This window comes from Pholis gunnellus (genome assembly GCF_910591455.1).
Source record: "Pholis gunnellus genome assembly, chromosome: 11".
NCBI lineage: Eukaryota > Metazoa > Chordata > Actinopteri > Perciformes > Pholidae > Pholis > Pholis gunnellus.
The window spans coordinates 11,930,771-12,197,610 of record NC_136538.1 but is presented as its reverse complement, the minus strand read 5'-3'; the positions used below and the strand labels follow the sequence as shown (position 1 = coordinate 12,197,610).

At 40.9% G+C, this 266,840-nt stretch overlaps 12 protein-coding genes across 18 annotated transcripts; 6 read left to right on the top strand and 6 right to left on the bottom strand.

The window, feature by feature from the left end:
- Nucleotides 1-14,740: 14,740 nt before the first annotated feature.
- On the top strand, nt 14,741-22,771 carry fam83b (family with sequence similarity 83 member B). 2 transcript variants are annotated; one of them, XM_079169135.1, is made up of 5 exons: nt 14,741-14,871; nt 16,457-16,930; nt 18,133-18,297; nt 19,331-19,455; nt 19,821-22,771. In XM_079169135.1, exons 2-5 carry the CDS (start codon nt 16,481-16,483, stop codon nt 21,862-21,864), a joined length of 2,784 nt encoding a protein of 927 aa, XP_079025261.1. In that variant the 5' UTR covers nt 14,741-14,871; nt 16,457-16,480; the 3' UTR covers nt 21,865-22,771. The 2 variants fall into 2 exon arrangements, with proteins under 2 accessions (XP_079025261.1, XP_079025262.1); XM_079169136.1 differs by having other exon boundaries at nt 14,805-14,871; nt 16,457-16,520.
- Nucleotides 22,772-29,225: 6,454 nt separating this feature from the next.
- On the top strand, nt 29,226-40,176 carry hcrtr2 (hypocretin (orexin) receptor 2; the record flags this gene model as incomplete). Its single annotated transcript, XM_079168338.1, has 7 exons — nt 29,226-29,442; nt 34,707-34,885; nt 38,355-38,598; nt 38,756-38,871; nt 38,957-39,171; nt 39,432-39,553; nt 40,019-40,176. The coding sequence occupies 7 exons, from the start codon at nt 29,226-29,228 to the stop codon at nt 40,174-40,176; spliced, it is 1,251 nt and encodes a 416-aa protein (XP_079024464.1).
- A 4,765-nt stretch (nt 40,177-44,941) lies between these two features.
- gfral (GDNF family receptor alpha like) lies at nt 44,942-50,341 on the top strand (the record flags this gene model as incomplete). Its single annotated transcript, XM_079169454.1, has 9 exons — nt 44,942-44,978; nt 45,221-45,352; nt 45,776-45,931; nt 46,113-46,172; nt 47,393-47,705; nt 48,534-48,793; nt 48,877-48,957; nt 50,010-50,091; nt 50,192-50,341. 9 exons carry the CDS (start codon nt 44,942-44,944, stop codon nt 50,253-50,255), a joined length of 1,185 nt encoding a protein of 394 aa, XP_079025580.1. The 3' UTR covers nt 50,256-50,341.
- Nucleotides 50,342-56,845: 6,504 nt separating this feature from the next.
- Nucleotides 56,846-67,587, bottom strand: hmgcll1 (3-hydroxymethyl-3-methylglutaryl-CoA lyase like 1; the record flags this gene model as incomplete). Its single annotated transcript, XM_079169197.1, has 9 exons — nt 56,846-56,950; nt 57,301-57,426; nt 63,757-63,945; nt 64,127-64,190; nt 64,808-64,956; nt 65,071-65,166; nt 65,557-65,664; nt 66,125-66,202; nt 67,492-67,587. The coding sequence occupies 9 exons, from the start codon at nt 67,585-67,587 to the stop codon at nt 56,846-56,848; spliced, it is 1,011 nt and encodes a 336-aa protein (XP_079025323.1).
- An 8,780-nt stretch (nt 67,588-76,367) lies between these two features.
- bmp5 (bone morphogenetic protein 5) lies at nt 76,368-83,839 on the bottom strand (the record flags this gene model as incomplete). Its single annotated transcript, XM_079168407.1, has 7 exons — nt 76,368-76,517; nt 76,661-76,771; nt 76,903-76,979; nt 77,425-77,622; nt 77,887-78,035; nt 80,781-80,973; nt 83,344-83,839. 7 exons carry the CDS (start codon nt 83,837-83,839, stop codon nt 76,368-76,370), a joined length of 1,374 nt encoding a protein of 457 aa, XP_079024533.1.
- Nucleotides 83,840-85,447: 1,608 nt separating this feature from the next.
- Nucleotides 85,448-108,919, bottom strand: col21a1 (collagen, type XXI, alpha 1). Of its 2 annotated transcripts, XM_079169367.1 has the most exons (29): nt 108,784-108,919; nt 103,760-103,887; nt 103,009-103,569; nt 102,652-102,817; nt 102,343-102,571; nt 101,351-101,524; nt 99,740-99,817; nt 98,769-98,852; nt 97,578-97,640; nt 97,105-97,158; nt 96,959-97,012; nt 96,795-96,848; nt 93,147-93,200; nt 93,010-93,063; nt 92,874-92,927; nt 92,522-92,575; nt 91,051-91,095; nt 90,905-90,958; nt 90,762-90,815; nt 89,668-89,721; nt 89,432-89,503; nt 89,034-89,069; nt 88,322-88,366; nt 87,518-87,550; nt 87,279-87,425; nt 87,115-87,169; nt 86,841-87,032; nt 86,692-86,760; nt 85,448-86,544 (listed from the first exon to the last, which is right to left on the bottom strand). In XM_079169367.1, exons 2-29 carry the CDS (start codon nt 103,854-103,856, stop codon nt 86,357-86,359), a joined length of 2,874 nt encoding a protein of 957 aa, XP_079025493.1. In that variant the 5' UTR covers nt 103,857-103,887; nt 108,784-108,919; the 3' UTR covers nt 85,448-86,356. The 2 variants fall into 2 exon arrangements, with proteins under 2 accessions (XP_079025493.1, XP_079025494.1); XM_079169368.1 differs by lacking the exons at nt 85,448-86,544; nt 86,692-86,760 and having other exon boundaries at nt 86,874-87,032; nt 87,279-87,421.
- Nucleotides 108,920-114,522: 5,603 nt separating this feature from the next.
- On the bottom strand, nt 114,523-126,120 carry LOC306702629 (uncharacterized protein; the record flags this gene model as incomplete). The annotated part of the gene is made up of 26 exons (XM_079168269.1): nt 114,523-114,725; nt 115,018-115,095; nt 115,875-115,965; nt 116,616-116,792; nt 117,194-117,340; nt 117,961-117,993; nt 118,095-118,139; nt 118,392-118,427; nt 118,513-118,584; nt 118,713-118,766; nt 118,861-118,914; nt 119,004-119,057; nt 119,143-119,187; nt 119,321-119,374; nt 119,712-119,765; nt 119,847-119,900; nt 119,981-120,034; nt 120,194-120,247; nt 120,326-120,379; nt 120,470-120,523; nt 123,083-123,136; nt 123,220-123,315; nt 123,410-123,487; nt 123,582-123,975; nt 124,779-124,902; nt 126,042-126,120. The coding sequence occupies 26 exons, from the start codon at nt 126,118-126,120 to the stop codon at nt 114,523-114,525; spliced, it is 2,292 nt and encodes a 763-aa protein (XP_079024395.1).
- A 4,109-nt stretch (nt 126,121-130,229) lies between these two features.
- On the bottom strand, nt 130,230-199,557 carry dst (dystonin). Its single transcript, XM_079169060.1, has 96 exons — nt 198,410-199,557; nt 195,956-196,122; nt 195,690-195,802; nt 195,401-195,507; nt 195,184-195,303; nt 194,718-194,813; nt 194,480-194,607; nt 192,954-193,047; nt 192,692-192,846; nt 192,129-192,597; nt 191,899-192,027; nt 191,667-191,744; nt 191,395-191,556; nt 191,048-191,152; nt 190,797-190,892; nt 190,585-190,710; nt 190,328-190,480; nt 190,077-190,231; nt 189,830-189,956; nt 189,495-189,678; nt 188,791-188,948; nt 188,316-188,494; nt 188,058-188,196; nt 187,782-187,975; nt 187,515-187,677; nt 187,347-187,430; nt 187,092-187,199; nt 186,899-186,997; nt 180,476-180,622; nt 178,892-178,980; nt 178,695-178,803; nt 174,015-178,097; nt 173,773-173,919; nt 173,453-173,668; nt 173,221-173,364; nt 172,897-173,133; nt 171,680-171,832; nt 171,352-171,585; nt 170,894-171,178; nt 169,752-170,300; nt 169,376-169,552; nt 168,247-168,370; nt 167,447-167,655; nt 166,982-167,299; nt 166,713-166,879; nt 166,418-166,574; nt 165,875-166,001; nt 165,659-165,709; nt 164,457-164,692; nt 164,221-164,350; nt 163,651-163,850; nt 163,037-163,535; nt 161,372-162,834; nt 154,814-154,975; nt 154,437-154,607; nt 154,010-154,176; nt 153,105-153,264; nt 152,546-152,872; nt 152,304-152,388; nt 151,775-152,016; nt 151,451-151,657; nt 151,195-151,314; nt 150,953-151,060; nt 150,651-150,869; nt 150,366-150,569; nt 149,568-149,799; nt 148,880-149,106; nt 148,666-148,788; nt 148,458-148,559; nt 147,698-147,799; nt 147,198-147,371; nt 146,843-146,998; nt 146,449-146,646; nt 145,688-145,816; nt 145,022-145,192; nt 143,724-143,879; nt 143,138-143,344; nt 142,792-142,911; nt 141,966-142,135; nt 141,722-141,881; nt 141,169-141,363; nt 140,957-141,085; nt 140,577-140,720; nt 140,215-140,403; nt 139,978-140,107; nt 139,622-139,785; nt 139,356-139,518; nt 139,118-139,272; nt 138,951-139,025; nt 138,735-138,752; nt 136,160-136,277; nt 135,093-135,206; nt 133,632-133,822; nt 133,288-133,398; nt 132,547-132,670; nt 130,230-131,829 (listed from the first exon to the last, which is right to left on the bottom strand). Exons 1-96 carry the CDS (start codon nt 199,148-199,150, stop codon nt 131,573-131,575), a joined length of 21,756 nt encoding a protein of 7,251 aa, XP_079025186.1. The 5' UTR covers nt 199,151-199,557; the 3' UTR covers nt 130,230-131,572.
- A 30,374-nt stretch (nt 199,558-229,931) lies between these two features.
- On the top strand, nt 229,932-237,431 carry znf451 (zinc finger protein 451). Of its 2 annotated transcripts, none has more exons than XM_079168429.1 (13): nt 229,932-229,990; nt 231,039-231,099; nt 231,489-231,572; nt 231,660-231,773; nt 232,977-233,088; nt 233,352-233,502; nt 234,111-234,237; nt 234,363-234,522; nt 234,618-234,765; nt 234,913-236,342; nt 236,439-236,507; nt 236,636-236,701; nt 237,287-237,431. In XM_079168429.1, exons 2-13 carry the CDS (start codon nt 231,043-231,045, stop codon nt 237,325-237,327), a joined length of 2,559 nt encoding a protein of 852 aa, XP_079024555.1. In that variant the 5' UTR covers nt 229,932-229,990; nt 231,039-231,042; the 3' UTR covers nt 237,328-237,431. The 2 variants fall into 2 exon arrangements, with proteins under 2 accessions (XP_079024555.1, XP_079024556.1); XM_079168430.1 differs by lacking the exon at nt 229,932-229,990 and adding an exon at nt 230,532-230,598.
- A 1,367-nt stretch (nt 237,432-238,798) lies between these two features.
- Nucleotides 238,799-241,082, top strand: bag2 (BCL2 associated athanogene 2). The gene is made up of 3 exons (XM_079169305.1): nt 238,799-239,059; nt 239,369-239,478; nt 240,273-241,082. The coding sequence occupies exons 1-3, from the start codon at nt 238,803-238,805 to the stop codon at nt 240,665-240,667; spliced, it is 762 nt and encodes a 253-aa protein (XP_079025431.1). The 5' UTR covers nt 238,799-238,802; the 3' UTR covers nt 240,668-241,082.
- A 506-nt stretch (nt 241,083-241,588) lies between these two features.
- Nucleotides 241,589-247,453, bottom strand: rab23 (RAB23, member RAS oncogene family). Of its 2 annotated transcripts, XM_079169014.1 has the most exons (8): nt 247,084-247,453; nt 245,191-245,217; nt 244,726-244,917; nt 244,553-244,638; nt 244,184-244,340; nt 244,000-244,082; nt 243,837-243,929; nt 241,589-243,732 (listed from the first exon to the last, which is right to left on the bottom strand). In XM_079169014.1, the coding sequence occupies exons 3-8, from the start codon at nt 244,878-244,880 to the stop codon at nt 243,599-243,601; spliced, it is 708 nt and encodes a 235-aa protein (XP_079025140.1). In that variant the 5' UTR covers nt 244,881-244,917; nt 245,191-245,217; nt 247,084-247,453; the 3' UTR covers nt 241,589-243,598. The 2 variants fall into 2 exon arrangements, with proteins under 2 accessions (XP_079025140.1, XP_079025141.1); XM_079169015.1 differs by lacking the exon at nt 245,191-245,217.
- An 883-nt stretch (nt 247,454-248,336) lies between these two features.
- On the top strand, nt 248,337-266,634 carry prim2 (DNA primase subunit 2). 3 transcript variants are annotated; one of them, XM_079168858.1, is made up of 14 exons: nt 248,337-248,405; nt 249,014-249,154; nt 249,308-249,420; nt 250,402-250,496; nt 250,589-250,709; nt 251,462-251,557; nt 252,644-252,781; nt 255,207-255,274; nt 256,959-257,031; nt 257,275-257,460; nt 263,605-263,731; nt 263,884-263,966; nt 264,990-265,058; nt 266,237-266,634. In XM_079168858.1, exons 2-14 carry the CDS (start codon nt 249,019-249,021, stop codon nt 266,465-266,467), a joined length of 1,536 nt encoding a protein of 511 aa, XP_079024984.1. In that variant the 5' UTR covers nt 248,337-248,405; nt 249,014-249,018; the 3' UTR covers nt 266,468-266,634. The 3 variants fall into 3 exon arrangements, with proteins under 3 accessions (XP_079024984.1, XP_079024986.1, XP_079024985.1); XM_079168859.1 differs by lacking the exon at nt 248,337-248,405 and adding an exon at nt 248,412-248,507; XM_079168860.1 differs by lacking the exons at nt 263,605-263,731; nt 263,884-263,966.
- The last annotated feature ends 206 nt before the right edge of the window (nt 266,635-266,840 follow it).

Here is a 266,840-nt window from a genome sequence, read left to right as displayed (position 1 = left end):
ACCAAGAAGGCAATTCAAAGCTCTTTAGATGAAACATTAAAACCATGGAGACAAAGCACAAAAGAAACCCATTGTAAGAGATGAAATAAGATGGAATAGAACATAGAATGCATAAAATAAAACCCATCAAATAATAATAATGAATATTAAAATCAGTCTACTCTGGTCTTTTCTACATCAGTGGTGGAGATTTGAATTTTTTTGAAGACAAAAAATTACTTGTCTCATATAATTTTACACTTATTTGTTGGATTTAGTTCAAATTTCTAAGAGTACAGCCCAAAACAGCCAAAGACATCAGCATCACTTAGTTTTAAGCTCCATAGACTTTCATACAATCATTTCAGATATATTTCATTTTCAGGCTGGTTTTATGGATTTCTTACATTGTGCCTGCGGCGCATGTGATAGTGATACTCGTTATCCGGAGAGTTTGGGGGGAGATATAAGTTTATGAAATGTTACATTTCTAATCTAAATCTGTGAAGCTAACAATAGCAGAATACATCAACACATCAGCTACCATAGCTCCAACAGCTTGACGGAGAAGCAGCGGGGTCGAGTCCAATTATTTGTATTGTTTCATCTTCTTCTCTTTTTCTTGTCCTCCGTACATCTATATGTGGTAGGTCATCAGGCAGCCCTTTCAGATGGGAACTGCAGCCATTATATCACTGTCCTCAAACCCACCAGACTCTGTTCACAATACAGTAATTTGATCTCGCAGAACAGGGAAGTTGCAGGTCTACTGCTGCATGGATCGGTTAGTTAGTTTGTGTTATTGTGTGACTTTCAGATACAAACTAACGTGGCGTCCACACAGTAGTTAATTGCTTAGCTTCCATTCCGGTACTTCTGTCTGCTTCTCCAAACAGGGAGCATGCCAACGGCCATCTCAGTTACAGTAGGTAATACACACTGACTATAAGGATATGTACATGTAGAACATCATCATGCAGAAACCTATACGTCAGGTCATGTGGGAACAGGTTTTTTAGAAGGGCTTTAGTAAAATAACATTTCAATGATAAAACATACATATGACCAAAATGTAAATGTTCAGAAACCCAGATTTAAGGGGCCCCGTCCATTTTCAAATTGTAAGAAGTGAAGCGGTTAATACTGCCTTATGAAAAAGTGTGGGGGGATATGTCCCCTGTGTCCCCCCTACCTGCGTAGATTCGCTCCTGTGACGTCATTCCCAGCGCCTAATTCATATTTCCGTGTTTAATAGAATGCTGCATTATTATCTCAAATCTAATGGCAAACCACTGACATCAACATATAACAGCTACATCTGTGGTGCAGATTTGAATTTTTAAGGCGAAAAACTCAAGCGCACTCTGAAAAAGTATAAAAAATACACAAACAGAACCTCCTATTCCCGAAGGACACAGCCTCTCCATCGGTCTAGTGTCCACAACAAAATAAGCACTGTTTTTACAGGCAGATCATTTGATTCCTCTCTTGGATGAACCTGTTTGTGTCAACGCTGTGATTGACATTTGATGTCCCTGTGATGATCATTTACGGCTGGTTGGCTTTAGCCCCCTTGATCCCTTGATTACTGAAGTCTGTATAGCTAACGGATGGATGTTTTCGCACCTGATTAGAAATCTTCAAAGAAAAGCCTACTCAACCTCAAAAGGGGCTCTTGAAGAAAGGGGGGTTAGTGCAGTGCAGGTGATTGATGCACTCACAGCCTCCACTACACGGTGGACTTCACAGCATACTAGTCTGACGGCAAATGTGTGCCTGCAATCAAAGTCAAGAATATTGAAGCGATGTTATAAAAATAGCTTGAATGGCAGCTCACTAATGGCCTCGACCTTAACAACAGCTTAGAGATCTGTCATTTTGTTGTTTGACATGTAAGCTTCATTTATCTGTGAGGCACATTTAAAACATGGTTAATTTCAGAGGAGATTAAGTCTAGGTCTAGTTCGGTGTACTTCTCAATGGGAAACAAATATGATAATCAGGATCCCTTTTGCAAGCAGAAGGATTCAGGATTTCTTTATTGGTCAAATAGGATTTGAGCTCTGGTTAGCTTAATTTGACACAAAGCATGCCTTCTGTTTTGTGCTCAGCAAACAGCAAGTTACTGAATCAAGAACTGCTGGATGTGTATTTGGAGTACTGCTGACCGTTGATTGCAACTGTAAACAAGGATACAAGCTGTTCCTCTGCCCTCCATAAAAGCTACAGTCCTCCTCGTGGGTGTCCAGATAACAGCAAAGGATCTGTCACTAGCCAAATCTCAGACTTTCCAAGACAGCAGTATTGAGATATTTGTATCCATGGCCTATCGCATTTCACTCCTTTTTTTGCCTTCTTACACCCTGTGACCACATCACAGTCCGCATCAAAGCACATTAATTATGAATAACTGCAGCTGTTTTTCGCAGCATGACAGGATGACTTCTTGAAAGACTGAGATATTATTCTGACACCCAATTAGGGGTTGTAGGGCTCTCAGCAGGGTTCTATGCTGCTCTCTCCTGTTTGTCACATCACCTTTGAATTTCTTTCCCTCTAATTCTAGTTCGGCTGTAGCAAAGTCTGCACTAGTCTGTGGACAATGTTAAAATGTTATTATTTTACTTTATAACTCAGAGTTCTCACTTCTCATTAATTTTGTATAGCCCAAAATCAAAAATCACAAATTTGCCTCAGAGGGCTTTACAATCTGTACACATGTGACATCCTCTGTCCAGGGACCCTCACATTGGAACAGAAAAAGCTCCCCCAAAAAAGATTATTTAATGGGGAGAAAAAAAGAAATAAACCTTAAAGAGAGAGAGCAGCAGAGGGATCCATCTCTTGGACAGAAGTTTGATAGATGTCATGTGTACATAATGAACAACAACAGAGTTACAACACATTCAATGCATATGACAGAAACACAGCAGGAGGCAAGACCCGGGTCCAGATATAACCAGCATCCACGAAAACCTGCGAGGCGAGAAAGCACAAAGAATCCGGTGAAGAAGCAAAGTCAGTTAATGGTATCGGTAATAGAAATAGTTGTGTGAGTAATAATTGAAATTTGAAAATGCCATTATCAACAGATTAAATCAATATGACTCATCAGCACATAAGCAGAAGACTATGTATATAAAACATGTAAGGACACATTTGTCTAGCGGAGATTGTTCGTAGCAAAGAGAAACAAGATAATAGTGACCATAATTTGCTGACAAATTCGAGTTAACTTTTTATACTTTTATTCAAAGTCAGAGCGGGATCAGTCCATGTTTTCGGAACAAGCCTGAACATGATATGCTGAAAATAAAATGGATACTTCTCTTGGGGGAAAAATGATTTCTACATCTGAGTTGTACATATTTACATCAACTCCAGGACAGGGAATTGGCTTTTTCTTGAAGTTGTTCTCAAAAATTGGTCTAAAGAGCATCTCAACTGACCATTAAAGTGAAATAATCCCCACTAGATATATTCTGCATATCATACAACCATCACTTAAGCTGAATTCTGTGTGTCGCCCTTTCTGACACACTTTTGTTCATGTGTGTCTGATGCCAATATGAGCCCTGTTTTGGGACCAGAACAAATCAAATACTCTCCACCAGTAGGCACCAGGGGACTCAGGTATTTCTTGAAGTCTTAACTGATTTCTGTCTTTGTCAGTCTGAGTTTAACAGAGGGGGGAATAAGGGCTAAATATTACAACATTTACTGCGAGAGTCAAATAGATGTGAAAAGGATTAAACATGTCATATTTCAATATTGGTATGTGACACGGTGGTTGTGGATTCTAATGCACTTTGATATACTGCTCTCATCTGTATACACAGAGCTTTATGAGCAGGAGAGAGTCATAAAGAAGCACTGCACTCCAATCCTCCCACGGTTGAGTCAGGCTGACGCCCCCTCTGATCCCTGGAGATGAGCTCCAAGAGCGTAGGCTTGGTATCAACGGGGACACATATTGAGTGGGAGGTCTCTGGGTCCTCCAGTAGAACATTTTGATCATTAAAAACACTTAATTTCTTGCACTCTGGTGAATTGTTCTTCATCAATTTATGGTGGAAATGTAGTTATTATTTAAAGGAAAACCCAAAAGGTGACAATACAAAATATAAAAATACAATGAAGTAAGGCTCTCTGGCATTATGTATTGCTCTCAAATATTTATTCTCCAGTAGATGAACTTTTCTAATGGTACCTCTGCTGAGTCAACACACATGTAGATGATTTAGTCTTCCTTTGTGTCTTTAACCTCTTTACTGTGCACGTGGCACTCATTCACATGTCCCTACCGTTGTTTATTTTTTACCATGTACCTTGTGTGCACTGTCCACTTTGCTGCTATGATCCTGTAAATTTCCCCACTGCGGGACTACTAAAGGATTATCTTATCTTATCTTATCTTATTATATGCAAAACCTGTTCTCACAGGAAAGCTGACTCTCTGAAGACTGACAACACCAAAGGTGAAGAACTAAAATGCATAACGAGATGAATGACTTTTCCCCCTGCAGACTGCAGGGCCACATCTGATGGAGCAGAGATCACTTGGTTTGAAGTACTCTGAGCAAATGTGAACCCACAGGCGTCACAAGCATCCACCATCTGTACCAGCCAGCTGACTCTCAAGCATGAACGATGAACAGTCGACGACCCGCTCCTCCAATTTGTGAGAAAATCTGTGAGGAAGGAAGCCAAAACAACAAAACAAGGAGATCCCCTCTTGGATCGCCTCGAGCCAGAAACCTTTTGAGGAACATGATGCTTTAAAAAAAAAAAAATGTTGGTGTAGTTTGTATTTTTTTATTTGCTTAAATATTTATGAAAGTGAATGTTTGACAATACAAAAATTACCAATTGTTAAAACGTTTCCATGAATACAGAAATCATTGTTTATTAGTGAAATAACTCCAGCATATGTGTGTGTTCTCGTGTGTGTTGTCTGCAGTAGACTTCCCAACATCCCACATGGCATTTAATTTAAACCTTTTTCTATTTTGATTTGTTGTCCTCTATCTCTGTTTGGATGGAGGAATGTTTTTGTCTCGATTTGAACAGAAAGCACAGCAGCTATTTCTTTCTGGAGGTTGAAGACACAGTGGGAAATCTTATGTTTATGTCTCTCATTTATGTGGGTGCTGAGTCAGGCAATACTGTAAATCTCTGTAGGTAAATGCATTGGAACAATAAAGGGATTAGACTGCTCTTGGGAAGTTTACTTTTCATGAAACTTGTAACATGAATTTTTAAAACACTGAAAACAGTACAGGGAGTCCAGTTCTTTTGTTTATGACCAAATTCCATCAGCCGTACTTTATGTTTAGTGCTAATTAGCAAATGTTTGCATTTAGCTTAAAGTATCTTAAACTGTGTAAGCTTAGCCATCCATCCATAATCTTTAACCACTGATCCTGTACAGGGACTCCAGCCAATACCAGCTGACATTGGGCAAAGGTTGGGCAGGGTACACTCTGGACAGGTCGCCAGACTATCACAGGGCTGACATATTGCGAGAGACAACCATTCACACTCACATCCCGGGGCAATTTACAGTCATCAATTACCCTAAACCTAGACTGCATGCCTTTGGACTGTGGGAGGAAGCCGGAAAACCCAGCGAGAACCCACGCTGCCATGTGGAGAAAAACTCCACACAGAAAACACATCGAGCACGGGAATGGAACCCGGAACTCTCTTGCTGCCCCCATTTATCATTATTTTCTGCAATAATCCAAGTTCAAATATCCCCAATGGCTTTTTTGGTAACCAGTGCGATGCTAACTTTCAGGGTTGGCCTACAAAAATATGTCATCCCTTCACCACTCTATGACAAGCAAAGGCTGATGGAAATGTTATTAGTATGACAGGTGTTTACTCATACGCCAAAGTAATGGACACATTGAGATGTCAACCTGCTGGTGATGTCCTGTGGAAAATGAAGGGGAAGAAATAAAGTGAAGAAAAGATCTGTTAAATAACAGTAAAGTGCATTTACTGGTGTTCTACAGTATACGGTGAAATGACTTAACAGCCTTTTACTCTAAAAGTAGAATACAGTATATTCACAGTATAGTACAGTAAAAATGAATGCAGTATTTTTCTATGATTATTTACAGTAACATTCTGGTTATGGGGTTAGATTATACTTTAAATCCTCTGAGTTTACTGTGAACAGGCAACATTGATAATACAATAACTTTAGCAGTTTAGAATATCTAAAATATCAAACTGTAATGCAATTAAAATTAGAACTCTATTGTTCTATTGGCTACAGACATCTGAATTATTATGGAAATTATGCAACACAAGCAATAAACAACTTAGAAAGGATATAAATCAAACACACTTTGATTCAACAGGGCAGTGTGAACATAAATACTACTGTAAAAAAACACTTGGACGACCCAGCGAAACATGCCAAAGATATTTTGGGTAGCAAAATAAAACTGCCTGAAACAATGGCAATAAATTCAAATTCTTAAATTGCATGCCAATCATTTATCATCAACCTATTTCCCTCTCGCTTGCACACAGGAGAGACTGGTTACTGTACAAGGGATCTAGTGCAACAGTGCAATAAATTGGTCTATCTGCTGCTCCATTAGCCTATCCATCATAACCAAATTACTCCTCCACTGACAGTAAATGCTGAGCCATAACAGGTCCTCTCTTGATTCTGAGAGCACCGGACCGGCCTTATATTTCTTGTGAGGCGGTTGAAACCTGTTTAACCTCCTCCTTTACCATAGCATCGTAATGTTGCAATAAAACTCACCCTGCATTAGAGCACACACAAACCTGCACCATAGCACACCTTGAAGTTTAAGGCTTAAACAATGCAAACAAGTTAAACTAACAAGCAAAGTTAATTTTCACTTTGTCTTCCAAACACAAAATATGTCAATATACAAATTGTATTGAGTTCAGCAAGTTCAGAGCAGCAATCTGATTCCTTCAATAGATTTTATCTTGCCAATGTGTTTCAGAGACCGGTTTCCTTTGTTGGTTTCCTGCATTGCCTACATGAAAAGGGTTGTTGTATAAATATAGACATCGTCAATGACACAAAAGCATGCCCCTTCAGTGACAACACCGTGGACGTCTACTGTTAAAGCCATTATGTGGGCCTGTACACATCCTGTACACATCCACAATGCTGTGAAATTGCATCAAGAGTCAGTGAGTGATGCCCCCACTGCAGCAGTTTTGGTTTCATGCAGCCATTTTATTTTTAAAGATACTTAGGGTGACTTTTATCATTATAGAAATTTTGTCGGGATTGAGGATGACATGACATGAATCATGTCAGGACCAGCTCTTATCAGTGGAGAGCTTTGTGAGTGCAACCACAAGCTGCTCTTAGAGCACACAAGCACGATTTGGCATCAAATCCTTTCAGCAAACAGAAGAAAAGAGGTATGTAGATTTCATATTGTAATAATTTGCCAAAATTAAATAGTTAGTTGAAAAGCATTTGAAATGCACCTGTGTACTACAGCAAGAAACACACCCACACACATGGATTTATACTCCTGGGCAGTGTCCATGTTCAGTCATGATGCACACAGAACTCTTTCTGAAATCGAAAACAGAATGTGTGCCCAAGATCGCACACAGCCACAGAATAAATATTGTGGCAATAACCAACGTAAGCAGACAGACAACTTATGAAACCTACCTTCTGTTGACGCACACAGAAGTCAAACAGAATGTCGACATGCTTTATGAAATATTAAGTACCATTGTAGAGTTGGAAAACAAACTTGAAACATAACACAAAAGGCTCAGCTTGTCTGTTGTAGAGCATCAAAAGTGCCTCACCCTTTACATCAAGGTACACATTGTCTCCAGTGCAACTACACAGGCGGTATCTGGTATATGTGAGCACTGAAAATATAGACAGGGTGCTTTACACAATAATGGCCTTGATTTTGATTATATATACGACCTTTTTACAGTTAAATTCACTTTTAAAAAACTACAGTCAGGCAGTTGAAGGAAAATTACAAGCTGCAGAGTGCGTCACCAAGGGAGGAGGCTGAGATACGGTGGACCACTACAAAACAATATGCACCACAACCTCGGTTTTGGACACCTATACAAGGTAGGTGGTGCAATTTAGCATTATCTGTCTCCTATATAATGCAACTACAGATACATTTTATTGGAAACATAATGCCTCCTGGATTATTGTTGTTGTCATAACAAGGAAACACAACCAACTCTAATGCTGAATGTTCAGTGAAATGTCACTGACAATGTGTTTCATTTGTTTTTCAAACGTGTGCTCTTGGAAGACAACATCTGCTCATACAAACTTAAGCATGCTTTTTTTTTTTAATGGTAAAGTTTAGACCTTCACAGCACTTGTTTGAGGGAAGATCATGCTTGGTTTTTGACAGTACACAGCACACATAGTAATTTAGCCTGGGAGAATATTTGAGTGTGGATACAGTTGTGATGCCAAATATGTCATAAAAAGACAACTGACCAATAGCATTTATTGCATATAGAGCAACTAAAAAGTGTCAGTGAATCCCCTAAAAACAAAATGCTTCAGATGATCCATAATTTTCTTTCATTGGATGCTGATTAAGCTTTATTATCCTCACACAACTGTTCCACATCTTCTTACAGCAGGAGACCTTGTTGTGCTTTATTCCGGCCTTCAACCATCCAGCATTCAATCACCGGCCTACTGGGTTACACTGCAGCAACAAACCAGCCTTTCATTCTAACGAAGCGATAGCTGTCTTGCTTAGCTATCAAAGGAGAGATCCTGGTTGGGTTTTTATTTAATAATATACTATGAGTAATGATCCATTTTCAAACAAGGATATTACAATGAACAATGGATTGTCGAATTTTCATTCAGTCTATAATTGGGCTATATTAAGACAGTGATAGGAAATAAGATATTTTTTAATTTGATCAAATCTTTTAAATTGCACTATTCACATGTATTATAAACACATTAAAACAAACAGAGACTCCTGCAATGTGAAAACGTTCTTCCTTTATTTAATTTGTGTTTTCACTAACTTCAATGCAAAATCTATTTCCTCATCAAAGCAAAAGTTTTCTCCCATGATTAAGAGATTAGGATCCCACAATTACATGATATAACAACATAATTATGGTAGACAGAAGTAAAGGATGGAAGTTAGCTCTGTTTCCACATACAGTGGATACATCAAGAAGTCAAATATGCACCTTATCATCTTTGGACGATTCTAGTCTAACAATATTTAAAGTTACTGTGAGTAACTTTTTAACTGGTTATGAAATAGCCATACGAATGACTCTGACCTAGTAAACAAGAAGCGTAGTGAGAATATTGGCCATTTCTATAGTTATTCTTCATGCTTTTCATCTGTTTCACTGCGCAAAATCCGACTTTATCACACAGGTTCACCAGAAACTCCGTCAGCTCAGACCCCGACGGGGCTTCTGGCAACGACCAGCCCACCGCGGACCGACCGAGATATGGAAGCTCCGGCAGGAGGAGGAGGGCTCAGCGCCAGACTGCAGAGTCTCCTCCTCCGGCTAGGAGCAGAGCTTTGCCTCGCTGCTACACCGGTCCCCTCTGGAAGCCAACACCTACACCACGCTGCTGGAGACCCGGGCCGTATTGTTGGGCCCACGGGAGGGGAGGGAGGCACGGGAGAACCAGAACCAGGACCGAGTGGAGCAGACTGTCAGACCCTGCTACAGCACAATGAGAGACTTTCTAAAGGGGATCTGGTGCTCGGAAACACTACCACTTCCGTCCAGAGCGACCGACAAAATCAACACAAAAGTTCCTTGTAGTAACTTGAAATATTCAATATATTAGCTTTGTTTTTGTTTGTTTCGGAGGTCTACAGTATATATGTCAAGTTCTGCATCTTTTACTGGTGTCTCGATATTCGAATTGATTTGGGCTTTTGACATTTGAGGTTTGACGTTATTGAAGAGCAAGACTATTAAATAGTACAACTGTGAGCATCCTCGGCACAATTCAAATATAAATCTGATGATTAAACCGACTTTTTTAGCTACAACTGCAGAAGCTTTACAATAACCTGCAGTTCATATTCTCATGGCAAATGCAGACATAGTCACTTTAAAAAAAAAAGAAATTTCAAACTCATTTTTCAAGCTCTCTTTTTTCATTCTCCACAGAGCTACATGTGCCATTTTTGTGTGTGTACAACCAAGTGCAACACCATGAATGCCTTTGAGTGGGGACTTTCAAAGTATGTGTTGCCTCAGCGGGCGTTTAGACCAAAAACAGTTTTGCCTTTTGAAAAATTGCAATGGCGTGTGTTGCTTTAGGCGCTGGTGAGACAATGAAATCCAGTTTACATACCATATCCATGAGCTTTGGATGCAGATTGGAAAACTGCACAGTGGTTTATAGTCTTATAGTGCAAAAAGCCGCAGAGTTCTTGGAGAAAGATATGGGGAAGAATAGGGATGCAACAGGAGAAGGCTAGCACCAGACGTTTCAGTATACAATTATGACCACTTAACAGATGCAAACCCCCTTCCCTTTAGACCAGGTCATCAACACCTCCTACAACTACAGACCCTGAACCTTTTGAAAGCATTGAGAACTGCAGTGCAGATGGATGAGAGTACAGAAAAATCTAATTTATATAAAAGATGTGGGTGCACAGCCACATAAAGATAGACTTACCCTCTGAGCTGCGTTGATGTTCTGTTCTCTAACAAGTGTTCCCAGTTGGAGAGCCTGTAACGCTGTTTGAAATCACCATTCTCACTAGAATCATAAATGACATGAATTTGGCCAACCTAGAGGATTGAATAATGAAAATTGTTATTGGAATGTTAAATAGAAAAATCATCAGAAGATGCACTTTATATTAAAGATAAATGGGGCCGAGAAATACAGGGTTCTCTCTGGGGAGGAGTGGCATATAGTCGGCCAAGTACAGGGGAACTAGTTGCCTTGGAGGGAATTTTGTCGGCAGAGTTTGGTTTGATTCTTCATTACGCTTCAGCAGAAGCAACACAGAACTATTCATTTAGATTGCTGGGTGATGTGTCAGGCCAACCATGCGAATAATTACCATATATTTGGCCCTGCCCTGTGCTGGCCACTGACTTGAAGAATATCCATCAGACTGCAGAGGAGGTAGTCCGAACCACTATTCCTTTTCAATTTGATGTTCTATACGTAATATCCATCACAAGATGTTTCCACTTGTGATCCATTTGGTCAAAGTGTAAAAAAAAAATGAAAGCAAAAGATTCTCTCTTATTAAGGAGCAGACTGTCTTGATAATAAATCAAATCGATTGATTTTTCTTTTTGTTGTTGTTGTTGTTGTTGTGTGTTTTGTTTGTTTGTTAGTTTCTTTCCTATAAACACTTGGTTTTGTTGTGGCTGGCCAAAATGTATTCTTTTACTTCTTTGTTCTACAGACTAAAATCTGAATCATACAAACCACCAAACAAAGTGTTATCAACCATGTTTAATCAAACTAGAAACTCTCTTCCTGACAATACATTTTCGCCTCAGCAGGGACATTCACAGCATTTACAGTCAAACCTGTAATTTACATCAACCGACACCTTTAATGTCGCCTTTTATGTGAACGTGTTATTATGTCTCGTACATTTCAATCATTACCATCATCTGGAGTGCTAATTGGAACTACGCATGATGATGAAGGTATAGACAAGCTGTGAAATCCTAATTACCAGCCGTGATAATGACATTCTCACCTCCTGTCTCTGTGTGTGTCATCGTGGCAAAATGTCTGCCTGGGGACAGATCTTGTCACCGCAATTGCATTGTAACCGTACAAGATGTACTCACCAAACTTTACAGCTGTAATGTTGAGATCAAAATGAAGGTTGAGTTTCAAGAATGGTATGGTCCAAGCAGGAGGGGCGAAGGGGTCATTGCCCCCCCCCCTCTTTACGCCCCTGGCGTAATTTGGAGTTGCGGCTGGTGTGATCCCATCAAGATGGTCTCTACTTATAATTCTGCGTCTGCTCAGTGTGTTGCTCAGTCTCTGTGAGATATTTCTCAAAAGAAAACTATCCAAAATATTAGTTTTTACAGTCAGACACAACATAACTTGAACACAAAGCCATGTTGGCAGGATAAATGATTGATAAGGATAAGGATAAGCACGTTTATTGTCATTGTAAAAACATACAACGGAATTGAGTTGGCGACTCATCAGTCAGTACAGCAGCAATCAAAATGTCAGTTTTGCATTTCGTTTACAAGGAAGAAGCGCTTCATAATGGCTGAACAGTTTGCCACCTGCTCAGACTTGCCAGCAAAAGTCAAGAACCGCCTGAGGAACTGATCATGATGACTGCACGAAGCAGATAATGGGTGTCACAAAAGGTGACTCACACCGAGGCCGCTTGAGGAAAAGAAACTCCCTGTGACTTAGTATACTTTATCTACACACACCCAGATTCAAGGCACAACTAAACAATGGCACAGGTATATTGTTTTTCATGGCTCTTTTCAGGTGGAACAACCAGAGGTGTTTACGTCTTGAGAGAGGAACAGAGCATCTTCATATCCATGTTACATATCACGCACTGCGTAAAAGAATATCATGGCTGCATTTAGTTTTCTGTGAACTCCTTGTCAATTAATAAGTAATTGGAAAGATAGGGGGTCAAAACAGAATAATTAAATTATATTAAATATTGTTATCTCATTAAAATATATTTTGACAATGGTGATGAATTTTGTTTCCTGACTTTATCTCAGTTAAGGGATCGTCATATGATACAAAAGAATGGACAGGAAAAGAAGAAATTAGCTTCCTTGCTTACATTAATTAAATTAAGTGTACTTGCCATGGCTGGATTTAATTATTGATAAAAAAAGAAAAACAGTCATGCACAAGTGAATTGATAATTTGTTAATTGTCTTTCAACAGTTTAGGGCCTCAGTCAACCAGACCAGAGTCTATTATATATGTTTCCTCTTATTCAGCTCACTGGAGGTACATTTAAACATAGCCTGTTATTAGTAATATTTTACTCTTTTGGAGGTTTGAATGAAGAGTTTGACATTTGGGGAAATATGCTTTTTGCTTCTATGACCTGGTTAGCTTAGCTTAGCATATAGACTGTAATAGTTGGGAAACATCAAGCCGGGGTCCAACAGAATCACAGAATAGTTGTTTTTTTCACTTTTTAGAGTTTTAGAGGTGCTGGTAGGATTCTGTTACTCCTGGTTGGCTTTAGCTTCATATTCAGCATACAGAAATAAGTAGAACTGATCTTCTGATCCAATTCTCTGCAAGGAAGTGCATACGTGTGTTTCCTAAAATGCTAAACTATTCTTTGAGTATTCTTGTTAATGATTAAATGGTTTCAGACTGGTGCCTGCAGGTAGTGTTGGAGTCTGATCAACACTTTTGAAGCAGTACTATTTGAGTTTGAGCAGTAAACTGAGAAAAACTCTCACACAGACAGGCACTATAAATGAAAAAGAAAGTGGGTAATAGAAAATCCACCGCCGGTAATAAAGACTTGAATAATTTATCATATGTGCTGTTCTCAATTTTATATTTTCATTTTAGCAACTGTTTAAACCTAATCAATATTAACCTTGAGAAAGGCCAAAATGATGCAGATAAAATGAAAGTATTTATCCATAAAAAATAAATAAAACAACTAAAAACATGGTGGATCAATCAGTTAAACTTATTTGAGTTCTGCTATGAGGTCAATGCAATATGATAACAACAGTTGAAGGTAAACTTTTGAAAGTTTGTTTGTATGTCCTGAAAAGCCACAAAAAGCCATGAATAAGATTGTACTTTCATGGCACAGTTTCCTGAAGTCTTTCCAAAAGAAAACTTGTGATTGCCTTCACAGTGTGTTGTGAAAGTGTGCAGTCTGAGTGTCAGCAATGTTTACCATAACGCTATGTGTTTTTGAACACAATTAAGGACAAAGACAAATACAAATGTGAAAAACACATACAAAACTTTGCACAAATATATTCATGAAGACAAGAACAATCAAAATGTAAATACTCATGTGACACACACGTCCAATTCTCTGTTTTGCAAAATTATATATATATATATATATATATAAATAAAGGGACCAGTATTTGGGAGCACGCCAAATGTCACCAATATCAATTCATGATCGCAAACATGTTTTACTAACTCCATTTGACAGATCAAAGATATGGCATAAAACTCACCAACTCTCCTTCCTTCCCTCTCCCTTTAACATGTACAAGGACATCAGAAGTGCTTCTTTGGTCCCTACAGATTCAGCTCCATCTGAAGTAAGATGAAAAAGACTAATGATCACTGGTTTATTTAAGTTTATTTGGGTTTGTGGTCATCTTCTCTTTGAAAAAATGTCTTCATGAAACACATTTGAAATGGTCACCTGGTGCAGTTCACGAAACACAAGTGTGTCATTTGAAATGGTCACCTGGTGCACTTCATGAGAGACTAAAGCAAGAGGATATTGAAGTAAAGTCCTGCACCATTGAGTACACTTCCCATGGACAGAACACCTTGACGAGGTCCTGTACCATTAAACCTGAAGTATTCTTTAAAGCGTCTTTATGTCTGTCATAATCTTGACTTTCGTCAGTGTGTACTTTGTCCCTGAAAGGAGGAGGGGAGTGGCTAAATGTCTCAAACAGGTTTATGGCTGCCTGCGAGCAAGTTTCGAGCCAACCATTTGCATGTTAAAACTGGAATCCACACCCTCCATCTGCAGACTGCTTATCATGTTGAGACACCTCCCCGTCTTTGTTTCTATCAGCTGGCAGTTCCTCCGATTATTCAACATAATCTGAACATAAATCTAAGAGGAACATTCTGGGAGCAGTCAAGAGGATTTTGATGAAGTTCACAATCCAAATGTAAGTCACTGTTGTTGAGCATATAAGAGTTGTGTGTAGCGTTCAGCAAGAAGCAGCAGATCAGTACGATTATCAAACAGCTTTCAATTGAATTTCTGAACAGTGCGAGGTTTGACAGATCATTTGTAAGTAAATATGCGGTTTGCACAAGGTTGTATTGTAGGTTATGATTAAACATGCTGCAATAACAGCACTGCTCAATGTTTCTTTTGCAGCATAGCTATAAAGATAAGGCACAGCAGAGTTAATGCTGACCTCAAAGGATCTTTTTCTTCTAAAACTTAGTTGAAATGTATACTTATGATTGTACGATCACAGCAGCAGGGTCTATAAAAGAGCCTATAGCCGATAAAACAAGAGGAAAGGACGACTGTACTCATAATGCCGGCAGTGAAACTAACTTGAAAGTAAAAGTTAGCACAAACCTTCCCATGCCAGTGTTTAAGGTGTGTAGCTGCTATAAAATCTGACATTCAACTTGTTGTTCCGCTGTCTTGACATTCAGATGAATCAGGCATGACAGACAACATTAAATCTTTATTGAAGTTAAATACTTCAATCTTTAAAATGTCTGCATGATTGCTTTCATCCAGTGAGGTTTTATTTATAATATCAAGTATCATATCATTTCATGGCGTTTTAAATACTGTAAAAGTTGTGAACTTTTAAAAGTTTTAAAATGATTTTTGCTTATTTAACCTGACTTTGTAAATTGTCATTGAGAGATTCATTCTAACACATACAAGCTGGATTTGTTTCTCTTTCTGGCAAGACATTACTTAAAAGATGGTAACACCGGTTATACATTATGGTTTAACAGTCCCAAAAAATGTCTTGCAGAGTGTGATAAAAACATGACATTATTTATTGTAACTTGTTTTATTTTACCCCACCTTAACTGTGAGGCGCACTAATCTACAAGTGCAGCGGCAGCATTTCTCCCTTGGGCATTCAATGACTTTTAATCCAGACTGTCAGGTTCGGTGTCTGACAGTGATGAGTTTTCATGATGTGGCATGTCAGAAACAAAAGGTCATTTTTAAAAAATCCACAGTAATAACAGGCATGTAATGGGCGGTACAATATTGTAAAGAATGTCTTATACATGGAAATAATTGGGTTTTGAACTCAACATATTGGAAAATATAGGCCTCTTGTTCACATAATCCCAATGTAAAAAAAAGCACTGTAACCTTTACCAAAAGGGAAACAACATCTTGTTTAGCCACTGAGAAACAAGTAAGGGACTGATCAACTAGCTGAGAGTAGACAAGTAGTTCTTAAATAACTTGGAATCAATTGGTTTATTTAGATCTTTACGTATCATTATATACTCAGAACTACGAGTGTATTTAATAGGCTACATACCATGAAAAACTGAGGCGAGGTTGTGTTTTAACTATTGCGGCTATAAGTGTTTTCACAGCTTCTCAATATTTCCCCCATGTGTACAACAATATGACCTTTCCATACAGTTTACTTTGCCTCATTACGCTCAACAGTCTCTCAGCACTTTCCACTGTTGCAATTTGTTTGTTCTCCGATTCTCCTACATCATGTCATTGACTTCCATTATCCTTGACAGGTCCTACTGATACCGTCGACAGCGATGGAGTCCCCAGAATCCTCCCTGCTGTCGTCATTGAGGGGTGAGTTGAAATCAGAGGATTTCATTCAACCGCACTATAAGGAGCCCTATCGCCTGGCGATCGATTGCCTGGCCAGCGGCGGAAGAGACACTTACCAGGAGTTCCTCAAGGGAGAACGTATCGGAAGCTTCCTGTCAGACGAAGAGCTTGTCTTCATCACTGAACATGCAGAAACACCCCCACCTACAAAACACGTAGAAGAAGTCAATGGTCCACCGGACGACGAGTCATCCTCAGGGACGTACTGGCCTGTCCACTCGGATGTGGACGCCCCAGAGTTGGAGTTGGGTTGGCCAAATGTCATGCAAGAAAAACTACAGACAAATATAGATTTGCTCTTTCATCCACCAAGACAAAACAACCCCACCATCAAAGAGGTGATTCGGAAGAAAATTCAAGATGCAAGACAGGTAATCAAAACTACCTGGAACAATATGCTAAGACAGAAGATTTGATGTGTGGTGTTCAGGCTGGGCAACCGTAGTGCTGCAGCAAATTGACTCAGACATACTGTTTCTTCACTGTGTTTAGCTGGAACACTTCTAAAGTATGACGCAAGCACCTTTTACGTCAGGGAATGTCCACAAACCTTTGTTGCTCTCAATTTCCAGTTGTAAGGAGTGTCGGCTGGGGTTGTTGAGGTCACAATCTGGTTTTGCAACTCACTATCGTAAGAAGAAAGTGTGGGAACCGTGCACAGAAGCAGGATTATATCATGGAGTCATATCCATTACACAGTTAACGCTTCAGTCAGTTATCCAATTGTGTCTTGATGAATCATAAACTAGTTTTGTAGCTCAAAATCGTAGTTAGTAGACAGTTAGTATTCTACTGCATCTGTAAAGCCTTGTTACTGCTGCACTGCTGCCCTTAATTAAACCAACTTCCAAAGCAAAAGACTAACTAAACTAAACCCTTTTCTCTTTTTTAAATGTAATTACAACCAGTGCAGTGAAAAGTAAATGAAATGCAGAGAAATATGTCATGGGACACTGGAGCATTTGGAACGCCTCCCTCTGAATAATATTTATAAGTATAAGTAGCATACATGATTAAGAATGACTGACACAGAAACCTCCTACACAGGAAATTAAACGAGTGAAAGAATTTAGTCCAAATAGCTAGTCCAATCTAGTCGGACTGGTTTCATTAAAGAGCTCATTAAATGCTACTAGAACACAGTATGAAGTCGCTGCACATTATCTTGATGGACTTTCATCACAGTTCGCTCAAAGTGAAATGAGAGAGAAAAGCCTTTAATTTGGTCCTTGAATAGTGACAACAAATGTTCCACTAGTGTCAGATATGAATTTGGGATCAATAAACGTATTAAATCTCAGCTACTTCACTTCTCCAAATTGATCTCAGTAACGTTTGCTACTTAATGCTTCGTCTGTCTCTGTTTATTATAACAACTTTTCGTCACTGGCATCACTTTGAGGTTTTTGTCTTTGTAGCTGTTAGATTCAAATGTATTATTTATGATTGTAAATGACGACTGTGTGTTTTCTTAAATCGGTCATTCGCGGGCTTTACAAGTTTAAACGGGTTAAATGCGCTCTTGTCTCTAGCACGTTGAACTGATCATGATTTATCCACTTTGTCCTTGCAGGTCATTGCCATTGCGATGGACATGTTCACTGATGTAGATATATTCAAAGAAGCTGTTGACGCCTCCATACGAGGAGTCCCGGTCTACGTGCTTTTGGATGATTTCCATTTGAAAGGTTTCCTCGCAATGGCTGAAAATCAAGATGTCAAAATTCATCAACTCAGAGTAAGTATATGATTTAAAACATCCACTTGATTTTTTAAAGAATTCTAATTAACTTAATTGATTGCTTTAGAGGTGATGTCAGGTATTTTTGTAACTTTTGGACAGAACCATGTTTCTCCATTTCCTGTCTTTATTCTAAGTTAAGCTAACTAGCTGTAGCTCCATATTTAATGAGAGTGGTACTGCATATACAGTATCTTCTCACCTAACTCTCGGCAAGAAAACAAACGAGCAAATGTACCACAATGTTCAACTATATCAACAAGAGGGGATACTTTTGCTGGGATGTAAACTGACATTTTTTTATACACTTGTATCTTTGACTATGACCGTAAATCTACATGCATACAAAGTTGCAAATGTCGGTAACATGCAACAATAACAACTGATGCCTGATTTGTACCCCTGCATCGTGTACCTATGTGCTTTTGCGCAGGCACCTCTCACGCAAGGCATAGTACATGCTACAGACTACTGCGGGGGATTGCGAGTAGCATGACATTTATTTTTCATTAGGACCCGCGGTTTATGAATCTGTTTTTAAGGCGGCTTTTGGTTTATTTGATAGGCATGATTAAATAGTTCCATATAAGTTTGGCCCAACATGGGGCTGGTAAAAAACAAATGCAGACGAGTTGGGTGGTGAGGAGGAGCTCCAGTGACTATTAATAAGGTTGTTGCTGTAACAGAATGTGAGGTACTTGTCCGGAAATCCCACCTTCCAGTTATAATGTCCGATCAAACTGCTGCTGCGTCCGTGGTGCTCAGGGGCTAGTCACATTTTTCAAGATCTTAACTGCAAAACACCGCAAACCACCACTGCTGCGCTGCCCAAGCTTCTCCGCAAAAGTATAGATTAGGCGTGAGGGACTCAACAAATGCATCATATCACAAAACTTTAGATTAATCTGCACAGTATTTCAGTTTTTTTTTGGGGGGGGGGGATGATTGACATATACTTATTACCTTCTGCTGTAAGATTTAACCATGAAAAATATTTGATGACATTTTCCTTTCACTGCTTTGATCACAGAACATGAGGGTGCGCACTGTGAAAGGTCCGGATTACCTCTGTCGATCAGGAGCTAAATTTCATGGAGCAATGGAGCAGAAGTTTCTTTTAGTCGACTGCCTCACAGCGATTTATGGCTCATACGGGTAAATACATCTTCAGTGATTGAGACTACTGAGGCATAAACTAAATGCACTCATAAAGCAAAGCACTACATTTATTGAAACTCTCCACATAATTGCTGTCATCATTTCTTATTGATGCTTTTTGAAGAAGTTGATTGAACTTTCTGGAAAATGTGGCAACACGGCTCTTTACAAAGAACCTCAATTAAACCTTTGAAAATAATACTATTTTTGCTGTGTGTCTTTAGAGGCTGTGGTTTTAGCTTCTTTAGTTTTTTTTGCTTCAGTTAAATTCAACCCAAATTTATTAAGGGTGTTATATCACACATCAGTCTGTTTTCTCCACTTTCGATGAATAAATCATTAGGTTTCTTGTGTGTTTGCAGCTTCACATGGTCGTTTGAGAAGATTCATCTGAGCATGGTGCAGGTGATCACAGGCCACCTGGTGAAGTCATACGACGAGGAGTTTCGAACACTGTACGCCCGCTCGACTGTGCCAGCTGAGCTCTGCCCTCCGGAAGGTTTGTTCCAACGCAATGGACCACATGGACGACAGATTTTGCCAAACACTCAGTCTGCCCAAAAAATTGAGCGGAGGGACCAGTTGAGGCATACGCTGGACACAGTCTATCGGAAGACCTGCGAGAGGAAACTAGGAGCAGCGAGAGATCTGGAGGAGAGGCTCTTTAAAGAGGAACCTAACGAGTTTGGGCACTATAATGAGAATGGGATCGCTGTTCAGAACCAGATGCCCCAATTTCAGTCTGCAGAGATGTTGAACTTCATAAAAAGGCACAGCTATGCTGGGGAGAGAGAAGACGGATGTATGCCGCAGAACATCATGCCCAGAGCGAGCAACTGGAATATCTCTAGAGAAACAGGAAACGGAACAAACAACTACCCCATGGACAATTACTTATCGGTGCCACAGATGCATAGAGGTCAAAACATGCGTCAGTCTTACAGTGGCAACGACAAACAGATTCTTTCCATGCAGCAGAACATGCCAACGCTAGAGAATACATCCAAGTCGTTCATGCGCACATTGAGGATTGAGTCTTACCTCAAATGCCCTGACGTCCCATTCGGAGACTCTTGTGACCATTTAGACCAGTTTGAACCGCAGGACAAAGCTAACTCCTTCGTGCAGGGAAGGATGAGGTCTTCCCTTGTTTTCAGGTCCCCCATACCAGAGCAAATGGAGCCAAACCGATACATTAACAACTCCTCCAATTGTGTCAACTCCTTAGCAGCCCCAAACACTCCTTTACACTACTCATCCATGCAGTGGAATTCAACTGCAGGAACTGGAAGTAGGATAAGTAATGACGAGTACATGTTCAACAAGCAAAGTTTGCAGATTCCGGATGACAATCGGAATAATGCAAACTACGGTCCAGGTAGAAACTCTTACCACTCTGCATACACTAGCTTAGGCAGAGCTAAAGGTGGACACATGATCACAAACCCAGACATGATGTCAGACAGTTGGCAAAAAAGGCATAGCGTAGCAGATCCAAGATCAAACACTGAGTACAACCATGAATCATCAGGTCACATGTATGGAGCTTTCGCAAAGACGCAAGTGAACAGAAGCACAGCAGGGATCAATGCACAGAGTGAAGGATACAGGTCAAATATGAAAGAAGATCAGAGATCTACTTCTCATTATGATGTCAAGAGTGTCACAGGCACAAAGAGCCACGGTAGCCACGGTACTCCCATTTGGCAGGAGCCGCCATCCAGGACTGTGTCCACAGCAGACCTAGATGTTAACAGCAAGGATCTAACAGCTAAACCCCACAGCATAAGCTCACAGCTTTTTATAAAGAAGAATTCCAAACAAATACAATCGTTAATTAACATTCCAGAGAAGATTGAGGATTCAGTAGGAACCATTGACACACGGAGTCTGCAGTCAAGTGGCAGCACAGACACCCTAACAGCAGAGGATGAGGAGAGGATGTCCTATAGAGGAGGAAAACTTCCCCAAAAGACAACCAGATCTGTCAGGTCCTCCTCGGGGCACCAGAGGCAGCGGATAGAGGGCGTTAATCCAACCTCTTCAAAACCTCGATTCAAAACTGAGGAGCACCAAAATCCACTGCAAGTCTCTCTTCCTAAACCTACCACACAGCAGAAACCCAGCGTTTCTGACAGAAGTGCGAGGCCCATCCCTGACTCGGCAAGCTGGAGCAAAGATCGTGGCACGGACACTCGCCTTTACAGCAGATTTGAGCCTTTAAGCTTGTTTGACAAGAAACGCTCTGCACACGGCTTTGGAAGCTTTCAGGAGAAACCCAAAAGCCTTCCTAAAGGTGAGGCAGCCATTGAACACAACCTCACCCGGGCTGCAAGAGGGCACCATGAAAATAAGCTGGAGAAATTCATTCATCGAATGGGAAACCTCATACACAAGGCCAAGTAGTGAATCTTCACAGGTCACTTCTTACCAATGCACATTTGACTTATTATGTAAATATTCTTACAGTTGGTGTATATTTCTGTTTTTATTTGTTTTTAGCAAACACTGTTTACATTTTCCGCTTTTGTTACTGTGTACAGATGCACTGATGAATGTTGTTTTATATCAATACAGACCTTTATATAACAAAATCTTAAACCCCGTCTTTAAGACCGTCCTCGACTGGTGTCAACCTGAAACAACACATTCAAACGACAAATGCTGCAGATGCTTTAAGTGGTAGCTTTGCCAAAGGGTAATAGAATAGATAGCTAGAAGCTGGCTATAGCTGGCTATTTTGTTTTGTAACATGTCTTCTTTCAGACTAGTGGAAGGAATACATTCAAAATACACTCAGGTGCTTATTTTACTACATTTTGTCTATTTGTGTCTTAATGTCAGTACTCAAGTGGGGAGGTTGCATGCTGATATCTATTAGTTACACTTGTTTTATTCTTCACCTGATGTGTGTCTTCCTTTGAAGCGAAACTCAATGTGCACTACAAGCCCAATGAAAAATGCAGTACACATACTCAGGGGCCACTCAGAAGTGATTCATGTATTTCATCTTTCATTCTTCACTCAAGGTGACAGATTCGTGGCTAAGCACAAAGCAACATGGCCTCCAGAGTAAAACATATGCAAGAAGAAGTATTCAACTCGTGGTTCATAAATATTCATTTGTAGGTACTCAGTATTACAACTGAGTATTCAGCTTTATTTTAAACTGCACCTTTAATAGTGCGTGCCAGCCAGTCACACATTGCTTCTCTGGGTTTTGTCTCAGTGATATTTGTGGTGGGAATGTAGTGGATATTTAAACAGCACATCCTCTTCTCGTGCACTTTCTATTGATAATGCTGATAAAATGGTGATGAAAATGATCGATGATGCTTGTTGTTTTTCTTCCTGTCTGCCATACCGACGAATCATGTAAATGAAATCTAGTAGAGTTCAAGCTTAAAGCTTTGTCAAATGATGCGTTGAACATTTTTAAAAATTGAAGTAACTATGAGGAATATTTTCTACAAAATTGGAAGCACAAATAAAAAGAAGAAAAGGAAGCTCTTTGGCTAATCTTAATTGACTGGCCTAGAGCTATTAGACCAATCACAGCATCTTCCTGGAGTTTAACAGGCTGGAAATGTGTTGATTGTTGGAGAAAACAACAGAAAATGATCTGCACACTGGAATCAGAGCTCCCTCGAGCTTTTAAAAGCAACATTTTGACAAAACAAAAGTCTTCCAGGAAATTGATTATTGACAGAACATAAAACAATAGTTGTAGCCTAAACAATTTAAAGACTGCAGGCAAAACACATACATGATGTCATAATAAACTGTCACAAACAAACAATGAAAATACTTACGGGAAAAATTTGATGACCATGCTCACTGAACATAATTTACATCATTTTCCAAGATGGAAACCATGGCTAAAGCCTAAAGTAAAAAAAAGTATGTTGATAGGAGTTACCAGTTATCAGTTATTAACCAATACACATGATATAACCCAGCCATATGTGAGGCTGTGCTTGGTCACAGCACAAACCACATTAGAACATTACAGTGGTTCGTGATTTAATAATATTGATTTCTTTGTAATTTGTTTTTCTGCATAAGCACAGATATGTGGTTGAAGAGAGTTGTTCAGAATCCATTACAACAAAAATCCGTCTGTTCATATAAGGAATGAGTGAAAGAGATAAATATTGACCTGTTAATGTGAAATTAGGCCCAAATTAAAGATACATAAATAGTGATTTAGGATTCAACATAAATAAAGAACATTCTTCTTGTCAAACAACCTATTTTATTACACAATTCATAAAGAGAAGGAAGTCAAATGAAGCTGTGTGATGAAATAAATTGGCCCAGCCAACAGGGAACACAATTTCCTGCTGCACTTCTTCCATAGTTTGACTGTTCTGCGTCTCCATTATATTTTTATCATATGACTTTATGTAGGATATTGAAGCTGAACAAAAAGATGGGAAAAATATATCAACATCATACATCTAGTTGTTTGAAGGAGAGGGAACTATAACCTGTTTACACGAGCTCTAAGCAGCTTATAATACATCATTAAAATTACTAATGACAAGATTTGTTTGAATCAATCTTTAATTTCCTAATCATTTGAATTATGTGCCTTCATGAAAACAACACTATACATTACCTTAACAAAGTAAAAGGAGTTTTATGATCCGTTGCACCACTAAACAACATCAGATAAACAGGTGCCCTCACTGTCACTGTCCTATTGAATCCTGTACTCTCCTCTCTTCTCCGTTTTAGAGCAAGAAGAGATACATGAGCAATATATTCACTGACAATATTATGTGATGCAATGCAGCAACAAGACGTCCTCCTCCGCCTCCACCCTGCTAGCTACAGATGTTCTGACTTTGATGGCACTCTGGAACTTCTTGGATACACCTAAAGCACATTTTCCACTCCCTGATACTGATCTTGACAATGCTGCTGGCATTCCAGTTGAGCCTCATTGAAATGCAGCTCAGTTCACCACTGAGGTGAATAGATGTGATTGCATTGCTGTCACCAAGTAAGATTGAGGATGGAAGTGAAGCCGCTCCCTCTTGCACGGTCTCTGTCTCTGACCACTATGAGTTTTGGAAAATGTAGCAGGCGGCTGTTTCTGCACTGGAGAATTTTTCAAAAGGCTTGATAATAGAGAGTGTCTGTTGATAAGAATACAAAGTTTGAAATAGTCTCACATATTTATGCTACGAAAAGCAATTTTAGGTATTAGTGAGCCTCAAACCATGTTTCGTAGCTCAAATTCCTTTCACTAACATTAATATATTCCACAAATTTACTCCGTTTCTGAAGTGCTCCTAAACCTTACTGACATTCTGAGTTTTATTACTTCGTCTCCCAAAGTTGATCCAATCTCCATGACATTTTTTTTCAAGTTACAGATGCAGCTCCACAGAGTTTTGGGGTATTTACAAAATGTTTCACAGTGGCACACAAAAAGAAGCTGATAAAATATCCGTAGGTGTGTCATAATCATTTTCTTTAAACAGCAGAATAGACATATTAAAAGTTGTGTGATATTGCCGTAAAGACATGCAGGCATCTCAGACAGTGACTAATGGCTGAACTAATGGCTACAGTATATTTACTGTCTGGATACCTTTACATCATATATGGGACTAATATGCTCACATGCATGGTGGTCTGCATACTGTTTAGTCAGAGATACATATAACTTTGTGTCAGATCCTGCTGTGCGATCAAGTGCCTGAGATTCCACTGCAATGAGCCGTAGAAAAAGATATTGCTGAAAAATCAATGAAGAATAATTAAAAATCTTACAGTTGTACTGAACTGGCAAATATCGACAGACCAGAAAGCAAATATAACACGTGCATACACCCACACAAATCAGATTGCGAGTCATTTACATAGACAGACATTTATTATTATTTATACTAAATATTATTATTATTATATATTTATTCATTTATAGACATTATAATCTCTTTTCTCTAGGTGTACTTGACTGAAATAACCCAACTGGCAAATAACACTAAAGAAAATAAACCTTGGACCAGAACGATGATGTGATTTCACAATATTCACAGCATGTTATCAGCTCCACATTTTTGTTTCACGGAGCTATTTGCTGTCATTCCGTTCAGATAGTTGCTGGTTCATATGCTAATAAATGAACCAGAAACCAGGAGATCTCGATAATTGTCCTGGCAATTGCTATGTTTGCATGATTGATGTCAATATTGTTCAGGCGTTATAACTCGTTGGCAAGCAAGCAGATCATTTATAATATATACTGTCGCTAAAAGTAATGGAAATAAGATTGGAAGTCCAGCTTGTGGTAAAAGTAGACAAACTTAAGAACTTGACAAAATCTATAGATAAAAAGAACAAAAACTTTCTGAGGCCAAGTGAAGAAGAAACATCTGCTAAATTAGTCAAGTACAGTTCAGGAAGTTAAGTAAAGGTAATGGATGGAATTGTACTTGTATAGCGCTTTTCTAGTCTTCTGACCACTCAAAGCGCTTTAACACTACATGTCATCATTCACCCATTCACACCCATTCATTCACTGATGGCAGGGGCTACCATGCAAGGTGCGACCTGCCTACCAAGACTCTCATTAACCATTCATACCCATTCATACCGCCTGCGGGAGCCGTCTGAAAGTACGCAGAGGTATGAACAACAACGATGATAGGACAAGGACAACATATGAATCAATTTGCTGTAAAATTATATCTATGAATCATGTTGCTGAACAGACTTCAGTCTCCCTGTTCACGCTGTATCAGTCACAAACAGTGGGTCAGGAGCAAATTTGTAGAATTTATTCCAGTCTTGTATTTAAGATTTATATCTGCGGTACACCTTTGAGTCTCACGAGGTAGCCTGAATGTTTCTATTGTTCTCATGTAGCATACTTATAACTGGGAATCTAATATTAAAAGCTAGCGTACATTCTGTTTTTTTTCAATTAAAAATGACAACTATAAAAGCATGAAAGAGGTTTAACCTGGAGTGCTCAAAGACAACAGCAGTGGCACATAGAGTAGCAAGGCGTTTCTTTAGACTACCTCTATTTGGCCAGTTTGACACAAACCTATAAAGAATGACAAACAATGAGAGAGATTTTGTTTCATACCAGACATGAAGAACAACAATAGACTGAATGTTGACAGTATAATATATGAAAACAACTCAGTCCTGTCCGTTGTTCAAATGAAGATGAAAACCAAAATTAAAAAAAATCAATAGCAACAAAAGATTGGGTCTGGTCTTGTCAAAAACGGTGTTGTCATGGCAACCGCCATGGTAAATAAGTGTAATATGAGGCTTTTAAATTGAATTGTCTTGTCAGATGAGCCAGGTCATTTAGCCTGTCACTCAAACGATGTAGAATCCATCATTATTATAAAAATTGGGGTTTCACAGCTGTGGGCAATTATGAATGCAAATCTTCATGTATTTAGTTGCAGCACAAACTGCTGTCGTTCTGTCTGCAGTCCTGCTGGGAGCTCCCACCGAAGTTTGTCATGCGATGTCTTTGACATCTTTGGATTGTTTTCTAATGAGTTCTGTTTTCTTTGTTGTGAGTATAAATTGGACTAAAGGAACAAAGATCCGCAGGAATAAAGTCATGTTTCTTTGCTGGTGCTCTGGCTTATGCCTCTAACAAATCTGAGTCAATGTAACAGCAGAATAGTTTTTTGGGAAATACAATTATTTATCGATGATTGATAATCTCAGCCAGTTAGCTTGCTTGGTATTGGGACTGGAAATGGAGAAATAGCCCCTTTAGTCCATAACTTCATATTTAGCGTGCAGGGAGTGGTATCGTGTGCCTCATTCAATTCTGGGCGAGAATTTGAAAAATATTCTGGTGTCAAAAATAATGGGAAAAGAAATTGAAACGTCCAGCTTCTGATATAGTATTAAACACACTTCAGAACTTGACAAAATCTACAGAAAAAGGGAACAGAAAAAAGACCAAGCTCAAACGTTGAGAAGTCCTAATCATTTTTGTCTTGCATGAAAAATATTTGTGGAATAAAGAAAAGTCTGTGAAGAGAACACCTGCGGAATTAGTCGAGTGCAGTTGAGGGAGTTGAATGCAGTCTGGAAGTGTGGACAGGTATGAACAACCAACCCGTTTTCATTCTCAACTGATCAAATACTGCCGCTTGGTCAATGCCCCTTAACATCAGAGATAGACACACAGAGGAATCCTTTAGTGGAAGGTAAGAGAAACTGACTTTGTATAAAGTGTGTAAGAGGCTGCTTACATTGGGCTGCCACCTGCCTATCAGGACTCTCACTAATCATTTATACCCATTCATACAGCCCACGGGAGCCGCCTGGAAGTACGTACAGGTATGAACAACAACGATGATATATGATAAGGACAACATTCTGCAATTTTAAAACCAAAAAAGGGAATTTAGCATTACCAAAGACCTGTCGCAGGAAATGTCCACCACAATACTGCAATGATATCAAATACATTATTAACGTTAAAGTCTCTTTAAAAGAACACATTGGGAACATGTTTGGTGGCTCAACTATTGGGGCTGTGTGGTACATCAGACAAAAACAGTTGGAAACCACCGCTCCAGTATCACAGAGCAACAAGAGATGACACCATGGACAAACAAAACATTCACCTTTTTTTATTTGATCCATTTTGAATTCTCAGCAGCCATTGGTGCTGTTTTGTCTTGTTTTTCTCAAAGCCGGATTCCACCACTTTTATCACCTGAGGCCTCTTTTCTCGCTGAAACGATACTGTCATCAATTCCATCATTCTTTGCTCAAAACTGCCGCCTCAACAAACCCGAAAATATCCCTTTTTTTGCAATCAAACAACAAGACCCAGGCGTACAGTGGGGTGTTGTGTGCAGTTCCTGAAACCTGCTATTTTGCATCTACTGCAGAATTATTCCTCAGCTTGTGACAGTGAACGCACCAAAGAGGTGGGAATATCAACTTAACAAAATGTCGCTAATTTACTGAAAGAATTTACGCCTACATTTTCCCATATATTGGTAAAATAAATATCAATGTTCTATGTATCTATTTCACAACATTCTGCCCACACTTGGAGGCAATTTAGCCAATTTCTTTCAATAAATTGCACTGCTGTGTCGACAGCTCAAGCAATTTGATCATGAAGATTAAAAGGTTGTGTGAGATAGCCCCAAGTCGTCCTAATATACTTTGCACTGAATTCAAAATAGAGAAAGCTGCAGCTCATTGTCCTGTCAAGTTGGCTTTCATTTACCTCGTCAATGACAAAGGCAAATGTAATTACCCAGACGTTGAAATCTTAACAAAATATAAGCTTAATTTGAATACCAAAATTGAAAATCTCCAGGGAGAGCGTTTGATATAGGAGATATAGAAGCATTACATCATGCACCATACAGTCAGCAGCCATATATCCTGTGGGGGTATTTAAATGTTCTTATAAGAAAATAATTAATATCCGCAAAAAGAGTTTCCACTGTAATCTGATCTACTCAGGCTTCTCCCAATCCACTGTGTTTTTCCCATTTCTTTGGGAATGGTGGGTCACCGGAGTGGCTCACAGCTCCTTGCCTCCTACAATCCGCTGTGTTGGTGTATGACCCTGCGGTCGCGCACGGAGACAGAGGAGAAATCAGCGTCACGCTGACGAGGTCCGTGAAGCGCTTCATTACTATCGCACTACAGTGTTGCGTCTTTATCGGCAGTCTGCAACCTGCGGTCACTGCAGACAGTCGTCAAACAGCGGGAATACAACAGACACATAAACAGCTCGGAGGATGTCCGGGGTATCCGGGAATTTGGATTGCGAGGAGTGTTTATCTTCGGGACCTGTGGCCAACAGCACGGAGATACCGCCGCACTCCGTTGTGGATGATGACGATGAACTTCTGAGATACATCTGGAGAGAGTACTTACACCCCAAGCAGTATGAATGGGTTCTCATTGTGGCTTACATTATTGTCTTCTTCGTCTCACTCATTGGAAACTCGTTGGGTGAGTTGTAGCCTCACTTTTTGTCTTTTCTTTATGATCATTTATGCATAAACAGTCCTGCAAATATCTAACAGAAGTACACTTTGGACAACTTTTTGAGAATGTGCACGAGCATAATGCTACAGGGAAAAGAGAACGTGATGCCACATTGATGAAAAATATAAAGTGGTCCAGTTTTTCTTTTGATGTTGGCTTGAACATCAATGGTGCTGGAGAATGATGAAGGTGGATTCATTAGAGCGCATCTCCTGACGCAGCTTGAAACGCTCGGAATTGCACAAGCACACGTGTTTGAAGACACGGATTGTGCAAATGATGTCACTTTTTTTCACACTGTGAAGGGGCATAATTATATTGCTCTTAGTGCACGACATGGGGGAGAAAGATTTGTGCACACAGATTGACATCGTAATTTACAATACTGTCTCAATTTCATCTAATCTGTTCCAAATCATTTGTTCTTATTGGTCTGTTTTATTACCGGTTATAGTTTTCTGATGTATACAGGAGCAATTCTATAATTTAATTTAAAGATAATTTAAAGGGCCCAAGCAGCTGCTTCTCTTGTATTGCCACTGCTTCAAATAGCAATGTATTGGGAGGCCACTGTGAAATATTCGGCAAGAATTATTTTTAAATTTTTTGTACCAGTGAGGGAGTCCACAGGTGGTGCGCTCTAATGTGACAGTTATTACCATCTGCTCAATTGAATCCATCTCAATCTCAACACCTCATGGCTTTTTGTGCAACTATTTGTTGTTCACCTGACTGCAGGATCCCTTTCTCTTTTATCGTGTGAAGCAGTTTTTCTTCACTGGAACATTTTTCTTGATCAATAACACCTTTTGTCATAATTGCTGTTTCAGCAAACATGCAGACCAAATTCATCTCTGTAAAGAACAAGACCCTGGAATACAGCTGAGCAAATAGTGCAACTTTTTAATAATGTCTCTTGGTTTGCAACAAGATAGTATAGAGATGGAGACGGTGATGCATGAGTACAAAAGCTAATTAAACAATGCATGTAAGAAATATAGCGTAGTCAGTGTTGGGTTATCGTAGTAGTCTGTCAATATCACATTTTCCCTAACTTAATGCCACACAATCTGGTTCAATCACTTTTTTAAAAAGGAAAACGTCATTCATAGATTTTAGCTAATGGTTTGGAAAACAAAAGTAAAATGATTTACATATTTAAAGACTTCCTTTCATAAACTGCTCGAACGGAGTCGTGCAAAGTGGTATTTTACCGGGAACACCTGTTCATTCAACAGTATTGACATTTCTAGTAACAAGACATAAATGCTGCCGACAACTCAGAGCAATAATCCATCCTGCCACACAGCTCAGTCCAGCAAGGCTTTCTCACTAGTGGACAGATAAATCAGTAATCAAACACTAATATTGACCACAACAACGTAGGTTGTTGTGGTCAAGCCGCCGTGTCTGTGTGTATATATATATTATATGGTGCATGTGATCACACGTGAATATATGCTCTTTGAAGACAGCAGAAGGAATGCTTTTCCTTGTTGTTACAGCAGAGTGTAGAAAGTTCCTGTCAAGGCTTTTGGTATAAGCCAAATAGTGTTAGGGTCATGAGCTGAGGTTTATAGCGGTGCTGTCAGGTCTACTGGACAGTTGGGAGTCAATAGATATTTTATTTGTCCCTGTGGGGAAATTGGTTGGAGCGTAATTCTTGATAAGACCAATTGTTGCAGCAACTGTTCTGCGATGGCTCAGCTTGGTGATGGCATAATCCTTAATAATGAAGAAAACTTCTGATTTAAAATGACATTCTACCCCCCAAAAAAATGATATGCCAATAATGTTAGGCTATGTAATGACCAAATAATGTTGTTACATTAGAATAATGGGATATTACCTCCTCATTCTAAACTGAATGAATATGACTACCTCTAAAACATATTTCTACAAAGAACTAAGCAGCACACTACAATATTAATGGATTTACAAATAGTTGTTTAATCCATGTTACTCAGTGAAATTTACTGTAGAAGCAACCCAGTCATGTTACATAAAGTCAATAGATTTATTGTGACCATCAAAAACACTGCCTAATAGAGCTTTAACGCCCGTAGCACTGCAGTGTGCAGAATATATCTTTTTGAATTGGGCATTATCCTCAAATTGACCCAAATCAATCAAATTAACTGTTAAATAGTTGTGTGCCTGATTATCCAAAAACCTTGTGAGGTGGATTTAAGCCAGCTAGAGACAGCTAGAGTGGAGGATTGGAATCCAAAATATTGTGATCGTGAAAAGTTGAGATGCTGTGATGACAAATCCTTTGGAGAAACATTTGTTAGAAACCTTGATTAATGACCTTATGTCACAAATTGGTATTGATCCTTTTTTTGTTTCCTTTTCAGTTTGCTAACACATAAATATGCAGTGAGATATGCTGTCAGTCAGAATGGGATAGCTGAATGATTGCTCCTGTAAAAGGGTTTTGGGATGAGCACACTCTCCACTCTGCTTGTCCTGGACCTGAAACGACGCTGGGGTAGGACTTAACATTGAGAGGGACTTGAATAAAGTGGCCAACAATAGGCAGGACAAAGATTGAGCATCATCAGCCCCCTCCATCATGGCAGAGGTAGAGCTCAAAAAAGAGGAGGTGTGCTTTTCTACGCAGGCCTCAGCCCTGTTATATTTGAGAGTTTGGAAGCAGAAAGAGCAGTGGTTGACAATGTTGTTACAAACTGACACTCAGATGTCGACTTCCGACGCACTGTACTGTTGATTTTGCGGTAGTTAAGCTTGATAGACCTGCAGGTTGATGACAGGGGAAAATAAATCTCCAACCAAAAAAGCTTTGGTGCACCCAGAGTGGAGGAAATGCACTTCACTGAAAGACAAAACAATACTTTTCTTGTGCTATAAGAAGTCTTGTCCTCGTGGTGCTTCGAGTATCGATGAGATGAGGAAATGGGAAGGAGCTATTGGGCAATGGATGGCAATGAAAAGACTATTGCAGGCTAAATAAAAGAGACACAAGATGATTCATTACATTGGGCTGTGTGATGTTAGCTAATCAAGCACACAATCAATTTCCAGAGTAAGACATGTAATACAACCAAACAACTACACACCTGTCTGCAATCAACTGGAACGTACTTTGAAGTCTTCATGATTTGAATTAAAGGTTGACTCTGTCTGCGATCTTTCATGTATTTCTTTAAATGGAGATGCCCATTCATTAAAAATCAAAGATTAATTTTGTGTTGTATTACTATTTATATTAGTATTTATGTATGAATGGATATCTGTTTTTATCTGCACATCTTTTGCTGCTTTTTTATGTAACGCACTCTGAACTAATTTAATTACTATAGGTAATATAGTATTGACTTTGCTTGTTTGACACCACTGCTTAGTCTCTACTGTTGTTTAGTGGATATGACCATCAAAAAACAACTTTAAGTACATTAGAATTATTTATAAAACTTCTCAGCATTTACTCTGAGGGCTAGATGCACACAACAGAAATGTTATGAGAGGAGAATGAATAAACACCTCCTCAGCATGAGACTGCAACTCTGAAGCTGAAGGAAGTCAAAGCTGCACAAAGCAGCTTCATATATATTCCTGCGTAGCTCCAAACATCTAAACTATAGTGAGTAGGGAGTGTGTAGTGCACAGGCTAATTACATGTGGTTAGAAAGTCATTATACCTCGCCTTTCTCACGGCAGACATTTAAAGTTGTCATAGCAGGTAGAGCAGGTGTAACTACTCACATTAAGAATGGCACCGATGCATCCATACCGGTAAGCCAACAATACCAGAGGACACACCTGTACATGTACATGATAGTCCTAACTCTTAGTCATATTATAGTATGAAAGCCTATAGGCTTAAGTAAGATGGCATTATATGTATTCACAAAATCCAGAAATGTATCCAGGAAACATTGTCTTGAAGGAACACTGGAGAATCCATCCGTCATCCAGGTATTTATGGTAATGTGTCGTTTCATATGCGGTTTTGAAAGTTGAGATGTGGTCTAGAATTGTCTGTGTTTTTGTAATTACGCCTGCAGCAGCCTGGTGCCTCTAGCAGCATGGAGGGCTGTAAGGGAGACAGCAGAAAGTCAAGCGTGTGCATCTAACTTTACCACTTTATCAAAACCGTTGAGAAAAAGTGCAGACAGAACGTTTGTCTGTATTGCAGCAGATGCCATTAATATTACTCATTTTTAGTTTTAAAGTGACTGTAGATAATTGTAGACTCGAGTGCTAATCAGATAAGGTATTTATCTTTATCTTGTCTTTGATGTTGTGTGTAGTTACAGTCGCAGTGAAACCTTTTCATCCTGTTCATATAATCCACTGCTGGTCTACAGTATCAACTCTGCGTTTGATGGCATCACATATGGGGCTTGAAAAAGAACTAGCAAACATAAGTAACAATAAATCTGACAGCGCCAGTGAATACACAGAGCACTAAATACAGACCAAATAAAGAGTCTACTGACAGGTAGATTAAAGAGGACAGGGCTAGTGCGCCGTCACATTTTATTCTGATGGCAAATTGAGCCACATTATTCTCCTCACGAAGCAAAACATTTTGTCACTAAGTGGTAGGACAAGCATAGGTGTATTTATTAGTTATATTGCTGAATTTCATGCTGCTTCAGTTTCCAATGGCGCGTGTATCGTGTGCTAACTTGAACTTGTGCAGCAAGTAAACAAAGTACCAAACACAGGAACATTGTTAACAATACAGACTAACGAACACATGTCTCGCATGGCTTGTAGTTTCTGGATCCAGATGAAAAAGGTTCTGTAACATTGGCACTACGCCTGCATTCTATATCAAATATACCCCGAGAAGACTCTTCCGTCTCTTTGACAGCACACTCTGGTCTCTGTCCTCTGTCTTGTTTCAGCTGTCAGGCTGTGAAGACGGATGTATTTACCATGACATTTGTGATGCAGCTGCAAAACTGTTGATAATTCACCTCTACGAATTAGAAAACACTGTGCTGTTACAGTCTCAGCATGTAATGTCACACTTACAAATCAATATTTAATTGTCTGTAAGTATTTCTGATTTATTCATATTTTGCCAACAGAAACAAATATGTAAACAGGACTATCATGAATTTCTAATTCAAAGACTGTGATTGACAGCATGCCTTCAAGTCAGTGGTGATACACATTCAAATACCCTGCACCCATGTGATAATATTTATCTTGATAGAGTCCTTGGGCGGTCTTTGATTGTGCATCATTTTCAGTTTGTTTTGCAGTGTGGAAAAACCGCCACATGCGCACCGTGACCAACTACTTCATCGTGAATCTCTCCTTTGCCGATGTCTTGGTCACCATCATCTGCCTGCCCGCGAGTCTTGTGGTAGACATCACAGAGACGTGGTTCTTTGGAGACACTCTTTGCAAAGTTGTGCCTTATCTGCAGGTAAGTGATCAACGTTGACAACTCTCCACAGCCCTCAAACCAGATCTAATCCACTTTACTCATAAAAAATGTTTATGAATATGCGTGTCATGAAGTGGTGCACGGTTTAGACAACGTTACAAAGCAAACCAATTCATCAAATTAACAGCTTTGAAGGCTGTGCTTGGCTTCTTCCTGAAAAGTGATGGGAAAAGAGACCAAGCAAACATGAAGCAGAGCAGGCGAGCAGGAGGGGTAAGGACACAAGCCAAGACCTGATTCTATTATTTAAAATGTTTCCTTCTCTGTATTTATGAGGGGTATAAAAAAATAAAATCGTGTTTCTCATCCAATGAGATGTGCACTGGGTGAGACATTTTAAGTTATCCCATAATGATTTAATGCCTCGGGCAAGTTTTTTGCTTTTTGCTTTTCTTGAAATTCCATTGCATCATCCTTACTGTGCTGAAACATCTGCAAAAAAAAAAAAACTGCAGGCCTCATTCATGTATATAGTGGACCAAAATCCTGCACTATCCTGCACAATCTCCTATATCCTACACACTCAACAATATCTATATGCAATACACACACCTGTATTAAAGTGAATACCTCCACCATCCACCATATGTGGTGTGATATACACAATGTGTTCTGGATGGATGCAGCTGTAAACTCAATTTATTCCAGACATAAGGACAAATTCCTCTGCAGGTCTTTTCACACACATCCAACCCAGACGACATCAATTTTTTTGTTGTTTCTGCAAACCACGTTTACGTTGAATGGCAATCAACAATTCCTTACAACAGCATCCACACAGCACATTTGTCTCTCTCTCAAACCTGACACACTTGGCACAATGACACACACACTCAAACTCAACACACGCACACTTGTGTGTCACCTGGTCTATCAGTCACAGCAAGCATGCTAGAGATGAATAAATACTCTTTGTTACCTTAAAAGTGATGGACTTTGCTTTCTCTTTGACACATATCCCCAACTTGATGCGTACTAAGTCTGTATTTTTAACAGAGACCAACCATGATTACGAAGCGGGAAACATTAGCTTTCAAAACGACACAACATTTGCATCTATGCTTGCACTAATGGAAGAAGGCCTTACCAGAAACAACTATAGTCAATGAAAATATACAGTATAACAACATTTCTCTGTTTTCATATTTGTAATACATATTTTGCTGTTTGGGTAATGAAGAGGCTACAGCTGAACATAATATGCTCTTAAAAGTAATTTTTAGTGACAATTGCAAGTGACAAATAATAGTTTTCTTATCTTTTTCTCCCTGATTAACTCCCACTAGGGAATTATTTCAGTTCACCCTGCATTTCATCGCTGCAGTGCTGTGTTGCCTCAGGGGGGGGATCATGCCATGACTGATTCCCGAGTGAAATTACGAAACAGGAAACTGAATGTTGATATATGAATTCTGAAAATGCAGTTACAAAGATTTGTAGATGCACTTAATTTAATATTGTAGTAAATAAGAGGGATTGGCTGCAAACAGCACAAGAACAATCTATTGTTATTTTGTCTTTTAACTTGCTGTCTACACAGGAGGTGTGGTGTGTTGCGTTGTGGAAATGGATACCCTACATTTTCTCAAATATCTGACCAGTTTTTATAATATAGTGTACAGCTGACTGACAGAGCTTGAATATTTACTTTTCAATCTGATATCTGTGGTGGGTGTGGTGAAATGTGGACATGCATTCCCAATATATATAAATAATGATATTACCGTATGCTTAGAGACTGGCTGCTCTTGATTGACTTATCTAAAGTTACTATTGATGTCCTGCAGCTGGCCTACAGGCTGGGGCACTCCCTAAGGTTTTTTATGTTTGCATCACATTCAGCCAGGCCAAGGCCGTTTTAATTAAACAACTTGACTTAGGCAAGATTTTCTTTGGGGCCCCTCCTGACTTTGTGTCTAGGTGTGTGTGTGTGTGATTGTGTGTGTGTGTGTGTGTGTGTGTGTGTATTAAAACTGCTGAACCATTTCATTGTAAATCCACAAAACGCATATGAGAATGGGGTGGGATCACCATTCAGACCACCATTCATTAATTTTTCCTACTGAAAAATAAATAAAATATGTAACTGTCATCATTTATTGACTAAATGAACTGCGCCAGAAAAGCTTTATTTTTTTCAAATAGATAACTATATAAACCTGATCCCTTGTGGAGCTGCGCCTGGTGGAATATCAATATTAAATCCACCTGCAGCTGTCATCAGCTGAGGCAAGCATTATTGATATATTATCTGCTTTCATTTTTTTTTATTAAGATAGACAGCAAAGTAATGTATGGCTCAGTATTGAACTTTTATTTTTGTATCGCCTCTCCTCTCTCCCTCACATTGTGATGCATATCAGCTAATTCCTATTAAAAATGAACTACCACTGCTATTGTTTGGTTTCTATATTCTCCTTTATTTAGAAAAAAAGGTTTTGTGGGGCCCTACGCAATTGCTTATTCAACATATAGGACGGGCCGTCACTGCGTTCAGCATTCTCAGCCTTTAACGTCCCCATCAATTTCAAGGCTACAATACCAAGCTCAACACACTTAACAATCTACTATTGATTTTCTGTTAGGCAGAGGACAATTATGTGAGGATTTGGCTATAAATGAAGGAAATTAGTCAGGAAAAGCTGATTCAGTTCATCGCAGGCGTCCTTAGGCTAGACATTTCAAAGTGATTTAGCTGAGCATTTATTTCCCACAGGACATGAACACACAGTTTATCTCCCATATAAAATTGGTGGCGCTGCTGTGAAGCAATTTGACTCACTGAAATTCCTGGAAACGACCATTCGCAACACGCTGAAATGGGATGAGAGCATCTCCAAAGTAAGAACTTTTCATGCGTCAACATGCCACTTCCAAGGGTCATTGGTTCAATTTCACAAATCTATAATTTAAATTTTGCTTCATCCATACCAACACTGCCTTCCCCGAAGTCTCCTTGATAGCGAGGCAGATGTGTAATTCAGATAGTGGTGACAAGGAAGGAGACACAGATGATTGTCTGTGAGCCCCACCCCTGACCAGTTCAATCCCGTAAAGTGTCGGTAAAGTGTCGGTAAAGCAAGGGCAGCCATTGTATTTGGTGAATACGATCAATTGCTATTCGGATCTGCCTCGGAAAGCTCCTTGTGGTGTTATATTTAGTGTGGTGAATTTTTAACCTGATGCCACCAATGAAGGCAAGATTGAATACGTTGTATAGTAAAAATTGATGAATGTTTTGTCATTGAGGCTTTTTAAATTCTGTTGTCAGTTGGAACTCTTGCAGACAAAATGTGTGACGAATAAAAGCCTGAAAAGTAGGCATTTTTAGATCTGCTTCATCTTTACCAAGGACATCAAATTGATTTCATCGTCTGACAAACAATACTGGAAAATAATGGTTGTCGTCTCTCTCTAACTGGTGTGTGATTTATCTTATTTTCTCCAGACCATCTCTGTTTCTGTATCAGTCCTAACACTGAGTTGTATTGCCCAAGACCGTTGGTATGCAATCTGCCATCCGCTGATGTTCAAGAGCACAGCCAAGAGGGCTCGCACGAGTATCGTGGTCATCTGGGTTGTGTCGTGCATCATCATGATCCCTCAGGCTATTGTGATGGAGTGCAGCAGCCTTGTGCCAGAACTAACAAACAAGACCAGCCTGTTCACAGTGTGTGATGAACATTGGGGAGGTTAGTATTCACACGTTTACGAAGCTTAAACTGAGACTGAAACCGAATGTCTAAACTTGAACTTATTTTCAAGGGTTCTCAACATTTTGTGATTCAAGTCTCGGTCGCTATCCAGACAGTTTTCAATCAAATGTTTTTGTTTTCTTTCTTTCAACAGCTGAGATCTACCCAAAGGTGTATCACACCTGTTTCTTCATCGTCACATACTTTGCACCCTTATGTCTCATGGTCCTGGCATATATACAGATATGTCACAAGCTGTGGTGTCAACAGGTATTCCAGCGCTGCGTATTTTATACAACAGCTCTTACAAAGTCAAGTTTTCAACGACTGATGTAAGCATCCGTTTAATCAACAGATTCCTGGAAGCACATCAGTGTTGCAGAGGAAGTGGAGGTCCATCCAGTGCTCAGCTCCGGCTTCGGGAGAGCCTGCGAGGGTCAGAACCAGCACAGTTTGTGCTGAGATCAAACAGGTCCGAGCCCGACGCAAGACGGCTCGCATGCTGATGGTGGTGCTCTTTGTTTTCGCCCTGTGCTACCTGCCAATCAGCGTGCTCAACGTCATGAAAAGGTAAACATATCTCGAGCTCTGCTGCTCCAAGGATCAAAAGCTATTCAAATGAAGACGCTGTGATAAACAGGGCTTACACTTTGCATTTCTTTTTTTTTGCATTAGAAGATCACCTTTGTAGTTTCATGTTGAATAATGACTGATACAGTATATTTAGTACTGACTTGTTGCTTATTTTCTTAGCAATGCTGAATTATAGCATAGCACTAAAAGAATGCAGAGTTGATCTTAAACTGATACATGTTACACTTTACCTGCAGAGTCTTTGGGACTTTCAAGAAAACAGACGACAGAGAAACAGTGTATGCATGGTTCACCTTCTCACATTGGCTCATATATGCCAACAGTGCAGCAAATCCCATCATCTACAATTTCCTCAGTGGTAAGTTTGTAACCTGCCTCATCACTCAAACCAGCTGTGTGGGCTCATTACCGTCCTCTAGTGGACAGTTTGTTGTCAGTTCACTGGTTTAAACTCCACATCTGATAATATATTGTGCATATACAAATATAAACTTACATTGATTAACAGTGTTTAGATGTTTATGGCCGTGATAATAACGTATGCATCTCAACTGTTAGTTCGTAATGCCTGAAAAGGTTTTTTTTATGCAAGGCGTATCAAAGGTTGATTATTAATATTATTATTTTTTATTCTATTCATTGAAATATGACCCCTTACAGTCGTTTATTCTCAGAAAAAAAAGTGTCAAAACAACTTTATAAAAGATATAATATATATATATATATATATATATACCTCTCACCACACCCCACGATCCCAAACATCTACGAAAAAATACAAAATGGTTTCTGGGCAAATCTTCGTCTTTTTGTTTTTCACCAGGGAAGTTCCGTGGGGAGTTCAAAGCAGCCTTTTCTTGCAACGGTCAAAATCAAACTCAGAGAACGAGGCCCAGAGTGAGCACCGACAGTCGGAAGTCAGTGTCAACTCAAGCCACCAACATGGACAATGTGTCACGCATATCGGATCAGATAGTGTAGTGATCCAGGTGGGGAATCCTGCTTACACATTCATCATTAAGGTGTTTAAACCTGTAAAAACAGACATTTGAATGGAAAAAAAAGAATGTCTCAAAACTATAGTTTTATGTCTGGTTTTACAAGGACACTTAATGAAATTAGGAGCTTTAGAGAACCAACCATCCACCTTCTCACCTCTTTTACAGGATCCGAAACATAACATGACAATCATGTCATTCACAGAAACTCTATTTATTATCACCAGTTGAATGGTCGTATTTAATAACTCATATGTAGATATTTTTGGTTAAGTGAAATATTTTGATTGCACATGGATATTTTGATTGTACTGTACATTTAACATCTTGACTGTATGACTTTAAGTAGCCAGAATCTGTCATTTTGAGTGTTTATTCGTATTTATTAATTTAGTGGTTTACTGTTTTTTTGTTGTTGTTTTTTTTACAACAACAGAAGATTAGGTTCCATAGAGAATACTTTGTATAACTAATCAGATTTTAAGACTGTCTACCTCATTAGCAGATGTCCATCTTCAGTCTGTCAGTCATTCTTCAGCCTTGTGCACAAATAGTATGGAAATGATGTCCGGTAAAACTGTTTCTTTCACTCGACAGTGTCGACACACACTCGTTTGTTTTGAACATTAGAAAAGTGGACATTGTGATATGCTCCATTGTAGCTGGAAAACTTTCCCACTATGATCAGTGCCAAAGCAAAAGGTATTTTCAAATGTCTTCTTTGAAATGCACAGAAATGCTTCTGTCAGTCACCTCTGCTGACAGCTTCAGAGCCCAGGACACACTGTCCTGTCGTAAAATAAACAGTGGCTGTCATGATGACTAAGTATTTTTACACTATTACTAAACTACATTTCAACATCTTTATTCAAGCAAGGTTCTAAAAAGTGTTTCTGAGATATGTTTAGTGATAGAAGTCAACAATGATTGACTTCAAGCATGTACATTGACAAAAGTGGCCAATAATCAAGCTCTGCATTACAGCTTGGCTGAGGCATCTAACTCATAAATTAGATTTTTATTTTGGTGCTTTTACAAAATATTTAATCACTGAGATTGTTGACGAATAATCATTATTGTGGATATAATGACAAAGTGGGTAAAGGGAAAAAAGCGATACAGTCCCGTGAGTTCAGGATATAACATCATTTTACTGTAATGCAGCCTTTAAAACCAGGAAAAGACAACACTTTAACCATATTCCAATTATTTATGATATCCAAAATCTAAGATGATATCTAGTCTCATATCACAATATGAATATAATACCAATATCTTGCCAAGCACATGGGACAACTATAGAATTCTGGTCTTAATCAACAACCACAATCTTTTCAGATGGAGGTCCCTGAACCACTGACCTTAATATATTTATATTAGGTCAGAAGAAAAATAGCTAAATATGGCAACATATGAATTTGTTACAATAAAAGATTAACTTTCCCAGTTGCTTAACATACTGCAGTAAATCTAGTTGTTTACAATGACTGACTTCTTTTCTTTCAATCACACCTGAAGCTGCCCGGTACATCCACAGTCTTATCTGCCACTGAGCAGTTGGGGGCCTTGCTGAAAGCAGTAACAAGCTATGTTCTTTCACTTTCTCCATCAAATTTATCCTGTTGGTCGAAGGACTGAAAGGGCAACATTCCAGTCTTGAAAATGTTTCTCTTTCAAAATAATTGTTACTTGTTAGGAAGGACATTGAAGCTCCACCACAGTTTCTTTTATTCTCAGCTGTTACGGGCATACTGAATAGTTCCTTGAGAGGGTAACCACTTCTCATGAACGCAAAGTCAATTTTTAAACATGAATCTGAACAAGGGTACCCATGCACAATTTATTCTGTTTGCATATTCAGACACTAACCTCAGAATCAGATTATAGTGCGGCTGCAAACAGCATTCAAACTATATCTAACAGCAGTTTGTGGTGGCAGATATAAAACCCCCAAATAATAGGAGAATATTAAAGCAGCTTCTGCACGCTGTTCCATGCAAATAACAACAAAAACAAGCTGTGCCAGGAAACCATTTCCTCAAAACACTGAGGCAATTAGGTAGATGGATGGACTTCTAATGCACCTGTTCACATGGGAAATGTCTTTCAACATAATCGCAACTTGTACTCATAGAATATAGACAACCTCAAACACACAGCACATCAAATACTCAACAAATAAAGCAATTGAATGCAAATGTTAAAACATGAACACAATAAAGAAAAACAAGTATTAAATTATCATTTCAATCAGCAGTATAGTGTCTCTGTTAAAGCACCTCTACTCATTGTGATCTCTTGTCAAATCAAGCTAATCGAACAAATCAATAGAATTGAAAAAGCAATCAGGAAAGAAGACAGGAGTAACGTGAAGGAATCGCACAAACAAGAACACTATGACGGGAAACAAAGACAGGAAACCGATGCTCTAGCGGCCGGTTTGATTTTTGTTCAGTACATTTTGGGCTAAACTAAAGTTGCTGTCGCTACTTGTTGACTAGTTAGTTGTGGTTGCTGATTCTTGAAATTGTTATTCTTAGTTAGTTAGTCTGCTTGTTAAACTCTGCCACAAATGTTTTATTTGTATTTGTGTATTTGTGTATTAATTATTTAAAAATGTAATTCCACATTAACATCATTCAGGGTAACTTCTATTTCTATATATTGAAACAACAACATGCTATCCTTCAAGAGCAACTAAACTCCCAAACCACTGAAAACCAATGCATACCCAACCCAGCTATTAGAATTTAATTTAAATAAATACAATATTTTGAGTTAGATAGTCTTGTTTGTACACCACTCTGCAACAAATGAACACTTGAAGTTCATTTTTAGGAGCTACTGTTGTTGATAGTGGTGGGAGTGAAATGTTACGACTTACCCCATGGGCGGGGATAATTGTAAAAGACAGAGGGTTAGATGTAACACCTGCTAGAAAAGTCTTTCTGAATGCAATTAATTCAAAACAATTCCAGCTAAATACTACCGGATACTGTTTGTGGCTATATGTCATAGATGGAAAGGAATTTTTGTCGAGGGAACCAGTTTGATGCCAATTTCCGGGGTTGGCCTACAAAACTACTCCCTGCAGCATTCTATGTGGAGGCAGCTTTGGCCACCAACCAACAGCCCTGCCCATGTTGATTTTGCACTCTTCAGAGGGACCTCAGCCAAAACGTTGGGGTTTACTTACTCTTTAAAGCCTCCTGCATATTCAGGAAATATCTGAGACGTGTGCCCCCTAGTGGTGGCATTTAGAAAACACTGTGGCAAACAGCAATGCAATACACTGGCATTTACTCCTTTACCTTCGTCCATTGTTGTCCAGACTGGAACAGTTTACAAAATCCTCCACTCCAGTCTTAAGATATAGTGCATCCAAAATCAGTTTTTCATACATTTTATAATGTAAATGTAAATGTTTTGTAATGGATTTCAGTATAATTTCACCTCTATGTCAATGCTTTGTGATTATTTTTAATGTCTGTAATTGAAACCTCCTTGTATCTCATTATCTAAAAGCTACAGTATAGTTTGACATTTTTGTATCTTTAGAAATAATGACATAGTTGAATGTGTTTATATTTGTTGATAAAAGCTCATTTATTGCTGCTAATTGATGAATATAATATGATATGGCTTTTGATTTCACAAGGTTTTGACACACAAATGTTGTTGAATAAGTAGCAAAGTTGAGTAACCGCGATTGGACAATATCAAAGATAGAAACAATCACCCACATTGAGGGCCTTGTTGATGCGGAAGAGTCGGGAACCAACTGTTCTTATGGCCTGAGGTTTTGGTTGGCTATAATCTTTCCAACTGAAATTAAGACACAGTCTTTTTTTGTGATGTTTAATGCATTTGTGTGTGCATCTATGTACTCATTTACTTATTTATTGACTCCAATGTCACGTAGCACAGCTCCACCCACTCATTTTGTCCACAACACGCCCTTGATATTTCTATCCTAGTGAGCTTTCAAGATGTATTAATTCGTTGTTTATTCCTCACACTGTCTGTATTTCTGCCCATCTTTTATCAATAAAGTATATATTGTATCAAATTGTTTATCTTCTGCCGTCTCTTATCTTTGAGGCTAATCTCTCTCAAAAACACGGATAACAAATGGAAAAACACCACCAATGCACCGATGGCAGGTTTGGATCAGACGTAAATGAGATGTCTTACTGTGTCTTCACTGACTGAGAAACTGTGATTCAGGGAAATCAATAAAACAAAAACATAGACTTTCATAACAACTACCACACCCCTGAAGATCTTACAGTGTAAGCAAGTGGTGCACTCCAGTTGCTCAGTCCACTTTCACTGAATAATCAAAGTTAAAAAAAAATGATATGCTAAAAAGAATTCGCAAGCTGTGGGCAACAGAAACAAGCTCTGAGCCCAACGCTGATATGCCAACTTAAAAGTTGCCTATTTAGTTATCCAGCAGACACACTAACATTAGCATTCATTTGGAGTTGTTTCTTACAACTGAAAAAACATTTTGATCCCAAATCCAAAAACAACTAAACAAGAGCTTTTAAAACACACAGTATGACTCTTATCAGGACAAAAGATTTGTTTTTGTTCTTGAGCTGCATTCATTACATGCTGCACAGTGCCGCCTCCAGTAAATGTGCTACATCCTGTTGACTGTGGGTGGTGTTTCCCAGCTTAAGAGGCACAGATCAGCTGGAGAGGAGCGTCAGTTGTCCACTGACAGCTTTACAACAGCTACCATGCAGCTGATACATCTGGAAGCTGCGGTCATACTTGGTGAGTCAACAGTCACTACGAAAGTTTTGCTGTGTGTTGTCAGGGAATCAAACTAAAGCTAAGGATTTAAAGTAGGGCTGCATGTCTGGAAGTCTATAATGCATGAACAGTCAACCAAAGTGTGTCTACAATCAGTGATGTTTAAACTTGCATCAGTATTTATTTAAAACATACTAAATATATCTAAATAGTGTGTACTCACTTAAAAATCGATTGATTATTGGCAGGTGCTTGTATGTCAGGGATTGTGATTCCTCAGATTTACAGCATCAGCAATTCATCTCCACCGTCTGACTGTTTGGCTGCTGTGGACACCTGCATGTCAAATCTATGCAAGTGGACTGAAGAGGCATTTCACGACGGTGTCTGTGAGGGTAAAAGTGACACATTTCAGATTTTCCATTTCTGCTGCGGGGTATTGGAACATTGTGTTATCTTAATGTTTTCTTGTGGCATTATAAAAGTAATATAGTTTCCTCAGGAGCCTCAGGACACGAGGCTACTTAATTGAATTGCACTTCTTGGAGTATAGCTTAAATGAAATAACTGAGGCAATAGCCTGGAGCAAAGTTTGTATAAATAGATGATAAAAAAGGCCATCGAGTGCCTTCAACATATATGTCTGTTTTGAGATTAGAATCCTGTATGATGGTTGCGAATTTTACGTGGTCTGCATGTAAAATCAGAGGAGAGACAATCAGAGCAGCAGAGACAAACACTTGTTGCTCAAACAAAACCTCGCTGGCTTTTGGCAAATCCTGTTTTTCTGCCTCCCTCTTGTTTTTGTGTTATTCAAGATGAAGGGTGCCAAATAAAAGGCTCAGAGGTCTGTAACTTGACTATCCAGACTGTACTGGACCAATTTCCCTCTCTGCATGGGTGTGTGTGTGCCTGGGAGGAGGAGCTTTGTGACTCTATACAAGCGCTGGCCACACAATGCCACCAAAAGCCAGGTGCAGTATTCTCAGTAGTCTCTGTGATAAGCATTTATTGGTGAAATTGCATTTTTGTTTACCAAAGGGGATCTGATGTACTGTTTGAACGAACACTATTGTGCTGCTGAATGAACAACAGAGTGGCTTTAATAGGCATTTGTTGGAGAAGAGATAATCAGGTTTCCAATTCTTCTTACAGCTGCTCAGCAGAGGAGGAGCTCAGTGATGGACTGGCAGTCAAGCAGTTTAATAGGCTATGGTAATTATTTACCTGCTGCGACAGCAACGCTGCATTGTTTTCACCTTGTGAGTCTGTGTGTGTCATCGTAGCAAAATGTGTACCTCGAGACACCAACCACTGAGGCGGTTTTGAGTACGTTGTCAGGTGTTTATATGTCTGTGTGGACAGATGTTCTCACCGCGATAGCATCACAAGATGCATTAATAAACTTACTTAAAATACAGGTGTAGCTGTGAAGTCTCATGATGCCAAATTGGGCCAGGAGTGGAAGAAGGGGCACAAAGTGCGGGGGGGGGGGGGGGGGCATTGCTCCCTTGATCAGAGTTGGACCAGACCCATCTTCAAACTAGACCTTCATTTTTATCTCAACTACTGCCTTGTGAAGTTTTGTGACTGCATCTTGCACAGTTGCGACACGGTGGCAGTGACAAAGTCTGTCCACAGACAGACAGACAGACACCTGGCAAAGTACTGAAAACCTCTTCTGTGGTAGTAAGTTCCCTCTACAGTAGGTGTCTCCACCACATTTTGCCATGATGACACACACAGACAAGGCGAAAACAAAACTACCTTCGCTGTCCTGACAGATGAAATGGTGTACTGAATTCCATCAATATAAAACGATTTCTATGGAGTGAAAATAGTTGATTTCGAAATGGTCACGAATCTGTATTACGTAATCTACAAATGAAAAATAAAATTGACAAATGCCTACAACAATTATGTACATTTGTGTACCATGTGTGTACATTTGGGTATTCACAAATCTACACAGAAATACGAAGCAATGTGACAAATCTAAACTAATCAAGGGCTTTTCTGCAAAGAAAAGCGTCTTTCCCACTTTGAAATTACACAATGATATTACCGAAAGCCCAGATGTCCCATACAGTATATCCCACTCGCAATTATATACAGCAAGGCATTTGTGGATTGTGTGGACCTGGAGACAGTGACCTCAAAACTCCACATGTAAACCATCCATGCACACACATTTAACAATCTGTAAGTAAATATTAATATTTATACAAGTTGTTAAACGGTTTTAAACATGTTCAAATTGTTTAGTATTTGTGTAGATTGAGCAAGCATTTGTGAATACCCCAAATTACACACAAATCGTTGTCTTATTTTTCATTTGAAGCTCATTAAATACACATTTGTGACCATTTTGATATACATTTCACTCCACCTGTATCTGTAATCCCAAAACTCACTCGCTACTTTTCTTTTTGCAGTGCACGATAATTCGGCATCCTGCTTGGACCAAATGAGATTCTGTGTCAGTGATGCAGTTTGCAATAGGTACCTAGCACCTGTCCTTCAGGCATGCATGGCACAGTGCGACCGTGACCGCTGTCAACTAGTGACTCAGCAGTTCTATGGCAACATGCCGCACAATGTTGCAGAGATGCTGGTCATGTGCGAGTGTGACACTTCAGATCGCACCTGTCTGGAAATGACAACTGCTCTGCACAGCGGCACTTGTGGAGGCCAGACCTGGGTCTGCCAGGATACAGTAAACCAATGTGTTGAGGACAGTAACTGCAGGTATGTTGCTATTCTGTCTCTCTTTAAGGTATGTTTAACACTGCAGAAATACTGCAGAAGATTTTAAAAAAAAAGGAGTGTTGAAGTATTTTCCACTTCAGGATTATCATAACATAACTATTATTATGAAATAAATGAGGATGTACTGAGGCATGACACAAATGTCTGCACCACATTTCAAAACAAAACCTTTTGGTGGTACAAGAGGAAAAGTCAGAGGATCATCAGAGTCATTAGTATTGATCATCTGGGATCATCTTTTGTCAAGATAATTCAGTCTGGACCATAGATTGTATCGGTCTAGACCGAAGTGATGGACTGGCCGCTAATGTGACCAGTACACACTTCAAATTAAGTCAAGAATGGCTCAGAGCACACTACCCACAGGTGGAGAGAGTACTAGAATATTGCACCCAAGTAAGAGTACTGCTACTTTAAAGAAATTTCACTCAAGGAAAATACATGTGTAAAAATGTACATACTGTAAGTAAAAGTTAAAAAGTAGGGAAGTTGAAATGTTCTGCAGTGAATGTCACTGTGTGACATTTTAAAGGGTCTCCAATTAGCATCTAATAACGCTGAAATGGCCACAGGCAATTTCCTTAAGAAAATGTCACCTTGACAATCTTCATATCACCGGTGCCTTTGTAAAGGCTCTGTTTTGCATCTCCCCATAGCCCATTTAATGTGGGATCATCATTAAAATAATGGCCTATACCAGGATGTTGAAGGATGAGGTATGAGGATGTATGTACTTTATGTATTTTCCCTAAACAACCATAAAGCAAAGCAACCGCAGGTAAAAATATGTTTTTTCTGTTTCACCAGAGACCTATTGAAAACCTTCCGAGCGAAATGCTGGAGCCCTGAAGAATCCCAATGCAGCCACAGTGACCTCCAAAAAGATGAATGTATCTCCCAGATGGATCCAGCTCTCATCCGTGGTGCAGATCCTGAATGTAAAATTGCCTTCTTGGCCACTTTGGGCACACCACTGCACTATCCTTGTGCATGCAAAGGAATGCGCAATGATGATCAACTGTCATGCAACATGATTCATGATGTGCTTCATAATAGAGCACACTTCAGTGAGTGTTATTTTGATTACATTCCAGGCATTTAGTTACATTTTGTTTATTGGACATCTGAAAGCATTTCATGTGTATTACAGTGACACCTCGGAAAAGCAGCAGTGGTCCCACTGAACCTCCTGAAATCGATGAATCTGAGCAAGGTCCCACATGGTCACGTGGTAAATTTACATTTAAATTTCAGCACTTTATACTACCTGTGAAAGTGAAATCCAATAAATCAATACAGAGTGCAGCGCAGTCCAAATACATGCGGGTTGGAATAATTTGAGACTCATGGTGTCTCTTGTTGAGGCTGAAGCTACTGGAGGAATCGCAAGGCCGCTGCTGTGTTTACTTCTTTCTGCGCAGGCGCATCATAAAGTAACTCAATCCGGTCCAAATTCAAAACAGTATTTAATTAAACAATGACGACTGTAAACTGATGATGACAATTACAACCTATAATACACTATCGATAGTATGCATCTCGAGAGCAGAGACCACGCGCAACTCCCCTCACAGGCCCGACCAAGTCGGGTCCTGCAAAGCGAACTACCATGGCCTGGCGCACGTCCTCGCAAACAGTCCTTTTATGTCCTTTGATGGTCGGAAAGTGTCTGAAATCTGTCGTAAAACACAAAGGCCGTCTTCTGGGGTCAGTGATTGGCTTCCAATCGCTCTGACGCCTCCTTCATCGATCCACTGCTCATCTCAATGGCTGGCCTCCTTGTGACATCACCTCTGACATCACCTCTGACCTGCCCTCTGTCCTGCGGCCGCATGGTGTTACCCAGGAGTCCTCTCTGTTGTTTTATGGCAGTCTGCTTCCTCATCAGTTGTCTCCGGTTCTCCTCCTCCTTTGTTGGTCATTTGTCCAGCACCTCTGTGTCCCCTTTGATGTCTCTGAAAAGCCTTGCCTTGAATTCCTTAACTTTCCCTGATGGCTATTCTTTACAGTGTTTAAATACTCCAGTGTTTATGCATTCATGATTTCAATACATTCAATATACTGTAACATATAATATCCTTCATGTAAACATATTACAAACATAATTCATTCTTCAGTAAATATTTTGTGACTAACATATTTTACCTTTTATTATTGTGACACCTCTATTCACCACTAAGGGTGTTATAAATTCTACTAAATAATGCTTTTAATTCTTAAATTCTCCACACTCTGTGAATGTTGGTAACATATTGAATGTTGAATATATGTTTTGTATTTCAGATTATCTAGTGTATGCTTTTGCCACTGTGCTACTTGTTGGAGTCGTTGTAATAATGCCTCTCGCTGTTGTCTGTAAAATATGGTAAGTGAGTACATCAACATTAAAAAAAATGTCCCTCTAATGTCTAATGATTATACAACAAATTCATTTTTACTTTCATTTGTTTTTATTTGTCTTGTAGGATGTTGAGAAGAAAAGACAAAACTAAATTTCACCATCCGCAGAAAAGTAACTGTGTTCTCTGATGCTCGTTGATCTGTTAGATAATGCAGAAATGATTATACACAGATACTTCATCATGGTAGCATTGTGAGATAATAACAATGTTGAAAGGAGCTCTAATCAGTGTGAATTCAGTTGAAAGTAAATTTATTAAGAAAGTTGATAAAAACTTATATAAATGTTGCACATTCAATATCATCAGTACTTTTTGTTCTTCTTGTATTGGTAATCTAGGCTTCATAATAAACTCCACTGTCAACAGTTGTAGTTTGTTCAAAACGCTGTATCATTTCTGAGGTGACATGCTGTGTTTTGATGCACGGTCCAAAAAGGAAAGCCCACACTTTTGATCAGATTTAAAAACTTCATTAATACTCCCCAATGGGGAAACTCATTTGCCACCGAGTCGACTCATATAGACAACAAACAATATAGACAATGCAATCACGGCACACAACAAATACAGATCTAACAACAAAAGTGTTCACTATTTTCTACAGTGACCTCATGTGAGTATGGGGTAAGGCCAATCACTGATCATCTTATTGATGGTGTTTTAATCATCTGCTGGCCCTTAATTATCACAGGGGAGATCCCCTCCTTCTGCCTTCTGAAGAACTCTTTCATCTTCCCAACATTTCATTTAAAAATGAAAACCAGATGACAAATGATTCTACTTCCAATTTGTCGGCTGGTGAGATGCAATGTTTTTGTTCCTTTAACAGGCTGTTTTTCAGAAAACTCACGAGATCCGAATGAAATCTTTTGTCAGTATTCTAAAAAAATATATGTATAACTTAATAACTTAAGTTGAAGTTTGAAAGAGTATCAATCAATAGAGAGTGAAATGAAAGGTGGGTGGATAATAAAACCTGGTTATCTTTCTCCAGGTCAGAGTTAGGAAACAATGCAGAACAGTTTGAAATAAACTACTTGTTTCTTTCAAACAAATCAAACAGATCTCAAACAAATCTTTTAATGCTTTGGACTGAACAGTATAACTTTGGGCTTTTTCTCATTCTGCTGGAGAAACGTTTTCATCATCCAGGCTCCTGGAAATAATGATATGGTCTATTAGTTAACTGTAATTATTAGACTCCAGAGGTACATAGTGAATCTGGGTGTTCTCAGTTCAACATTTAGCAGTCCTCTGTACCTGTACTGCCTTTCTTGTCAAAAATATTTTACATGACACTTGACATTCAGTTGCATATTAAATATGTTTTGCACAACTAGCCAAATAAATGAAAGAAGGGACAAAATCAGAGGGAGGCACTGGTGAAATCATAGTAATAAACAGCGTCAGACATAATATCATAATTTATGACAATTAAGTTTTCATTTTTATGCTCATAAGATACACATATTTAGGAGAAGAGAAGGGAAGCTGGACAGGATTCACTGCTATGGACTGTTTGGATTCAAAGTTTCATCTGACCAACATGTCTAGACTGTGAGAGGAAGCTGCACCAGAGGAAGCTCACGCAAATATGGGGGAGATTGTGACTATAATACACAACCACATGCTGCTGCTGCTGCACACAGAAAGACCCCCGCTGGTTGGAGGCCAGAACATTCCTGCTGTGCAGCAGCAGTGCTGGACATTGAGTCAACCATGCAGATGTAGATGTATATATAGGAGAGGAAGTGATGGATGGACATTTTTCTCTTTTATTTTTTTCCTTTTTCTGCTCTGCATCAAACCCTTTTTCTTTTACATTGTTGTCTTCCAGACAGCCTCCTCAAGCTTTTTGGTGTCCTGCTGATCAATGAATTATTTTCTTTGTAGCCTCTTATTTCGTGCTCATCTTTTCCACCATCTCTCTCAGGGCTTCTTGTCTCTCTCAAAGTCACCCTGGGCTCTGTGTGTCCTCTCACACTAAAGTTTCCTGCTGAGAACTTTGCTGGATTGCCTCACAGTTTCATCCAACAGGATGATGTTCTGCAAGGTTGGGTTATTGTTTGCAGTGTTACCAATAAAAAAAACAGTATTTTATTTTTTTCCTAAGTGCCTGCATGTCTGTGAGTGGCATGCACTCTCACCATGACCCTGCATTACTTGGCTTTGTATGCTGACTGCTGCTGGCAGCACGAGGGCAGTAAGTGAATCCACTTTTTATCTCTTGGCATCTTGCTGGAAGGCAGAAATATACAAGTAGTACTGCTTTAAATGTTACTTCAAGTTGAGCACAGGTGTCAGTCAAATTCAGCTTTATGTACATCGTAAAGTTACACATTTTTACAACTGACGTGCAAAGGTACCAATTGTATTGATATGAATTAGGCCTCCAATATTTAAATTTATGAAAATCCTTCTTTTTTTATCAGCTTTAGCTTTAGGTCAACACACCTGCAGTCATTTGTTAGATAAGTGCAAGGACTTTTAAACAATTTGTCAGCAGAAAGGAAACACACGTTTTATAATAATAATAATTATCATTATGCAAATGTGCTCTCCCGCACCAATTAATTAGTCACATATTTTGAAAACTCGTGGTGCACCAAGAGTCTTACCAGCTTTCACTATGATATTTTAAATGGACTAAATAATTGGTGTGATAAGGTGCCTGAAATTAACAACAAAGCTAGATACTGTAGAAAACAAGGGATAAACTGAATCCCGATGGCCTGGACAGAGACATCCACAATAGCTATTTTTTCTTTATTTGGATCATCTTAATCCTCCATCATATGGGTACATGAAAAGACAATTACCTGATAATGACAATATATACACCATATATTTGCAATCATGCATAAGATTTTAGTGTCACATTCCATTTCATGTTCATATTTGATCATGTTTTACAGATAGCACAGTAGGATACAAACAGACAGGAGAAAACCACATTCGACAGTCACAGAGGATCCTCTTAGAGAGTAGCTTATGTCATGGTAAAAGCTTTTTAGTGGCAGAAAACGATCATGGGGCACTTTTTAAACGATCTTTGGCAAACCTGAGGGCAAACACTGTTCGGAGACGGCTTTTTGATTTCTATCTTTATGGTAGTTTGAGGTTGCTATTCATACGTGACCTGACCCCGGTAGGAAAAGCTGAAAAGCTCTTTCAGAGTAAAGTGCATAAAAAGATATATATTTCAAAAGCAGGAAGGACATTTTTATTTTTGCTGTTAGTATTCTGTTTATTAACATCTGCACTGACAATAAATTGAGTTCAGAGAGACAAAATTCTTATTCTGTGACTTTACTTTATAAGGCCACTGAGTTACGCAAAGTAATGAAAGTGACTAACTTTTACTGGGTTTATTTGTGTGAGTCAAATACATATGAGAACGTTTTAAAAGAGAAGTAAACAATCAAGCTATTAAAAAGGCCAGAATGTATTATCTAAGGCTTAGGTGGCCAGGGAGACTGTTCCATAGGCGCGGCGCTGCCGAGCCAAAGGCCCGGTCGCCCATGGGGTGGAGCTTGGTGTTGGGGACCCGGAGGAGCGAGCTGTTTGAAGATCTGAGGGTATATGTGATTTGAGCAGAGCAGTAGGAATGGGGTCCAGGGTACAGGTACAGGATTTCATTTTTCTGAGGATTTCCTCAACACGGCTCTCCTGAACCTCAGCGAGATGTAGAGGAGACAGCACACTCGCAGATAAGGTGTTGGTGTCAGAGGGGAAGCATAGATGGAGAGCTGGACATCAGAGAGCGAATGTTGTTGACCTTGGATCTGAAAAAGTCAATGAAGCTGTTGCATTGCTCCTCTGTAGCCTCATTTGAAGAGGATGGTTGTGGCTTCAGGAGATGGTTTATGATTGAAAAAAGCTGTCTAGAGTTGCCAGGGTTTTTATTGATTAAGCTGGAATAGTACTGTGAGCCGAGCATCTTTAAGGGAGTTAGAGTAGGCCCTTTGATGCGGAAAGCCTGTTTATGGACAGTGAGCCCAGAGTTCCAGAAAACGCCCAGCTGTTTTTATTTTCCGCAGCTCATTTGTGAACCAGGGAGCGCAGCGTGAGAAATTTCCACTAATTCATCCATTGATGCAGAGGCTGGGCAGGTGATGAGCTGGAGATCCACGGTCATAGTGGCTGATTCAATGCTTTGCCAGTTCCGGAAAGACATTTGATGCTTAGGTCTAATAGTAGGCAGCACAAAATTCAAGGCCATTGAGACCACCTTGTGGTCGGACACACCGAGATCGTAAACCTGTAGGTTACTGATGGGAGCAGAGTTACTGTAACGGACTGAGTTATGTTATAAGTGTTATTGTGTTATCAATAAGTTGGTGATTGCATTTACGGAGGTCGGTGAAGGCCTCATGAGGATGTTGTTGTGTTGGTGCTGCGAGCCTGTGGGGAGGACCGGGAGCAGATGGTTAAGTTTGTTGAGAACGTTTGACGGATTGACTGTTGTTTGGCAGTAGCCTGTGTACTGTCCGATAATAAAACACCACAAATAAGATCACGTCTCGTAGCTTTCCTGACCAAGGGTCGCTACATTACTATCGCCGGGGATGAGTGATTTATTTATTCATGCTGTGCGTCAGATCACATTCCTGTAAAGTGTGCGATGATATCGTTAGCCAACATCTTCTGCAACGTCCGTATTCTCTTGTACTGATTATAGCATATCCTCTTCACTTGATTCCAGCCAAGGTTTCAAGAGTGTTTGGTCCATACATTAGAGGGAGAAGGACGACAAGGAGGCGAGCTGTTGCTGGGCCTGCATAACTTAATTCGTACACTCACTCTTTCTGCTGTATTGAGGACAAACCGATATGCCAGAGATAGACTTGCTGCTGCAGGACTAGGGGAAAAACGTCTTACATTCCAAGGTAAGTCAGGCATCATGATTGACAGACGTATTTTTCTTGAATTAAGTTACCTTTCAAAAACATTAAACGTTATTGTATTTCCAGTTAGATCGGTTGTTTGTATTATTATCTTCGATTTTCAGGTAGTCATACAGATCCAGATGATTTTAGAGAATTTATTTTAGAGGCATATCCAAAACTCAGACAAAGGGGAGGATTTGAGTTGCTCAAAATCTCTGGAACACGAAGTCGCCAACTGATCATCATACCATGTCCCAATCAGGGTTACCATGTGAGACATTTGAAAGATCCACAAACGCAGATTGGTCATGCTACAATTTTCATCCGACCACTCCTAAGAAACCTGAATCTGGACCCTGTAAGATCCTCACTTTTAAACTGGTGTTCCCATATGAAAACGGCAGAGTATGAACATTTACATAATTATAGCTTGTGTTACATTTTAAAATGATCTTGTTTACAGGCATGTCAACCAGAATGCAGTAATGGACCACCTCAGACATGTGTGACGTGTGGAGAGGAGTTCCCTTTTACAAGAATCAAGGCTCACAGTGATGAATGCCTGAGGTATTGCTCTACAGAACTAAAACGTCACATTTGTCAAGCACTCAAGTAGTCGTACATTAAGCATTAGGCTCTGGAGTCTGCCTAAAGATGTAAAGCATTTTGAATGTGGATGATCCTGTATGATCCTGAATATCGGTCTTGAGGGAAAGTTGAATTTGAATGGATTTATTCTATTCTATTTATATGACCATCCTCTTCTAGTTGCAGTGTTTTTCTGAATGTGTAATGTAATATAAATTATACTAGCCCCGATAACAAAACGTACTTCTATTTACCCAAGACCATCACAGAGCAGTGGTGAGGTAGAAATTGTGGTGACCACAGAAAGTGCCTCCCGAAGTGAAGGTAGATTTGTGAGCATGTTGACAAGACTACAGGGAAGTGAGACAATCAGTTTGTTTAGTTTACCTAAGTTGTTCATTTAATACCATTCTAATTCATTGTATATACTGTGCACTTATTTTTTATTATTCTATTTCTTCAAATTCAATATCTGCTCTGTTATTTTATTGTACTGTATATATTGTGCATTTCCATATGTAATATGTTATATTTTAATTTACTCTGTAAATTGCTGCTGCTACAAACTAATTTCCCCCTGGGGATGAATAAAGTGTATATCTATCCATCTATCTATTGACTTTTCTTTTTTGGAAGCGTCTCCAAGCATCCTTGGGAAACTCGTGCAGTTCTGGATGGAAGGCGCTTCACAGACACCAGCTGGATATTAATGTGGTGGAGAGCAACTTCCCCAGTTCCTCCACCTGCTTCCACCAGCTGAAACTTCCAGGACATTACAAAGACGACTGTAACTTTGAAAGAGACATTCTTGCTGCTATTTGTAGCACTGGCACTGGGTTTGGATTGGTCTAGCCATTCATCACAAATGAATAGCCTCCTTGATAGTCAGCTTTTGTAATATCCAATCATACGGAGCAAAAAATAAGCCAACCAAAATATCACACAGAAACAGGATGTTTCATTCGATCATAATGGATCATAATGGAGTCATTTAGCCTTCAAGTAATAAACTCAAAATGTGGAAATGAATTGAAAGGTAGGGAAGTGATTTGATTTGATTTGAACACAATGTTGTTCGGATCATTCGTGAGATTATTTGGATGAGACGCATCTGACAGTTTAATACGAGGAACAATGTACTTCAACTACAAAAGCATAGGCAACATCTGAAGGCAGCAACAACAAGGGAAGCACTTTAAATGGAGTCAAATATCTAAATATATTCCTTTAAAGAAACACATCACAGTGTTCTGCCTCTGGCCTGGGCAACCCTGGAGTTTGTCCCGCGACGTAAAGCATTACAGATGAAGTCTCCAGCCTCTAAAACTTTGGTAAGGTTCACACCCTACGAAGAAAAACACTGCGGCATTAGTTAAGTTCAAATGTCTTCAAGGTGATTTTGGCTGTTCATGAATGTGTGCAACAGGTGATAGAAAACTAAAGTGTAGTGAAAATATCCCACCAGCAGGGGTAAGGATTGTTATACAAATTATCCCTCTAGACGGGGCGTGCAAACACTGTGGGCTTGTGCAAGTTGTGTGAAACCACTGATATTATAAAATAAACATTTACAGGGCAGTATGTTTGCAGAGCGATCTGTTTATGTAAATAGGCTCTGAAAGCTTGTTGAGTTAGGTTGATCTGTTGGGATTATAGAGACATAAAATACAAAGTACACTGTGAAGACATACTTACAGTTTCAATGCCCATGCCGTGGAGCATGTAGAGTACATCCTCTGTTGAAACATTGCCAGATGAACCCTGAGCGTATGGGCAACCTCCCAGGCCAGCTACTGCCGAATCCACCACAGAGACCCCCATCTGCACAGGACACACAACAGAGACATTCAGCCCCTCCACACAGGCTTCACCTCAGGTAAAATGTAGAAACAAAGATCCTTGTTCCATTGGATTGTCCTGCCCGCTGCAGCGTGCCTTGCCAGGGCCGCGGTCGTGTTTTACAGCTGTTCAGGAGAACTGTGGGCTTATGTCCTGACGATGAGTGGGCACAGAATGTCTCGCAGTATGGCTTAGTCATCCTCTTTGTCAGCATAAACCACTAGCACCACATAATTACCGGCCTGTTCGAACAGAATATTTCATGTGTTTCTGATTCTCCGGGCTGCTCATGTTTTTACAGCACTACTCTACCCTTAACCATGCGGATTCACTTTCTTGCCACATTGAGAAGACATTTTTCACCCGGCTGGACGGTGTCCTCTTACACCATGCCAACAATACAGCAATTGTAGGATTACAAATAATATACAACAGCATGCAAATAATCATAAAAGTCATAAATAATTTCACTGATGACCTCGGTTACAAATGTATCAGTCCTCTGGTCGTGGGGCCTGCAAGAGATTCATTTTAAGGTTGTTTACATTTATCTCATTGGCTGCTTACAATCAACACAACTTTTATGTTTTCTTTGTTTTACTGCCAACAATAGTGTCTTTCATCAGAAAATGGATGATACGTTTTCAAATGTTTTTCTGATTAAATACTTTTGTTGGACGGCTTTGTTTACTGCTTTTGTTTTGATGTTAATGCTACAAATACAGTTGATTCATATAGATATATTTAACAATTCTCTTTTAACAAGAGACACAACTGCAGTTCTCGCCATTTAAGTGTGTAACCTAACCACCTTTCTTGGTTTTCACACTAAAAAAATGATGAAGCCAGACCTTCAGTTCTTTTTAATCATTACGGACTGAGGTCTCGGGATGTTTTCCACATGTCTGGGATCGTCATGAGAATATTAAAGATGTTTTCCAGCTTCCGTGGCAAAGCCAGATGTCAGAGGATCCCACAGTGAGACTAAATTACCACACTGATCCCCTCAGTGGCATTGGGTCATGATGGACTTTCACCCCATGGAGCAGAACCAAGCGAGCTAAATTAAAAGAATCTATATTGCCTTCTTTTTAACAATGCTGCTAATTGGTTGCTTTTCCTCCAGACAAGAACCTACTTCTTTCAGGGGCCGTCTGAGCCAGCCGTAATTGCTGTTTGTGTTGGCAGGGGAAGAGGAGGAGGAGGAGGTGGGGTGGAAGGAGGAGGAGATCTACTCCGGTGTGTGCAGTGCACGAGATTTCCAGACCTTGGGTAAGACCAGAGCAGGATATTGTACAAGGCAGATTTTTTTTTTTGTAGTATAAACACAAGAGTTGTTATCTACCATGCCAATCCTCTCGCTTTCAGCTGCTAACCGTGTAAGGCCAGTGGTCCTCAGCATACTGTTTCAGAGAGGAACAAAACGGACCTTTCAGCAGCGTGCCCTGTTCCTCTGGACACTAATCGCACAGGAATTGGTGGTCAGCCGCTCGAGCTTGCCAATGCTCAGTTCGGTTCACACTGCCCAGAAACCAGATGTGCACTCAGTGTTAAAAAGCCATATTCAGTGAGCTGCGGCCATATAAAAACAATACATTCCTGGGTAAAGACACAGTGCATTTTCTAACTCGCATGATTTGGGATAAGCTTGTTGACATTGTACACTCCGAGTGGACGAGGCTGAAGATGGACAAGCTCCCATTTTTGGTTTTATAACTGCGTCAGAGAGAGAGAGAGAGAGAGAGAGAGAGAGAGCGTGCATTCACTGAAAGATATGAAGCGGTGATGCTTTACCCACTGCAACATAAACTGAGGAGCTGAAAGAAACTGTCACAGATCCACTGACACATATATCACGTATTTCCAGGAACGCATAAATAAGCTTGCCTCTGGATATTACAGGGCAGCTGGGAGAAATACAAAACAAACATACATAGAATAAATAAATGACCTTTCTAACTATATAATCACATCATTCACCTTCCATATAAATTGTTTCATGGATCACCTGGCTCCATGAAAGCAGAACAACCAATAACCACGACAGTGTTAATATAGAAAAGATGTGTGGTCAGTAAAAGGTAAAGAACATTATCAAATCAAACCTATTCAACCCAAAAAAGGAAATTCATTCGGTTGGAGCTGCCAATCGAAAAGAGACAATCCAATAAAAAATAATACAAAACTACAAATTGGCATCGACACAGACTATGTCGAATGCACCTGTTGCACCCATTCTCATTGACCAAGTGTTATAGTAAAAACATCACTATAATAATAAAAATATATTAAAAATATAAATGAAGTGAAGCTTAACCATCATTGTTCCCTTTACTGAAAAACATTAATAGTCTGCACTTGTTTTGTATTCTTTTTTGCTTTCCTAGTTTATTCTGTAAATAAAAGGTATTAATTTTCTCATTACGTTTTTTTTTATTCATAGAATTTGATTGTTTATTCAAGCTACTCACATTTGAGTGTGTATAATAACTTAACATTGGATTATATTATGTGGGTTTTCCCTCCAAAAACATCACTTCACCACTGACAGGGGACAATGGGGATCATTATGATGGTCATAATATGATAATGTTAGACAGTAAATGTCAATGATAACATCATCATATCCACATCTGCCAACGATAAATCAAGGAAATACGACATAAAGTTAAACTGTTCTACTTCCAGTAGATCTTTGACTGTTAGTAAAACAAAGCCATTGACCTTGCACAGTCCATCATGGTTGAACGGTGCCTCATGGACAGAGATAAAAGAGACTACCGAGGATGAATGTTATTGCTAGCAGACAGCTCAAGTGTGAGCACAAACAGGTTATACTGTATTCCCCAGCTGCAGCGGTACACAATACACCAACATTGCGGGTAGGAATAAATAATTTTCTTTGCCAAGCCTGTGAAATCTAAGTACATACGTTGTCATTGTGTGACCTGCCAGGAGTAGGTTTGTAACAAAGCCCCCCCCCCCCCCCCCCCCTTCCCCTCAGACCTCCTGAGAAAAAAAGAGAAAAGGTACAAAGACTGAGGAATGTCTTTATCAAGAACAAAGGAGGTGACTCAGGGCTGACAGCACTGGGGGAATTCATTTATCTCCCAGTTGGTGGTGTGGACTTCTGGCACACTAATGAAAAGCTATATGATAAAATCTTGTTTATGGGTGAGCAAACGGTAAGCAAAATATCCCCGGCTGCTAATATTTTCTGTGGCCACGGGGCCGCTGTGATGACTCATTCCAAATAGGATCCACAGAGGAATTGAACCGTCACTCAGTGCTTTTTCACTCCGCCATCCAAAATCAAGGTTAATTTGATGAATATTTCCTACTTCACACACGGCCATTGTTGAGCTTTTCTTCAGCACAATGTTGCTGCAGGGTCACAGATAAATAGCCCGGTTGATAAAAAGAGAAAAGCATAAATATTAGAGTAAATCAAACCATTATTTCTTCCAAAATACTGTCTTACAGTGTTTAGTGTCCTGACAGAGATGACTTTGAATCATGTTTTGTACTGAGAAATGTTTTGGTTCAGGAAATATTTGTTAAATCAGTTTTTTACAAATCAATTATAAGGCAAATATCTGCTATATCAGGTTATAATACTATGAACTGCCATGTATTCAGTATTCTTATATTTATAGTATATATTTTGTAGACAGGAACGCAGGTGAACAGTTACCGTTAGTGGAAAACACCAGCTACATATGTCGTAACTCATTACTGTAGTTACCACTATCCCCGATAAGGTGCTTTTTCTGTAGTGGGACTGTAACTCTCGTTAATTTAATGTTTCCAGGTCTTAAAAATAGGTCTTTGTTATAATTTACATCACCACAGTAATTATTCAGCAATTTACGAACACTAAAAGGCACAGAGCATAATTATCGTCCGCACATCAGCTATTTAAAAGTGCTATCAAAGTTTCTAGAGTTGGGTCTGCAGCTGCGGCGCCATTCATCACGTGCTCAGCAGCGAGCGAATGAAAGGATCATTTTCCACTGGCCTTTAAGCACAGCATTGTCAGAGAGTTCAACAGCCAAGCGGCAGATGAGTTAGGAGCCCCCCAGGGCCCTTCTATCCACCTAGCTCTCAGTTGCTTTGTCCAACAGACACTGAATAGGTGAGCCTTTGTGCTGACCCCCTCACATCTGTTGACCCACCCAGCCCCCAATGAGCGTCCTCCTCTGCAGTGACAATGTGCTCCAGAGAACTGATACAGCCATATCTGCGTTACCTCTGTTTTATGTGTGGATTTATGTCAGTTTTACACTCGCTACGGGCAGATCGCTGAAAAACACCCCGACGAGAGCTCTTCCACAGGGATTTACAACCTAATTACATTTTTGTGAGCTGTGTATAGAAACAGAGTTTATTACAGTAATAGGCCACAACGTTTTTTTTTTTTCTTCTTCACTACAACACATGTGCACTGTGACAGAAGGGCCCGTTGGAAATATCTTATGGTCATTAAGATTCTGGGATTTTTTTTCAGTGGGCAGTTTGTGAATCATCTTGCTTTGTGGGGAGGCTAAGATCATGTTTCTTAATGCCCCTCTTCCTTGTTGACTGATGGTTCCTGCGTTTCTGTGTGTCCCATTGTAACCTATTTGTTTGGTGCGTTCTTGATACTCCCCAAAACAGAGGATACATTCATAATGTTGTAAACTGACATTTTGTCATTAAAGCTCAGGGCAGATTCTGGTTTACAGTCAGCTTCATAAACATTTGGACACTGATACATTGTTTTCCATGCACCTCCTACTCAAAATGTCAGTATTTAGTTAAGAAGAGAATGTTAGCAGCATTTTTTAGATTTATATTAGATGAACACTTTGTGGAATTCTCTAAATTACTTGAATTTCATATGATTTCAAACCTTAAATAGACAGAATAAATGGCCATCAGTCTGATTGAACATTTTGATGATAATTTAACTTAATTTTGCCTGATTCCAGTGGAAAGTAAGCTTCACTTATCCGTTGCTCTTTGCTCTAAAGAATGAAGAAAATGAAGACAAGATGCTGTCTTTGAATGTACTGCAACTTCTGCCCCAAAGACTGTCTAAAGAGATGGATTGGGAGTTACTTAAGGAAGTTGAAAGACATCCTGGAATACGAATCACCACCTCTGCTTTGCTTCTCCATCTGGTTGTTCCTCTTCATGTCATCATGAGTAACAACATTGATTTATTTAAAGGCTGGGCATTTATCCATAATCGGCTTGTGGTTCTCCACAATAGTGGTCATAATCATCACAAGGAGAGAGATGTGCATGTGAAGGAGAAGATACCCAGAGAATCCCTGCCAAGCCACTGCAGAAAGTAAAGCTGTCAAAGAACTCAACATGAGAGGATGCGTGGATCAAGAGGATGATGCATCACTGTCTTTTGCTTGTACAGAGGAGAACTCTTCTAACCGTGCCAGTATTTGTAAGCCCTCTACAAGAGACGAGTATTTTTCACATCAGGATGTCTTTTCATACTTTTCTTCTCATAAAAGAGATTCACGCTTGTCCTCCCAGAATCATCAGAGCTCATGTCTTCCTTTTCTTTAGAGAGACCTGGAATTGTTTTCCTCCTTCTTTAGAGATACATTACGTCACACAATTTTCAGAGATTTCACTCTGGTTTTTGAAGACGTCTTTTTGATGTCTGCCAGGTTTTGAACATTTTCAAACTCCTTCCTCTGCGTTTCCCAGAATTCAACAGGTCCCTCCACTCAACTTTTGGAGCAGTCTCGTTCCCCTTCATTTAAGAACTTCCAGAAATGCCAGGTGCCTTGAGCGATTAGTGAGGCAGCACAGTCTTGCCAGAGAGAGCAGCACCTTCTAAACCTTTACTGCAATTTCATTTAGAAAGATGGATGGATGGCTATTAATCTGGGTTTGGGGTTGAGCTCCTATTTGTGTGTGTGTATTTTTTTAATGTGTTGATGTTTATGTCTTTTGTGTCTAAGGGTCCTCTCGTAAATGAGATCACTCTCAGTGTGTATCCTTGAGGGACATTTTTGGATGCGTTCATCTTAGTTTTTACAATCATCCCTTACATAATAAAACCTCTTAAATGACTATGAAGGTATAGTCAAAGCTTTATAAGTTAATGTATTTTTTGTCAAAACAATAAAAGCAAGTCCATGTTTGTAAGTCTACTACAATATTACATAAACACACTACTTCTTCTGCTACTGGTGATAATAATTATAGTAATAATAATGATTGTGACATTATAAATCATTGTGGTCAAAAGAAGTAGTAGTAGTTTTGAGATTACTCTTCACACTATACATTTTGAGTTCTTACCTGAAGTGCAGTCAGGATGTTGGGCAGTGCTTGCCCATAAGTGTCATGGCAGTGAACTGCTAGAGCGTTGGTCGGCACCTCGTTCATCACACTCTGCAGCATCTTAAACATGGAACCTGGTGTACCAACACCGATGGTATCCCCCAAGGAAATCTCGTAGCAGCCCATTTCATACAACCTCTTTGCCACCTAAAGAAGAGTGAAAATGTGGAAAAACTCCTTCATTCACAGGAAATCATACAGGAAAAGACCTAACCTTAGCCAATGTAATCTTCCAGTACATACGTCTAGAAAACCTGTATTTTGTAAATGTGATCACGTTTCATTAACATTTTCAATATATAATAAGAAAGTAAAACATTTATCTCACCTGAGAGACTTTGGAAGGTTCAATGTGTCCCTCGAGGGGGCATCCAAGGGCACACGAAACATATCTGAAAGAGGATGTTTGTGAGCGTGTTAAATGTGTTTACATCATATTTGATAACATTTGAAGAACTAAAAAACTTAAGAACTGTTGTGGATCTAACAACATTGTGACATTGTGGTTTCTGCATCCCTGATAGGATAAGAAGATTGCTGTTGATTCGGATGTGTTTTGCTATTTTGTCTGTTCATCTTTTTTGTCACAAAGATTTACATGAAATTTGGTTATCAGATCAGAGATTTGATTTTGGTGGTGATCCAGATCTTGATTTAATGGCATTTAAACAGTATTTGGCACTTGGAAAGGACCATTGTTTGCACTAAACCACTGATGTTTTCATGTTTTTGGAAGGAGAGCTTCATATAATCTAAGATAACTTGATTTACAATTGAACTATATTCAGTAACCTTCCCTGTTTGGTTTGTTTTAATGTCCATCTTGACTTGTAGTTCATTAACGCATAGATATTGGGGAACATCTGGGAGTCTGCAAGCTATCATTAGTTTTCTCCTTCATATAAAAACTGAAGTTCCTTCAACTGTGTTTTCATTCGGAGTAAAAAAACAAACATTAAATATGTGTTTTTTCACTCATTGGGCGCCAATTGATATTCCGAATACTAACCCACGGACTGGAATTTGTCGCTCCTTGGCAGCTTTAATGACTTCCTCAAACCTCAGCATGCTTTCATCAATAGAGCAGTTAATATTTTTTTTACTGAAGGTTTCAGACGCTGACCCAAACACCGCCACTTCAGTAGCACCAGCTGCAACCTTAAAACAGGAGAGAAAAATGAACTTGTAAAGCTGTTTTGATCCCTGTTTTGCAAATGCAGGAATTATCTGGAAGAAAACGAATGTAATGCCGACAGTTAAATGAATGCTTACAGCATCCTGAAAGCCTTGCATGTTAGGTGTCAAAACAGGGTACCGGACATGAGGTTCTCTCTGGATCCCTCTGAGGACATCAGTGTGGTCTGCCATCTAAATCAAGGGGGGAAACGTATGATGTAGAAAAATAAACCTTTAACGTCATCCGAGAATACATCATCCTGCACACATGTTTTCAGAAGCTTGTGCAGCAGACACTCCATAATGGACAGAATTACCTTTTCATTTCACTTATCTCAGTAGGTAAAATGGGTTGAAAATGAATGTTTGCACTTTTTCAGAAAGTAAATAGTGGTTCAATTTACAACAGGGAATGAGAGGGTGACTATATGAAGGGTATTTTAAAATACTCTTTCCCAAAGCATCTGTGGGTCCAACAAGGATGCTAGAGGAGCAGAGTTTCCTCGGTAGTTATGCAGACAAGAAAGAGAGCCTAATAAATCACTCAGCACTCTTTTGCTGTGCACAAAGAAGAGTTATTACCTGCGGTACCCACTTTGAAGAGACAAAGCTGGTGGCCTCGATCACAGGCAGGCCTGTTCCTGAAAGCATGTCTATCAGCTGGATTTTCACCCCTGTCGGAACAATTTCCTGGGGAACAATGAAGCTGAAATTGCTCTTTCTGGATTTGATTCCACTCAAGATGGGAGGTACAACAAGCAGATATCGGGCAGATTTTTTTTTCTCTCAGTGTTTTGCTACACTGCTTGCCAATCACATTGCTATCTATGTTTATATGCAGAGTATTGCGCTTGCTGAATACTATGAGATTTCTCAAAATATACAATATTTGTTATTACACATTGTGGGCTGTATCCCTGCATCCAGTGCAATCTGTAAAACTGCACGTGTGCAATAAGTAAATCATAAAGCAGTGACACGCTAAGCAGAGTATACTAAGCCAGAAGTCGTGTCATCTTTCCTATTCAATTTCAAAGAAAATGTGAAACATATGCTCCCGGCAATTATGGCACACAGCCCATATGTTATTGTTTTATGTACGGAAAATGGGGGTTTCCCCGGTATTTATGAATGACAGTGTATAATTTACCTTTTCATTTTGAAGTCCATCTCTCGGTCCAACTTCAACTATTTTAACAAACTCTGGATACACTTGTCCAGTAACGGTCTGGAACAATATTAAAGAGACACAGAGAAGAGAATAAGGAGAAAGTGTACACTGGCAAGAGATGCTCCACGACATGTTTCTAACATGAACTGTCTACCTCAAAGCCAGATGAAACCCGAGAACCCAAACACAAGCCTGTCATGACATTAGGGTGCAAACTCAGGGTCTCATCGAGGGAAGACTGGGGAATAGGTGAGGGTAACTCCATACAAACCACAAGGGATATTCTGAGGATCAGGGTATTTTCGTAATTCTAGAGAAAAATCCTTATTGAGTTCAAACATTTGTCCCTAACAGAGATTTAAGATGATATAAATGTATATGGCTTGAGTACGCTTCTTTAACTGAGTGTAAATTAAAAAAACACCAAGTTTATGCGATCTATTTGTGTCCACTAGGGACAAGAGAAACAAAACAAGCTAACAGGTATGCAGCTAGCTAATAATGGCTAACGCGTTAGCAACGGGTGCGTTCACATCCAGCAGACATGGAGCAGCATTAGCACTCACAACGGCTTCTGAGCCGGTAGCTGAGCTACGCGAGCCTACAGGAAGTAAGCAGGGGGTTAGTGCACGTTACTTCATAAGGTGGCTATGCTGAGGGACTTGTATGTTACTTGAATAGTTTTATTTCACTTAATGATACTTTATACTTCTTTTGTACTTTTTAATCCACAATATTTATTTATAAAATATAAAAAGACTTCTTACTGCTGCATCATAATACTGCACATTTGTCTATGATACTCACCATTACATGCTTTCAACACATGGCTTTTACTTGTAATGTAGTATTTGTATACTTTTTTTAGGGTAACAATTGAAAACAAAAAGAAAAATGAGTAAATATCTATCTATTTATTAATACAAGCTTAGTAAGTGATCAGTTGTATTTTAATGTAAAGAACCACTATAGGCAGCCTGTTCTTCTTCTTACAATAAACAAAAGGCTATTCTTCTTGTTAAGTTATTATCAAATAATCCTGTTGGCAGCCTAATAGAATTAAACAACACAAAAAAACAGAAACATCTAGCCTGCATTCTTTGTCACATACAGTATCGTACATTTAGAAAGATAATTACAATCTGCCTATCTTATTTAGAGCAATGCATCCTTAAAAATGCAGCAATATGTAAAAGCAGAGCAAAATGTCCATTGAAGAGGACATTACATAAGCAGCATTCACTGCAGCACAATCTGTGGCTGGCTGCTGTGCATCCTCTGTGTCATGATAGAGTCATGTGGCAGAGCATGTGCAGCAGATTAGAAACAAGAAAAACAACGCCCACCTTCTCCGCCAGCAGCCAGCGTGTCAGCCATGGGTAGTCCTGGATGAGTTGCTCATAGCTCAGGCAGTGCTTCACTGTAGTGGGTACGTTGCCCATCCGAATGGCTGCTCTTCAGCCTGCTGCACCTCCGTGTCCTCCAAAACCCGCACAGACTGCTGCGACTAATATAGCAAATTGAAGCGTCAATATGCTAATGCGGAGGCCTACCGATGATGGAGGGCCCGGCTGCATGAGGAGAGTGAATTAGAGGACGGCTGCAGACCGTGATTCAGCAGTCGCCATGGCAGCCACATCCCTACTGTACTAGGGAGGGGATCAAAAGAGAGGGGGGTGGGGGGGACGGAGACTGAGAGAGAGGAAATGGTGTGAAGCAAAGTGGCAAATCGAGCGATATGGGAGATTAATGCCGCACTTTAGACTGGGAATTCTTTGAGGAACAATATAATATGTGCATCCATGAAGGGATGTGCAGGTGCAGGGCAGAGAAAAAAGATACTATAAGGAAAGAAGAGTTTGTGCAGCCGCAGTTCGCCTCCAAGTGATGTATAAACAGGATAAGAACGGCGTGATTTCTTCCCTGCCGAAGCATTTTAACCAGTTTTTTACTAAAAAGTCTTAACAGTTGATGTTTTATATCTTAGTTCAACAAGATTAGATACACATTCAACTCCCTGTACTCGTGAGAATGGAAGGCGTCGGGGAAACAGGCTGCTTTGATTGATCTCTGGTGACCTGAACAGTTGAAGGGTTTCCATTGCCAGACGTGCCACTGCTGCCAATGTCAACTGCATGGTGTAATAAAATCCCTTGTTAAGTCAGGGCAACATTTACCAGAGAAAGAGCCATTCTTCTGAGCCCAGATGTTAACAATAGAGGGGCTTAATGAAGTCCTAGCATTCAACCATCTCACCACGCTAAACTGCTCTGTGATGAGAGACCTCTACCTACCCCTCTCTCAGGGGAGGAGGGCCACTCATATGATCAGCCCTGAAAAAGCCTTTTTTGTAGCGTACTTCAAGGTTGATGTCTATCAGTTGCCACCCCCCTAAAAAATGTTGCATTGCTTCTAATCACTCATTCATGGTCCTCTTAGGTACAGAAAAACTATGCAGCCAATGGTTGAATTTTGAATAACTCAAACTGTTACACATTTCATTTAGCTTTTGTCATACAATTGAATCTGCATTTATCAGTAAAAACAAATTCATTCTTAGAAAAAATGTCATGGTTTCAGTTGTTTGTCGGGCTTTAAATTCTTTTCAGATGTCTGTAAATCTGTGCTTTCAATGCGTCAGAGCCCGGAAATCATGTAAGCTGCAATTTTGCAGAAGCACTATAGTGCAAATTATTTCTATAATAAGTGGGCTACCATAGCGCACAGTGTTGGTCATCTGTATGTTGAACCTTTTAAATGAATATGTTGGGGAACTAGATATAATGTACAACAACAACAATCTGTTGTTATTATTCCCGTAATGAATTCATCATTTGTATTTGATGTCTGTTGTCAGAAAAAGTTGCTTTCTTAATGGCTCTTTTCAATCAACGATAACTGCATCAACCAATTAACCCTAACTGGCCTTTTAACATTTCTACTTTCAAGGAAACTCGGCAGCTACGGTTTATCTTGACAAATACCAGCTGCAGAGGGTCACTTTCAGGCCTTCAGGGGCTTTCCTGCTTGTAGGAGTCAATGTAATGCAGGTGAGTGCAAACTTTAAAGTCTAGGATGGTATGTGAGGGGAGGAAGATTTGACATTTTTACAAAAATAAATAGTCATATAGAACAGGTCGTCTGCCATCTGTAAGATATAAAAGAAATATGAAAAGTTGGGTGTAGTTTCAAAATAACACTGATATGTGAAACATGGATAATACACTTTTCCTGTAGTATATACATTTATTTGGTATAAGAATAACATGTAATTTGGTCTTACTTGCAAATTCATCTGGGAGTTGTAGAACTTTGATCAGTTTTTTTGAGTGAACACAGGATGGAGGATTTGGCCTCTGTCAATCAAATCAAATGGAGGCTACAACAGTACACAACAGTATTAACAAACTAGCTTAGTTCCAGACCTCTGTAGTCACTGCCCACATGTTCGGTGTGTTCAGAGAAATAGAGTAGAATAGGGAAATGAAATGAAGCGAAACAAAATGGCCGTTAAGTGTAATTATCAGGCTACTAACAAATATAACAGCTGCACAAACTTGAAGATGTTTCCTACTTGGTTAACTGTGTAAAGGTACACTACGCTTTACATTTGCGTAGATTAGGCAAACAGATATGCCTCGGCAGGAAAAAGGATGTCTCTAGTTTTTAAGCTGCCTCCTGAGAACAGTATATTTTACACATGAAGATTTGGGAGACCAAGCACATGATGAATGCCTCAAAATATTAGATAAAAATCAAACGGCGCAAATGTCACAATGTGTTTCTGAACTGGAAAAAGTTGCATTTGAAATAAAGACACTGTTCCCTTTTGGCACTAAGAAAGAAGCAGATGTGAAAAAGAGCACTTTATAGAGTACAGGTTTCGGCAGGGCTTGAAAGAGGCTTTAAGCTCTCTGATACATACTGAAAACAAAGTGGGTGAAAGAAAACAGGATCCAGATTAAATCAATTTTCATCCTCCATCCGTCTTCAATTTCTACATCATGGATTTAACTGAACTGTAACAACAAGAGAGTCCTGATGCTGAGCGAATAGCCCATGATCATCACCCTGAAAGCAACAATCATGATGACATAGTCCTTCTTACCCAGAGAAGATGGAAGGGTTTGTTGGATGTATAGTTAGAATAATTACACCCAGTCCTACAAAAACAGACCACTTTGATGGTGTACATTTGAAACTGAATCATGAATAAAACATTCCACACAAAAGGGCAAAGAATGAATGTTTATAAATAATGTTGCTCCTGTAGAAGGAAAGGTATCATCACCCTTTCTCATTTCCATATATATATTCAACTATGTACAGAGAGAACAAAAATGACCACAAACACTTGAAGAAAAAAAATGTAAAGCCCTGTTAAAAATAGCCGCCTACCTTACAGCTTCTTCAGGAAGGCTGGCCGCTCTGAGCCAACTTTCCGCAGCTCCCCTTAGAGACAGCATGTGTGTTAAAGATTATCCTCACAGTAATCCCACCACAGAGCGTCCTGTGGCTCTCAGTCACAAAAGCCACTGACCTGTGTGTTGTGTCCACATGTGATCAAGACTGTTGGGCATTGATGGATGAAATGCGATATCTCTGGCTCTGTACATGTCGCCTAATGCAATGCTGTGGCACCCGCATGTTGAGAATGATTAATATTAGATTTAACAAGAAATGTGAGCAGACAAAAACTCCTCACCGGTTAATAACCAATTGGCTGTAATATAACCATATCATTCATTCATTCTGCTACAGTCTTCACTTTCTTTCTTCACAAAGGCACCAGTTAACCCCACTTAGTCACAGATACATTCAAGCGGATGTTTCTAAGCAGCCAGATATTTATCGCGCAGATTATTATATTGTACCGCAGAGGACTTCATGCCTGGATTACTGCTCCGGCTGGATCATAAAGTATAGAGATTTCCTTCAGTTTATCACAATCCTTGGTGGGATAAATTGAATTTCACAGTCAAATTTATAACAGCCAGAATACACGTGAACTGGATTATGTGTTGGCCGTTGACATCTCTATTTGCTCTCTAAATTGGTACAGTAGCATGTTTAGTTCATTATTCTTATGGTGGTGCAAGACGATGACAGGACGGATAAACTAAGTCCCCATCATCTTAGTCCAGGGCTGAGGATCATTGTTTTAATACTAGTCAATAGTTTCAGTACAGATGCCAACAAATTGTTTTCAGACCATACTTTTTTTAAACAAAACATATTTTTTCTACAAAATCCAGTTTTTTTTTCATTTAACCAAAGAAGCTGACAACACCAAACACAGCGTATCATCTCCTGACGTTACACAACGTGTAATGTGCAGTTAAGACAGAGAATACCTGAAAAATAAGAGTAGTGCCAAGTATTGCGTTGAATAATGGACATGCATAATGTAAGAGGCTTTCAAGTACTATCCAAGAGCTATTGAATACTGAACTAATGTGAGAGATGTGCCGGTGTCTTTCTGTAATCAGCTGGAGAGAGGTTACTAAGACGGAGGTTGCAGTTCTACTTAGCAAACTGTAACCACCAATCGACAGTATGCAGACTAGATACCTTTAAGTGTCTTATATAGGGATGATGATTAACTCATCAGTGCCTGAGAAAATAACATTTGGACACAACTTGACTTTTTTCGAGTGCTTTCACTGATCACTGTTGAAAACAACAGAGCAGCAGGTTTTAATAGAAAGGGCTTACTTTTATAGAGTGAATTATGCTTTTGTTCTTTATTATTTTCCTAGTTCATAATGGTGCCCGAATATGCCCAGGTTCTTCTGATGTACCCTGTTTGGCAGCATTTTAAACATTGGTTTGGAAGCTCGGTGATACAGTAAATCAGCACGATTAGATGGGTGGCAGGAGGACATAACTAAGCTGCATAAATAGAAGAGAGCAGACATTGTTAGTGTATCATGTCAGAATATTTTATTTCTATTGAAACAACCCCACAAAAGAATCTTTAAATACTGTTTTTCTGGATTCTCACAGAAAATATGTTTTGTAAATACTGCATGCAATAGAAAAACATAAAAACAGAAAGCCCAACTCACAACCTCACTATAAAACCAACTGTGTCTAAATAGATTTGATAGAGTTGTGAACAGAGGGTTTGAATTTATTCGATTTTTGTTTATTTAATAAATCATCTCAGCAAAGCACTGCTAAACTTAATGATACAATTAAGCCATATTGCATGTGTTAAATCCAGCCAAAATAAAATAAAAACGGTTTATATGGCCAGGTGCCACCTCTAGTGCTAATGGGAAGTGACAGTTGACTTCACAAACAGTCTGTTGTAACTCCGAGAACCCCAAACCCTCTCTTGTATATGTGAATAACAAGCAAACATCACGGTGTTTCTGCGTTGCCTTTCGTCGGGACACATTCCTCGCTGGTCCTGCTGCAGCCTTGTCATACCAAACAGCATGTAAAAATGCGACCCATATGGTCTCCCTCTTCAAGAGGGACTGATTGAGCTGTATGGAAGTCAAAGCCCACCCACTGAATACATATAAGGAGAACCATATGTGGGGGATGAATTAGGTAAACTGCACAACATTTTTATTAGATACAATTTCACTTGCCTTGTGGATGGACTGCAAGGTGACACTTTAAAAATAAACGTTGAGCCTCGGGAAGAAAAAGTCCTCTGAGGGTAAATCTGTGAAACATGGACTTACTAAACCAAACGAACAATAAACTGTTATGTTTTGTACTTGTATTAGATTGACCAAAATGTGATAAAAATAAGCATCATGTCAATCATCCTACCGGCCTGCATTAGAGCCGACTGTACCTCTAATTGAGCACATTAATGACAGTCAACGTCGCAAATATAACACTTAACTAGCAGTGTGCCTTTACAGTAACTGGCCTATTAAACTCCACTAAGACTGAGAGCAAATGTTTAGTTTCACAGTTTATAAGTATGTTTGTGTAAAATCCAAATTGTATTCCATGGACCGACCACATTAGATTTTCACTCAATTTCAAGTGTCCTGAGTCAGAACACTTGTTTAGAAAATGATTAGCTACTCAAAATACTTTAAATACACAATAAATTATACTCTTTATGGGAAGTGTTCTTCAAGGCTGGGAAGCCTTTAAGAGGTTTAAGAGCCATTGCCATTAGAAAATACACTGTTGAAAATAAGAAGTGGAGTTTTTATTTTTGGTTGCCCATACATAATAAGTAAAACGTACTTTTTCCTTTCAATATTTCTTAACTATTTTTGTTGCATGCTTTGCTTTCACATACTTAGAAACTTAAACTGTGAATTATCTTGATTTACTTCTTTAAAGACTAGTTTAAAGACTATTTAACATGCATGACTGAGGCATCATTCCTCTGAATGTGGGCTTTAATCATTATCGGATAAAGAAAACAGACTACAAAATATTGCGTCCTCTGTGATCTGTGAGGACATCTCTAGAGAAGCCTCCAGCACGAACACCACACAGTCGGTGGTCTGACAAGATGGACGGCTTGTTACTTTTTGTAAGCACATGGTTTCCTTTTTGCTTTTTGTTTTGTAGTATTTGTCAACATATTTCCTGCTGGTGATGGTTTAGATTAGATTAAAAAAAGGCGACTTTTGAGAGCCAGCCAGCTTCGGCCTGCTAAGAGCTTCAAGATGATCTCTCCTCACTGAATGTATCACGTTCGCTGAACAAAAGAACATGTTCTTAACAGCCGCTCATGTGGACGTGTCTGTTTTCTCAATCAGCTTATGGGAATAAACATGTTTGTGGTGGAAAAAATAAACATCTTAATTCAGCAATGGAAACACATCCTGACATTATGTGACTGTGTTTATGTAAAGCCAACCGTATGTTATGAAATATACTATAAACCTGAGAGCGTGATTAATGAATAATTCAAAAGAATCCCTTCACATAAACTGTGATGAGTTCTGACCTTTTTCCAGCATGTTTCAGAAGTGGAAGTGCCGATCTGATGAATGTCAAGGCACCTCTGACTCACTGGGAGCCTGTTTTTTGACCACACGGGTCTCAAAGGAGAAGGGGCCACTATATTTATCTGCCCTGAGTATGGCAATTGTTACCCTTTCCTTTCATGTGGTCAGGAGGTCGCTGACGAGAGGGCTGTGTAGTTATGGAGAACTTAAATAGGAGCTCATTCATAGCAGCTCCTGCGTAGCAGAAAAGGAAGAAATGTAGCTATATTGGAAAGAATCCATAATATTAAACAGTAGATGGGATTGTGAAGTGCTAGGAGTAATCATGCCAGGCAACAGGCCGCAGGAATGCAAATCACCCCTCAAGCCAAGAGTTAAGTTAGCAGGTGGCCTCTTCTATTCAGTGAATGTCAACACTCCTTTTAGATGGAGCCCACATAACATCTGGGCCGGCCAGCCACTGCTTTTAATTAAGTGAAATACAGTCACTCAATGTTCTGCCATTTCAGAGGAAAAAAATGTTATAAAAGTGGGAGGGTAGGGGGAGAAAAAGTGCAACAGTACATATCCTGTGTTCAGTTAAGGTCAACACAGTTGTGTAAATAATTATTAATCCTTAACCTAATCCCTAGATTTCCAAGACCATTGAACATCCCCGTGTAACCAGAGGGCTTCTCTGGAAATAGCTAATTTGCTCGCACATTTCTGGAAATTTCTGCTTATCCTGAATGAGGAGGGAATGCGGCAACACTCGCTCAGTTTAGTTTATGGTCACCACTTTGTTTCCAGGGGTGAATCTTAGCTCTGAGCAGATGGCAACAACCAAAATATCAGTATATACAGAATGCAGGCAAGCAGACGTGTGGCATGCAAATCACACTAATCATGTGATGGATGGTATCTTTTCCCATAATCAGGAAGGGATTACTTACAAAATGATATACCACACTCTGCTTGCAGCCTCATGATAATCACCCTTTTTGGTCTGTCTAGGTCACAGCGCTGAAAGCAATGTACCACCAGCAATACCACTCCTCAAGAGCATGTCAACAGGCCTCATGGGTGGACCCCTAGTTTATATCCTACTTGTCAAACATTTGTAAATCTGAGACGGTAGTCTGGCAACAGTGTGTAAAACATCCGCAGAACTCCAAACAGAAATACAAAAGGACAAGTTGAATTTGAAAAGGCTGGAGGACTTGCAGCTGGAGCAGAGGGGGAAAAAGCCCCAAGATTAAATGCATAACTGCATATAGTTTAGGGTGATAGATGGAGCAAGAGAAGCTGTGAGGTCAAGTAAAGGCAAAGCAAAAGATGAGAGTTTTCAAGTGGTACATTTATTAAAATACACAACACTCTACATTAAGATATACTTTCCCCAAACATAAGATAGAATTAGTTTACAGCTAGTCCACAGAGGAATGAGAAAACAGTGTTTATGAGAGATTTTTACATAACCATTGTTTAAAAAATGACATAATGTGTAAAGCATTCACAAGTGAACACTCAACATTATGAGCGTTTCATTCCAGACTGACATAATCCCCGTCTGTGAACACACTCTCTTATGAAAAACAACAAAAAAAAGCTGGCTTGGAAAAGGCGAAACAGTATCAGTGCTGAAAGACAGTGGTGGCTTGAGAATAGCTTTGGGCAGTTTGGTTTGCATTAGAGAACACTCACTACTTTTTCGTCCTAGTCCTCCAATTTGATTTACAATTTTTCCAACAGCCTGTTGAGGTTGTGATGTTAATCATGGCATCGTGGTGTGGTCTCCGTTGTTGGTCAAATGAACTTGTGACGCTACATTATTCTGTGAGCGTCATTATAAATTGTGGGTCCATAATGACACTAAGAGACGAAATTAACATTGAAGAAAAACACCAAATACTGAGATCCATGTATAATTCCAGCTCAGTGAGTATTTATAGCACAAACATATTGTAAAAAGGGAAAAAAACGAGCAGAGGGGGAGGCGAGCTTATGCATCATGATGACTCCAGTGAATAGTTAACTCATAAAGGTTATCATACAGACGTAAATAAGAGGGAGTATATGCCAACGGACACAAAAGTTAACTGATAACTGACGTAAAATCAACATTTTGTCCTAATCATTTAAATATCACAATATTCAGTGCTATTTTAGAAAAAGAAAAGAAAATAAATTAGGTAATACAACTTTATATACATAATACTGTACATCACATCACACCTGCAGCAGATGTGTTTTCCAGCGATTCCCATACCAGATCACATAAATTAAAAATGAAAGTTAGCCCGGCATTAATGGCAACCACAAGACCTAACTACCATATTTCTGTATTTCTTGAGGATAACGTTTGAGCTGTCATCAAAGTAAAGCACTGATATTGCGTTGAGCTTGGTCGGGGCACAGCATGGCTTTGGCACGTTGTCAGGAAACATTAAATGGACCTATAAATGAGAGCATGAAGTAGGTTTAAAAGAGGCGCAACTGAAGAGCTTCAAAAGAATAATAACTGCTGAGAACATTATGGTAGCTTATAACGTGATTTTTATTGCTCTACGCAATGCAATGCGCTCTAAAGAATACTCACCAGCGTTTGCACTATTGCATGATTTGTTGCATTCATGTGTGCGTTGAGTGGAAAAGAGCATTCCCCATCACAGTAAAAAGCAGCATAGCCCTCAGGTGCGATGATCCAATCCTAGACATAAAATGATGAGCTTTCTTTATTTAGAACACCTGATAATGTCAAACTAAAAGGTATGGTTCATTGTGTTACTGTCATTTGTTAATGATATGAATGTTTTGTGATGTGAAATATTTGTTTATTACCTGCCAGCCCAAATCTCGAAAACTGACGTAAAGTTCATGCTTCTTGCAGGCTTGCTTCTGTTCACTTGTGTTGTAATCTGATAAAAGGAATGCAAATAAAAGACTATTATTGATAACAAAAAGTAATGACTGTTAATATTGTTTTATGTCTTAACTGTAGGAAGGTTAGCACAACAGGGGCATTGCATTCTATAAAGCTTCTGAACAAATGCACTAGAAATACTTATATGCAGTCCTTAAATACAGACTTTTGGAAGTACACAATATCATCCTACAGTTGGGCTCTGTCAATCACTACATTTGAGTGATACATTTGAAATAAAATAGGTGTTTTCTTTCCCACATCTGTGTGCAGTCTGGCCAGTAATTGTAGAGATATCTTGCTGCTGGAAATTAAATTGGCGAGTCTGACAAATGGATGGACAGTCTGATGGAAAGATGGCCAGGCCGTTAGCCAGGCAAAAGGATGTCATTAAAATCTAATCAAGAGATCAGATGTGTATTGGATAAAAGTGCACATACCTCCGGTTTTTGGTGCCCTAGATGATTCTTGTTGATTAGTAGATTTATTGCGATTGTGGTTCTTTTTTTTACCACCAGCAGCTCTGACAGAGCGAAGCAGCACCCCACTGGCCTTGAAGAAAGCAACCAGGAAAGGCTGTTTGGACTGGGGCCCATTCCTCCCAATTATTCCGGCAGATTTTATGTTGATACTTCGACCTTTAGCAAACAGAAGATAAATATACAGTTCAATACATTTTTATGACTGCCTTTAAGGTTAGTCTAGTATCTTTACGAGTACTTGGTCCAGCCATTGATCTGTTTTATGGCCATTTATTAGTAGTAAATATAAAATAATCCACAGATTGTCAAATGTACAAGTCACATTTGTCTATATTGCCTTAAACTGTCTTAGCTTCCTGACCTTTTCTATATCCCAAAAGTAAAACAAATTGATAGAAAGAAAAACGGAACTTCACTTGCCATCTCCAGTCTCCACACAGAGCTGCAGGCCTAGGTTCTGCTGTGGGTTCATCACCCAGTGGTTACTGGTGGTCGTGATGTCGAACACTAACCAGCCTCCATCAGATGCCTGGACCCTTTTGGAGTCGAGCAAGAACGTCTCTGCATCGCTGAAGGTAAGAAAAAACAATGAGACGAACATCTGCGTTAAATAAGCCGCAGTCAAAGTGATGCACACACAAAAACCGACACACTGTATGTCTTCTAATTGTTTCAAATACATCACAATCCACTGAAAACGTATTTAGTCTCTGTGGATTTGTTGGATTTCAAGATTGCTACTCCTGCGGTCACTTTACCGCTGCATTTTAAACTAATTATTAAACCTCAGTGCCTGCTACAGTCTGGAGAAAATAAAAACATGTGCACGTTAATGTTGCATAGCTTTAATGGAACACAAAAAGGAAACCATGTGCTTCTTTGAGAACATAGAAACTGTGTCCAAGAGGTTGTTACCAGTTGGACTGGAACAAATAAACGAGGTATCCCTGACTGAACACAAATGGATGCTTTAGCCCAAACTCTGAAGCATATGCCAAAAATACGAGTGCTTTTTATTACAGTTTTATTGTAGTTTCTTTATCTCTTCATCCTTTTGAAACATTATTGAAAACTTGTGATTTTATGTGAAAGAGTAATTTGGTCATTTTTGTGTGCCTTTGCACTGGAGATAAAAAGAAAGCAGTGCGGCTATTATTGAAGGAGCTGAGACTTGTAATAAACTGCAGAGTTGTGTGGTCTAGCGTGATCTGATGGGCAAAATATTTTAAAAGTTAGGAATTATGTATATCTGCCCTTGTGGATTTTTAACACACGGCATCAATAAACCCGGAGTTGAAAAAGCCCCGCTTCGCAATTTGCATTGGGTTCCTTTCAAGTGGCAGATCGGATAAGGCAGCGCCTGTTTAGTTTTTGCGGTCACACGGAATTATTCATGTGTTTATTACAGGTGTAATAAAACTCAAACCTCATGTTGAATTCCACATGAGGTCAGTCGTTATGATTGACATAATGGTGAACTTCCTCTTTGAAACGTACAGTATTAAGCTCATATCCTGTGATAATTTAGTTTGTGGAGGTAAGAATTCACAATTCCCAGAGCCATATCCAAGAGGAAAATGCTTATCCTGCGCCTTCATCTGTGATTACTGGATCGACTGTTCCACAGAGAGTAAGTTAAAGTGAGTGGATACCAGAAATAGAAGTAACTCTTTTTTTTTTAGTCGGTCTCCTGCAAATTATGTTCATGTGCCACTTTTCTCTATTAGCAATTTATGTTCAGTTAGCAAAGTTCAGTTGCAGTGCAGAACGTAGTGTGACGCTGATATAGTGGAAGGAGGTCAGGGTGGTGCGTATAGTTGTCTTGATTTTAAAGGTGCCCTGTGGAGTTTTTGACCACTAGTACTGTAGATATACGAAGCAATATGTTTTTAAGAGGTCCTCGTTTTGTTCCGTTCTTATGCTCAAGGACGCTGGTTTCCCCGATCGACAGTGGCAATAAAGTAACAACATATTTTGTGAAGAAACCTGCTTGCAAGCAAACATGGATGTAAACACTGTAAATTCACACAAAAATGTCTCCGTAAATGTTTTAAAGGCAAGGAAATGCATTCAACACGTTCATTAGATCTTAAAGTCAGTATCTTAAACCATTACGATGCCCCAACAAAGGGGTTTTATTTAGCTACTTAAACCTACTAACATACTTGTGTTGTTGTTCAAGTGGATTTTATAGAAATAACAACTTAAAACATTTGGCAGTGATTCATTTGTGTTGAAAGAAGAAGAGTAAGCTTACAAACAAAGAGTGCTCATATATTATGATTTTAATTGGCTTTCTAAGTTGAGGAAAAACTTGAGCAAAGTGGTTGTCTTAAAATCACAGACTCCAATATTGTTTCTAAGATTTCATGCACTGGGAAATAGTTGTTCTTCTTTGTGAACACTAACTCAAACACACGATTCCCCATTAAAACGTTTTTGAAAACCTAGACTGAGCAGTCTTTCCCTTTAAGATGGCAGAGTCCATTGACTTGGACCTTTTCAAAGCCCAGGAGGCCCATATCTCCCCTTCAATCACCCACACACATTTTTGGCAAGCAAATGTGGGCCCACTTTTAAGTACACCCTTGTGTATTCAGCTATGTCATGGCTTAAACTTCCGGAATATTGTTAAGACAGGCAGGTGGTGGGCATAACAGTGACCACGGGAGCACCCGCGGGAGCCCCTTCCCCCCTATTGTGGGCCCTCATAGGGTTCATCTGGGACCCGGCCAGCTTGGCAGGCAACACAAGACGAGTGATAACTGATGGACCTTCCAAGCTTCATAAGTGGCCAACTTGCTAATGGACTTCTCTTTATCCGAGAACTATATTTGTAAGGCAGACATGGTGCGAATGAAGGAGAACAGAGTTGGAGATAGAAGGGCGTTCTGTGCGAGTGGAAAGTTTGAACTGGTGCAAGACACTAGCTGTTGAACCATTTGCCTTTTTAACTGTGAAATAAGATAACTGCATGGGGTCAAACTACTTATCGGGCTCCTGTCAGAGTGCTACTGGACTAAAATGTCTGATTAGAAAGCAGCATTTCAATGTTTTAGCTGATAGAGGTAGAGCTAATTGAACTACTTAATATATTGTTGGCAGTTTAATCTGTAATTCTGCATTGCTTTTTGTAAGATGGTCATATTTTTGGTACGTAAAATCTCAAAAACTTCTACTTCTGTAAAAAATACAATACAATACTAAAAAGCAAGTACCTCAAAATTGTACTTAAGTACAGTACTTGAGTAACTCTACTTAGTTACTATCCACCACTGCTTTCAATGTTTGCTTTTGAGTGATCGGGTGCTTACTTGTTTTGATATTCCTTGATGACTTGATATATGGTAACCTTCAGAGTAACATTGTCGTAGCGGGCATGGCTGCGGTCCTTATAGATCCGAAACTCTGCAGCAGTCACCGCCTCTCCCTCCGGGATCTGAGTCAGATCAAAACGGAATTCCTTGTAGTGTCTTCGTTGGTGAGAAAAATCTTTATCTTTCTCCACTGGGAAAGAAAATATTTTATGATAAATTTCATTTTTACTGGCAGCAAAGCTCACGCTGATAAAAACAATATGACTTCAACTCCTGAACCTCTGCATGCGTTGCTCTAAAGAGAAAATATGCCAGCGTTAATTCACAGAAAAAGAGTAATTTATCACATCTTCTTTTACATTCCAGGTCCAATCCAAACATTTTGACTACCAACAAAAGCACTTTCCAGTTCATTAAATCAGTCAACTGAATACAGGTAGCAGTTCCCAGACAGGCCCTCTACTGTGTGCCTAACTGCATTCTCTGGCCATGATGAATGGGCTGTCAGTTAAGAAAAACAGGCTGATTTCAATTAAAGACACTTTCGTCTGCTCCTCATGTGAGAGAAAAGACAGGATTCTTCAATGTCATGTCAGCGTCTACTCTGACCTCATTTCTGACCTCATACTGACCTCCTGTAGGTTTCATACAATGTGCTAGGAGTGTTTAATGACCCTTAACCTGTAAAACGAAATATTTCGAATATAATGAGTAACATAAGATGCTTTTTTTTTATGTTTAAAAACTTGTAACATATTTTTCTATTTTGCAGCACAGAAATAAATGGGCAGCTGGAATTTGTCAAGAAGCTGCATCTATTTTCGTAGATAAAATAAAGCCCGTCAATGTAATGACTCTAATAATCAAAGAGTCTCAGTGTATCAACAATATGAATATGCTGACAAAAGATACTTTGATGCCACGGACTGTTTCACACCCCTGCCTAGTAGCAGAAAAGTGGCATGTGGCTGAGGTCAGGGGATTTTCTGACACCCGTAGGGATATCATGCAGTGCATTTCCCTGATATTTTATCGAGAGAGGACGCCTGTGGTTACTTAGCACAAACAGGTCAGAGGTCAGGTCTGACTTTTACCCACTGAGCGTGTTCCATTATATTAGCCACAGGCAGTAATCTGAAGCAGAGTTGCCACAGAGAGCATTTAAGTTTAAAATGAAGATTGAATAATAATGACTTCACTCTCTGGTAAGGTAGAGCCTTGAGCATTCTTGATGTGTTGCATATTAATTGGATTCTACTTGTGCTACCAGGGCAGTATCCATATTGTGTTGTAATAAATTTGTGTGTTTTATCTTCACTCCACTTTCTCATGTATGTGCATTTTCAATAGCTGACTATTTATACACTGAAAGTTCAAATGGTTCCAGTAAGCATATTAAACTGCATGAAATGCCACATAGACGTTTCTAAAACAGTTGAGGTCAGTAGCTATATTTGAGTGTACTGTATTAAAGACAGAGCCCCATTGAACACTTCACTGACAGTCCCCAGAACGAGAGCAGAGCTTTCAAGGCTGACAGTGTACATGCCCTGGTATAGTGGTAAGTGGAAACAGATGGGCTTAGGCCAAGGTGAGGGATTATACTTCCAGACAACTCTACACAAATTCACTTTTGCATGTTTTGTTCGATAATAAAGAAAATAAATTCCAACATTATCTAAAGATTATATGGTAAATTTGATTATCTTTCATTCGGGTTTCTGTATATTGTAATATTAATTTACTTAACTTTCCATGTTCATTAAAGAACGATAAATGCTACAAATATGACTAGACTAATGCTTTATCTAAGTGACAGAAACTCGTGAAATAAAGGCATCAGTCAATATCACTCCCATTTTAACAACAGGAAATAATTTAGACCAATTTTCTCAAGGTCAGACAGTCATCTGATAAGGTGCTGTGAACTGCTGGGTTAAGGGTCGCTGCTACTGAACAAACACAATCATTATACAGATCAGCTGCCTTTTAATAGAAAGCAGCACAAATTGGCAAAAGGTCAAAATGTTGGGCCTAATTCTGTTAAAGACTAAATATTTCACAAAAGACTAAAGCAACTGAACTGATGTCTGACTGTACATGTTGACATTTAGATGTAGACAATAGAGATACAAAACAGCCGATGAATGATATGAGTGAGAGGAACTTAACTAAGATGTATAGTTATTTATAGGACAACATAGCTCAGGTTATTTAAGCAAAAAATCTAAATAATTATTTTAAGGAATTAAGATAGACCTAAGTCTTTGTTTAAATAGTGAGTTCATGCTGCAGTCTACATTGCATTGGACACATGTTGCACTTAATGTAAAACCCCCCAAAATGGTTTTCATCCAAGATTAAGTGCATTCAGATAATTTCCTTATTACAGCTTATAATACCCTTGGAGGGAATTAAGATGAAGAGAAGTTGGAGATGTAGTTTTTGAATACTTTGAGTTTTCTCTAAATAATATTGAAACGCGGCCTTCATTCTAATTCCGATTTATATTTATTTAATAAATCCTGGTGCGAAATGATCCCACTTAAATGCCACTTACCTAAATTGACAAAACTCATGACCATGTCGGCATCATTGAGAAAGTTGGTGTCCTGCGCTGTGGTGAGTGCGGGGCTGTGGCCCAACAGCGGGGCCGCGCGGTAAGGCTGTGCCACACGAGAGTACCCGGCATGCTGGGGGCTATAGTAAGCTTTCCTGGAGTGCCCTTGAGCCTTGGCACTGAAGCTCTTCCCGGCGCCCAGCTGCTGCATCCCCTCCTCCTCCTCCACGGCCATGGCGTTGTACAGGTCGAGCATGAACAGCGGCGCGGAGGACGCCTGCTTCCCGGGAGAGAAGGGCCTCGGACGGTGAGGCAAGCCCAGGATGGAGAGGATCTCTCTCTGGATCTCCCTGCGTTCGTGATTGCGCAACCTCCTGTAAATAAAACTGGAGTGCACATGGTTGTCACCTAAGCCGCAATGAGCGCAGGACAGAAAACTCAAGCAGCTCCACGCGAGTCCAAGTACAGCACGGCTCAGAGGTGTAAGCGCTGTCATCTTGACAAATACAGTTCACTTTGGGATGTGAAGTTGAACTACATCGCACTCCGTGAGAAAAATAAAATAAGTTATATCTCTGCAAACAAGGGTTCATAGACTTCCCATATTAGACAGAGGCACCACAACTTTCACGGTGGTAACTGAGAAGGCTTTCTTTTTTTTTCTTTTTTTTTTTTTTTACCAGTCAGCCCTTCTACAAGTGAGGTATCAGCTTGCAGAAAAGTCGCCGCTCCTGTCCAGTGCGCAAGCTTCCTCCAGCTGTATTTACTCCTCCAGGGTCCATCCAAAGCCTCTGCCACACCAAGTATTTATGGAGTTATGACCCCGTCCCTCACCTTACTCCTCTGTGATGCAGAAACACGTAGGTACGCCCATAACGTCGAGGGATAACCCGGAATTTCCAGTGGATGAAATGTGTGAAAATGTGTCAAAAAAAAAATGAACTGAGAGGAGCTAGACTCGTGCTCCCACTCGCATTTTTCTTTTTCTTTTCCCCCCTCACCCCTTGAGAGAGTGCGTTGGGGCTAGTTGCCCTCTGAGTCCATCCCACACTCGACTTTTGTTTTTGCATCCACCTCTAGCGGCGGCAATAAACTTCAGGCCAGTCCCATGATGAATGTGGCTGCTCAGGAGTGTAAAAGGAGACACTTGAAATCCGAGAGCCCGTCTTAACGAGTGAAAGAATAATGACAGAGCCTTTTAATCACCTCAACTTATTGAAGTCCACGTGTTTTAGGGCTCCAGCTGCAGTCACCACCAGGATCCTGTTTTTATACTGCATGAGCTTATGACCCACTGGGACGCTATATAATATTATTTTATTAAATGCACCAACAAACAAGTGGGCCAACTTCTAATGTGCACTAAAAAGGATCCCATGTAGGAACAGATCATGGAGATCAAAATAACGCAAAAAAATACAACAAAATTCAATATCAATAGCCTCAGACTCTACAGTCTACAATGATTTCCATCTTCATAATTATGAAAAAAATACCCAAAACAGTAGTATAGAAAAGTATAAGTTAAGTTGACACAAGGAGCCCACAAGGTACCGTTCTCAGAGGAGCACTATGTAAACCACATGTTGAAGGTAGATTGCTGGGATAATTAAAAACATAAATACTCAGAGGTTTCCATGTGATGGGTGGCTGCTGTCCAAAATGAAAAAAGGAAGAGTCTCTTTCAGGTAGTACAACTCCTCGATATGCTGGGATGTTACCACATAGCGCCATCTAGTGTACAAAGAACTTCAATTGTTATTTCTGAAGTTCCACACACGCACACACACACACGCACACACACATTCTACATTTGCGCTTGTATTGAAGTTACAGTGCTGTGTCCTTAGAGGAGGACCCAGGTGAGGATCTTTTTTCTTTCTTTCCACACTACATCCTTTTTGATGCTGCAGTAAAATGTAAACGTTCACAGCTCACAAAAAACAAAGCACAAGTTGTGTTTTTTTTAAATCGAGGAGAAAGATTCCATCGATGATGTGATGAACTCCTGTAATAAACCTGAAACTTAAAGCCCAAAGCACAGACCAAACTAAGTCCACAAATTATTAAGATATTTTAATTCTAGTAAAAAAAGAGAGAAAGATTCATACAAAAGTCACCTTTTAACAAAATAATAAAATTACAAAAGCTGTTTAAGACATGTCACGGCTGAAATACACAGTTATGACTCTTTTATAAATAACATAAAATACCTGCTACAGTAATGAAAGGAAAGCCTTGGGAACATAAATGACATATTTCAAAGTGAAATCTCAGCATGTTCTTAGACAGTGAAACTTTAAACATGTTGCTTCCTACTTGGAGTAAAATGGCATGTGATTGAATGATTGTGATAGGAGGGAAAGTATTCATTTATCTTGGGTGAGACACAATATTATCTGTTTTAAAATGTTGTCATACGAGTTAAGAGCTTAACCGTCAAACTAAATGCTTTAGGAACAGGCTTACAGCAGGTCACAATCAGCTACAGGAAATCACAGTCTTTCACACATCATTTATCGTGAAACAATTCATTCAACATTTAATTTATAGATCATAGAACATGTGTGTGTGTGTGTGTGTTTTTAACAGAAGATATAGCACTAATCCAATGTGAGGTGAAAATGTAGAGAGCGACATGCAATGAAGCAACGCCAGGGGGCAATATGGGAAAATGCACCAGCCACACTGCCCAGAGAGCGATCCAGACACACATGAAGTACATGAGTACGAGGTGCTCAGATGAGAGGTATTAAATGGAGCATAGTATTAATTCTCTTAACACCATTAAAACCTCAAAGCATGTTCAAAGACGTGGGAATAATGATACAACATACCAACATAGGAAAATGTGATAGGATCTAGTTCTGTTGACTGTCTAAGATCACATAATTGGTGAGAGAGGAGGTCTGTTTTGTTTCCACGACAGAGCGAAACTGCAAAGATCTTCCTGAGAATGTCCGTTTGTTCCAGATCAGCTCTAGACTGGTGCCTGCAGTGACGCTCCACTACGTCAATAGGTTGGCCCTTTGCTGTAAGGATCCCGCCTCATAATGCTACTGTAGCACATGGATGGATCACACACCCCAGGCTCACCAGAGATGCCAGGATTACCACTTTTACCCTCTGCTCCGTTTAGACCAGGGGATCCAGGCCTACCTGGAGGACCTGGCTTACTGTACCCCTGGGGACCCATAGGACCTGTAGAGATAAAAGCCACGATCAGTTCAAAGGAACGGTCCACAGTGCTGAAAGGATTAAGTCTTTTTTTAAGGAATCCCAGCAAATTAGCTTCCACATGGCTTTGTGAATGATTTGTGAAACTGAATAACTAGCCACATGATTTACCAGGTGGCCCCTGGTCTCCAATGGTGGTCCGGCCAGGGCTCCCCTTCTCACCCATGAAACCTGGTTCTCCTGCAAACACAAGTGTACCTGATTGAGCATCCTGCAAAACAGCTTTAATAACATATTGTAGACTTTGACGTTGGTTTTACCTTTCAGCCCATTAACACCAGGGTGCCCCAGCCGACCAGGGCGGCCCGGCTGTCCCCTGGATCCACTAAGTCCAGGAAGACCCCTGAGTCCCTGGAGCCCAGTTGGACCTGGAGGACCAGGAGATCCAGGCCGGCTTTGACACGTGGTACAGCTACTCTGCTGGTTGCTCAGCAACAATAAATGCAGCTCAGCTAGGATGATTGACAGTACAGTTATTTCAGATGTGTGGTGAAAGAACAAAGAAACTCATCATCAGTCTGTAAAGATACTCACACTGAAGCATATCTCTGCAGATCTGCCGAATGTGACTGTCCGACATTTGACTGGCCTGGAATAAAAATGGTGGATCTTATAGATCTGTCCATTCCACTATGTTAGTCAATATCAGATCTATCATAATAAAAAACAGTAACGTTAGCACAATGTGTAGCACATACAGGTCTTCCTTCAGGTCCAGGTGGGCCAGGTAGACCACTGTCCCCCTGCAGCCCCCTGGGGCCAGATGGGCCTGACTGACCCGACTGTCCGGGCCTACCCATTTGTCCCTCTTGACCTCTCTGCCCCGCATCCCCTGCTGTTCCTTTCTGGCAAAAAATACCAGCCCAGGGTTAGCCATAGACACAACAATTCAGATTTGTATAGAGGTACAGTTATTAAAGCATTCAGTTTGGCATACCTCTCCGTTTTGTCCCATTGGACCAGTGGAGCCCTGTCAATGAAAGTCAGGATAAGTCATTAAAAATAGGAAGGACATACCATCAACAAGGTTGCACAACCCTCAATGTTTGTTATATTGTAATAACAGAAGATCTGCCTCTAGACTGCCATTAAAATGCTCAGAGACAGACAATCTTGTGGATTTGTAGAGAACGCCTTGGTCTTGGAAATATAAGGGTTTAATATGAATGAAAATGTGAAGCCAGACTCATGACCAATGAGTGGGTGTAAAGCGGTTGTAGCACCATCTATGGGCTAAATAGCATCAGATGTTGCAGTATCACTCTGATATGTGCCTATCATCTAGATTGAGACCATGCCTTCAAGAATTTGACATAGTCATAGTTAAAGGATCAGACTTACAGAGTCACACAAATAAATATATGATATATAAAAATATGTACCAAACAGGGTTTGGATGAGAAGTTGTGCAAAAAATAAAAATATAAAATCCCTGTACACATAAGTGGGTATGGCCTATATGGATCAGATTTGTATTGCAACTTTGATATGTTGCTAAACTTCATAGTTCAGGAGTTATGAATGAAGATTTAAAGGGATTAACAAATGGCCACATGGTGGCACTATCCTCATTTAAAACTATACAACAGTTTTTAGTGTTCCTGCTATCTAACAGAGAAACAGACATGGACCATTCATGAGGGGAGTAATTCATATATTAAGTTGCACAACAGTAAAATATGTTACAAAATATTTAGATTTCATGATTAGATTGTTTTATTTGCTGATCATAGAAACTCACGTGTTGCCCGTGCCGACCATGCTCTCCTTTTTCACCTTTCATTCCCTGTTGAGACAATGACGAGATCAACATCACAAAAGCATCTGAAATCCTTTGTTTCAAGCACCGGTCGTTGCTGTTCGTGCAGCATATAGTACGACCATAGAGAGTACTTCAGGTTAAAACATAATGTGATAGTGTGTTTTAAACGCGTCACATTACTCATTAGATTTAATTACATAAACATGAACACACTTCATTGTTGCATTCCAGAGTTTATTTTGTCATGGCATGAAATTGATCCAGTTAAGCATAATGGAGAAAACCATGATGGAAGTCAGTAGAACGCCAAATATCCAGTTATACTTCCAAAACACACATGATTGTTTTCCAAACCCATAATCAATGTTAAAGTTTAATTAAAGAGAATATATCCATCAACTAATAGAGATACGCCTTACAACAATTACTGAATAAGTTCCACACTGATTTTAATAAAACAGATCACTGGTAGTCATTTGGTCCAATTTCTTTTGGAAACAAAGTCTTAAATACTGCAGCCAATGATGATAAATTACACTTACATTTATTTAAAGCTTATAATTTCCTCTTAACCTCTCAATTTCAGTTATTATTTTAGATTAAAGTTACAGAGGTCAACATGATCGTAGTTTGTTCTGCTTGTGTGACTAGATAAGTGTTGATGACAGTAAAGGTTTGTCTCCAATCTTACCGTCTCTCCTCTTTCAGCGGGATTTCCTCTTTGTCCCTGACAAAAAAATAAATAAGACATGGATTATAACTTAACACGTTATATTTTGTGGGAGGGAAACAGGAAACATCAGAAAAATCACAGTGAAGACTCATAACTGGCTTATAAATGTCCAAATATAACGTTGTGATGACATTGCTGAGAAAGACTACGTCAGTTCTTGCCTAAGCAAACTGATTGTGACGTACATTTTTTACAATTGGAATTTCAGGCGAACATTTTATGTTCGACCAGACTGGGTTAACATTTACCACTAAACAACTACAAATTATGAATTGTCATTGTCATAAATCATACATCTGAAAGAAAGGGGGAGAGACGGCAGTGTCACAACACTGGCAGAACAAAATGTAAGATACCTTGCTGCCCTTCAGGCCTGGCATGCCTGGGTGCCCCAGCTGACCTGCTCTCCCTGGTTCTCCTGCACTCCCCTTCAAAAGTATTCAGTTTAACGCCAATCATTACACAGAGCAGTCTTTATTTACATACTGTAGGACATAAAACGTCCAAAAAATGCTTTTTGACATTGTGGATAAAAACATGTTCAGACATGAAGCCGCCTGGTTCATATTAGAATCTTTAAATTGAAACATACCACAGGCCCTGGTGTTCCTTGTATACCTGGACTTCCACTTTCACCTTTGTTCCCCTTGATTAAGAAATAAAACATGTCTTATGTTACAGAAAAACAAAGCAATAGCATCCAAACCGCATCATATCACTATCACTTGACTGCAGCTGATATTTTTACTCCCTTATTATAATTCATTTTCATTGACGCGTGCAAAAGTTTTTGCATACTTTCACAAGGTTTTGGTGCAGCTAGACGTTTAATTATATCCAATCGTGTGCTTTCTTTTCCAGTTGAACAAGCCTTGATAATTGCAGTCTGAAGGTCAGCCATAAAATCAAAAGTATTGCCTGCCTCTTCATAAACTAGCTTTTCACTTGTGTGCCATTTACCAATACACATTGGCTTGTTAAAGGCAGATCAGCTAATGAAATGTGATTAGGAGACAGAGCGTCCAGACCAAACAAGCCAGGCTGCTTACATTTCCACTAAAATTCCACTGACGAAAGCAGGAGGGCGAGATCATCCCTTAATTTAGCACTGCCGGTGTGGCCAAGAGGTCGTTACTTGTGCTAAAGTGTAATTTAGAAGAACAGTGGACCAAACAAAACATGCAATGCTGCTGATCTATGCAGCTCTGTGTGTCTTTCAATCAACTCGTTGGTTAGAAAGCTTCAAAGTTTGAACCTTATACAAACTGATGACACTGTGCACTGCATGACAAAGGGCTTGGGAATGTTACGTCATATCAAGCCACTATGAACCCATGTGTACTCGTTGGCAGCTGTTGAACCGTACGACATTGTGCTTGGACTCAACTTGAATCACAACATGGCTCGGCCTGCAGCTTGTCGGTTGCTAATGCCAGCTTGTGTGGATTGATCTGCAGAATTGACTTTTCTGGGTCACAGGTTGAGACAGTGCACTCACAGCCCCAGGGATGCAGCAGGGGATAAACTCACATTATATTTAGTGCACAGTCTATCCATTTTAAATACTTTAATAAATCTTTTTGATAACTGTCACTAAGACGAAAATCTGTTGTTATTTCTGCACGCTTAAGTGTAGCTTTGCCTCACTGACGTTATAGCTGTCTGAAGAAGCTCAAAAGGCATTACCTTGGGTCCAATAGATCCTTTTAAACCAGGTGCACCAGGTAAACCCATTTCACCCTGCAGGAGGGTGAAGAAATAGTTTATGGAAACTCTTTAGATTCAATATTAACACAAACTATAACAGTTTATAACAGCTGTTAACTTACAGATGGTCCAGTTGATCCTGTGAAGCCTCTGGATCCAGACAAACCAGCTTCCCCCTTAAATCATGTCAGTCAAACGTGATCACAAAGAATGATACAAAAACCATTGATCAGTTTATTTTGCACATACATTAGGAAGAGGAGCTCACCTTTTGTCCATTCAGACCTGCAATTCCTGGCAATCCAGGCATACCCTGGGAGCAAGGAAACACATTATACTGTATTACAGATCAATTTATTCAAGAATGAATAAAAGAAGAAAGAAAAATGTTTCTCATGGGTCTGTTGTCTGACAAATTTGACTAAAACATTATGTTTTCAAATGCAGTGTTTCTGAACTAATAATAAAACCAGCATGAAGGACTACATGTTCCAGTTTACGTCCTTTCAAAGTGAAATAATGATTTCATTGTGTCAGCAACACAAGTATCCAACTGCTCAATAAAAGGAACTGATTGAACTGACATGGTGCACCAAGAAATGTTACAATCCACAGTTACGGCTGGCTAGTCGTACTAGAGAAACATGGTTTTGGGCTTTTTGAAAGAATATTTAATTTAATTTCCTTCTTCAAACAGACTCGGTCTGTGCAGCAGACAAGTGTACAATCTTTAGATGACAAAAGAGGGAAAGTAGTTTCAAATTTACAAATAATACATTGAAAGTTGATGTGGTTCAGCACATGCAGCAAAACTACCCTGGAAAGTCTCTTTAGTTTTTTGTTTTGCCGTTATTTTCCTGTGAGATAAATGCTTGCAGATGCTCAGTGTTTGCCTCAAACTGAAGTTTAGGTAGCATATGTTCTTAATGATGGATTTGACTGGCAGGCAGAGAGACAGAATACTTAGAGACACCCAGACACTCACACTCTACCTATAGGAGAAGAAATCCCCGTCTTCGGGCCGACGTTGTAGTGCTAACTTCATCGTGTTTTAACTTGAGGAAGTATGGTACTAATCCTGGCTCCTTGGATACATCGCTAACTCTATTGTTCTGGTGAGGGAAAATGGCTTACAGCCTTGTGGAGCAACTGACTCATCTTTTGTAGACCCATCACAAAGTTTTGGACTACACTTATAATCATGATCAGTGGGGTGGCTGCCCAGTTGAAACACTTTCTTCCTAAAACAGATTTGCGAGAGCGCCACAGAATTCCCTCGCTGAGTTACTTTTACTGCCTTAGATTATAGCATGAGCCTGCAGGTTACATAACAGGGTTATCCTGGGATGAACTTCAGGGGAAATACCCCTAATTTACTGGCTGTCAGGGGTATTCTCTGTACTGCTGACAGTATGTTAACACACTTACAACAGTAACACATGTGCATGCGAGTCTGAGTGATCCATAAAACCATGAGTATTTGCCTATTGTTATCTTCTGACATTATAATTTCATGTCAGCTACAACTTGTAAAGCGTAATGTAGACTGCCACATAAATGAAGCTCCCCTTTTCTTTCCTTCCAATCTGAACTCAATAAGAGATATATTTCATATTTATTTCATGCATATTTTGCAGAACATCCTCAACCGCTAGAAGTGCAAGTAAAGATGCGACAGCTCAAGCAACCTACAAAATCCCAAACATGCACAACGAGTAATGTCTGTGTTTACAACTCACAGGATGGCCTTCCCTTCCATCAACACCAGGAATGCCGCTGTCCCCGGCTTCTCCCTTTATACATCGGAGAAGCAAAAGCATCATTAATCATTTAATCATTGCCGTGTCATGATAGATTCCTATCGAAAGGATGTGTACAAAAGTTGTCAAATGTGCTTTGAGAAAAGACAAGGGAGACACCAGCACTGTATGACTGCATTCCCATGGTTGCCAAACATAAACATCACAACCCTTTGGAGCAGCAATTTTTTTTAGAAACCGGCAGGCTTAGCCAACCTCATGCCTCTAGTATTCTCCTAATCCCTGAATGAGCTTTGTAAGATACTATTTTGCACTGTCGAAACAAACAGACCTTTTGACCAGGTCTTCCGGGAAATCCAACATTTCCATTTCTCCCATTTAGGCCCTGAAACCAGAGAACAGGGTTTTTACAACGGGTTATAATAGCACATAAGCTCTGATTTGATTATGAAATGTTTTATACATACTGGGTCTCCTCGATAACCTGGTGGCCCAGGAGGTCCCAAACTTCCCTTTTCTCCCTGGAAACATCATGCCATCCAGTTAAGGTTGATATATTTCTTGTGTAATTTTCAGCAGCCATTAGAATTGTCTGCATGCTTACCACTTGACCGGCTTTCCCCGGTAACCCTGCAATTCCTGTGGATCCTATTGAGCCCTGAGAAAAGATAATATGTGTCAGAGCACTTCATAGACCCATTGTGACGTTTACATGGTCACAAATATGCAGTGAGTAATTCTCTTGTTTTTTGTGGCCTTGACAATGAATTCAGCAACTAGTTGGACTGAAACTTAAAGTAGTGACGTTTTTCACTGCGCCATTCGGGCATTTTAAAAATTGCACTGGTTGACCTAATGCTAGACGTTAGTCAAGTATCAGTTGAATGGTGCGTAAATGTGGAGTCACTTTATTTTTAGAATAAAAAAACTGTTTGTTTTCTCAGATTTTGCATGACATCTTTCCAAAATATGCTGATCAATTCTCGGGGAACAGATGATTGTACAATGAAAAAAACAAAATGTTGTATTTATAACTGGCTGAACATTTATATTGCTGCTTCATTTGCTTACATATTTTATATATAAAAAGGCATTTTAGTCAACAAAGTGTCGACAGTTTCTTTCTTTCAGTTTGAGTTGAATTCAGTTTACAAAGCCCTTACCAGGAGTGGGTGTTCATGTTTTATCAGTATCAAAACATATATCAAAAATCTCTCCATCTATAGTCATCTGCACAGATTCTGCCAAACCAAAAGAGCTACGACAAAGGGATTTGTGCCACAGACTGGAAGAACTGCAGCCGGGGCAGTAAAGGCAGTAAAGTATTTGTCTTTATGCTGCTGGAAGTGTTACTGTTTTTTGGGGGATTGTGTTGCAAATGCTAGGCAGTACCACTTTGTGTGACGACATGGAGCATAAACATGGACAGCTGCTAGCAGTGTAAGCAATGACTGGTTTGCATCTCAGGTGTGCAGGGAAGTTGTGATAAGGAGCTTTCGCTCACTCCCCCAGCTGACCTACGGGTTTCCTACTGCTCTGATTTCTGTCAAGGTGAATGTAGTTACAGTGTTAATGAACGACAGAGATTGTTAGCACAGGCTGGATGGCCACATAATTCGCAATAAAATGTCCCTTCAAAGGTGATTAATGACTGTGGTCATGAACAAGTATCGCAGACGGTGAATACATAAACATCAATTTTTTTTTAAGTATCTAATAATTCTTCCTCTTTTGTACTTGAATTGAATTTAGCAGACATCTCATGTTTCCGTCCACTAGATCCTATGCCAGGAAAATGAAACTACACCCTTGGGTGGTCTTACAATATGGGAACAATTTGGAAAGGTAGGTGTAAATGCGTTTACATCCATAACAAATCGTATACTCTACAAAATTAGGATTCCCTCTAACTTGAAGAGAAGTTTGAGAGGCTGGTTGAATACCTCTCGGTGTGCAGGGATTGTTCTGTGGTGCATGGAGCACATTTAGTTTTCCCAGAGTGCAAACATCTCTTGACCCAGACATAAAGTGTAATTAATTACCGAGACCAAAACCTTTGGATGTTTCACTTGGCCTCTAGGAACATTTATTTTAAGATGAATGCCAAATGGCTGGAGTTTGAATTGTGGAGGAGCCAGAGGTATCTGAGCTCTTCAGTGTTTCTTATAAGGGGGGATGCTTTATGTATTTTTAGCCACGGTAGCACTATGGCTCTATGATGATAATGTTGGTTGGTCAGTCCCAGTAAATTAATTACTAATTATTGTGTCATTCATACCGAGCTGGGTAAACATGTTAGCATTGCCATCGTGAGCATGTCAGCATGTTGATGTTAGTATTTAGCTCAAAGCGCCACTAAGTTTAACTTCAGTGAGAACATAATGTACCCTCTCATCTACAGTACTGTATATTTTTCCAATTTGTATAACCTATTCAAAACAGAGCTTTTCCAAACTCTTTAACATGTTCAGCAGCTGTCCTTCTTTGACATGTAAGAAATGATGGAAAATCCCTGGCAGTGAACCCCCTCTAGATGCTCATCTCATCATTCATGATGCCGAGGACCGTTACACTAATTCGATGTCTAATTATGGGGTTTTAAAAGGGCACTTTCACAGACCAGTAAAAGCCATGATCCTTTCATCTTGTAAGCATTACTCGAAATAAGATTAAGAAAAGACACAGTAAATCCAGACGATCTTCAGCAGTGCAGTCCCGAGTTGTGCTCTCTCTCTTTTTTTCTGTGGCCAAAAATCAAAGTATTGCACTTATTAATCAAAGTGCGTTGAAGAAGACTGTCCAAAACACTAGAAAGAACTTAATTTGATACATCCTGGACCTGTGAGTGAAACTCTAATATTGTGACAGATGGTACAGGAAGATTCGCTCCAGGTGCAAACAGCTGAGACCATTTATTAAATGACGTTAACGGCTTGAATTGTTTTCCATTTCAGCCACCTGGCAGTGACCCCCTGTGGTCACACTGATTACAAGGTAGGACGCTATGACAGAGCTGATGCAGTCGAGAGAGGATGCATTACCTCATTGATCCTCAAAATGATGCTAAACGCAAAATGTTCACTGCGATCAGACTAATAAAAAAATTCTGTAGGACTGTCGAGCTTCTTCTACAGTCCGCTGTGACTGTGGTTGAGGCCTTTATAGTACCCGTTGAGCACAAACTGCTGGATCATTTGCTTGCTTTTATTTGACAGACCCTTTGTATGGATTATTGCATCAATTTCTCACTTTATGTTTGGAGTGCTTGTGGCAGCGAACACATTTCACCTCGCAGGTGCTTCCCACCCCCCGTGGCTCATATGCCCTTTGTCTTCCACACATTGGTATAGATCATGACAGCTGCTGGTAACATGCGGCATCAACTGCACATATGTTTTCCAGGCTGTGCGACTGAACACAGGAAGAGGCAGTTATCCAGCCGAGGCTAGTCTGCCTCTAGATATAGCGTATTGATTTCTTAACATCTTACTTTGAATGGGCTTTGAGGCTCAGAGATTGTCTCCTTAGACTTGAATGTGAAAGCTGTTTAGCCGTCAGGTTTTATCTGATAAAGGAAGATTCATTCACATTTAGTTTACATATTTGTACTTGCACTGAAGCCAAGTTGGTCACACACAAGGTTTTACTTCTAACTATTCCTCTCTGTGGTCATATGATCTGTTTTTCTCTCTTCATGTCTTCCTTGCATCTCTGCCTCGGGTCTTACAGTAATTGGGAGGCTAAGGAGCAAGAAGGAGATGCAACCGGGGGGGAAAAAACAAGGCAACAAGAGATACAAGATACTGGCTCTCTGAAAACAGGGTTTTGTTTGTTGTTTGAGCTTTCGAAGAAAAGGCCAGAACAAAAGTCAGGAAATATGAACACGTTTAAAAAGTCTCTGATGCCCGTCATGCTGACTCTGCAACATGCTCTTGTCAGACAGTTTAGAAGTTGTATTTTCTTTTACTCTCCCAGGGGATCTGGCTTTATATTCATAACATATGGTTCCTGGAGTGAGTGATGTGATGGTGTTCAAACGGTTCAGGTTAATGTCTCTAGCAGGGATTTCCTGACGAGTTACCTTGACAATTCAAAGTGTGTTTTTTTTAACGTTTGTTTTTCATTTTAATTTTGTAATTTTTCCTCTCAGCTTTTACTCACTTCTCATGCTTGAATTAGATTTAAAAAAAAAATAATGTTCACCAATATCTGGATAGAGTATTAACAAGTATTGAATGATTAACATCACCACCTTCTCTCCTGGTTTTCCAGGCGATCCTGTTAATCCGGGCACACCTCTCTCGCCCTGAAAGAACAGACTTGTGTTACAAAATTGTTCGTTGGTGGTCACAAATCAGTGCAACAGCAAGGTAGTGAAACCATTTTGGCCACAATTGTGCTTTTTGACCTTCTTACCAAAACACCAGGCCTCCCTTGCTCGCCTTTGTACCCAACTGACCCACGTGGACCCTGACGGGGGAAAAAAAAGGAAACAGCTTTAAATTCTCTGTTCTAGATGCTGATTTTTATGTTAAGGTAAATCAACTGAAATGTGTCTTTACCTCTACTCCGGGTGGACCTGGCAGCCCTGGACTTCCTCTAATGCCAGGGATACCCTTAACATTAAAAAAAGATGAGAGGTACACACATTTGGTTAAACATTTGAACCCCCTCAACTGTGTGCATGATCTCTAAGTGAGTCCAGGCTGCAGGGTGAGTTTTTGATCATGTGGTAGAACATGTGGTTTACTTTTGGATGTTTTTCATCAACCAAATCATGACTGTGCTGCCACCAGTGGTATAATCAGAGATGTTTTTTTCTATTTATCCATTGGAAAAATAAGTAAATAAGTGTGTTTACCACTGAAGTGGTTCTGACCACATCGAATTAACAAGCAGCAACTGTCATGACTTGATGGGTACATTAACTCAATTGGTTCTGGTCTTTTCTCAGCTGCGGTTGTGGATGCTGCTGTGACAGTGTTGTTGGCAATTAAGATCTGTATATTTGTATATTGAACTATGTAGTACTCACAGGCTTACCATCAGCACCAGCAGGTCCATGCTGACCAGGTTTGCCAGTGTTTCCTTGCTCTCCCTAAAGAAAGTGAAATGAGTTGATTTAATGACGTGGTACTAAAAAAGTTCTTTGTACGTCTTCATCCATCATGCAACCTCAAAGCAGCATAAATGAATCCATAGAGAGTAGGGAGTGTTGATGTAGTGTATTTTGCTGAGTTAGTTCATCGAATGTAAGATGTTCTTAGACACTGTGGGGTTATAAGGAACATCTGCAGCCTTCAATGGTCCCAGCATTTTGGATCTATTAGTAAATGTGGTAAAAGAATAGCTGTGATGTTATGAACCCAAACGTGCCTGAACCCATGTAGGTTTTATTAACAGAGTCTTGTTGCTACAGTAATAGTTCTGGGCTGCTGTTATTCGGTTGATACCCCGTGATGAATAAAAAGGGAAAATGTAGGTTTTAATCCTCATTATGGTAATTTTCTACTCTAACCAGTGTTTATCTTAAACAGTGGTCTGGTTTGCTTCAAGCAAACAGTACATTACAACAGGATCTTACAAGGCTAACCATACTGTAGCTTCCTCACAACGGCAAGCCACAATTTGCCCAACAGGAGAAAAGAGGCTCTTTGGTGCGTCCATAATTTGTAGTTTTCAGCAGATAACTGTGTATTTAAGAGATTAAAGAACTAAACCCTCCCACACAGTACTGTTTCTGGCACGAAGGAAATCTGTGGTTACAGGCTGTAATGACAGTAGCTGGATTTGACCTATTGGTAAAATGCAACCTTGTGTGCTTTTTGCTTATCCAACACAGAGAGCAGCATGGAGACATTCAGCACAAAATCCCTCAAGGCTAATCTGCGAGTGCTCTGTAGAGGACAGAAGGGAGTTTACGCATAAACCAAAATTGCTAAATATTCTTCTCTCATTTAATCTCAACAGAATACCACTGTTTAAAGTAAATGTTTAACCAACTGTCTGAACACTGAGGATGTGGTTGAGCTCTGTGTTGAACAAGGAACAGACTCTATTCTCTGATATCTCGCAGCATTTTTGTATTTATTTCTGCAGGCTAATTTGGCTTGTAGGCTGGTTTTCAGTGTGGCGGTATGTGCTGAATACAAAAACAATAAAATAACACAAGACAAAGAATGAACGATAATAGAGAGAGGCAACATTTCTTTTTTTTTAAACTGACCTTTATTCCTGAAAGTCCAGGGGCTCCAGGAGGACAAACACAAGGTTCTGGAGTTGGTTCGGTGTAATCAGGACTGTTGGAGCACTGTAACAAACAAAGACTAGACATTGAGCGTAGATACAGAAGTAAACATATTAGAGCATTTCCTTAGTCTTCTACGATTGTTAACTAATACGTTTTTTGAGTTTTTGACTATTGGTTGGACATCTAGAAAATGAGCAATCGATCAATTCATGGTCTAATGTTTGTAAATGTCACGAATCCAATACCAAAACCTGAAAAAACTGAACACATTACATTTTAAGAAAAAGAACAATTTTCATCACAAAGCTGCTGTGTTCTAAATCTAATCAGTATTTTACCTTGAATAAGCAGGTTTTCCTGCTACACTTTAAACTGGATATCTTTCTGGTTTTAAATCAAATGATGTGATATTTTGCCAGAAAGTTATCTGATCCTCCACGGTGCTATACTTGGCAAGCATTTGTAATTTTCGGCTACTCATCTTGTCTCTTTTGATATTTTCATCCACACATTAAAAGCATTAATTTGGCACTGGCTTTGTGGTTATAGCAGTTTTAAAGCCAACATAACAATGGGCCACTGCTTCACAAACACTGTTACAGCCAGCAGACAATAAAAAATGTGCAAAGCGCAACATGTTTGAAGCTGAGCCATGGGTCCTCCTCCAAGAAAGTATTGGATGCATAAACAGATGTGACTTGAAATGAATATGCTGAGTTTACACTTTCACTACACAATACTACAGTACACTGAGCTGACAGAATATAAATCAAGACCTTTTTATATGCCATTCAGAATGAGGTGTGGAGTTAACTGATGGTGAAATAGTGTGTTTCAAAGCAGAAACAGATGTAGCTGAACAAGGTGAGAAGTGGGTGAGGAGAAGTTGTCTTTGTTGCTTTTGGATTGAAATACAAGTTCAGTGCCAAGCAGACGCTTATACTTACAACTCCAGGTATTTCACACGCAGTCTCCCGGTTACTCTGCTCGGGGTCACAGTAAATGCGAAGTTTCTGGATTTCAAACTGAACAAGATTTAAAAAGAGAAGAAACTTGTTAAAAACACAACCTCCACTGTTGGAGCCTCCAAACAAGCTAACAAAACAAACACGGGGATCATTTTGCAACGTTTAGTTCGGTTTTATCAGTGCTTTGCCTCTAATTAATTGAAATTGCTATTGTACAACTGTTAAATTGCCCTCACTGGGCATTACGCAACTACATGTTGCCAGACCTCCCTCAGGGTTGGAAGAGTTCTGCAGCGCCGTTACTCTATTCTTCCATTATTTGGTATGTTGTTGATGTTGGTGGTAAAATGGCTCCGGAATGTCCCATAGACTGTTTCCCTCCAGTTACCATGTGAGCAGAGCGATGATCCCGACATATGATTTGTATTATTTTCAGCTTCATGAAAACATTACTATGACCTGGCAGTATGAATCAATGTCAAACAAAATAGTTTGCATTGTGTTGGTGATAATGACTTTTTGTAGCCTATTTAGGTTTAAACACAATACGAATGTCTGGTGTGGTCTGTTGGTTCATGCTAATTTAAAGTTGCATTGTGGTACTTTTAGAGGTCCTATTACAAAATCTGTTTCCAATTACAAGTGTGTTTATCCAGACATGATACTCACAAAAGTGCATTGACTCTGTTAAATGGCTTAAAACTACATGATCCCTATAACAATGGATCAGTACACACAATTACATCCACTGCCAAGCTGTGGCTTAATATCCATAACTATAATGAAGTAAAAGTCATGAATGATTTATGTTCTTCTCTTCTTTCTTTTCTGCACAGATTTTCTGCACAGACTCTCTTCTATTATTTCTCATGGTAAAAAGTATTTCTGTGTGATTAAATTATATTTATATGTCATATTTTGCTTATATTATAATCTACAGCGAGTTGTACTAAGGATTTTAGTATAATGCAACATCTGCATTATGTACATTATTTTACATTATTTTAAGTATCTAATTTCATTCACCATCATTGTGGCCACAAATGCAACAATGACAAACACACCTTATTGCTCATATATGTCTGAGGTATTTTATATGGTCCAATTTCTGCTATTGTGTCATAATAAAAAGTGTAACATCATATTAACAATTAGAATAAAAGGATGTATTGTGCAAAACCCAGTTATTATTCTTTTCCACATCGTTATCTTTACATTAACATAAGTATTTGCATTGCACTATATAGCCTTCTGTGGAGCAAATTACAACACAGGATAATTATGATTTATTGCAAATGCTTTGGCACGAAATGTAGCAATTGAGACAAATAAAACAACGATTAATAAAACCTAATGGACAACATTTTTTGCCAATGATCTATTATCCACAGAGTTGAGCATGTCTCTCAGGAGACAGCAATAAACTGTGTGATGCTGTTTAAAACATATATCAGTGCTGAGTTTGCTCAACAACTCATTAAACAAACTGTTCCCTCTTTCTAGAGTCAAGTTGGCGTACTTCTGAATTATTTTTCTGGGAACCAAACGTGTATTTTGTGAAAATTGGGTTCTTGATGTCAATAAACTTACTGGCACTGTTGTTTCCTTTCGGACATATTTTCCAACTTGGGTTTTTCCATTGATGAAAATACCAACAGGGGGCTCCATGGGTCGGGTTTCGATCTCCAGGTCATCAACATAAAGAGTAACATCCTCTTCGGTGACCAGCAGCCGCAGCTGGTGCCATTTCTCATCAAACAGCTTCTTTTGTCATAGAAAACAAACAGGAAAAACATCGTTAATATTATGGTACGTGCTTGGATGTGTGCTGATGAAGACATTCAAAAAAACAATCTGCCCCCTGGAGGAAGTGTTTACATTGCTGTAATTGTTCGTAGCAGAAAGCAAAGGAACTCATTGGCGCATTTTGATGTGTTAAGACCCGGACAATACAAATTAGTCACGGTTAAGAAGAATTCAATCATATGTGCTACTTCTTCAAAGTCAAGTTTTTAATCTGTTTATCATAGAGATGTCCATTAGCCTTTGTAAAGGTTGAATAGGCTACCAAAGCTCTAAAGGCTCATACCAGCTGTCTGGATATGTGAATAGGAGGATTAGGATTGATTGGTTACATAACAGGTATTATGTGTGGCTAAAAGAAAGTGCCTAAACCTTTGGGGGTGCATCGATTAAAACAGTTTGTTGATATATATAAAGAGAATACCCTTTGAATACCATTGATTACTTGTATGAATGTGCTTTCTCTTGGACAAGTTACAAGCATTTATATTCTGAATTTATAGCATAAATGAATCAATCAGATCCTTAGAGAGGTATTCCAGCAATTTAACTTTACAACTACATAAAGATGGGAGACTCACAAGAGACAGGTTAAATGAAGAATGGTCGAAATTGACGCGACAAAGGCCAAAATATCCTCATTTTTAATCTCTAGTAAAAAGGATGGATAAGGATGGAAAGAAGACTAAATACAACTGTGTAGCTTAATACTCTCTTTGAACTCAGTGGAGGGCCCTTCTAAGATTGTTTCAAAGAAATAAAACACACTGTTAACGTACCCTTGCTGTTTGCTGTGAAAATGTAACCGTTTGAGTTCCACTAGATGCCTCACTGGTTGTGGTGAACTTGACGGTGCTCTCCACTCCATTTAGAGTGACCGCCATCTGAGGTTTGCCATCACGCGTCTGTATTCTCCACACGTCCCACTCCTCTATTGCCACTGATCCTTTATACCTCAGTGTGGCCACAAAAACATATGATGGAGGCAGGCCATCAGGAAAAAGGGTCCTGGATGACCAAATATACAAGTCAGTCAACTTGTGAACACACTGGTGAAGATGAAGAAAGAATAAAAGCAAGGCGATTACCGGGTAGCTTCACTCAAGTCGACACGAGATGTCACTTCATAGGCCTTAGTGCCGCGATATGTTCCTTGTACCCTCTTTGCTTTTTTAGCCAAATTTAAATGTAACAGAATATCAAAACCCTTCTCATCGCGGGAATCTATGGGAATTCTTGCTGGACAAACAGTCTCTGCAACAGACAAACACAGTTAATTGGAAAGATAAACAAACATAGGTACAAGTGGAGAATAATGGAGGGACGGACACATGGATTAGGTGAAGAGATACCACTCTGACACCGTTATGAAAGCAATATTTGACCTCATAGTATTTTAGCGGAACAACAATTTCAGCTCCAGACACTGATCAACAGTTGCTTACCTTCGCACAGTTTCTGTCGTATGACCTGTATGATCCTGGAAATACCTTTGTAGTCCTCAACAGAAAAGACATACGTTGAAAATGGCTTGTTTGCAATGTCTTGCAACTGGGACACTTCTGTCTCTGGCCCAACACCGATTGCAAACAGAATTATTCCTTTTTTCCTCGCTGCCTCGGCCGCTTTCAAAACATCATCTTGAGACTTCCCGTCTGTGAGGACAACAGCAATTCTGGAAACGCCTAATGGGCCGCGCTCGGACAGGCCAAACAGTTTCTCTGTTGCAAACTCAATGGCTGTCCCTGTGTTTGTGTTTCCCCCCATGTACTCAATGGACTCCATCGCTTTGATGAGGTCTTTGGTCGCGAAATGCTTCCCCAGAGGTATTTCTAAAACGGGTTCACTGCTGTATTGGACGACTCCAGCCTGGGTAAACTTCTGTCCAATGTTGAAGCTTTTTGTTATGTTGACAAGCCAACGCTTTACTATTTCAAAATTGACATCTTCAACACTCCACGAGCCGTCTAGAATAAAGACCAAATCACATGGTGCGGTCCTACAACCTGAAGCAGACAGGAAATAAACAGTCAACAGTTTAGAATAATGTTTGATTAAAAAAACATTAAAATCTAGATAGGTGGAATGCTTGAAGTAAAATGCATTTTCAGTACATGAAATCACCTTTGCCAGTTTTTAATGTGTGGACAACAAGCATAACAAAGTGTGAGACAATGAAGACAGAAGCATTCTTACTTCTTATGTCTTCATCTTGAGCTGCACAAAACAAATGGAGAAGCATGAAGCACAGGCATCTTAAGACACAATGCATGGATGTTGCTTTGTAACCCATTATGCAGCTGTACCAAGTTCCAATTGTGCACCTACAGGGAAAAGGGAAAAGGAAAATCATGCTTTGTATTGCAGAGAAAAAGAAAAAGGACAATGCAAGCATTTGAGACAGTTCATTCCTCCGACGTTTTTTCCATTATTGAGATGTTTGGCTGCCATTTATTCTGGCCCATCCCCTCTCCATAGACTTCAATCACAAAACTATCCCACTAATTTGATTAATTATGAATTTATTCAAACATTAAATGATTCAAGCATTGTATATACATGCAAAAAAGCCGCATTTGTGCATAGAGGTAAAGTTCACCCTAAATGTTACATGAAAGTGATCTGATTAAGCTTTGTATGAATGTGTATGACTCAAGCATGACAGCAGGAAGTCCATGCATACATTCACACTGTAATCATTTGTTTCATTTTCAAACATTTTGCATATTAATTTGATTGTTGCTAGTTATTTTTGGTTAGGTTTTGTGACTCAACAGTTTTATTTTACAGCAGGACAGGTTATGATTTCGACTTTTCATCAACTGAGCTGCGCATTCTGTAGAAGCCTGGCTGTCTCCAGGATAGGCATTAGTACAGAGGAGTGTGCACATATAAGCTGACTTGGTGCAAACAATACTGTGTGCATATTACACTTAGGTCAAGGCACAAGTGAAGCACAGATCAGCACGGTAATTCAAATCTTATTACGAAAGGTAGGGTAAAAAAACTGAAAGTAGAAGAAATGGCAGCTAAATGTCAAAATAATGGACAACAACGCTAAACAATTAATCTAAGACAGAACAAAATTATATAAATACTTATGTTTTAATCAGACAAGATCTTAAAACTGCATTGTTTGAGTTTTCAGCCACTTGAGGCAGTGCAACAACATTGACATATCATCACCTTATAAAGTTGATATGGCGAATGTCCATTTATATGAAGTCAGTACTATTCTCTTAGGGAGTGTTAGTCCAATATTGTTAGCTCTGTTTTCGGTCTCTAGCGCCAGAGAGAGATATCTTGCTCTTTAGCTGCTGAGTGCTCCACTATGTTCACTAACTAGAGGCTAACTTCTGCTGTTTGGTGCTGAGCAGGTAGAGCACAGTGGGTTTGTCTGAGTTAATGCTAAAATCAGCTGCAGGCAGTTGTCACTGGGGCCATCAAGTGCAAATTCAACACTCAGCCCATGTTTGCTTTTTCATAAGTGATGTTCACTTCCTCACCTCCCACTGCTGCCACAGACGCTGCTGCACTACCACAAATCCCTAATTCACTTACTTGAACCACAAAGTTATACTCTTGAGCTCTGCATCCAACCTCCATGCGGCACACTTCATCTTTCCAGTCCTGCCGCACAGCCACAGTACACCTAAGCATTTTCCTTTCAAGCCTCATCCACCACATCCTTACATGGCACTGCCAGCTTTACTAAATAAACAACTTACTGAACTTCTGACCACAACTGCCGCTAAACCAGTGCTCACTGTTTCCTGTGGGATTATCAACTGTTTCCTCAAATCTGTTGCCATTTGCCAATCTCTGCCCACCTTTGGCCAGAATACTGTACAACACGACTGCCCAGAAAAGCTTCACTCCTACACTTTACCTCCCTAATGGATAACACCAATTGTAATACCTTCCTTCAGCAGATGAAGACATCTCAACCAGTTACCATCACATGCTGCTAAAATACTTATTGTTGTAGTACAATTTGAGAAAATGTTAGTGAAACAATTTGTACATTATTATGATTAATCTCTTGCGGTTTGCTTCAATACCTTTCAACTCCCTCCAGCTCTTCTTCTATCTTCCTAATTTATCCACTCCCTTGCGCCGATGTTTTGCCCTACAACCATTCTTTACCTGAATGATTCACTCAATCAGTAATGATTTTGCTGCATGTGCCCAGCCCTTAAGGCTCCTCACTCTACACCTGCACAGCAACATGCTTGCTGTGAGTGCTGACTGTTGAAATGCTTGAACTGCGCTCCAGGAACTCAAAAAAAGGTGTCGTAATATAGCAGCTGATGTCCCGATATAACCTTGATGCTATGTGACTGTCAGATAAATAATGGTGTTCTCAGGCCCTCAAGTAAAATATCTACATATGGCATCTGATCTATTTATCAAGCGTTTATCTATACATGTGAGGTTTTCCTGCACTGCACTGCTTTGCCGATCCGACCAACAGCGTCGTAGCAGAAGCTTAGCACCCATCCATCGGTTCCTCCTCAGGTAACCATTGTTAGGTCTGTCAGCACTTTAGCTGTAGTTTGCACCGTTAGCCATCTAGCTGTAAGACATCGGCTCTCCATCGATATATTCAGAGCCGTTTAGAGCTGACCGGAAATACTCCCAATCTCGGATCATGCACCTTTAAGGTTAGGGACATTAACGGTTGTGGATTTTTAGGGGAAATTGCGAAATTTTGCATTGATATGTTGTTCCAATTCATATATGACTTTGGTGATCCCCTTACTTTTCATCTAGTGCTGTCATCAGGTAAACATTTGTATTTGTTGAGTAATTTGGTTTATGACCAAATACCTGCAAAACTAACAACATCCTCAGCTTTTCTTTTTATTTAATGCTAATGATTGCAGTATTTAAAAAAATCAAACATTGTCATGCTTATGTGCCAAACTAAGATGGTAAACATGGTTTAAATTATACCTGCTGAACAGCGTGTTTATATTATCATTGGGAGTATGTTTGCATGCTGACATTTGCATTTAACTCAAAGCTAGCATGGCAGTAAACTCTCTACAACCACAAGAGGGCCATTTTAAGCCATTTCAACAAATTGCCCAATCTGTTCTGTTTCTGATGATAACTTGGATATGCCTTGGCACCAACTCAAATATTGAACACAAATCCCAGAGCTGAACTGAGATATTAAGAACCAGGTGAAACAATAACAGTTGGTGTTTACATTGTGCATGTGAGCAGAGGGTAGACAGGGTTTATCATGTGTTGTGTTGATCCTCTACATTGTTCAACATGTGAAAGAAAGAAACTGCTGATATCCTAAAAGGAGGGAGTTGCAAATGAAGACCAGATATGCTGCATACAGTAGAAGAAGCAGGACTGGTGGAAGGAACTTGATAGGAAGGAAGTGACCACACTGCATATACATATCTGATTGTGAGGGTCAACAAAACTGCGGCTATAGGACATGACCCTTGGCCTCCCAAAAGCGTTTATTCCTGCGCAGCCAAAGAGGGGTCACACTCTTTAACATGACTGAATTTTTCCACCATGTAAACTCAGCGTTGAAGTAACAGTTGAAGGAGGCGTTTAGCTGCCATAGTTCTGCAAGCCGTTTTCTTCAGAATTTTTCCCCGCTAGGGAGCTGGAGGAGGTTGTTGGAAAACCCCCTCATTGGCAGGGTCCATTCAGGATGACTTTCCCCTCGACTGACTTTCCCCAAACGAAGTGTTTCTACACCTCTGCTCGAGCCACATGGAATTGATTTACACCATCAGACAGTGAAATTCCGACTGTGGACTTTGACTAAACACATGTAGTTACGATGAAGGGAAGCAACCTTCGTCCAGGAATAAAGACGCAACATTACGCATGCTATGCTATAATGCTTAATGCATGCATAATGTAGTAGAATAAACAGGTGCAGTGTTGCAGGTTAGTACCAGACTCCACTGATCTCTGATGTTATTGGGGCAGCACAGACACTTTGTAGCTCAAGGTTTTGGTGTTTGAATGGCAGAACTGTAACTCTGTGAATATAACTACCACATGGCATTCATTCTAGGTTGAGCGAGTTGTTTGTTGCAATACTTCTCAATCTCAATAAGATTCATGTGAGACTTATTCACAGTTTAGTTCCAGCTGGAAATGTCGTTCAGGAAGCTGCTGAACAAATGATTTCTCCCAATACACTCTATAACCTTTCACTTGTTTTCACATTTCACTTTCAAGGTGGGCGACACTGAGTCATCACACATGTTAAAAACTGTACCACAGATTTTGTGCTTAACAAGTTATACTTCCCTTCAAAATGTAAATTTTGACATGTAGCAGGAAACCATAACAATGTGTTTGAATTATGAAGCTCCGAGAGAGAAAAAAAAGATCCTTTCCATTTGTTTTGTACTTTTTGTAATACAACTGCATGCTTTAACTCCCCTTGACTTGTTGAAGTTATACTTATCTGCTGTAAATTTCATTCCAGAAACAACAACTGCTGGTTGCCAAGATCAGGGGGATTTATTCCTGCCAAATTCTTCAAGCAACAAGGAAAAGCCAAGCCCAATCTGTTCGACTAATCCAAAGCTTAAATAATGTCTTGTAAAACCTCTGCTCATATAGTTCTTATCGCTGCCCACTCTCAAAAGCTTTTGTTATTTGCGTATATGCTGTTCTCACATCTGTAAAAAAAAAAAACTGTATGAGTACAATACATGCTATACTGTGGTGCACTTTGCAGCAGGCTTGCACAGATTCAAGAAATATCAAAGAAAAAATATATTTTTTTACGAGAAGTGCAATGGCCAGGAAGGAAATCTGGAGCGGATTCCATTCATTCTTTGCACGACAGTAGCACAAACAAGGGACTGATAACTGGTCTTAATGTCTTCATTGTGTAACTGCGGCAGCACAGAGTCAAGGACACGAGAGTAAAAGTTGACACTGTGCAAAAACTGTTACTTATCTGAACACATCGTAACACACGGCACACTGAAAAATATATTAAATACACTAAAATCAGCCCAACAAATTCACTTTAATGATCAAAAACTGCCTCCATAGATTCTAATACTCTGAATGTAAATGTCAATTGATACAATAAATATGACATTTACATCGTCATGCATAAAAACACACCCAAAACCTCTAACTGCAAATGAGACATTTTTTTAAATTCTGAAATACAATTCGTTTCCAAACAAAAAGACAGAAAGTAAGCAAAAGGTTACCGGTAAGCGTCCAAGCCCTTGTGTGAGTTCCTGTTAATCCTCTCATTGAGAGCCAGTGATCAACACTGTTCACAGTCCTGGGTTTACAGAAACTGAATTTAGGGAGAAGTGCACATGTTTCTCTGCTGAATGAAAGCCTGCCCTTTCCAGCAGCTCTCTGTCTCCTCTCTTTCTGTCCTTCTTCCTCTCCACCCCCACCTCCACCCTCACTCCGGACTTTTACTGGCCTACAGCCACCCTCAATTACCATGGGTGGAAAGAGAAGTAGATAAGGAGAGCATGCAATAGTGAAGCACATCTCTGACAGTCCAAAAGGAAAATAATAGTAATGAGCACTGCCTCCTTCCAAGTGTTAAGGGTTTGGCTCGTGTGTGGGTTGCTTGGGGCATAACCAGAGAACATGGAGTTTTCTGGATGCAGAACAAGCACCGGATCAGCCAACAAACTTTAGTATACTGAGACACAAACACTGTACTGCTCATGGTACCCTCAGCAGGTCCTCAAGTGCTCAGCAATATATCACACTACTCCTTTTTAAATTCCACTTCATCACCCAAATGAGCAGCAGATTATGTTCTTACAAGTCAGCAATGAACAAGGTGTGAAAAGCTACTGCAGTGCTGTTTCTGCACGAACAGCTGGAAGTTGTTAGAAATGCAGAACTCAAACTGCTATCTGTAGAGCAGGCAGATCTCAGTTTAATGCGCTCTAACAAGTCGTATCACGTTTGTGCTCAGTGACAGCCTGCTCTGCACCAACAAAGGGCAGCCTCAGTGTTTGCAGGCTCTCTTAAAGTCTGATAGTGTACTGAACACTGTACTGTACAACAAAGGCTGTGTTGTTCACTACAGTGCAGTACAGGAGAGTATAAAAGATTGATTTTCTAAATATTTTAAAGTCATTTTCAAAGGTAAAAAAGCAACTCATTTTGACAAGTCATGGCATTGGCAGTTTTGGGTCGTTTCTTTGCTCCTGTCACAGTCCTGCACCTCTATGGAAACAGCACGAGCATGGCTGGAAGAAGAGAGAACTCAAAACTGTCTTTTGTGCAGTATAACAAAGTTACCATGCCATAAATCATAGAAAAGGAAAAAATGCACACAATTAAATCTTTATCCAACATTTGGGTAGGTGTCCGCAAGTCTTAGCAATGTTGGGGGGTAAAAAGGGGCTCCGCGTGCTATACATATTGAGCTATTAACATTTTTACAACGTCTACTTACAGCCTCTCCTGTCCTCTCATCAATGCACTGTGCTCGGCAGCATGCAGTTCTGTCGAAGATTCACGGAATAGTTGTCACGTGACTGTTGGTCTCAGCCGAGTCAATCATGGCTTCAAGGACCGAAAGATGAAACTCTGACGATAGTGACGGTTATTACAGCTTCTGGCTATGATGAACAGGTGATAGTTTGGTTTAAAGAAAACGTGCTTTTCCATCCCGCTGGTGGCTTTTGGGGTTCAGAGGGTTGAGTCAGATGAATTAGAATAAATAACCTTTTCAATACATTAATTATAATAGTTCCTATTCTTTATAAATTCAGAGAAAGTAAGCTTGAATCTTTATTTGCAACCACTTGATATGACAATACAGTTCAATTAATACAAATTTAGTTCTTTATGTGAAATTTTCATTCAGCTTATGGGTGCAAAGTATTTACTCACGCCCTATACTTAAATATGATTGTAATATTATGCCACTCTGTACTTAGACTGTACTATACTAGATTTCACAAATATTGAACTTTTTACAGATTTTACTACTACTTTTTTGTACTACTAATAATTGCTTTACATACTATGATTTTACATACAATACATATAGTCATCTTATAAAGTCATGAATTGTTTTAACATGCGTCTCATGTGTTAATAATGATAATCCACACTTTAAAATACTATATATAACAGTATAACACACCTGAAGAGGGCCTTTCTCCATAAAAATAACTTTTGCTTTTGATACTTTAAAGATTTTGTCGCTAATGCTACTTTTACTTTTTAAATGCAGGACTTAAAGTGTTTTTAAATTGGTTATTGCTTCCTTCAACTTGAGGAAACGTTTTTTTCTCCTACCGCTGACACGGTAAATAAAAATCATCAAACAAAGATGTGTTAAAAATATAAAGCTCGCCTGACAGGAAGCGCTAAAGATGTCATCAGACGTCATCTCATGCTGATTGAGCAGCAATGGTGTCGGTGTGACGGCCTTGTTGACCCTGAGCCTCAGCACACTCTGCTGGATCACATTGGCAAATACTGAGTTGGTGTTTGGAGCCTGGGAGTGGCCACCCTGCTGGTAAGAGTGGACTTTCCAATGCTGACTAATCTTCTGTCTCCATGCACCGGTCTCTGGTTTGTAACCAACATGAAGGAAACACAGAAAATCCCTGTGCTTATTTTCCTACAATAAGTCACTAGTTGTCTACTGAGGCCTAGACATTGATCAATATGAATGTGGACTGTGTTCCTATCTGGAAATGTGACAGTGGTTGCATTTAGCAGTGAGCTAATCAAGATTGCATGGAAAATATGTTTGGCTAATTAGGCCCATGCTAGGAGTGTCTTGCACCCTTTTGAATTGAAGAAAATGAAGCAGCAAATCTGCTGTAATTGAAATAAATTGCCAAAGCATGATTGAGTAACTTAAACGCATGTAAAGACAATTTCAAAACTTGCTAATTAGACACAATTGAACAGCTCATTATCTTGTGGGAACAGGTGACAGAATTTGTTTACGTAAATTTTGTAATTGCACATTCAAAGTGAATAAAGTAGGGGCGCTACCTAAACAAAACAAAGCAGCTATAATCAACGTGCGCAATCAAATCCTAACAAGTCAATGAGCTCAGTTTATTTTTTATTGAATGGGCACATAACATTATCTCAAGCACAATCATGGCCTTCAAAATATTTTCTTTCTATTTGTTCAATCACTCCAGGACTTTGTGATCCAGTGGCAGCTTAATATTCTTATTTCATAATAGTATAATCATTATGTAACGCCCAACGTTAATTTTGCGAACCCCTATAGGGGTCTCAACCCCTATGTTGGGAAACCACTGGTCAGGAAGGAAAACTGCCTTTTGTCACCATAGCATAGTAGTTTGTGCATTCCACATGGTTTTGTGTGAATGGCGTATAAAACATGCGCTCCTCTGGCATACAAAGTTTTAAATGGATGTAAAATATCTATATTGGTGCAGTAAAATCAGTGCAAAGATGTCAAAGAGCTTTAAATGTTTCCCATTTCCACTCAACTGATGACTAAACTCATTTTTGATAACACATTTGCCCTCAGGCAATCATGTGGGGAATCAAAGAGGCTTGAAAACCATGAAAGTCTCTTTTCTATTTAGCTATTCATGGCTGCAAGTTACTAACTGCTCCCATGATATGTCCCAACAGCTTCAGACAAAATGAATAAAGGCCTTTTCACAGAGTCTTGCACTGCCCTTTAACTCTTTTCCACATGATCATGAGACAACATATTTGTACAAAAACCCCAAAACAGAATCTTTTATAGCCGAGAAATCAGTTTTAAGTCTGATCTTTAGAGAAGCTAAATTAATTAAATGATTAATATGCAATTGGGTTGCACAAAAATTGTAAAAAAAGAAAAGAAAATTGGACATTGAAATAATGAGGAATCAAATTAACCAGAAAATGTTCATGTCTCCACTCACAGAGCAGCATCTCATTCTGCCAATATGTTAAATATTGAATGTGAATGTGGTTAAAAAGTTGTGTCAGGATATTTAATTAAATCTACAGTTGGACATAACAGCATCTGCACTCTGCTGACTGTCACTTCTAGAAAACACTTTTGGCTTATTGCTTACATCGACTAACATTTACAGTGTCTGGCAGTTGCTCTGAAACATTTTAAAGAACTGCCTGAGGACAACATAAAACCTCTTTGGTTAATATCCTGCGATCCTGTGCCATCCCTTTGAAGCTCAACCGTCCTGGGTCGTTTTAATCAGCTCACATGCATTAAGCCGTATTTATCTTGATCACTTGTATGGTTTGCCGCAGAGATAAATAGTGAGCATGTCTGAAGCAAGTGGCTGAGCCCAGAAAGAAAAATCAGAGGATAATCGTGGATTAGTAATAGTTTCCATGACAGAGGTGACTGTAGCATCCAGGGCAGCATGGCACACATGATGCTGCAGTCACAGAGGGGGTGGTGGATGACGATCGACAGTCGATGGGCTTCTCAGAGGAAACAAATGAGAGCCAGGAAAGACACGGAGAAGAGCCACATGCAGACCTCCCTGTGGGTTTCTGCCTTTAGAAGTGTTTCTCCATTAGACTGGAGCTGTGGAAAACAAGCATTATTTTGTTTCTCATCTCGTTAAGCCCTTTCTCTCTCAGCATACACTGATCACAAAGCAGGGAAAAAGCCCTGGACAGGGCTTCGCTCCATTGCACGGCTAATACAGATAGACAGACGCTGCACCTCGAGCAATTCAGAGTCTCCATTCCACTTGACCGGCAGGTTTTATTAGGTGGAAAGTTGTCACAGGCCAGGAATCAAACCAGCTCTGTGTTGCTGTGAAGCAACGGCGCTACAACAGTATCTGCCGAGGGATCTTGTGGGAAACATTGCTGTTTGTGTCATTGTTTGCTCTCATTGCTACAACAACGTCTCAAAAAAAAAAATAAGCACAGGTTGTAGGTCATGAAGTTTACTGTTGACAGCTAAACTCATGTGTACTCCTTGGAATCCAATGAAACACAATTACGATTAGCAGAAATCATTATGATTTACAAACCTTCCACTTGTGGAGATGCACTGAGGTTCCCTGATTCTATTATATAGCACACCATTGCAGCCCAAAATGTGGGGTTCTGGGGCCAATGGTGAGTCTTAAGAAATCTCGATACGATGTTCCAATATGGCGCCTCATTCGAGGAAAGTTGTTCACTGGCTGCATACACCAACAAAGTTCTTTAGCCTTCCACTGGTTTTTTTTTTAGAGCATGCTCATTAGAGGCCTTCTTTGTGAACAAGCTAGCTGAATTACTAGCTAACTTTTCACATGAATGAAAAAAAGAAATGTACTAACAAGGCCCCTCTAGACTTTTATTATATCAAAAGGATATATATATTCATAACACGAGTCATGTTCGGGTCCTTGTGGCACTCAGAAAAATGTATTCCACGTTTTACAGCCAGTCCAACAGTAATGATTGTTACTGCAAAAAAGTATTTTTGTGCCAGTAAGCATCAGTGATACTGCAATACAGAATGTGACCACTACACTAAAATCACCTTACAGATCCAGAAGCTGGATGCTCTGATGTCCGCTATATAGCGCAAACTGTATCGTTTTTTTACATCCTACATTTGGGGGCTTTAAGAGAAAGTTTAGTCTGTATGCTTTCACACAATGGTCTGTAAAACAAGAGTATCATTTAAGATTTTTTATTATAAAGAACAGATGTTTAAAGACAACTCAGATATGTGAAATCAGCTTAAATAAAATTATGAATAAAAATGCAGACGGCCTTTTTATACAAATATATGTTGTTACCACTCTTCAAATCACATAGGCGTTGTCTTTGGTAACCTTGCAGATCAAACTGTTCCCAGAAGTTCAGTTGGGATGCATATTTACATGAAAATGTCAATTTATTCGAACAAACATACATATTAACAAACAACAATCGACCATGTTTTCCTCCTTTAAGCTCAATATTCAATTCACCGTCCACACAGCCTCTTTTTTTCCCCTCTATTGGCGATTCCTCAACCTCCGCGGTGCTGGCTGAGGGGTCCCGCTGATGGTGTTCAGCTGAGTACACCCAGAGGTGACACAAGCACCTGGAGATCCTCTGAGACCCGCGTGGCCCCTGAGTCCAGGCCGGCCCACGTGTCCCCTCTCACCCTGCTTCCCTGGCTGGCCGTTAAAGGCTCTGCCAGGACGTCCGCGCTGACCTGCGATTAAAACAAACATGTTGTTTAGTCTTCAGGCCTCTCTGTCCGCTCAGTTAGCCGACTTAAGACTATTCCACAGAACAACTGAGCATTTATAGAGAAAAATTGTTTCTTTTTTGGCAAATATCACACTCCTCTTACAGTAACAACTCTACTCCCCCACTTCCTTGGATTTGAAGCACAGACTCGGCTGAATATAGTTTGTAAAATGACTCACAGGCCCAGATGTGGACATTTATTAAGGCCTCATTTTAACCAAGCTATCGAACAATAGTATTGTAGATTGATTTACCCTTTGATCCCTGGTCTCCAAAGTAGCCAGGTAGGCCATAACCCTTGGGTCCTTTATCACCTTTCTCTCCTCTGTCACCTGCAGGCCAGACACACACACACACACATTGGTCTCGACAGCAGACAGGCAGAAATGCTATTCCCCCAGAAGCGAGCTCCACTCAATAACGTTAAATACATGTTGATTAAAGACCATATGTGTTACTGAGATCATTGTTAAATAAACGTTTTAAAACAGCTTGTAAATATTCTTCAATTTCATTGACTTGGCACAGGAATGTGGCATGAGTGTGACGTCATGCCCAGGCCTCCAACCATAAATGAGAGCCGAGAATGTACACGTTTGCCTACCAGCTTCACAGTATTTGATTTGGCAGTTTCGTACAGTGCAGTTCCTGGTGAAAGGTATACCGAGTCTGTTCTTTCCAGTGGTGGAAAGAAAAGAAGAAGGTGCATTCAAGTATTTCACTGACGTGCGATTTTAGAAAAACCTTGACTGGAGTCTGACTTGACTGCATTTCAGAGGGAAACATTGCACTTTTGCTGTTTTTTTTTTTGTGATAAGGCACATACTTACTGTACTCTACCTGCTCAGCAACAGACAGCAGACAGAAACAAATGAGCGACTAGCAAGTAAACACAGTGGAGGATTTAGTCAAAAACATTAAAGGTAGATTTTGTAAGTTGATCGGGTAGCCAGAGAAACAATGTAATGTTGCTCCATATCTGCTGGAAGTGTAAATAAGCAAATGTTTGCTCATCTTTATAAGGTGATAATATGTTAGTGATATGTTTACAGATTACAATTAATGCAGGTTTAAGGAAAGGATCCAAATCTGTCAGGTTTGTTTTTCACACCTGTTTCTCCTTTTCGGCCCAGGTCCCCGGCTTCTCCGTAGAATCCCGGCAGGCCCACTTCTCCATCAACACCATTATTACCAGGGTCACCCTGTCAACACCATCAGTAGGAAAAAACATTGTTAATCTTTTGTGTTTACTGTATGAATCTTGCAAGGTTTTTTTTTCTTCTCAGGTGCTCTTTTCAAGTCATCAATTTAGGTTTCACACACTTCTGACCAGCTGAAAAACTGAAAAGATTCATTGGCTGATTATGTAATACATTGCTGGGAAAACCTTGCACACTACCAATACATCACTGTTCTTGGTTTGGCATTGAACACCACAACATGAGGCTTACTGGCCATAATCTAATATAGTAGAATATTATTTTATATAGTCAAGAGAGTCATTGTGATTAAAGAAGTTGTGGAACATGAATCGGTTCTACTCTGTATGATAATGTGGAAAAGGCTTTCCAATCCAACGACAGCCTTGATACTCTCCAAAAAAAATTCAGCACAGACCAAGTGTCTAGTCTGTGCCTCCTTATTTGTCCTAATGGAGATGTGGAAAACCGTAATGTTTTCATTCCAAGCTTTTCTGCCAGCCCTCGTAGTGCAGTCCAGACTCTTTCAATGTGTTTGCATTTTACTCAGCCAGGAAAACAAAGGCGAACAATGTATGGAGGTGAAACCTAAAGCAATGATCGCTGCAGGCTGATTCACCTTGAACAATGAACACCCAAACTGTAAAACTCACAGAAGGTCCGGGGGATCCTTTCTGTCCGATGGGACCGGGGGCACCCATGGGCACGTCCCCATACAGAGGACAAACTGCAGCACAAGTCCTCTTCACTGAGTTGGCAAAGGTGGACATCTGCTCCAGGATCACTTTCTTACAAACCTCGATCACGTGTTGAGCAGGGAGGGTCGGGCCCTGTGTAACAAATCATTATCACATCCATCACTGGAAGGGACCCGACTGTGGGACATGTAATAAGCAGTGTTACAGGACGGGGCACGCTGAAGCAATGGCTGCCACTCAGAGGAAATGTGATGAAGAACTGAAGAACCTAGGCTCATTATGGATTTATAGCCACACTAAATGAAACCCTTGCTGTGAGTCATGTATAACTACAGGCTAATATACATTTAAATACTCTTTAAATGTGTTTTTGACACCAAAGCTGTTACCAAACACTGTGGGTTGGCACCCATTGTCACCTATGTCAGTTAGATAGATAGATGAAGTGTCGATTATATTAGAGACTGATACTGTAGCTCTGTAATGTTTGTGGTATCAGCCACGTTACAAATACAGGCTTGTATTTAACTTACTGGTGGACCCGGGGGCCCTTGAAAGCCATCTAGTCCTCCTTCACCGCGAACCCCCTTGACTCCGACAGGACCTGATCGTCCAGGTGGGCCCGCCAGGCCGCGCATCCCCCGTCCTCCTTGAGGACCCTGCTCAGCCCGCTCTCCAACCTAGAGCCAGTGCATCCATCAATCAGAATACAATGAGATATCTGTTCAGCATGGACACAAACTTTACTGAAAGCAGTAACGGCTTAGAATGCTCATTATGCCATATGAATATAATGATAAAACATAGTGACTAACAGAGTCACACAAACAGTGAAGCAAACTAGCAAGTAACAGAATCTCAGTGGTAAAAGTAAATACTAGAGATGTAAAATGGAAGCAAAAGTGTGAACATCAAATGAAAAATGAAAAACCTGCAAATGTAGAAAAATACATAAATGCATAAACAAGCTGTACATTTTCATGACAACCAAGTCAAACCTCCTGGAAAACATTTAAATGTGTGGTATTCATTTTTTGTGTGTGGTATTCGTTTTGGTGGAATTGTGGGTGTCACTGTGCTCATCGCATCTACAGATGCTCTACATATGTCTGGAATGTAATTTGACGGATTGATGTTAGATTTTTCAGACTATTCAGATTGTAAACAGAGAATGTGATGAATGTAGCATGAAATGTTGATAGTGTGGCAGGAATATCAAAGTATTACAAAACACACACCCGCATGACTGCTCTATTTAGTGACCCAACTCATCACAGCTGACAAAAGAATCACAGCTCACCTTTCCTTTTGGGCCCTTAACTCCTTTTTCCCCCTGAAAAGAAAAAGTTCCAGTTAGGTTTGGCCACAAAAAAACAGCAATCACAAAGTGGATGTAATGATGAGCAGAGAGGATGGAATATATTGAGGCAGTACCTGGCCACCTTTAACTCCTTGGATTCCCTGTATTCCTGTGTCACCCTGCAAAAAGAAAAATACATATTTGATATATCTGAATTTCACAGGTGTTCTGCTTCATGAATATCTATCAAACACATTGATGCTTAAAGTAATTTTAAGGTCAGGACACTATACAGCTTTTAAGTGATCCTGATACGATTGCATTCAGCTCATGAACCAATAAATATTTCTTGAACAGCTATTTGTGGCACTAAATTGTGATTTTGATGTCATTTTTTAATTTCTAATGGGTAATGGGTGAGGGTGTATTACCTTGTTCCCTGGTTTTCCTGGCACACCCACGTGTCCCTGTGAAGAGATGACATGGTTCAATGGCCTGAGGAAAATGAACTAGTGTTGGGAAGAGTTCCGGAAATTCATCTGGAGTACTTACAGTAGGCCCCGGTGGGCCGATAAATCCAGGTCTTCCTGGCTTCCCAGCAGAACCCTTGTAACCTCTTGGGCCCTCGAGAATAAAACATTTATTAAACCGACCTAAGGGACTGCTTTATTCTTTGTTGTCTTCCTTTAAGATGGCAAACTACTTTACGTACAAAATGTATTATGTGCTTGTCTTCTGAAAAAGTGACTTACAGTTCGGCCTTGGGGACCCATTTCTCCTGCTGGCCCAAAGAAGCCTTTCTCTCCCTGTGAAAGACACGAAGCACAACAAATGTATCCGCAAAAAAACACCTCAATTGTAAACTTTTATTTACAAAAACAAACAAGAACGGCAAGTTACCTTTACTCCAATTCGTCCGAATTTTCCACTGACACCTTGTGGTCCTTGATAAGCCTGTGGGGAATAGATAACACTTAACATAACACGACTGCACTGCTTCTGAACTTCATTCTTATCATATCATTATCAGCAGAACATAATACCTCTATTCCTAGATCACCATCTCTGCCTGGTAGGCCCGGATCTCCAACAATGCCCTAGGTAAACAATATCATAATAATAAAACAGGCACATGATTTTGAGGGTGTAAGAGAGCACTCAGGTGTGTCAGCAGTGAATCACCTGCAGTCCAATGGTGCCAGCTCTGCCCCCAGGTCCATAGATCCCCTAGTTTTCACAAAGTTCAGACAAAAAAACAATTCCATCAATATAAAGCAACTTTTTAATATTAATGAAAATCAAATTGAACAAATAGGAACACATCATTTTCATGTCAACGTGATTAATTTGTGATACATACAGGCGTCCCCTTCTCTCCAGAAGATCCCCTCTCTCCAGGATCTCCCACAATACCCTGTTGAATCATATGGAGTATCATAAGTTATACATTATATGCAACACATTTACTTCAGTGAGCAACAAGGTGAAGCAGGGAGCCTGCCTTCATATACAATTTAGTAGGTTATCATTATTTCAGTGTCTCACCAGCTTACAGTTCAGATCCTCAGATCTCAGCCAAAATCCAGCCACATGAACTAATATTGTAAGCCAGAAACATTGCTCTATTCCAATGTTTTACCACATTAAAAATGATTCTCTGGCTATCCGTGCTCACATGAGGGAATTTTGAAGGTAGCGGACAAAGAATAAGGAGAGTCCCATCATGGATTATTGAACAGACAACAACCCACCTGCTTTCCTCTGGACCCGCCACGCCCTGCTACACCAGTGGTCCCTTTTTCTCCCTAAAAAAACCCAAGCATGATGGAATTCAATCACAATATCTAGATTAAAAAAGGAGACAGAAAAGAAGGAAATATGTATACCTTAACTCCTTGAAATCCAGGAATCCCTTCGTGTCCTTTGTCGCCTTTAGCACCCTTTGAGGAGGCCAAAATATTATTAATACAATAATTACATTGCAAAGGGGCTTACCGCTGTGTCTGAAAGGTGAACTCACAACTCCTCCCAGGTGTCCTGTCTCTCCGATGCCTCCAGGTGGTCCACGAACTCCCTTTAATTAATCAGAATGCCGACATTAAGGGTTATCCACAAAGTTGAGCAACTTTTGACTGGGAACTGAACAGAAATCCAATGAAAAGTCTGTAACTTCATTAGCTGGCTGCATAATGAAAGAGGTCTAATTAAAGTCTGAACCGGCGCAGGAGTTTACCTTGAAGCCCCCTGCCCCTCTTAATCCTTTCAGCCCTTCAGGACCTCGGTCTCCCTGATAACACAACATGTCATTACAGATTTGTGACATTTCATGATAAAGAAAGTGATAAATCTGAGCGTGATGAATTACCACTTGGCCCCAGAGTCCTCTCATTCCTTTCTCGCCTTGGATTCCTTCTTCACCCTGAGGACATGTGTGAGGTCTCATTAATGCGTTCTGAGAACAAGCCAAACTGAAGTGAAACCCTGGTAGGAGCATAATGGCAGATCTTACCTTTTGGCCGGACTCGCCAATATTGCCATAGTCTCCTGTGTTTCCCCGGATACCCTGCAAGACAAGTTTTACTCAATCTCCAGACTGCAGCTATTTCTTTGTGAATCGACCATTTTGGGAAATAGGACCGTGAAATGCAAAACATTAAGGACTGTTTCCAGAGAGAAACTCACTAATGACTTCTGGGAGATTTTGGAAAAACATCAGACAGAAAAACTGTTCAGACATGACAGCATTTTTTCATAGTTAAACATCCAGAAATTAGCAAGTCTCAAGCTTGCATGGTAAATATGAAGTTCAGGCCAGGAGAGATTAGCTTAGTTTAGCATAAAGACTGGAAAAAGGGGGAATTTAAAATAGTCTGGTTCTGTCCATGTCCAAACATTTCCAAAAGTGTCCAAAGGTGTCCAAGGTAACAAAATCCATTTAACGTTAACAGATCCTCTAAAGCTCACAAGTTAACATGTTACATATTGTTTAAGCAGTTCAAAACTTGTGTGTAACATTTAACAACAGAAAATGTGACAGTGAGGGCCGGAGTCACTGTGCCTTAGCAAGAAACAGTACAGCAGATAACCCATGTAAAACAATAAAATGTTTCTATTGTACTAAAGTCTTTGGAGAGCTCCAGTCTAGCTGTTTCCAGCTAGGCTAAGCTAACTAGCTGTTTGCTGTAGCTCATATTTAACGGACAGTTATGAGAGTGGCATTAATCTTCTGATCTGAAACTCGACAAAAGCTCACTTTTTAAAACGTACATCTTGTTTGTTTGATTTGCATAAAACCAGAGAGTAAAAACGACTGGCTCGCTATTTCCCTCTGCTTCCGGTCTTTGTGCTAAGCAAAGCTAACCATCTCATGGCTATAGCCAGCACAGATATGAGAGGGGTATTGATCGTCTCGTCTTACTCTCGGCAAGAACATTTGTGTATCTCTAAAAACGTTTCCTATAAGCTGTAAAATGCATAAGGCGAAATGAGGATGAATGTGAACATGTTTTCAAGTTTCAGGCACATTAACATTAGTGGAAACTATACACAAGCATGTTCAGCAGAATTTAGGGAACATAAGTCATAAATATAACAAAATGGGCCAGACTATTGTTTGTACAGATGCTGACTTCCTCAGTTGTACAAGGAAAAGTGTTTCCCAGTTGGCAGCATTTCACTGAGTCAACAAACAGATTAGACAATTTCCAGGATGCCTTTGTGTTGTCAGTTTATTTGACCACCTCACCTAACTGCAGAGTCGGCTGGGCGAAGGTTAACCTCAGAGATGGCCGACAGTACGGCGTGAGGCACAACCGTGAACTTTACGCTGCTACTAAGGCAGTATAGCTCCGACGAACAAAGGACCACCCACCACCTGAGATGGACAGTTCATATATCTGTGCCAGGAAATGCCCTCCTTGGATGCCAGCAGGGGAGGAGATAAACATGTTGGGGCTCTGTGATTCACAAGCTGGCAGGAGGTCAAAACTCTAACGAGTTACACATGACAGATGTTTACTCCCAGATGAGCTACAGCTGCTACTCAGGACATGAATATGTAGCGTGTACAGCTCTGGAAATGTGCTCTGAATGTACGGGGGTCTGGAGGCGTACATGTGTTTGCTCAGGCAGCATGGGGGATTTCCTTGAGTGCAAAGGCCATGTTAAATGCCAAACGATCACATACATAAGAAAAAATAATCCTCCTTCTTTAAACACATGTTCTCTCGACTTTTTTCAAAAGACTCCCAGATCTGCTCCAACATAACACCGACTGCTAAGCATGAAGAGATTAACAAGTTGTAAATTTAAAGTGGAAATAATCACGTCTGTGGCTCCCTGAAGGACACAATGTGAGTGTATTTGTTCATTCATTGATGCATGAGTAACTGGCTCCTGCAGCAGACTACTTTGTTCATTATCATTTTCTCAAACATCTCCGCTCTTTCACAATTTGATCTTCCTGTGGGGAATTCATTAGCCTTATCCACAAAAATAAAGACATTCAAGAGTCAAATTTCACACACTAAGCACACTAATGCTACTCATTACCAGACACTGGAGGGTAGGGTTATTGCTCAACTGCCTGGTTTGCCTGTGTGTGTGGGATTCATTACATTTGGCTCAGTGTCCTCCAAATGGAAAAGCTAAACCATTAGAAATCCTGTGATCTCTTTCCAGTTTGAGTTAAATCTTATATTCTGAACAGGCAGGGCCTCAGTTTTAAGATGCAAATGGCAATTTCAGAACGACAAAAACTAATTTATTGTCACATCCGTATTAGTGTGTGTTTACCTTGACTTCCTCCTAAATCGTTTGCAAAGCGGACATGAGTTTTTAAATTATGAAAGGAGCCTCGATGTTTACTATCGCCAAGCGCTTCTGCTTCCAGATCTGTTTCCATCCTGTCGTGTCTCAGTTGTACTTCTATTGCCATGTTCCACAGCTTTGCTGCTGTCTCGCGAATGAAAGTTTTACTATGCCACTCACACAATTCAGTTTAACTCTTTACTGTACAGCAAGAAGAAGGGGATGCTGCTAACGCTAATGCAACAAGTAAACACCATTCATCCGGTCATCTAGGGTCGATATTTCATGAGAGGCATTCAATAAAAGTGATTACCCAGTTTCCTTGTCTTCCTTGGTCTCCGGCTTTTCCTGGAAGACCTATGTGACCCTGCAGAAGAATTAAAAAAGATATGTCAACATAGATTCAACTTAAGGATGGTCAGCCAATATTCACTGTACAGCTAAGTTAACCTTTGGTCCTGGAGGTCCTTGACTGCCGGGTTGTCCGTGCACGCATTTGCAAGACGCTCGTCCAGCTGTTAGGCCGATCTCTGCGTACCCTCCACACTGCCATGGGTAGAAAGGCAAGACAAGGGCATTAAAACCAAAAACACATCTCCAACAGAGAGAGTGAAACCATGTTGAATGGGAGCTGACTCACCACACTGGAAAGCTCACAGCAGCCCTCTGAATAAGCCTGCTCCGGGTCACATGACACCTCCATCTGCTGGAGGTCGACCTGGAAAGAGACAGGAGATAAAGTGAGAAACAAAGTTGTCTCCCAAATCAAAGGAAGTTGAAAAATGACTTAAGAATCCAAGCTGTGAACGTACAGACACAGAGCGATCTCCTGCAGCCCGCTTGACGATGGAGGTGTACCCTTGATGGATGGCCGGCCTCGGCCCATCAATGGACTCCACACTGACCTCTACACAATCTATCAGCAGCTTCACCCGGCTGCCCTTCACGCTCAGCGCCAACTTGTGCCACTCTCCGTCAAATAACTGTTCCACGCCATGGAAGGTCCGCAGCATTTGGCTCCCATGGGGGCTGGTGTAGAAGAAGTCTAAAGAGCGCGTTTCACCCTGGAAACGAAGGCCAACTTGCTCCCGACCCTTGGGGTCACTGACCTGCCACAGGTCCCAGGATTTCTTGGCAGCGTCCTTGGTCACCTTAAATGTTGCGATGACGGAGTAGTCGGAGGGAAGTCCATCTGGATACACATCGCTGTCACAAAAGAGTCAGGGTTTTAAATTATATAAGAACATGGATAAGTAGTAACAGAGCTCCTTGGATTTTATATTCCACTTTAGCATGCGACACATTTCTTTGTAACTTTTTGTAAACATTTTTTTGACGATGCACTATTTAGCAGACAGACATTCTTTGTTTCTTCACTTTGAACAAAGCACATGTCCACTTAAGTCAAGGGCAAAATTCAGGATCTGTAGGCAGCGCTGCGTTCCCTGCAAGGGTTTTTAAAGATTTCATTAAAAAACAAGACAAAGAGTCGAGAGCAGCTCTGTGAGGCTTAGCGGTGCTTTGAGCTAAATACTGACTCTCAGAATGTAAACATGGTCACAATACAATGCTGGCATGTTTTTAAGAGTAACTTAACACCAGTCTGAAAAGCATTATTTTGCTGCAACTCGGCTTGAACATTTCAAGTCTCTAACCACATGCAGCAATGCTGCTGAGTGTGCTTTGTCGCACCTATAACCACGCCCAGCAAATGGGAATTTGCTGGGAGCTGTGTTGAGAGTCAGCAGTACGTCTTTATTCATTCGTATTAATGTTATGCTTTATTGCACAGCTCATGGGGATCCTATATTAAACTAAACTAAGCAGAGTTGTCACGGTGTATTACACTAACACACCCTGGAGTGCACTTCTATATCACTGCAGCCAGGTGAGAAGTTAAACTACTTTAGATCAGTAACAACAAAGGTGTCAGGCGGTGTTAAGATAGTCTTTGATCATTTTTCCAGCTTCATTGGAAATAACAGGGCTCAGGCAGTCTAATACTGTACCTCATGGTCCTCCGGAGATGGACAGAGGGGTTGACGCGGTAGGCCACCGCCTCAGGTTGAGAACCGTCCACTCTCCTCACTCCTCTCGACTCAGTCACATGAAACTCCTTCAGCAGATCAAAACCTCACAGAACAAACACTGAGCTCAGTTTGACATCACAACGATTCAGCATCAAAGCTGCAGGACTTCTAAGTTGCTGATATTACAGATTATTTTTGAATGAATGCATTACTCATTGTCATTAGTAATCCCATCTCTTCACAGGTAGAATGAGGTCATTTATGAAACCCATGAACAGGAAGAGGCTGTTTATCGGATTTAGTGGATTTGGCTTCTTAATTTTAAACACAGGACGTTTGTGCTGCAGTTTGAATGAGATCAGCTTGGCTGTGGTGTTACCTGTAAGATTACAATGTGTGGGTGAGAGCTGTTGAAAGATTCTGATTACAAATATTAAGACTCAAGTAGAAAATAACTCAAAAGACGAATCTATAACAAAGAAGAACTTGATACCTCTTACTGTTGCATGTTAACAAGTCACCCGTTTGATTTTTAAAATCACCTTCTGTCTGTGTCCTAACTCTGCAGGCTTGTCTCTCACTGCCATGTATTACAGTCAATAGGCCAGCATAACAAAATAAAATCATCTTAAAATTGGCAGCAGTTTACATTGAAAAAAACATTATTGCTGGTATTAATATTGCTCAGCACTGCTTACACTATTTCTGAACGTTTTATCTGTGAGTAGGACACCATAGGTAGAAAAAAACATTGGGTTAACAAATGTATTTATGGTAACAGGGAGACTAAGCGGAGACTCTGGGCTTCAAAGGTTTATGTACACAGCTTAACCCCAGGATGATCTCTTGACCCCTTAGTGTCCCCACAGGCACAAGGAGCAGGAAACATGATTCTGGGTCGACTGCTGTGACAGCAAACAATGGACTATGAACTGACAAACACTGGCATCTGCTGGTCATGGTGCCGTAGTACACTGTTCAGCCTAAAAAACTATAGTCAGACAGATAATTAACATGATGCCTGTGATTATTGTCAGTTCTGTTTTGTATAATGCGTTTATTTAGCAAGAAAAGGCCTACTAAGGTTGTGCTGGCAAAGATAGCAGCAGCATGTTTTTAACAAGTCCAATTTTATAGAACCAGCGTATTGTTTGGAGGATGATCCAGTGTTAGTGTTACTTTTTATACAGTGGGAAATATGTTGTAGTCATCAAACAAGTATGGGAAAAAATTAAAACTTACTTGGCAACTTTTGACATTGGGTCAGTCCGAGGAAGGCAAAAAGTGCTGCAAACCCCAGCATTTCTTTGTAGGCTGGCATTTTGATTTGTTTGAAGTCAGGGGCTAGAAGTGCCTGCAGTACAACAATTAAATGAATCAGTAATTCAAGAAATCAGATTAACTGATATACGAGTGTACAGTGTACAGTCAGGCACTCAAATTAGTTTGAAAAGTATTTCTATGAATGAATCTTAAAGATTTAGAAAGAGTAAAGAAAAAAAAAAGTCTACATTTCTTGGCCTAATCTTATGGTATATCAAATCCAAACTGGTAAAATTGTCATTTTAAGTTTTTTAAAGATAAAATATTTTAATTTCTTTGTTTACCAAGGTTAATGATATCTATTTTATGATAAGAGTGTGTCCACCGAATTGAATTCCCCATGCAATAGTTCTCAAGTTTGACCAAAATAGAGAAAAACAAATACGCTAATCACAAAATAATCCTCCTTTTGATTAGCAACATATACAACCCCTATTTCTGTCAAAATGTATGAAAAAAAATCATTCAGTAAAAATGAAAAGAGAGATATTTCAATACTCACATATTCCTGAAAAGTACAGTCCCAGGGCTCCTGCAGGCGGGTCTTTTCCAGTTCCTGGTGTGAGGATATATCCCACTCTACAGTGCCATCCCCGGCCCAGTGTTTGAGCTGAACAGGAGGACCATTCAAACTACAAGCTCTGGGTCTCAGACGAGCCTGACTCCTGAGCTCCACTCCACCTTTGGTCCCCAGGGGATCTGTCGATTCTCATAGGCCAGTTACACCTACAGTCACTACAAGTCCAGTAAACGGAGTCATCACATTTAGGAAATGTAGGTGAACATATCAGGGCCTTTATGTTGCTATTGGAAAGGAGAAAAATAACATTAATGTTTAAGAGTAAGCTATATGCTTCAGCAAAGTTGTGTACAATGCATCTCTCAAAAAACTTAACTGCGCAGAGCTTCTGTACGTGTCTTTACACATCCACTGGTACAGTTAGAAAAAAAAATAGACTTTTGTTGGGACTGTTGTAGAAACTTAAATAATTGCTTTAAAAAACAGCCACACATTTAGTGGACGTTCAGTCAAGACAGTGTTTTACCATTCGCCGAGTCTCACTGGGAGAAAGATGTAGTATGTCACAGCTAAACACAAGATGCTCTGCAAACATTCCACGCAGAGTAGACCACATCTTCAATCTAAACCTCCACACTGCAGCTAACAACCAGGCTATGAGAAGATTGTAGAAAACTAAGGAATAACAGAGACATACATTTGGTAGCAGTTTCCAGTGTCAGAAATTAAGGAGGCAAAGCCCCAAGAATCCTCAGAATGCCCCCAAACATTTGATTGACGCGCAAAATTGCATTATATTCGTTCACTCCTGCTCAGCAACTTTTATATCCCATGAAATACTTCCTTATATTTTCTTTAAAAAGATGTCAAGTACTTTTAACCAATGGCTTGAATTATAGATTACTCTTTATCACACAGACCAGTGTTTTTCAACCTTTTCTGAGCCGCGGCACATTTTTTACATTAAAAAAGATCCCACGGCACACCAACAACCAAACAAGTTACAAAATGACAACTTTTAGCACAATACAGCATATATACAACTCAAAATTGGGACAATGTTTAGGGCCAAATAGGGTCAACATTTAATAAACAGGATAGAAGGGATATTGGACAAAGTGCAAAAAGAAATAGGCTACATTATTTGATGCATATAAATGAGCCAGATGTCTGGCATCTTTTCTTGGCTGCCTGTCTGGGGTTAGGTTCTGTGCTGTGGAAACCCTCAAGACGGAGTGACGGTGTGCATCAGTGAGACGACTCCTGTGTGGGTTTTTGTTCATCTTCATCGCAGAGAAAAGCTGCTCACACAGGTGTGTGCTTCCAAACACGCAGAGCATTTGAGCAGCATGTAGGCGGAGTTGAGGCATCGTTTCGGGGATGAAGCTTGGAAACTGTGCAGCGTCATAGCTACTTTGCCTTGAGTGTGTCATTACACTGGAGGTCTATCAGCTCCATTTGTATGCACAGGTGCTCTTTCCACGTCAACTGCAAACGGACTGCTGAGCAGTTCAGATTTAAATTTCTGAGCTGTCGGCAAATCGCCGAGTGAACTCTGTGCCAAGTGCGCCCAGTTTATCAGCAACAACGCGCAGTGGAGAACACAGCGGTGGAGAAGACAGCGGTGGAGACACGGTTTGGCAACACGGAAAGTGACCCAAGTTTCCTTGCTGCATCTGAGTCTCCCACAGACGCAGCTTGGCTTAGAACTGCGTCATACATGTCTGTGACAAGTCTCTCAATTTGTTGATCCTTACGAGTCTTTTCATCTGGGTTAGAATGTTGTCCAGGGCCCAGTTCAGAGTCTGCATTTGTCCTACTGCTACCTACTGCCACCCACTGGCATTGAAGAGTATTTATTACTTAGCCAGCCACTATATTGCAGGCTCAGACGCTCAACGTAGGCAAATTATTTGCAGCAAATAAATAATGTTTTTTTTGGACCGATTAAGTGAAATTGGACATTTTTCCACGGCACACCTGACGATCTCTCACGGCACACTGGTTGAAAACCACTGACATAGACACATGCATATTAGAAATACTTTTGGTTTTTAAATGTACTGTTCTTTTTTTTGGAACATGTGCTTGATTTTACCATGTCCATAAAAGTATAAAACACTCAAAATACTCTTTAATTGTATTATAGGTTATATTATGTGCGTCATTCCTAGCATTTGGTGCCATTTGAGTCGGTATATTTTGTATAAAGATGGGCTTATAATTCTTTATAAAAGCTTGTTTTACAAGGTTAAACCCCCTCTACCATAGACCACAATGATATGTACGCAGGATTAATTAAATCAAAAATAAGTATTCCAATTTTAGGCTAAAGTAAAAGTAGGCTAAACTGACATGTCCCCAATCATGTTTGGTGAAATTAAGATACAAATATAAGTAATGTAAATCAAACAAATTCTATATTTGTTATTATTATTGTATAGCGTTATTTATAATATTCCTCACCAAATTTTATTTTTTGTTGCACTTTTAATGCTTAAAAATATAAAATATATAAGTCAATGACAATGTAGCAAAGCTAAAAGGAACAGGTTTAAGAGGAGCAGATGCTCACATGATCATATATCCTGTAGTTCTACTTGGATGTGATTGCTATCGATTGCTTTGAAATATTACCAACTGTGGATAATGACAGTGAGACAACATGAGCTTCATTGGCCTTGTATATAATATATTGAAATGTTTACTAAATGAGATGAGGCTGGTCTAGGACTCAACCTGAAGACAGAGCATCAAGTTAGAAGCCATTGGTTCCTTGCTGGCAGGATTAAGGATCTTCTGACTGTAACCAGGAACTCAGGTGAGGCCTCTGGGAGGAGACATTCCTGGGAAATCTGAACAAAAGTAATGGAAATACTGCAAAACCTGTAAAAAAACTGCTGTTAATAAGAATCATCATACATTCAGTAACGTTCTGTCAGTAATGTTGCTAGCCATTAACATGCAGGTAGCAAGCAGACATTCATTATTCAATAATTTTGTTTATTTTGGGGAGCATATCTGCCTTTGACAGTTGAAGTTGCAGAGAGACAGGAAACAGAGGAACCCCACATGTTGACAGTTCTGTATCTCATTGCATTGCATCGCCCGATAGAACTGTTTAACTCACCGTGCCTGGCGTATCCAGGAGACAGAGAGATTTCCACTGGACTTTTGGTCCCAACATTAAAAGGGACATCGACAACTTGAGAGACCAAAAATGTACCTTTAGCCAAGTGATCATCTGTTCTGCCTGTTCAGCAGAGATGTCAGACTCTGAGATCAGTCAGAGTCCTATGAAGGTCATGACAGTTGCAATGAATTTACAACAACTTAAAGTGTAAATGGTAAAAAGGTTATAGTCAGTGGTACTTCAGATGGGCAGAGGATCAAATTAAACTTGTTTCAGACAGTGAGAAACGGCGTTCTAGCGTGCACCATGCCTTCTAGAAACAACGTTCGGTAAATAATTTATTATTAAAACATTTGTTATAACATGCAGCTCACATCTTGTATGACAGCACTGCAAAAGAGAATTGCCCCGCTCTCGTTAAAGATATTTAAAATGTTATTTAACTCATGCATAGTTCTCTCGTATCACTGTTTACCAGGTGTTTTGTGGGGAATTTTACTGTTTCTTCTAGAAACTCATGAATGCTCATCATGTTTATGTCTGTGCAGTTTTATTATATGTTCAGTTCCGCATTACGTTTGACACAACTCCTTTAACTCTCTCTCCACGTGTCGAGACAATATTTTACTTTACTGTTTTTTTTCTCTGAGTTCTTCCAGCATCCTCTGCTCCTGTCTCTAAGGCAGCTGCTTCTGATGAGTCTCCCTATTGTTAAGATATATATATATATACTGTATATGAATATATATATGCATGTATATTCATACTCACACAGATATTCATACATTTATAGATGGATAGATTAGTTTCCAAATATAAACAAGGATATTAGACATACCAAACACATATTATCAAAAACAATAGTATTGCCCTCATGAGAATAATGACATGCCTTTGCTATTATTAGCCCCCCAACCAACAGACTACTGCTAGCATGGCTAATAGAATGAGCTAAAACTGTCAAAGCAGAGAGGATTCTGTGGTCCACATTAGCCTCTGGTGGCTTTCTGCAAGCAGGTTTATTACAAAGTAATGTTACAGTGACAATTTCAGCTCTACCGAAATTAACCATACATTGACATGGATGCACAAGAGAATGTCTACACGGAGTGTCACCCCTTCAAGCACACACTGCTGTGACGTGATCAAATGGAACGGGGACTGCAGCTGGACAACAAACAAACAGGACTTAAAAGCGTTATGATTACGGTGTTTCTGCTACTTGCCTTAAATAGTATTTTTCAAAGGTTTCTGCAGTGCTTACTGGGGTTTATTGTAGTATATTGCATTGCCCTTTAAATGCATGTTGGCAGTATATCATATCACTTAAATAGATAATTGCAGTGCCTCAAATGGTACCATGATGCACCATCTACTCCAAACATCAGCAAACATAAATCACAGTACATTCAGTAACTCTCCGAGCGCTATCCCGCACGTTGCCCTTCATTAGTGTTTTTAGAAATGTTAGCTAACCGTACAACATTCCCCAGTTTTCTAGTGTTCGTCAAACCTCTACAGGTTTTGCATCAATAGAATAAAATTAAATACAATAAAAACAATCTGAAATATTTCACAAAAAATAAAATACATTAAAAACAAATACACAAGGCCATTAACATTTCATTCTCACATAATATTAAACCATATTGCCTCTCAACAGAATATTTTACATCTTCGCAATGATTTAAATAACACTCAACACATTTTGCAGTCTTTTAAGTTAGATGTCTCCAGTGTCCGTTACGTGTTTAGGGTGCAACTAGCTCCTGGGTGGTTTGTTTTCAAGGCCGCTGACTATCGCTTGGATGCCTTGGCCAGTTTGCTTGTGGGAGTGGCTCTTCTCTGAGGAGTGGGGATCTTGGAGGGTTTTCCCCCATGTTGACGGGACGCAGAACGCGGCGTCGCGCGCGTTGAGTCCCCGACTGTTTCAGAAACGTCTGAGCACACGGACTGGATGTCTGAGATGTCAAAGTCAGAGGCGTCACTTCCTCTACGACTGCTCCCTCTGCTTCCTGCTTTACTGCCAGGTCGGCTCGAATTTTTCCTTGGCTCTAGAAAGACAAAAGGACAATAATTAACAAACCACTAAGAATGAGCCTGATCAATAGAGGTATCGATTAGCATCTTTTATTATCAATACATACTCAATTTCTTGTGGCTGCTTTTAATTTCAGTTTAGTTCAGTTTAGTTTTACGTTTGCCGACAAGCTCGCTATTAAAAAAACAATACTAGCTGTCAGAGGCGAATGTGTTGCCTTTTAGGTAAAGTAAGACATTCATTTGCAGCCACTATCATTACATTTGTAGCCTTTTAAATGGTAAATGGTCTTGTTCTCGCATAGCGCCTTTCTAGTCCTACGACCACTCAAACCCCTTGTACACTACATGTCATTCACCTATTCATACACTGATGGCAGGGGCGAACATGCAAGGTTGCCACCTGCCCATCAGACTAACTAACATTCACACCTATCCACACACAATTTGGGGTTAAGTGTCTTGCCCAAGGACACATTGACACTGCATTGGAGAAGCCGGGAATCGAACATCTCAGATGCTTCACCAATCATTTTCTATAAACTAGAAATCCCTCCTTAGACCCCTGAAAAGGTTATTGCAACCTCAACATGTTTTATCTAAACAAGCAACATTGTTTCCATTACCTTAATTCATACATGTTGAAGGAGCTAAGAGTCTGCTCCAACAGAGAAAAATAAACTTTCTTCAAAATGTATTGAAAAGAGTCACTAAAGTTGCTCTCTACTCACCACCCATCTGTGTCCGAGCTTTCAGTACAGCAGCGCTGATCAAGGTTCCCTCCTCACCAGACTGAAATCCTTTACCTGACAAGTACCCAGGAAGACGTAATTTGCTGCCTTGAACTGGAGTACCCTGCAAAAAACAGAACATGAATTACTTTGATTTGTAATCAATGGAAGTAAACTGCACAGTGTAATGACACTGTTTGGGAAAACAGTCTTTATTAAGTGCATAAATAGTTGTACCAGAAAGTAAGTTGTTGAGTTAGTTTGGAATTTGATTAAAAAAATCCTTTCAAAAACCTTATTTTGGCAACAATGTAGGAATTTCAGTTAGCAGTTAGTATTTGAATTAAAGTATAAACCTGTAGTTAGAAAGTCATTACACAATCACACATGCATAAATTACATATAAAGTTGTTCATATTATAGTGGAAATAAAATGAGACAGACATTTTCATCAAGCAAGAAAGAAAGATTCAGTCCATTAGTAATCAAAGGAGTTAGAGTTTATAGACCCAACTAAAGTCTCGAACACATTTTGTTTTTCCACTGCAGATTAAAATTGGAAATCAGAAATATATACCTCTAACAAACACACCTTTTACAAACTAGGTGCTCTATCTAGCCTTACTGGTGATACATGTATTTTGTCTCTGTTTTGATAGTTGTGCAGCAGATTTCAGTTGGGTCATAAATCTGAAGCGGACCACATCATGTGGTGTAAATGACGATACTATATGACTATACCTCGGAGGATGAACCTTGGCTCCCAAAGGAGTCTGATGATTTAAGAGGAGTGGAGGGTTTGCTGTTTGTAAGCCAGGGCTTATCATAATTGCGGGTTATGTGTTGGGAAGTCTGGGAAACAATGGCAAATCAAAAAAACACAGATATGGATTCACAAATCAAAAACTACCAGAAAGACTAGATGGAAGAAACACAAAAAATGAACAAGAACGTGATCAACAAATTGGAATGTAAATGAAATATGGCATGTATAAATAAGAGGAAAAGCATGACGGGGAGTGATCAATCAACAGTGGGACGGACAACGAGGTAACTGGCTCTCACAGCAGCGTAGAGCCTCCTACCTTGGGTGTACTGGTCACTGCTGGGTTCGATGGGACTGCACAGCTCTGACTGGAGGTGGATCTGTTGGGAGAAGCTCCTCTGGATGACGGCCGAGATCTTCGGCCTCTGTAACGGAAGCTCGCCATCACCTGAGTGGTTCCCTCCGGGAGGATGAACTTCTCTCGCAGCTCCAAGTTGGTCCTGCCTTTAGCTAAGAAATGACAGTCCAAATGAGCCATATTACATAACTACAACTGGGATTACTTTTATTAGTACTTTTGTGTTGATATTGATGCGAGTCAACAATATATTTTCCACTATAAGTTCCTAATTTGCCATGAACTAAATATTTAAACTGTAAAACCCCATAAGGTTGTGATCAATACAGTCATGTGATGCAGAGAAGAAGTATTGCTTCAGTTTATTTCAGTGTGAACAGTCTGCTGGTAATGCCATAGGGAATCGTTATTTCAGTAGGCAGTATGCAGTATAAATACATACTGAGTATGTAGTGTGCAGTACCTAAGTATACAATTTCCAACAGCTGTTTTCTTTTAGCACCACATGACATAGTTATTTCCAGGCAACTTCTAAAAAAAACTTATTGGGAAATTATTAGGGAAATATACAAGATAAAGTGTTACCATAATGTGTTTTTAAATAAATCAGAATATTTCAAGTGAATACAAATAAAAGATTAAAATACCGAATAAACAATGAAAACACAAGACTCATGCTCTGTCACATCTCATCCATACTGCGGCAACAGTAATGGAATAAACTTTGTTTCTCAACCAGCAATACTTTCTTGTTTGCTTGGACTGCTAAACAAATGGTGAACAGATTCAAACAAATCAAAGTGAGCCCAAACACTCCCACACCCAAACGGCCCAAATGAAGAGAATTACAAAACCAAGAATACATAATCTACACACAGTGAAATGAAACAGACCTCGCACCAGATGTGTCATAGAACCAACTGGCTGACATGCAGATGTAATCACTAAGACACACTGTCAAACAAAGTAAACAGTGCTATGAATACTGTTTCAGTTTTGTTGTGTGTGTGTGTGTGTGTTATATAGAGACAACTTTATCATTTTCCCCAATGACGACGTTAGTTCAGTTTTATATTTACGGGCGACATATTCGGCTAAGCATCTCCAGAACCTCTCATTGGGTTTTGTTTGTTTGATTGTCAAGCAAACCTGAAAACTGCAAAAGAAGCTCGGCTGAGAACCGTTGCATGCTGAGGGATACAAAAAAGGCTCATTTGGCGCGTCAAGTCCCAAAAGATTGCCTTTGAGAAAGTGACATCGGGTGATGTGACTCTCACAAAACAACTGCATGCATGAAAACCAGCCGGAGCTGAATGACAGTTGATTGTGAGTGCATGAGGATGTCATTCACGAGGAGCGCTCACACACAGCTATGGCACACCAACACAAGCAGCACACACTCGGATGTGCAGACACACATACCACAGGTGGGTTCATGGAGCATGGTGAGATAGTTTGAGATTTGCCAACCTATAGGAGACTGAGTAATTGAAGAGTTTGATTCCGAGCGCAACATTTTGCTCCCGTGGTGATGAACTAGAAGAAATGATATCATGTTCAGCAGGAGGAAGGTTTAGCAGGAAATACAGAAATTGATCATTAATTAATACAGAAGACAGTAGAAACAAGCAGAGTACAGAGAGCGATTTCACCTGACGTTAACACAGGGAGGATTGTCGCATCCTCTACATATGTAGGCGGGGATCAGTAATTGTACCTTGACTTTGCTAAAAATAATAATAAAACTAATTCAATAATAAAACAACAGTGCTGTTATTTCACTCCAGCTGTTTTTATGTAATTGTGGAGCTCGGTGTTGTATTAAGATAGCGAGAACAGACTTCAAGAAGAAAAAAATCCTCACCAACATGATCTCAAAATATAGTTTAAATCAGTACAAAATAAAAGAGGGTCTGTCATTACTTCCTCTTATATTAAAATTGAGGATTAGAATCTTAAACTCTCCGAAGCCTTTGATGGATCTGGAACCGAGAAAATACTAATCCCTTCACAGTGAGTTATTTCTAAATCAATTTATTAACTAATGAAACACCAATAATATTAACATGTCAGTTTGGTAAAAAGAGAATTTTCTAAGAGAATTTCCACTGAGAAATGGATTGGCTGAATTGAATCTTGTAAGTAATGTATGGTATACGTATGCAATCCTCACCCTCAACTGATTTCAAATCAGCTCACTTTAATAGTAATTAGACATTAGCTTTCGCCAAACATTGTGGCTGTAATGAGACAATATTTCAAATCTATATCAGTTAAGAATCCATACAATATAAATGATTTTTGTAAATCAGAAGTCAGACAGTTAAAATCAGATTGACGGAGATCCAGCATTGTTCCCCTTCCTAATGAGATTTTTAAAAATGCATTAATGACCCAAACTGCAATGTTCTAGTTATTCAACACAACTGGATGTGTGCACCTTTCAGTATCTCATCTATTAGTCCTGCATTATGAACTTTTGATCTCACCTCTACAGGGGTCGTTCTTCACCAGGAACTCATCCAGAGCCATCCAGCCTCCTCCAACCCGCACCATCACAGTACTGCGTAGAATTCGTACCAAGCGAAGCTGCTGAGAGTCTCCAAACTACAGCGGGGGGGGGGGGGCGGGAGGAAAACAGAGAGGGGATGTGTGAAAACCTTTGTATGACCCTTGTATGAACACTCACTGCAGGCGGAAAGCTGTGCAACACTGGAAACCAGACTGGTTAGGAGAATCACATTTATTCCAATAATTTTTGTTTTGGGAATTTAAACTTAAATCAAAATTGTCCATGCTAAAATCAAACAGCTATCAAAGATGTCTTTTGTCTACTTCAGCTCTGATTTCCTTTTCATGTTGCACAGATTCACACAAACAGGATTATGACACACAAAAATATATATATATATATTCAGTTTCATTCTCAAAGACACAAATTACACAAAAGTCAATCCAACTGGTTTTCTTCTAGTATGGTGTGCTGGTGGTCGTGTGATTAGAATGTATTGTTAGTAAATTACTATACGAGTCCATTAATTCTGAATGAGTTCATGCTAAATGTATTGTTTTATTTTCTCATACCTAACATTTACTCATACGTACAGTCATTTCACTCATTTATCGTTGAGACTTAACTATAAACTAATATTGGCTTAATGCAGAAAAAAGTTTTGGTAACTTAGTAACGCTGCCGTCATCACATCAAGACACTTTCACATAATGTAATCATTTTTGCTCTGAAATAGCAGAATCAGCCCTAGAACTACAGTGTCAGTCAGGCTCTACATTTACATCTGTTACAGTTTATAGCAAACTGAACGTGAAGCCCTGTATGCTGCACAGTATTTACAGCAGTTACAAAAACTTTACAGCTTTAATAATAACAATAATTTCAGCTAATGTGTGGTTTCTGGTTGTGATGTCTGACTTTATTCCGACAGCATCTAGCTTCAGTTTGCTTCCACCACTGCAGGTTGAGCCTGGGAAAAAAGCATTAACCGAAGGCACATTATTTTACCACTAGAAGGCACTAGAGTATAATAATTTGCCTTCATCGTACCAACCACAGATACCAAACATAAGAACAATAAGCATGTTATGGATGTGAATGGTTCAATGTGTATGAGGTGATGGACAGAAGTCAGCCAGTTGGATATGACCATGAGGATTAGCACGAAGACAGAATTCCCACAGGACAATCACAGCCGCATGCTTTCTGTCAAAAAAAAACAACAATTCCACATCATGAATCAAGCGGACAAACAGCAATCTCCTGCAATCCGGCACTTTGTCTACGACAAACGACTCAAATGCTCAGGATGCATTGACACTGATGCAGATCCAATGCAGCGAGCTCCAATGACACACCGAGAACAACATGAGGGATGGTTCAAATCATTCCCGTCTAATTCACCACAGTGTGACACGCAGACATGAGCAAACAATGATGAGCCTCCGCTAAGTGCCTATTATCTTATGATGTCTCTTCAACTGGTCAAAAAAAAAAAAAATCTTGTATGATTATTATAATGATTTTATGCCACTGGTGATTTAAGTGATCAAATACATTAAATGTGATGATGATCTGGAGGAAGAAGAGGCACAAGAAACATCTTAAGAATAACCATTTACCAGAATACAGCTTTCCAAAACGGCAACGTGTAGGTGGGGGGTAAGATTTTGATTTTCCCTGTTTGCTATTGTCTCATCGCCGATTAAGGAGTCATGTAAGCAGTGAACCAGACCAAACTGTCAAAAGAATGATTTCAATTCATTGTTGTGCGACACATCAATACAAACTAGTTCATACAACACTAATGCCACTATCCCCTCTTGCTCACAACTCCCATTATTCATCTTAGTCCAAACAAGCTACAGGAAGCATGTGGCATTTGAACACATATCAGTAATGGGTTTTAAACTGCAACATGCAATTTGTAGAGACATGTTAACTCATTAGGTCAAAAAAAAAAAGCAAAGTATTATACTTTTTTTATATCTATAAATAAAACAGTGTCAGTAACACAAAGGTATGTCAGCCAATGTTGAGAAAAATCATTCCCATGAAAAGCCAAAGGCAAGCACACAGAAAGCATTATTTTTCACACTGCCCAGCAGATGAATTAATGCCCATGGACTAATACAAAATATGGGCTGAAATGGTTTTGGCTTGTAATATTGTATTTTCTGAAACTCAAAAGCAGATATACTGTATACTAGACTATGTTTCACCTGGATTGTCTTATTTTATAACAAAACAAAAACATCAGAATAATCTAAATGCAAGAATGACATAAAACTTAAGCCCATTTAATTATTCTTCCATGACTGACTTTAAATAACATTTTATATTCAACTGAAAACAGATCTTAGGCCAGAGGTTCCTTATGGATTAAATCCGACGGCCAAAGATCTTTATTTCTACTTCTGAGTTTCAGTCTGTAAACATCAGCCAGGAATCTGGGCAGAGAGTGTTAATTGAAAAGCAAACATGGTAAATGAAAAAGGCTCGATAAGGCACAGAAGGGAGGGGTGAAAACAGAAGAGGCCTTTCATATGTACCTGGTTTCCAAGGTAGAACTGGTGATGTGAGGAACAATAGAAAATATGGAACGGTTAGATTTTTTAACATATATTGGCTTTTATTGACACTTTTTGCAGCACTTACCTTTCCGTAATATTGAGCTGCTAGTATTTCAAACATTTCACAATCATGGCATGGCTTGTATTTGTTGAAACAATTGCTCTTCATGAAATGTGTGATTCAAGTCTGCTTACCCGGTATTTGTTGGCACCAATTTGCTCCACTTGGAATCGTTTTGTACATTTGCATTTTGCCACTTGTCTCGTAACCTACAAACAGAGAAGATTTTATTGAAACACAATTCCCTAAATGTGGCTCTAGATTTAAATTTAGAAATTCTGGGCATGAGAGTTCGTATCACCTCATCTTCAATTTTGTCAGCATCTGTTAGCGGTTTGTAAGCATCCTTGTTGGGATGGAGAGCTGCCACAAACTCATAGTAGTCAATGTAGCCGTCACCGTCTCTGTCAAATATGTCTGCCACAGCGCTCATCTCCAGACGACTGGTGGGGAATTCTGTTGAAGAGCCATTGAAGTGGTACAAAATGAGCATTTTGCTGGCTGTGGTACATGCTGTTTGTATGTTGAATGACACTTACTGGAGGAGAGGATGCCCTCTATGAACTCCTGCCGGGTCACCTTGCCATCTTGATCTTTGTCAATGCGGCGGAAAAAGTCCATCACACGAGACTTTTTATGGTTCATCCAGCGCATGTAGCGCTTCCGCCACACATCAAAGTCAAAGTTGGCAAATTCCTTCAACTGCACAGAAACATAGAGGGTCATATGAGCTCAGATCTGCAGGAAAAAAGTGCTTGTAGTCATACTGAGAGCAGGTGTGTGTAAAACCTGAGTGCTTGATTACCTCCTCGAGTCTGTCCATGGCATCATTGAGTTTCCTCCGTCTGTCCAAAGCCAGCAGCCACACGTGCTGCCACTTGGTGACGAGCAGGTTAACCCGCGGGTTCTTGGTTTCAATGGGAGGTTGCGTTGCTGACGCATACATCGTTTGTGTGGGAGAACGTTTTCCTGCAGGTGAAAGACAAAAACCTTCATAGTGAGTGTACTCTCACCATGTAATCAGGAGGAATAGATTAGCAATGACATCATTCCAGGTGCTACAATGAACAAAATGAGGATGTCGCGTCACCCTGCAGTGATTTAACACCGGGCCAGATGGCTCAGGTCACGCTCTGTGAGGGGTATTAATGGGATACATACTTCCAGTTCTTCCTTTGTCGAGCACAGGGATGTGAGAGTGGATTGGGGGCTCCACAGCAGCCTTCCTCTTGTGTGTCTTGGTGATTTTGTCAACATCTGGTTGCTTCCTGGTCATTTCCTCCATGAATGCCTGCAGGGAAAAAGCAACAATGCTTCCAGTGTGGCTCATGTACACTTACAGCCAACTTCTGTAAAAATAAATGAATAAAATCAAACCATTTGAATAATTGTTTTTACCTGGTGTTCTGCTATGAGGCCTTTGACCTCTTCGAGCTCCTGCGGCAGCTGCTCTTTGTCCTTATCGTTGAGGTTGGTCTCAGCCCACTGCAGCCAGGTCAGCAGATTCTCCAGCAGGTCCTGAGTGGCTAACAGCTCAGTGAGGGCTGTGGCCAGTCGCTGCTGGTGCTGCCTGGCCCAAGCCTGCACCTGTAACAGTAACATGACACACATTACTCATACTACATAGAGACTAAGCTATTGCTTTAGTGTGATGATGCACATACATGCCACCACAAAATGTGAATTTAGGGATTTGTGGGAAAAATCTTGCTCCGTCATACCTATAGGTATGAAAGGCATGCATGCAGCTGTGAACTGACCTCTTCAAGCCGGGCTTTAATGATGGTGTTCCAGTGTTTGATGGTTGTGATAGAGTCTGGATGGCAGATGACCAGAATGGCCTCCCCCATACTGGTTGCTTTATTTAGAGCCGCTCGCTTTTCCTCCAGTTTCTTCATGAACTCCTTCAAGATAGCAAATGGGAACGAGATTAGATTTTCAACTGGATTTTCTTCAGCAAAGATTAAAATGAAAGATGACAATGCATCTCCTTGCAGACATGATAATAACAGTAAACACAAGAAAAAAAGATGCCAGCATGTTACATTTCTATATTCAAACAGCCAAAACTGTCTAAATGTAAAATATATACTTAACGTTTTACTTAAGATAAAACATTATAAATATTTGCAATGCTTGCCTTGTGTTGTTCGATAAGCGTCTGCAGAGCCTCCTCATCATCAGGCAGGCTGCCATGGAAGCGCAGACTCTGCTCTGCCTCAGCCAGCCACTCCAGCAGGATATGAACCGTGGAGTGAAACTCCTCAGCCTGCAGCCAGAGGAAAACAGATCAGTCAGGCTCCCAGAGTCAGTTTACCTTCTATCTGATGACTGTAGGGGCTGACACAGTACCTGACACAGGGCCTGCTCCAGCCGGGCCTGTTTGGACACCGAGAGGTTGCACACCGTCTCCCAGCGAGTGCTCAGCTCCTGCATCTGGGCTTTGACCCACGACGAGTCATGGTGACTGCTCTCGATCAGCTCCTTGGCTGAGCGTTTGAGGGCCTGAACGCTTACTGTCCTCTTTCCCAACTCCTTCTGGAAAACCTGCAGCGACACAAACAACATACTCACTAGTTCAAGATTCGTGTAACAGCATTTTTACATCTTTGCTGGACTGTAAACTTCAGAACAGGGACTCTCAATGGAAAAGTACTACAATGTTAGCCCTTTCCGTTGCTTGAATTTACAGCCCAACCCTAGTGTGGTTTAAGAGTCCTTTGTTACTATTGTGATGAGCAACAATCAGTGATGAAAAGAAAAGGGTGGTGTTAATACAGCAGTGAAACCTTCATGCTTTTGAAATTGGCTTTTGATGCCGCCACTAAAGACATTTTTTAACCAGTCTTCAACTAGCTGATCAACAAAGCTTTGTGTCATGCTGTGATGTGGTCTGGTTTCCTACCTTGTGGTTGTCTATCAGGTTGAGAACCAGGTCTATGTCTCCGTGTACGGGCTGGTCCTCAGCCAGCTGAGGTTCCACTCTGTACAGCCAGTCAATGAGAGCCTGGAGAGCGTCTGTGAACTGGCCGGAGAACAACAGGGCCTCCTCAAGCTTGTTTTGTCTGCAGGAGAACACAAATCATTAACAGCGATTAGTAGTTGACGGGGTAGAATACACTGACAAACGTGCAAAGATGTATCCTTACCTTTCAACTGACTTGCCACAAACAGTGTCCCATTTGTCCCTCAGTTCACTCAGCATGTCGTCCAGCTTCTGGTTATCATCCCGAAGGGAGGTCTTGTCTTTCAGGGCCCGTCCTGTTCGAGTGGTGGTGTCATACACTGAGTGTTTGCTGCCCACAGCCTTTTGGAACTCCTGTGCATGAGAAACACGGTCATCAAAAAGCTCCAACCTCCACACAATAAAGAAGTTACGCTTCATTAAGATAATGAATGAGCACACAATAGTCACGTTTAGTAGACTGTTTTAAGTCTGTATCTTCAGACGCACAGGGTTACAGATTTTCTTCCTGCTACTGTTGGCATGTCAGATAGTATCCTAATCTGTGTGTGTGTGTGTGTGTGTTTTGTGATTAAGAAGACCGTTTTCTGTGAGGGAACAAAAAAGGGGTCAAATCTCAAGAGCCACTGCTCCACAGAGATTAAAAGTATCCAAACACAGTGGCTTCAAATACATTTGGTCCATTCAGGGATTATGATAGGATTAGCACAGTACCCGCACATAACGCTGCAGAAACAACAAGATAGGACTGTGTAGTCTGTAACGCAAGCAAATGCACAACTAATGTATTCTGTTGATACTGTATTTCCCACACTCATACATCACGCATTGAACAAGGCAATTAAACAGCTCTCTCAATATTCTGACTTGTAAAAAAAATGTAAAATTAAAAAGGATTTAATTGCAGATGTTGTTTCTGTTAAATGAATTAAACACTGCTCTCAAAGGTCCCTGGTTATTTTAACAATATTCTTTCTGCAGTGAAATGCGATAAGACGATGCTCAGTCACCTTGTGCTGCACCAGCTGGGTCTTGATTTTGTCTGGATCGTTGGCAATTTCCACTTCTGAGTCCAGAGTCTTCTCAGACTCGTCCAACCACTCCATCAGTTTATTCCAAGTTTCATGGAACTAATGAAGGATAAAGAAAAAGCATTTTTTAAAAATATTTATGGCGGAGTCCTGTTAAATGTTCAGATGATTTGTTTGTCAGGCCCAAGGAACAGAATAGGGCCCATAGTAATGAAATCGCTATAATAAATTACAGACAGAACACGAAACAGTCTTAATATACTACTTCCAGAGCTTTCCAATGATAACAAAATGTCCTCACAGCAGTGAAACAAAGCCTTCAAACCTGTTTGGCCCTCTTCCTGGCGTCATCCAGCAGACGACCTCGCTCAACAGACCGCTGCACCAGCTTCTCCCAGCGGCCTTGCACGCTGAACAGCAGGTTCTTGATCAGGACCACATCCTGTTTCTGGCTGAAGTACTTCAAATGTGTTCCTGTCTTATCCAGTTCAATGATGTGTTCCCTATGGGAGTTGACCTCTGTCACAAACATCTGCACAGTGCAGAGAGGAGAGACGTTTTGGGTCAGGTGTGATAACATCAAAAGGGAGGTACAGGCTTTTTAATTGACAGCAGAGGTAATGCAATTCATGTGACTGATGTGCTTGATGAGCTTCGTTCTGAATGACCAAACAGATGGAGTCATTAAGTCAATGTTGGCTGGATTGCAAAGCCGAATGGTGAATTAGTAAACATAAACTGCTACTTTGTGTGTGACACTGGCATCATTTATATTCTTTCACAGCAGATGGATTAAAGCATGTAGCTGCACCAACACGCTTCTACTTAGCAACAACAGTAACAGCAATAACCCACAAACAAACAAAAAAGCTTTAGGTCATCATTGACCCTCCTCTCCATACAAACATTACCTTATGCTCATCTATCTGAAACATGATGGTGTCCAGTATGAGGGAGGCCGGGGAAACCATGTTCAGCGTCTGCTCCGCTTGGGTCAGCCAGTTGATGAAGTCCTGAAGAGAGTTGTGGAAATCCGTGGCCAGCGTCAACGCTTCTTCCAGTTTCACCTGCAGACACAACACATCATCAGGCTCCACGCATAGAGATGGAAACAATCCTGTGGTCTTTGGTGTCTAAACAGAGCTCCGTTATAACCTGTATCCTCCTGCCGCAAACAAACGGTTCGGTTGCCACAACACTAGATGAAGAGGAGGGGGAAAACAATCACATTTCATATTTAATGCCGAACATGACCTCTATTTAAAGAGAGGAAGTTAACATCTCTGGAGAGACTGATGGTGGAGCAGAAAGGGAATGATGAGCTTTTAATTGAATGAGACAAACATCCACATTGCTGGAAAACATCCACTGGCACAGGCTCATCACATGGCTGTAAATGCTGCGTTAATGATGTTAACAAAGCTGATGAGAGTCATGGGTAATAATGTGTCTCTCTCATACTGTGGGTCATGTTGAGTCTTGCTAAATATGGAATTCAAATTCAATAGACAGTACTTATTCTATTATTTGATTAAGCTCTACTCTGCTTGAAAAATGTGTTTGGCCCACGAGACAAGAGACGTGTCACATTTGCTGAAGAGAGTTTGGCCAGCAGCTGCAAGATTTACCCGACTTTGGATTCCTGGGAACGGGACCAATGTAAATAGGAAACAAAAGCTAAATGTTTCAGCAAACTCTCAAGCAGGCACAGTGAGGAGCTCCATATCTGGAGTGAGACTGGTAATGGGAGAGGATATTTATCTTTTTCTGTCATCTTAAATAACGTTCATTTATTGTAGCAACAAAAGTGAGAAAATGCTGTCGCAAAGGAATAACACATAAATAAGCTGTCAAAAAGAGCAACATAGTGACTGATGAGTCTTTATCTTGGCTGAAATGTTAGCTTAGATATATTATTTATCTTATGCACTCTGTTGACTGTGGCAACATATGAGACAAGACCACAGTTGTTCTCCAGTGAGTCGCCTGCTGTGATCTACAGTGTAACTACATCCTGTGTGTCCCTGCCAACATGCCGGACTTTACACCATTCATTACCGGCACCGGGATTAGAGGCTTAGAAATACAGAGTCATGGCTCAAGTGTATGTCAGCGATCGCTACTTGGCACCTAAAGCTGAGGTTGTGAGTCATTGAGCTCAAAGCAGCGTAGCCCAACCGTCCCAACCACAACGCTTTATACTCCATACCTTTCTCTCAGCGGACTTGCCCTGCACCGCTTCCCACTTGTCCTTCAGGTTGGCGAGGTCCTGCTCCGTGTTGCTATCTGGACCCTCGGGTGTTATGGCGAGCAGCTGTTGACCCTTGTTCATCAGCTCCTCATACAGTTCCTCCTTCACCTCGAAGGCAGAACACAATTCCTGCAAGAAAACGATGCGGGCATGCTTTCGTCAAACACACTGAAGTACCGCTCTGCATTTGTTTTGGAAAGCAATGTGAACGTCTGCAGTGTCTGAAGTGTATGTGATGAATCTGTCAGTGCAAGTCCAAATCCAGTCCAAAAATGGTGAAAGAACAAGACTCTCAGAGGCTTGTTCCCACCAGCAAAACCCTTTGTTTTTGGCTCCATAAAATGTCCCTACTGATGCTTCATCAGGGAGAGATTGTTGTGAAAGTGATCCTCCGTTAAAGAAAAGGAAAACAAAGAAGGGGACTCATTCCTAAATTCATTATAGTCAGACATGGCTGAATCAATTTGACACACTTTTTTGTGATCTTCTGTATGGGAGATGCAAGTAGTGTATTTTGCAATGTCATTTAATTTTCACACTTCAGATAAAACACAGAAAAGACATCGTCGTCTCATTTACAAGCCTGCCATCTGTATGCGGCCTTTCATATTGTTAAACACATACCAGATGGGCGTTAAGCTGCTCCCGGGCCGTGTCTGGTAAGCCTCCCACAGCCTTTGATGCCAACAGCTGACGTTCTGTGTCTTTCAGCCATTGCTGCATATCTTCTATCTCACCATGGAAACCTTGGGCCTACAACACAATACAACCTGAGTCAGGACAAAAGGTGTCACACACACTCATTGTTAGCAGCCCATGGCTCAGAGAGGAGGATGTCTGAGTTATTAATTCCTTGGATTCATTCGGCTACCAAAAAGTGGCTATTCAGCAGTATAAATTAATAAGCCTGGAATGTAATGAAATGAAGCCTTTAATCAAAAATTTAAAAAATTAGAAAGTGTTGCTTTTATTTAAAATCAACTGTTAAGTTAACTGTTGTAAGTTAGCAAAAGAAAACTTCTTTGATTGGATTGTTTTTGGCACTTTTTTCTGATAAATACTCCTGTCTACCAAAACCCTCTCAACCTGGGACAGATTGTGTGTTCTTGACGATTCTTTTTAAACATTTCTTGCACAAAAGTCTAAATCCAGGACATATTTCTGTTTCTAATATCCCCCCCCTCTTATCAAAGCACCCCGCTAAAGGTCAAAGTTATAAATAGAAAGGAAAAGAGGAGAGGAGAGGGAGGCCGAAAAAAGAATCCCTCCTCCAAAAAGGAATTATGACTGATGTAACTTACTTCATCAACAATCAATCACAAATGAATAAACACAAATAATGATGAATAAGGACTACTAAGTCGTGGTGAAAATCATTTTCATACCTGAAGCAGAGCGCTCTGTAGTTGTTGCTTCCTCTGTCCCGACTTCTCCAGGATGGCTTTCCACCGATGGTTCAGGTTCTCCAGTTTGATCTGCAGACCAGAAGCTTCCTCTCCAGCGCTGGACTCCACCAGATCATTACCGGCCTTATTGACGGTCTCGACTGTCGCCTTGTGAGCCAACACATCATTCTGGAGAACCTGTAGAGATAAAGCAGCCATGAATAGCGAGACGTTGGGTGGATGGATTTGAAGGGGTGAAAGTTAATTTTGGGGGCAGCGTGATAGATCTACTGCTTCCTTTCTTTTCTAAAGCCAATCCCACGGTCATACAAAGGCACCTTTGACTTCTGAAACGTGTGCATGGAGAAAAACCAAAAATAACTTGTTGTCGTACATGATGCTTGGCGAGCTCTATCTCGACAGCTTTGGGGTCTCCTCCCGCCTTCCTCTGGTCATTGAGCAGCTCCTCTGTGTGGCTCATCCAGGCCAGCACCTCGTCCAGTGCGTGCTGGAACTGGCCCAGTGCCAGAAGGCCTCCCTCCAGTTTGTGCTGGATTAATGACAGATTAAACCATTAGATATTGCAGCGCGTGAAAGCACGTGACATGCATACAATAAAACATATTCCACAGCCTTTGATCCATTGGTGAGTCTGTTTTATTGTCCATCGAGAGTTATCACACACTGTGTATCTAAACTGCATATTGCCACATTGAACAGTGTAAATGACGCTGTTTTCCCTCTCTGACCTGTCGGCTGATGATCTTCTCATCCAGGTTCTCCCAGAGCATCTTGAGCTCAGACATTGGCTCCTGGATGGCGCAGCGATCGGCCTCGTCCGTCACCTTCTTCAGCAGGAGGCCGGCCTGGTGGTTCAGCCGCTCCATCTCGATCTGCAGCTGGTACGCCTCTCCTTTGAACTCCTGAAACACACGGCACATAAAGTGGTACAACCCATACAGTCAACAGAAGTACAAAGCTTTGAGGACAATACACTTGACCCTACTGGCTGTGTCTTTTCAGGACAAGATGTGTCTTATTGTACATCAAAGACAGTCTGACCACTTTATGAAGCTATTTTTTCCAGAGCTTTTGTACCAACTGAGGCACTGAACATAAACACAGCTGTTGTATGACAGAGCCTCTGTAACAGTGAATACTGCAGTAAAGAACAAGGACATTGATAAGACACAGTGAAGTATAAGAATATCCTGCTGTTACATATTAAAACACAAATACAAGACTGTACCTTGAGTTCTAAGATCTGCTGCTTGACAGTTTCCAGGTCTGTGCCTACGGGTGACATTGAATCCAGTTTGCTCTCAAGAATATCCACCCAGTCAAACATACCCTGCGTACAAGGTAGGAAACCATTGTTACTGGGAGAAAGCAAAGCTTAGAGCACAGGGAGTCAAGTTTCTAGTGTCATGTTATGCACGAAATCTTACAGTCGGTCTGTAGTCAATCTATATGGTTGACAAATTAGGTAAAGTAACACATTCAAATTGAAAAACAAGCCCTGAACCTAAATACTATCATGTTAAAAGGAGTATCATTCTTTTAAGTATGTCCACATTAAAGCAGCCATGAAGAGGACTCGTCCTTTCCCACCATGAAAAGATCTTAGAAGAACTTTATTCACACAAGTCAAACTTTGAGCCAAATATAGTAAAGCACTGGGGTTGGTGTTTATCGTTTCAAAATGAATAGGTCTCTCATAAAATGTTGTATCACTTAAATCCAGTGCAATAAAAAAGCACAGCAATCTGTGGTTTCACTAAAAACTAGCTGGCTCCCTGTGTGAGTTTAACTTTCAAATGCATGTATGTATATGTCTCCATGGACAATTATATTCTATAATTAGTCATATAATAAAGACAAATAACAGTAATGAAAAGGTCTGTATGAGTAAAATCAGGATTTAGAGTAAATTTGGGATGCCTGAAAGTCTTACGGTGTCACACTTCATTCATTCAGAGGATTATTTTAGATTATTCTCTTCAAAGTACCTGCAGGCCATCCTGAAACTTGACAGCAGCCTGCATGGCTTCTTCCAGCCTCTCTACTCTTTCCTTCCAAGCCTTATTGAGACTTTCCCACGCTGAGTTCACCTGGAAAAATTACACAAGTAAGTCACCACAAGCCATATGCAGGCAAAGAAAACAGCACGGACACAGCAAGTGAAGACGAAAAAAGTATTTGAGTGTTTTCTGTTACCTCGTCAAGACTTTTCCTTATGACGGGTTTATCAGGTTCCCCGCAGGCCGTCATAAGCTCTGCACCCTGGTTTTGGACCACATCAAGCTCTTCCTGCAGCCCATCAATCTCCTCCTTAAATCCCTGTGGAAACAAAAAAGCAGTAGTTAAAACAAAGAAGCGCTCCAACACTATTAATTACCTGTTGGTTGATTCAGTAATTTCCTTGACCTACCTCGACAAACTCCTGCTGCTGTTTGACGACTGACGGATCGACTCCCGGCTCCTCCAGCTCTCTCAGCAGGTCCTGGCTGTCTTTGATGGTGACGATGAGAGCGCAGTGGTCGCACCAGTACTTGTCTGCCATGTCCATCACATCCAGCAGCTTCGCCTCCCGCTCCTCCATTAAGGCCTGGATGTCGCTCCAGAGGAACACCATCTGGTCCAGTTTGTCTTGTACAACTTGTGGGAGAAAGAAAAGAATACACAATGAATCAATTAAAAACCTAAATGTGGAATACAAAGAGAAGACCACAAATATCAGCATGTATTCCTCACACATTTACAGGTTTAATGAGAAACTGTTTTGTTTCTGTCTCTTGCTTTGATTTTCACTTGTACCTAAAAAAAAGAATGGCATCCTATTAAAGCCACACCTGGAGGAGAGCTTTCGCAAACCAAATTGTCTGATCCAAAACTCAAATAAAGATCTAAAGCCAAGGATTTTAATGTTGTGATAGGGGGAGAATTAAAGGTTTGGACAGTGATTGTTTCAGTATGACTTTTAGACCTTTTAATATGCTATTATGTCTTATTGGTTCTTATTAACCATCCCAAAGCCCTTTTAAGGTATAACCCTTCTGACTGGATTTAATTAAATAACAAAATGAAGGGAATGAAACAACTAAGATGATATGATATACCTTTGGCAGATATGTCCTTGTCTGCTCCTTCAGATCGTGCGATCATCTCCTCGCCTCGCTGCCTCAGTGTCTCATAGGTGGGCTGCAGCTTCTCCAAATCCACAGAGACGGCTTTATTTTCAGTAATCTGCTCCCTGATCTTATCCACCTCCACGGAGATGGACGGAGGCTGCCGCAGGCGTTCAGCGATCCGTTCCAGGGATTCCAGCATCGGGTCAATTTTATCGTGGAACTGGTGGAGAATGAAGAGAGGAAACACCTCAGTTTATAAATATACTTCATCATGTAATATGGACAGCTGGAAAAATGTTTGGCTCTCCTGTTACAGAAATACACTGTATTCATAACATGAAACAATCCTGTAAAACGTATCAGGGAAACTTCTGAAATGTGTGACGTGTGGAGTGTTGGATTGACAAAACAAACAAACAACATTTGAAGACTTCAACTTTGGTTCTAGAAATGTGTTCCACTGTTTTCTGACATTTCATAGAATAAACAATTAGTAATGAATGAATGAGATAAATCAAAAACAAAAAAATTATAACTTGTTGTAGCCCTTTTACTTTACTAAATGATCATGAATCACACATTGTTAGAGGGTAAAACATGGTCATCATTTTTATCATCATCGTCTTTAAATACAAACAATTATACGCACAAAACACTATGCTCCAAAAATATAGAAGAGCTATAAGAGATGCAGGCTCGGTGAACATTTTGAAACAACAGCTGAAAACCTATTCATTCATATATATAAATATATACACAAACATACACATAGAAACTGCTCCTCACCTGGGTGGATTTGGAGATGGAATCATCCAGAGTAGCAGCTCTCTGCTTGACGTCAGCCTTGAGTTTGGTGTAAAGTTGGTCCGTAGCTGTGTACTTCTCTCTGATGGGCACTCCCTCCACCGGGCTCAGTTCAAGTAGCTGAGGCCCCGTCTTATTCATTTTGTCGATGTGAGGCTTGTGCTCTGCAATCAGCTCTCGCATTTGCTGGAGAGGATATCACTTTTATTAACCTTGCCACTGCTTAAATAAAAGTGTTGTGCTGAACATCTTCTGTCGGCTTCTTACCCTGAGTTCCTCTTGCTGCTGCCTGAGCGTTTCGTACTCGATGGAGGGTGGCGGCAGCCGGCTGAAGGCGCTCAAGGTTTCCTGAAGCCACGGCCACATCTCCTCATAGGTCTCCCAGAACTGACTGGCCATAGACTGGGCTCGCTCCAGCTGCAGACAGCGCTCCGAGTTCAGCTGACTGACCATGCCGTACTTCTCCAAGAGAGTCTGGGTCCTGGCCTGATTGACAACCAACAAAACCCTTTAATGTCTGTGCACATTCTTAATGAATCATTTCAAAATTGGAAATAAATTGTTTTTACCTTCAAGATTTCTTTCTCGTCTGGGTTTTTGCTGTTCATGATGGCCTTTCCTGTTTTCACAATATCATCCACAGCATCTTTGTGCCTCATGATGTCCATGGAGAAGATCTAGAAAACCGGTAGAGTGAGTTTGACTGGATGTTACGAAACAAAAAGCTCTGTTTACTGTACTTAGTTTAAATAGAGGCCTGTGTCTATCTGCACACACACACACACAGAAACACACAGCATGATAGGCTAACCTTCTGTGCTTGGAGCTGGGCTGCGGTTTGGTCCTGCTCCAGCCTGATCTCGCCCATCGACAGCAACTTCCTCTCAGCTTCAGTCAGCCAGGAGAGTTCAGTGTCTGCAGCCTGCTCAAACTGGAAACAGACACAGAGCATTTTCATTTGAGGAAAACGTTTCAACTCTTAATTAAAAATGGATATTATAGTAAAAGAGGAACAATTGAAGGAAGAATAAAGAACAAAAAGCTGTTCATCGGTGTCTCTGGATTACCTGCTGTGACTTGAGTATGTCAGCGTTGATCTGTTCGACCTGCTGGGTGACGGTGTCGCACACGGCTCTGTATCGCTCATTATCCTCAGTCACTAGCTTGTCCAGGCTCTCACGAGTGTGCCAGGGAATCAGATCCAGGAGAGAGCTGCTCAACTCATTCAGCTTGTCCATCACAGGTTTTTGGTCTTTGCTGTCCTTCAACAAGGCCTGGACAAGAATACATGAAACACATAAAACAGCAACGTTAGCATAATTATTGAGATGTTTTTTCCTGCTAAAGGTTACATTTGGTATTTATTTATTTCTCGAACCTGAAACTCTTACCTTCTGCCTGCTTTGTGCATGAATGAGCTGCTCGCCTGCTGGCTCCTGATCAGCAAAAGCGCTGACCTCAGCCTCTACCTTTTCGAGCCAGGAGCTCAGGTCCTCATGGGTATGCTGCAGCTTAGTGGAGAGACCCGAAACCCGCTCCAATGTCTTCAAAACGCTGTCACTCGTAGAGTTGATCTCAGCGTACTTTGTTTTAATTCCGTCCAGTTTGCCTTGGATAACAACCACCTCATCACCTATAAACAAAGATTCAATCATTATTTATTCATTCCAGGAGTTTTGTACTTCTGCTTTAGTATAGGGAGGTACATTATGCTGCTAACTTACACAGTAATGTAAGCTGCATCCTGCACAAATTCTGTCTCTGATGTGAGATTTTTTTTTTTAGAAAAAGACTTTGTCAACTGTTTAACTGCTCCCTAAATATGGCGAGAGGCCTTATGATGTGTATTACAGAGACGGAACTGTTTGCTGACATTCAACATTATCAACTGTGACAGGAAAGTCATAAAGTCTAACATGCCTGTTGTTTGCTTCAGAAGCTCCATCCCATTAGATATGGCTTGATCCACATTCTTCTTCCTCAACACAATATCACTTTGTAGTGCCTAAAAGGAAAACACAACCTTTAAGTCCCTGAGAGTGAAAAGCAACTTTTCACAGTAAACAAGGCATGACGCATGACAAATCAGTCAAGTCAAGTGGAACATGATTGATGCAACTTAAATGAAAGGACAACATCATGGCCTGAGGAGGAGTGTATACCCATTGTTCTGCCAGCTGCTTTTCAAGAACATCTATTTTGTAGTCCTCCACGGACACTTGGCTCAGCCTCGAGTGCACCTCGTTGAGCCAGTTCATGAGGGCCACTTCGTCCTCCCCAAACACCTGGGCGTTTGCGAGAGCCTGCTGCAGCATCTCTGCTCTCCTCCTGCATCGCTCCTGGAGCTCTATGTAACTTGCCTGGATGGAGTCCAGTTTGGACTGAACAGACTCCTTTTCGTCCACTGAGCTCACAGTCTTGAGCATCTGACCCAGACTGACGGCCTGTAACAGGTCTTTACTGTGATTCATAATCTCCTCCTCTAACGCCTGACCACAGGGGATGGGAAACAAACCAAGGAAATGTGACACAAACAGAAAACACACACAGAAAACAAAAATATGAAACTGAAATTGAATGAAAAACGGAATGGGAAATAATGAAAAGCACAAACTTATAGTGACGAGCAAAATGAATGAAACTGAATTCAGCTGGACAAAACTGATCGGGTCATGAAAACATCCAAAACATATGGTAATGATGTAAAAAGATGGATATTACCTTATGCTGAGAAATCTGATCTTCCAGCTTAGACGTCTCAGTGCCGATGGGTTCGGAGTTGGCTAGGTGTTTCTCTGTAGCGGCGAGCCACTCGCTCAGGGGCTCTAGCGTCTCGTGGAACTGCTGAGTGACCACTAAGATGATCTCCAGTTGCTTGTGCCTGATGCAGATAGTAACAGCAGTGGATTAGGAGCAAAACACAGTAATGGACAGAGTGACAGGCCAGTTCATTTCAAGTTGACTTGTATTATTGGGAAATGTTGAATATACCATCTCGATATGAATTCATCTTCAGTTGGACTAAAGTGTAAGTGACAAGTTTTAAATATTCCCTGACTGAACACAATTACCTAATTTGCTAACTTTTCACTACCAACACTTAAAGAACAGTTTGATAGTTTATTTGCTTTCTTGTTAAGAAAAGACAATATTACTTTTACATCTGTACGGTACACAGAGCCGGTTAGCTTAGCTTAGCACAAAGACAGGAAACCGAGAGGAACAGCTAGCCTGGCTCTGTCCAAAGGTAACAACGTGCCAGGCTAGCTGTTTCCCCCCACGTTTCCAGGCTTTGTGCTAAGCTAGGCTAACCGGCTGCTGGCTAGCTTCATATTTACAGTACAAACATTAGAGCGATATTGTCTCATCTAATTCTTGGCAAGAAAGTGAATAAGTAAGTGCATTTCCTAAAATGTGTAACGATTCCTTTCAGCTCCAGTAGGAGGAAAGCAGAGGTGAATTTAGGAGTTTGACATATTTTACAAGTTTTGAATATTCCCAGATCCAATTCCGGGTAAATACACTTTAAATCTTAAGAGGTTTTTTATTAGCAACATTTGATCCTGAATCACACAAAGGCATTGCATTTAGAAGGACGTTTCATATTACAGGTGTTTTATACAGACCTGTTTTCAGCTTTCTTGAGCAGAGTGTCCCACCTCTGCCCCAGGCATTCGATCTCTTTTGCAACCTTCTCTTTATCCACAGACTCTGCTAGTTCTGCCACTCTCTCTCCCTCCTTTTTTATCAGCTCCACTGTTGGCTTTCTATCATCCAGCAGTCTCTGTAAGAGCTGTCAAAGGCAAACAAAGCAGGAGAGTTATTGTGCACCTCTGACCGTGAGCTTTGCTTGATGGTGAAAAACAGTAAATCTAATGGCACAAATTAAGTGTCCATTAAGCAAAAAGCTTTGTGTGCCACACTTGAGTTTAACAATGAATGTCAGTTAAATAAGACGAAGCACAAAGTCATGATGTGTGGATTTCTAGTGTTTAGGTGGAAAGATTGAAATAGACCTGTTAGTGTGTGTTTAGGTGTTTGACACCGACTTACTTTCTGCTCTTGTATCTGTGCCTTGACAACTTTGAATTCTGCAGATGGAGGTTTTTGATTGGCCACAAGCTCCTCTGTGTCCGTCAACCAGCTGAGCAGCGACTCCAGAGCATCCTGGAACCTCCCACAATGCAACAGGGCTTCGTGCAGCTGGGCTGAACGCTCAGCAATCTGCAGACCACATGGTAAATATAGATGTCACCTTTTATAGCCAACGTTAAACTGCGCTCATAACTCATCGAAAGGATAAAGCAATAACAAATAGTATGACCAAATGACTCATTACACTGTCAATGTCTCTTTGTCATTTCAATTATAATGGCCACTATTCAAAAGCAAAGATCCACCAGTTAGACCGGTAGTATAAAACAAACAACCTTCTTATTGAGGGTATTCCACTTTGTGTTGACTTCCTCCAGGTCATCCTCAAGCTTCTTGGTGCTGGTGCCTTTGGCAGCGTTTTGGATCAGGCTCTGGCCGAGGGAGCTGATGTCTTGAAGCCGCGTCTGCAAAGGATCAATGTCCTCTTTCTGAAAAGCCTAAAGACAAATGGAGCAAATCAGAATAAATATTTTTAAAACGCTGAAATTACAATGTCATCAGTCTTTTTTGGAGGATCATGAAACCGGCTGGATTACTGTTCCAGTGTGAAGACCAGAGAATTCATGACGTATTAGTTTCATATAATTTTTCAGAACTCATAGTGTATTTTATTATTTCTGAACAATCCCCATTTAACATTGAATTCAGTTGCAATAATTGCTCTCTATTGCGACAGTCCTCTAAAAATCCCTTTGTGTTGCTGAGCTTTATACAAACCCGTGACAGCAAAAACTAATTAAATAGTTTGATTTAGAATGCCAGGAAGTTATCCCAAATCCTGAGACATGATTGCAAAGACATCACCTCTGGTCTGGTGTTAAAAATCGAGCTGGTATAAACAACTCCCTAACCAGTGAACAGCTTCTAGAAAAGCAGAGTTAACAATTAAATCACAGCTGTGCACAATCACATAGACAGACTTGAAGGCTGAGCTAGTGAGCAAAACCTACTTATCAGACATAAGAAAAAACTCATCTAGAGAGGCGGATGATGTAGTGAAACATGTGCTGGACCAGCTAATGAACAAAACCAGCAAGTGAAGAAAGAGGGGGGTTTATATTGGCACCTGTGGGGAGTAATAACCCATAGGGTTCATTTCAGGACATGCAGCGATGGCATTCAGTAAGGCCTCTATCTCCTGCTCTCCTGCGTGCTGGAACGTCTGTAAACTTTTAGGCAGACAGGCCTCCACTGATTGCAGAAACTCCTCCAGCTCCTCCATGCTGTACTTGGACGCTCCTTGTTGCACAGTACATGGTTCTGTTTGCTGCCGGCTCTCTATGGGTAGAGTTACAGAGTTCCCGTATGTCTCAGGCTGCGTCACCACCACGCTGACCAATTCACAGTCGTCCTGAGATGACACATCCTCCAACAGCTCAGCGGTGGACAGCTCATCATAGTCTGTCAACGTCCTGGAACGCCATCCAGAGCTGTCGTTTAGAGCCCTGGAGGCTGACCCTGAGGATGACCTCCCTGTGGAGTATTTGTATTCCCCATTGCTGAGGGTATCCTTTTCATGTGGATCCACCACACCAGATTCTGTTTGTCGCAGACCCTGGACCATGCTGCTGCTGTGGTAAAGAGACCGATTGTCCCTCGCAGGTGAGAAAGGGAACTCCTCCTGCCCTGAGCTGAGCGACCGCCCAGTTCTCAGGTCCCCGGACATATGCATGGCCTCTGAAGACGAGAGGCTCCTTGTACCGGGGCCTCCTCTTTTGTGGGATCTATGTGCATGCCGCTCCCTCTCCACAGTAGGGCTGTACAGACCCGAGTCCTCTTCAGATGTCAATGAGCTGGTCATACTCTGCCCTCTCTTGCCATTGACCAACCCCGGCCTCTCAACACTCCCGGAGCACAAGGTCCCACTGCGGCTCGCATACTCGCCCAAATTAGTTGGGGCAAAAGTGCGCCATGAACGTCGATGATGTGGATGATCCTTCTTCTCTCCTCCTTGAAGACGCGACTTAGGCAGCACTGTGTCAGTCGCCCTGCTTATGTGCCCATTGAGCCTAAGTCCATCAAAGACAACACGTTCGTCCAGCATGGCAGGTTTGCGGGTTCGGAGCTCAAATGAACTGGAAGCAGAGAGAGCTCCATTTCCACACAGGTTGCTGAGGTCTAACGTGCGGTGAGTGTAAGGTAGGGTGCTTGTGAAGTGCCGGGAAGAAAGGCTGCCTTTAGAGCCCGAGTCTATCTGCTCGTTGAGCCGGACAGTGTCATAAATGGACCTCTGGGGCACATAGCAGTCATCAATGTTCAGGTCCTCCTCCTCCCCCTTCCCCACACAGGAAGGGTTTTGTCTGAGGCAATCTGGTCTGCTCAGCGGTTTGCCCATGCTAAAACAATTGTCACGACTCACTACAAGGAAAAGATTAAGGATGTAGTGAAATCCTTTGAGGTATATGTTGCTTTAGTGCACAAGGAGTCATTTAAAAAAGAAGCACAATGTGACCAATTTACACGAGGAACAACTGTGTGCAAAATCATTTTTTCTCCTTTATAAAATGAGAAGTTATGAAATAAATACTAAATGTTTCCACTTGTTTTTAAAAATAAAATATACAATTGCTCATGGAGATTTTCTTTTAAAAATGATGAACACAATTATGTTGATCTAGGTCTTTAAAAAATAAAAGGCTTTAGAAATACAAAAATGTCAAACAATATAAAATCCTAAATCCTAAACAAATGCTCGGACTGTATAGCAGCGTCATAATCCGTGTTAGGAATGAAAATCCAGTCTTTCAATACAGTCACCTATCCAAGGAATATTCCACTAGGCTCTTCTCCCGGCATTGACAAAACTTAATCACTATTCCTCTGGTCCAAAGTGCTTCTTTTCCCCTGATATCCTTGCAGCATCCATGCGAGCTTAAGGAAATTCTTCAGTGCAAAGTGAAAATATCCACAGGCAAGGCTCTACCCAAAACTGTTGGCAGTTCTGAGGAGAGCTGGTACTCCTGGATAAACAAAAAAGCCTGCCCTTTCTCTCTCATCGCTCCCTCGCAATGACAGACACCCTCCTGGCAGAGCGTTTCATGCCCCGCCCCCGCTCATTATTCAGACAACATCTGCCACAACTCCATTTGTGCAGAGAGCCGCTCCGGCACATGTTGATTGGTGGACACATGACCCTTCCCCCCCCCCCCCCCCCCCCCTTTCTAATTCCCCCTTATGTCAGCATGGCCCATATGACTTCACTTCTAAGCCATCTTCTGCATCCTGACACAATCACTCACTTTTCTTTTTTTTTCATTCAGTGACTGAGGGAATGGGGAGGGGAAGCGATACGCACGAGCTTTTCAACTTCACACAAAAAAAAAAACCCTAGACCAGCAGGCAGCAGCAGCTCCCACTCTGATGACATCACACTATGCTGAAATAGATACACATTTTTCCTTTTTTTCTCCCTCTTTGCCCTCTGTTTTCTTCTTGTGGATGGTTGCTGTGGACCCTGCAGATATTCTTAATTACTGTGGAATGCTGAGGGAGGCACAGGTCCCAGGTAATTTAACACCGACGGGTCTGCCAAGTGCATGAAGGCGCTTTTTATGTTTCGTGACCAGGGTAGGAGAAGAAAGCATAGAATAGGGGAGATAATGAAGGGAATTTATTTTTGTTTCCTGGATGGTCTACGCCACAGTAGCTCGGTCAGCAGCTGAACAATCCCAACTTCTTTGTCCAGATCTGCACGCATGGGAGGAGACGGAAAGAGGATGCTGGCAGAGATAAAAAAGCAGTTAAGATCTACTGGGATTTTTTAAAAAGGATGTTCAGCCACTGAAACCTGCATACTTTTGAAAATATTAAGGCTTTTGTATGTTTCAATACAAATAACACATTTACAAATCATTTTCCTGGCTGCTGCAGGTCCCTTTATCCCCACTGTCCCATATATCTTTTTTAGAGAAAGTATAGAATACTGCATTTCATTCAAGCACTGCACACAACAGCACAACAGCTAAACTTTAGTTAGACATGTGGAAGATACTGTGCTGTTTTTTATTTGTATTTAGCTGTAATCAAATGAAATACAACTTGGAGGAGAGCTTCCTGGATTATCAACTGACTTGTTTGCATGAATGTTTAAATACAATGATGTTCATAATTGATTAAATTGGGCGATTATTTTAGCAATCAGTTAATTGTTCAATCCAAAAAGTGACAGAAAATAGTGAAGACTGTCAAGTTGACACAACTTGTTGCTGTGAATATTTGCTTTAAAAATATTTTGATTAATAAATGATCATAGATGTATTTTCTGACAATCAACTGGATAACACGAGTTAAGATAATTCAGCTGTTATCCAGCAGGTTGACTCTATTGCATTTACTGTAAAAGAGGAAAAGTCAACTTATCAACTACGGAAGCAAAGATCTGAAACAATATGCTAATTAATGGGTTTGCATGTCATTGTCACAAATGTGTTGTGGGAGAATTGTCTTCAAACTCGTCTCCTGGCCTTTAGGTTCGGTTTAGGACTGTGTTAACACTTAAGATGAAGGTCTGCATTGGAAACAAAGAAACCTTAGATGAATAGAAAACTCAACATAATCGCCTTACAGCGGAACAATATGTACTCTACCTGTAGAGCAACTGTCCCACAGAAGTTTCATGTTTCACTTTTAAGAGGAGTTCATCATTGCTCTGGCAGTGAGTCAGCGACATTACGTGCTCACAATGACGCTTTAACTTCAATGAAGCGGGTTAGCTACAGTATGATTCAGATGGTCGAAACTCCATCCCAAATTTGTAAGAGACACTGATGTAATGTCTGAACAGGGGGAAAAAGACACCCACACCAACCCCCAGTGATGTTGAGTCACTAGAGCTGCCCTTGAATGTACACATAAAGATATACATACACCAGGAATCCCTCAGCTGAACTCATGCACATCTCATGTGAAAAACAAGAGTAAACACATGAAGTCAGGCATGTCTCTTTCAAAACTTGACCTAAAATGGTAACAGCACATGAAAGAAGCAAATCCAAGCGCTGTCTTTCTCTGTTTATTTCTTTCTCTCAACAGCTGCCAAAAAAACCCCACTTACCTACAGAAACAAGAGCCTGATCCACTGAACATAAAACAGAATATGACACAATCATCTCATGTTTTCATGCTACAACTGAATAAAGAAAGAGCTCAAGTTCCGATATTGCTTTTGGCAGTTCTCCTCCTGATGCTAAGCATTGGTACAAATGAGTACAAAGGGGGTTTTTCCACCAGCAGCTGAGGCTGTATATGCCCTCTCAACCCAGACTGATGACAGGACAAAGAGGGGGTAAAAACATGCACCATGACAACGCTGCTCAGCAACAATTTGAATCAATCACTTCTTTAATAGTTTCCCTGCGAGGCCTTTAAACCAAACTCCACACAACAAAACAACCCCCCCCCCCCCCCACACCCCACCCCACACCCCCATCACCCGAGTGATATTTTAATCCATGTGTCTCACATAATGTTGCTCTCACAGGATGTTGCATTCCTGCGTGAGTGCAGCACCCCAGTAATTACAAAAGAAAAAAATCCCTTGACCTATATCTTAGGACAGATCTGTGTCATTTGCCTACACTCGGCTGCTTACATTGTTTTATTGTAATACTATCTAATACTATAAATGAAGAAGTGTTTCATAATGTCACCTCTAAATATAGGTTAATCCTCTTTTGGAAAACTACACAGGAATGTATAGGCTTTTAAAATATTTTACATCTGTCTGTAAATCTTTCTAATGGCTATCCCTAGTTTTATCCCTCACTGAAACCAACAAAGACCTCCACGATGTAATAGACAATATGGAGAGTTATAGGAATTGAAAACAGACCATAAGGACATCTAGCAATATGTGTGGCATGTTTTTAGTACGGCATATTACCTATATTAAAAAAAAAAAAATGTTGTCCAAACATCCATAATACAATACAAAAGGGAATAATCTTTAGCATTTGGGGGCATAATATTCATTAGCATTTGGGCTGCTTTGAACCAGTTATGAAATCTACTACTGGTGTGTGTCATATTACTACAAGCCTTAAAAGACACTCAGCCCAGCAGTAAATACGGGTTTCAGGACATTTTAATGTTAACTAACCATCGCTTTACTAATTGGTGTCGATGTCAAGATGGTCAAATAAACACCAGGCTACTCTAAGCTTAGAGCCTGAGATAATATCAGGCAGTGAAGATTCAAACGTAAAAGAACAACAGTGTCAATGTTAAGAGATCAGGATGCAGGCCCAGCTTCATTACTGGGACCACTGAATCAAGTGACGCCCTGCTGGCGACCACCTGGCTGCCACGGTCCAGCCCTCCTGCACCATCATTGCATATGGGCCACAGCTCTTTTGTTACCACCAGATGCCCTTAATGAACCAGCATTCCCCAGAGGATTGTATGTAGCAAGTGCTCAGTGAAGAGCCTGCTGGTAATCTGCCCTAGTGCAAGGTTTTTTGGGATAGACAGCATCTAAAATGTTACATTTTTAATGTGAAACCCAGGAGAGAATACAGCATTTAGACAAGATTAATTCATAGTAACAATAAAAATAGCATTTGCCAGTAACTGCCTCTTTGAATAAAGCCAAGAGGGCATTTGTCCCACTGGTCACAATCTTTCTTATTTAAAAAATAAATAAAACGTATGCATGTTGCATGTTGCATGTTGCATATTGCTATTAAATTTATGCAAAAAAGACAAAAACAAGAGTAACTGCTGCTCTGATTTCACATATTCCATCATCCAACTCAATCACTTATCAACCAACAGATTTCAATGAAACTCTGTTTAGCCAAAATAACAAAATAAATGTTTAATTGGAGATAGCATACCTTAAAGGCCTCCAGCTGTTGGTTGATGCCGTCTGTCTCCATGCCGACTGCCTCTTGCGCTGCCTCCTTGCCCACAGCACTGCAAAGTTTATCTTCCGCTTGGTGGAGTTTACCGTACAACTCCTCCAGTTTGGTGAGGGTGCTCTGCACCTGCACCTCTCTGCCTTTAGCCCTGTCCAACAGTTTACCGCTCTGCTTACTCAGAGCGTCCAGATCTCTCTTGAGGCCTAACAGGTCAGGTGAAGTTTCAGTCTCCAGCATCTTCTTACAGCTGTCTCCGGCATTGGCCGTGTTGGCCATCACCTCTTGCAGCTTTGCCACAAAGCTCTGGATGCTGTCCTGCTGTTCCTTAAGAGTGGCCAAGTCGAGATCCACAGGAGCCATGCTGTCCAGTTCGTCATCCAGGTCTGTGAAACGGGTGAACATCTCACGGATTTGGTTTTGGAACTGCCCAATACCCTGCAGTTTACCTTCCAAGACTTGGCATGTCTCCTCTAGTTTCTTGTTTAGGGTGCTGTGGTCTTTTTCCATGCTGTCAGCCTGCAGTAAGAGGTCCGTCACTCCATCAGCATCTGGGACATCAACCACAAGGTCCTTGGCCAGGGTCTTCAGGTGCTCCACTTGGTTCTGCACTCCTTCTAAACTCTTCTGTTGGGCTTTCATGTTGGTCAGGTTCTTGTTGCTGTGTGCCTGCACTCCCTGTGACTCATAGCTATCCACCTGCTTCTTAGCCCCCTCAAGCTGACCCTTCGCCTCTTTGTAGGCATCATTAAATTCCTTAACTGTGTGTGAGATCTTTTCCAGGGACTCCCTTTTGCTCTGCAGACCTTCCACTACATTGTCCACTCTTTTGCCAATGCTAGCCTTCTCCTCTTTGATAGCGTCAGTGTCTGCGTTGGCCACCTCAAGAAGGCTATCTGCAGCCGCGTTGAGCTGCTCCGCCATCCCTCTGTGCTTGTCGACATCCTTCTGGAGAGCTTTCACCTGAGAAATTGAACTCTCCACAGCGACCGGATCAACAGTGAGTTTGACTCGGCCCTCGCTAGCTTCAATCTCTTGAATCCAGGAGCTGAGCTTCTCTGCATGCTCCTGATACTTCAGAGATTTCTGCAGAGCAGTCTGGAGTTTGTCAGCTTGTTCCACAGAGCTCTTCTTCACCTCCTCCCAGTTGGACGAGAGTGTAGTAAGCTGCCCTTGTAGTGCCAACTTTTCTGCACCGTCAGTGTTCTGCAGAAGCATCTCCCCTTCCCCAGTGATTGTGTTATAAGCTTCCTTGTGTTCACTGAGAGCCTTCTGGACTTTACTGTGCTCCTCCAGAGTTTGTTGCAGGATGTCCACTTTGGCAGAGATGGGCTGGGGCTTAGACTGGAGCTTCTCACCCAGCCATGACTGGAAGTCTTTGGAGGTCTGTTGGAACTGCTGAGAGCTGGCAAAGGTTGAGTTGAGATGCTCGATACGTTTTTCTACAACAGAGAAATGTGGCAATTAGTGAGTTAAATGCAGCAACACCTCTTGTGCAAAAAGTGGAAACAAAAGGTGGTTGGGACTATTGGAAAGTTGCTGTCATAGAATAAATATATCTTACTATGACTCAACACAAATAGAATGCTTCTTTCTTTCCCAACATTACAACACTACATCATTAGGTTAAGTTAGAAGGCCAACCTGCTTTCTCCTCCAGTTGTTTGAAAGGCTTGCTCACACTGTCCAGCTGCCTGGCCAAGTCTGCTTTGAGATAATCCTCAGTCACCATAGCGGTGAGCTCTGCGTTGATGGCCTCAGCCTCCTTCAGCTTCTTCCTCTCCTCTCTCAGCTGTGCCGAGATGTTATGGACATCCTCCAACTGCTTCTTCACGGCTTCGGGCTGGGTGCTGTGTCGCTGATGGTCGGTGAGCTGATTCTCCAGCTGAGTGGCAGTCTGACTGACGCTCCTCAGTAACTCCTGAAACTGCCCCGTCTTCACCACGGCCTGGTCGATAAGGCTGTCTCGCTGGTTCAGCTGTCCTGTGAGGCCTTGCCACTTCTGTGTGACGGCAGTGAGCTGCTCCCTCACCAGCTTCCCACTGGAGGGGTCTTGGTTGCCTGAGGAGCTCAGGATGGCAGAGGCAGCTTCCTCAAGCTGCTCATATTGAGGTTTGCGGCTCTTAAATTCGTTCTGGAGGATCTGGGGGGACAAAATCAGTCAAGAGGAGCATTCCTTCAGAAAATTACAGGACATTCTGGTTCTTCGGAGATGCACAAGCCTTAAGTTTTTTCCAAACAGCATGCACCATGCCTACCTGAACTTGTTGTTTCTGCATCTTAAGCATGTTCAGGTCTATCGAGAGGGGTCCGAGGACACTCATCATCAGCTCTTTCTCTGAAAGCCACTGAACAAGCTGTAGCTCAGTTGTTTGGAAGATGTCCAGGTTCTTGTTAGACTGCTCCAGGTGCTGCTTCCTGTCCTCTACAGAGCCGCTGATATCCGCCCAAGCAGCATCTGAGCAGGAGGGCAGAACAATCACACCAGTCGGCATTAGTCAGCATAACAGCACCTTTCTATCCACTGTCCTACTGTTCTCCTAGCAACACCTCCCATTGTGCAGGACTTGGCACTGCGAATGTGTTAATTTAACTGGTGTGGCAGAGAGCAGGTAATGAGACACATTCTGCATGCATGTGATGGGAAGAAGACTAGATGACCAATAGTAATGGTCTAACTTCTCCTATCTGTCATTTTGTAGCAGCCTTTACTCTGTGCCATTGCAGTAATGAGATACATATTTTGTCAGCAGGATTCAACATATCTCTGACAGTTTCAGTGACATAAATTACCCAGGACCATCAGGAGACAACACCTTGCTGCATACCTATTTCTGCCAGCATCTGCTTCCATTTTGCAGCCTCGGGCGAGTTTGGATGAGTCCTAATCAAGTTGAGGAGCGTCTCTCTGAGCTTCTGGAGCTTCTCCTGCTTTTGCTTCATGTCATCCTCAAATGTCTGAGAGAATGGAAAGAAATTATAATCGCTGAATCTTGTGATTTTCAGGACTGCGTGTATAATTCACATAATTATTCAGGCCATTTACTGAACAAGATTTCTGTACCTTCTGCTGTTCAAGCTGTGTTTTCACTGAATCTTTCTCTGTGGCTGCGTTGTTCCAGGACGCTGCAGTCTTTTTCATGTCCCTCAGCCATTCCAACATGTTGTCCGTCTCCTTTTGGGCCTCTTTCACCTCCTGCACCAAACTACTCAGCTCTGCTGCTCGACCTTTCAGCGTCTCCCCGAGGCTCGCGTATCCCTCATTGACGAATGACATGTTCTGCTGAATTACCATCAGCTCTGAGGACAGCAAAAGTAATTCTATTCAATTTTCCTTACCGGGGGTTAACGTGTCATCATGAGGTTATGATAACAGTGAGGAACTGTTAATATAGTGGCATTATGGTGCAGTAGGTTCAGAATATGAGGAAAGTAACAACCACTCCCAAGTATTGCAAATCTTCGGCTCTTATCAAAGTAAGTGATGAATTAAATAAAAGTGGGCCTCAGGATCACTCATGTGTTCTTACGTGGCACATACGAGTGATTTAAGAGAGTACGAGTCGTTCAGTTATTCTGACTGTCTCCTCAGGGGGAAAACTATCTCTGCAATGACATGCTGTTGACAGCTGCAGTAATATTTTCTTTTTACTGTTTTATATTATATAAAATATATTTTATATTTTTTTTATATTTTTGTGATTAAAACTTGGACTCTTATGTTGCTATTTGGGGGAGTTGAACATGCTAATGATCAAATCTTGGGAACATGCATCTCCTAATGAACAGGTGGGATTCATCAAGTTTTTACAGTTATAAGCGGTACTGTGAATTTGACTTGGAACAAGTCTCATGGAAAGAAAAGTATGAGAGCTATAGATAGGAATAAAAAAAATCTTCCTGCATTAAATTAAAATATTTCTGATCTAATCTTATTAAATGTCCTCCCTGTGTGTGTGAATGGATGTTTGAGCCTTTAAATGTTGATTCATTTAAGAAAAAGCTTGATGGAAAGTGATGAAATAATTCACTCCCTATGGAATTTGGCCGACACTTAACTGCTCTATTGGGCTCTAAAAAGCAATAAACTCCCTCTTTTTTCCTGTAACTTTATTACTCATAAACTGAACATACTGTTACAGTGATCTTTGTTTCGCATAGAGCCACCACAGCCAGAGCAGAGTTTTGAAAACCAGCCATAATCACTACACATGACACTACGAACAATGTATTTACACAGTAGCATCCACATACACACTTGATTACCTTTATTTGTTAGGTAGGAATGGCTCGCTGGACCACCACCATTAGTAAGAGCTGATGCAAAAGACATAAGACAAAGCTTGAGTAAAGGACAGGCAGACGGTCTAGAACATCTTTCCGCGGTCTCCACTGGTTAGTGAGCACACACTCAGAAGTGCACCATGCTTCCCATTCCACCAAATGATTCAAACATTTGAGGTTAAGTGTGACGATTTTTACCTGACTTGTTAGCGGTCTTTGTCTTGGCGGGGGATGTGAGGAATGTCATGAGGCTGTATAGCGCTGATCCTTTACTGTTCAGGTCTTGGACAGCAGGGTCTTTGAAGGTCCACTCATCTAGTAATCCCTGATTAATCAGACAGATACATGGTATGGACATGGTAGGAGCATGGCATTTATAACACATGATTTCTGAAAAGAGAAACAGGATGAACATGTCTGTGAGGTTTTATTTTTATTTTTTGCTTTCCAGGATCCACTTCAGGGATCCTGTGAAGCAAATAGTCGTTCTGCTGGAGGATATAATGTTTCACTCCCAGATCTGTCCTGTGTAAACACATACCATCCATCCGTCATTAGTTGGCAGAGAAAGCCGGTTGGAATGGTGGGGAGTTTAGGGAGGGTAGGACTATAACCTATTAAAACACACTTACATCTATCTGTTGCAAAACACACAGACTGCTCTGGATGCAAAGTCAACGGCTTCTGTTCCAGTACTTAAAGTGCAGTCAGACATTTTTTTTTATTAATCTCATGACTCACAGTGACTATCTGCAGGTCCTTCTCCAGACTTTTCACACTGCTGCTCGGCTGAACCACAGGTACTTTCTCATTGGTCTGCTCCAGCCACTTGGTGAGAGCGCTAGCTGCAGATCTGAAGTCTCCTAGCTGGTCCTGACAGGATGACACCTCCTCTTCCCTGTAGTGGACAAGAATCAGTCATATCATGCATCCATCTGTACATTATTCAACCATTACTATAAAGGAAAAGGATGCTATATTTGTTCAACGTGGAAATACAGGAACCTTATGTTTCCCTCCCATTGACCCAGCTTACTTTTCGTTGACGGTGTCTTTGAAGGTGCTGAAAATATTTGAGAGATTGTCCATCTTGCTCTGGATCTGGGCTTTGTTTCCATCAGGGCATATTTCAGACAGCTCCTTGGACAGAGTCTGCAGCTTCTCCAAATCACTGGCATGTTCAGCCATCTCAGCTTTAGTGTTCTGCAGAGAAATGATATGAAACATTTTTGGTGAAAATGTCACATATTCATACTTCAAGACGCCACCATTTATGGATGTAAACATAGTCAGCGGTATAGTTACCTGCATCAGCTGAGACAGTTCATTGAAAGTTTTCCCCGGCCCGTCTGTCTCATGTAGATCTTGTGAACGCTTCACAACAAACTGCTGAACTTCATCTGAAACCTTCTCAAACTCTTCCACCTTTTCCTTCAGCTGCTCCAGCTGGGACACTTTTTGCTTATGCTTGTTACAGGAATCAGAGAAGCGCTGGGAGAGAGCATCCATCTTACTCTGCAGAAGGGCAGCAGCAGAGGGATCTGCTGTCTCCACAAACTTCTTCACCTTGGCTTTCATGGCTGAGATGCTGCTCTGGCGACTTGCTATGTCCTGCTCTAATGCCTTAAGAAAATACAGGATGGAAAACAGGTTTAATGGCTAAATAAAGTGAACATGGAGCAAGTAAAAGACACAAATCAGTCACAGACAGCATCAGATAATAGATACAGTATCTGGTTATTGGACTGCTAAAATGAGAAGAGTACATACTGCTTCTTTGCTGAGGATATCTCCAATGGATGCAGAGTCCAGGGGGATTTGTCCTTTCTCTTTCACACTGGCCTCCACTCCCTCCATCCATCCCATCATCTCATCCAAACCATCCTGGACACTCATGGAGCGAGTCAGGGTGATCTGCAGTTTCTCATTTCGATCACTCACAGACTTGGAGAGGTTGTCGTAGCGCTCAACTATGTCATCTGCAGCGAAGGTAAACAAACCAGGTTATGTTTAAAACTGAACATTTTCTCACTGTTTGGGACACACTGTGAGATGAACATTTCAAACCAAAGCTGTAACTTGTTTGACGTTCAGTGTCTTAAGGATAAAAGTTTTGCAAAGGATTACGTTCACTAAGATTTTGGTAGAGTAAAAAAATGTTTACATGTAAGCCAAGAAACTAATGACTGGAGAGAAGGAATATAAATGAGACACTCCAAAAGCTATATTTATACCCTGTGTAAGTTTTAGAAAAAGGATGGTGGACACTTTGAGGTATGATGACATTGTTGCCAACTGACAATAAACAGTCTGCTTGCTTAACATCTTACCTACAAGTTGCAAGGCTCACATTTTGCAGGGCAATGAGATTGATAAACTTCAAGCCCCTACTTTGAAATACTTTATTTTGAAACTTTCCCAAGTATTTCAGAGATATTTCCATGTCTGGCATCTTCCAATTTGCCTATTTTAAGGCCGAAATTATTTGAGTGTCAATAATGACACATAAAAGCATTACAACTCTCTATAGGTGGTGCAAATCCTGATCCCTACTTTGATTTGTCCCTCACCTACTGTCTCCTGGATGTCGTCCGAGTTGCTCAGCAGGTCTCCTTCAGATGTTACCAAAGACTCAGCTGCTTTGCGTAGTGTGTCAATAGCGGTCTGATGTCCTGTCATCTGACCTTGTAGGGCCTGTGGATCAATAGGAAAAAGAAAAATGAAACAGTATCCACATATATAAATGTCCTTTGTCTACTTTTAAACTGTACGGTACAGATTATACATTTCACTTGTGTGGTAGATTGAAGATAAAAAAAAAGTGATAATGTGCAACAATGTCTGGATAATATCTACTATAAATAGGAAATATATAGTGATTCCACAGATATGTTTAGATGTACCTGTCTGCCTCGAGTTCTACACTCACAGAAAGGCTTTGGAGTATTTGCAGTGATTTGTAACCAAAGCCAGATGAACAGCGTTTCTCAGTTGGCCCACAGGCGCCTCTTATCTTGGCATATCTCTGCTGTAAGTCACTACCTTCCTACAGAGAAATGTTCAAGCTAACTGCTGCCAAAAGCTTTGACACAAAGACAGCATCGTTTCTTATCCTCCTGTAGGCTTCACATAACCAGAGTTAAACTATTCACATGTGGGTTTGAATTTGAACACAGAGCTAAAAATAACTGTGTTATATTTAAGTCAGTGGAAACACTGTATATGGTAAGGCAGGTCTATTGTGCCATGACCGTATAACCCAGTCAATGCTCCCAAGTTCTGCATGTTACTTCTTAATAAAGCTTTTCTTTATTTCTTTACATAGAATACTCATAACCTAACATCCATTAAAGTTCACGTCACATTGATGAATCTTTGCAATGCAACCGCTGCATTGCAATTTCCCCCGGGCTAAATAAAGTTGTATATTCTAAACGTATCTTAAAGATCAAATCAAACACCAGACTTGTTGAACTTTAACTGTAAAGATCCAATTCTCATCAAAACATAATGCATCATATGGGAAGAAAGATCATACGGGCTTTTTTTCATATGACTCCTGTGTTGGCCTCAAGAATTAGAGAGGCCTCACAGAAATATGAAGAAAATGGACATCCAGGTAAAGAAGACCACAATCTGAGAAACGTCTGAGCACTCGCTATCCTAAGGGTTACAGTTCTGGCTTGCAGTTTTTCTTGCCTTGGTCTCCTCCAGCTGTTTCTGTAGTGTCTGTGGGTCAGCTGCTATGGCCTCGGATTGCTGCTTCCTCGCCTCCTCCTCTGAGCTGTTGAGCCACTTCAATAGACCCGCGTTCGAGTCGTCATATTTTTTGTATTTGTCAACCACATCTTTGAGGTTGTTGCCGAGCTGATTGCACTGAAACAAAGGAAAATAAATGATACTCTATGTGTGATAATATATTCAGATAACAGTCTCTGACACTGACATTCTCACAGTGCTCACAGAAGACAGCGCGACGTACTAGCTTTGAATGAAGACAAATGCTTCCACCCAGTGGCAAGAAGAAGTCATTGCAACCTCTCTAGATCCATGTGATCAGCTGCCGACTAAATACCTGTGAATGTAGTGTTTTGTATCTGCTGGCTGCTGAATCCAACTTGTCCTTGACAGCAGAGCAGGTTCCTGAAGTATCAACATCCAGCAGAGCGTTCTTAGCCGCAGAGTCAGCCAATCCACAGGCGTTAGCCACATCCAGCACTTTCTGTCCTGACATGGTGATGAAGCGAAGGTCCCCTTTGTGGGAGATCACATCTTCTGAGAAGCTTCTCTGTCGCTGGAGTTTATCACTGAGGATATTAAGGGAGCTTGCAGCAGTGCCCAGCTGCACTACCTCTCCCTCCGCCTGGTCTAACCAGCCGACAAACTCCTCACAGTCACCCTGGAACTTCTTCAGCTCCTCCTGGACACACTGCACCTGCTTCATCTGCTGTTCAGCCTGCGTCAGGGAGGCCTCGTAGCGTCCCTTCAGCTCCTGGATGTTCTTCTGCAGTTTCTCCTTCTCCTCCGGAGACAGCACGTTTGCCTGCTTGTCGAGCAGAGCCTGAGCTGACTGGGTGGCCATGATCAGATCCTGCTGCTGGGACAGAATCTCCTGATGACGGGCCTGTGGGAACGATGAAGACTTGAAGATGCAGAACCAATACATAGAACTGTGATTATTATCTTTTTGTATACATTTTTTAAACATCGTGATATAATTTATACTATTTTCTTTTTTCATTTTGCCTTTACTGTATTTAAAGGCTGGTCTAGAGTATCAACTTTTCCTGTTTCTTTAATCTAACATTTTGAGTCTGCAAAATACTATTGAACTCAATTGTTGAATGTTTTACCTGTATCTACATTTCACAATGTAATCCATCTCTTCATCCTCATCTTTTTCAATGCCAAGTCATATTTTAATTAAACTTTTCTTTTTTTTTAAATCAAGATAAAGTTAACTGTTTATTTTTCTAATTAAATAACATTTTGCAGCTTTTATATTTGTTGGCATTTACTGTTTAACAGATCTAAAAATTGATAAACAACATTTTGATTTTATTGCTACTTTCTGCATTTCTTTGCTACTTGTGTCTTTTACTTTTAGATTTACTCATGATGATCTGTCTCAAGTAATACCCAAAAGACTCCCAGATGAAAGTATGAACTGCTGAGTAACAATTCTCTCTATACATTTTTGCAACAATCCAACTATACCTTGACCCTGTCATACTGCTTATCGAGCTGCAGGGAGGCGTCGTTCTTCCCGCTGGTCTCTCTGCCAAAATCATTTTCAGTGGCCTGTAAAGCGTTTCCATTGGCATCGTCATCCGCTCCGATCGGTCCCGTGGATGAGGTTTCTTCTGGCAGGTTTCCATTCTCTTTACTTATATGGTCAGCTTGATCCAGATTGCCCTCGTTTTCATTCCCTATGTTGGATATCCAGTCCAGGAGACCTTCGATTTTGTTCTTACTTTCTTCAAGCCGCTCAACAGCTGCTGCCTGAAAAGACAGATGGATTACAGACCAACAACATACTGGAAAGAGAAAAATCAATATAAAACGTTGACATTACGTTAACAATATGATAACACTGAAATAACAATCTAAAATATGATGCATTACATAGTTTTTACAGACAACACAAACAGTATGGAGGTGATCTGAACTCTGACCTTTTCGCTCTCCTGTTTGATGGCTGTGGTAACAACCTTCTCCAAGTCTTTCCTGGACTCCTCGGCCCGCTGGTTGATGAGCTTGGCTTTGCTTTTCGCCTCCTCCAACTTGCTCTCAATGACGGCGATTTGATCGGGCATCAGCTTGCTCCGGTTTTCCTCCAGAAACTTTTTAGTACTGGTGATGACGTCATTCAAGGCACTGGCATTTGTCAACACGTCTTTTTGCAGAGCCTTGATATCAGGAGGAGGAAAGATAGAATGAAACTGATGAAAACTTGGACGCTTACTGTGCTTCTTAAAAAGCAAAAGAAAATGTATTTCAAACCTGGTGCTCCTGCTGGTACTGCTGCAGGTCTGTGACACACTCAGCATTTCCAGCCTGTTGCTGATGACCCATCAGCTGGTTTTCTGTCAGGGTGAGATCGTCACACACTTCCTCCAACTTCTCTGTAAACTCCTTGTGTTTCTCCAACAAAGACTGTCAAACAAGAATGAAAAAACACCAGGTAAATATCACAAAAGGCTGTGATTAAACACATTCACATCCACACTCCATAAAACATTCCCATGAAACAAACCCCCAAAATCCTACAACAGAGTTCAGGGTTACTTCTTTGTTCTGAATCAATATTTGGGAACAAAAAACGTAAAAACAAGGGAAGAGAAAAGATTCAAGCACTTAGAGGTAACATGCAAATTCTGCTTTAGTATACATTTCCTTCTTCATAACAGTGTATACATCTAGTATGCTGTAAACATGCCATTTCGCCATTTGCCACTTTGGTCTCGAGATAGTAATAAGCACATTATGTCCTGTGTGTTATTGGGTTTGTTGTGTGTGAACGTGTTCCAACAGAGAAGGTGCATTTTGTCCACTGTTAATTGTTCACTGGTGTCTTGGAAGCCTGTAGGATATAACCAGCACAAAGAGTTAGTCTGCAGCAGGATCAAGCACGTGAGCATGCAAAGTTGTTATTTTTCCTAAACATTTAAGGCATTCACAGTAGAACCTCCCTGGAAGACATTTTTTTTTAAACACATTGAAATATGGTGAAAACTATAAACGCTGGGATACTGTTGATTACTCATCACTTTGAAAAAGTCTAATTATCAATCTAAATCCACAAAAATCCACATTGAAGTTCAATAATTGTACAAATCAAATGTTAGAGCTGATAAATCATTTTTGTTTTGATGCCTGAGGGTCAAATGTCTCACTCAAATTTGGAAAGAAATTGTGTACTAATAATGTCAAACCACATGTGTGAAAATGCCTTGTCATAAATTATTTAATAACTCATATTTGTGTTGTTAGCTCTAAAAAGTCTACATGTACTGCATGTCTTGATTTAATGTGTTTAAGTGTATCTACTTTTTATTCTTATCCACAAATCACACTTCCAATGCTGAAATCTGACCAGTAACATGGCTTACACAGCCCACTCTACATGCACTATAAGCATTCAGCAAACCAAACATGTATAAATAGTTGTTTTTGTAAGGAGACATATGTGATATGTTCTTGTATTTCCACAGGCAGACCTTCTCCTGGATCTCCCTCTCCCTGGTGTCCAGTAGGACATCCAAGGCGCTCCTCTGGGTGACAAGCCTCTCTGTCTGGTCCCTGAACGCTCGCTGGGTTGTGCTGAGGAACTTGAGGAGGTAGCTGCTCTGAGCTGGACTCAGAAACTGAGCGTGCTCAGAAATAAAGCACTGGATATCAAATGTGGCATCCTCTAACTTGAGCCTGGCTTCTTTTAGCAGACTGCTCTCTGAGTCCTGGAGGAAAAGACGGAAATGTGAAGAGTACGTTTCTGTAACTACTGTAGATTATGGATGTTTAAAATGACATTCATTTAAAGATACCCTGTTCTGCTGAATCAAATGTTTCAGTGTGTCCACATCACATGGTTTTAAATCCACGTCACACATTCCTGAGTTGTTCTGGATGAGGCCCGCTAGTTCATCAAGTTCACTAAGATGTTTCTGGTACGTTGATTCCAAATGCATCTAAAAAAAAAATAAATAACCACATTTAAAGAAGTTAACAGCTGATGCAACTATTACATCACTTTAATTACTTGCAATGAGCGCTGACCTTTCCAGTTTCCATTGCTTGAATTAGGGAGTGACTCCTTTCTGCACACATTTGGGAAACAGCAGTAAAACTTTGCTCTAAATCCAGATATGTCGTGGACAAATCTTGGTGGATCTGTATGGGAATGTCCTCATCAACAGAATTTAAGAGCTGTCGGGCTTTCGCCATATCTGCTGTCAAAACACCAGCCAGTCGAGAAAGTTGGGACTCCAGAGACTGGATAACAAAAGCACAGTTGGTCAGGAACTAATGCATACATCTACATACATAAGAGAAAAGTTGAGAACATATAATATTGTTTGATATTGTTCATGTCTAACCTGAAAATCCTGTTTTTGAATCTGCAGTTCTTCCATGTTGTTGCCAATGGGTGCCTGGATTAAAAGATCTTTTCTGACATCTTCTAAAACATCGGCGTGATCCTGCAGTCTCCCAACAGACTCCAAAAAGTCCTGGATGGAGAACAACTGAGGTGAAAGAAAACAAAAAAACAAAAGAATAGCAGATGTTACTTGTATCAAAAAACCAAGTTGCCTTAACACTGAAACAACATGACACGTACCTTATTTTTAACCTCCTCAACTCTGCAGGAATCTGAGCTGCCAGACGACTGAGGAGACGGTGGGTGACTGTCTGCAGCAGAGCGACAGTGACCCGAGTCATCTTCTGCTGACTCCTCATCTTCTCCCTCTGAGCTCTCCTCCTTGATGCTCTCCAGTGTGTGCCATCGCTCCTCCTGAGAGTCTCCCCCCAGAGAGTCTCGCCCCAGAGAGTCTCCCCCCAGCGCACTGTTTAGAGTGTCCATCACCTCCTGAAGCATTGAAAGGTCTTGGCTTGAGGAAACAGTCTTAAGAACCTGCAGCAGTTGCAGCTGGATGTTTGGAGCATCGGACTGCTCTGTCTTTTCACCGACTTTTTCTTCCTGCACTATCAGTTCTGAGTGTCCCATGTCTTTGTTGTTTGAACTGAGGGCGTCTTGCTTCAACACATCCATGAGAAGGTCTGGGTGACTGCTCTCTATAAGTCCATGAGGTGTGTCTTTCTCCTGAAAGCCAGCTATGTCTAAAGTTTGTGGAGGGTTCTGAAACACTTCGATAGAGCTTTCAGTGTCCCGGGTTTGTGCCTTATGCAAATCACTGACATCAGTCCCCTTTGTAATCCCTTCCCCCTCGTCATCTACATGTGTCCTTGCAGCATTAGAAAACACTGATGAGGAAGCGTCGGACGCGACGCAGCTGTCTGACAGGAAATCAGTATCTACCTGGAGATGCTCAGAAGCACACACAGGTAGTCGTTTTTCCTCTTGTAGAATATCAGATCCGAAACCTAATCCCCAAATAGTTTCAGACTGTCCTGAGTTATTGTCTGACCCAGAAACATTTTCACCAATATGTTCTTGATCTCTTGCCTTCTGTGCATATCCTGACGCGGATATCTGCTCTGTGTCAGTGGTGACTGTGAAGATGTCCTCGTGTTGCCTCTCTGGGGAAAGACCGCCTGTGCTTAACTCAACATCCTCTGCAGCACTGTGCTGTGAATCTTTACCAGCCAACACTGTTTCAAGAGGAACTCTGCTGGTAGTTTGACTGGGGCGCTCTAAATCTTCACCACCGAAACCCTTAAGATGAATAGCATTTGTTGCGGTGACTTCATCGGAAACAATGGGTGACTGTGGACATCTCTCACCAACAAGCACACTCTGACCATTTTGAGAGCAGCTGGGCTCCGATCCAACACTAAACTCACTTTGTGAATGAAGTGCTGCTTGCTGAGGTAATGTGATTCTGCTGCCATCGACTGTAATGTTGTTATCATAGTTACCGTTTCCCTCTGAGATGATTGCACTTTCGACCAAGTCTCTGGGTGATAAGTAATCTACACTCGGAGTTGGCTCGCCGTCCAAAGGTGACTGAAGTGCACATGTGTCATTCTCTGTTCTGCGTTCCTCAGATGACACATTGCGGTGTGATGAGGAAACGTCTAAGTCACTCTGACTAATGGTCTGATTCCCCACTTGGGCGATGAAAAAATCTTTATCAATAGGTGAGCAGTCAGATTTGGGGGGATTAATAGAAGTGGAATATTGAGTCTGGCTTTCTGGATCAGTGCTAGATGGACGTGACTGTGTGGTTGGAGCAACGCTTTCTATCACAACATCCATATCGGTCAGCTGACTATTGATTACAACCTGTGAGTCACTGTCTTCAGCTGTCTCTGCAGTAAACTGACTCCATGAGGAGGGTGAGCTCATCCGAGGCTCACAATCGCTGCCTGAGGGAGGGGAATGATGGAGATAATTACTCATCTCTCCTACATATCCTGTTGTCTCACAATCTACCTCTGGCTCTCCATTCTCTCCCTCTTCATTATTAGCCTCCTCGTTAGTCAGATCAAGCACCTTAACAGCACCCTCCCTCTCAGTCTGCATGTTTTCAGCCTCATTATTATTATTAATTAAACGTAGATTGTGATCATCAGAGATGGAGTGAGTGACGTTTTCTTCTGGGTAACTGCTGGCTTCAGGGTGTAAGTCAACACGGTCATCTTCAACTGATCCGGACTGCAATGACTCACTGATACTAATGCTGCAACCAGACGTCAAAAGGCTTTGCTGCTCGATTACACTAAGAGCAATATTTGAGGATACGGATGCATCGGACATTGTATCCTCCTCATCTCCTACAACACTTTGTTTTTCATGTGACTGCAGGTCGAGCAGCTTTATCACTGTCGTCTCGTTAACTAGTCCCTGACTGAGAGCTGCCTCCAGGTCATAACGCCTCCCACAGGTCTCATCTAAAATGTCCTGTTCCCCCACTTGTGCGTTCAGAAGATGAATAGCACAGTCTTGCTCATTCTGGCCCTCCGACGCGCCCTCAGAGAGTACAAGCTCATCCTGAGTAATATCTGTACCTTCTGATTCACTACAAAGTGACTCAGTGTTGTGTTGTGGGAGCGTTTGACGGCAGGATTCTATTGAACACTCTGAGTCAAACATCCTCGACGGAGAGCCAACATTTGTTCTGTTGAGGGAGCATAAAGGTTGACTAATTATTTGACACAAGTCTTTACTATCAGCATCTTCATCATCAATTTGGAAACTATTTCGACAACCTCTCTCTGCAAAATCTTCTGACTCTGTCCAGTTTGAGTTGCTGTGAAACGGGGTTTCCTCCGCTACACCAGTCTCTGTGGTGTCCATTCCAAGGCCATCATCGAAAAATTCCTGTTTTAGAGGCTCATCATTTGCAGATGTTTTTTCATCAAAGCTAATTCTTCCATTGACCGAGGAACCAAAATGATGCTGGTCAAATGTGTGTTGCCTGTATTTCATCAAGTCCTCTGTCTCCTCATTTATGTGCAGCGGTGTCTCTAAATCTACCCGCTCTGAAAGCGCTCCAACATTTAAAGTCAGAGAATTCACATTTTTCTCAGTGTTTTCAGAAAACACTGAATCTTCAAGAAAAATTTTAACCATTTTACTCAGCTGTCTGTCGAGTATTAGGACCCTCTGTCCTGACTCGGGATCTATGTAACTATTCAACATTAGGTAGGAGATGAATAGCTGAGTCGCCTCTGCATGAGTGGGGATGTTAACGACTTCTAAGCAATCTGCAGCATGATGGCATCCGTCAACTGTGAGTTTTTTGTACATAAGCCAAGATGAAAACTTGTCGTTAAGGGGATCATCCTCAGGAAACACATCGGGAATTTCTACAGATTTCAAAATCTCTGCTGTGTAAGTGTCAATCAAACCATTCTGAATGGCGGAGTCGATGTCTACCACCTCTGAGATTTCTGGAATGTAAAAAGCTGCTATCTTTTCCCGATTACTGAACACTGTGCTGGTAAACTCCTCACTGGTGATCTGTTGGTCATACTGGAATGAGGTGGACACAGTTTGGATTTCCCCACAACGAGGCAACACGAGTCCCATAAACTGCTGCTGATTTTCAAGCACAATGAGTGTGCTGTTAGAGCGCATCAAATCACACTGGACAGCTGCATCCACTTTTAGCCCCTCACGATTACTCATAACTTCCTCTGTCATGGTCTCCTGGTCACTTAAACCTTCAGAAAAAGACCTCAAAGTGTTAATACTCCTCCCTGATGTCAGTGATTTATTTCTGCTGAGGCACTTTAATATCAGTCTATTAACCTCCTGCACTGGCTCTAAGAGTGAGACATCTTCTGCAGCGCTGGGATTAATCTTATCCTGACTGGTCTTTTGCCTCTGAAGGATCTCTACGTAGACAGAAGCAGATATTACACCGCACTGAAAAGCACTCTCCAGGGTCAGTGTGTCCCCCGTGTAGCACACGTTCAATCCATCACGGACCTCTTTGACCTCTATCATCTTGATGATCGGGTCTTCACACGTGGCCCCTTCCCTAGCTGCTGCTATGTCAGAGAGGGACACAGAAGAGACGTGTGTGCACTCGGTTGCTTCGTTCAGCTTTGGCAAGTGGTCCAGCATGGATTTGGAAAGGAGATCTTGTTTGAAAGCATCTTCCCGGTCCAGACAGACAGACTGAAAGAGGTTGGAGGTCACAGGTTGGGCGTCTGGGAGAGAGACCCCAGTTATCTGATCAATCAGGCCACTCGAGGTTCCGGTCCCAGGCCCTGCACCACTGGATTTTAAATCCTAAAGAAAATGACAATTTTACAAATTGTAGAACTGCTTTTAGCAACAACATCTGTATTATTTATTGTGTCAAATGTGCAACTAAATTATTCAAAAGCAAGACAAAATGTATACTCACCAGACACATATGGGCATGTTAAAAGATCATGTGCACAAGTGCAAGACTGCGTCAGGGTTGCAACAGGAGAGCGACGGATAATACATTTAAAGCTATCATGCATCTGGGAATGCAGTATCCAGCATCTTGCAAAAACAGGGTAGTTAATCACATCGCATACTGTAGGTAAAGGGTTATGTGTCATATCTGTTATCCTGTTGAAGTCAAGCACATTAATATGGGGAAATGTAGGACCAAAGCCAGGCGCAACTAAGCATGTTTACAGCATACTCAGATTTTCTGTGAATCAATTGTATAAATCTTGATTCTATCCCCAATGTAAGAGAATAAAAAGAGAGATACAAAAAGACAACTGCTCACACTGTACTAAGGAGAAGAGGAGAAACGTTAGTCATGCAGCTGAACATCAGGTGGCGCTGCTTTCTAACACACTATAAGACACAAATGCAAACAATAGAAGAAACAGCCAAGTGTCCAACCTCTTCTGCAGAGGTTGTCTGATCTGAACACTGTTGGGAGAGTTCACTGTAGGCCTGATTGAGCGCCTTCAGCTGCTCCTGGGCCTTTTCTCTTTCCTCCTCAGTCATTCTGTAAGACAAAACACAAAGAATGATGCTGACAGACTTTAAACAGCTGATTCAGTATTGTGCATGTCGGTCACAGTAGCTAAACGTACTTGTCACTGTGTTTGTTCAGCATCATTTGCGTGGCTCTCAGTGCTTCTGCGATTTGTTCCTTCTTAGTGACCATTTCCTCAACTGACACCTAGAACATCAAACGGGCGTATTAACACTTTATATGCAGTACAACAATTCTTCTTTACTTTTATAGGACTACTCTTTGAGTAGTTATCATACAATATTGTATTCCAGAATATCACTTTAGTAAACAGGGACACAAAACTCACAAACACTCACACACTAGAATTGTTTGAAAGGACTGATTTACAGTTCAATTGAATTATTCATAAAAAATATATCAATTGATTTATAAAGAAAACTGTGCATTCCAGTGACTTTGTGATATTTTTGTATTGGCTTGTATTGTGCATTATTTTTTCTCTTCCTTCCATGGAGGGACAGAATATTAAACACATTCAGAGAGATGGTTTCATAATTTGACAAAGTAAAAATAAGGAAGTCCAAAGCTGTCATTATTATTTAATTGTTGGAATTAGAATTTTATATATATTTTTGGATGTATAGTGTAAAAGAAAATGTAAATAATATCATTTTATTACGGACATATTTGTATGTGTACTAAAACAATAAATATCTAAACTTATTAATAAGAAGAATCAAACATTACATTTTCTTTACTTCATTTTACCCTAATTGTGGTTGCAATGTTTACAACAAAAATAAAATGGCATGTGTGTGTCCAGTGCTCACTGTCCAGGTGATGGCACCATTGATTACATAGATATTGGAATGGACAGAGTGAACAACCTGGAATAGCTGGCTGGATGGTGTGCTTTAAAACTGTTTAATTAAACTTTAATTACTGATCTGAACTGGCCACAAAGATGCAAAAAAAAACTTCTGGCAAAGAGTCAACTCTCGTTACTATAGTACTTTATAGTTATCATAGTACATGAGTAGTGATAGTCTAAACTCTTTTGTATGTATCTGTCTATTGTCCTTTCTATTCTATTACATTATTGAGAATGAGTTCTAACAAACCATCAAACAAAACCTTCAGGATCACGAAACTGCTTCTAAGCACCATTCTATCACAGTTACAATGCCATGGTGATAAACCTAAATTTCACTTAAATAATGTCAGCTTTGGACTGTAAGCAATGTATAATGCATGTTTCATTGGACACACAGGGACAAAAATCTGAAATGTATTTCAATAGCCTGTTGGGCTGATTTCATTTATTGGTCACTGAGGTTGTTCTGAAATGTGAGTGCTTGTGCAACTTTTTGTGTTATGGAATCAGTTGGGGGCGATTGAAATAATCAAATATATCATGAAATCCATAATATCAATCATTCTTTTCTGTACAAGAGATATGACAAAGTAATTACCCACTACTTACAGTGTAAAATATATGGATTACATGATTCAGAAAGTAAACAGTGTGTTTTTATTAGAAATCATACACTGTGACCGCAAAAAGGCTGCGATAACATTTTGATTAGAAAAATACTCTTTGCCGTTTAAACCAAAGCTTTCTCTCACGTACAACACATATCTGGCAGCATGTTAAAACAGGACACACCAGAAAACACCAAAAACAGTCCACATCATTTACCTGGGGCTTATTAGAAGCATCTGTGTTGGCATTGCTATCTTTCAGAGCATTACCATCATTGCTTGGGGTCTGCTTCACATTGGACATCCAGTGCAATAGCTTGCTAACTTTATCACCGTGCTCTCTCTTCTCCTCATCAACAGATCTCTACAATTAAAACAGATGGGTTTTGACAAGATTGTTAACTTTGTTGACACAAACAAAAAACACTTGAGTAGGGAATCCTCGGGGGGGGGGGGGGGGGGGGCACTGCTAAAATACATTTATAATCAGACTAAAACACAAAAGCTCAAGAACCATTGTTAGTTGCATCAACCAGTGTAGAAATAAAAAGACATTCAGTCAAGATAACTTCCCAGCCAAACACAAAACCAAAGAACATACTATAGGTTTTGCTTTTATGAAATGGACAAGCATATATTTACAAATATGTATTACTTATATGCGCAAACATAATGAAATGTTGATTTGGGCCCGAAACCATAAATTTTCGTAGCCTCCAGTAATCTCAACCCCGTGTGGCAGTCGTACACACTTCTTTCAAGTGCCTCCCTGAACGTGATTCTTCTCTTGGTCTTTGGACAGGTGAGGCTTTTGGTGTGAAACTTCTCATCTTTGAGAGCAGCGGCAGTGACTTTGTCAACAAGGCCGCTCTGAATGACTTCCTCGAGGGAGACTCTGTCATGAGTGTCTGGGTTTATCAATCCTCCGGTAAGGAGCTGGAATTCAATACAGCGAAAACCGGCATCCTTGGGGAGGAGATGTTCCTGAACAGCCTGAGGGATGGACAAAGTCTTTGAAGTCTTGGGGTGAACAACGCCATTGAATACCTGCTCAAACTGTTGGAGCTGCTGATTCAATGCCTCATCTAAAAGACCTCTTTTGAGAGCCTCCGAGAGAGTAACTTTCTGCCCTGAAGAGGGGTCACAAATACCTCCAGTGCAGGCCTGGGCCTCCAACAGCCTTGAGGCAGTGACTCTATCAGTAAAGCCCTGTTGAAAACCCTGAAGAACTGACAGCCTCCTCCTCCGAGTGACGTCCCAGAGACCAGCGATGGGGCTGTGAACATCTTCCACAACCACCATTCTTGAAAATATGATGTCCACAATCTCGTAGATGCTAAGACGGCCAACGCGATAGCTTTCAAGCTCGGACATTTCAAGAAACCTCTGACTCAGAGCGGACTCTAGACAAAGTTGTCGGCCACTTTTGACATCAGTAACGATGTGAAGTTGGCTTCCACTGGCGTCAGCTACGGACTTTTCCTGCCATTCACTTTCCTGCTGTGACAGAAACAGATACATGCTCTTGTCAATGTGTCTCCCCTTGAACGCTTCATACGCTGACATTTGGATGCCACTGCTGCTGATGATAACAGACACTCTGTGAGAACTGGTGGGAGAGGTGTTTGTTAGATGTTTCTCACCAAACGGGAAGAGAAACACACCACCATCAATGTCATAAATGCACGTCTTCAGTATTTCAGAGTAGTATGCTTTCTGTCCGGTGTCAGGGTTGTGGAAACCTTTAGGGTTACTGATTGGATCATACAGACTCTGTAGAGTCTCCTTGTTCAAAAGACCCTGATCAACAGCCATGCTAGCCGGCACCCTGACACCAATCTCTGGGTTGATCAGTCCTCCAGTGGCTACCTGGACCTCAAGGATCTTCTTGCCTTTGTATCTATCGAGAATCCTTTCCTCCATCGCCTGAAACACAGAGAGCTTTTTGCCAGCATGGATGTAGCCACTAACAGCTCTCTGAGCATCTATCAGTTTATCTTTCAGGCCTGTCTCAATGATACCTCTCTCCAGAGCCTCAAACACTGTGTGTGATTGCCCTGTAATCAGATCAGTGAGGCTTCCTGTTGCAGCCTGCGCCTCCAGGAACTCAAGAGCATACGTCTTAGCTAAGAAGCCCTTCTCAGCAGCTTCTAGGAAGGATATCTTTTTCTTACTTGACTCCACATAAACTCCAGCAATAGTCGTCGGTTTTCCGGCGAACTGAGCAAGAGATGCTTGCACGTCTTCCATTGTGATGAGACCCATCTCAAACTTACGCACAACGTCTTCATCCAAGAACTTAAACTTGATTAAGTTTTGAATACTTGTGCTGCCTTTGAGTTCTGGGAGCTTTTGAGAGGTTGAATAAATCCCACTCAGTTTCCCCTCGCTGTCGCATGTGTTTTCACATGTTTCTGTGATCTGATATGTTCTTGTCTTCGTGATGCTCTGTGTTTCATTTGGCCGTTGGTGTGCTAGTCCACACAGAGCCATGTATCCATGCGTTGTCACAGTCGTGGACTCATCAGGTTTGATTTGGCTCTTTTGCGCGTCTTTTTGAAGGAGATTCAGACTTTGACTAGTAGAGCTATTCAAAATTTTCTTTGATGGTGAATCCTGAAGGCTTTGGCTGTGAGTGAGCTCCATTTTATCGTGTTTGACTTGTTTCAGTCCTTCAAGAATATCTTCTTTGTCCATTGTTGCCACCTGTAGATGTGACATTGAAAGAACTGTTAAGTTACAGAGGACTAGAGTTCAGTTACAGATAACTACAATCGCTAAATGGATATTGTAATGAATAGTAAGAACAAATGTAAAATGGTATTACAATTAAATATACTGTATTTCTTATAAATATAATAGTGTGATGCAGTAATGCTGAACTAACTTCATCCGTACCTCTGAGGAAACTTTCATCTTGAGAATCTCGTCCTCCAGGTTGTATTTTGCTCTTTCATAGGACGGCACCATCTTCTGCCTCACTGTGTGTTCCGTCTTCAACGAAGCAGCCTCGTTTTCTTTCACGTAGTGACGGCTCGTTTCAACGACTTCCTGTTTTTCAGTCTTCATCCGGACCCCGAGCGTCATAAGCTTTTCCTGAAGACTTCTCACTTCTTTGACGTATGACTCTATTTGTTCCCGAAGAGATCTGGCTTCATTCTCCTTCAGTTTCAGTTTCCTCTCGCTATCTGTCAACTTAGCTGTATCATTTGACTGCTCATTGCCGAGGCTTTGTAAAGCGCTTACTTTTGATTGGAATATAACTCTGTCTTTGTCATGTTGGGCAATTTGTGATTTTGCCTTTGAGAGGTCGTGTTCGAGCTGCGTATTTACTTGCTTCAGTTTCTCCATTTTGGTCTGCAGTTGCAGCTGTTGGTCAGATTCTTGCTTTGTTTCCACAGTGGTTTGATGCACTGTTATTATCTGTTTCACGTCTTGTTTGAAATACTTGTTTAGCATCTCTGCGAATTCTGCACTATGTGACTGCTGTTGTGGCATACTTGAGATTTCAGATTGAAGTAAAATGAGCTTTTTCTCTACTTCAGTCTGCACTAGCAACAGCTGCCTCTCATAGCCCTCTTTCTGGAGTTCCAGTTTACTCTTCAACTCTTCCAGCATTTTCTTGCACTTTTCAAGTTGTTCTTCCATCTGCTGGGACCTCAGTTGAAGGACAGAGTTTTCCTTTTGCTTTTGCTCAGCTTCTTTTTGGGTGCTATGCAGATTTTCTTTCAGCCTTCTAACTTCAGATCCCAACGAGTTGCTTTTCTCTAGCGCCTCAGCTTTCTCCCTCTTAAGGATCGTATTTTCATGTTGTAGATTTGATCGGGATTTGTCAGAACTCGACATTGATTCTTTCATTGTTGCTTTATTTTTCTGAAGCTCAGTCTCCATCTGCAATAGTTTAGATTCTGTCACTGTTCTTTCTTTGGTCTCTTTCAACAATTCATCTTTAGTTCTTTGTAGAGACAAGCTGAGCTCTGAGAGTTTAACGTTCAAGTTCTCTACGTTCCTGTCTGCTGCTCTCTTGTCGTTCTGAAGAACATACATCTCCTGCTTTAGGTTTCCTGTCATTTTCTCTGAGCTGCTTGTTATCCCTTTAATGCTGTGCTTATGTTTGAAGAGTTCATCCTCTAATGCCATGACTTTATTGACATGGTTTTGACTCTCAGCAGATTCTTTTTGCAGTTCTGCATTTCTTTTATTTAACATCATGTTCAAATCATTAATTTCAGCATTTTGCATGTGGATCTTTTGGTTTGCAGAATTGTTATCAGCAAACACTGCCTTCAGCTCTGATTTCAGAGTAGCTATTTCTTTCTCATAATTGGCAATTTTTGAATTAAGCGTGTCGATTTTCTCCTGCAGTTCAGTCATTTTCCTCACCTCCTCACTGTAATCCTGCAGTTTAATTTGAAGCTCGTGGGATGTCTGAGATTTCTTATTGAGTTCCTCCTCAATAATTCTAACTTGTGATTTGGTGCCTTCCGCCTGAGACTTGAAGATTTTAATTTGCTGATCCTTGCTGTCGATTTCCATTGTCACCTGATCGAGTTTAGCTCTTACGTTCTTCAGATTATTTTCCATCTCCAAATTAAACTGTTTAAGATCATCTACCCTTTTCTGCAATTGAGAAGCAACTAATTCACTTTTTTGAAGTTCGGCTTCAAGGTTTTTACATTTGATGTGCGACGCCTGCTCGGTTCTCTTCATTAAGTTGTTTTCTTCCTTAGCTGTTTGAAGCTGCTGTTTCCAGCTCTCCATCTCACTCTTTAACGACTTGATCTTTTGTTCAGAAAATGATCTCTCATTTTCCAGCGACTCAGTTTGGATCTGAAGACCTCTAATATCACTGTCAGATGAGACATTTTTCCTTGTCAACTCATTGCATTTAAACTTGAGCTGATCTAGTACTGCCTGCTTGGAACCTACTTCTTCTTCTAAATTGTTAACCTTGAGAATATTTTCCTGCTCCATCGAGCCTTTCTTATGCAGTTCCCCTTGGGTGATCTTCAACTGCTCTTTGAGGCCTTCGACTTCAGTGCTTTGGAAAAAAGTGTGTTGTTCCAATGAGGACTTGGCTCTTTGAAGAGATCTGGTTTCCTCCTGCAGTTCGTTGATGGATTTCTTCATGGTCAGTGCTTCCTGATGGAGGTCCTCTGATTTCTGTGTCATGTTAATCCTTTCAGTTTCCATGTCCATCTGAAGTTTCTTTAGTCTGTTATTGCTATCATCCAACAGCTTTTTATACATTTGGGCTTTGTCTTCAGCCATTTCTGCTCTTTTCTGGATCAGGACTAGTTCCTCCGCTTTCTGCTGCAGGACATCCGTCATCATGCTGTCATTTTCTCTGACTGCAGATGACTCAGGCTCACTGACGGCTCTCAACTGTTTGTCAGATGACAAAGGCAGCTGAGGCACATCATTTTCTTTAGCCTGGACTTCACTTTGCACCTGTTCATAAGTAACTACCTCTACATTTATTGTTCTCTGAAATGTGTTGCTCTGTTTCATAAGATCTTGGCCATCACTAGTTTTCTTTAAGAGGTCTTCTTCTAGTTTCTTCTGAGCCAAAGACCACCTGGCCTCTGACTGCTCGATTAGCTGTTTTGTGTGACTTAATTCCTGCTCACTGGCAGCTTTGTCTTTTACCGCTATTTCTAGCTTGGTGCAATACTGATTAACGTCATGCTCCAGCTGGGATTTCTGAATGGTTAGATCATCAATTGTCTTCTGTTGAGTCTCTACTTCTCCTTCCAACTTGTCCAGCTGTGCTTGTCTTTCAACCAGCAAAGCCTCCTGTTCCTGGACCCGTCGCTTAAGTTGACTATTCTCTACTTCCCCTGCAGCTTTTTGGAGCTCCACGCTCTCTGTCCTTTTTGTTTTCTCTGCTCTCTTAAAAGCCTTGCTGCTCTATAATGCAAAAAAATAAGTCACCCACTGTTTCACGTTTATTTAGAAATTGTAGAATAAATTGCATGAATATTTTACTTCTTACCAGAGCACTACAGCCATGTAAAACAAGCTCTCCAGGAATTTGCAATTTCAAGACTGCGGGACTTTTCAAGTTAGCCAGAAATATTTTGGAGGGTTAAAAGCCCAACAAAGATGTTAGGTTTATTCAAGTTTATTTTGACGGCACGTGTCACTGCTTTTATTTGTTAGAACTAATACTTACAAAATGCTACACAAACTCCTGGAGAGGCTCTATTTTCCCACAGAAAGCCCATGTGAGAAAGACTTTCCATCAAAGAATAAAAAATCTCTCTCCTCCCCGCAAGTAAGCGTCACCAGCAATAAGAAGTTACTGTACATGCAGACATGCACCGCATTCGCACATTTCCTTTGCTTCTTTTGCACCTTGAAGCAAATGTCTTCACCCGTGATGAGCTGACCATGTATGATAATAGAAACAACTCACAGAGGAAACAGAGTTATTATTTGAATATTCACTACTTCTTAGCGAGGCAGTGAAATATGTTGATGCAAAACAGAAGACCTGAGAATCATGCAAAGATAAGAAGGCAAAGCTAAACAGGGACTGTAGGTTGAAGCGTCCACTCAGCCCCAAAAGTCTAAAATATCCTGCAGAAGCTAGATGCAGAAAGGAAGAAGGGAAGTATTGAGAATATGGATCTCTTACCTCCTCGTCTTCAGTTCTCTTCAGTGTCTCACTGGCAAACTTCACATACTGTGTCATGAGAGTCACAAGAGCAGTGTAGCGGGTTCGGAGATCCATAAACTGCGCGACATTAAGAGGAACATGCATGTCATTGACATGTACTCTACATAAAGCACAGATTTTCTGTCCAACCAAAGTTAAATCATAGGTTTACCTCCTGCTGAATGGCATCAGAAGAGCTTTGCATCCTCCGTTTCTTGAGAGGGGATTTGTGCTGGGAGTCGACCATCGCCCTGAAGGTCATCAGCTGAAGTTCATAATCCTAAAAAGAGATTCATGTGTAAGATAGCAAAGTTGTTTCTTTCTCAACTACAGCAATCTTCACCTTAGATCTAACGAAACTGGAATGGGAATGCCACTAACTGCTAATCTCGTATATCAGAGAAAGATTGAAGATAAATAAGTTTACCTTAATGGCAGATGAGTACTGCTCCGAGTACTTCTGACACTCATCAATTCTGCTCTGCTTTTGTTCAATTTCAGCAACGAGGACCTGATAACACAGACATTTTAAATATATGTATCTCTGTATTTAAATGTCTTCATCATATTGTGAAGAAGTTAACTCTTGTCCTACCTTCTGTTTGTTTAACAGCTCAGCCAGTGCCTTGCTGTCTTCAGGTTTGTTTTCTTGGGCCCTTATCTGTGCTGTTTCCATTTCTCTACCCCATTCATCAAGACTACTGTAGGAGTCTCTGTAGTGTTTCAGAGATTTGCTGATGCCATCCAGGTCCCGAAGCCTGAAATTGAATGGTTAACGTCAATGAGCAATACTCAAGACTCATAACACTTGCACACAAATGTCATATATTATCTCTTATAGCGCAGATAAATCCTCACTAACCTGCTTTCAATCTGGGAGTGAATGTTCTGCCATCTCTCGCTCAGTTGATCAGCTTTCTCCTTGTGCCAGTCCAGGTCAAAGTCACGCTCGTTATGTGCCTTAAACATGCGGTCGCTGATGACCCGTGCTCTCTGCAGCTCATCCTCCATGTCATGGAACACCCCCTGCTTCTCGTCAATCTCTGTCCGCCATTGCTTTGATTAGAAGGAAAAATAGTTACTCTAAATGAACTGAAAAATGCTGCCAATGATGGTGAAATGTAAGACAGTGTATTACCTTAAGTGTTGAAATGACCGTCTCAATGGACTTGACGTCAGAGTTCATAGCGTCTTCCTCATAGAGTTTGGATTCGTAGTCCTTAACTAGCGCCTCTGCACTCTGGCTGTGCCTCACCACTAAGCTCACCGTTTTCAGCCTGCAACACAAAAAGGGAACATATCTTCAATTCAGGTACTTTTAATGCAAATACTTATGTAGTAAAACATATCTAAATGCAGCCATGATTACTTCGAGACAATGCAGGGAGTGTCTTACTTGTCCATATAAATGGAAGACATGGAGTTCACTTGGCTCATGCTCTGAATGAGGACGGTGAGTTCAGAGGAAAGTGTTGGCGCGGAAGGAGAACCTGCAGCCTGTCGGAGGAACATCTCACACTTCTCCTTCATGACGTCAAGGTCCTCCTTCAGTTTATTCAGCTCCGCTGTCTTCCTCTGCAGAGGTGCACGTAGGAAATCAGAATGAAAATAAGAACACCAGTAAAAAAAGAAAGAAATACAAAGAGGAAGGGGGCCATATCAATGTTGCTACGATGTTATAGACATTATAAGCTGACCATGGAAGGTATGATTAAATGAAATGTTCATGAAATTGAATTTATAATAGAATTAATTACAATGCAACTCTTTGATAAGGGAATTAATTCAACAACATTTTTTTTAAATTAAAATTAAAATAAATAAATAAATGCAACACAGGCAAGTTCTTGATTATGTGAAATGACGTATACCTCATGCTCTGTGATGCGCTGCAGACTCTGCTCCAGGTCGTCTCTCTCCAGCGGTGTGCGAAGTTGCCTGATCAGGTGTTCTTCATGGGCCTCCAGATGCATTCGGAAGTTGCGTATTTCGGAGATGTAATGATTGTATGCAGACTCCTCGTGTTCCTCTGTATACCAGAAAAATATAATAAGTACAAATAATCACACAAGAGCATAAAAATATGTTTGATTTTCAAACTGTGACATTTTACTTTTTGAAAAACTAAAAAAAGCCAATTAAACATTTATTTCCATTTGAAAATCACAACTATTTTACAGTGGGAATGTTAAACCTACATATAGTCTCACACACATTAACTGATAGCACACAAAAGCACCTCTAGGTGGCGTCATTATCACAGCACAAGGCTGAGTAGAACCTGTGCAAAGCAGCTAAATCAATGACACTTTTATTTGTCTCCTATGTAAAATACATAACAGAAGTATTCTGTATGTATTTAAATAACATAACTGTGCATTAACAACATCCCAGTGTTAGCTAAGCCAACATCCGTTTTAGAAACTTTTCTTTCAGTAAAAACAACATAATTCCAGAAGGCATCAACTTAAAGCTTAAAAGGCTTAAAGAACCATGGGTTTCTCTCGCGTGTTTAGTTCAATCTACACCAGCAACTCCTTGTTGGGAGGGACAAAAGGGGGAATCTGAGCCTTGCCTCTTTCTGCAGATCTGAGTAATTCCTGGTAGTACTCTTTGCAGGCCGCAACGTCTCTCTCTAGCTGGGCACAGTCGGCCACTGTGAATACCTCGGACTCCTCGCTGTCTTCTAGAAACTCCTCGAAGTGGGACTGCAGGTTGCTCAAGACCTGCTGATGCTCACCTTGTAACATGGTCTTTATCTGAAGAGAAATTAAAGTGGGAATAAGACAAACATGCACTTTTCGTTTTTCCTAGAATGAGTCTGATGATCATAAATGATCATCAGCTCGTGTTAAAAAAAAGTGGGATGGATAAGAGTCTAAAAAGGAAAACATCACAATTCAAACATACTGAGGCCACATTCCAGTTGCGGATGGCTCGTATGTCAGACATCAGATAATGCCAAGACACCACGCTCTTCATGTTGATGTGGGAGTGGTGCCAGAGTGCCAGGACATTCTGATATAACTGTTCAGTTCTGCAGGAAACAAACAAGAGGCAGAAAGAATGTATCCCACCAGAGTCAGGTCACCAGAGCTACTAAACTTTATTTTAAAGTACGGGAGACAAAATGAAGCCTTGCAGCGTAGCATCTCACCTAGTAGCCATGTCAACAGCCTCTTTGTTGGGCGGAGGCACAGTGAAACACACAGAGGGCACCATGGCCTCGTTGCCTGCTAGGTTGATGACTTTCCACTTGGCCCGGTGAGAGTTACTGGCCAGTACGCACTCATCCTCTTTGTAAATGGTAATCTGAAAGAGTCGTGGTAAAGCAGAGACATACTTTAAATCCGGGAAAAGAACTGAGGTGAATAATGGGGTCATTTGACGTAGGGAAGCTCTGTATACCTCTATCTGACGATAATCACAGATGGCTTTGACGGGGATGGAGGATCTCACGGGGCTTTCAGGGTTCCTGGGCCTGAGCTGCACAATATTCTTGGCCCTGCCCACTAACCCAGCCACAGTGCTGCGGTACTGAAGCAGCTGCTCTTTCTCATCCTAGGGACACACCATACCACAAAAAGGTTGTTTATTGTATTTTTGATTTGCAACTAACTCAACACAAACACACACACACTCCACATGTCTTTCTATCAGTTTACCATGGACTCCTGAATGAGATCGTCCAGTCTGTGTAGGCTGCTTGATCGATCGCAGCTATATCTTCTTTGAATGGCATCTTGCAGGTTTTTAAGGTAATCCATGGACTCTTTGGCATCCCTGAAAAACTGCAAGGGGGGAAAAGAGCGAGAAATTAGATGTGACAAACCAACGCAGTTTGCAAAAACTGACTTCAAAACAGGCAGCAACTCACCTCAAAATAGACAGCATTCTCTTTGAGATGCTGTTCTACGCATGAGCAGAGCTGTAAAATCCAGCTCCACTGCGTCTGCATGGCAGCCCTGTACGCCTGGAGGACAAACACATGATATCCAGGTATAATAGATGGGAAATTACAAGATTTAAAGACTTAAACATCTTTTAATCATGGTGGGAGCAGTATGCAGGGTGGAGACTACTGTCATACTGACCGCAAAGCTGAGTACACAAAACAACAGGGCTTACTTCAATAGTGAGCCTGGCTGGGTGGTTCTTCAGCATTAGGCGCTCTGCCTTGTCCTGCACAGACTTGATGACTTCCTCCTTTTCATCCAGCTCCCTCATCAGATCCTGTATGAAAACATGAGGCTGAGTATCTCTGGCATCCAGCAGTGGCAAAGACCCAGTCACTCCATCCTCTCACACAATCCCATATCCTGTCTCACATTAAATGGATGCAGCTGTAACGTAGCCACACCTATACACCCAAAAGAACTGCCTGAACAAGCCCTTGTTATTCTGTCTGCACGGAAGATTTCCCAGATTGAGTTACAGTTAATTAAAAAGTCTGTTTAAACAACACAAAAACGTACCGCATGGTAGTCTCTTTTCTTGGAGATGTTGCCGTTGCGATCACTCCAGTCAAAGGCAACTTCCTCCTCCTCCTTCTCATTCAGCCAGATGAGCTCCTGAGTTGCCTGTGACACAAAGTCATGCAGGCTTTCCAGGTGGCTCTGTCGCTCTCTTGAACATCTCTGAAAGGAGCAGACGTTCCTTTAGTCAGGCTACAATAAGCAGCACATCAAAAGCATTTATTGCTCCACACATTTTTGAATATTGCTGTTGAGCTCAACAGATCACTTACCAACAGCCTTTCATACTGCTTTTCTAGTTTGTTCAGTTTGTCTGAATAAGTTATTTTCATGGGGATGGTCATCTGAATCTGAGAAAAGAAAAGTATGTTTTTACTTCCTCTGCAGTGACTAAGAGTTAAGGCAGCAACTGCAGCACCAATTCAGACTCACATTATAGTGTAGGATTACTGATGGTTGCACTAAGATAACAAACAAGACAGAAGTAAACTACAAAACACTTACCTCACTTAGCTTGGCATCTTTAAGGCTCATTTGAAATTCTTCAATGGCTCTATGTACACTTTTGTGGTTATCTAAATGCATTCCCACGCTTGGCAAATCAGATCCCCACTCTGAACGATCCAGTTGCAACTTTAATACAGAAACAAAAAAATTAATATTCAGTTTCGTATTTTAAGTGCGTACAATTAAAGCTACAGTACATTATAAACACACCGATAGCGACAACTCACCTGCATCTCCTCCACCCAGCTCAGAAGGTCCTGAATAAATTTCATGTTGACCTCCTCTTCTGTCATGTTGGGGTCTGCCAGTGAGGATTTCAGTAAGGGCATGCGGATCTGCATGCTTTTCAGATGCCTCAGGCTGCCTGGGTCCATGCCGCCACCACTCCCCATGTAGCTCTGGACTGAAGCAGGCTGCAGACCGGGGGTCAAGGACGGGGTAAAGGACGGGGTCAGGCACGGCGTAAGGCTAGAGGTGAATGTGGACCCAGGGGTACCTAACCCCCCCGGGGTGAGTGCAGGAGTCAGGGCTGGTGTCAGGCTTGCGTTGATGTTCTGAGAGAAGCCAGAGTTCAGGCTTTGTGTGATGCCTGAGATCATCATTTTGGTTTGTTCTGTCGTCAGGGTGCGACCTTTGCTGTACACAGAAGAACACTCTGCTCTCAGGGCTAGAAGTTCATCCCGGAGTTTAGACACCCTGTATTAAAAAAAAGAACAACAATATGAGATGTCTTAATGTATGAGGAAATAAATACATCGTGTTATTTTTTGCAAGAGGATACACTTTGTACCTTTGGACAAGTTGATCTGCAAAGGGGAATTTCCCATCCAGAAGAATTTGGATGTCCACCACTTGTTGTCTGAGGATATTTTCACACTCCAAAAGGTAGCCAGCAATCTCAGCTTCATTCAGGAACTGAATACCAGACTCGAGACGTTTTGCATCCTTCGCAGAGGAAAAAAAGAGACTCAAAACACAAGACAAACAAAGCGCACACAGTAATATTTTATCACAATTTACATTGAGTCAAAAGGAGATTAAACTAAACTTACAGAATGCAGGGCAGTTCTTGCAAATGCCAGCTTGTCCTCGCCATTGACACAGTCCCGCTGGACCCTGTTGGCAATCTGCTGCAACATCTCAAGCCTACAAAAACAAAAAGATTAAATTATGAGTTTACAGTTGTTATTATCATTTTAATAAAAAAAAGATATCATCACCATGCACACTGTAACCTCACCTGGATCCATAAGCAATGCTGTTATTGAGAAAGACTGAGCTGTTAATGTGTAAAGGTTCGGTGAGGTAGGCGTCATTAGAGCCGTAACTGTTGAAGCTACTGTTGCTCAAAGACGAGATCCCACTCAAATAGTCCATCTTACTTTACGTGGTAAACCCCTGCTGCTACTCCCAGCCACTCAAACAGTCACCGTGACATTTCCTCATCCTAATCATCCCGCTTCAAGGATCCCAGCCTCGGCCTAGCCTTGACAGCGTGACTGTGAGCATTCGTGGACCTAACTGATGGGGCGGCTTTCAACCTGCTGATATTTATAGTGCCACAGCCAGGTGCGGAGCGTGTAAAGTCACTCCCACCCTGAAATATTGTGCTGCCCTCAGGAGATTAGAATTAAATAGCAGGTTGAGACAGTGAGCCGTTATACAAACTGAGAGTCCATGAAGTACTGCCAAACTGCGGTTATTGCTGTTTCTGACAGTTTTCACCACACCCAACATTACTGCTGTGAATATGTTGTGTTCATAGAGCATGAAGGCAGGAATGGATATGAAAACTTGTCAAAACTATTGTCAACAGAGTCTTTGGACTTGGCCTTGAGTTTCCATGGAAATAAGATCTACGCTGCAAAAAAACATTGATGGAAACCAGATCAAAACCTCAAAAACTTAACTGAGCTTGCTATATATGAAAGCAGACACTCTTTGTGATCATAGTATTAGCAAAGCTCTGGCAATTTGAAGTAACTAGATACTCGATCAGTCATGATTATGTTCCTGGACCGAAAGCACCTATTTTTTCCACTATCGTATTTCACAGGAGTCATTTGTTTACTGCCTACTTTGCGTATCACTCGATCATTTGAGCAAAACAAAACTCAAGCTTGGCTGCAGTAAATCGGAGTAAGAAATATTGCGGGCAACAGCTCATAAATATCTTGATAGAAATCATATGGAAGTGTGAAACGGTTCAGAGAGGGGATTTCTATTTTAATAAGGACGATCAATCTTTGACATAAACACTGACCCTCAGCGCAGCAGAGACATTAGTGGGCTTGCAATATGATGCTGCAGCCTCTACCAACCCCAGATAATGTTATGCTGACCCATGTAGCTTATTTGTCCTTTATCTAAATGCTTTTCACTTAGAAAATGACCACAACATCTCTTGCTTTACATTTTTGTATGTTGCCTCAAACAGTCACACGTCTTCTCTTTTCCAGCTACGTGTCTCTGTGTGTTAGATAAATGGGGATTTTTGGCTGACAAGTAAAGATTAGACCTTTTAAATCGCATTATCTTGATCCAGGAAACACAAAGTATTAATACGCCCAGTCCCTACCTTTCCACCTCAGGCCTCAGGCTCTTCTCTCTTTCCAGCATGGCAACAATTAATTTACCCCATTCCTTCTCCACATCGTTAGGGTGATGACCCTGGGGTAACTGAATACGTCCGAACTCGATCCACATCTGTCAGGTATGCCACAAACACAGACTTGTTACCGCTACAGTGCGTAACACCACAGGCTCTGCGATGCGTTATCAAAAGCAACATGCTCTTCTATTTTGAATTTGTATACCTCGAGCATTTTATAGAGATTCTTGATTTTTGTCTTCTCGTTCTCTTTCAGCGGGATTTCATGTTCTTTAAACTGGAGATACTGTGTATAAAGTGCCTGGAAAAGAAAGCAGAGATTAGAATAAACGTGTTTATACACTTCATGTACTATAAAGCATCAGAACGGATATTATCCAGGAGAAAGGGTTGTCCGTACTCTCCCCCATGTCTTTAAAACAACTGCATTAAAGTTATTTTACTGTTAGAAGCTATCGACGTCTTGCAGCAAATGGACGCTGCTGCTCTCTCATATCCATCAATATCGCTTTTAAGTCTCAGTTACAGCAGATAGACGCTACATGTGGGTTATTTGAGGCAGACGATTATCCTTCACCTTACCGACACCACATGCAGATTCTAAGCACTCTGTAAAACGAGACAGCCGAAGCTCAACTTATAAAGCTAATAATGATTCAGATCTTCAATACCTTGAGTTCCACAGGGTTGTTGGGGAATGATCTATCTGACATTATGGTCACATTGTGTTTGATCCACTGGCTGAGGTATTTGATCATGTTCTGGTACTCCACCCATCTGATATCAACATCCTGTTCAGAGAAAAAGGATCATCAGCGATGAAGCACTTTTCAGCACATTCACTCGGATCGGGGTGGAGTCACTGGTGGACCGATGCCATCAACTTACATTAGGACTGATTCCATCCACACCATCAGGTACTTTGGGGAAAGCATCGTACAGTGTTGAGACGTATGTGATGACAGATTTTTCATCGGGTGACTGAACGTCTACGTCTGATGAAGGAAGTAAAAAAAGAAAAAGGTCACAAATTCAACACATGACAGTGAGTTCAGAGGAATTATCCCTCAGGCCAAAATCCAAACTTCGCTCCACATGATTGATTGCACAAAATTGCTAAAATGTTTCAGAGTGTTTTCTGGGTTCAACCAAATATGACAGTGTGTATGGATCTCACCCTCGGGGTCCAGCAGTCTGGCCACCCCCAGCTGCTCGGCTACACAAAACGCATTCTCTAAATTTGATCGGTTGGCCTGCGTCGAAACATGGCTCATGTCAATCAGGTCTGGCCTGAAATAGATTAAAATAGAGACCAGTAAGGCAAGAAAAGCAAGGCATACCAACTAAAAGAGAGAAGACAGAAGAAGTGGACAGAAGACCACTAAACCAACTATATGCATTATATAGCTTTAATGTTCTGCAATTCCTTCAGTGTTACAGTACCTGTATTTATGAATGATGGCGTTAAAGAGCCTTCCATCCCTCCAGGAGGTTGTGAAGTTGTCACAACGTACGCCTACGTAGCCGTCCGTTATCTGCCTGGACCAGAACAGTAGCCTCTCCTTGGCTGTCATGTTCTGGGACTCCCCTGTCACATGGATGTCCGAGATCTGTCAAGATGCGCAGACGTTAAATGTGCAGTCGCAGGGGCTTGATGCAGAGACACGGAACATTTAACCTACAGACCTTTGAGATTAAGACTTCACCATTACTGAGTGGTAACAAACACCTTGAAATATACTGCAATCAAAGGTGACAGCAACACTACTGCCTTAACAATACTACTGCATTAAATCAACACCTTCATGTAACAACAAAAGACTGAATATTTCAAGCTTCACAAAGTACAGAAAAAAAAGAAAAATGATGAGAGCTATTCCATATTTGACTAAAGTGTGAATTAAGTGTTAATGAGGTAATAGTTTCCTTTACTGGTTCATTAACAATTCTCTTCACACCTTAAAAAAATGGGAAATGTGAGAGTTGTGTAATAAATTATCCAATAGTTTAACAACGTGTTCTACTGAAGAGTACAATGACCTCAAACAAACAGTGCCACCTCACAGGTTCCACAGTGCTGCTGACACCCTGGTTTGTGGCACATTTACAACATCAGAACAAGAGTTTCTCTCTGCAGTTCACACCACATTCAGTAATGTTGATTCAAGTCTTTGTAGATGTTGGTTTCCTGTAACAACCAACCCAAACACCAGAAATACTGTAATTCAGTTTGCAAAGGGGGGGACGTCTTTCTATTTTTCATATCACAGGAAATTTTACGTCAAAACATGGTTTGATCAAAAACCAAGAAGCAGAATAACACAGAACATTAAACAAAATACACTTCAATTAATCAATCAATCAATCAATCAATCAATCAATCATCCCGAAGGGGGGGGATCTGCAGCCAGGTGACATCAGTCATACAAACAACAGTGAGAGAGAGAGATAGTAACAACACACTACAGCTTGGACAAGACGACCTGAGACAAATAGCATCATCCTGAAGAAAAAAATCCCCCCCACAGACCAGCCTATCCAGACCGTATACCTTCAAAAGCCTGAAACATTTCTATAGTCCACTTAAGACAGGGTATGACAAGAGTTTAACAGGCCTCCGAAACAAAGGTTGATTTACTCATTTTAGTCTGTCCAGCTGGAACATTAAAGTAACGACTGTGGCAGTAACTCAAACGTCCTAAGTATAAATATCAAAGAGAGAGTTTTACTGACTGTTGAGTCTCTTTCTACTGGGCAGGCTGAGGTTTCCAGACCACAATGTGATGCAAAACTGATTCAATAGGACTGCAAGAACCATCATTAATCCACAAGTATCACAAAAATTCATTTTTTCTGAGACAATACAGTTGCTATGTCTATTGATATGTCAACGTACTGCTCCTGTCTACATACAGAGAGCAGCATAAACATTTGAGCACAGGTTTCAGGTCAACTATGCAGCCAAAGCACCTGGTGTAAATACACTCTACAGCGTATGATTTTTGTCGCAGAATAACTGACAGGAAGAGACCACAGCGATGACATAATGCTCTAAAATCAACCATGCTGATGATTACATAAAATGATGTAATAAGAAAACTAGTTTATCAAAATAAACCAGCATTGCTCTAAAGAAGTGCTCAATTTGAGCATATATTCTCACTGTAGAGCAGGGGTCCCCAAACTTTTTCCTGTGAGGGCCACATCACTGAACATATCGTTTGACCTAGGGCCCGATTATGGGGGGGTGCTACGTGCGTGCTACGTGCGTGCTACGTGCTACGTGCGTGCTACTCGCAGGTTAGCGACTGTTGCATCGTGCGCGCGGATCGGGGCGGAACACCGCTGTGCGCGATACAGAGAGCAGGGGAATTGAAAACGCGCGACCATGTAATGACAGACATGACATGCCGGCGTGTAAATAAATTAAGCACAAGTACTCGTCCTTCAGGCTCCCGTCTCTCGGCTCTTCTACTTCTTCTACTCTTCTACTTCTACAGGGTGCGCGCATGACAGCTCTCATCTCGTTCGCCCCCTGGTGGTTGGCTGATTCAGGAAGCGTTTGATTTGATATGTAGCAGAGCACGTATTTTAAACGTTAATATCGCAGACGATCATGCTCATTTAATCGTGGCAGCCAAAATCGTGATCGCCATTAAAATTCGATTAATTGTGCAGACTGAAAAAAAATCATAATGCGTCTCTGGTATTGTTCAGGGGGCCGGACCAAATGAGGAGGCGGGCCGTATCCGGCCCGCGGGCCATAGTTTGGGGACTGCTGTAGAGCATAACTTCAATGATTTAAACACCAGCCATTCAATGTTCCCAATCAAGCCACTTACTAATCCATCATAAATAACGCCTATAATGGCCATAAATAACACATTCTAAATTTACCTCGTGTTGGGTGGAGATACATTTGGCAGGAGCTGGAAGATGTTCTACGTAACCAGAGCAGGTGTAGGCCCTCCGCCTCCTCCTCCTGTGTGCTTGAGAGCCCCATATAATCTTGGCAAACGTTTCCTCACTCCCTGGTCTGTCATTGCCCCTCAGAGTCCTCAGCATGTGCTCCACTGCTCCGAAGCTAACAGCCCTCCTTAACTGTCGCTGCAGCAGCTTCTTCACAAGCAGGCCATCCTTAGCTGAGGCGCCTCTGGAAGTTGTGTTGACACAGCGAAGCTTTCCTCCTACAGTGGACCTGCTCCTGCTGTCTTCTGTCTGCTCTGTGGAGAACCTGCCCAACCTGTGAGCTAACCTCTTGCTTGATTGATTACAGGGATCGCTGAGGATTAAAACCGGTACCTCGCCAACGTAGACGCCTGTGCTGAGGCTGTCCTGCCTGGATAGATGTTCCTTCACCTCTGATGGTTTACCCAGCTCTGCTTGGGACTCCTCTGCGTTCCCATCTGGGCCACCTTGAGGCTCTGCATTGCTACAGATGGAATCGGTTGCAATAGCTTCACTTCCAGGACTCCTGAGGGATCCATCAGCAGGCCGAAAGGCTCCTGATTTTCTCTTCTTTCTCTGAAAATAGCGTCGCCCTTTAAGCTCTTTAGATTCAAGGCTCAGTGGAGCTTTCTTGGGGTCAACATAGCATTCCTCTTTAGGTCCTCGAACACAGCCACAGATGTTTCCCATGGCTGACAGTCATACAGTCTCTCACCCATCGGCAGCGCTGAGCTCCCAACACAGTGAGCTTGTTTTCAGGCAAAGTATCCGGTGAGCTCCACTTGATCTGAAGAGCCACTATCCCATTGACAGAAAGTCATTTTCACGCTGTGCGACTAGCACACAATAAGCAGTGACAGACAAGCCGGCAGCCAGACATAAAGCTCGCTCCACTCGAGCAGAGTTGACTTTTTCCTTTCGTTGACTCACAGCTGAGAACTGGTCAGCCTCTCTCTCTCTCTCTCTCTCTCTCTCTCTCTCTCTCTCTCTCTCTCTCTCTCTCTCTCTCTCTCTCTCTCTCTCTCTCTCTCTCTCTCTCTCTCTCTCTCTCTCTCTCTCTCTCTCACTGCATCGCTCTCTTGCCTGCGTGCTCTCTCTTGAGTCTCTCCTCTGACACTGGAATCCTTTTTGACCTTTGAAACATTTCTCTGGCATTGCTAATCCAGCCCAAACACCATAAATGCACACACACACACACACACACACACACACACACACACACACACACACACACACACTCACACACACCCAGACACAGCCCATGTGCTTATATTTCAGCTGTGCAAGAATGGGAAAAGACTTGTGGACAGACCTGTTTTGTGCCGGCTAGTCTGCTTAGTCTACACAATAAACATGTGCACGTCACAGCTGCCGCTTCTGTTTCCTAATATTTGTGTCTGTAATGAGGGGGTGGTTTAAACTGCAAGTGGGTGCCAGCTGATGGCCATCTATTATGCTGTGAGAAATTGTGGCTCAGCAAGTTTGGCTGCGTGAACCAGACAGAGTCCCAGCCGGTGAGAAAGGCTTTGAAAAACAGAACAGCGTAGGTCAACGAGAGCAACAGAAGCAGAGGCAAATCCGAGCTGGACAGCAAAGTGCTTTCACTTTGTCTATTAATCAAGCTACGTACAATAGCGGAGCCAGAGGTGGGGCTTAAGTCCAATGGTTTAAACAAACACTATTATCTGAACAGATCACCACCACTGCAGTTCACAAGGGGGCAAAATGCTCTGACCAGGAAGTGATTCACCACATAAAACCATTACATCAACATAACACAGCCTGACAGCGCAGGGCGCCAGGCCACTGTGGAGGAATCTATCAATATACTTTTTTAACAAGACAAAAAGATAATTACATAAGTAGTGTGTACAAAGGTAAATATAATGGCACCACACGGCTCAGCTAAAAATAACACTGTGCCACTGTCAGCTTACAGTATTTGAACGCCAACAAAGTTTCCCTGAAGGTCAAAGTCACCTGACAGCCGGCACAGTTCAAACTACAGAGTACTGATTACTCACACGGCTACTTATTGCCAAACTGTTAAATACTGCTAGTACTGCAGGATTCCATTATGTGTGTACATGTTTTCTTTCAGTAAAATAAATTATTTTGTACCATTGTTACTTGGCACGGTTTTTATTGACAGTGAATGAATGAAATAATTGAATCATGACTATGTGTGTGTGTGTAAAGAGCAAGAGACATCACAGAGACAGTGACAATCAATCAAGTGTCAATCAGGGCAAAATAAACAAAGAAGAACAGGCTGAAATAAACATCTCACTCAACACCATGTTCCAGGTGAAAATACAGCAGATTGCGAAGAACAGCGGCAGCGTTGTGTGATGAAATCAACCTCTTATCTGTACAGACATGATCACACAAAGGATAGAGTCTGAAACACCGAATCAAAACTTCAACAGCGAAACAGTGAACCAACTATGAGATAAAGAATTAAGCTCAAACATAACCGTACAGTTCTGTGGAAGTTAGTATAAATAATAATAATAAAAATAACCTGCGGCAATAAGAAAAGCCCATGAAGGCTTTGCCTACAAATCAACTATGACATAGTGAAAAAAAAAAGTTTGTGCACGTCGATCTGCTGTCAGCTGTGCTTATATCCTAAAGCCCAAGATACTGTGACTTGCTCTCGTTCTAAATCATGAAGAAACAGGCCCATTGCTGCTCAAGGGCTTGCGTGAGACATACAGCAGCAGGTGTTGGCAGCATCACCGACGCTACCTGTCAGCGAGTCCAGGCAAAATTTCTATTAATCACTTTATCCCTAATAATTTCATTGAGGCCGTCAGTCAGACAGATGCATTCTTGTTCTAATAGAACGTGCTAACTCAGTACCTTCTCAATTGAAGCTGCAAGTGTGAAAGACTATTGCAATGTCGCTGTCCCCTACCAACCACTGAGTCATGTGGCGTGTGGTGCCAAAGATAATAATAATCCAATGCAGCAGCCAGAGAGAAGGAAGGAAGGGAAGACTGAGTAAGAAGTAGTTAAAGTATGAAGTTTCTGCATGCTATTGGATTTTTGACACTTTGATGGACACCTGGATACTCCTGGTATGCGCGCTGACACACAGACACACACACTAACTCACGCAACATGATTTGTGTCACTCCAGCAATAAAATGAAAAATATTCCCGAAGAAACAGTTTTTGAGAACATTCAGGGAGAAATATCAACCCAGATTAGAGCACAAGAGACATTTGAAAACCATCACAACTCTCCGAACTGCAACGCTTTTTTGGAAATACGATACTCTATCGCATAGAGTAAAATACTTTGCACTGACAAAACAAAGCAACTTTCAAGCCATTGCTGTCTGCATTTCAACACAGAATCATTAGCGCAAGAGCATTTTCCTAAACACTAACATCATATATCATTACTATCATCTTCAACGAGTAAGACTGCAATTACAACATTCAGCATGATATATGCTGCACAGCTTCGACACCTTGTGGTCAAAAGAAGAAACATCCACGTTTAGAAATGTGTCTGTGTGTGTGTGTGTGTGTGTGTGTGTGTAGGTGTGTGTGTGTGTGTGTGTGTGTGTGTGTGTGTGTGTGTGTGTGTGTGTGTGTGTGTGTGTGTGTGTGTGTGTGTGTGTGTCCTCTGCATTCAAATATGAAGATCAACATCAAGATGTAAAGATACACACAAGGATAAAATGAACAGCCCTTAAAAGTGTGAACTCATTACTTATATTTAATATAATGAAATGAAAAATAGGTACTAATCCAGTATCTAGGTCATAAATAATGTTAATTCCTTGGCTATTAAAATCATAACAATTACCAAACCATGAGATGACAACGCTGACCTGAAAGTGCAGAATTATGGTCCAGATCAATCCCAGGGTCAGTTTTGGGTTGCCGTCTGTGATGTCATCATTCCTGATATTTACAAGTTTGACCTGATGGCAGGAAACACATGATTAGCATATTTACAATACCTCCAAATGCTCAAATCCTGCTCTTAAGTTTCTACATTATGGCATTCACCTTTACATGGATTAGTGCATTAAACAAGTACTAAATATTAGTAACTGTGTTTTGTCTATTTTGACTCGCATGCCTGTCATTTAACAAGCACCACAAGGGGGCACAATAGTCATGTGGGTCTGAGATGACAGACGAAAAACAAATGTTTGCTACTAATTAAATGTTATAAAGCAGCTCGGGCTGTTTTATCGTCCACATATCAGAGGGAAAAATTCATGAACAAAAGAATGTGAATCATACAAACACATGCTTGTTTTAACGGAGCAGGTAATCTATTCCTCTAAAGCCAGTCTGATCATCTGTTATAACTGCAATCAATAAGCTGCAGGGGGAGATTTGAGGAGGTTTAAAGAGATCATTTTCAGTTTAAATACTACAGATGATGCACGGGGGTATCTGGTGTGTACTGCAGCTAAAACAATAGATCAACTCATTTGTGACCATCTATGATTCCTTTGTCTCAAGCCTTACGTCACATCTGGCTCTGGCTCAGCAAGGCTGTGTTCTTCATCACATCCTGAGTGGTGGGGGGAGGGGAGGGCAATCAAAGCTCTCTGAATCCCAACCGATGGGATTTGTAGTCAGCGCTCCTTAAATGCTGCCATTATTATTTGGTGGGAGCTGAATTGTAATTGTCATCAAGAGAGATGGTAAATGCCACGAGCCCAACAGTGTGTGATGTTGGAGAATAGGCAGTGTCTAGGGCTGTCCCACACTGTGTGGCACTGCGTGTCTGAGCCCAGATATTCAGAAACAGTGTGCCATTTGCACTCCCACTTCAATTACACATGTGCCTTTGCTTGCATTTGTCAACCTTAGTGGTTACAAGAGAACACATCTCTCTTAATATGATGCAACTGCACACATGAACTGCTACATGTACAAGTGCTATCCAGCTGTAACATTTTATTTCATTCGCTTCCTGCATCAAAATTCCTACTTCATTATGTGGATTTTCAGTTTCAGATACTGTTATAAATCCATTGCTATTACATCCGTATCTTAAGGTTTAAAGGTGTGTTCATGACAATGTGTGACAGAACAAGAGTTTCAGAGTGTGCTCGGATTGATCCGTACCTGCCGCCTCTTTAAATAATCCAGTGCTATTTGTACATTCTGGAGTCTGTGGAAGCGCATCCTTCCTCTCTCCCGAGGCTGTGGACATAAAGAGGGAAGAGCGGTCATGTCTGGTAATCAGATTTTTCTCAAGATCAGAGGACACATTTAAAAAAATGATTAGTAGCATGGTGGACACAGGACATGCATCCAGGTTCTTACCCGCTATTCTGGTGAGATAAAGACTTCAAAGAACACACAAGAAAAACTCTCAACAAAAGTAGCCATTTCTCAAAAATCGGTGCATATACAGAACATTTTCCACCGTTTGCATCTCTAGAAATTTGCCCTGAACATGTAACAACAAAACCAAGTAACAGGTAAAGGGTATTCGTTGTGCAGTAAACACCAGATATAAAACTTTAAAATGATGGCAGAATGATTCCTCGTTCGAGAAATTATCCAATCGCTTGTGGCAAATGCACGCGTGGACAGTCAGGGGCCACAGCATGAGGTAATGAAATGGAAAATGCATTGTAGCCAGGATGCAGCAGCAGCAAAAGATGTGTGCTGCATTCAGCCGTATTTGTAAGTTGATAAAAGGAAGAATCCTGCTCATCTCAATAGCAAGGCAACAGTAACCCATCTCCTAGAGCTTCCATTCAATGGCTCTCACACACTTGTGAGGAGCTCTTCAGGCTTCAAAATACATAAAAAGCATACTCGAAAGCGGCAGATGAAAAATGTCCTGATGCTCACGAAGGTTCGGAGCGCTTTGATTGCAAGGCTCGTTGATGGGCAAAGCTGGTGAGATGGATATAAAGACCCAAGCTTTATTGGCAATTTACTTTCAATATGTTGCATCTTTTTAATGCCTTTGCAAGGTCAGCGGGCCAAATGTGTTGTTGATGCATGTTCAAAAAGACATTTGAGCATGAAGATGCCTGGGTCTTTAAATCATGTGCACAATTTTCTCTGCATCCTCAGTATCATCTGGTCAATGTAGGATTCTGACATTGTTTGCTGATCAAAAGAAGTGGCATTATGAAACAATGTTGCATAGAAATCACACATTTAGCTAAATTGGGAAAAGGAAAACATTACTCTATAAGCATATATAGAAGAACTACAATATCTGCTAAAGCCATCAGTCTACAGAAAGACAAATCATACGGTGGGATCGATTCTACACTCCTGTTAACGGGCCACGGCACAACTCTGAATTAGTTTGTTAAAAGAGGGTGGAGGGGCAAGCCACACGTACCCCCTGATCATCATCCACCGTGTCTCCATGCTGCTCAACTGCGCATGCTTCTGTCCCACTCACCAACCGCAATGTCTTCAGAAAATCACGCTCCCTTGGCTTATCACCGAAAAGGCAACACATGGAGGAGAAAGGAAGACATGGACACACACGGCGGCCAAATCAAAAGGAAGTTAGACAATGGACAGAAACCAGTCAAAGAGTGGACAACAGAGGAGGAGGAACGCAGGAGGGAAACAGGATGTAAACAGAAAATAGATAGCTTGTAGAGGATGAAAGTTAGTCACACTGGAGGAGGAGTAACTGCTGGGGCTCCTTGCACAGGAATACATGCAGTTTAAATACAGAAAGGGACAACACAGCATGATAACATTATGGAGCTCAGGACTGCACAAAGACTGTATTAGCATACTTCAATATAAGATGAAAGAATGACATGTTAACAGAGAAATTAAATAATACTGCAGAAAGCCAGCTGGATAACGTACAGTAACTACGTGGCTACGCCAGAGTGCTACAGCTACATACACCGTAGAGCTATGTGCTCTGTGTGTGAGGGATTAGATGCATTAAACATACTGAACTAGACAGAATGTAACACCTTATGATTTCTCATGAAAAAAGCTTCTATAACAAGGCCACAAACCAAAGACAGCTTCCTATTTTTGGTTAAATAATGTGATTCAGACCGTTACCTACAATACTGTGAAAGGTTTTGGTTTCTAACTGCTACTGAAAAAAAATCCACACCTAGACATCAACTTCTGGTTCATTTCCTAGTTATTCCAGGTTTTAACAACTCCAGCTATGTTTTAAATCCCCATAACAGCACAGTTCCCTGCACTCATGTAATATTACTTCATCACAACGCGATTTATAGAAACAATGTCACATATTCATGTTGGCTAACATGTTGGCTAACTGTCTCAATAAGACGTGACGCAAATTTCATACACAGATGTGCAGCAATGTTTGTCTCCTGAAAGTCAAGAGTCAAACAGTTCATGACAGTCATGACCAGCAGTGGACCTTTTTATTTTACATACAGCAGTTTGAATAACTGCTCATGTAACTTTGGTATTTAAACACATTTCTGAAACGGAAAACAAAAGCACAGGAAGGTCTGAAGGAATTTGATTATTCTTTCTTGTACAAACTGATATACTGGTGCCGTTTCTACATACATATTGTGTCAATGTAGCCTGTATTGGATTTGACATGTTAGCGGTTTATGATACTTATTCTAATATGGATGACAGGTAACTATTTAGGGCTGTGCTCTTGGGTTTTACTACCGCTTTTGATGTAATTGTCCGTAGTATTCATATTGTCAAGCTTAAATTGTATGGTTAGCTCTTGCTTGGGGAACGGGGGTCCAAATGAAGAATACGAAATAAAGGTAGCCTTTGGCAGTTAGTGCATTAAAAAGGCTTGTTAGCTTAGTTAATGATTATTTATCGGCTGCCAAGAACTCGCCAGAAATCCCAGTGGGCTGAAGAGAGCTGGTTTTCCTTCCTAAATTCGTTTCCTTGCTTACATTTTGTTGACTGAGAGACAACAACCTTTTTAGCTAATCACCGTATTTAATATCCCACTCAAGTTAATTGCTACTTGAGCAACATACTGAGTGGCACAAAGCGAAAAAAGCAAGGCATACTGTACCTCCCTTTTACTAACATCTAGTAGCACAACACAACAAATCACAAACTCCTCAGTCTTTTTTCATAGATATCCCAGAAGGGAGAAGGAAAAATAAATAAATAACTTGCATACAAGTCCCCCAAAGATGCGACTTCATAGAGTGGGTTTTGGTGGATGAGTCAAAGCACATCTGATTACAGACCATCAAATCCCAAGAATCCCTCCTGCCATCAGTTATATAAGTGAGATGGACACAGGGGAAGGACATCAGTCATGCAAAGGCATGATGAGTTGCTCTACGGGAAGAGGAATAGATTTCTCACTTTCCTTACTGGCATCTAATGATAATCGAAAGGTTTTGTGATTTCATAAGACTGATATAATAGGATCATATATCATGTACATGTCCGCATGTACCGAAACATGTTTGTTTTGAGTTATTTTTCTCTTGAAGAAGCACTGACCATGAACATTAAAACAACAGAAAAACGTTAACTCACCAATGTGTCTCCAGACAAAACCTCCAGCAGTGAGATCAGGTTATGTCCATCTCGTAGGTCTTCATACAGGTCATTTATATGCTTTCGTACCTAAGGACATGAGGGAGAAAAATGTGAGCAAGTATTGTTAAAAACAAAACTGTTCATTGAGGATGATCATTATAACAAATGGCTGGACTATTACTGTACATGTAGTCAAATCGGTGCTCAAATCTCTGAGTTGTTCGCAGTTATTAAACCATAATGATCTCAATTACTAAAGAAGAGATCTTTGAGGATTATATCATGCATGTCTCTAAAGTCCATACACCTGGTGTAACTATAACTCTGCCTTTGATGTTTCTTTCTTATGCAACTCAATCAACTTGGTTTTCAGATTCAGTTTAAACCCAGGTTTAGAAATATCTGTGATACACAATTTACAACAAACTTGTATTCATTTGTTCCCCTCACCTTTCCATCTAAACTGAAATGAATGTAGCATAAAACACACAGGATGTCATTGTGATACCTTATCTAAAAACTTAAGCGAGCCACTTAACAACTCCGGGCCGAGGCTTTCTCTTTCCAGCAGGCCCATCTCTCCTTCCTGTCCTAAATACCGCGCCTCTCAAATCACCCCGCTGCCCGCTGACCTGCTTTCACACAGGGCTTTCAGCACTGTAATCCCAGATAGCAGCCACAGCTGTGGAGCCAAAATAGACTTGCACCCTTATGTTATTGGGTCAACAGCGCAGCTCCCCCAACTATTACTCAGCACCTATATGATTTCTCACTGATGAAACAGACTTTACAATAAGAGGTCTGAAATCCGGCTGTCAGACATGAAATAAAATGCAAATATTTAAATATAACCACAAACTCAAGTTCAACAGGCTAAAGCAACTACAGAACAGAATGTATGGTTTGTATGCACTTGTTTCTGATTCCCTGTGCACCGTCATTGCGTGTGTTATGCTGTACTATAGACATAAAATACAATTTCATTCTTTCTTTTGATTGTGACAAAACATAATGCGTCTCTCGTGAAACAGTGTGAGCTGTAGCAGGTACTTTCTTAAAGCAGAACTGGAGCCAGCAGCTTCTTCGGGCCTCATCCACCCTTCTAATGCTTTTCATATTGGAAATAATAAATGTATTCCTGTTTGAAAACATCACACACTGATCCACAGGAAGCCCCATCCTCATCATGGTAGGACTGACCCTTAAAGTGACCCCTCAGGACAGGTTTATGGCCCTCATCATACTTTGCAGATGATGATCAAAGAACACAAAAATCCCTTCAGGAGCAAAACCATGAATACAACTTGGGTTGGGGGAAAATGAGTGGCCCACCATGTCGTGTAATACTAGTCTGTTAACACCCTCTGGCGCTTCATTCCTGATGAAAAAAAGAGTGCAGCAGCTGTACAGCTATGTTAGTAGCAATGTTACCAGTTAATAGTTTCTGGGAACTGGGATCTGGGAACCATAAATGTCTACATGAATTATGAGGCCAATCCATCAAGCTGATGTTGAGATATTTAAGATAAGATAAGATAAGGTAATCCTTTATTAGTCCCGCAGTGGGGACATTTACAGGATCACAGCAGCAAAGTGGAAAGTGAAAACAAGGTACACTGGATAGGTGAAAACTCTGATCTGCTGTGCATCTGGAGGTACCACCAGAGTCAGCAGCTAGCTGATAAACACTACCATCCCTACACACACACACACACACACACACAGCTAACGTGGAAAATCAACCTGCATTGAAGTGAAGTCTTGCTGTCCTGCATTTGAAAGAATGGACTTTCTCAAATCTCTCCTTGCTGAGTCCGCTTTTGCAAATGCAACGTCTGTCATTGCTTTTGTTGCTCATTTGGTCACTGATTTTATCTATTTTTGAGAAATACTAGGACTTAAAATGTTTCTGTTAGTTCGGCAATATTTGTCACCGCTCATTTGTATCTGTAAAGACACTGGCTGCCTGAAAGATATCCAGTAAACAGGACTCATGGCATCAACGAATGCATCATATCAGTACCAAAGCAAATGAATGAATGAATTTGCCTTAATTTATAAGTCACATTACTACATCTTTATGTCTAACATAACAGAAATGAGTGTGATTTTTAGTGATTATTGCACCACTGATGTATGAATCAGTATTACATTACGCATTACTTACAGGTAGTGATTTATTTTTACAAAGGCAGATTAGATGAGATTTGCCAGTGCTTGTCTGTACGCTGAAGCGTTTCATTAAATTCCACACACACATGAAGCACCACAGTAAGCAATTCAGATTCCTGCCAACAAAAGAAAACCTGTTGCTACAGCAGATCAACAGCATTTATCATACTAAGTGACTTTCAGCCAGCTTTAATAATATCTGGGGAGGAATGTCAGCATGTTGGGACCTAACGTGGAGAGTGTTAATTGCTTTCACTGCCAATATTTCTCTAATGGATTGTTTATGTTCGAGGAAAATGGGTTGCTGATTCTTGGAATTTTAACTAGTATTTAGGTTTTGCCTTTGTTTTAGTGAGTATAGTTTCCATGGGACTCAATCTGACATGGTAACACACACTAGTTCTTACCTTCAGCAGATGCTGGTTTATCCATTTTGTAAATGTCTTCTTCTGCACTCTGTCTCTTTCATCTGTGGAAGAGAGAAACAAGAAAACAATTTAACTCTCCACATTTAAGTTTTAAAGCATTGCACAGATCATTTTTGGAAGCTTTAGATTGTGCCTCCTGCTGCACAGAGTCAATGTGAAATGTTATTTTTGGATTAGTTTCAATGAAAGGGATGTAGAAAAGAGAGGACATATGAAGACCACAAGAACCAGTAGCTTAAAAGAGTGACGTCATTTCCCAGAGGCTGAAATTACATCACTCTCTCCTGCACGCTCTTGACCACGTAATGTTTTTTATGTTTCCCAAAACCATAGCAACCAGACTTCCTGCAGCCAGTGACATATGTGGAACTAAATGGATGCATTAGCAGGGAAAAGGAAAAATGATTCTGAAAATGTTCTCAAAATCAATACCGTTCGAGTAGCAGAATTACAATTAAGAAAAACGACACTTGCGTTATTGTGTTACATGATGAAGATCTTGTATGTTTGGTTGCTGGATCCTTCAATACGATTGGCTTCTATCCAGTGTAAGAGCAGAGCAGGATTCAGGGCAGTCGCCACAGTTGTGACTCATTGCACTGCTTCCACGTCTCCCACTCTGCCTCCTCCTCTAAATCGTCCTCAGCGAACACCAAAATACTCACATGTTCAATCAATAACATTAACACCGATCTGCTGGCTCACATTTACAGCACTTATGACAACATTGACCACATGACTAAAAACACAGACAACCTCTGCCCCTTAATAATCCTCAGTGATTAAAAGAAGTTTGACTCAAGGATATCTCACTATTGAAAGGAGCAAGCTTAGACATGACTAACATTTGAAGGAAATGGCAAGAAGAAGCAGTAAGATAAATACTGACCCATGCAGCACATTAGAGTTACCAGGTGAGCTCTATGCTCCCTCTCAGCCTTGAGCAGGTACTTCATCTTCTGCACTAGTTCTTGTGGGCTGTCGAGAGGATCGCGGTTCAGGTAGACGGATGCAATGAGGACAAGCGAGTGAGGAAGCAGAAACAGTCTCCTGCTTCTTGCCTGCCTGCCAGCCTCTAGGGCAGCCGAGCTCCCTTTCTCATCAAGCATCTAGAACGAGTCCCGTCAGGTTTTCCATGGCTACTCAGTATTTTGAGTTTCTACGCAGTTTAGTGTTTATCTAGCAGCAGCAGTTAAAACCACAAGGGGGGGGAAATCAGTGCTTCTTAAGAGAAAAGGAAGAAACGTTCCTGGTTAACATGTCTGCGGATGGTTCACATCACACAACAGCAAGTTTATTCAAGCTGCAATTTAAAAGCAATGTGCCATCATTTCTGATGACAGCATGCATCACTTGATTTATGCAAACATCTTTAATAGCGTGAGCAATACGTCATGGACCTTAATTATTAAGAATACAACAGTTTTCAGATAATCATCTCTCTCTATTGTGCAGCTGCCAAGACTGAGAAACAACTGAGAACACATCCAGGCGAATAACAATCACCACCCGTCATGATACAACATGACAAATACTGTTTTTCAGCTGAGGGATTTTAGCGTAATTTTATATTTCTTTTCTTATTATACTGAGCAAACCAGTTACATAAGGCAGCGATAGGAAATTAAAGTGTCCCTGTCAGAAAGCCTGAAACATGCATTCCCAGGTACCTGAAGAGCCCCTGACTGTACTCTCTGCAGATCCCTACATTTAGTTCATCTAAAAATAGTGCACGTGTAACCCTCTGATCAAGATACTGTTAATAATACTGAGCCTAGTATCTAAAAACATTACAACTGGCCCATAAATTCCTTCTTACTTTAGAAGAAGATCGCACGTGTTAAAACATGTGTAAAAGCTGGAGAGAATTGAAAGTGGGATGGTGTGACAATCATTTAGCATGATGGTCTACAAATTTAGATCAAGACCTGACATGAAGGGAAACATCAGTTAAGTGATGTAACACATCACATCAGAGCCTGACAAAAACACTTATTAAAAAAAAAAAAAGAGTTCAAAGAAATAAGGAATGTAGTCTGACAGTGCTGCTGTGTTACTGCTGCTGTCCTGTATCTGTGACTCCACAGCTGAATCACAGAGGGATAAAGCAGTGCTGCCTGCAATAGGTCACTAATTTGGTTTGTAATGCACCTAAGCTCTCTGCTGCATAATATATAAACCTCTCCAGAGAAACTCATCAATATAGATTGGCTGAACATTCCAGGAAACTGTCCGGCTCAAGGCAGCAGACGGGAGCTGAAAGAGTGCATCACCAACCAGCTATCAGGCGCGGTCAGCACGAGGCTACTGTACGTCACATGTTCTACATATTACAGAAAATACTTAATAGACTCTGAACTAGGGAGCAGGTTTGAATATGCTATGAGATCAATTACTTCTGTAGCTGTGCTTTCCAAAAGATGAGGGTGTGTTTTTATAGTATGGTGCCCTCTTGAGGTTCTTATGAGAATAAAAAGTGAGCATGGAGTATTATCAGGCCAAGACACATTGGACTTTAAAACGGTAGTCGTACATTATTTGATCATAACATAAGATATGTGTATAGATTAGATATCAGACAGACAACAAACCAGCTCTGTCCTTAAGAATAACAATGTGATCATACACTCATTCTCCTGATATTGGACATCTTTATCAGCTAATTATGTGATTATACTACTTGGACTTTTGCACCTTTTACCTATTTCACACATATTTGATTTTCTTAGACATGTTAAACGGCTACAGTATAATACCACGGCTAATCATCCCAAAATGTTATTTGTTACTAAAAAGCTGCATCCGCCTCCTGTCTCATTAATGACTTTTGTTGGTTTCACACGCCTAATAGAATGCATTTCTCACACAGCCACTCCAAAAGGATTCAGTTTCACCAGAGAGCCAAAACAACATTCCTGGGAGGGTTATTCTGGCAGTTAATTTCAGGTTTAACACAAAACACATATCTGTTACCCCAAATCAAATATTGCCGGAATAAAAAAATCTGCCATATCATTACTTAACAAGCAAATGTTGAATTTGATGTCTAGTTTAAATTCTTTTATATTTGAGTGCAGAAGTTCTTTATGCAGCATTAAAGCTACTTTTACTCAGAGCACTTCACGATATAGCTGTAAGTATTTAGGAATAGCGCACAAATTGTCTTATGATGTTGTCATATTCTCACTTTAAATTCTGATTACTGTCCATCAAAGGTTTGGGAACAGTTTAGACATTTTTTAACCAACAGCTTTTGATCTCTGACTTTAATGGGTTGATGTTTGAAGGATCACCTGAAGGAGAGCCTGACTAACCACTTCTCTCTCATATTACATCTGAACTTTTGACATTTAAAAACCTGGGGCTAGTCATCAAAGCCTCCTTAAGATGTCATAGGAAGTTAAACCGGTATTAATAAAGCAGCAATTATTATTTATGATACTGTAATTATTTGCAGCTTGTAGCACACTCAATGAACAATGACCGCAAAACGCCACTGAAAATCGTGACTCAGAGTGGCCAGTTTCGTATCAAATCAAATGTTTTGTGGGCCCTGTGTTCAGTCTGAGCCCAGTGCTAAGAGTCCACCACAGCATTCAAATGGAGAGCATAGAACTCCTGAGGCACCTATTTGTAGACCGAAGCAAAGCACATGTGCATGTCTATAAATAGCTACAACCCTAAACCATGCTGCCCCTGCAACTGCAGGCCACATATTCGGTGCCACTTTCCTTCAGTTCCTTACAACAAATACATGAGTGATAAAGTAAATGCTAGTGGTAGAGTCTGTTTCCGAGTCTTATTTTTTGGTTGGTGAATGTAATTTTTCCACCCGAAAAGGAATGGTTATTAGATGTTTGGATACGTTTGGCCAGTATTGGTTTCATATACTTGAAAAATAGAGATTTAAGACATGACACTCATTGCGCGTTTGCATGAATGGCTAGTTAGCAAGCTGCTTGCAACAGCACACAACCAGATTTTTGGAACTGCAACGAGCAGCAGAACAGTCTACAGCACGTCACACGTTCATTACAAAATGTTATCAAGCTTCTTTGAACAAACAAACGGATAAATTGTTGTTTTCCCGAGAATGCCTGGCACGGGGGGGGGGGGTCGGTAACACCCTTTGGACATCTTGTTACGTCAGGATGCCTAAAATATCCTCACATTCTGAGTAGAGTAGAGTCAAAAAGTCCTCGCAATCAAAATTCAGCCTGTGTAATCCTCTTGACCTCGTATGGGAGGGAAAAACAAACAGACATAAAGACTAAACTGAAAAGCCCTCGACCTTCCAGTCTATGACAAGGACTCGCTAAACATTCTTGCTATACAGCTTTCATTTCACATCTCTTGTGTCACAACCAGCTCAGAAAGCAAAGGCATGTGTACCTTTGCTTTGTTTTGAGTACAAGACCGTCCGTTGCATAGCAGTGCCGGAGATATTGAAATACAGGTCCACATCACTGTGTACTTGATCCAAGTCAGCACGATATCACTTTGATAGGAATTGCACACACAGTGACAAAACATGAATAACTGAAACCAAACACGTTTCCTGCACAGCAGTGTAATGTCTGATCCGGCATTATAAAAGGCAAAATGAAAATGTTTGCAGCATCCCAAAGAGTACTCAAAGGGTAACGCTTCATCAAGATGAACAACATACAAAACACATTGTTCATTCTTCCAGTACTTGTGAAAATGCTCAAATCTAAAAAAAGATTCTAGATCTATGTTGTGATGTGTCACATGCCCTTTTCATTCAGAACACAAATTGTATTTTTGTAAAAAGACTAAATTCAACAACCATGCTAGCATCTCTGTGAGGCTGAATGCTAACATCAGCATGCTAACATGCTAACAGTGACAATGCTAAGATGTTCAGTAGGTGTGAAAATGCCGTTAGCAGCGACCTAAAATGTTGTTACTAAACCGTTCATCCTTGTTAGATCTCACATTAGAGGCTCACTGAAATGATGACTCGGCTCAATATGGCTACCTTCTTCTTCTATTGCCTTTTAATACGCACGTTGTGACATTGGCATACGGATAGGCGGTAAACAAAAACTACAAGTGTGACCGAAAGGTAAAGGGGGAGATACTTGCAGGTGCATTTTTAACATTCTTTGTAAGTGAGAAAACTACAGTCAGTCTTCTCAGAAGGGCAGGGAAGCATCTGAAATATGTGACTGGAACAGCTCAGTAGCTGCTGGTTGCCAAGCCTTCAAAGCACCCCTTCTAGTCAGTCCTAAGTCTACGGACTTAAGACTAAGCAAAGAAGAAACTAAGATAAAGTTCACAATATCTGTGCAAAGATTATAATTATCAGGGCATTTACATTAAATATGAACAGTATCAATCAAGAGGTGTCTTCATAATCAATGATACTACTGGCATCTGTAAGATTAAGTGTCAGGTTGCATGTAAATAATGATTTTTCTCCACTTGTGAAGTTGAAATTTTGTATCAGCCTTGATGAAAAGCAAATGGAGGATGAACGTGAAGCTAGCAAAGTGCCCTCGGTCATGAGCTATCGCTATAGAAGGGCACTCAACGCCAAGGAGAGGAAAGAGGAAACATTAATGACAGCTAATGGGACACACACACACACACACACTACTTCAATACAAGCCTGCATATGTGCAACAGCTGCAACTGCCACATATGAAATATGAGTATTTGTGCATGTGAGTAAATCGTTTTCCTCCCCAGACTCTCCACACTCCTCAAGATTTAAAAGGTAATACTGTGCTGCATTTACACTGACTGATACAACACAATTGTGATTCAACATGAACAGATACTGGTTTTGATAACAGGAATGATTGCTGATAACAGACAAAATAAAAAAAATGTAAAACACAAAATCTCACTTTAAATATAACAAAATATTGTAATGAAATGTTCAATAGCAGCCTTTTCAGTGTAACTTGATCTACCCTTTTAATCATGTTTAATTATTTTTGGATTAGTTCCAGCATAGAAATAGAATTAGAGTCCCATTCAAATCACAGTGGCAGGATGGTCAGGTCGGCGGCCATTTCTATGTGTACCATTGTTATTGCAAAGAACTGTGAACGTTTTAGCGGGCTGACTTTCGTATAAACCGACTTGCGAGAAGTGGTGGACTCACTGACGTCAGGTTTTGCAGTAATGACGAGCAGAATGGTAGTATGAATCATGGAGAGACGACTTCCGTTGCCTTGCTGCTAGAGAGGAATGAAGGATTGCTGGATGTCTCTCAAAATGAGTGAGTGCGACAAACTTAACAGCCCCACTGACGTGTGTCACCATAAACAGCTAACAACAATCTGCATTTTCTTTTGCACTAGTCAAATGACCACGGCAAACAGTTCACTGTCATTCTACAAGCACAACAACTACTAAGACCGACTACTTCATAGTCACAAGACAAAGCTGTTCTTGACTAGCCGAGTTAAGAAAATCAAAGTGGTTTGAGCCGAGACCAAATTGTAGTGTTTTCAATAAGGTGCCACCTGCCAGAGCCGCTTCAGTGCTCCTCGACAAAGCTTCTACAGCTCTCTGAAACGTCACTGATGTGTTAAACAGAGTCTGTCTGAAAGATATTCCCTCAGTTGGTGTTCTCGTCTCATTTATCTTACTGTATCTTCACACTATGCGCTCTCTGATTTCTCTTATAACAACTGATATCAGAGAAGTCATGAGAGTACAGCAATGGTTTCTAAAAAAAACTAATGGAGCAACTCATTTCCTGCCTACCCACCTACAAAACAGCGGATAAATGTGTTTCCTTCTGCTAGTATGGGACCGCTTCCCAGCATCTGCAGCATTCGGAAGAGAAGGGCGGTGCTGCTAGAGTGAGAGAGGAGCGAAGAGGCTCGGGAGCATGAGTCACGGGTGGGACAGATGATCTCATGCAAGAGGAGCTGAGCGAGGCTGTGGAATGAGGTTCAGCTCTTCCCATCACCATGACAGCATGTAAATACAACATTTACAAATACAGCAGTGACCCACACTCAGGCACAGATATCATGCAACTGCATGGGACTGCATTGAAGTTATATTTCATAGAACATGTGAAGAATATTAATCAAATGTATTCCAGGCAGACATGCACAGACTGATGGAGCAGCAAAAAGCTTTCTGAGAGCTCTGCTGGTTTGGATTACACTGCCCAGGTTTATTGATTAGATCAATGAAGGGCTTGGCCACGAGAACAATGTTGTGATTTTAGCATAAGTATATGCAGTATATTGTGTATACTCTCCTAGTAGAAATAAAAAATAAATTGCCACTCTAAATAAGATTGTGTTTCATTACAGTGGAAGACATTTGGTCGGCACTGGCAGTCATTTCCTGTATGTACTTGTAATGTCATTGTCTTCTTTCTGTTGACCACGATTAACCGATCTAAAAAAACTAAGCTCAATTAAACCTATGAAGCGTATTCCTATTGTTTGTGAACAATATAAGTTAGTGGATTAGTGCTCCGTTTTTGGAGGCCAACTGTGCGTGCACAATATTCAATACAAACTGTTAATTATGGGCTGAGTTAGGTGGGTAGAGACCCCTTTCAAGTCTCCTTGACGCTCAATGAAAAGCCAAGAAAAAGGAGCGTCACTACCATCAACTTGACACATGAACAAGTCTCTGGAACTTGGATGCTGCTCCCTTAAAAAACAAAGTGTCTTTTGTACGAGAGCAGACAGTCTCTACAGAGGCAGCATGCTGTGTGTGTGTGTGTGTGGGCCACTGGGCCATTTGAATGTGATGAGTGGGCTGTCGACATAGAGCAGAGGGGCTGGGCACGGCGCAGGAGGATGGACAAAGGCAGTGACTGTGCAAAAAACACAATGCTCTCTCACTCGCTGCTGGGTTTGATAATGCAAGATAATACAAGAGTAAACCGGCGGATTTTAGGAACCATATGTTTCCTCAATGTATCTCCAGAAAGCCTTCTTGCTAAGAGAGATTAAGTCATAATGCCAGCCGCTATGATTCACTGTCGGACCACACCCTCATACACAACACACAGTTTACAGAGCTGTCGTGTAACACGTCTTATCCTTTAAGATATTAGATCAGTCAATTAGTTGTATATGTCTATGAGTCAGTTCACAGAAAGATGAAACTTAGGCTTTAACATATCACACTCAGGAAATACGCTTTATGCACATGTTTTCACTGTTACTGAGCAGAAACAGATTTTGGGTGACTAGTGAATACTACTCCTTGGCTATAATGTATTTCCACTGATTTAGCTTGAGCTAGTATCCTATTTAATAATTGTGTTTACATTTCTAAAAAAAATGTGAGCGTGACCACAGAAAAGCAGGTCAAAAAAAATCCTGGAAAATAAATGTTTGAATTAGATTTATCTGGGTATTATCTGCATGTCTGTCAGGGCTCTCAGTGAGCAAAACATGTTTATTTGGGTTCAAATAAACAGATGAAATAATCTACGGCATATGGCATCTTAAAAAAATAGATGAACTACAAGAAGAGCTGTCTGAACCACCAAATAGTCTAATCCATCCAATCTTTCCTGATGTCAGAGGATGATCAACTGTTGGGAAACTCTGCAGCCTCTTCATGCTGACGGGCTGCCGAGCCGGCTCTGCAGGAACAGTGTGATCCCTCACAGCCACTGCCCAGTGCCATAAACTGTTGTATGTGTCTAAGAAAGCGTGTATTTAACTCATTCCTCAAGTTTACAGTCTTTTGTAAAAGCCTGCATCGAATTTCAGCCTGACCCACAGCAAATCCTCTGTTTAGTGTGTTATTAACTCTAATACCTAATTAGCGTGGCATTCTTTCTTACAGCCACAGCAATTAGAACTACATGCAGAATCCTAGTCAACGGTGATTGTTGTGCTTAGTCACCAAAATTGCTAATCTTGCGTTTCTTTCAAACACAGTACAGAACTTCATACAGCATTTCTTTGATCTTGAAATGAAAGTTCATCTAAGGTCACACTGGAGCGAGAGCACAATGTAACACACCACATGGCACTCATTGATTACAATAACGCCTATATCATTTTCATCCGGTTATCATCTTTTCTCTGAAAATGACAGCTGACAGTTACTCCTCACAAAGGCATTTGATGACCCTGGAATTAAAGCAGACAACAAGTGACAAGCACCCGCATAAAACCAACTCAACAGCACAGATAATAAGAAGTTAAAATACATTCACATCTTGAATTGGTGAGACAAAGACTATTCTGTTTTCTACTTAATAGCTTTATAGCCACTGGCTGTTTGCTGGTTTGTTTGGTTGTGTTTGTTGGTTACGGTTTATCAAATTGTTGATGAAAATGTCTCCCTGTTATTCTGCATGCATCACATGGACAGAGGCTCAGGGCTCTGGGTATTTCCATCAGCTGAAAATAAAACTGAAGTCACAATAAAAACAGGGATTTTTCCAGCATTTAGCCAGCGCCCTATGGAAAAATATCTTTTTAGACAAATTTACATTGAGATCGACATTGTTTTAAGAAAGTAGAAGGTATCTGATACATTTATCAGCCTTATCCTCTAGTTATACATCACATACACTTCTTTTAATGGTGTTGTTTGCAATAACTTCTACAGACTAAGATACAACTTTCCTCTCACGTTATTTTTGTCAATCTTACCCTGTAAATTGCCATCTCACTCATCACTCTCCACCATTCTCAGACACAACTTTGCAAATAAATTATGAATTGGGAATCCTCTGTCTTTAACTGATCTCTAGTAAATAAATGTTGATAGCTTCTTTTGGCTTGAACAGTCAACTTGAATCTTTTTCTGATGTAAACAAAGCTGATGGAAACAGGGTTGTAGATGAGTTACAAGAGGTAATAATTAGCCCACCAGCTGATCTCAAGTTTCTAGGATCGCTCAAAAGCCACACGTTTATGTGTCGAATAATATTGAAAAGAAGAAAAAAAACGACACCAAGTTTAGTCAGTCTGACAAAATAATTCAATTGAGACAACAAACACAGATCATAGCATTTTTGTGTGGCTACAACGATTCCATAAACTTTTAAAATGTGTTGGTCAACCTATGAAGAAAATAACAAAAACGCCTTACCATTCTTTGCATAGTTCATTGTTCATACAACAACTGGCGTGGAGTCGAATATTGCCCCAAAAATCAACATATCACAGAAAAACTAATCGCAGATAGCAGTTGGTGATAGAACCTCACTGTGTGTCACAGCTCCTCTGCCTGTAGACAACAGCTACAGATTCCTAATGATGCTACATCATATGATCCCGTTAGAGTCCAGTCAGGGCCTTTAAGCCGTACACCACAGCTGACTGGCCCCGCTGGCTACAATACTCAACAGCTGAGAGAGGAACACGCGCGTGGCAAGCATGCCGAACAAGAGTGCACACAGTGTATGCTATTTGTCCTTTTTGCTTTGGTTTCTTTTGTGGAGAGGAAACACAAAAGTTAAAACCGCTGCTGTCAGTTTGAATTCGGCTCCACCGGCTCTCCTCAGGCCTGGCCTCAGAGCGCATGTACGATTCTGTCAGCGAGCTCTGGCTGTCAAAGAGACACTGAATAACATAGACCTCTTCTGTGGGATAGAAGTGGTCTAATTAATGAGCTACATAGACCCAAAAGGAGCAGCTACATGAAGTGACATGGGCTACTTCTATGTGCTAACGCCTCACACTGCTATGTCATTGTCCTGTCTGCCTTGAGACACCATATAGGTCAGCTGAGCAATATTCAGTCAGTAATATTCACCCCAAAAAAATACATTTACATTGTGAAAGTTTGCTTTACTCAAACAAAGTCTGTTTTGACCTTTCAATTTGACAATAAAAGATGCAGACACTGTAATCATCTTGTCAGATATGTTTCAAGTTCTACATTTCCACAGCTAAACAAGACAAATAATCTTCTATTCTAATATTCAACTGAGATCATAAACACTTCATGATGAAGCCTTATTGGTCTCGGCTACTGAAATAGAGTCTATATTGTGATGTCATGCAGGAAATATTCCCACTTTTCCACTGCAGGGATAAAGACACCAAGAGCAGCCAGTCACCAGAGAGCGAGGGGGCAGGCTGACATGTATTGAACTGTCAAGCAGCAATCAGGCAATATCTTCAAGGTCCCAAATGCTAAAAAACATCCAATCAGCACTGATCCTACCTTTGTATTTTTCCAAGACATCCTCGTACGCTTGGAGGTATTCCTGTTCGTCCGAGAGACCATAAGACTGCGGTGCGTACTGAGCCATAACCCGGGCTGCACAAACTGGACATTCACCAGCGGCGGACAGGGACACAGCGTGTGTGTGTGTGTGTGTACATGTGTGTATATGTGTGTGTGTGTGTTTGTGTGCATGTGGATGTGCTGAGGACTCGAGAGTGATCGGCGCTGTTGTTGCACTGAAGGAAACGCCCTACATCCCTCCCTTGTCTGCGCTCTGTCCAATAGGCGACACTTCCTCTCTGGCTTTCACTAGACTGATAGGAAGGACTGCCGGACGCGCTGCGCTGCAAAAAGTGTCTGTCATAAAAAAGTCTATTGAGCCAAATCTGAAGTCTTGAATATAATTAGAAAGAATACATCTTATTTTATTAACACAAGATTCAAAATCTCCCCCAGTCTATTCCAATATGCAGGAATTCGCAGCAGTGGGTAAAATAAAATTTATTTTTAATTATTTTTTACAGTGTAAACGCTTTTCCTTGTCAGACGTCTCTGTGCCGGCTCGTAACATGGACCACGATCTTTTTCATTGTTGTCCTCCTGTCAAAGACTTCAGACACTGAAACTTTGGCGGATTTACAAGACTGCTGTTTGAATGTATATAGCCTTTAGCCTAGGCTACTGTCTTTGCTGACAGCCCACCAGCTGTTACTTATGTCACTCACAGATTCCCCTAAAGTGCCCAAATTCACCAACAAAAGTCCCCAACGAGATCTTATACCTGACAGGGATTTTACAACGTCAAATAGAGTCAACGTATCATTATAAAAGAATTAAGTGCTATAAAACGTCAACTTCAATCACGTTATCAAGTGTGAAACAAACAAGACTACATGATAGAGGGATTGATTTTCATTTTTATGCCACAACCTGATTTATATTATTATGTCATACTATTGCACTGTGTTTTACTGTTACGCACCAAATCCTCTAGCCACATTCCTTGTGTAACGTACTTGGCAATACACCGTTTCTGATTCGGATTATCAACTCCTGTTGGAATAATTCATACATCTATAAAATGACACCAAATGGGTCTTTAAGCAACTGGTTCGATTGAAATCAAAGACTTTTTTTTTAAATGGCACCACATATCCAAAACCTTTACGATTAGCCTAATTTTAAAGCCCCGTGTCCAGAATAAGAGCAGACCAAAATACCGCCATGTGGGCTTCCACAGATCCAGACTATAATTATGACCCAAAATAAAACTGGGGCTAGGCTACGCCAGCAGATATAACAAGCTCATGCAGCACTATACTCCGTATATTGCAGCATATTCGCTCGTTGTTTTTCTCGTGACAGTATAAGCATCTGACAACCGGGCAACAGGGAAGACGGCCGCTCACCTGCGATCCTGAGCACGGCTCTCTCTGCCGGGTCCAGCACGGATCCTCCCTGGATTTTTCTCTTGGACCGCTCATGCCTCGGCAGGTTCCAGGGTAAAGTGTCCCCGGGTGCAGGTGATGCCGACCCAGATTTCACACTGTAATCATCCTCGTCTGAGAAATCCGCCGAGGAAGACATGGAGCATTGCAGGGAAGGGTTCCCCGAACTGGAGCTCTGTGAGACAAAAGAAAAAAGGAACAATGCTTGACTTGATTTCACACAAACACACGCGCGCAGCCAAAAATGAACGAGAAAACACAGCGCAGGAATAAAACGCCACACGTCCTATTTATTTCTCACCATCGCGGGTCAAAGTGCGTATTTTGAGCGTAGGTGTGAGGACGCCACCAGCTCGCTATGATCCATATAAGATTGAGCCAAATGAAAGGCAACGTGAAATCAATATCTGGCTCCCCCGCCAGGTCAACAATAAGACTTACCACTGTATACATGGAGAGCTGTCAGCTGGGAGGAAAAAAAATAACAATCCTATTTGCTCGTTATTAGCTCCCACCCTTTAGTCACACATTGTGTGCGTCAATTACTGAAAGAGGTGTGCCACGCCCTTTGAGGGATGCTCCGGCCACGATATCGTCGCTTATCTACGCATTAAGGATGTGAGGTGATGTCAGATCTCCAGAGGGCTGAACGGATGGTACGCTGTGTGCTGTCGAGGCAGAGCTGGACCGTGATGGGAGAGCAGACTGCATGTGTCTCCGCGTCATACCCGGTAGACAACAACAGTAGCAGCTCCAACAGCGACGGGGGTGTTAGAGCGCCATCCCTGCACTAAGGTCCTGGGTGGCTACAAATACAGCAAAAGCGGGGGGTAATAAGGGGACAAGGGATACCACAGTTTCTCATGGCAACAGATGCACGTGAGATCCACAAAGAGGAGACTGCTTTGGTTACTATTACATAATTGCCTACGCTGTAGATGGGGTGTTAACCACAGAGGGTGAGATGAAAGCCTTCACATATGTTGAGCTAATTGTCTGAGAGGATGGAGAGGACCATGGGAGCACAAAAAAGGATTGAACTTAACTGGGTTTAAATTTAAACCCTTTAAACCAATATCTAATTAAAAAAAACATAATACCATTAAATATATCCTTGTAGGGATTATCTATGGTGTCTATTTTGAATCTTCGCAGACTAGAACCGCAAACCAGCTCTCATATAGAAAATGATGAATGAATGACTTTCTGTTGCAACGTCCTGCTGCACCCAGACACACCTGAGATTAAGCAACAGAACAAATGCAGGTAAACACAAGCTAATGGTGAAGGAGAGGGGTGGGGTGCAGAATACCTGTTCCATGACACTTCATTTGCTTCATGACAACAAAGTATTTGAAAGGGAAATGCAGCGCAACACAGATTCCTATGACCCTGAAGAGTTTGGGACTAATTTGCAAACATTAAGGAATGAGTCTGCAGAAAAGAGTGTCTTCTTGATGTTATTAATAGTCAACTTGGAGCTAGCATTTGAAATGTAAATGTGGAGGATGAACTTGAAAGCTTCTGCCAGTATTTCTACAGAGGTACAGACAATCATTTCTATTTTTAAACAGCAGTAGTAGTGAGAATCTGTTCTCACTGCTGGATCAGAGCGGATAAAAGCGACACACTGTTAATATTAGCAGACCTTTTCATCATAGCATCACTTTTCACCAGGATAAAAGTCAGTGCTGAAAAGGCAGCTTAGTGTTGCACATTTGATCAGCTTTCTGCTGATACATAATTCCTAGCACTAAAAGGAAGAAAAAAAACTACATGATTGAAGGAAAATAAATTCTGGCTATCATTAAATAATCATTTCTTAGGCTGTTATAGGAATAAGTGTACATTCTCCCGAGTCAGTTTTTCCCCTCTTTCATTTAAGGAGGAGACTGTACAGGGTTAAGAACAGTTGAAATACTAGAGGCCCTCCCTCCCATCACTCCATACAAGGCGTATCTTCTCCATTATTCTCCAACTAATATTCTTTGTTCAGGGGCATGTCACGGTCACCTTTTTCCCTATCTTTGTCAGTACCATTTGGAAATACAGTGACTACAGAGTATTGATCTGTGCAAAATAAAATCTTGATCAAACCCTAACATAATGCTTTAAATTGCCTATATGCTAAATAAGCAGTCCTTATTCAATAAATCTCACAATAGAATTAAGAGATGCATTCATGCACACTCTGTTTTAGTGGTGTACATGAAATAAAAACAGGACTGCAGCCGAGTGACTTGCTGTGAATACAATATGTGAAGAAGTCAGTACAGTTCCTTTACACATGGTCCAAAAGATCATCAGTTAAAAACAGAAAATATGGTTTCAATCATTCTGGATTATTCATGTTGCACAGTTTAGTGAAGCCTACACATGCTAATAGATCATGAATGATTCATGGTGGGTTGATCTCGCCTGCACTAGTTTATGAAGGACTATCACATATTAAAGTCAGCTCACTTACAGAACATATTTGAGCTCTCGGGATTCCATAAGTCTTAATTAAAATTGCTATTCTTGTTGTGGTTAAAGTATTTTGTGAATCTCCTCTGCCTTTTGTATTATTGGAATAACAACATTAGCCAACAACAGGATTGTTTATCTTATGCTGTCTGCCAGCATAAGTATTTCACATGAATAACAAATGTGTCAATACAATTGTATACATTACGTTTTGTTCATGGCAACAAACTGCTTGATGTAGAGGCATCAGAAGCTAATGTAAAATGATATAACTCTGATCAAGTTGATATGTATGTTTTAGAACATGATATCTACAGAATTGCAACACAACTAATGGAAGCAGAGTGTTGCAACAGCCTCACGCAGATCAATAAGTTCCTCTGAACAGTCAGTTCCAACATCATCAAGTCAAGTTGTACTGAATTGTAAACAGCAGTAACAGCTTCTTGCAGTAGGGATAAAGATTGTGGAGGATATCTAATATTCTGGACACAATGAATGACATTCGAAAACACCCACAGACTTGGGGATGTTGTGAATGTGGGATCAGGATTCTCTTCTCTGGAAGAAGAAAAAGATATTGTCAGAATAGAGCAGCAATGCATAGAGAAGGGCTTAACAAATGTTCTGCCTTATGTTCCTAGAAGTAACCATTTCCATCTGAGGCCTTCTGTTTCCACTGCTCTCTCTCTCTTCCTGTAGTCTATGTTCAATTCCAGGAAGACATGGATCAATATGTGGGTCAGATGTTATACTGTCTCACTCCTCACCTTACTTTACCTTATCTGAAACTGGTAAAAAAAAAAAAAAGTACTGAAGGAAGATGAGCACACTTTTGTTTGGATGCAGTGCTGCTAATTCACATGGTAACATAAAGACCCATATTATGTTCCCATGCCCACATAGTCAGTTGTTAACATGCCTCAATGGGTCAGGGAGGACATCTGGAGTACCAGCATGCCATCTAAAATGATTACAAACTAGGGTAAAATATTTTATTCGATTGTATTATCATTTTTAAATTCAAAATCCATCTGATATGTTTGTGTACTCCCTGAGGACTAATGATCTTTAAATAAATTAATTTGTTAATGTAAGTTAATTATCACATCTTTACCACTGCAACCCATTTAGAAATTGCATGCTAATGTAAAAACACTCAAGCATGGTGAATAATATAGAACTTCATATTAGCCAAATTTATGGTTTAAATGGTTGATTGAATAATACTTCTTTAACGCAAAACTTGTATTTGGCTTCTTTTTAAATATATACAAAATTAGATTACCTATTGGAGGGTTGTTGAATTGTTCATACTAAATTATGGAATATAGAATCTACATTTAAAGGTCTCTTGAAATAACTTTGAGATCCGCATTTACCTTTTTGTTAAACCTGCGGGTTTCATACGGTAAGAGCTTGACTATGATTAAAACTAAAAATTATTTCTCGATCCATATTTTTCATCTTATGATCAATACACACAAGGTAACAACACAATAATAAAAAAAGTAAGTATTTCATTGGACCTATAAATGAGCATTCTTCAAGAGCAGGGTTTACTCCCTGTAGACCAACACTTGCCCACATGTGTCCTTGAGCAAGCTGCTGAATCATTACCAGGTTCAAAGGCACACTGGTGTCCCTGTGGAGTGGAGCAAGCACAACATAACATCAGTATTAATCATGGCTGCACTTAAGGGAGATACCTACAGGTTTGCGTGTGGGGGTGACTTGTACAGACTGGTAAAATTCTGGCAGGACTCTCTTCTTCACTTTGCGTTTTCTTAGAGTCGACGATGAATCGGGTTCGCTTTCAGGAATCTCGACCAGATTGGGCTTTTCTTCTGTCACTCGAGCATGTATGCTCCTTCTTGCATGACGTGGACTGTGCCTGAATCCCTGGGAAACATGAGCAAATGTCAAGCTGGAAACAGATTATACTTTCAGCAGACAAATTAAAAGCTCTCATCATAATAATAATAATTGTGATTCCATTTAGGCTTCCTAAGCTATGGAGGCACTGCTATGGTATATCGCCTACATTTCTGAGCCAGACGTGTTTGAGAAAGATTAAGCAACTCCTATCACCACAGGAGCAGGAAAAGCAAACATTCAATGTAACAGTTTGATGTTTTTATCTACTGTTTGCTTCGCATGACCCTTAGTTTTTCTTTAAGAGATGTGTATTGTTTGACTGAATATTTTTGAAGGTATAACAATCAGGGAGACTGTTCTTCAACATTGAGGCTCAGCAACTGCCCTACTGTTGTGCCCTTGAACATGATACTGAATCCCGACCAGCTACAGTACTGAGCCAGCAGGGATTCAGTGTCCTGTGGTTCAATAACAAAACCTGCAAAGGAAGGAAAGCTATTGAAGCTTTTGCTTTTGGAACTTCAAAACCACGGAGAATCACAAAAGGTTTGCTTTTAGGCATCACATGTAATCAACAGCAATACAACAGATAGGCCTGTATGGCACTTGATAAATAAAGGGGTTTGCCAAAAGTTTATTGAGCTGTACCTTAACTACTTTTCACCAGTCCCTTTTTTATTTCAGTTTGAATTACAGAGAAAATATTTCCATAAGCCATGCCAGGAAGATCAATTACTGAACCACGGGAATAATGTCTACTAAGACCACTTTTGCCAGAGTATATAACAGTGTTAATTCGAAGGTGGTAATTTGTGAGTGTATAAACTGTTTAATGCATTTTCATAAGTGTTGTATTTGTGTGGTTTTATTTTGAAAGTAAAGTACGTAAAACGGAAACAGAGCGACTGAAACTCATGGTGACGCATTTGGGCATAAAACTGACACATATGTGTCACAAACATTGGGTTTCTCTCGGCCCACTTACACCTCAGTTGTAACATATTCGTTTCTAAGAATTCACTGTAGGGAGTCTCAACCCTCCTGAAAGAATGAAACCGCAAAATCACCAACATTATTTATTGATAACACATGCGCATTGCGCACATCATGGTCCTTAAAATAGTCATGCAGTTCTGTGAAAGTGCAAAGAAACGGGCTTTTGGGTGAAGCATTTCTCATTTTATTCTTTTGTAGCTCATAAAGCAGAGGCTACATAAAGCTTCCACACATTTAACTCCTGACGTCTCCTTGCTGTTGGATATGACAGAGGGCTCAAACCCATAATTAAAAAAGTTCATCCTACCTCTGATCGAAAATGATGTGTTCGGAGGCCCACTAAAAGAGAGATAACATATGTTAGAAGGAGACATGGAGCTAACATTTACCATAAAGTAGCCTATGACATGTCAGATATCAACTAGACATTGTATTACCAATAATTCCAGATATTTTAGGCTAGGCTACAAACTAATCCACAACAGCACAACACCCTCTGTCTTCATACGTAACGCATATTTGAGTGCGTGTGTGTTTTCTCCTACAACCCATACCACAGACATGTTACATGTGGACTTTGCTGCTTGCTAGAATAGATAAAACAGACAGTGAGCACATCCAGAACACATAAGAGATGAGTTATCGGGATGAGGAGATGCGGCTGGCCTTTCGCTACTCACCGCGGCTCCTGGTGCGTCCGGACAACACTGATTTTATTGGATGTTTTCCATTACGAAGCCTGCGATGCCAGCAGCAGAAAAACAAAATTGTCGCTATAGTCCCGAGCAAGAGCAGCAACAGCAGCAGCACACATTGAATACTGTACGGCCTCAACAGCACCAAAAACGCCGCAGCAATCATCATAAGGCGAGATGTAGGACAGATCCCGCAGCCTCAGACAGCTGGCTCCTCTCCTGCCGATAATATGTCGCTGGGAGCTCAGGATGAGAATAAAGACACTGACTGACACACGTGAAGCATCGCACAGCAAATCGCGTAAAGCGTACAGCTTCAAAGTGGTCAGCCCGGACTATTGATATCATTATTGTGAGGTACAGTGCATGACTCAGCAGAGACGCAAGTTTTATTTATTTATTTATTTTTCTAACAGGGGCAGGGAGAGTCAGCAGATTCAGCTGAGCATCGCAGTTATCTGCTGCAGAGTCGGCTGCTCTAAAGGATAATGCTATCATATTAATAACAATAGTATAAGGACTAATACACACCCGTGTGTGTCTGCGATGCTCAATAGACAGTGAGTCAGTTTATAGGGAACATATTTAGCTTTTTTTTCCCCCCCTACCTACAATGTCACTTTATTGTTGGTAACACAACATTAACGTCTGTCTGACATAGTTTGTTTTAAGTTGCCTATATTTTGCCGTGTAGACTTAGTGAAATGTACCTTGTTGTACTGTCAGGCACTGAAACGAGGCAGTTGCTATTAAGAGACACTTTCAGGATTAAGGAGAAAAATAGGAACCAACGCTAATCATAATCCAACATTGGTTATGTAATTTTTTGGATGGACTGATATCATTTAGAGCGTATTTTCGTCAGTCAGATAAAAGACTCTTTCAAACAAAGTGCATGGGGATAAAAACAAGTTTTATTTGCCATTTTAAATGAGCCATTCTGCACCCAAACTAAAAATCCCAGTCAATGACATAGTATATGTCCACATGTGTCCACAAAATATGCATACTGCTTGCATTTGTCCATATATGCAATAAACCAATACACCATTGCATATGTAAATATATATTTTACATGATGACAAGATATACAATTGTTATATACAGCATAAAACATATAAATAATACAAATGTTTGTATATGGTTATTTTTTTACACCATATGTTGACTAATGCAGCATTATTAATTATTAATGTCTGTCATTCCCATAATAAACATTTGCATAAAAGCAGTAATCACATACGAATGATTCTGTATGTCAGCATGTGTGTTCTTAATGGATATGTGATATATATTATTTATGTATGACAGCATAAAGTACATGTTCAGTATGTGTCATGTATGTTAATGTATATGTACACAGTATATGCCAATACAATTAATTACCATGTGTGGTAACCAATCATCGTGTTTTTATTTGCAACAAATGTGCACATTCATTGTGCATGTCTTGAGATGTACGGTATATTTACAACATAAACGTTATGACCACATAATCACAATGTATTTATGTATAAACAATAACCTGGGTACAGTCATAACGTCATTCTGAACTCAAATATTAACACAGTCGCAACAGCTACACACTTCGGCCCGGACTAGGTAAGAACAGACGGGCGGAGTTTGCTCTCGCATTTGTTCCGTTGTAACAACCAGTAACCCCGTTCGTACGGCACACTCCGCGTAGAAAAGGAGCGCTTCAGTATCACGTGATGTTTCAGACCAGACTAGTTGGCTACGTCAAATTGATTTGGGATGTAGCTAGCTACCAGTCTGTCAACTGAGGAGCCAACAGAATAAGCAGTAAGTAATGTCATGCTCAGCTTCATTCATTTGTTGAGTTCAACCATGTGATTACAACGTGTTTAACGTCGCTTTGCATTAGTTAAGCGTGGCTAACATGTTGCAACCGCTAACGTCAGAGAGCTAACGTTAGCTCACAGAGTCTGGACGCTTGGCAATGTCTTGGAAGCAACCATTTCAAGATTTCGCTGCTAATAAATGTGCCGAACAAAAGATTGTTGGTGATAAAACACACCAGAAGGCAGGTGCACTTCACACCGACCGGTTGGGATACTTCATATGGTTGTTTAGTGTGTGTTTAGTTGCAGAACCTTGATTTACGTCGATGGAGCGCATTGGAAACTCCACTGTGGCGCCTAATTCCTTTCTCGCTCGGCAGTTGGAGTGCTGTTTAGCAGCTCCGCGCTCAGTGCTGCCAGGGCGTTTGGTGGCCGTGAGCGGTATTGCAACAACACTGTGATTTTCAGTGCATAGGCCGCTGAAATTGAGCTTCCACCCCATCAGTGGCAGCACCAAAGAGAAGCACTCTCTGGTGGGCAACTGAGGAAGAAGTTACGCCCCATGTTAGACTTGACGTTTAATCAAACACTGTCCTGCATTACGCCGGAGTAAGTCACATGTTTGCTACTTTTAAGCTTCACATCGACGCGTAGTCTGCTGAACGGTTGCTGTGTATAATAACTGCCATCTGTTGTTGTTTAAAACATTTTAATATTCGATGTTTGAGCCACCAATAATAGCAACGTCTGCCTGATATGAGTACTGTACTCGGGTAACGTTAGTCAGCTGATCCGTTGATGCTGTTTACTGAAAGTGTGGTCAAGTGTCATGCAACTATTACTGTAACTAAACGCATTGTCGTTTTGTTGTTTATGGTTAATTAAATCATACTGGTGACATTTTGACTGATCTCAGCAGACTGCAGCATTACTGTTACTGACACTTGAGTGGCTTTGGTTAACTAATACACACCCCTCCTCTATACAGTCAAAGGGATCGAAGTTAGGGCTGCAGCTTCTAAAGTCACACTCGTTCTTTATTTCCTCAGATAAATGTCTTCTCCACTTCAAGCAGACGACGATGAGGTGGAAGAAGTGGAGTTTGTATCGGTAAGTCAACGTGTACACGTTATCTATTAAACAAAGCGATAGGTACAAAGGATGAGATCACGGTTACATTTGTTTACTTTCTGTCTTTTGACATTGAGGCGACTCATTGTGCAATAACCTCTTGATCTAGCCTGATCATCAGACCTACCGTATCTTATCCTAATTTGTATATTTATCATATTTGATTCGCTGAACAGTATAAGCTGCTGCTCCATGTATTGTATGACTAGCCATGATTCAAGCATAGAGCACCTCTGTTTTCATGGGCATGTTAACGTTAATAAACAACCCTTTTGACGTTGTACATGGGTTTGTAGACGTCTTTGAATCTTCTAAATGTAGGTGTGTTTATAACACCAAATGACACGGTGTCTTGTACTTGCTTCAAGGAGGGCCCTGTCAGACCAGTACTAGAATGCATTGACCTGCTGAGTGATAATGAGGATGAGGGATGTTCCTCTGTGGCAGGCACGGTAAGTGGCCGAATGGAACACCGTTTCACTACATAGTGTCTGTCGAGAGTGAAATTGAAGTTGCTCTGCCTTTTTATTCTGCTGTAGATTGAAGATAAAATCACCCGCCATAAAGCACGCGTTACATCTACACTGGACAGGCTAGCACAGCAGGTGGCCTTAGAGAAAAAGGAAAGATCAGATAAATGTAGAGCGTTCAAGGTAAGTGTGCTTCAATATAATGTGCTGTCATTTGTTGCTTGCTAGACTGTGATTACATTTATGAAGGTCTGTCAAGCTTTGTTTATACCTGCGCTTGAAGCTCCGAGTATGTACGGATGCGTTCATACTCTGTGACCTGCATTATTCTCCGAAACGCCAGAATACAAACAAAATGTACTGTGAAGAATCAAAGAGACAAAGAGTGTAACTCATACTGTATATATGCCCAGAGACTGTAGCGCCCAATCTCAATCGCCACACTCACAGACTCACAGACTTTGAGTCGCGCTCCCATAAAATCCTTGAGGGTTTAGTTCTGTCCCGTTGTCAAATCATCGAGTGTTTGAGGGCTCTCTCGCAGACATTTTGAGCCCTTTATGAACACTTTTGGTAAGTCAGCATTAGATGCAGGCTTTGCCCAAGGGAATTACCCACAATTCATTGCAATGTGACGTTAAACACAGGGTAACCAGTGGATGGAACATGAAATCAGAGGAATGGAAGCAGAGAGTATATTAAACAGATTTACTAATCGAACATTTAATTTAGACAAAAACAAGTAAATAGATTATTTGAAATGACCTCTCATCCTGCGAGGAAAGAGCCTAGAAGACGTTCAAATCAGGGAGTAAATGTATAATATAAATACTCACAATTGTACATAATATTTTTTTGATGTTGACATGTTGCAGCAAAGTGTTGTCCCATTCGTATTTACACCATTTCAAGCCCTCACACTCAACCACTTACCAGGTGACGTCAGTAAGTCCTTGAGGGTTCAGGGTTTGAGGCCTTAGGGCGTTGTCTTCATCTTGCATTTAAAAGAAAAATTACTTGTGCTCATCACAAGGGCACTTAAAAAATACACAAACAATCTTCAGTGCTAGCAAAACCTCATTGACAACTTTTAAAATGTTTACATGTTACCTAAAATGCTCAGTAGACATTTTTTTTCTGTTGTTGGTTTACTGTATCGGGTCAATTAGGGTAAATTGTAGCGGCAACAGTGCCACCCTATGGACAGAATGCATAGAAAGCAAATAATTACTCCATACAACATCATACTGTATGTGACTTGGAGAGATAACATTAAACAGTGTCTGTATGTCACTACTGACATCTGTCTATCTGTCCTTTTGTAGTGTATAAAAGATGCAGAGTGTGTTCTGTTGTCTTTCATCTCTTTTTGTGTCTCTTTTTCAGGAGAAGCAAATCTTACAAAGAGCTCATGGACAGCAGGAGCTGGCCGTTAGTTCTCCAAATGGAATTAATCGAGAAGCAAAGCGCTGTGTGGACATGTGGTTAAAGATGCCAGGTACATTTGACTCTGGATCAGAAAGCTGTTGTGTAATCACTGACATTGTCACTTGTAAATCTGTCAGTGTTGGAGTTGATTCAAGCTCGTACAGTCATGTACTGTTGAGTTTTTCTACCAGTGTGCTATGTTGTGCTGCTGCAATGATCCACTTTCTTCACAGGGATTCACAAGAGGTTTAGCCATGCCAATGACAGAGCACCTATTACAGTGGTACTAGATGTTGTGTTAACTTTTCATACTGTGTCTTTGTGTTCATTTAGGTGTTAGACCTGGAATGATCAGTTCTGGCTTCGTAAGAAGAAACAGACCTACTTCTTTCCCCGGCAACAGTTCAACTAGACACACTTGTCCAGTGATCAACTGTGGTCGGGTTTATGACAATGCGTCGCTCCTTGAAGGCCACTTAAAAAGGTAATCATTTTCAGTGTGGGTGTAATACCTTCTGAATAGTGCTTGAAGAGGAAAAAACTTCCGGATTTCTACAGTGAATAAAAGATACTACGTGATATTGGGTTTGGGGGTCCACCCCCATAGAAAGACTTAAAACTCACATCATTTTGGACCATTATTTATTGTTATATACTCCCAAAAAGCTCAAAGGCAAAACTTGCTGAAGTTAAATAATTATTGTATAATTTACACGTATCGCAGCCTTGTTCTGAACATTTGAATCTTCTGGAAATGTTTTCCCTCTAAAATCCTATGATGTAAATCAAAAGAGCAGAGAAGTTACGACGAACAGTTCACTTGTTAATCTACTTTACCAAAAAGGATGTGAGCGTTGTATCGATAAGTTACAGCCCCCTCGTTCTCACACGGAACACTATGAATTGCCCCGAGAAGCCGATATGGAGAGGGCAGAGAAGAGTACCTGTAGCTTGTACACAGGTACTCAGGGTAAGATGTAGAAGTGCCAGTACTACGTACCAGTGAGTGCCGGCCCACTTCAAGCACTGCTTTTTGAACCAATTCCTAGATAACACATAATGTAATAATGCAATAACATATCTTGCGTGTAGGTTCGATCACTCCCCGTGTGACCCAACCATCAATCTTAAAGGATGTCCATCAGAGCGCTTTGCCTGTGTCGCCTGTGGTCAACATTTTCAGACTGAAGAAGAATGGAGGACACATCTCGATTCTCAGGTTTACACACTCTTCTGACTGTGCTATGAAAAAACGGATTAGTGTGTGAAATACGTATTTGACAGCTGTTGATCTACAGTCGCTTATCCATTATTTTGAGAATAAAAACATGTTTTGATCAACAGGTGTCCTCGTCTGCTGCTGATGGTCACAGCATCACTCAGACGTATCAGTGGATCGTGTGTTTCGCCTGCCCTGCCTGCTACTTCCTCTTCAACCTGCGGGATGAGTGCCTTCAGCACATGTCGGCCAAAAACCACTTCACAGAGTCACTCGCCATGAATGGTGAGCTTTGTTGAACGTTTTTTAATTTCTATACGTCAGAGGGTAATACAGGAGCAAGATCACATGTACCTTTTTACTTTCTCCTCTTGCTAAAGAAACCAGAGGAAGACCACTGCCAGTTCCTGTCTCCCAATATGTTAAGAATCGCCTCATCACTTTGTGCAAGGATGTAACATTCAACGTCCGATGCTCTTTATGTCACAAAGTGCTGATCTCACATCAGGCAGCTCAAGCCCACTTTAAGTAAGTTTAATTGTGATTTATTCAGTGCAAGTGTATGTATTAATATCTTATGATGTTACATGTTGTATAGCAGACACTGATTTTGTTCAGATGTTTTTTTGTGGAACTGATTTTTTTCCTGTTTCCTTATTTTCCTTCTTCTTTTAGTGTGCACTGCAGACAGGGCTGCGCGGTGGCCAAGGCTGATAAAACGGTAGTGCAGGTAATGAAACAGCTGCAAGTGCGAGGGCAGTGCTCCCTCTGCTGTAAAATGTTCCACAGCCGGGCTGAAATCGAGAGGCACAAAGAGTCGACCCAGCACGAGGTGGAGCTCAACCAAACGATGGAGAGAGCCCTCATTCAGCACTGCCGGTTTAGTGAAATTCGCCACACCCAGAGGGCTCGAGAGGCACGGAGGAGAAGACCAGGCCTCGAGAGCGATTGTGGAGAATTCTCAGCCAAACGGAAGAGACCGAGCGTGAACGGCAGCGTCAGCAGAAACTCGCTAACAGCCTGGTTCTGCGAGTGTGGTATACGCTTCTCGGAGGAGGCCACGGCCACACAGCATCTCTTGGCTGTGAACCAAATTTTCCATCAGTGCGGCGTGTGCGGCAAACACATGGGAGAGTCCTCGATCACCCGCCTGCACATGAGTCGCTTTCACGGGGGCGCTCACCTCTCCAACTTCCTCTTCTACTGCCGCAAGTGCAAATTGGAGATGCCTCGGTACGAAGACATCATGTCGCACGTGACGGAAGCCCACAGCGGACACACCTACCTCATCGAAAGGGACGTGCCCGAGGAGCTGGTCGACGCCAAGCCGTCCACCAGCAAAGGAGTCGGCCCGCGTTCGTCCTCCAAGTCCGCGGACCGGCAGAGCACCGTCGGGACGTCTTTGAAAGCAGAGCAGACGTGGATGTGCAGGATGTGCGAGGACACCTTCGACTCGGAAGCGGACGTCCGCAAACACTGCCGTGACGTGAGCAGCCACAGCTTTCAGAGGTTCATCTGTGGACACTGCCCCCAGAAGTTCTTTAAGGAGTCCACCGTGCGCAGACACTGCGCGAATGAGCACGGCGGGCAGATACAGAGCTCCCACTTCTGCGGCCTCTGCGACAGCATGCTGTTTGAATCCGAGGGCGAGTTTTTGGAGCACTACAAGAGTCTCCACAGTAAAGACTACCACTGCATGGGCGATGTCGAGCTCGTTCCGCCGGCCGTGGCCGAAAGCGCCGGTCGGCTCACGTGCCCGTGCATGGGCTCGGGAGAGAGGAAGGGGGGGATGAAAGCTACGTACACGCAGTGCATGAGGGATCTGTCCGCGGAAGGGAAATGTCAATATGTGTGCGCTCATTGTGGCGCGTCTGCGCCTTCCTTTGCTCAGATGAAGACTCACGTCCACACGAAGCACGCGGCCTTGAACCTGGACAAGACCTTTGACGTAGAATGCATGGCTTGCCGGGAGAGTTTCACGGGCGTACCGAGTTTCCATACGCACTATCACTCCCGACACTGTACACTGGAGCCTTGCACGAGCTCCAGGACCTGCACTGTGAAAGCAGAGCTCAATGCTGTGGAGATCTCAACAGAGACCAATGGTAAATCAGTTACTTTTTTTTTTTTTCTTCTTTTTTTTTTACATTTATACCTACGTTTAAGCAGCATTTAATCAATTTTTTATATCGTCATTTCAGAGATGGAAGATGAAACATCGGCGTTTTTGAACATGGATCAGACCAACAAAGAGAGTGCAGCATGTGAAAGTAAGGAATAAACAATACACTCACGCCACACACACAAATAGTGTGCAGCTTTCTTTTACATATACACAAGAGCTTTACAACATCGCGGTACAATATATCAGCTGCTCATTTGTTATGATCTACTTCAGATGAATCGGATGACGAGATGAACCATGAACCGTCTCTGAGTGCAGAAGGAGAAAGAGAGTCAGCAGGTATGTGTTTACGGTCTGTGGCTGAGCAGGTAATGTTCAAGCTGTATAACTCACTGCAGCCTCAGGTTACGACTGTGTACCGGCAGTCATTTCACAGTGATTACATTTTACTGCAGAGAGCTTAAGACGGATAAACACTCCTTGTATGTTGGCCTTAGTGGTTGGCAGTATTTGTAACAACTTCAGTTTCCCATAAAAGCACAATATTTGATACAGGTTCAGAGACGATTCAAAGCTTCAATATGTTATCTGTGCTTTTCAAGGTTAAAAGATAAAAATATGTGATCAATCAGGTTCCAGTTGTCCAAAATATGCTTGTCAAGAATAAACTAAAGACGATAAGTTTAGTCTTTGTAATGACAATGTATATGTGAATGTGGGAGCTTTATGATGATATAAATGCTTTAGAAGATCGATCAAAAGCATTACAATGAAATGTGAACATGTGGAGAAAAATAGAATCCCTAACTTATTAAGTAGATGTATTTCCCGCCCCCCAGCATGGTTATGATGGTGTTGTACTTTGCAGTGTTTTATTTAGATGTACTGTAACTTGGATCCTTGTATTCTGCTTCTCTTTTACAGAGTTAGAAGAAGCTCTTAAAAGAAGTCTTCTGGAGTTTTGAGGACATGATTTGGTTTGTTTTTTTGTGACCCAATGTTTGTCAGACAGATGTTTTGAACCACGTATTTGTGTTCAAAATATGTTCAATAAATAGTTGCCATATTACCTTTTTTCTGTGTTTTTAATTATTTATAAATGAATCAATATGATGACATGATAAATAATCAATGCTAGGCATTCCCATCCCAGGGAACCAGCCAGTTTAATACTAGAAGGTTGGTCTGTGGCTGTGGATTTACGTCCTCTGTTGTGTAGTCTCAACACTTTGGTGTGTCGACACATGTGCTATAGATGGCAACCATGACGCTGCAAAATGCCGAAGCTGAACTTGTGACCTCAGTGCATCTCCAATTGCAGTCTCTGTTTTCAGTGCTGACTTAAAATCCAGTGTATTGTACGCACCGTAGGGAGCAGGGCCAAGACCTGTGTGTAGAAGAGTTTGTGTTTCCTGAAGTGCAGCCATGTAATTCCTGATCTTTACGTGATGGGATATTAGCTCATTCCAATAACATGGAGTGGAAACAGTGGAAGACATTTTAAACTGCTACTTAGATTCTGTCAACAACTCTTTGGCTCTGTTAGTTTCCTCAAGTTCTCTTCAAAATCATTACAAGGTGACAGATTCCCTTTTAAAGGGGATGCACACTACAGATTAGCATGTAATTGGGATATACATGTATTTAAATGCTTGTTTTGCTTCTTTCTTCACATCCTCTTCGTCACTATGTTGCATGATTTGTGATTCTTGCTAGTTTGAATCAGAAAATGGAGACTCCAATATACTAAGATATTTTAAGATAGTGGCCCAGGATCTATAAACAGTGAGTGTTTATGCACTAAATGGAACACGTTCATTGTGACTCCTGGTTGGAGAATGAAGCAGACCTCTAATTCTCATTTAGCTGTAAAGACATAAAGCCTACAGCAAGTTGTGCATACATGGCAGATCGATGTGGGTTTATTTAAAGTGTACATCAAATACAATCTTTTATAATGTTCTAGTCATTGATGGAAATCAATATTGCAGAAATGTTTCATGAGTAGATCAATGTGCTGAGAGTATTAAGACCTGCAACTAAATGTAATTTTAGGATGACGTGTGGCACTAAAGACATTGACGAACCCAGCTTAAGGCCTACATGCCCATTACATCTGTTTTTGTTATTGTATTAGCCAGCTGTGTTACAAATTAACCAGTTAAAACAAAGTCCACCAAGATCCCTAAAATTCCAGCAGCCTACCCATTGAGTGGAAAACCTCACATACAGATATTTCTTAAATACAGAAATAGCAAAACAGTTCTATTTACACATCCGAAACTGTGACTGAAATTACAGCTTAATCTAAGTATGTATGGGGACACCACTAGAGCTTTTTTCAGCGACCTGTAGGGGTCCTCGGACCTGAAGTTGGGAAACACTGTCCAGGGCTTCTCGAGAATCTTCTGTTAGGACAGAGGGAAGGAAGTTACAGCCCATGTTAGGAAATGTTCCCACAGGACCTCTGCTGCAGTCTGCTGGAGAGCGCCCAGTGTCGATCGCACACAAGGATTCCTCTCCGGGACGGATCATTATCATCCTAATAATAATTAAATCAAAATCATTCACGATCATGGCTCAAGCTAAGATACAGGCGAAAATGAACGACGCTACGTACAGCAAGTTCAGCAGGACGCTGTCCATGGCAGATCGCTCCGGGCAACTCCTGGAAAGTTTGGATCAGCTGGAAATGAGGTACAGTTGAGTAACAGGCCGTTCCATGTGCGCTAAACACCGCGCACGCGAGGGCTTGAGGCATTATAGTTAGTATGTTGTATGTTTGGTGATTAACGCAATATAGAAATGTCATTTCCTGAATGAAACAAAGCGGACGCAGCCAATCGCGTCGGATTAACATGAAAAAAATAAAATAAATGGGTGCAGTAGGTCTATAATTCTGGTAATTTATTACTGTGGATTGTCAGTGATACTCAGATGTTTATGTCCCAGAGAAAAGGATGTGGCTTTAGTGGTCACGCTTTGTGGTCGCTCTGTGTCTGTCAGGGTGGAGGCTTTACGCGAAACGGCTTCGGCCATGGAGGTGGAGAGGGAGTTCATCCTGGAAATGATTCAGTCCTTACAGAACGGACAGGAGCTGCGAAACATCAGTGCTGGTGAGACATCGCTCTACTGTGTTTTTGACAGAGAAAAGAAACCATCACAGAGTCTGGTACACCTTGTTTGACTGTTTGTACCCAATGGTGTTTTTAATCCATTTGATTTTTTGCAGCTGCTCTGATTTTCACTGTAACATTGTGATCCTATGAGGTTATGCTTTGTAGTTGGGCGGTGTGGTTCAAGAAACCTCAGGGGATTCCAGGAGGAAACGTGATAGTTTTTTCACCACACCCAGGAGAAGAGATAATCCAAGGTTATACATTTGTTTTCCTCCCATAAGTGATATTATATGGTGTACACAAAGGGTAATTACATTCAAATTATCGTACAGTATTTCCTAATTTCCCATATTAAGTGTATTTACCTTACACCAATACATTAGCCACCATGTACAGCTATACTTGACTGTAAAGGGTGTTGGGCATTACATGAACACTGTGTAATCTGGTTCCTCTGCCAGAATTACCACCCTTTTAACTTTATTATTTTCACCTGCTGAACAAAAAAATAAAATACTAAAGTCTGGGTTTGTCCCCACAATATAATCTAATTCACCTTTCTGACAGTTTAAAAAAAAATGAATTTCTTAACAGGCCCATCCTGTTGGATTAGATTGCATCACATTTGAGCTAGACCCACCATACATTAGTATAATGAGGTAGTGTGTTTACACACTAATGCATGGTGGACGGGGAGAGGCAAGGGCAAGGATTTAAAAGCATGTAGATGCTCTATTATTGTGTCCACCACTTTCTAGCCAGTGTATTTTGCTCTTTTTATTTTTTTCAAGGGGAGAGAGAAGAGTTGACTTTAACAGCAAACCGTCTAATGGGCCGGACGCTGTGCGTGGAGATCTCCATCGGCACGATCAGAAACTCCCTGCAGGAGGAGGCGTTGCACAAGGCCACATCTGTAATCGATGAGATAGTGAAGAAGTTGCTGGACGACATGGACGGCGGGCGGCAGCAGCTGCTGGCCGTGCACGCGGCCTGTGTGACCGAGGCCCCGCCCGTCCCCATCGACCAGAAGTTTCAGGCCATCGTGATCGGCTGCGCTCTGGAGGACCAGAAGAAGATCAAGCGCAGGCTGGAGACGTTGCTGAGGAACGTTGACAATGCTAAGAAGAACATCAAGATTATGGATCACCAGAAACTGGAGGACCCAAAAACCAATGGCTGTCAATAAGACTCGTCATCAAAACATCAAATGTGTCATAAAGCCACTAAACTCAACAAGAACTGTCCTAATTGTGTACTAACTTTCATGAGATTACATGTAGCAGCAAGACCAGTCCCTTTATTAAATGATGGTGAAATGATACTGAACCATAGGGCCAAACAACAGACACCCTCATTCTCCCTCACTTCTGTTACTTTCAAATTACTTAACACTGACCTACTTTAAATATATTGTTAAATGTCTATACCGAGTACACAATGTGTGTTCACATATGCACTGAAGTAAGACAGAAAAGATACGATGGCATAGTGCTCCATTGGAGGTGTGATCACAGTTTATTGTAAAATCCACTGCTTGAAAAACAATGAATTTAATGTTGAAGTATATCTATATATATATATGTTTTTTCTTGTCTTTTAAATCAGGCACTTGGTCATGCTTTTGGATGTGCACTGCATACACTACCTCTTTGTGTGAAGGCAACACTAATCACGCTGTGGATTTTAGTTCCTGTTTGCACAAAGCAGTGTTTATGTCAGATTATGTGTCAAAACTTTGATTAAAAAAAACACCACACAATGTCAATGAAGCAGATTACTCAGGTTGAGTCTATAGACAGAGACCTGTTGGCATCACATATGTCTTTAAACAGATCATAACAATCATTCACTGTATGAAGTTACAGACAAAAGGACGATAGTAACAGTGCTGTAGCCCCATGCTGGTCAGCTTCAAAGATCTTGGTAAGTTTGACAATAAAGTATTAATTCATGGTCTACTTACTCGCTTTTCTAAGAGCTTTTCAACAACATCCATTGGCCTGGGTAACTCTGAATGAATACAGCGAAGCATTTCTTTTGGTTAAAAGATTGTACTGGCAGAGGAATATTGTCGTTTGAAATGACACACCGGATGCTCAAGAAAAAAAGTAAAGTTTTATTTATGTCAGATTACCATCAACTTTCCCCCCCAAACATAACAAAAGAAGCACATTTGTGTGGCACACTCAACGTAGTGATACCTGTTTTACCGTTTAAGACAAAAATCCAACAATGAGGGTTGTTCTTGTCAGTCTGAAAGGACTCATACGTTGGTTGGTCTATTTAAATGTGTGAAATATGATGAGTGAAAAAGTAGAGTAACAGTAAGACACAAAGATCATTACAACACCTGAGTGACAGCACATAGGTATGGTTAGTCTTTAAGATTAGATGCCATCTTCATGATAAAGTGCGCTAAATCCATTCAGGCAAATTAAAACACAATGTTGCAAATTAGAGGAGCTTGGGAAATAACTACATGTATTTACAGATTTACTGTGCAGGCAATTTGAAAACAAACAGCAAGAGTAGGGATTAAAAAGCTTACTGGTGGTCGGTGGGGGGGGGAAATGTAAACGAGGACAAGGCATTGAGGCAGAGCGACCCAGGTTGAACATTCACCGATGTGGGAAACAAAAAGGCTTGCATGCATTACAGTTATGCCACAATGTTTCTTTTCTTCAACACAGCACTGTTTACAGACACCCAAATGACAAAGCTTGAAATGTGCGACGGTATAACTGGAACATATTTCAAGCACCTGTTGGGATTTTCACAATAAAGTTCATTTGAATCTAGGAGACGTTTCTAACGAGAGATCGGAGATAAATTACAAAAACGTGCATAAACATGTATCCCCAGATGTCCTACATATTGTAATTGCATGTAGAATACCTAGAATTGTAACTATTCATAAGGAAACGTTCATCTTTCTTTGTGCTCCGTAAACTGGCGTCTCTACAGATTTGTGGAAAGGCTCGATGCAGTATGCTGTGTTGAGAACTAAGCCTTTCGTCTGGGAGATCTTTTTAGAGCACTTTCATGACTTTTCTTGCATAATCAGGCACACACTAGCTCAAGGCTCCACACCACAGGGACAGACACTGTGGATATGAATGATGTTTGCAAAATAGAAACTGATTAGAGACTGCAGAAGCCGAACCGAGACATAAAAACAAAACCTTGCACCGTGTTTAGTGTTTAGAATGTTAGAAATATAGTGAAAATCTTCCTCCCGATACATAGATACTGAAACGTATTTACTCCAAGGGTTACCAATGAGTTCCTCCAAGCTGTACCGGAGTTAAAGAAAAGCACAGTGAATATGTCAATGGTAAACAACTGCAATCAAAAACATAGTGCTATAACTGATGGGGACTTCAATTCATGTTTTACACCACAAAGCCCAAAACTTTGTGGGAAGTCTTAGAATTGGATTAATTTATTTGAGCGTAAGCAGACATATAGAGGTGATCCACATCACTGCAGTGTTAATATTTAACTACAGCCCAGAAAGAAGAGGTTTGGCACTATGTCACTCGACACCGTTTCGATTCGTACAAAAATACTTCTGCACAGAGAATTAGCTCTGGATTCGATAAGTGTTTTGTCCACAACAAACAGTTTGAACCACGGTATGCTGACGGAAACAGAACAGGGTGCAAAATTAGCCGTGTATCTTCTACAACACGTGCAAACATACTGCACGGTTCAAATGTCAAACGCAGGAATGGGCGACTGTAAAAAGTGTCCAAAGAGCAAGAGTGCAACCTTTGCTGTTACATATTCCAATGAGAGGATTGTGTGTCATATCTAATACATACATGTACTGCAGCTGCAGCTGTTGCTGTTACTTAAGGCAACCGCAGGGACGGGTTTTTGTGCGCGGATCATTAATGGAGATCCAAGGCTGAATCGAAGGAAACTCAACCGTCAATGTGAGGAAAGGACTCAGGACACAGATTAAACATCAGGTTATTAGAGGAGTAGTAGAGGAGTGTTTCCCAGGTTGTCTGGGCTTTGGTCTCTAATTGTGGCTACCTCCACAAAATACAACAATGACCCATTTAGTCTTAGAAACAATGGCCAGTCACTAAACCCTAAATGATTTATTCATCTACAGTAGGCTGCAGCTTCCAAAAGGATTTTTACTCTTCTTGGTCCTTTGTTTGTTGGGTCTCAAAGTGATGATTTCTCTGCCGTTGCTGGAGCTCTGGTTGCAAACATTACTACTTGTGGTATTAAAAACACCTTTGGGGGGGGAACACAATTTATGAGTAACGTCACTGTAGCGAAGTACTACAACTTAAACTGTAACATTAAAAAACAAATGATTTAAGAGAAAGAGTCCTCACCTATTTTATTGCTTGTTGTATGCAGCACCTCGGTCTCTTCTGCCGTTTGCTGCTTGAGTCGCTGGAGATACTTCTCAGCCAAGTACTTAAAAACTACAAAAAGAGGACAGAGATGTAATGGCAGCATTAACCAGAATGAGACGCTTTCAGTTGTGCAACCTACCCTCATTGACATTGAGGTCCTCTTTCACTGAAGCTCGATAAAATCTCAGCTTGAGCCTTTTAGCCAAAGCTTCGGCCTCCTCGCTGCAAGTAAAGACAATTCACAGTCATTACCATTCATCCTGAACACTCAATTGCTTTACTGCTCAAGTAGGATTATTAGAATAAAGACAGCTACCGCTTACTTTTTTATAACGGTCTCTTCCAGGAGGTCAATTTTGTTCTGCACTAGAACTGTGGGAATATCTCCGACCTCGGCCTCCAGCTTCTCCCTCCAGCTGTCGATGGCCTGAAACGACTCCCTGTCCGTGGTGGAGAAGGCTAGCACACACGCTTGGGCACCTGGAATGCAACAAGACAACACAGCCACCGTTCGTGTTTTTGATTCTTTCAAATTCTTTTAGCTCAAAGATAGCGGTGCTATGTGTGCCAGAGCGTGTGCTTTGGTTGAATGCCGTGCTGCCAGTGAACCACCAAATCTGGGAGAAAGCTGCTCTTAACCTCAGTGACCCGAGGCAGCAGTGTTGTATTTGTCACGGCGGTGGGGGTCTTACCACGGTAGTAGGCCTTAGTAATGGCGTCAAACTCCTCCTGCCCGGCGGTGTCCCACAGCATTAGCCGGACGTCTTCGTCATTAACGCTAAAACAAAGAGCGGGCACAGTGAGGGCGGTACACACGGTTGGCAATATCTGAAAGAGGAACGTAAACCTCGGAGGAGTTGCTTACATGATCTGCCTTTCCAGGAAGTCCACTCCGATGGTCTTTTTGTAGTCCTTGGTGAAGACGCCCTTGCAGTACCGTTGGATCATACTGGACTTGCCGACAGCCCCGTTGCCGACCACGACCACCTTGATGGCCACTTCCATGTCCTCCTCCAGCATGGTGGTGACGTCTGGCTGCTGTGCTCACTTCCACTGCCTGGGTAGTTTCAGTGATGTGACACAAACACATAAACCAACTGAAAGTGTAAAATAAACCAAACATTAATGTTTGGCACATGTTTAGATACTGTAAGTCCAACACACTCTGGTCTGGTTTACATTTGAAGCTTTGTGTCCGTGACAGGAAGCAAATGTGCTCATCTTTGAGTGTAACGGTTAGTTATGTAGCTGATTTACTGAAACAGATGGTTAAGTTTGGTTTGTAGTCAGAAACGTCCTGCACTCTGTTTGTAAAAAAAAAAATACTTACTGAAAAGCTTTAATTTTCAATCAGACCCTATAATTAAAAAAAAACAAAAACAGAGTTCAGACACAGAAAACTCTCAAAAACGTGACTTCGGCCACAATGAATGTTGAGCTTGTATTACAATGTGAGCTCTCTCTTCTCCATAAACTAACATGACGTCTACAAGTTATAAGAGAAACAGTTACAATCACACTCCGTCCTTCCATCTAGATGCTTCAGCTGTATATAGACATCAAACTGATGAAACAGAAATGCTATGCTGTGACTATAAATCTGTTACTATCCTCTAATGAGATTAATAAGAATAATAAAGCATCTGAGCATTTTTTTTCCACCTACAAGTTATTCAGATTAGATAAAGGTGGTAAGCAATCAACTTTTATTAGGTGACATATTAGCAGACACATCAGTCAGGTGTGTAAATAACATGAAACTTCAGCTATTTCTTGCCCAGTACAACCCAAAATGTAGAAGATACATTTACATTACAAGTTAGTAAGTTACTCTCTATGTTTGAATGTTTTCCTATTATTCTTTTTGTATACATATGTCAAACATTATGACAAAATCTCAAATAACCATGAGCTCAGCAATTGCGTCTTATGTTTGGTCAACAGTCAAAACTCTGAAAGCATAAACAACGATTAATGTGGAGAGGTAGTTCCCTCTAGGGAAGGGCTTTATGTACACGATGACTGGAATCATCCTTTAAACTCTTAACTGTTGTAAATGTGACTAGTTGTGCGTCTGCAGCGACGTGTTTATCCTTCCATTAGCGCCGAGAGCAGCAGTCTTCACATAGCAACTGGGTCTTCCACAGTTATGTGTGTATGTGTGTGTGTGTGTGTGTGTGTTTGTGGAGCTGCTGAGTGCGATGCTAAACAGTATTGTGGGAAAGCTGTTCCCGGTGGATGCTGGCAGCCTACTGTGTGACAGCCTGTCTGGATTTGAGTCACAATATGTATCGCAGTCAACCATATTATTCATCACCTATGATTGAGCTGTATGACGCAGCAGTTGTTAAAACATGCAGGGCTGAAAATAAAACAGCCTGCTCTACACAAAGGTTTGATGTCCATTCGGTAAGGAGTTAACAGCTACATGTATACTCGGGGTTAGATGTCACCTGGAAGTCTCTTAAATTGATCCGATTTATGTTTAGTGAGGAATCAAGACCATTTCTATAAGGCTAAAAAAAAAAAATCTAACTAATTTGTGAAATACCTGAGAGTACCAGCTGTCCATTACCATCAACTCCAGTATACTAAACATCAATCAGACATTTAAACAAGTGGTTTTCCAAACCTGCACAGACAACTATTCTATCTTTAGTGTGTCTCTTCTGGTTATCATAGTCATACCTGAGACTATTAACCCTTTCATACTACATGTCTTAAAGACAAGACAGAGCATCTGAAATACACTTAGCATGGTAGCAGAGTATCCTATGCATTACAAGACACATATAAATAAACTCGGATAAGTATGTAGAAGGTAATACACCTCCCCTCTGGAACAGTGAGTCATCTTCACAGACACTAAACTCGGGCCTAAAGGCGGGGGCACCGTTAAAGCCATTATTCTAGAGCACAGAGAGAATAACATGACTATAATGCCATTAAGATGTAACTACTCCTTTCTGTTGAGGTTTACTGGTGCTGCAGGTGGTGTTTACAAAGTCCGTGAGGGGAGTTAAGTCTTTAGTCAACTTTGAATTCTGCTTCATTCCCTCAAATCAGAATCCCTTGGTCTTGATATGACTTGTTGAATAGCTGACAGGAGAGTCTCCAGGTACCAAGCAGCTGCTCGTATCACGTTAAAGCCGTAAAGCTGAGTGGAGGACCGACTGTGCTGGTGAGTAAGGATGTGATGCACAGAGTGGGTTAGTTCGCTTACCGTTAAAACCACTTTCCAACTCATCCGGTGTCCGCCAACATTAGATGAGCTAACCAGACAGTTAACCCGCAATCACATATCTCCAGCCTTCCTCCGCTCTTCTCTGTGGTAGACGCTAGTGACTCCGGTGCTAAGGTTACCTAGCTTAGGTTAGCCACTAAAGGAGAAAATAACCTTCTGCTCTCTATCTTATATCTATCTTATGACTGCAGAGACGTAGCGTTCAGGTGAAGTTTAATCAACGTCTACAGCTAAATACAATCCGTGACATTTACTGGAAGACAACGCATTGCTAACTATCTATTCGCGAGCCTTCGTTGCAGCTAACTGCGTGCGCAATGAGAGTAGCTAACCAGGGTAGCTGGCTAATGTTTGTTGCTAAGCAGCAGTGTCAAGAGTTTCTTCTTCTACTACTTCTTGATGCTTTTTAGCGCATGAACAACAACAAAATATCACATCACTGCCACCAACTGGTAGGAAGTGTGATTACACCTCTAAACACTGAATGTAAACATTTATAAATAGTATAAATGCTGATGCAATAATGCGTAAAATATAGCATTTTGATATCCTAGATGAAGCTAATGTAGTTTTAAGTAATTTATATACTGTTAAGTATCTAAATCAAGCTCATCATGGTTTTTAATCTAAAATCTGAAATATTGATTTCTAATATTTATAGTCGAGTAGAAATTACAGTAATACCCTCTGAAATGTATGAAGTAGTATAGCAATTGGAAAGTATAGTATTAAGTATAAAAATAAAGTACTTGTACTTGAGTAAACGTACGTAACGATATATGAATATGTTCTCGTAGCTTCACACTCAACAGCAGGACAACCGAGATAATAGTTTTCCAACGTTTCCATTAACTGTTTGCAGAGAGCGTCTGGATAAAGACAGGGTGCTAAACCTTCCAATTCATTGAAGTAACATAATAATGTATGTTAGGAAAAAAATCGGTCTATTTATGTGTTGCGGGTGCGTTTGTTATGTTGTACAAATGCCCCCGAAAGTTCCTGTTGCACCCAGGTCGAGTCATGAAAATAATGCAATGCACAAACCATGCTTTGTTTGACTACACGACTAGTTGAGGATAATGGAACATTGTGAAGTTTTTGTCTTTTCTTATCTTTTTTATAGAAGTCCTCATTGACCGGGGTGAAATAGCGGGTCACGTGGTACAACTAAACGAGCGCACACACGCGACGACAGGTCTCTCTTCCTGTGTCGTCATCATTTACCCGCGTATGAACAGCCCACATTGTTTGGCGGGATTGAGCAGAGAAGAAGAAGCAAACAAACCCCCGTCGCCTGTTCGGTAATAACGACAATAAATCCGTTAAATGTTGTTCCAGTACGTGTTGTGTATAAGTTGCTGAGCTCGTGTTAGAAGTTTACCGTCTTCAACCCGTTTAACAAGGTAGTTTGCTGTCTGTTAGCCACAAAGACGTCGCTATTCTTTATTATGTCGTATGGAAGCAGCTTCAAAGTACCTTACTGAGTTGAGTGAAGGCAGTTTTCTACACAGGTTTTTGCAGATAAAAGTTAAATTGTATGTGGTGCCACTTCTGCTCAGTTAGAATGGCACTACGTTAGTACCAGAGGTTAGGTCATTTATGGATTTTGTTTTTGTAAATAGGATCCTTTTGATTTGTCAAAACCAAATGGGGCCAATGGATTGCTAATTGTTGACAGGGGTACCTTATGTATCCAATATATCATTTTCATTTATTCTCCAAACCGACACCCAGGTGAAGACGTAGAGCTGAAACAGAAATAAAGCACGAGTCGTGCAACTTATTTTAATTTCCATGACCATTTGTTGAAGCTCACACACTGGACGTTCCTGCAAATATGTCAGCATGCTGACTACTAGTGGCCGACTGTCTTTATTCAAAACACTCTTGTTTTCTCTCTCTCCATCAGGAACCATGGAGTTTACAGACAGGAGAAAGAAGAACTCTCAGGCAGAGCTCTATGGATATCCTCTGCAGTTCTACGGGCAGCCACCTCTGGAAAACATCTGTCTCACTGAATTTGAGGCATTTGCTGTGGATCGGCTGAAACGTAAGACCCGGGTCTCGTGCTCGTCTGATAATATTTTGAGCTGTTGGCATTTTCTGTAAGCGGCCCTTTCTCTGCTTTTGTGAAATGCATTTTTTTAATGTGTTTAAAAAAAAGGCCTGATATTTAAAATGTCTTCTTTTAATGCCACCGCAGTGTTGAAGACCATTGAGAATTTGGGCGTGAGCCACGTGAAGCTGTCCGAAGAGTACAAAAATAAACTGGAGTCTGAGTCTAAAGCCCTGAACTTTCCTTACAGACCAGACGCTGTGAGTATGTTTAGCTTCATCATGAAGAGATTTCTTCATGACAGTTTACCAAATCTTTACTTTCACGCAGGCAGGGCTTAAAGTTAGCACCAGCCAAGAGCCTGGTACATTTGCTTCACTCACCAGCCAAAAAACACAATGCTAATCTACCAAAACCAAAAAGCTGCCAAAATTGAACATGCACCAACCATTTGGCAGATGGGCAAAACTTTTGAATGTTTGGGAACATGTCATCACTCTGCAATCATCCACCGTATATGTGTATGTCGGCAGTTATTGCTGCACACTGTACTCCATTGTGTTGGTGGTCGCCTTAAATTGCAATCAGATGCCACTTTATTTGGGTACACTGAGCCAAAACCAATGCAGACCAATACGACTGACCTGTGCTGTTAAACAGGCATGTAGTTGAATTATTTTGACCATCTTGTTTACATCAATGGCGGTAGGCTAAATAACAAACACCTGTCAGTAAAACACGCCTGTGGCTGGTGCTATGTATTTAGCTTGATCTGCAGCTTTGACTTCTACGGCTTCGGTTGATTCTGTAGTACAGATTTCAAACAAAGTAAAATGTACTTGTTAGCATTTTTGTGAACCTCAAATTATTTCATAATCGTGCAGCTGACTTGACAGTGAAGACGATAATCCATAAAAATGACGACATCTTCTGGAAAGTGTGTGAATGGCCGTATCAAACCACAATAACTGATCTCAGAGGCATACAGTTGGCTGCTTACTTTGCAAACTACAAATGAATTACTAGAGCCAAAGTCATCGTCGATGGACTACAGGTAGTGTAAACATGACTGTAGTACCTGTTGTGTATACAGAGCCACAAAACTCCATTTAATACATCTGTTATTTGGATTTTACCTCACAGCTAAGATTATACACAGCAAGACAAAAGTTATGAAGAAGAAGTGAATAATGAAAACAACTATATCTTTAAACATGCTGTTCCTGCTGTCGCCCGTTAAGAATGACAAAAAACCTCAGATTGGACCAAGTGAGCCTGAGAGACGAAGAAAGGACCACATCTCCCACTTCATTCTCAGACTGGCCTACTGCCAAACGTAAGTTTAGTCGTGAGTGAGTTTGTTGTCAAATCAAATGTAATTTTTAAGAAGAATGCAACTGAATGTTTATTTCCAATTGAATTGTAAAGGGAGGATCTGAGGCGGTGGTTTATACAACAGGAAGTGGATCTTTTCCGCTATCGCTTCAATGAACTGTCTCGGCAACAGAAACTTGAATTGCTTCACAGAAATAATCTGCAGTACGACACTGTGAGTATGTCTTCCTTTACATATTTTGAAAGCCTGTTTTCTAATTGAATGTACTTAAACTCAAAAGGTTCACTTTTGCTCAAAGAATTACAATATTATTTTCACCTCCGGTTGCTTTTATTGGTTCACATCTGTGAATGTAAAGGCTTGTGGACTGATCTGAAAGTGTCTGTAAAATATGTATTTCTATACAAACCTTCAACATTTATAATAACAACTAACCAAGAGAAGGAAAAGTAACATTTGTGTTGAATTGTATTTCCACTAGATGGAGCTGTTTGATTGATTTAACACACATGAATCTTAAGGGTTTCCTTCAATGGTGATTTAAAAGTTTAAATGTTGAAAGAGGTTTTTTTTTTGTGCTCTAATTTTGTGGCAAAAAGAAAGTATTTGTGATCAAATGAGATTTCAGAAGTGATAAATGTAGATAAATGCTATTTTTACCAGTCACAGTACTCCTAATCCAATGTGAATAATAAGTGTTTAGCTAATCTTTTCATCTTAAGTGAGTCTTTAGGCCCAACTAAGGAAAGAACCGAGGCTGGCTTTGCATATTTTAAGGGAGAAAATGAAAAGGCAACTCTTTTAATAATCCATCAACACATTATGTGTGAAGCAAGGAGGAGACCGACACCTACATCTGATAAATGATGTTTGGCTTACGCGAGCCTCAACTGTATTAACACGGACACAGCGGAGCCTCTGCAGCTCTTCACTGAAACTCATCTTTGTCATCAATAACTCTTCAGGTTAGTGTCGAGGAGAAGAAGGGTCTGCGGGATAAACTCGTCAACTCCAGTTACAGCGTCAGTGGAATCACTGTGGAGGAGCAGGACTTCTACAAAGTGAGTTACTCGTCTCTGACTCACACACACACACACACACACACACACACACACACACACACACACACACACACACACACACGACTCACATGGTGAATAAAGAACAAAGACACCGAGACAGTTATTTTTTTTTACTAAATGGCAGAAGTTTAATAAAGAAGTTTCAATGCTAAATCTACGGAGTAGTCCTTTTGAAAAGTGATTTCAAACTCGATGACTACTTGGATAAATGAATCCTTTGTCAGTATAATTTGGGTCTCGTTCAGAGGTGTGTTGAAGATAATAACTGTCGCGACACGTTGCATCTCAGATCACACACTTTTCTCTCACAGTGTGACTCGCTGTCAAATACGATTGGGAGCATTTACAGAAACACTTTTGTCCTTCTGGCAATAAATGAAGTTTTGTAAATCCACAGATTTGGATTGTAGTGACTTCTGCCTTTTGTCCGATGTTAAATTTGGACTAATTGCCGCACAAGCTTTCTCATTCGATTAACCCGAACTGTGTAATCTTAACCTGCCAGGAGCACCAGGGAAGCAGGGGTGCACATTGAAATAAAACACTGATTTATCGTCTTACTTGTGTTTTCTCTCTTCGGCTTCCGTACCTCTGGGGCCAACATTTTGTCCGATGGTCACAGACCATCTCATGACATAAAATAAATGGACAAATATTGTTCCACGAGGAGGTTTAAATCAACTTATTGGAGAATCGAGTTCTCCCAAATGTAGAATTTCCATTCTGCATCGGAGGATCTTTCCTTACTTCTAAATAAATATTTGGACATAATGTTGAATCACTAAATCTCTAAAATAACTGTCTGAGATCATCTTTATATAATTTCACCGTTGAATGGATTTAAGTCAACAGTTGTCTCTTCACAAAATGAAAGAAGGAGAGAGGGGAACATACGATGGCCTTGACTTTGAATTTACTTAAATAAATCACACTCCCTTTTATCTAACATCACTAGAATACAAAGAGCTAAAGGTGGGCCTCAGCATCCTGACATTCACTACGCATTCAGAGTATTAACGTCTGTATCTTTTGAATATAAACTATATTTTTTGTTTTTCTTTAAAGGTCCCATTTCAGGATGCCCTGGATCTCGTGCGAACAAGGAAAGTGTACCTCAAAGCGGGCTACGTGTACATCCCTCACCAGGACATCGTCACCATTGTTCTCAACGATTTCCGCACCCGGCTGTCCAAAGCTCTAGCAGTGAGTGTTTGAAGCTCCTTCACTGTTTCACAAAGAGTTAATAATGATATGGCAGAAAGCTCAAAAAGAAATGTGTGTATATTTGACCACTTGATTAGAAAATGAGATGATGGGTACACATCAACAATACTCTGGTATGCTGTGGAGTTTAAATGATGCTCAATTGGTCCTAAGAGGCCCACAGTGTGCCAAGAAAATCTCCCCCTCACCATCACACCTCCTGCCTTACATCTGAAGGGGGAACCGTGGTTGTTGCCTTCGGGGGCCTTAAAGGGAAACTTGGAGAAATGCGAGGTTCAAATGAGTTTGCACACATGTGACACGGGCACAGCTAGTATGAAAAGTGCTCATTCTCCCTGCAGGCATGAAGGGAGGGGGGTGGGGGGGGGGGGGGGGGGGTCTGTGAAGGCACAATACCAGCACGTTTGCGCATTGAATGCCCTGAGGGACGTGGAACATGGTGTTTCCAGGTCCAGAGGCGCTCTGTATGAAACATGCGAGGAGACAACCATCGTTACACCGCGGTGAGGCGTCCTGACTCGGGAACAGGCACAAGCACGCTCAGCAAGCACGAGCAGTGGCACTAAAGGTTTATGAATAGACTTCAGTATCATTACCGAGATGAAAGAAATCTACAATATGCAGCTCACAGACACAGAAGAAATGATAATAAGTCAGTGTAAAGGCCAGCGAATCATTAATGCTCTGATTGGAACGTCGACCTTTCTGATGTCGGATCGGCATGAGGGATCAGTGTTTGCATAACGCCGTCCACCTTCTGCTGAAAGTGGGCTCATCATTATTAGACCTGATCCCCCTGACGGGGTCAAACCACTGCAGGTCTTCAGTCCAGTTTGTCCAAAGTAGACCGATATGCTATATTGCAGATGAATATGTATCATAACTCTGCTGCACTGGTCATGCGTGTGTCACAGAGAAGATAGTTCAATCCTTTTTTTTTTTCAACACCACAAACAGTCTTGACCCAGATGCCATAGAGTTGTTTGTTTTAATTATGACTTGTACGTGCTCTCGAGTGGGAAACAATGTAATGGTGACGATGTTTGCACGATGTGCGTCGTGCATCATCTTGTCAAAGGAGTCGCCGGTCTCGATGGCTTTCCAAAGCAGCGTTTTGAGTCTGCAGTTTGAACAAAGGAGTGTTTTTGGTTCGGTGGTTTGGTTTTGTTGTTCGACCCTTTTTTGTATTTAACTGTGTCGGCACTTTAAATCAGTCTGTTGCCCGTGTTCACGACAAAGAGCGGCTTCTGTTTAGCCAGAGATCTAAACGGCCTGTCGGAGCGCTCCGTTTTAAAACCCACTACTTGAATGTGCTCAATTTAATACAATTTCACAATAGTGATTTCTGAGAGTAGTTTTTAAATGTAGCTCACTCATCTCACCATGCACGCAGAGCATCTTGACCTGCTGCTCTGATGACGTGCATTGACCGTCACAGAAGCGGTAAACGGTTTATTGTGGCCGACTTATGTGAAGAATCCTCTCAGGACTCCACTGGCCGTAGAACCCGGTCTGGAGTCCAAAGCCTGATTGGGTACCAGATTGTGTGTCCTTGGTGTAGTATAGAAAGTCATTCCCGCTGCACTAATGTCTTCACAGTGGGCAGCGTGCACTTGATTTGCTTTAACACATGTCCTCCATCATGGGACAGACAGCAGGACCATCTTCTCCAAATCACAATAGGAAAAGCAACTAAAAAAAAAAAAGAGCAACTTGGACCAGTTCTGCCATCCTCCCATTTCCTGCTAATTATCCGGACCACTAACTGTTGGAATGGAATAATGCTCCAAAACAATTTTGCTTGTAACTGTGCCGTTGTGACTGTTTGTGTGTTTACTATAATGGTTATTTACCCCCACCGGGGACGACGCGGGGACATCGCAGAGAATGTGTCATTAAAAAGGCATGAAATTGAAAGCTGCTTCTCCATATCACTCTTGTTATTGGTTGGCTGTTCATTTTAGCAGAAAACAACAGAAATATTGTGAATGTATGAAGCTTGTGTGTGTGTGTGTGTGTGTGTGTGTGTGTGTGTGTATGTGTGTGTAAGGCAGTCGTAGAAGTGATTTAGACTGTGGACTGGTGCTTGTTTGCTGATTGGAGTCCATGTTCATAAAGCAATTAAACAAAGTAAAGCTTTTTGTGTGCGAGGGATGAACATCCAGTCACACTCAGCTGAAAAGTTCACTTCAGACAGCAAAACCAAACGTCAGGAGCAGGGGGGGCGTATACAGATGTTCCAGCATGGGGTCATACAATAATGACTTTAAAGAAACAGTAAATTAAGTTAATGTAGCTTTATTTACATGTTGTTCTGTGATGTACTTGCCCTGCAGTGTTGCGCTGTCCTTTTTTGAAAAGCACGCTCTACCATTTACTCATGTGATGTCCGTCTCCTCTGCAGCTGACAGCCCGCTCGCTACCAGCAGTGCATTCTGATGAACGCCTACAGCCGCTCCTTAACCACCTCAGGTAAGCAGCGGCAGGATTAATAACTGTGCTGCCACTTTGCCAGGACTCCGTTTTGGAGAAAGAAGAAGAAGAAGAGATTTAGCAGGATTGATTGGCAGCTTGTGGCTGGTCTGAGTAAACCCAATCTGTCCTTGTAGTGAAGTCCAGATGTTGTGGGTATTTGTGTTGCCTGGCTCCGTGTGCAGCGTCGTCTATTCCTATTGTTACAGTAACTAATACTGACTAATACTTCTCATGCACTGTACTGTATCTCCGTGTTGAGCGTTGGGGCCATGCGATGGATTACTTAATTAATTTTATAATAGTTTAATGCAAAGGGGCATTTTAATGGTAAAAGTAATGGATTAAATCGAGCTCAGTGTACAGCCTGCATGAGCCAAATTCAATATTGTTGGGAAACCTGCTTAAAGTCGTGCTGTGAGCGAATGTGTTCAGCATGTCAAGTGGACAAAGTGCAATTAGCTTCTTTCAGACAGGACTGGTGCAGTAAAAGCTGTTGCTTGTTGTCGGTGTGTTGGAGGTTTAGGTTTTAACCAAAACGCAACACAAGCCTCAGAAGCCTGTTGCCTCATTTAACTACCTCACCAAAACGGCCTCTTCTTTTGTCATCAGTTGCCATATTTAAAATTTGTTCAACAAAAAAAAGCAACAAACCGTGCTGTTATTTGCAAGTGATCAGATGGGATCAGTGTGTCCACATACCAGCCTGTATGCATGTGTTGGTGTAACTACGTAGCTACGCTGGTGACGCGGCTTTCCATTTGACTAGCAAATGACTGGCAGCTATTGAAATTGGTCCAGCACTGAGGGAAAACGCTGAAGCCGCAAAACGGGCTGCAATGCCACTCGGTGTCAATCCGCGTCCAATAAATGAGCTTATTTTTGTTACTTACAGGCTCAGATTGACAACATTATGGGAATGTCCCGACAGAGAAATATGTTTTTCTTTTACCTTTCGCTTCATCCCGTCTGGTTGTTATTATTGTGTTATTATTGTGTTGTTATTGTTAGTTGTTGTGCAATGATGGTGCACTGTCCGGACGGATTACATTGCAGGCAGTTTTGCTCAATACTGGACCAGTTTAAGAAGTTTTGTCCACACTAGACACAAAAATGTGGGGAAATAGGCTCCAGGCTTAAAGATGCCGAAGTTACCGTTCAGCAAAAAGCACTCGCGTTTGCATTAAATAGTGGCTTAATAGCAACAGTGTTCAGTTCAGCTTCAATGGCAAAGAAGAGCAGCTCAGAACACAGTTAGTGTTTATCTCACTTTAGATAAAAGTAAGAATATGAATATACGGGTGGAAGAAGTCGTGTTGCCCGATTGTTGATGGTGGATTAGTGGGCAGAATTTTCAGATTAGTGGGCTGGCCACTAATCTCTTCGGTAGGGGGAGCACAATGTGAAGTAAAGCACGGCCATGCAGGACTCAACGGTTGCCAGAGTCATCGATTTAAACATCTGATGGCGGCGCAGCAGTTTTACATTCATGTGACGGGAGGTTACAGCGGATGTTTTATATTTACGTTTGAAAAATGGTTGTGTCTAGTCTTCCGTGTCGGGTCTTACTTTGATTACATTGAGTGAACAAATATCTAATCAGATTTCGTGGCCCTGATTGCTTCTAAAATGGTTTTATTTGTCACCGTCCTGATATTTTTTAAAAATGCGTTTTTTGTTTTAGTCACGCCTATGTGGGACAGGATTACAGCATCCAGAAGAATGTTGGGAAAATCTCCTTGGATCAAATTGATTCGGTAAGTGTCATTGACCGTCTACTCCTTAAATGTCAAGTTTAAGTTGCCATTTAGCTCGAGGAATGTGTGGTGTAAAAGCGTATAATAAGGTTTGTGTAGTTATCCTCGTGGCACAGAGCTAGGAATGAAAATAAAGTGTATTTAATGCCACTTCAGGGTCAAAAAGAAGATATAGAAATAAAACACAACAATAGATATTCACATGTCCAGATGGATTAAAGTGGCATTGTTGTCCGCCTCCAGCTTTCTGGAAAGTCCTTCCCGCTCTGCATGAGGCAGCTCCACCAGTCCCTCCGAGAGAACCACCATCTCCGCCACGGCGGCCGCATGCAGTACGGCCTCTTCCTCAAAGGGATCGGCCTCTCCCTGGAGCAGGCGCTGCAGTTCTGGAGGTCGGAGTTCATACGAGGCAAAGTGGATGCTGACAAGGTAATGCTATAATGTGTTTTACGGTATTACTTTTGACTGCTGAACTTCCCGTTAAATGTTAAGTCTCTGCCATCAATTACAGAGACTGCGGCGGCCTGACAAAGACTATTTTACCCCCGCCATAGTGCCATTCAACGCCTCAATGGGCGGTGCTGTTTCATTCGGGATGACGTGACCCCATCAAAGCTGTATTGAGAAGAATAAATTACCCTGGTAGCATTATTTGCATGCACTCAGTACTAATGAAGACTTAAGTGCTTGTGGACTCCGATGTCGTGTCTCTCAATAGAAGAGCGAGACGCAGTAAAGACATTACAGTTTGTTTTGCATGAAGAGAATCACTTCTCTTTATGTGAATAGGAGACAAAAGTGACAGGATACTGCACCTGATGGAACAGTTCACAGAGAACAGATAGAAGTTCATCTTCTCTATTGTTATAATGCTTTAAATTATATATACATTATTTCTATTTTAAAGGAGCCTGGACTGCAGCAACATTTATTTAACAGTTGTGAACTATGTTATTCAAGCCGCGCTGTCAAGAGAATAACTGTTCTATAGATAATTAGGCTTGTATCAGTTTGCCTTCACAGATACGACTTTACAGTGAACACCACAGACTCTGTGTGTCCTGGCTGGCCTGTCTAAGTGAGATATGGAAGATTCAGACTTCATTTCATTTTTATTTATTTTTTTTATGCTCCATCCTCAGTGCGGCCAGTTGGTTGTCGAGATATCATGTCTCTTACGAGACACGAGAAAATTAACTTTCAATTCCAGTGAGTGAACTTCACTCTGTGCCGTCGTGTATAGTAGCAAAAACAAAATACAATCTCCAAAAAGTTATGAAGTTACAATTTGTTGATTTGATTGAGAGACCAATCTGCTAATTGAGAAAAGATCAATGAATTAAAAATGAACATACACATACGTCATGACAGCTATTAAGCTAGAGAGGCTGCAAAATGTGCGATCATTCACCAACACTGTTTCTTTTACACCGTCACACGGAGCGCTTTACGTCCAAATGAATGTTGGCCGTTTCCACAGAGATGTGGCTGGCTAACGTTAGCTAAACAAAGTGTGAATGCTGACTTGGTTCATTGACGAACAAAGTAACAACTACCGGTACAGAGGTCCAGATTTAAAGAGGCATAACGTTATATAATTTGGCAAATTGGCGCCACCTCCTGACAATAATGGAGAGAGCTGTCTAACGTTAGCCCTCCTGACTATTGTTAAATATCAATAACTCTTGAATGCAGTGACGTAACGGCCCCTTCCTTCTTCTATATTGAGTATTTCTTGCACTGCAACAGGAAATAAACCGACACATTTGGGCTGTTCACGTTTCACAACTGTGAAATGGTCTATATGTTTATTACAGAACTTTTAATATATACGTGTATAAAAGTAAAACATGTGATCTTGTCTTGTCACTTGAGCTGCTTTTATAATTATTTATATTTTCTACCGTACATTTGAAAAGTAAAAGCTTATGTAAATATCGTCCATCTGACCTGCGGTGATAAACACTGCTTAATCTCTCTCACACACACACACACGCACACACGCACACGCACAGTGTGTTGCATTTTTGGGTGCGCATCAAAAGCTGGGTGCAAGGTGAGTGCCAAGAAATCATTTAATTGTGAGTTAAAAAGAGACCCGGTGCAGTGATCTGGCTCTGTGTTGTCTTTTAGATAATTATTGTGAGTAGTTGTAGATCGCATGGCTGCCATGTCGCTCCGGGCGGTCTGTTCTCTTTCCAGTCCGGCGACATGTTTTGCATCCGCCAGACAAAGTGGTGGGAGATCTTGAGCCACCTGTTTACCGCCGGGGCCCCAGTTTCTGTTGTAATGAGAAGACGCATCAAATAGTTCTGACCAGACAAAGATACACACAGAGTCCTTCGTGTATTTAGCTGTTCAGGAATCAGATTATGTTTTTCACGTCTCTTAGCCCGTGCAAAAGAACACGTTTGTAGAGAGGAGGAGGCAAAATACAATAATATGCAATTGGTAAAAGGCAGAGTTGTCTATACAGAAATGTATCCGAACTAATGTGAGTGACAAAGAGGTGAAAGCATTCCCCAAATCCCCAAATCCTCAGTGAACGTGGTGTGAATAGAAACTCATTTCAAAAATGTATCTACCTGGAAAAACCTTTTTATATGATCTCCTAAAAAGCAAAACATCAAAGTCGAGGCGTAAACAAGTGAACTGTATTAATATTATTTAACCTCAATATGGTCGGTCCAGGTTGTTCCAAACCAAAAATCCCCTTTTCTACTTTTGAGTATGAAGCATTAAAACTGACCGGGACCTGCCTCTGAAAATACAACGTATAACTGTAGAAATGAGTATCCTGCTGGTGTACCTATTAACTGTAATGACCGCCGGTGTTTAGGACGAGGGGAAACGAGACTGAGAACTAACACGGTTGCATTACTATTCCGCCATGAAAGTAAACAAAAATACCCCCGGTAATTTGTGGAGCTCTTTGAAAGGGTTTCGCACTGCAGCAGCAGAACATGTTTGACATCAGGGCAGTTATTTCTGAGTTGTTTACTCTCTAAAGACTAAATTCAGAAAGAGGTTGTTGTTGTTGTTTTTTTGTGTGTGTGCAGACATTTAGTCGAACCATCTAAAGATTTCCCGTCACCCCTTTTTGTGCAGCGTTGTTACCGACGCCTTTTAAAGTGCATTTCTAGACTAATAAAGCCGAGTCTATCCATTCTCTCCAGTCCTCCCAATCTGCCGTTGCCCCCCCCCCCCAGTAAGAGCCTCGTGGCAGCTACGCTACATTGAATTCCCGCTGCGGCCCCTCTTCTGGTTCCCGTGTACGAGCTCCCAGAGAACTCGCGATGGGCTGTGCACGACGCCCGGCTCTTGTTCCACGGGCAGAGTGGTGCTGACAGATCGCTGCTCTCACAGTGATGTATGTGTTAAGTTCGGGGACTGCACAGAAAAGCCAGCTCATTAGTATGCGGCGGGCACGGAGGAAAAAGATGGGAGGCAGCGATGCCGAGAGAGAGGCCCGGAGGAAGAGAGCAGTGTAATATTAGACTGGGGGGGATGAAATCAACTTGATCTATCCATATTTTTTTTTTTTTGCCACATGAAGTTAGCGAGAGTGTCTGTTTGGACCACATTTCAGCGGGTTGTGTTGCCCTCGGGGTAGGACTGCTTGTTTTACAGATGTTAACTTCAGGTTAATTAATTTCCACTAACTGACACCATTGCTCTTGTTCTAGCTTTGCTTCGCTCTGGGGTCCTTTCTCAACAATGGAGGGCTTTTATTAGGTGACACTTTATATTAACTGCTCTAAAGTTTGGTTACAAATATACACCCGTGTTATTTTTTTCATGACTGGTATTTTCAGTAGATTTGAAAGTAGCCCCCAGCTGCGTAAATACAAAATCCCTTTTTACTTCACTTTTGTTCTTGAAGGCAGACCAGAGAGGCGATGTTAATGGTGCCGTCATTCTGCCGTTAGGATTCAGGAATTCATTGAGACGTCTTTACTATTTCAGCAACTTGACATTCATTGACCCCAATTAAGTAAACAGAGTATCGACCCGTACGTCGCCTTATCTAGTACACTAGTGATTGAAAATAAAAAGCCTGGAGACTCGGTTGAACGGCTCCTGCTGAATTCTGAAGTTGTACAATTAGTATTTGCTTTCACTCAGAAATGCACAATAATACCAGTTGGATAAATGGCTCAGGTTAGCTGATCACAGATCTGTATCGCTGTGTATATGATGGCTGATTGGTAATAGAAATACCAAACCTCTTGGCTCACATCTTTGAACATCTGAGGCTTTTGTCGGGGAAGCTCCATAACCGTGAGAGAGGGGAAAACCAGGACTAAAGTCATGTAGTGTGAACTATGTCTGAACCGGCATAGTGTTCCAGTGAGCCAGCATGCACAGGACCAGGACACTAAACCTGCAGCTGTCATTCAAGTAACGGAATGTTTTTAGTTTTTTTTTTCTTCCCTAATGACGTTAAGCTCTTTTAGTGGACGCGCAGCACAACTTTTAGGGTTTGCAGCGGCTCACAGTGTTTTTAAGGACTGTGCAGTTCTAATTTGTCTCCATTGTCTTTTAGTTTAAAGATCTACCCGTGTGTTGTGTGTAACATCAAACTTCTTAACTTGAGCACACTGGCAGCGTTTCATAGTCCCTCACCTTTTTATTGTTTTTAGGTTCCGAAAAAAAAAAGCCTGTAGTGCAGATTAAAACGGGACTTATTTTAATGGTATTACATGTAAGAGGAATCTGAGCTGCAGGCACATCAGTCACTGTGGACTGACTGAGCCTAAGAAGCCATGCCAAGTTTACACACACACACGCTCGCACACACACACACACACTCGCGTACGTAATCCCTTTGATTGTGTCCTATTTCTCTGTCTCCATCGCCTCAGGTTTTCTGTGAACGTGTCCTGCAGTGTGGGGGGATGTTACAGTGACGAAGCCCCGTGAGCCAAGATGTGCACCAGAGGAGCGGTGGCTCTGCTCCTCTTTTAATGCCGCTTTGTGCTTGTGTTCAGACTCTCTAACACAGCTGACCTCCAAACTGAGGGAATTGAGAAAATCACAGCAGAGTAGATCCAGGATTATCTGAAGTGTGGGCTGGAGTGTAGGAACACGGTGGGAATATTTTTAGAGGGGGTTGCATTCAATGCGAGTAAAAATAGGACAAGTTGTGAACAAACTGCAGGCTGCATTGTAGCACATCCGATTCTGACGGGAATCTGAATTCTGCTTTTTAAGGACAAATCAAATGCCTTTTAGAAAACGGCAAAACGGCTGAAATCTATTTTTGGTTGATCTCAGGGTTTAAGAAAGAGTTGCAGATAATCTGTTCTTGTGAAGTTGACTTTGATCTGAATAAAGTCAGGCCACCTCAGTGAGAGTTCATCATTCCTTAGTATCACTTCTTTTTGGACCACATAGGATCTTTTTATGTGCTAATTATTTCACCTAATGCATATTAAACACACTTTGGTGCCGGCGGAGTTCCAAGATGAGTTTTAATAGAGTAGGGGGGTCTTAAATCAGGAAACAGCCTCTTGAATCCTGCCACGCTTCACATAATTAATATTTGATTTATTGTACTTCAAGAAGACTTTATGGATCTGTGAATTGCCGCTGCAGCTTGTCACATTAGCAAGTTCAAGGGTTTTATTGCAACATTTACGCGTTATGATGGGAGCAGTCCTGGTGATCGTGTTCTGCGACTGTCGCAGCACACTGTTTGTATTTTACCGTTTTGATTTTTAGAGGCAGGGTCCCTGTAAATCACGTTTAATGGCTGCACATGAGCTCTGTACATACAGAAGAAGTTCACTGTGAAGAGTGTGTAGCATGAGCCCCGTTAGGAAGTACGAAGGGAGTTTTGGTTTGGAACAACCTGGACAGAAGATGGTGTGACGGTTTGCAGATGTCTTGACACTTTAAAGTTTATTAATACAGTTTACTCGTGTTTGCTTTTTGAGAGATCGTGTAACTTTTTTTCCCCCAGCTATTAAATCAGTGACTCGCATAGTTTGACTGAGAGTTTGCTCTCAACCAAAAGGTCAGGCCCCCCTCCAACGGGCCGTACGATGCTGAGACGGGCAAGGAAATGAGATCACAAACACCTGAAATGTGTTTCCATTTCTTTCTTTTTAGTTTTTGGAAAATATCTTACAACTAGTAACTATAGCTGTCAAATAGATCTAGAGGAGGAACACGTTCAACACTTTCCTCTGGGATGCGGCGTAGTCGTATAAGGTAGTTTTGAAATGAAGATACTCGAATAAAATACCTTTTTTGTAGATACTGCTACGTTGTATTGGGAGGTCCTTTTTCTATTTAAAACACACTCTTCATGCTGTGTCAAAGTGCTCTGCAGGATAAGGGTCAAACGCAATTAAAATGGAAAAAAATATCCATAATTCAGCTATCTGGAGTGTGACGACACCTGTACAGCCGGTTCTCTCTAATCGCTCCATATTTCATTGAGGAAAACAGCCCGTCAGAAGTGACGTGATGTACGACCATGTCTCTTTTCACCCCAACCTTGTCCCTCTCGCGCTCTCATCCCCACTAATGCCTCCTGTCTCCTTTCCTCGCTCTCTTCCTCTCTAGTTCGACAAAGCATATGCCTACAGCGTGCGCCACATGTTTGGCAAAGAAGGCAAGCGAACAGACTACACCCCCTACAGTTGCATGAAGGTGATTTTATCAAACCCACCCAGCCAAGGCGACCACCATGGTGAGTTGATGACTGTCGGAAGAAGCCATTACCCGTGTGATGAGCCACTCGGCTGCCATTATCAGGCTTTTTACTTCAAGTGCTTTGCCTGGAAACTGACACAACTAATCTGTGTTGGCTTATTGTAATACATTTTAACTTTGTGTTTGTAGGCTGTCCTTTCCGTCACAGTGACCCAGAACTGCTGAAGCAGAAGCTTCAGGTCTACAAAGTGTCTCCCAGTGGGATCGGTCAGGTGGGTGCCGTCCTGTCTAGGGTGGGCCTCAGACCGCCCTCTAGCCCCCGCTATCTGCTTCTAACAGGGGACATTTCTCCCCTTATCGCATGTATGTTTATAAAGAAATGTTTACCCAAAAGCATTCATTAGTTTCTGATATGTCTTCCCACAGCAGTGGTTTATTTCTGAATGAGCTGCAATGTAAAGACTGATCACGTGTGGATGTTCGGCATGCTGTTTCTCTAGTCCCCTAAGAGCCTTCCAGTCCAGAATAAACCCCTCTAATTGGAGAGGAAGTACTAAGTGAAGGGTAGTGTTTGCTCCTTTTTAATGTGAGTTTTGTGTGCAATTCTTTTGCAAAATGTTCCCGGTATTCCAGTAAACAAAATAATAAAAACTGCATCATTTGGCATGAACTAAGAAGCGCTCATCACTGATCTAAAACCAGCCCCGGTGATGAGCATGCTTGTAGCAGTATCGCGCTGCAGGCAGCCTTGAGGAATATAGGGAATAATGAAGGAGCCCAAAACAGGCAGGTTCCACAGAGTCTCTCTCTCACTCACTGAGTGCTGGAGACCTTTGGATTGATATTTTAGCAGGCGAGTTACCCAGAATATGCCGTCGCCAACACTCCAGTGCTTTTAGTGTAGTACAAGATTGTGAGAGGTCTTATGTGAAGCAGCCAAGGCCCGGGCTTCAGCATATCTGCTCACATCATCTCTTGTCAGCTTTGCAGAGCTTAAGAAAACCAGAAAGGGGAGAAAAAAAATAGGAAATCCCAGAAATTGTACGAGATGTACGATAAGGTGTAATCGTTGCCAACGGTGATTCTACAAAGAGTTGGATCAGGGCATGAATATTTAAAGTAGCCCAAATAAGCCTGTGATCTGTTTTCTTTGCATTTGCGAAGATCTCTTGACATTATCGTGTGTAAATGTACTGCGTCGGTATCTAACGTTCAACAGTTTGGAGAAGGAAAATAGTCCCATATAAGCCCGTTTCGTCATTCTTTCTACCGTCTGCTTTTTTTTTTTGTCTCAGATCCTGGAGCTGGTTAAAGGGATGCACTTTCAGCTGGCGTGCCAGAAGTACTTTGAGCTGACACACAACGTAAGTGCAGATTTAATTAGAAGCCGGGTGTAACTGGGGCTACCTTTTGTCAGAGACGGGGGTTTGGTCCTCAGGAGAGACCCAGAACTGTCATCACCTCCATCATCAGCTGGCTGTCACAGCCACTTAATTTGTCTAGGTTTATTATGGCGTTCAGATCTTTTTTAGTCCCCCATGGACACTTGTTTAATTTAATCTGTTTAAGTTTGGATGCTTGAGTCATCATCCCTTTCAGTCACACTCAAGGTCCTCGTGTTTTAGAGAAGCAGCGATTTGGAAAAGGAACCAAGGTCTGAAACTCAAATCATTTTTACTTGTGACTTTAAATGCAAGACGGTTTTCAGATGTTGGGTCGTTTCGCATAAATTCAGATTAAAACACACCCACTCACCTGGAACACCATTGTGTAAACTACTGCGATTCTTCTGAATGCACTTCTTTATGCACAGTGACACCCACAGGTCACCAAAGAATACCGCATTCTCAAATCAAAGCATTAAACAAGTTTCTTTTTAGGGGAGGTGGATGAATCATTAGATTAACTAGTGTATATGTATGATATTTTAAGTACAAGTTTATTTATGTTTTATATGTATTGATCAACAACCCTTTCGGCCCAATGCAGAACATTATAATATTTTTCTTGGAAGTAGTAAAATCCCTCCATAATTGCCCTTAAAACACATCACAACTGTTTTTAGAAAATGGATTTTCTTCACTCTAATTGGTCAACAATTAATTTAAAACATTTACTCACATTTAATGGTTTTGAAAACATCAATCACAATTGCCCAGTTGTTTTAACAATGGTGTAAAATGTCCCAGGAAGAGCATTTCAAAGAGCTTGAACGTGTTTAATGGATTCATAGGTTTTTACTCCTCGAGAGTGATTCTGACATTTTATGTCCTGAAAGGGCATTTCATCTTTTCACTCATTTACAACGCTAATTTGGCCATGAAAGCCTGCTGTCCTCATCATTGTTAATAAATTGGTGAATTGGTAATAAATTAGCAAACCATTCCACATCGTCCCCATTGAAGCAGATGTTACACGACCATCTCCTAACAGATGACATAACATTGAATCAACCAATATGCCACCAACCTGCCTCCTCTGACGTCTATTCTCCGTTCCTCTTGTCCTTCCCCTCCTGTGTTTTCTTTATGTCCTTGAGCAGATTGAGGAAGCCAGTTTCTCGCTCAATCACCCCAACCAGTACTTCATAGAGAGCCAGAAAGCTTTGGGAGGAGGCAAGGACGTAAAGCGAGAGACGACGGACACTCCTCATAAGTCGCAGGAAAATCCGGCCGCCAAAGGGTCCAGTGCTACTCGAGAGTCGGCAGCAAACACCTCGCAGGGTTTGTCTGAGATGACGGAGGAACTGGACTCCTACTTCCAAGATGCCTGATTTTCTTTTTCTGTGTTTTTATCTTGTTTTTTTGCTATAAGGACTGGAGGTTAGGTGTGGTACATGATCTAACTTTAGCTGTACATGACATGTTAAGAACTCAAGTTGCATATCGCTCATTGTCATTTCTCCATATTTTGTCTATTCTCAACATGGCAGACTTTAAGTGGACCTAATAAAACTTCCAACGTCAGACCAAAGCAGAGCTTTCTTCCTCACATTTTTTTCCCGTTCTGTCGGTGACACGGCGTCATTCATTTTTCTGTTTAAGCACACTGTTAAAAGTTATCTCTGCATTTCCTTCTTTTTCCCCCCACACTGGTCTGAACTCAGATGGCTTCTATCCAGTCTCAGTGCTCAGTGTTTTGGCAGG

Bases quoted from the DNA above. Each gene is read 5' to 3' on its own strand.
- rab23 (XM_079169014.1), bottom strand. From the start codon at position 244,880: ATGCTGGAGGAGGACATGGAAGTGGCCATCAAGGTGGTCGTGGTCGGC. The intron at 244,083-244,183 runs GTAAGCGGTAGC...CTTTACTTGCAG, and splicing joins GAAGAGACCGTTATAAAAAA to CGAGGAGGCCGAAGCTTTGG. The intron at 243,733-243,836 runs GTGAGGACTCTT...CCCCCCCCAAAG, and splicing joins TACAACAAGCAATAAAATAG to GTGTTTTTAATACCACAAGT.
- fam83b (XM_079169135.1), top strand. From the start codon at position 16,481: ATGGAGTCCCCAGAATCCTCCCTGCTGTCGTCATTGAGGGGTGAGTTG. The intron at 18,298-19,330 runs GTAAGTATATGA...CTTTGATCACAG, and splicing joins TCAAAATTCATCAACTCAGA to AACATGAGGGTGCGCACTGT. The intron at 19,456-19,820 runs GTAAATACATCT...GTGTGTTTGCAG, and splicing joins GCGATTTATGGCTCATACGG to CTTCACATGGTCGTTTGAGA.
- prim2 (XM_079168858.1), top strand. From the start codon at position 249,019: ATGGAGTTTACAGACAGGAGAAAGAAGAACTCTCAGGCAGAGCTCTAT. The intron at 251,558-252,643 runs GTGAGTTACTCG...TTTTCTTTAAAG, and splicing joins AGGAGCAGGACTTCTACAAA to GTCCCATTTCAGGATGCCCT. The intron at 257,032-257,274 runs GTAAGTGTCATT...GTCCGCCTCCAG, and splicing joins CCTTGGATCAAATTGATTCG to CTTTCTGGAAAGTCCTTCCC.
- col21a1 (XM_079169367.1), bottom strand. From the start codon at position 103,856: ATGGGTTACAAAGCAACATCCATGCATTGTGTCTTAAGATGCCTGTGC. The intron at 102,818-103,008 runs GTAAGCAACTGT...TGTCTGTTGCAG, and splicing joins ACGACAGAAACTGTGCGAAG to AGACTGTTTGTCCAGCAAGA. The intron at 89,070-89,431 runs GTATCTTACATT...TTTTTTTGTCAG, and splicing joins CAGGCCTGAAGGGCAGCAAG to GGACAAAGAGGAAATCCCGC.
- dst (XM_079169060.1), bottom strand. From the start codon at position 199,150: ATGGGAAACATCTGTGGCTGTGTTCGAGGACCTAAAGAGGAATGCTAT. The intron at 178,098-178,694 runs GTTGGACACTTG...CATTTTCTTTAG, and splicing joins AGACAACCTCTGCAGAAGAG to GATTTAAAATCCAGTGGTGC. The intron at 151,315-151,450 runs GTAATCCAGAGA...GTCTGTTTCCAG, and splicing joins ACATACTCAAGTCACAGCAG to TTTGAGCAGGCTGCAGACAC.
- bag2 (XM_079169305.1), top strand. From the start codon at position 238,803: ATGTTAGGAAATGTTCCCACAGGACCTCTGCTGCAGTCTGCTGGAGAG. The intron at 239,060-239,368 runs GTACAGTTGAGT...TGTGTCTGTCAG, and splicing joins TTGGATCAGCTGGAAATGAG to GGTGGAGGCTTTACGCGAAA. The intron at 239,479-240,272 runs GTGAGACATCGC...ATTTTTTTCAAG, and splicing joins GCTGCGAAACATCAGTGCTG to GGGAGAGAGAAGAGTTGACT.
- znf451 (XM_079168429.1), top strand. From the start codon at position 231,043: ATGTCTTCTCCACTTCAAGCAGACGACGATGAGGTGGAAGAAGTGGAG. The intron at 231,100-231,488 runs GTAAGTCAACGT...ACTTGCTTCAAG, and splicing joins AAGAAGTGGAGTTTGTATCG to GAGGGCCCTGTCAGACCAGT. The intron at 231,774-232,976 runs GTAAGTGTGCTT...TCTCTTTTTCAG, and splicing joins ATAAATGTAGAGCGTTCAAG to GAGAAGCAAATCTTACAAAG.